The sequence below is a fragment of the Labeo rohita genome, chromosome 5 (assembly GCF_022985175.1).
Source record: "Labeo rohita strain BAU-BD-2019 chromosome 5, IGBB_LRoh.1.0, whole genome shotgun sequence".
Lineage (NCBI taxonomy): Eukaryota > Metazoa > Chordata > Actinopteri > Cypriniformes > Cyprinidae > Labeo > Labeo rohita.
Window position 1 is genome coordinate 11,566,974 of NC_066873.1, and position 241,374 is coordinate 11,808,347.

General features: G+C 36.5%; 7 protein-coding genes, 1 long non-coding RNA gene and 1 other non-coding gene across 13 annotated transcripts in view; 5 read left to right on the forward strand and 4 right to left on the reverse strand.

Moving 5' to 3' along the window:
* LOC127165100 (rab effector Noc2) overlaps nt 1-16,504 on the forward strand; it is a 139,664-nt gene extending 123,160 nt beyond the window's left edge. The window contains exon 9 of the mRNA XM_051109414.1: nt 16,278-16,504. Within this exon, the coding sequence (XP_050965371.1) occupies nt 16,278-16,489 (212 nt within the window). The 3' untranslated portion in view covers nt 16,490-16,504. The remainder of the gene's footprint in view (nt 1-16,277) is intronic.
* A 16,247-nt stretch (nt 16,505-32,751) lies between these two features.
* On the reverse strand, nt 32,752-33,650 carry LOC127165105 (protein LDOC1). The gene is made up of 2 exons (XM_051109420.1): nt 33,029-33,650; nt 32,752-32,990 (listed from the first exon to the last, which is right to left on the reverse strand). The coding sequence occupies exons 1-2, from the start codon at nt 33,517-33,519 to the stop codon at nt 32,942-32,944; spliced, it is 540 nt and encodes a 179-aa protein (XP_050965377.1). The 5' UTR covers nt 33,520-33,650; the 3' UTR covers nt 32,752-32,941.
* Nucleotides 33,651-54,493: 20,843 nt separating this feature from the next.
* On the forward strand, nt 54,494-171,383 carry LOC127165099 (double C2-like domain-containing protein beta). The gene is given in 10 exon segments (XM_051109413.1): nt 54,494-54,968; nt 54,971-55,126; nt 93,349-93,428; nt 131,797-131,871; nt 132,991-133,100; nt 154,468-154,594; nt 160,712-160,869; nt 166,724-166,805; nt 166,887-166,983; nt 169,498-171,383. Coding segments are annotated over 10 exon segments (1,188 nt in total). The 5' UTR covers nt 54,494-54,802; the 3' UTR covers nt 169,635-171,383.
* A 1,154-nt stretch (nt 171,384-172,537) lies between these two features.
* On the reverse strand, nt 172,538-178,274 carry si:ch211-209a2.2 (L-asparaginase). The gene is made up of 7 exons (XM_051108935.1): nt 178,163-178,274; nt 177,871-177,966; nt 176,473-176,636; nt 174,677-174,760; nt 174,439-174,538; nt 174,294-174,356; nt 172,538-172,621 (listed from the first exon to the last, which is right to left on the reverse strand). The coding sequence occupies exons 1-7, from the start codon at nt 178,271-178,273 to the stop codon at nt 172,538-172,540; spliced, it is 702 nt and encodes a 233-aa protein (XP_050964892.1). The 5' UTR covers nt 178,274.
* A 685-nt stretch (nt 178,275-178,959) lies between these two features.
* LOC127165107 (uncharacterized) lies at nt 178,960-182,651 on the forward strand. Of its 4 annotated transcripts, XR_007827737.1 has the most exons (9): nt 178,960-179,045; nt 179,564-179,628; nt 179,873-179,921; nt 180,105-180,189; nt 180,471-180,537; nt 180,881-180,948; nt 181,958-182,025; nt 182,265-182,311; nt 182,551-182,651. It is a non-coding gene; the product is annotated as an uncharacterized LOC127165107 (long non-coding RNA). The 4 variants fall into 4 exon arrangements; XR_007827736.1 differs by having other exon boundaries at nt 182,265-182,651; XR_007827739.1 differs by lacking the exon at nt 180,881-180,948.
* LOC127166233 (small nucleolar RNA SNORA18) lies at nt 180,260-180,394 on the forward strand. The gene has a single exon (XR_007827880.1). It is a non-coding gene; the product is annotated as a small nucleolar RNA SNORA18 (small nucleolar RNA).
* Nucleotides 182,652-184,924: 2,273 nt separating the features above from the next.
* On the forward strand, nt 184,925-208,817 carry castor2 (cytosolic arginine sensor for mTORC1 subunit 2). Its single transcript, XM_051109416.1, has 9 exons — nt 184,925-185,350; nt 191,581-191,651; nt 192,371-192,564; nt 198,061-198,193; nt 202,603-202,726; nt 203,107-203,217; nt 204,516-204,598; nt 207,134-207,228; nt 207,316-208,817. Exons 1-9 carry the CDS (start codon nt 185,238-185,240, stop codon nt 207,379-207,381), a joined length of 990 nt encoding a protein of 329 aa, XP_050965373.1. The 5' UTR covers nt 184,925-185,237; the 3' UTR covers nt 207,382-208,817.
* Nucleotides 208,818-210,506: 1,689 nt separating this feature from the next.
* On the reverse strand, nt 210,507-220,598 carry rcc1l (RCC1 like). 2 transcript variants are annotated; one of them, XM_051109409.1, is made up of 12 exons: nt 220,375-220,598; nt 218,921-219,217; nt 218,049-218,178; nt 217,511-217,639; nt 217,192-217,258; nt 217,019-217,070; nt 215,554-215,638; nt 215,169-215,350; nt 214,241-214,328; nt 212,392-212,565; nt 212,088-212,173; nt 210,507-211,584 (listed from the first exon to the last, which is right to left on the reverse strand). In XM_051109409.1, the coding sequence occupies exons 1-12, from the start codon at nt 220,453-220,455 to the stop codon at nt 211,507-211,509; spliced, it is 1,449 nt and encodes a 482-aa protein (XP_050965366.1). In that variant the 5' UTR covers nt 220,456-220,598; the 3' UTR covers nt 210,507-211,506. The 2 variants fall into 2 exon arrangements, 1 of the variants encoding a protein (XP_050965366.1); XR_007827735.1 differs by lacking the exon at nt 210,507-211,584 and having other exon boundaries at nt 212,089-212,173; nt 212,392-212,563.
* Nucleotides 220,599-221,721: 1,123 nt separating this feature from the next.
* Nucleotides 221,722-234,954, reverse strand: ncf1 (neutrophil cytosolic factor 1). The gene is made up of 13 exons (XM_051109412.1): nt 234,895-234,954; nt 232,431-232,499; nt 226,561-226,659; nt 226,346-226,426; nt 226,112-226,187; nt 225,365-225,530; nt 225,087-225,148; nt 224,873-224,995; nt 223,018-223,125; nt 222,801-222,918; nt 222,577-222,690; nt 222,297-222,463; nt 221,722-222,125 (listed from the first exon to the last, which is right to left on the reverse strand). The coding sequence occupies exons 2-13, from the start codon at nt 232,443-232,445 to the stop codon at nt 221,980-221,982; spliced, it is 1,275 nt and encodes a 424-aa protein (XP_050965369.1). The 5' UTR covers nt 232,446-232,499; nt 234,895-234,954; the 3' UTR covers nt 221,722-221,979.
* Nucleotides 234,955-241,374: the final 6,420 nt, after the last annotated feature.

Sequence of the window (241,374 nt, forward strand, 5' to 3'; positions counted from 1 at the left end):
CCAAAACAAAGATTCACATATAATGTACTCACCCCCTTCTCATCCAAGATATTCATGTCTTTCTTTGTTCAGTCGTAAAGAAATTGTTTTTTTGAGGAAAACATTTCAGCATTTTTCTCCATATAATGGACTGATATGGTGCCCCGATTTTGAACTTCCAAAATGCAGTTTAAATGCGACTTCAAACGATCCCAGCCAAGAAAGAAGGGTCTTATCTAGCGAAACGATTGGGTATTTTCATTAAAAAAAATTCAATTTAAATACATTTTTTTTTAATCCCAAACGCTCGTTTAGCCTTTCTCTCCTTGAACTGTGTGTATTCTGACTCAAGACAGTTAGGGTATGTCGAAAAACTCTGATCCTATTTTGTCCCTCAACTTCAAAAATCATTTCAAAATCATCCTACATCACTGCAGAAGTACTGACACAGTCTTTGCAAAGTGAACATGCAAAGATCATCAAACACCCTTAACAAAAAAAAGGTAAAACAGCGATATAAGACTAGTTCGAAGTTGAGGGAGAACATGAGATGGGAATTTTTCAACATACCCTAACTGTCATGAACCGGAACAAAAACAGTCCAGGCAGAGTAAGACAAGACAAGCATTTGGCATTAAAAAGTATATAAGTTCTATTATTTTTATGAAAATAACCGATCGTTACAATAGATAAGACCATTCTTTCTCGGCTGGGATCATTTACGACCACATTTGGGATCATTTGAAGCCGCATTTAAACTGCATTTTGGAAGAACGGCAGAAAAATTCATGGTACGCTAAGGGTTAAAGTATAAACGTGATGTTATGGTGTACAGGTGCGTACCAGCCCGGGTTCGAGCACTGATTTCGTAATTTTTCAATAGCCCACCTTAACTGCATGCTGACAAGTTTGCGTGAAAGGTTGCAAGTCGCGTGCATTGCAGTTGCCATTAAATACACAAATGCGCGCGAGCATGGATTTCTGCACACATGGGCCAGTTTGTCTTTGGTTAAACTGCGGTGCTTTTACAAGCATAGATTCGGTTGTTACATATAGATTAATTTCTTTATTTCGGGATTATCAGTTTAAATGAATACACTGACAAATAAAGTCAATTATAACGCAAACCTAAGATTTTACTGGGGCACAGCAGACACTAGACTGGGGTCTAGTGATGCCCATGGGTAACGCATTACAAGTAACTAGTAAAGTAATGCATTACTTTTGAATTTCTAAGAAAGTTGTATATTATATAAATAAGTTATTTCAGAGTTAATTTAAGAGTTAATTTTTCAAATAAGTAACGCCAGTTTATTGATTGTCTCCTGTCAGGAAATTGGGAATAAACAAGCATTAATTAATTTCACTCACAAAAAACATTCAGTATTCCTAAAAATCAATAAAAACAGTCAAATGCAAACTCAGAATATGACGCAACCCTGCAATAATTAAATATGTTAAATAAAACAAATGTCTTTTATGTACTTAATGGGATTTTTATTAACCATTTTATTTTTTTTATTAACTTTGCTGCTGACCTTCGATGATGCAATTCAACCATATTAATAAGCAAAAATTACTTTAGATAAACTAACATTTGTGCTTCTTTTTTTTTTTTTTTTTTTTTTTTTTTTATAGCTGAAGAGTGATCTCCTGCATAAATGTACTTTTCTTTCAGCCTGAGGTGAATTAATTTCACTTTTGGTGTAAAAGGGCTTTTACATTAGAATTGTTTTATATTAAAAACAAAGAAGCAAGCCCTGCCCAGATTTAAAAAGTAACGCAAAAGTAACATAACCCATTACTTTCCATAAAAAGTAACTAATATAATTAGTTACTTTTTCAGGGAGTAACGCAAAATTGTAATGCATTACTTTTAAAAGTAACTTTCCCCAACACTGTTTATTAGTACTAATTAAGCACATATTAATGTTTTATTCTACATGGCCATATTCTACATCCCTAATCCTACCCAATACCTAAACTTAACAACTACCTTATTAACTATTAATAAGCAGTAGATTAGGAATTTATTGAGGGGAAAAGTCATAGTTAATAGTGAATAAGTGTTCCCTATTCTAAAGTGTTACCATTAATTTTGTATTTGTCATTTATAAGTGATATATAATTGTCCATGAAGGCTGGAAGTGAAGGTAACACTTTAGACTAGGGAACGGATATTCACTGTTACCTAAGAGTTTTCCCTGAACAAACTCCTTATTTGCTACTTATTAATAGTTAGTAAATTAGTTGTTGAATTTAGGTATGGGGTAGGATTAAGGGATCTAAAATATTAACATGCAGAATAAAGCATTAATATGTGTTTTATAAGTATTTATAACCAGCTAATATGCTAGTAATAGGCATGTTAATAAGCAACTAATTAATAGTAAGAATTGGTCCTTAAAATAAAGTGTTATCGAAGTGAAAAACTCCTTATATTCAGCTGTGCATAATTACTAGGCACATTTTCTTTTACAGATAAAATGAGCCAAAAAGGAGATTTAACTCAGACTGAACAGTCAAAAATTATTAAATGCCCATGAGAAGGATGCAATACTAATGCAATACTAGAAAAGTTAAGGCATGACCATTGGACAGGGAAATGCTCATTGGGTCAGCATGGTCAGGAAAAAACAGTTGGAGAAAAAATGACACATGTTAACTGCAAAAGAATTAAGAATTAGTTTTGGAACTTCACTCTTCATGTATTTCATAACACTACACGATTTTTGACCCGGTTTTCCGTGGATTTACAGTCTGGAAAAGTTGTCGCTAGATGCCGAACATCAGAGCCAGTCTTCAGATTAGAGTTGACAGATTCCATAAATCACTTTTCAGTTTTTAGCTTCAGACCCAGATGGTGTTTTTCTAACATGTTTGATATTTTTAACCAGTTTTAGAACACATTGTTTTCATTTGTCACGTGTCTTCTAACAACAATGCACACTTTTCTGGATGTGTTTGTTGTGATCGGAACAACTTTAAAGTCTGTGTGATCCTCAGTCGTGTAGTGTATGGTGGCCAGTTTTCCTCTGTCATTATTTACAAAGTCGGTAAGTCTATGATGCCTTGTGTTTTAAAAATCTGTTCAGATTTTAAAAGTCGTGTAGTGTATTCCAGCTTTAAAGGTGAAGTTCACTTCCAGAACAAAAATTTACAGATAATTTACTCACCCCCTTGTCATCCAAGATGTTCATGTCTTTCTTTTTTCAGTCATAAAGAAATTGTTTTTTTAGGAAAACATTTCAGGATTTCTCTCCATATAGTGGACTTCTATGGTGCCCCTGAGTTTGAACTTCCAAAATGCAGTTTAAATGCGGCTTCAAAGAGCTCTAAACAATCCCAGCCGAGGAAGAAGGGTCTTATCTAGCAAAACGATTGTTTATTTTCTAAAAAAAAAAAAAATGACAATTTATATACTTTTTAACCTCAAATGCTTGTCTTGTCTAGCTCTGCATGAAATGTGTATTCTGATTCAAGACAGTTAGGGTAGGTCGAAAAACTAATTTTCTCCTCCAACTTCAAAATTGTCCTACATCACTGCAGAAGTACCGAAGAGCCCTTTAAAGCCGCATTTAAGCTGCATTTTGGAAGTTCAAACTCTGGGGCACAATTAAAGTCCACTATACGGAGAAAAACCCTGAAATGTTTTCTTCAAAAAAACATTATTTCTGTACGACTGAAGAAAGACATGAACATCTTGGATGACAAGGGGGTGAGTAAATTATCTGTAAATTGTTATTTTGAAAGTAAACTTCTTCTTTAAGTGAGGGTCATTTTTTTAGGATTTTTTTACCCAAGCAAAGTCTCTGAGAACCTGACACATTGCACTTCTGGAGACCTCATATAGGTTGCAGTTCTGGAAAATGGTGGCGCTGGAAACCAAATGGTTCCTGATGGTTTGACATCTAATTCTTCACCTTAATTCTTAATTCTTTTGCAGTTAACGTGTCTTTTCTTCTCCACCTGTTTTTTTCTGACTGTGCTGACCCAATGAGCATTTTGCTGTCCAATGGTCATGTCCTAACTTTGCCATTTCTGTTTTTCATTAATTTTGAATATTTCTCATTGGCATTTAATCATTTTTGACTTTTCAGTCTGAATTAAATCTCTTTTTTGGCTCTCTTTTTACCTGTAAAGGAAAATGTGCGTTATAATTATGCACACCTGAATATAAGGAGTTTTTCACTTCAGCCTTTATGGACAATTACATATCACTTATAAAAGATTAAATATAAAATTTAATCTAGTTATTAAGTAGTTATTAAGACTGATATGGTATATGACTTTATTTTCTCAGGCGAATACAGTCAGAATTATATTTAAAAATGTCCTGGCTCTTAACAGCTTTATAATGGCAGTGAATGGATGTTGAGATTTTGTAGTTCAATAAAGTGCATCTTAAAGTACTCCACACAGCTCTGGGGGGGTTAATAATGGCTTTCTGAAGCAAATCAATGCTATACAATTGAGAGTGGCATTCCAGTGGATGACGCAGAACATATGCATAGTGTAAGCTCCAGTGAGAAGTGATGAACGTGGAGGTGCAGAGGAGAGAGCAAAACAAAACACCGGTCATGAATTAGAAGTGCAAACCAAGGTTTTGTAAAGAAAAATGTTGGATGATTTCGATATAAGACAAAAGGAGACTAGTTTTCCTTTGCTGTAAACAAAACTTGGTTCTCGCAAGACTTCTCACATATTCTCACCAAAGCTTATGCTAAACCTGCGTCAAACGTCATCCGCTATAATGCCACTCTCTGATGTACATGCATACAACAGTTAGCGGAAGCTATAGATTATTTACTTTTTATGAGGGATGGATGCACTTTTTTGGGCTTTAAAATCTTTAAAATCCCATTCACTGCCATTATAAAGCTTGGAGATGCAGGACATTTTTAATATAATTCTGTATTCGTCTGAAAGAAGAAAGTCGTATACACGGATGGCTTGAGGGTGAGTACCACTTTTTTGGGTGAACTATCCTTTAATCTAATCTAAAGTGTTACCCTTTTGTAAGACTGGGTTGAAATTATGACTGTTTCTGATATAAAAACCTCAATTTAAAATTATAAGTGGACCTCAGGGAGGAAAACTTAAGTGATTTAAAAAAAAGTATGATATGAGCCCTTTAAAAAAAAGAACATTATCTGACTTCATTTCAAGTAATGTGAAAATTCTCAAGCCCCTTGGGTTTTTTTTTTTTCTTTATAGCAAAGCGATTTGGGATTTCGTTAGCAGGTGGCAATGCTACTGTAGCAGAGTAACTGGATTATGAACAGTATTCATTTCAGAAATGCCTTGGGCCTGTAGTGGTCTATAAACCAAATGTGTGAGATCTTTTTCTGTGCGAGATGACACTTGGTTAACAGTGCAGCAAGAAGCTCATGACACACGCCATTTAGGAGAAGCATCAGACCCCTTGGTGTTTGAATGCATCTGTCAGCATCCTACAGCCAGGAACTACATTTCTCTGGATGACTCACGCACTTAATCCACACTCGTCCGACTTCCTCTCAGATGTTAAGATTTCATGGCTACGCAGTTAACGGACAGTAGCAAGCACAGATCCTAATGTATCCTAATGACAGGAACATTTAGCAGTAAGAGGAATGTATGTATGAGTCATCACATAAAGCATGAGTGGAGCTAAAGATACTCTGCCAAAATTTGGTGAAAGGGAGGTTTTACATATGGGAACAGCTTTACATAACCTGCTTTTGGTGAAATTAGCATGCTGATCAACAAGCGCTGTTTGTTGTGGTTCATCATCATACATGATATTATTCATCATGAAAAGGTTTGCCATACTAAAAATACGCTTGCTTTTATTCTGTTCTGTTCTGTGTTGTCACATCTCAGGAAAGCAAATAGGATTGTGTGGAATCCGGCTCCTGAAAGGTCCTCGAACATCTAATGAGTAGTAATCTTAGGCCTCTCATGAATGTGGCTCTTATTTTCTACTTCTATTATTATTTTCATTTGTACTATTTATAATCCCACTGATGTCACTTGGACTACTTTGTCGATCATATTGGTACTTTTCTGAGCCTTGAATGTGGCAGTACCCTTGCTGTCTATGGGAGTGTCAGAGATCTCTCAGATTTATGGGTTTGGAACAACATGAGGGTGAGTAATTAAAGGGGAAGTCCACTTCCAGAACAACAATTTACAGATAATGTATTCACCCCCTTGTCATCCAAGATGTTCTTGTCTTTCTTTCCTCAGTCGTAAAGAAATTATGATTTTTGAGGAAAACATTTCAGGATTTTTCTCCATATAATGGACTTTTATGGTGCCCCTGGGTTTGAACTTCCAAAATATAGTTTAAATGCGGTTTCAGATGATCCCAAATGCAGTTGTAAACGATCCCAGCCAACGAAGAAGGGTCTTAACTAGTGAAATGTTCGGTTATTTTCATAAAAATAAAAATATATATAAATATATATATTATATAAAAATAAAACTGTCAAACGCTCATCTTTTCTCACTTTGCCCAAACCTTTTTTTTCCGGTTCATGACAGTTAGGGTATGTCAAAAAACACCCATCTCATGTTCTCCCTCAACTTCAATCATCCTATATCACTGTTTTACCTTTTTTGTTGACAGAGTTTGATCTTCTCTGCATGTTCACTTTGCAAAGACTGGGTCGGTACCTCTGCAGCAATGTAGGATGATTTTGAAATGATTTTTGAAGTTGAGGGGAAAAAATATGATTGGAGTTTTTTGACATACCCTAACTGTCTTGAACCATAATACACAGAGTTCAGGCAGAGCTAGACGATGAGCATTTGAAATTAAAAAGTATTTAAAATGCATTTTTTCAATCAAAAAAAGCAATTGTTTTTCTAGATGAGACTCTTCCTCCTTGGCTGGGATCGTTTACAACTGCATTTGGGATCATTTGAAGCCGCATTTAAACTGCATTCTGAAAGTTCAAACTCTGGGCACCATATCAGTCCATTATATGGAGAAAAATGCTGAAAGGTTTTCCTCAAAAAACATAATTTCTTTACGACTGAAGAAAGACATGAACATCTTGGATGACAAGGGAGTGAGTACATTATCTGTAAATTTATGTTCTGGAAGTGGACTTCTCCTTTAATGACAAAATTCTCAATTTTGAGTATCCCTTTAAGATATTTTTGGTGAAATTTGAGAGCTTTCTGGTCTCCTTCACTGTTGTTTAGAAGTTTAGAAAGCACTTTACTGCATTGTTCCTCTCAGTAATTCTATCCCACACTCCATTTCAGCTCTTAAAGAGGTCTATTTCCAGTGTAGCTGGCTTTTACTTTAGTCTAGTAAGTAAAAAGTCCTTCATGCCTTTTAAAACACTATAAATGGGCTGCGCAAATGTAACCTAATGCCCCAAAACAGGCTGTCTGCCAAGTCACTGAAGCCACGTCAGTCTGTTTGTAACGTGCCCTTTGCGCAGCTCATCAGTTTGTAATACAGACTCAAAGGCTACGTTGACTTTTTCTGGCAACATTTTGCCCTTTCTATATGAAAGACTGTTTTAATCATAAAATCATTCAGTTACAAAGGTAACTTTGTTTTACTGAAAGTAGTCCATTGCCGCAGCTGGAGAGTCACGCTGGAATTTTCGCTGGCGGCCATTTTGTGAGTTGGCTCTATTTGCTTGTGTTTGTCGCTTTGTTGTGCACCAGTGGTGTCGAGAGATTAGATAAAGCACATTTTATGGATACTCTGATAAAAGTAATCCCTTCGATGGCTGCATATCGCTCCCTGAGAGAGGAGAATGATGCGCTGTCTGAGGGGACCGGCGTTTCGTGTGTCACTATGGTAACAGCAGGACAGCCACACAGATGTGTGCCTCAGGAATCTGCTCTGGATAAAGCCACATTCACTCTTCACCTCCAAAGCAGAATAATGGTCCGCACATTCCCCTCGCACATCAGCCGCCATGACGCACCATGTGCAGGCCATGCCTGCTTCTCATAGTAATGTCACTTTATTGCAAATTATACAGATAGGAATGCAGTATACACTAGTAACTACTAAGCAGTGCTGGTTAATTTGAAATGATGTGCAGTGGGAAAACATGTACACACCAGTGGTCCTTAAAGTAAATTCATGTCCCTGTCACATTTTCTTGGTTAAAGGACTCATATGATGCGATTTCATGTTTTCCTTTGTCTTTGGAATGTTACAAGCTGTTTATGCATATATACGATCTGTAAAGTTGCAAAGATTAAAGTCTCAAATCCAAAGAGATATTCTTTATGAAAGCTGAGTCTCAGCCTTGCCTTCCTAAAACAGCTCATTCAAACACGCTCCCACATGCCTACATCAGGGTGTGGGAAGATTTGAATAACACCGCTCAAATGTATACGCAAAGAAAGAATAGCGGCCGCTATGTTGTGGAGATGCTGTGTGTTTCGTTGTGAAAGCGAAAGTACTTTGTTTGGCCTTCCAAATGAGTACGCAACTTGAAATCAGTGGTTAAGTTATATTTACAATACTGTTCCAGAACAGTACAACAGTCTGGAGCTTCTGACTCACAGCCTGTAAGTACGTTTTCATATTTAAAGAATTTGCTACTGTGTACTTAAACGCGTGTTTTGAGCAGAGTAGAGTAGTAGTGTTTCTCGTTTCTAAGATCACAAATACAGACAAAGTGTTATGTTTATGTGGCGCAGCGTTCAAGTCATTATAATCAGTAATTATGTCCTGGATGCAATAAATGCCTTGTTTATAATGGGTTTTATTGTTTTTGTCTTGTTGTGCCCTGACATGGCATCACAACATGGTAAGGGGCATAACATTTCCGTCACACGCTTGAGGTATTTGGCAAATCGAACCTCGCTGGATAACTGGCTAATCAGAGCACACTGTGCTTTTCAGAACGATGAGCTTTGTAAAAATCAATGTGTTTCAGAAAGCTGGGGCAGAGAGGAGCAACAATAATGTACAGTATGTGGAAAACAATGTGTTTTTTGAACCTTAAACCACGTAAACAAATTGCATTACACCACATACACAAAATAATGTTCATTTTAGCCACATCATTTGACCCCTTTAAATAAACATTAATTGCATCAGAAAAGGAAGGTTTTTTTTGTTTGTTTTTTTTTTTGTATATTTACATGAACAATGTAATAAATTTATTTATTAAAGCCAAGTATGAATCTTATCATGTTAGTGTCTTTAACCTTTTAACTCTCACTCCCAACACAGACATAAAAATGCACTATCCAGACTTAATTTTTATAATTCATGAATGGAAACATTTTGTAATATGATTTTGATGTATATTTTCTGTGGTAATGCAATGCCTGATTTTAAAATGCCTTTCAAAGGATGAATTTTGAGATTTTAAGTTTTGAACTGTTATATAATTCTTATGATTTCTAAAACGTGATAGGGAAAAAAGCAACAAAGAAAGTCTTTTGTGACAAAGGTCAGAACTCATGTTATGATGTAGATTTTTTAAGTTGCACTCTCATATATTAATCTATTACTTTTCCTACATAATTTGTAACACAAAAATATGGTAAAATATCTGTTTAGGAGTCTTAGACCTTTCCAACGATTTATAATTTCTAATATAGTGAAGTAAACTTGGGCATCCCACGGAAGGGACGGTGACAGTTAAAGGGTTAAGTATTTTGTGTTTATTCCAAAATAATAAATCAAGGCAGTAACAATTTAAACGGTATATTTTATTTGTAAACCCATGCTCAGCTATTCTTTTTAATTGTTAACTTTTAACTATTTTTTAATTTTTCGGATTAACTGACATTAAAGCTCTGTAAATATTGCTCACAGACACAGAGATTTACTGTAAAATTTCACCAAGCTGTTTACTCGCATAAAACTCCAACAGATTGTGTTTTTCATGCTATTTTAAGTCTTAGTTTGACATAACAAATTGGTTATATCTAAGTGTGTGAGTTTACTTACTTTTAAATGAGTCTTCCTATTAACGCCACTGTATTGTTCATTCAGACTGATTCGCGAACGTGGAACACAGAACGCCGAACATAACCAGTCGTATTCAGTCATAATGCGGTGGAGGCATTGCCTCCTCTCACGTGACTTTCCCCCATTCATTCTCAGTTACCCCCCAACAAACCCACCGTACACTTTAGGGAGTCTGTTAAAACCCAGTGGGCTCAAGGGAGGCGAGAGAGATGTGGACTCCCACTGTAACTTTACCTGCTGGTGTCACTAGCTTGTTTTCATCACCCTGTTTTTATGCATATAAACTTTTTTCACAAAATTTGGCGTCAAATTTCGAGAAAAAAGTTTATACGCTCACTTGAGGCGTTTTTTGACTAATGCAAGAAAAGATTAAAGAAAATAATACAAGATGGAAACGCATTTACCGAATAAATTCCTTCATTCCTCCATTGCGCTATGGGACTGCATAACCTGACAAATCAGCAGAAGATTATTATATTCAGTGGCTTTTCCTACTTTTCTTAGTGATATTTAGTGCCAGCTTATCAGGAAGTGATTATTTCATTCTCTTTGACTCGTTGGATGTAAACTGTCCTTATTCATAAATTTTTTATTTGATAATCAATTTTTGCATTTTTAAATTAGCAACTTTGGAGGAAAACCCAGTTACTGTTGGATGGTGTTTCTTTAGAAAAAAAAAATAGTGATTTATATGCTTTTTAATGTAATTTTTTTAATACTGCCGTTGTATTATTTTATATATTACAAATTTTTTCTCATCCAATTTTTTGAGGAGACACTGCCTCCCTTGCTTCCTCGGAGGAGACAATCCTGGTACACACCATGTTTTATACTTAAAGGGTTAGTCCACCCAAAAATGAAATTTATAAGTTCAAATACAGTATGCTTGGTTGATATACAGTGAGATTCATACTAGTGTGTCAGGCAAGCACAACTGAGCTTCACAACTGAGTTTTTTTGATGTGCTTTCTCAATGATCAATGTTTATATGTGAAGAAAAATCTAAATTAAATCTGTTTACTTTATAAAGTGATTGTATCTCTTCAGAAGATTTGGATTAAAGGGGTCATTGGATGCAAAGTTCACTTTTACATGTTGTTTGAACATTAATGTGTGTTGGCAGTGTATGTACACACACACCGTCACACCAACAGAGGCTGCTCCTACGATAGTTGATTATCATGAGCGTCTTACCTCAGATCAGCTGTAACAGTCCGACCTCCATTGTTTCGATGCCGGAGCAGGGATGTAAGTTAGACAAGAATATATGTTTTTTTATGAATCTGTGAGATCACGTTTCCTATTAACGTGCTAGTTAGCAAGCTTTGTGGCTAATCGCATTAAATGTGGCTCAAGTAAACAGTTTCTTAGGGCAGCTCGTCACTCCACAGAGAGAAGGGAGGGGTGGGGCGAGCAGAGCTCATTTGCATTTAAAGGAACAATCCCTCAGAATGGGATGATTTTTGCAGAGCTCATTTTGACAAGGTAAAAAGGGTGTTGTTTTACACTACCATGGAGAATTTTTAACCAAAGTATATTATAAACTTTTCATTAAGACCCTGAGGAATATCAACTTGTGGAAAATGGGCATCCGATGACACCTTTAAACCTACCCATTTGGTTTACTTAGGATCTCATTATGAACTTTTTGAAGTTTGAAAATTTGTTTGGACCTTAAATGAAGGTGAAAATGATTAGGGAAAAATGCCTTTACAAATTCTGAGAAATACCGTCTTAACCATGATTTGATATTTCTGTAAAGTGAGAGACTTTTTTTAGCTGAATAGTTTTAAATTGGCAGAGACCATAGAAATGGAGTTTGGAAGATTTTGATTTAGCTTTGCATAGACAAGGTTTTCAAACATGTGGAGATAACATGAAGCACAAGTTTGACAGTTCTTTGGTGTTGCCGAATTTTATTTATCTCAATGAATGCTTTGATTTGGTTCTGCAAAAAAGGCTTATTCATATTTGTTCACTTATTCGTTTAATGACTCTTTCTGTAGTTTACATTACATCATGTGGCGGCCAAGTTTTGAGTGAGGCTATGCATCAATAAAACTGATAAGTTTAAAAACATAAACTGACGTTTTTTTTTTTTTTTTAATACATTACTTTATCAAGACAAAGGGACTCAAGAAAGTGTGTTTAAGCAATCATAATTTGTCTCAACAAATAATTTTTCCTCCATTTTGTTAAATGCTGGACTTTTATCAATTTAGAGACAAGGGTGTACATGTGTTCCGCAGTTCCACATGTGTGACCAAAATAAGAAAATGCACTGTGTAAATAAGTTCAGGAAGCACATTTGCATTTGCAACATGGTTAACAGCTGTTAACATACAACAATAGGGATGGCTCGATACCATAATTTTGGCTTTGGTTACAATACCAGAATGTGATACCTTTGTATCGATACTAAACTGATACCACAGATTACAAATAACCAGCCTCAAAAGATAAGTGAGTTGAAAACAATTTAGTAAGTAATGTTAACATGCTAAACATGTATTAGTTCATTTATCTTTTATAACTAATTATTGACCTAGATTAATAAGTGCTGTAATACTGTTAGGTCTGCTTACCTAATGAATGTTAACAAAGTTTGCTTTACTGTAAAGTGTTATTTTAAAAGTCAAAGAATTCAAAATCATGTTATTATCTCTCTCTCTGATTGTTTTCAGATTTCAGTCTCAGATACCCAAAAAAAGCATTAAATATAAATCTCACGCTGTCTCAGCTGCTTCATATTAATGGTCAGTGGTGCGGCAGAAACATTCCCTTATATTATTGATACTAAAATTAATATAGCAAAACTCTTGCCTCTTTCAAATTCAATTTATTGTTTGAAATGCAAGTGCAAATATTACGTAACCCAAAGCTAAACTGGTTCTAGCATGTTACCCACATGATAGCTTTCGTGTTTAATGCGCAGCTTTCGTGTTTAATCTGCATCACATCTTAGGTATGTGCGTTGATCAGTTCTGAATAAAAGTTAATTAAAACTGAATTCATGAAAGATGCACTTACCTGTTGATCTCTAAATACTCGTTAAAGATCAGGATGAGCAAGTGACAAATGCTTGGCCAGATGTGATGTGTTCCCTCCTGTGGCAGTACGTGATTTATAGCAAAGCTTACATACAGGTGCAGTAATCACCTGTATGTAAATCAAATAAATACAAGAATTCCTTTGTACCTGCTGCAATTATGTTTTTAAATGATTTATCATAAATATGTGTTTTTATGTATGTTGAGTTGCTGCTGCATGTGTATGTATACTGCTGTCTACACAAAGAATTGCCTTTTTAAGGACAATAAACTGAACTTCGGAACAGCAGCATATAAAGTACCGAATTGATCAAAATGATAGTATCAAACCGTTTGAAATAAAATATATACCAGTATTTTTCCAGTATTGTACATCCCTAATGTACAATTATCATTTTAGGCCGACAAACTGTAATACTGTATATGTCTGTGTATATGTCTATTTGAACTGGAAGCATAATTCTAGGCTATTCGCTGCCGTTTTCAAAACACAATAAAAAAATGTAACATTTTATTCACTGATGCTCTTCACTGAACCCTCTTCAATCGGAATCGCTAAACCCGATGGGAGCACATACTTACTTGCTGGCAATTCATATAAAAAAATAAATATTATCATTTTATTTTTAAGTTTACTATAAAATAATTGTATTTGTATTTAATACTCCCTTTATATTTTAAAATATAATAGATTTACCACACTTTATCATTTTGCTGATTGTTTTATTTTTTAAAGATGTCTAATGATATTATTATCACTATTATTAATTTAATTTAATTTACTATAATATTAATTACATTTTTAATTGTTATTTTTAATGAGTCACATTATGTGCAGTGTGAGGACTCTTATGAGAACCAGGCTTAAAACTTATGTGCACCCCTGTTTACAGAAAATGACAGTAATAATAATGTATAAATAAATAAATTATGAGATATTATTATTATTAATGGCATTTTTCCTTTCTTGTATCGGACAGTAGAGACAGGCATCTATGTGGAAAAGAAGAGCATGGGATTAGAAAGTAGCAAGAGCCGGGTTTGAACTGGAGTTGCCCCAAGCACAACTGCGGTCCTAACAAATGAGTTTTGCTATATTGGTGTATGGTCATCAGTTATTTTTACACATTCATATTTTCCTTTCTCCTCTCGTTGAATGAGAATGATTCACTTGCTGAATTGAACGAATAATGTGCCTCCTTTCATTTAGGCTTGTTGGTCAGAACAGTACAATTTGTTCATGAATGCCGTGTCCTAGTTCATTTAGTGTATTTTCAAGACTCAAAATGCTGACTCAATCTGGCAAGAAAAGTGTACAAAAACGTACTTGCATGCTTCACAAGGCTTCAGCGAATAGAGAGTACTAAAAAAGTAGTAATATAAACATGGAAGTGAATGAAAATGATTTATTCACTTAAAAGAATCATTCAAAAAACTGATTCATTCATGACTGATCGGTCCAGACCCAGGTGTTTTCCGCAATATAAGCTCTCTGACTTCTTTCCTCTAAACTGTGTGTCTGTGAACCCTGAGCTGCTGTGAGGAGAGCTAGAAATAAATGGTGAATTCATCACAGTGACACCACATGCCTAATTGCTTGTATTTTATGGAATTAAGCAAATTGGGTTTTTTGGCTAGTGATTAATCCTTCAAGACCTGGAGGGAGGGAGAGACACAGATAGAGACACTGGAGGAGCAGGTGTGAGAGAAACGTCTGCATGTATTGATGGATCAAGCTGAGTCTACTGCTGCTTCTGCAGTCCTCATCTAACCTTGTCCTTCCGCTTAGCATCAGCCTGGAACCAACAAACATCAAAAAAAAAAAAAAAACCATGCAAATCCAGCTTTGAGTATTTGATACATTCCCATTTCTTTAAGATATTAAAATTAAAATGTTATCACCTTCACATTTTACAGTTAGGTGTTTGAAGGTGGCATCATATAAAACTGAGAGAAGTTAGTATAAGGCAGAGGTTCTCGTTGTTTAGTCAAGAACCCATTTGAAAGTAGAAAAGCTTGTGTACCTCTCCCCACAATAATCTGATTGTTGTTGTTTTTTTGTTGTTGTTGTTCTGAGTTGGGTTTTTTTATTTATTTATTTGTATTGTGTTTGTTTGTGTTGTGGTTTGCTTTGTTTTTTGTTTTTGTGTTGTTCTGTTTTTGTGTGTGTAGTATTTAGTTTTGTGTTGTGTTATTTTTTGTTTGGTTGGTTGGTTTTTTTGTGTGTGTGTGTGGTTTGCCTTTTGGTTTGGGTTTTTTTTTGTTTTGTTTTGTGTGTGTGCGTGTGTGTGTGTGTGTGTGTGTTTTTAGTTTTGTAATGGTTTGGTTTGCTTTTTGGTTTCTTTTTTTGTTTGTTTTTTGTTGTTTTTGTGTAGTTCTGTTGTTTTGTGGTTTGGTTGTGTTTTTGTGTGTGTGTGTGGTTTGTTTCTGTTAGATTTCTTTTGTATTGTGGTGTTTTGTACTGTTCTGTTGTTTTTTGTTTGTTTTGTGGTTTGCTTTGGTTTTTGTTATTGTGTTCTGGTTTTTTTTTTTTTTTTGGTTTGGTTTTGTGTGTTAAATTGTTTTGTTCTGTGTTGTTTTTGTTTGGGTTTTTTGTTTGTTTGTTTGTTTGTTTTTTTGACGACTTTAAAATAAATGCTTGTTTTTTGTTTGTGTTGTTTTGTGGTTTGGTTTATTTTGCATTATGTTGTTTTTGTGTCATTCAGTTGTTTTTGTTTTGTTTTGTGATTTGCTTTGGTTTTTGTGTTGTTTTTTTTGTTTTTGGTTGGTTCTGTGTGTTGTTTTTTGTGTTTTGTTTTGTTCTGTGTTCGTTTTGTTTGTTTGTTTTTTTTTGCTTGTTTTGTTTTTGTTTTTGTTTTTTTCGACAACTTTGAAAAAAATGCTTGTTTTTTTGTTTTGTGGTTTGTTTGTGGTTTGTTTGGGGCCGCATGTTGTTATTCAGGTTTGGCACTTTTTGTTAAACAACGAAAATAGCTTTGTTGGACAAAAGAAATGTTTGCATATGCGTAATTATGTAATTTATATTTACGGCATTAGAGACTTTTCTCCACTGTCATTCAAATCTTGCATGTTGATTATTTGCTCCAAAAAAAAAGTCTTTGTGCATAAGCGCAATTCAACAGCATATAAGTACTTAACTGATTCTCATGTGAACTCACACACTTTGAAAAACACTGGTTTAAGGCCACTCTGATCATTCTTTCTACTGTGTTGAGCATTCAACTCCTTTCACCAGACTCCTTCAGACTATACGTTTATAAAGAGGATTATCTCACCCTCACGCCCATGCTTTCCTCCAGGTCGATATGGAGACGTATTAAGTGAGTGGAGCATCTGCAAGCCTGTGATTAGGGGTCTCATAACGATCGGCTGGAAAAGAAACGGTTTTTGTATCCTTTGGCATGCAAATGAGCCGCAAAGTGAGAAATTGATAGAGAGCGAGAGATTGTGCGGGAACGAGAAGGGGGATCCGGACGATCAACGTGACCTTTTCACAGTGCCACCACAATAATGGGCTGCACAGCCAGCAGCATGTGAGTGTTAATACTTCTCTGTCGTTTTCACTTTCTCTCTACCTCGCCATCAACTGACTGACCTCAGGCCTTTACAGACTGTAAATAACAAACTTCGACTGATTCATTTTATTGGTACCATGTTTGGCACTGTCATACAGGAAGTGATTAAAGAACTTCATCTCTGCAAATAAATGCATACGAGACTTGTTAACCTCACATTCGTTATAGGAAGGTTGGCGTTTAAAACCTCACAGTCTAATCCTACTGCAATCCTATGCAAATGGTGGTAAAACATTTGCTATACAAGGAAGGAATACTAATCTATTTGTTAAAAAAAAGGGTAACTTAAAGGGGAAATTTACCCAAAAATTACAATTTTGTCATCATTTACTCACCCTCATGTCGTTCTGAACCTGTCCGAGTTTCATTCTTATGTTGAACATAAAAGAAGATATTTTGAAGAATGCTAGTAATCAAATAGCTGTTGGTCACCATTGACTTCCATAGTATTGTACTATGTGGTTCTTCAGAATTCTTTAAAATGTGTTATTTTGTGTTCAACATAAGAAAGAAACGTGTACAAGTTTAGAATGACAGTTTTTGGGTGAACTATTCCTTTTAGTCCACTTAACATGTATTAATTACTCTTAATATTTTTGAAGCACCAAGTAACATTACTTTATAGTCACTATGTTTTATCTGGCTATATTTGACTTCTAAGGTGGAAAAACAATGTTTTTGTAATACAGGATGTATGATTTTCAAAAAACAAGTTGTTGTCTAATATAACACAGATCTTTGACACTATAGTGGATTAAACAACAGTACATCCTTCTACACTAAAAAAAAAAAAAAAACAATTTGTAGATTAAACTTAAAATAATTTGTTACCCTGCTGCCTTAAAATTTTAAGTTCAGTCAACTCAAATAAGTTTAGTCAACTTGAAATGTTAAGTTGTACTTAGTGAAAATTTAGATATTTGAGTTGACTTAACAAACAACTGGTTTGTTAAACTTAAAAGCTGGGTAAGTTACTGAGCTGCCTTAGATATTTGAGTTGATTCAACTTAAAATTTAAAGTTGACTGAACTTAAAATTTTAAGGCAGCTGAGTACAAATTGTTTTAAGTTGACTCAACAAATTGTATTTTATAGTGTATATGTTGGCTGATAGAAGAACATTTCTGGTCATCCAGTCTTTAATATATTTAACACACTCTGTTAACTGTGATAATTTTGAAATTTTCGTCTGGTCTGGAAGAAATATATAGCTAAGTGTCTTCTGCATAACAGTGGAAACTAATCCCATGGTTTCTAATAATGTTTTATAGGGATAGCATGCATAATGGAAACAGCAAGGGGCCTAATACAGATCCTTGAGGCACTCTATATTTGACCGTTGTATGATTAGATGCTTCCTCATTTACAAAAACGAGATGATGATGGTCAAACAAGTAGAATCTAGGACAGCTGAGTTTTTAATGAACAAAAATAAGTATGTCCTATTCAGGGCACTGGTTGGCTGGTTTTAGCTGGTCAGCAGGCTGGTTTTAGATGGGTTTTGGCCACTTCCTTAGCTGGTCAGGCTGGGAGACCAGCTGGAATGACCAGCTAAAACCAGCCTGACCAGCCTAGGCTGGTTTTAGCTGTTTTTCAGCCGGTTAATAACATTCTTTTATTGTTCCATTTAATATTCGAAATTTGCTGTCAGGCAATCTTGAATTCAAGTAGTACAGCTTATGCAAATGTAAGCTGAGGCATCCAGCGAATGCCTGCGCTCAGCTGTGAACTCATCGCAAGGGCAATGGACCAGCGTTAGAGTTTATCCGAGGATAGTGTGCGGATTCAACAGGTCACACGCACCTGGAGCACTTCTGTGAATGGAGAAAACAGAATAAAACAAAATCTAGAAAAGATTAAGCTGTATTGGCAGTGAAGCGCAGATACCAGATCGCATACTGTTTTTTCTTTTCTTACTTTTTCTTTTTGAGTAAAGAAAACACTGCACTATATATATATATATATATATATATATATATATATATATGTATCTTGTCACCTTGAAATTATAAGGTTCTATCTGCATTCAGAGTGGTTTTGAGATATTGAGCTTCAAAGATTTTGCATTCCATATTGTAAAAATGATATGCGGAGCAAGTCTCTTTCCTACATGAAAATGACAGAGACCCTAAGTGTATTCTAAATGTACAGTTGTTTAAATGGGGAATTTGGGAACAGGTCAAATGCAGATAGAACCTTCTAATTCTAAAAAGTCATTTTCTGCTTGGAATTATAAAGATTCTATCTTGCAAAACATTAATTGAAGCAACAATTTTCATACAATACAAATGCAAATTTGTATTGTACAAATACAAATAGTTTACTTATAATTTGTTTTATGTTGTATCAACATGTATGAGAAAGGTAAATTTAATGCTTTATCGCATTTATTTAATATTTTTGTTTAAGTTAGGCATAAAAAGCAGTGCTAAATATTTTGTCCAGAGCCGAGGTTAATTTTAGGTAGGATTATAGTGGGTAATTAAACACATTATTGCAGGAACAGTTAAGGCAGCTACTCTAATCTATCTGACCAGGACTTTATTCCACAAAAAGCAGGACAGGGAAAATGGCTTTCTTTTTAAATCAGTATGGCCAAGATAACATGCTGATGTTTAATGTTGTAATTAAGATCCCATCATTTAAACTGTTGACTATTTGATCTTTAAGGCTTAATATTGTAAAATGTAAGACATTTTAAGACTTTACACTTCATGAATGTTTCGCCAATCATTACATATTCGGGTCTTTAGCATCCCAGACTTACAATTAACACATATGGATCTCTAACTACTGCAATAGCATAAAACTCTCCTGATATTTTAAGGACAGTTACAAAAGAATAAAATAAAGCATACTTCACCACCTTTCAAACTTAGAATGGTTCGATATGAGCAGATGATTTTATCATAACTGCCATTGTCAGAGCGCACTTCCCCAATACATTCAGCATGCGACAAAGCTTATGTCGCGATCTTAACCATATTCTCAAAACTATTTTCAACATCTTCAAAAACAATATTTTGATCGCTATTTACCATATCCACCATCAAATGACAGTGACACTCATATTTCATTATGTACAGTAATTGCTCTGCAGTAAAGCCATTCAAGCCAGTTCAGTTGTTGCATATTATTTGTTTTATGCATATGGTATTCATGATCATTGTTTTAAACAGTGCCACTTTGAGGAGCAAAGGTGAATTGCACTTATTGATTCTTCATACATGTAATTATTGTTGTTTAACATTTAATCTTTCCTGCTGTTACGGAGCAGTCCGGCGACATGACAAAGAAAGTTGATCCTGATTGGTCCTGTGCATTCAAAGTGCTGATCGGCTCACAGATAGAACCTTATAGAACCAAGTTAGAGTTCGACTTTGTAGATAGAACCTTTTTGTTTTCCAAATAAAAAGTCCTAAAATGTACGCAACTTAAAAAAAACATCACATAATGTAAATAAGTAAATAAGTCACAGAATAAGAATATGTGAAAAACTCAATTTAATTCCAAGGCGACGAGATAACGTTTTTAACCTGTATTTTTGCTACGCAAAACGATTTCAGAACGATAATAATACAGAGGAACGCAGGCACAGAAACATTAAAATATCGATTCTGCTCAGAGTGAACTGATTGAAATTTGGTTTTCAAGCCCTGGTAATAAATATCACAAATGAGCTCAATTTCTAATGCGTATCATTTGTCTTATGAATATCTAGTTAGTAGTTAAAGTCAAAAACTTACGTGCAACATACGTCACAGTTGACTTATTTTGCGTTGGATATGATCAAAAATAATGACCTGTGGTTCAGTGAGTGAGTCAGACATTTATTCAGTGGTGAGTGGGTCATTTCGAGCAAATAATTAAATCAGTGTGACTCTGTATATTTGTTACTGCATGCAACCAGCATTGACAAGGCATTCTTCATGAAAGATGCTGGGGTTGTCTATTACTTGCCAGTGTCTGGTCTGTCTCTTTCCTGTCACATTCTGTTCCCCTGAAGCATTATTTCTTTTGCTGCTGTGGTGCATTATGAGACTGTCAGAATATTGCAGTATCATGTTCAATGATCCACACTGGCAGAGTATTACAGAGCTTGAAGAGCTGATAGCCAAACCAAATACCATGAAAATATTTTTTTTTTCCTTTTCTTTTTAAGAATTACAGAAAGGATCTGTTTTCCATTTTCCAACCCTATTATTCACAACTAATTGAATGCTTTTATTTGATTGACGTTCTGTGAAAATGTCAAGACGTTTGAGAGAGCAAACCCAATTGCTTTGAAAGAGATGGTGAAATTAGGACTTCAATTGAGAAGTTTGCAGTGATACCATCAGCAGCAAACCGAACAGAACATACTCTCGTTACGTCTCATTAGTCCCCTCAGTAGAAAATAATCCCAGCGTCTGAAAAACTCGGCAGGAGTCTGTCCCATCCAGACTTCAGGTGACTATTCGGAGGCATTTGCCTGTCAGTGCACACCTTCTATTCCCGCTGCGTGAGGAGCCGCTATTCTGATCGCAGACAAGTATCCATGGTTCAACACTTCCCTTAGCTGCCCTCACTGTCAGTTCAACAGACAGGCTGTGTGTGAATGTCAGGATGTTGTCCTGCTGTTATGTCTAAGTCCTTACCCTGAGGTCCCCCAGGCTCATCCATCATTGAGAGAGACACTTCGGAGGTCTTGTTTGTGTGGTATGTCAGTCTTATAGAGTAGGACGACGCAGGGCCGTATCACAGTAGATCGCATTGATCAACACTCAGTTCAGGAAAAGGTTATTGTTGTTAACGAAACTATCTGTGGCAACAGTCTGTGGCAAAACCGTATAATATTGTGGTACTTTGATCGAAAACAGGTACACTTTTTTGTTTTATTTTTCCTGTTATGATATTAGATAGATTTAGGTAATGGTCTTAATGGTCATATTAAAGAGTTACTTTACCCAAGTAACACTTACTTAGTCACTGTTGCTATTTCCAACAAACAGTGCCGCTCTCACACTACGCATCATGTTTTCACACAGTGAAAAATACATCATGGAGCAAAGAGGAAACTAAGCAGACAGAGCAGGTTACTTCTGGGATGAAACAAAGTCCCAGCTTTAAAATGTTGTCATTTTTTAAGAAATTCAAACAATAAATACCATTTTGTGATTCTTTAACGTGTCATGACAGATCACTGTATTGCCTTATTAGATCGATGACATGTGAACGATCCTCTTTTCTTCTTTACTTAAAGCACGAAAAAAATGAACAAACATCACACCATTTTATTTTAACTGCAGAAAGACATCAATACACACAATTTTTCAAGTTTAAGTCCACCAAAGTTAAACTACTCTCCCATGTGATTTTTTTGATAGAATCGCAAATTTGGCGTTATGATTGGTCAGATCGCTTGTCAATCAAGCGGTTTTACGAAGGGTCAATTACTCACCCTCGTTTCATTCCAGACCCTTTTTGGGATAAAAGAACAATTTGTTTATATGAAATTCGAATGTATGACCATTAGAAATCTACAGGTAGGGCTGAAATGATTAGTCGACAATAACAAAATTGTCAACAAATATTTTTGATGTTGAGTAGTTGTTTGATCTCATATGACCTAATGCAGGAGCCTGCAATAATGTGGTTTGACTAGTGTGGCGCTGTAGCGCATTATTGTAATTCAGCCCTCCTGGATGCAGTTTAGGAGAAGAAGAGACACAGCACCTCAGAGCAAATGCAGCCGAAGACTGGCCGCACACTAGAAGATTTTAAGCCCGATTTTAAGCTTGATTTGCACTTCTGAACAGTGGGTGTGGCCCAAATCCTCTATTGTGTGGTGTCATTAAATTTTTTTAACTCCCGATCGAGACAAAGCGTCACCAAACTCAAATCGTAAATATCAAACATGTTTGATATTTAGGACTCTTGATCGGGCTGCCTCAGGGATCTACAGTGCGACCATATTAGTCCCATTTGCGACTAAAAACTACTGTGTGCGATTATGGAAAAAATATTTAGGAGCACCAGTGCGACTGACCCGATCAGCATATTTGTGTTTGCGCTGAGGGGAGCTTCAATAGTTTCTATGTGTTTTTGCAACAATGAGTAATGTATCTCATGAATCCTTTCATAAACGAAGTGTAGAGAGAGTGTAAATATGAGGTTCATTGTGCAGTTTACAGAGCTTTGTTGATTATGTGACGATCCCTGCACTTTCGTTTTGGGAGCGTGGTGATTGGTGGCCCCGCCTACGGCTTAACCTGATGACCGGTTCATTGGCTGCACCTGACGCTGGCTGGGGCTCTTCTTTTAAAAGAGACTGGTAAACTAGTTAGCGTGGGGACTTGGGTTTAAGGATTGGTTTGAGTCCTTCTTCTTTTTGGTGTGTTTGTTTGGTTTAGACTTGTCTTTGTTTTTGGTTTCATTTTAATTCCCCATTTCGCCTATGTATGTCGAAAAACTCTGATCGTATTTTCTCCCTCAACTTCAAAAATCATTTCAAAATCATCCTACATCACTGCAGAAGTACCGACCCAGTCTTTGCAAAGTGAACATACAAAGAAGATCAAACACCCTTAACAAAAAAGGTAAAACAGTGATATAGGGCGATTTTGAAGTTGAGGGAGAAAAAACACAATTTCTTTACGACTGAAGAAAGACATGAACATCTTGGATGACAAGGGGCTGAGTACATCATCTGTAAATTGTTGTTCTGGAAGTGGACTTCTCCTTTAAGGACAGGAAAAACGCTCGGCGCACCCGGCGCATGTTCTAAAAGGGTTGTCCCTATTCTCTTAATGAGTCATGGGTGTGTTTTGGGTGTAACATGCATTAAACCAATCAGAGTCTCATCTACCATTCCCTTTAAGAGCCAGTGGCGTTCGCACCATGGCAGATTCGCTATTTACACGGCGGAATTTGCGAGAACAAAGACTGAACGCCGAAGGGGGGACATTCACGTGCTGAAACCACTCAAATGAGTCACTATGCTCTCCCCTCCTTGCTGAATGTGATTGTTTTCAAAAGGGAACGTGAAACCAAAAAAGCTTGCATAAGAAAGCGATTGACTATGCATTATGACTTGGGCATTTTTATATTTATGTACACAATAATAATCTTTTACATTGTAATCCTTTCATTTTTAATATTTGGCATGTTTGTGTACTGCTGCATGTCCTTGTGTGTGTAATAAGCAGAGTGTATGTGCATTGTTGCACATATTACTAACGCGCTCTTTAAATAACAAAAAATATTGTGCCATTGACTTTAGACCAGGTTTCAGTTGGTCAATGACGCAGTCTATTTCAGTTGCCTCAAAATAGCAACGCACCAACAATGCGCCTAAACACACCATGGGCGCACAAATGGGAGCATATGCATTTGCTATTTAAACAACGTGGTGCAGGATGTGAAAATGATAACTGCGTCGGGCTGAAACTAGCAATTAATACTTATGTCGCGCCGGGTGCATGTTAGGGCCCCATAGTCAATTCAATTCAATTCAGTTCAAATTTATTTGTATAGCGCTTTTTACAATACACATCGTTGCAAAGCAACTTTACACCAAATTAACGTTTTTACAATATATGTAGTAGTAGCTTGATGTACATATGGCAGAGATGTGTGGTAAAGATCAATTAATGACGTAATCAAACAGACAAAGAACACCATAAATTAGTAGCAGAATTCGGTAGTGCTGTATGTTGTTTCAGGGTTGGCATCATCTGAAGTCCTCTGTGGGGTTGGCATCATCTCTTCTTAAGTGTTCTGGATCCAGACTGGAGCTTGTGAATTCCTAGTTACCACGGGATGTCAATCCTATGGCAGAAACAGACAACAAATAGGAACATAATTAGCGTAGCTGCTGTTCAAAGCAAGCACAGAAAGATTTGTTCAACCAGAGCTAAAAGATTAATAATGAACATTTGATCAGATATAACTGCAGGAAAAGTTTATGAGATGCATTATTTGAATGCTTAGCTAAAAAGATGTGTCTTTAATCTAGATTTAAACAGAGAGAATGTGTCTGAACCCCAAACATTATCAGGAAGGCTGTTCCAGAGTTTGGGAGCCAAATGCAAAAAATCTCTACCTCCTTTAGTGGACTTTGCTATCCTAGGAGCTACCAACAGTCCAGAGTTTTGCGACCTAGTCACGCAATGCTAAAATTGTTAACAAAGTATAACAATAACTATAATATTCATGGTTTGATGTGATATGAGCTAAGCATTTGTTAGATTTAATCACCATTAGTAGCATGATTTATTGTAATGCTTTTTTTTTTCCCCAGTTGGTCAGAACAGAAGTGGCAGACATGTTACTTTCTTGTTCAGACAACATTTTCTGATGAAAATTCTTATTTGGGTCATACTTCCAAGATGTATCCACACTGGTCCGGTGACTGACAGCCACACGTACACTTTATAACATTAGATTCATCCACACTTAGGAGCCATGTCAATGCACAAGCAACGTAAAAAAGATAATTGCACAACGAACTCCAACAGGTTGTTTGCACATGACGTCATTGCTGTGGCGCGAAATGCAGCTGGAGGGCAGGAAGTGATATTTCTCCATAGGAATTACTAGCAGAAACTCAAAAATGCCTATGTTTTGCGTTGTTTATGGATGCTCAAATCGGTCAAACCGAGAAACCACAAAATATCTTTTATCATGTATGAAAATTTGCTGTTCATAAGGGCGGAAAGGCAAGAAATTGACTGAAAAGTGCAGGAAAAAGTGTTATGTAAACCTCTGTTTGTGGTCAGGAGGAGAGTCGGATATTGCTTGTGTGTGCAAATGGTTAAGAAAAGATATAATAATATGTTAAAATATTAATAAAGAAATATCTAAATATGTACAGGGTGAGACAGTGAGAATTCATAGTTCCGAGAGCGTCATTGATTATAACGGGACATTGTGAGATTGCAATAAACTGAAGTGAGTGACAGCTTTTTAGTGACTCTATGGAAGCGCTATTTGCTCACTTTCTATAATCAGTTCGGAATTTGAATAAACGTTTCGCTTTACGTGCTGCTAACAGGACCAATAGCCACAAAACCCTGCACATTCAGCGAACTTTGAGGAGTGACTGAAAAGCAGAACGGATGAGGTGGAGGAAAGTCTGTACTGTACAAGAGAAACGTATAAACAGAAAATCACAACATATGTTGGATGTGATCCTTATGTTATGAAGAGGAGTGATTTTTCAACTAAATTGAAATAGCTGCATCAGTTGCCTGTCATTGAGGCTGTGGAAATAAGCTACGCAACTAAGCCTGATAGCAAACAAACTCTTTCGAAAGTGATTCCCACATTTATATGAGGGATGCAGGGTATATGTCACTCCTAAAACTACTGCTGTACAGGGTTTTTAGCCATTGGTCCTGTTAGCAGCATGTAAAGCGAAACTTTTTTTCAGATTCTGAATTGATTATAGCCTAGAAAGCGAGCATATAGCGCTTTCATATAGTCACTAAAAAGCTGTGACTCACTTCAATTTATCGCAATCTCACAAGGTTCAGTTGTAATCAACTGCAAATATAATATCTTATTTGCATTGTATGTACGTGTGGCATTTAGCATTGAGTGAATTCTCACTGTCTCACCCTGTATCTATTTATATATTTCTTTATATCTTAGTATTATTAATCTTTTATTAACCATTCGCACACACAAGCATTATCTGACTCTCCTCCTGACCGCAGACGCAGGTTTACAAGCCACTTTTCCCATTTTTTTTTTAGTCAATTTCTTGCCTTTTCCTCCTTATGAACAGCAAATGTTCATACACGATATAAAATAAAATTTCTCGATTTGACCGATTTCCATAAACAACTGAAAACATAGTCATTTTGAGATTCTGCTATTGATTCCTATAGAGAAAAATCACTTCCTGCCCTCCAGCTGCATTTCTCGCGTCCTCAGAATCACGTGATTGCAAACAACCTATTGCAGGTTTTAAACAGAGATGGCAACAAAGAGGCAAAACTTACAGACTGCAGCTTTAATTAAGAATATTAAGAATTAAAATATTTTAAAAATGAAAACCATTTTTATTACCTTTGTTTTTACATTTTACAACTTTTACGTTTTAAAAGTTCTTGCTTCAGATGGATTTTAGCAATGATTGAAAAAGGCTCCTCATGAATTCATGTACTGATTGAGTCGTTCATTGAATTAACCTTGAGGTGTGTGCACGTTGACTATGCACTCTTTTATTCTCAAAGAGTTCAAAATGACATCTGACTGTGAAACAGGATGGATGACTGTTGTACAGAATACAGCTCTGAACAGTAAGTCCAGGTCTATTTTACAGATGTCAGACCTTTCATTTTAACATAGATGGCTATATATAAATCTTGCACGTCTTTGCTTTGTATCAGAGCTAGTGGAGGATCAGTGAGTCACTCGCTTTGAAAGTTCAGTTCCATCGATTGGGCTGCAGTATGAGCTCTGAATCGCAGCACTGAATCGCTCTGCCGATACACCAACATATTCACTTTCCTGTGAGATCTGACAGCATGCGTTCAAACATTTGGTGAATAAGAGGTCCTGAGAAGGGTGTATTGATTGTGTGTTGTGTAAAATACACAAGGAAAGGAGGATGGTAGTGTTTCAACTGGGATAGCTGTTACCCTGTGTGCTGTGTATTTTTTTTACGTCACAGCATGTTTTTGTTCAGATGCAATTAAAACTTTCACTAACATCTCTGTTAGTGCTTCCAGTGCTGTATTTCGATCAAGCGAAGTCAGATGACGCACAGGAGATGCAGTCCATTGCTCAGCATTGTATCTGCAGGGTAAAGCAACACAAATCATCTGTCTCTCCATCACCTGGAATATTAATAAGATTTAAACAGAATAGTGAATCGTAAATAGTATTTGCATTTCTTTACATACTGTAATGTGCAGTTTATGAGCCACATTCACACTTAAAAGACAATAAATACACAATAACAAACATTTTATCATTTTTACATAATTAAAAAAAAAGTTAAAAAAAGTCAGTATTCTTCTACAGTGTTTAATACACCAGATCATTATGTCTTCCCCCTCATACTGATCTCTCATTACATCATGTTTATTGAAAATTGCACATAATGGTGGTTATTCTGGAGCGGAAAAAATCTATTCATATTTATAATTATCTTCTCCTAGGCAAATGCTATAAAGTTTGGGTACCTGCATTCATGAATCTGACTTCATCACCCTATGTTTGACATGCAGCTGAAGAAAATGTCATATGATGTAATAAAAAAATCTTAGAAAAATAAGAAAAGGTATGAACAGTCAGAAACTGACACCTTGTTAGAATCTTAAATAGCCTAAGCCTAAGAATAACCCATCTATATATTTTTTATACCTTATTGTTTTATTAGATGATGCGACAGATGTCTGTCTCACAGAGAGATGGATGTCAGTGATTGTCATTCACAGAAACTTCTATTTAAACAATGAATCATAAAAGTAACAGCAGAGGCAAAATGTGGACGTGACTAGTGGTTCAGATCACAAAACTCATGGTTCGGGTCATATTATGGTTTTTGAGTCACATAACCAATCGTTTTTCAATTTCCACAAAAAAATAAATAAATAAATAAAATATATAAATGTATCTTTGCATTTCATTTATTACTTAAAGCTAAGTTATTTGTCAATACCACAGCAAAAACTAGTTTATCTAGTTTAACTAAGAAAGTTCAAAAATGATTCAAGACAAGTACACAGCCAGTAAAAAATAAGAACAAATACACAAATTACAAACACAGATAAATACAACAGAACAAAGTTACAAATAAAATAAGGTTTAGTGTTGAGGTACAGAAATGTTAATCTTTGTCAAATCTGTGTTTTTGTTGTTTGATTAGCATTAATGACAGCAGCAGGTATTTAGGCTGGTGTCCCTTTAAAGGTGACCTATTGTGCCCCTTTTTACAAGATGTAAAACAAGTCTCTGATGTCCACAGAGTGTGTATGTGATGTTTTAGCTTAAAATACCAGACAGATACTTTTTAATAGCTTGTTGTAGGAGTAGTTCACTTCCAGAACAAACATTTACGGATAATGTACTCGCCCCTTGTCATTCAAGATATTCATATCTATCTTTCTTTCAGAAATGGTTTTGTTGAGGAAAACATTTTAGGATTTCTCTCCATATAGTGGACTTCTATGGTGCCCCTGAGCTTGAACTTCCAAAATGCAGTTTAAATGCAGCTTCAAAAGGATTTAAACGATCCCAGCAGGTTGTAACGTGAAAAGAGTGGAGGAAGCAAATGCAGGATGATGACAGTTTATTAATAATGAAACAGGTAAACACAGTGACAGTGATGAAGGCTCTCGGCTGGGTGATGCAGGGGCAAGATGGCTGGTGACAGCGTGGAGTGAAGTCCGGTGGTGATGGCGTGAATCCGGTGCAGGCACGAAAAAGACACGACGACATCCAACACGAACAATCCACACGAAGACCAGACTAAAGTGACGACAGGAACAGGAACAGAGATCCGGATGAACTATTGGACGAGGGAGAGGAGAATGAGGTGAGTATTTAAAGCCAGCGATAATGAGAGACACCTGTGCCGGACTGATTAGCAGCTCAGCTGAGCGAGCAGGCATCACATGACAAACATACAGATCACGAGACCTGAGAACACGGCAGATGTGTGAACCGTGACAGTACCCCCTCTCCTAGGAACGTCCCCTGACGTTCCCAGATAGCCTTACCCGTTGATTGTAATCATCGATAAGGGAGTGATCCAGGATGTCCCTGGCTGGTACCCAACTTCTCTCCTCCGGACCGTAACCTTCCCAGTCCACCAAGTACTGGTATCCGCGCCCCCTCCGCCTAGAATCCAGAATGCGATTGACCGAATAGGTGGGTTCCCCGTCTACGAGTCGCGGCGGTGGGGGAACCGGGGCTGGCGGATTAATGCGTGAGAAAAAAACGGGTTTGATTTTGGAAACGTGGAACACGGGGTGAATTCTCCTGTATACTGGAGGAAGTTTAAGGCGGACTGCCACCGGGCTAATGATTTTGGTGACAGGAAACGGGCCAATGAATTTGGGAGCAAGTTTATTCGAGACGGATCGGAGCGGAATGTTCTTGGTAGAAAGCCACACTTTGGAACCGACGACGTATACGGGAGGCCTTGACCGGTGGCGATCAGCCTTGGCCTTGGTGCGCGCTCCCACCTGGAGTAGAGTCTCGCGGGCTCTGGTCCAGGTGCGATGGCACCTCTGGATGAAAGCGTGGGCGGAGGGGACCGCGACTTCGGATTCCAGACTAGGAAAAATTGGTGGCTGGTACCCTAAGCTACATTCAAATGGTGATAGGCCCGTAGACGATACTGGTAATGAATTGTGGGCATACTCCACCATTGAGAGTTGTTGGCTCCAGGAGGAAGGACTTCTAGTGACCATACATCGCAAAGTTCTTTCCAAATCTTGGTTGGCTCTCTCAGTTTGACCATTGCTTTGAGGATGGAACCCCGAAGAGAGACTAACAGTTGCCCCCAGTAATCTACAAAACTCTTGCCAAAATTTGGACACAAATTGGGGTCCCCTGTCGGAGACCACGTCCGTCGGGAGGCCATGTAAGCGAAAAACGTGGTCCACGACAGTCACCGCTGTCTCCTTGGCTGAGGGTAATTTGGGCAAGGGAATAAAATGGGCCGCCTTCGAGAACCGGTCCACCACGGTCAAAACTACCGTGTTGCCCTGAGAGGGCGGGAGGGCGGTGACAAAATCTAGCGCAATGTGGGACCAGGGTCTCGAAGGGACCGGCAGCGGTTGAAGGAGTCCATCTGGAGGTCTGTTAGATGTCTTACCAATGGCACAAACTGAGCAAGCCAAAACAAAACTGCGAACGTCACGAGCCATAAGAGGCCACCAAAACCGTTGCTTAACCACATGTATGGTACGATTGACTCCTGGGTGGCATGCTACATTAGAACAGTGACCCCACTGAATAACCTCGGACCGTAATTCCTCTGGCACAAATAACCGGTTCGGTGGACAAGCGACCGGAGGCGTTACCCCTTCTAAGGCTGTCTTAACCTTCGTTTCGACCTCCCATGTGAGAGTTGAAACGATAAGCGTCTCAGGAAAAATACTCTCGGGAGTGGACGGGCGATCGGTGTGGTCAAAAATACGCGACAAAGAATCGGGTTTGACATTTTTGGAACCCGGGCGGTACGAAATGGTAAAGTCAAAACGTCCGAAAAAAAGTGCCCACCAAGCCTGCCTAGAGTTCAATCTTTTGGCAGTTTTAATATATTCGAGGTTCTTATGATCGGTCCATACAATGAAAGGTACCCCCGACCCCTCCAGCCAATGACGCCATTCCTCTAATGCCAACTTGACTGCCAACAACTCTCGATTACCAATATTGTAATTTGACTCAGCCGGTGACAGACGATGTGAAAAAAACGCGGAGGGATGCATCTTGTCGTCTGTGGCCGAACGCTGTGATAGAACCGCACCTACCCCCACCTCCGACGCGTCAACCTCCACCACAAACTGACGTGATGGATCAGGGGTCACGAGAATGGGAGCCGAAACGAAGCGGCTCTTCAGTTTGGCAAACGCAGCCTCAGCTGTGTCAGACCACCTGAACGTCGTTCTGGGGGAGGTTAAGGCGGTCAGAGGCGCGGCTAGTTGGCTGAAATTGCGGATGAAACGTCGGTAAAAATTGGCAAACCCCAGAAACCTCTGCAGGGCCTTACGGGAATCTGGAGTTGGCCAATCCACCACAGCCTGAACTTTCGCTGGATCCACACGAATTCCCTCAGCCGACAAGATGTACCCTAGGAAAGGAACAGACTGTGCATGAAAAACGCATTTCTCCGCCTTGACAAAAAGCCCATTCTCTAACAGCCTCTGAAGCACTCGCCGGACGTGCTGCACATGTTCCTGGAGAGACGAGGAAAAAATCAATATGTCGTCCAGGTAGACATATATGAACTGGTCGACCATGTCTCGCAGCACGTCATTGACGAGTGCCTGAAAGACCCCTGGGGAGTTGGACAAACCGAAGGGCATGACCAAGTATTCAAAGTGCCCCCTGGGGGTATTAAAGGCGGTCTTCCATTCATCTCCCCTCCTGATGCGGACCAAATGATATGCATTCCTTAAGTCCAATTTAGTGAAGACTGACGCTCCCTGCAACCTCTCGAAGGCTGAGGATATCAACGGCAAAGGGTAGGTATTCTTTACCGTGATATTATTCAACCCCCGGTAATCAATACAAGGTCGCAGAGATCCGTCTTTCTTCCCCACAAAAAAGAACCCCGCCCCCGCTGGAGAAGAGGAGGGTCGAATGAACCCGGCTGCTAGAGAATCAGAAATGTATTTCTCCATAGCCTCCCTCTCAGGAACAGAGAGTGAATATAATTTGCCCTTAGGCGGAGACGTACCTGGCAATAACTCTATCGCACAGTCATAGGGACGATGAGGAGGGAGAGAAGCAGCCCGAGACTTACTGAACACTTCCTTCAGGTCGAGGTACTCTACGGGCACGTTACTCACATCCACCGGCTTCTCCTGAAACAGAGAAACAGAAACAGACGGACAAGCAGACACAAGACAAGATTAATGACATTTAGTGCTCCACTCAGACACGGACTGGAGCTGCCAATCAATCCGGGGGTTGTGTTTGATGAGCCAAGGATGTCCAAGAACAACGGGTGCAAGAGGGGAGTCCAGAATGTAAAAGGGGATACTCTCACTGTGGTTGCCAGATACAGTGAGAGTAACGGGTTTAGTGACGAATGTGATCTTGGGTAGAGTTTGACCATTGAGAGCGTTGACGGTGATGGGGTCGGTGAGGGGACTGAGGGGAACCTGATTGGAACGTGCAAACGAATAGTCCATGAAATTACCTTCAGCCCCAGAGTCCAGAAGTGCAGTGCAGTGAAGATCGTGATTCTGCCATCTTAGCCTAACCGGAAGGAGCGTGGAGGTCGCGCTGGATGAGGTCTTCTTAGCGGAGATCCCACCCGACAGTAGCCTCAGATTTACTGTCGGGCTGGCCCTTTTACCGGGCAGTTGAAAGCGTAATGTCCAGGAGCTCCACAGTATAAACAAAGGCCCCGGGATCTCCGCCTCTCCTTCTCCTCCCGGGAAAGCCGAGCTCGACCCACCTGCATGGGTTCGTGTTCGTCGTGGGGGCTGATCGCGTCATGGCCGCTGGCTCGTGGTGGAATTCCCTCGCCGCTCGGCCCGAGAGAGACGAGAGTCTACCCGCAAAGCAAGGTCGATGAGTCCATTGAGGTTAGCGGGTAGATCCAGGGCGTAGATCTCCTTTTGAACGCGATCAGCCAGCCCATGCAGGAACATATCCCACTGCACCTCCTCATTCCATTGACACTCTGCCGCGAGGGTGCGAAACTCGATTGAATAGTCAGAGACGGATCTCTCCCCCTGTCGGAGATCCATCAAAGTCCGCGCGGCTTCGGGGAGGGAGGCACAAACACCCTCTTCATTTCACCCAAACACCCTCTTCATTTCGGCCGAGAGTGTCGAGAATGAGGCACAACAGGGATCTTGATTTTCCCACACCGCCGTGCCCCAAAGCGCCGCCCTCCCCGTCAATAGGGTGAGCACGAACGCCACCTTGCTTTCCTCACTACCGAATGTGCGAGGTTGTAACGCAAAATGCATCGAGCATTTAGTGAGGAAAGCTCGGCAGAAATTCGGCTCACCACTATAGACCTCCGGCGGGGGAAGGCGGGGCTCCAGCTGTTGAGCCGCAGCAGATGGTCCGAGTGCTGCGAGAGGGGCGGGCGGCGTGGGCGGCGTGACTGGCGCAGCGGGAAGTTGCAACTGTTGCATACGCTGAGTCAGCTCGGACACCTGCACCACAAGAGCACGGATAGCCTGACCGGAATCGCTCGTGCTCTTTTCCTGTTTCTCCAGCCGAGAGATACAATCCTGGAGATAATCTTCCATCGTGGGTTGTGAGGTGCCTGCTGCTTCCATTACGGTCCGATAGTTCTGTAACGTGAAAAGAGTGGAGGAAGCAAATGCAGGATGATGACAGTTTATTAATAATGAAACAGGTAAACACAGTGACGGTGATGAAGGCTCTCGACTGGGTGATGCAGGGGCAAGATGGCTGGTGACAGCGTGGAGTCAAGTCCCGTGGTGATGGCGTGAATCCGGTGCAGGCACGAAAAAGACACGACGACATCCAACACGAACAATCCACACAAAGACCAGACTAAAGTGACGACAGGAACAGGAACAGAGATCCGGATGAACTATCGGACGAGGGAGAGGAGAATGAGGTGAGTATTTAAAGCCAGCGATAATGAGAGACACCTGTGCCGGACTGATTAGCAGCTCAGCTGAGCGAGCAGGCATCACATGACAAACATACAGATCACGAGACCTGAGAACACGGCAGATGTGTGAACCGTGACACAGGTCTTATCTATTGAAACAATTGATTATTTTCTTTAAAAGAATTACAATTTATATACTTTTTAACCTCAAATGCTCATCTTGTCTAGGTCTGTGTGAACTCTGTTTTTTCTGATTCAGTACAGTTAGGGTATGTCGAAAAACTCTCATTTTCTCCTCCAACTTCAAAATCATTCTAAATGATTTTACCTTCTTTTTGTAAAGGGCATTTGACCTCCTTTGCATCTTCACTTTGTAAACACTGGGTCAGTACTTCTGCAGCAATTTAGGATGATTTTGAAGTTGGAAGAGAAAATGAGATGGGAGTTTTCGACCTACCCTAACTGTATTGAACTGGAAAAAACAGTGTTCACGTAGACCTAGACAAGATGAGCGTTTGAGGTTAAAAAGCATATAAATTGTATATATATATATATTTTTTTTTTTAATATAAAATAACTGATTATTTCACTAGATAAGACCCTTATTCCTCAGCTGGGATCGTTTAGAGCTATTTGAAGCTGCATTTAAACTGCATTTTGGAAGTTCAAACTCACAGGGAATCCTGAAAAGTTTTCCTCTAAAGAGTCACTGAAAAGGAGCAGCGCCAAATGTCCAGAATCTAAAACCAAGTTAGTCCGCACATGGTTGTATACCAGGTTGAACCCCCATTATTTTCCCATTATAGAGCGATAAACAAGAGATTATCTTGTAAGATCAGGCACATTTGCAAAGAATATAAGAAGAGATCATATTGGAAATGAGGTAGGCTTTTATACCTGTCACAAATGTGCAGCTTGTAAGTACACATGGAGAAAACATTAATCTTTTAGGAGTTGCGTGACAAGATCGTGAGTTCCGCATTAGACTGTTTACCACTTGTTCATCCGCTAATGTAATTTATTGGTTGACTTGTGGGTGTAACAAACAGTATGTGGGAAAAATGAGTAGATCCGTCAGAACGCTTATTATTGAACATATGAGCTCCATTAGGAGAAAGGATGTAAAGTCTCCGGTAGCTCGTCACTTTAACTAAGCGTCACATTCTATTTCAGACTTGGATTTTACGGTAATCTCGAAGGGGTGGTGACATGGAATTTATATATATTTTTTATTAATAATATTTTTTGATATTGAGGATTTTTCTTTATGGAGGTATTAGGATATATACTATTAATATACGTATAAGGAAAAACTTTTTCCTTATATCCAAAGATATTGGATATATATGTGGTGTGTTTTGTGTCTGCGCACATATTATGATGTCCATGGTTAATACTGATTTAATGTGGTGCAGGTGTGCCCCAATCCATGTGGCACTGAGGAAGAGCTTTGTCTCAAAAACGTTTTGCACCTTTGCACATTTATTGCACTTTTTGCATGTATTTTTATGACCTCTGATGCAGCATTTAATTAAGATTTTTTTAAAAGGTATAAGCCTGGTATACAACCGTGTGCAGGTCTTAATTGTTTGCTTGCTTCATGTTTTCCTCTAAAAACATAATTTCTTTACGACTGAAGAAAGAAAGACGTGAACCCTTTTGTATTATGGTAAAAAATTAGCAATTAATCCATGGATCACATGTGTGCCAAACCGTGGGGTCTGGTCCATACGAATCACGGATAAACTACGATCCACTCAACCCCTACACGTGATCATGTGTATGTCACAGCACAGAAATGTCGAAATGTCACAAATGGCTTGATGCATATCAACAGTGACTTCAGTGACAGCAGACACTGATGAAGTCTGGAAAAGCAATTCAGTGCACTGCAAAAAACATAGATTATTAAAAATGTAAGGTCTCTATGATTGAATTGTATTGTGCTAGTGTTGACCACCCATACATGGCATAAAGAGATTTCAAAATAAATTTAGTTATTTTTGACATTATTTTAAGTGCAACTGTTTTTAACTGATAATAATAAGAAGAAGAAATTAGAATTATTTCATGTGACACTGAAGACTGGAGTAATGACTTTGGTGAGGATAAAAGACTATGTATGTAAAAATCACTTCCTTCTGTAGTGAAATTCGCTTTCGCCCACCCAGGGACGCCAGTTAATGTAGTGAATTTCACTTTCGCCAACCTAGGGAGGCGAAATAGTGTAGTGATGGGTACTCACGTCACAGATGACTTTATTATCCTTGGATCACATGTCAGTTAATGTGTGGTTATGAGTACATCACATAAGAAAGATTGGTGGGATCTCTAACTTGTAGAACCTCTTCTGTATTATCAACACAAGGAAGACACAAGTTGTAATAAAATAGATTTTATTAACAAAAGATAGACAAGAGTAATCAACAACTACTAAATTAATACCATGAATGAGAAAAGAATAAAGTGCACAAGATGCATAAAATGCAAGTGATTATGTTGGGTGTTGCTATGTCAGAGCTACGTTATCTAGAAAGATAAACTGTTGCTACTCTGAAACAAATAAGGTGAAGAACCTTATTATGCATCAAACAAATATGTGTAAGATTTGTTATCAACTGTAATCAGCTATATCATATCTAATGTAAATTAGAAAATTTTATACTGATAATATACAACAATGCCAAGGTCTCTGGAAGTGGTTTGGAAGTGATATTTACGTTCTCTGTGGTTGAGTGAGCAGTCCGGTGGCAGCGACTTCTTCCACTGGTTATGCTGGTAGCGGTACAGTGGGAAAGGAGCAGAAATCCGTTTCCACAGCCTTGAACATGAAGCGCTGTAGGATGCTGGTCTCCTGGAGCACCAAAAGGTCCTAAGATCTGGAACAAACAGATGTGGCCCTGGAGTAGGTGCTGAAGGAAAACGCAAGCAAAAGTACCTGAAGTGAAGGTTTGCTCGCCGTAGCTTAATCTTGTTGCAAACGTCTGTGTGTCTTCTGCCTCTCTGAGCTAGAGACTCAGAACTTGGTCAATCCACTTTGTCTCCCTAGGATGGAGACTCTGGACGCTGCACCTGTTGTTGTCTCGCTGGACGAAGACTCTGAACCTTGATTATCTCTTTCCTCGCAGGCTGGAGGCTCAGAACGTGAGAATGTGTATCTGTTGCTGCCTCAAAAGCTGGAGACTCGGACTTGGTATCTGTTGTTGTCTCACTCTTGCAGGTTGCAGACTCAGAATGCTGTAACTGTTATTGCTTCTTCCCTTACGGGACTTAGGCCCAGTACGGATATCTGTTAGTCTCTCTGAATGAAAGACTCAGAAGGAGTTAGCATTGCCAGAGACTCAGAACAAAGGTTGTTCTGTTAGTGTCCCTTCTTTTACAAGACTCAGACTCAGAACATTGTTGTTCTGTTACAGTCCTTTCCTTGACGAGCAGCAGACTTAGAACAAGGAATGTCTTTTGGAAGGGTACCTTTATCCCTTTCCGATGAGGAGGAGATTGCAATTTGGCGCTTCTCCATTTCCGTGCTGTGATCGGCTGGTTCCATCAGAGTGGGGGGGGGGACACGTGGTGCCCCACCCTTCTTTCCTCCTGTGGAAGTTATTTGCTTAGTCCAAACACAGAGTTACAAAAGTGTCACTAAAGTTTTATCGGAGCTTTTTTTCACTTTCCAAACCTTAACCAGAATGCGTTTGGCAACGTTATGAACAACATGATGGGAAAAGATTGAACTGTCAATCATGCATTCAATCATGCATTCATTTGTCCATTAACAACTGAGTTTGTGTAAGATGTTGCACTACAGATCGCTGTCACTAGGAATACTTATTTTTCTGAATAGGTATAAGATGTGTATGTTGTAGTGTGCATCAGTTTTAAGGTTTGAAAACATAGTTATGAATGGATTTGGATGGATCTTTGTGATTTCTCTTTGTTTCACCCACTGCTGCTGCGTCTGAAGGTCCAAAGGAATTTTTATGGTCGGCCACAGGCCAAAACCTTAGGAATCAGTCTCAAGGTGGGTGGAGGGCAGAAACTGGATTTTGACCAATAGGAAGTTCTGTCCTTCCCGGGCTTTGTACCAAAGGTCGTCATCTTGCCCTCCAAGAGGTGTCTGGCTGTTGTCCTGGCAACTTCATCTGATGACGTTGGACAGTTTGCTTATGTTAGTCCACCAAGATCCAATCAAAATGTAGCAAACCTTTGTCTGCTATTGTGGTCAGGGAGAGGCCCACCATAAACTGGGCCCTGGAAAGTGCTGTCCACTACAGAATGATCATTCATCCATTGATGAATCATTCATCATAAACACTGTTCTTGACCCTTAATTGCTTTGCAGATGTTTAAGGCCAGATGTCAGGGTGAGATCAATCTTTGTGTAAACCAGTCCCTCAGTAAACCTTGTTGTCCTCACCATGTCTCATTAGAAATAGAGGCTTTTAACATGAACACCTTACCTAAGTGTCAGAGACAAAACATCCCTTGAAAACTGTTATTTGAGACTTCACAGCTTTTTACTTTCACTTGCCTAGTCAAGCATTGATATTAAAATTGCTTTGTTATTGCTTTGTTGTGCTTTTACTTTTCTAATTGGGAGGATCTGAAATATATCGTACTGTTTGCCTTGAAGAAAATAAAGTCACCAAAAATCGAGACCCAAGCCATATACGCTATCAGTCAAAAGTTTTTGGACAGTAAGATTTTTAATGTTTTTTTAAAAAAAAAAAAAAAAAAAAAAAAAACCTCTTCTGCTCACCCAGCCTGTATTTATTTGATCCAAAATACAGCAAAAGCCGTAATATTGTGAAATATTTTTACTATTTTAAATAACTTCTTTCTATGTGATTATATTTCAAAATGAAATTTATTCCTGTGATCAAAGCTAAATTTTCATCATCATTACTCCAGTCTTCAGTGTCACATGATCCGTCAGGAATTATTCTAATATGCTGATTTGCTGTTCAATACACATTTATCATTTATAAATATTATTTATAAATAGAATGATCCAAAGATCATAATTTTTAGAAAAGAAAGCTTTTGTAACATTTTACTTTTCACAGCTTTTTTTTTTTTTTTTTTTTTTGAGAAAATGATAGAAATTAATACTTTTATTTAAGGAAGCTTTAAATTAAGCAAAAGTGATGATAAAGACATTTATAATGTTCCAAAAGATTTCTATTTCAGATAAATGCTGTTATGCTGAAATTTCTATTCATCAAAGAAACATTCTACTCAGCTGTTTTCAACATAATAATAATATTAATAATATGTTTTTTAGCAGCAAAACAGAATATTACAATGATCTCTGAAGGATCATGTCACTCAGCTTTGAGTAAATTACATTTTAAAATATATTCAAATAGAAAGCAGTTACTTTAAATTGTAAAAATATTCAAAATATTACTGCTTGTGCTGTACCTCAGATCAAATAAATGCAGGCTTGGTGAGCAAAAGAGACTTCTTTAAAAAACATTAAACATTGTACTGTTCAAAAGCTTTTGACTGGTAGTGTATGGGGAGTGGAATATCTCACACACATGTGAATGAGCTGTTTTAGCGTAACAACTCCCTTTGCAAACACCCTAGTTTAATTTAGTTTGACTTGATTTCATAATATGCCACAAAACTTTAAAATTCATGTTGTCTTATCCACAGTGTTATCTCAGAACCTCATGTTTAAAAACTGGAGTGTAAAAGAAAATAATGTGGAGTATGTAATGAATTCAACAGGCAGCAGAATGATGTTTTACTGTCAGGCTGCTGTGAATAAACATCCATCACATCGCTCAGACCTGTGAACTAAATGAATAATTCAGCTCTGCACTTATTCACATTTTAAAATGCTCAGTAAACTTTGCGACGTCTACAGATATTCAGAGTTGCACCTCCGCCTGACTTTGTTATCTGAGAAAGTGTTGTTCTGGAAGAGGGGCGTTTCTCAAACGCAAATGTTTTGATTTCTCGTTTCTTTTGACAGTCTGCCACGCTCAGTGTGCACATTTGCATATACCGTTGCACTTGATGAGACAATCCTGAACCTGCGAGGGGAATCATCTTCTGGATCGCTGACATCATACATTCCTTGACTTGATTTTGTCTGATTCTACCCCGTGAACGCACCCTGTGAAATTACATTGACTTTGTAATCCCCCTATAGTGTGACATCTGTGGGCTGCCCATGATCCTACTGCATTTCCCAGGTTGCACTGCTGGTAATCTCGATAATCAATCAAACCTCACTTCATTCTCACAGATTTTTTTCATAAAAAGAAATCTACTCTAATTCATCAGCAGGAAGCAGAAAGCTTTTTCTCAACTCATAAAAATTGTATCATCCTCATCGACGCCTGTCAGATATTCAGCACTCTCATAAGTCATTATTGGCTTTTTGGACCCACATCTTGTTGGCTTCAGAAATATCCCACCAAAGAAACTTTGTCCTGACACAAACTCCATTTGTGGTATGAAGGTTTTCAGTTGTGCATGAACGTCATACGATATCAACCCTAAATCTAAAGCCTTGATCAATATCATTAATCTTTTAGCTGGGTTCTGCAAAATCTTTCATCTTGTAGGCTTTTTGTTCTTTTATATTGTAGCTCTGAAGCGAAGTACAAAGTGAACAGTGCCGTAGTCTCTCACGCAAGTTAAATTGGGTTTCCTGGGGCATTTAGGAGAGAACGACTGATGGAAATGAATGATTTTGCTGAATGGTGTCGGTTATGATAAGACCGACTTGCTGAACATCACTGAGCCGTGCGGTGATTCGTGACTGTGAAATCATTGTGTTCCTTCCATCAGCAGTTGTAACGGCAGACTCCGCTTCACAGAAGTGTGGAGTCGTCGCCCGATCCGCAGGCTCCACCGGAAAACTAAGCTAAAAGTGAAGCAGACATATTTCTCTGCATAATGCATCTACTCAAGGATAATTAAAGTTTCCAGTCCGTCGGCATTTCCTTACTGATTGCAACTTTGAATTTTTGTGGGAAAAAAAACCTTCATGTTTGACTTCAGAGAATGAGTGGAGAGCAGCATAATATGGTAAAGTGGTACTCCAAATAAAGTTTAATTAATTTTTATATCAGTAAGTCTCATGCGTTATGTCAGTAAATATGTTAATAGACTTGAACTATACTTAGTATAAAATTAATGCATTTTAAATCTATTAATATAGTTTTTACTAGGGGAGTTTGATCAAGGCTGGAGCTAAACTCAGGAAAAATCGTGGGCCAGAGTTGAGAACCCCTGCCCTACATGAAGGGGTTGGTAAGGTGTTTTAAAACTGTGTTCAAAAATACTGTAAAAACAGTAATGTTTTAAAGTATTATTACAATTTAAAATAACTCTTTTCTATTTTAATATATTTTAGTATGTAATTTATTCCTGTAATGGCAACAATGCATTTTCAGCAGTCATTACTTCAGTCTTCAGTGTCATATGAAATCATTCTAATTCTAAATCATGCTGACTTGGTGCTCAAGACACATTTCTTCTTATTATCAATGTGCGGCTTAAATTTTTTATGGAAATGGTAAAACCTTTCAGGATCCTTTGATTAAAAAGTTTAAAAACATTTATTTGGAATAGAAATCTTTTGTAACATCATACATGTCTTCATTATTACTTTTGATCAGTTAAACGCATCCTTGCTGAATAAATAATCTTGTAAAACTCTATTAAAAACTCTTCAGTTGTAGTATATATAGTAGTATATATAATCAGGTCTCCAATCCTCAAAGAATGGAAGTTTTATCTTCCTACAGTGGGAAGAAATATTTGTAAATGTTTTATTTTTTCCATTTTACTAGCCTTATAAATCATAATAAAAATATTTAAATTGTTTAAAATAGCAATTGGAGCACTCAGGTCTGCAACACTCAAGAAATGGACACAATGGAATGGAATATTTGTGAACGTTTTATGTTTTAGAAAAACAAACAATAATAAATGAAAATAAATTCAAATAATTTAGTGCTATACCATGCCGAATTCAGAGGACTCACAGCATGAAAAGCTTGTTGACACAGGGTCACTTAAAAGCTTAACTTTTTGATACTTTTTTATTAGTGTAACATTGTTTCTCCAGAACTTTCACTATGTTTTAGGGAGAGATATGGGATTTCCAGAGGAGTGCTTTGACATATCTCAAAATGACAGAGTGTCGCTATTATGTGATTGTATTTTAGATATGTGAAGTGCAGTTTTTCATTTTCTGAAACTTATAGTGCAGGGACTGAGAATTCATATAACAAAGACCTTAAAAAATCCAAAAGAAAACCGTATCTGATTTATAAGCTATGGATTGTTTGTATAATCATATAAATCATTGCCATTTTTTCCCATCTTTGGCTTTAAAAACACTTAGGAACAATAGCTTTTTATGTCGTTTTAAAGCAATGTTTTAAAACGTTTATGTGAGACTATTTCATGCCATGTCAGAAAACAGCAAAAGAGTGATTTTATTGCTGTTAGTTTAGGGCAGGGGTGGTGAACTCTGGTCCTTGAGAGCCGCAGCTCTGCTGAGTTCAGCTCCAACCCTAATAAAAACTCACCTGCCTGTAGCTTCCTAGTAACCCTTCAGACCTTGATTAGCTTGTTCAGGTGTTTGATTAGGGTTGAAGCAAAAGGGCTGCAGCTCTCCAGGACCGACGTTTGCCACCCCTGGTTTAGGGGTATAGGGTGAAAAAAAAAAAAAAAATGTTGCAGAAGTAGGGTGACCACCAGTCCCACTTTGCATTGTACCGCAAAGCATTTTCACCCCTTGTCCCGCACGTCGCATATTGAGAAAATGTCCCGTGTTTTCATCAGTCTGTTGGCTTTTATGATCATATTAAGAAAATGTCTGCATGTTCTTTTGCCTTTTTAAGAAAGCTTATTTATTCTTTTTGCAGCATAGTTTCTGCGCAAAGGATTTGCGGACCTCATCAAGTGATCTAGGACCACCGATGGAAATGGTCGAGCGCACACAGAAAAACACGATATTCTCCATTCATTTTAACCAATTTTTAAAAAAATCGATGCAGCTTTCAGACATGACTTTTTTCTTATTTTAATAGTTCGTTTGAGGTGGTTTCTGTGGAGTTATTTTAATGACAGATGCCTAGAGCACATTATTGTAATGCAGGGCGCATCGAAATCCGCAAGCATAAATCTCTTCTCTCGCAGGTGGATTCTCTTTACTCTCATAAAAAGACACGCTTTTTCTCGCTTGCATGTGTGCACTCAGAAACACAGATCAGCGCGTATGACAACGGATGTAATCAGTATTTACATAGCATAACAGTAGAAAATGTATCAGTCTCACATGTGTCCCGCCTTGTCCCGCAAAATCACATCTATGTCCCGCAACAGCCCTATTGCCAGGTGGTCACCCTATGCGGAAGATCTATTAAAATTACTTGCATTTCAAAGTACTGCTGTGGTATTTGAAAAATTAGGCTTACAGTACGTAGGTGAAGTGCAGTGCATGCTGACAGAGTGAACACAGATGCTCCCCATAGACAGTCATAAATATACCTGTTTGTAAAAGGTGAATTTCAGTGTTTGTTGTAATTTTTTTCTACAACAATTCTATTTATACTAAAGAAGTTACTAAAGATACTAAAAGTCGTCAGAGATAGTAAGTAAATGTTAGAAGGTTTTACCAAAGAAAAACTTCTGAATTCTGTCTGTAAATATACCAACAAAACAACAATATTCACAGAACCAGTATGATCTGTTCTTTCAAATTTGCCAGTTTTGGTCATTATCTCCACACATGTGCTTGGACTCATTTCCGCTCATGGTGTTATTTTATCGTTTTTTGTTGTTTTTTCTTAACTGTAATAGAGGGAAAATTTGTATCATGGTGTTTTAAGAATAGTCAAATGCATTGGTTGTTTAAAAACCATAATGATTCAGATGCACTAGTGAGAGTAAATTGTAATGTCATGAAGCGCAGTGACACTGACAATTAAATATGAATAGCAATGTTCACTATGACTGTTGCTCCCATCCTCCTACTTGTTTATATTAACAAGTTCATTATGTAGAAAAAAACAGTTTAGACATTTTCCTCTCTCTTCAGTGACTGCAAATAAATACTTGCTAAATGAAGCATTATCATCCTGCATGCCTCCCCTCAGAAAAGTATTTAAATCTGCAACACTGTGCTGACTGTTTGCCTGCATCCACCTAAACAAACTCAGTGAGGGTAAAGTAGGAGTTAATTTGCATTGCATCCATCTGCTATTCAACATTTATGGTGTAAAGCATTCATAAGCTGAATAATGTAAATCATGTAATTCTTGCCCCAAAATTGACAATCTCCTTCCTGAGTTGGGATTATCAATAATTGTGTTCTTTTGTGTTAATGTTGCAAGTTGTTCAAAGCTGTGAAGGAGTTGGTTGGTTAAACTTACTTCAGGCGGGCTGGTGCTAGGGCCTGATTTACGGTCATCCGTTGTCTTGGGCCTCTTTGTGGAATTCAGACTCGAGTGTGTTCTGATCGAATCATCAATTTGTCTGATTCCCTCTGATACCCTACAGTAGGCCGTTCCAGTTTATTAAATGATTTAACGTTATATTCATGACTTATCATGTTTGAAAAGTTACATCAAAAACAGCTTTACTTCATCTGTCAGACATTTAAGTTTCATTCCATCAAACACATAGCACGTCCACAGCTGCAACAATATTTTGGCGCACTTGATCAATAGCGTACAAGTTGTAGTCAGTGTAGGCACAGGAGCTTCGTTACCTATAATAGCAAAGTTGTGTCGTGTTTCAGCCCTGGTTGCACCTCGTTTGGCAGGAGGTGAAACTTCCATGGTGGCACCGGCGGATCGTTTGCTTTGGGTGGAAATCCGGCAAATGCTGCTTTTGTAGAAGGCAAGCTTTCCAAATAGCATTATAGTTATATTATTAGTTGCAATGTACATTTAAACAAAAAAAGGAAATGTGAGACTTAAGACATTGTCCTATTTACACAGTAATAATTTGACTGGAATACAATGTAATACAACTCTTAATAGTTTTCTCACAGTCAAGTTTTCTCTCGTGAAAGAACACAAAATGACCGCTAACAAATGTACCTTGTTTTAACCGGTTTGGCACAGACTACCCAACATTGGGTTACACTGACCCAACGCTGAGTTGGTATGTGAGGGGGTTCATCATTTGTACTGACAGTAAAAATGACCCAGCAGCTGAGTTACAAAAAAACTGCTCAGCACCTGGGTAAAAAATATTCAAAATAACTCCGTTAAATGACCCAACAAGCTGAACCCAGCATTTTTAGAGTGTAAACAAAAATTTCTAACAAAGTTCTTTTTTTTTTTTATCTCATCAAGTAGTGTCTTATTTCTTTTAAATCTTGTGTTAAGAGACAACAGTCTCACTTTTAAGAACGTGCTTTTTGTTTAACCAAGTCACAGACAATGCAGGGTCTATTCCTCAAAGAAGTTAGTTTACATACACTCTAAAAAAATGCTGGGTTAAATATGGACAAACCCAGCAGTTGGGTTCAACCTTCTGGGCATTTTTATTTAGCTTAATTATTGCTTAAAAATTACTATATTTCTTGCTTAAAATGAACCCAAAATATGTTGGAAATGAACTTTTATTAATATGTTCAATAAATGAACCTTTATTAATAAGTTGATTCAAAATATTATTATTATTTTTTTTTTACATTTCTTATTAATAAATATTCACCCTTTGATTATTGCTAGTAATTATGCAATTAATATTATTATTATTTTTTTAATTTACAACCTATTTTGGGTTCATTTTATGCAGTAATTGAGTTAAACAAAACTACCCAGAAGGCTGGGTTAAACATTTTACCCAACTGATGGGTTTGTCCATATTTAACCCAGCACTGGGGGGTATTTTTTGTAGAGTGTAGCTTAGCCAAAAATAAAAATTCTGATTTATTTATTTATTTACTGGGGGGAGAAAGAGCATTTAATGAAGGTGTATTGCAAAATTAAACAATTTAATGTCTGTGTTAAATTGTGACATTATTAAACTAACTGAAATATGTCTAATCAGCAAATGTTCAGTTTCACTGAATGTCAGTTTAGTAAATTCAACATCCTGTGACAAATTCAAATTAACTCTCTCAAATGTTAAGAGAGCCAGTTCTCAAAGGAATAGTTCACCCAAAAACGAAAGTACTTTTGGCTTTCTTCTGTGGAACATTAAAAAAAGATATTTTGTCTCACTATTTTATTTATTTTTTGGTCACACTTTATTAATAAACCATTAACTACGACTTTTGCCTCAGTAAACTTCTAACTGCTGCTTATTAATAGGTAGTAAGGTAGTATTGGGTAGTATTGGGTAATATGTTAAGGGTAGGCATGCTAATAAGCAACTAGTTAATAGTGAGAATTGTTCCCTTTACTAAAGTGTTACCTTTTTTGTCTATATAGTGAAATTCAAAGGTAAACAAAACTGTTTGGTTATCAATATTCTTTGAAATGTCTTCTATTGTGTTCTGCAGAAGAAAAGGCAAATGGGTTTGGAACGACGTGAGGGTGAGTAAAAGATGACAGAATTCTCATTTTCGGGTGAACTATCCCTTTAAATTCCGAGCTCTGCCCAACCCTGGTGGGTATGTGTCTGTTGCCTGGGGAGGTGCTGTGTTGTTAATGTTCTGGGCTCGGTCTTAATGCAGAACCTCTTAGTGAGGTCGGCCACTTCCTCCCTGTGCGCTGTTTCATCACTGCTTATCAGCCCAATTACTGTGCTTCTATCAGTCAATTTGATATGTGTTGCTGAACGGTTTAGGTTAAGTAACTACGGCCGAGAGCAGAAGCCCTCAAGAGCAGCAGTGTTAATAGTCCACTTAGAGCAGGTTGTATTACCCATTTGGATCGCTTGTCACGTAACGGTTAGGAATTCAAAGAACCGATTGCAGGCAGTGCCCATTAGGGGGAACAATTCATTTGGAAGTGTAGCCCTCATCAGTAAGTCCTGACTAACAGTGTGTGAGCATCCTAAATAAACAGTCATCACCACTTACGCACCTGTTCATTCGGTGTGCATACTGCACTGTGTCTGGGGAGTCTGAAACAACCTGGCTAATTTGAGTTCTTTAGAGCACTTTTTAACCACAGCAGAGATTATAATGCGAATATCTTTCATCCTTTGTGCTACTGAGTCTTGTTTGGGATCATTGCGTGTCTCAAAGGATCTGCATTCATCTATCAAACTCCATTTGACATCTGTTCTCCTCCCCACGTCCAGCGCTTCAGGCTATTTCAGTGTAAAACCCTAATGTGCCACATGCTGCAGTCATAAATATCTATTCACAGATATGGAGCCTGTTGCATTCTCATGTGCACGGAAAAGTTGTTTACCAGTGACAGTTGTGGGAAATGGAGGATCATTGCTAATGGTTTGTAATATACTGTAGGTGGATTGTTCTGCATATCTTATTCTTATTCCAACTGTGAACTGACTACTGTGTAGCAGAAGAGAATTGATATGATACTGTTTTTTATTTATTTATTTTTTGGGGTCAGGCAACCTGCCAGCATTCTTAATGATGTAACATTAAAATGAAATAAATACCCAAAATTAAAATTTGATGAAAATTTACCCTCAGGCCATCCAGCATCTAGATGAGTTTGTGTTTTCATCTGAACAGATTTGGAGAAATTTAATATTACATCCCTCACTCACTAATGGATCCTCCACAGTGAATAGTTGCCTTGAAACTCCTTGCGAAGCAAAAAGCTGCGTGTTTGTAACACATAAATCCATCAGGTTGCTTCCAGCTAAAATACAATTTCTCTGTCTTTCTCTGTCAGTTGACTGAACTTAAAATTTTAAGGCAGCCAGGTTACAAATTATTTTAAGTTGACTCAACATATTGTTTTTTACAGTGTCAGCACTGTCCAAAAAGTTCAAACAAATATGCCAGTGGATTTTGATGTGAGAGGACAAGGGAATGGACTTTTTCACTGGAGGTAGTGTTATTATGGAAGCAACAGTTTAAAATTAAAATCTCTTAATGATGGGTTTGTTTCTTATGAACACATACTGGAGTTTTGTGGATTACTTGTGGATTATTGTGATGTTTGTATCAGCTGTTTGGACTTTAATTCAGCATCCATTCACTGCAGAGGATCTGTTGGTGAACAAGTGATGTAATGCTGAATTTTCCCAAAACTGTTCCATCTATATTTGCCCTGAGGTTGAGAACATCTTTGGCAAACTGTAATTTTTGGGTTAACAATTCCTTTAACTGCTTAATAAATTCAAAATATTGTTTAAACAACCTTAAATACAATAAGGCACACCAGAAAACATTTTTTAAGTGTCAGATCTCACAATCACAGAATTTCAATAATATATTTTGCCTTGGTTCTCTTTAAATGCTTGTCTTTTATCCTAGCAAGTTTAATTTTATCTTGTGTTACTGAGTTAAATTGGCTGCTCCACTGAAAGATTGTAGTATGAGTGTAATTTATCCTCTCAGCAGGTAAGGACTATTCAAAAGATGATGTTTTCCGTTAACTGCTCCTTTAAAGGGCATCTCCTAGACAGACCCCTGATGGCTGGTTTGTTAATTAACAGCACATTTATGGATATATTTCAGATTCACAGCATGGCAGGGACCATTGCAAATTTCTTCTGTGCACCTTAGAATATAGAATACTATTTATTAATTTAATTTAAATGCATCTGTATTTTAATCACCTATAATGCTGTACTGAGTGTGTGATTTTGATTGAGATAGAATTTGTTTTTATTTTATCTTACCATATATATATATATATATATATATATATATATATATACATATATATATATATATATATATATACATATATATATATTTTACGGGGGACATCAGATGCAAAATTCACTTTTACAAGGCGTTTGCATGTAAATGTGTCTTAGCAGTGTGTGGACAAAACCACCCTACAATGATAAAAATCCATTCACTCACTTTTTTTAATCACAAAAAAACAGTCTCAATTATTAAGCCGTTTTGATTTTCAGAGCAGAATTACGTCATACTGCTCAGGCCCCGCCCACGACCGCTGATGGGCTGTTCCGTATTAGCATATTTCTGCCCTCGGTCAGTTGTACACTGTCCACTATTTTCACCCCGCTCGAGCAGCTGTAGCAACAACAGTGTCTCATAAGGGATGCGGTAGGGTTGGGTGATACGGCTAAAAATTGCAATCTTAGTTTTTATTTATTTTATTTTTTTTAACTAATCAACTTGAAAATGTAACTACAACATGATTCAAGTAACTTTCCCTTATTAGCCCTCTAGTTAAAAAACATCTTGTACAAACTTGTCTTAATAATACAAGGAAATTCTTAAAAAAATCTCAAAAGGTAATTCATATTCAAAATGACAGTATAACACCAGACTATTAACTATAAATGATCTGTAAAAACAATGAACAGCCTGTCATCATGATGCAAACATGAAATATCAGACATACAGTAGTAATTCTTCACAGTTTTTTTATTTGATTGCACTGCTTTTCCATTGTTTTTTCTATGTAAACATGGACGTGTTTGACTGTTGCACTTGCACCTCTTGCAGCGTCTCATGCATGAAACGGCATTATAAAAATGTGTCACTCAAGCTGAAAGAAGGTCACGTCCTCCTTTTTGCATGTTTGTTAATATTTCTATTTAAAATTGCGATTCCTTGATTTCTAAAAAATGAAATTATGGCAAAAAATTTAATTCGAAATAATCAATAAAATCTAAAAAATCGTCCAGCCCTACAGTGCAGGTGTTATGTAGTTGGTTATGTAGTTATGTAGTTATGTAGCAGCTGTAAGACCTTCATTCATCTTCAGAACACAAATTAAGATTTGTTTTTATGAAATCTGAGAGCTTTCTGACACTCCATAGACAGCAAGGGTCCACGTTCAAGGCCCAGAAAGGTAGAATGAACGAGAAAAAGTGCAAAGAAAACTAAAATAACGACTCCATTCAACAGTTCTTCTCCTCTGTGTCACCCTAGTGCCATTTTGGAGAGGATCATGACACGTGCTCATGTGTTTTGCACGTCAGCAGCACCACGCGCATGTGTCGTTTACATGCAGAGGAAAGTGAGTGCATACGTTTTGATACCCTCAAAAATGGCGCTAGGGCGCACAAAAAGTATTCTCGTAGCTTCATAAGATTACGGTTGAACCACTGATGTCACATAGACTGTTTTAACGTTGAAGGACCCTTGGTTTCTATGTGTTGATTTGTGTTCAGAAGATTAACGAAGGTCTTACGGGTTTGGAACAACATGAGGGTGAGTAATTAATGACAAATTAATTCATTTTTGGATTAATTATCCCTTTAAGTAGCACCATTCATGAAGCAGAATTGATAATAATAAAAAAGGTTTCTTGAGCAGGATCAAAATGCATTTTGCAGTGTTAAGGTTAACGATTACTCGATTAATTGATCTTTAATTTAAATGGGAATGGGAATGATCGAAAATCGACATCGCTACTGTCAACCCATAAACACAAAATCTGAAGTGTCAGAGCTAAAAATGTCTATTTAATCCTTTAATTTTTCACCATGACTGCTTTCAAGAGCAATTCATTTTTTGCAATTTCACCACCCTGTTGAATGTCACAGGTTCAGTCAAAGACCTGAACATGAACTCTGCATCCAAACAAGAAAAACATCAAGCTTGCAAAGCAGAAAGTGAAGGAATACATGTTGAGATCTCTCTGGTGCTACCATACTCTTTTAAACATGACAGTTTAAAGCAACTGAAACAGAAAAGCAAGTAAAGTAAAATAAATGCATGTCTGCAGTTCCTCTTGGCACTTGTGTATATGTTAATAATGGCATCCCTGAGCAGTTTGTACATTTCGCCTCTGCAGTTCTCCTTCTGTCATTTTTAGAACAGGTGAGAGCAGGCCCAAGAGCTCTTCTGTGAGCAGCACAACCTCATATTATATGGCCTGTTTCTGCCCTCTATGAATTTGTATGTGAGTGCTCCATTACCAGCGATAGCTAGTGTGGCTGAGTGGGAAATCTAGCTGCAATTCACCCTATATATTTATTTATTTGTTTATTTTAGTTTTCAAATCCCATAAGTTGACGGCATCAGTGCTGAGCAGTTCTCTTAAAAATTTAAGGAAACTAGGGAGTGAATGTTAAAGGTGCTAAAGGCATGAATTTGTCATTCACTCATGAATTAATAAATAAAATATCTCACCACAACTATATGCTGCCAGGTTCTGGAAAATTAATCATCATAAAAGCAGTATACAGTACATTTTCATCAGCGTATGATGGTTCTTTAAGAAACCGCAAGAACAGAAGTAGCTTTTACCTTCTTACAGAAATGTCACTACCCATGAACTTTGTCTTGAATGGCCTTGCTGATTCATATTTAGTCTGTATCCGTCTCCAAAGGTTCCCTCATCACAATGGAGCCTCATAGGAATGACATTTGATCTCGGCCAAGGGCCGGAGCAGCCAATATCCACTAACCCATTTTATCCTCTGATTACAGCGGCCAGATTGGATTAAGAACCATGCCCTTAAAGAGCCATTATGGACAGGCCAAGTTATGAATTGCACGTGGAGAGCCTGAAAGAGAACTAGAGCTAAAAATGTGAAATTAACTAAAAGTGCACTGCTATTTTCCTCAGATTTTACATTACAGCGGCTCACATCATATCGCATTTCAGATATTTATGCGTTTCTGAAGTGCATGTTCTTTGCTGAAATGAAAGCTCAAAACTACCTCACTGGTTTTAAGAGTGTTTCAGCACTTGTCGGTTGGTCAAGGTAGTTGGGAAAGCAGCTAGACTAGTATAAACCAGATGAGACCAACAAACCATTTAGACTTTTTTTTTTGTTCACCAGGATTGACACGTTTGTCATGTTGGAAAATTTAAGCGATTTCTCTCCTGTAGTGTCTGCGTTTGAATGATATTTTCTGGAAAGTGCAAATCACTTTCTGTGGCAGTAGAAAATTCAGTCAGCGTGAATGAGATTTTGAATTTATGACCACAGAAGTGCATCACATTTTACATCATTAAAGTCATTTGAATACAATTTTCTGCCTGACTTTATTTCAGCAAATTTACATAATAAAATGCTTTTTCAATAGCACCCCATTCGAGTACATTGTTCCACGGAAAAATAACTAGGATTATAGAAGCCTTGGCTTCTTGCCTACATTTACTGTGTGTTATTTTTCTAGCCTTCACTATGTTCACGGCTACGTTTCTGTGCCAGACATTAGAATCAAATTAATTAATAAATTAATAACCTGCACATTATCAGCATGATAAATGGTAGCAGCTGTGCTACTTTTCTTGTGAAGCACTCTTTGGAGGTAATCAAACTTTTTTCTGCCTTTTTCCTCTTCTTCAATTTTTTTTGTATTTTTTATTTATTTTTTATTTTTTTAACCGTGAGTCTTCCGGAAGCACAAAAGAAAGGACCTCCAGAAGGAATTACGGAAATAGACAGAAAATAATGAGCTTCGCTCTCACAAAGTGTTTTCCGCTGAAGAATTGCAACGAGCATGGGGGCGACTCCTTAATTATAAGAGTAAATGAATTGTCTCCTAATGATACCATGTGGGAATGGCAAACATTTGGATCGAAATTATGAACAAGCATGATTAAATAACATCATGCTATATCCTACGTATATCCCTCGCCATCATTAATTGTTTTCCTCATTCCTCTTCCCTTGTTAAAAGCGACACTGTCAGTCGAGAGCGCTGCATTATCATCTCGTCTAGGTCCCTTAAGAGAGTACATCAAGATTACTCACTGTTTTCACTATAAATCTTTGCTATTGTAAAATGTGAGAACGGCTTTTGCCTGTAATTTATCATTGCTGTAAAGCAGAGGACAGGTTGAATAGCCCCCTGCTATTTTTCATAAAGCAACAGAGCGCTGATGCAATTTTCCCAGTAAATGTCTCTACCGTCATTATTTGTCATGACACTGAAATCGCTTGAAGAGAAGTTCATGTAGATAAGTGTTATGAATACAGCGACCCTAAAGACTCTTAAAAATGGCTAAAAGCCAGAATATGAAGCCAATTAGCAACATGTTGCTAAATGTTAACAACGTGTTATACTTGAAAAGTGGAAATTTGAATCCTCGTTCCAAAGCTGTGTTGACTTACTTACTTCTGTGGAACATAAAAATTGGTTTTGAAATAAAAGTCTGTGTTGTTTTTTGGTCCATAAGTTTAAAAAGTCAATGCTGTCCAATGTAGTTTTGGTAGTTTTGGACAAAAATATTTGAAATGTTCTTATATATCCTTTCATGTTCTGCAGATGAAAGAATTTTATACAGTTTCAGAAAGACAGAATCTTAGAAGGGGACTTTGGATGAACTATACTTTTAATATTCATACACTGCCATTTAAATGTTTGGGATGAGTAAGATTTTTAATGTTTTTTTTAAAAATTGCCCATCAATGTTCCATTTATTTGATCAAAAATACAGAAAAAATAATATTCTGAAATATTATTGCAATTTAAAATGACAGTTTTCTGTTTTAATATACTTTATAATTTATTATTTTGCAAAGCTGAATTTTCATTTGCCATTACTCCAGTCTTCAGTGTCACACAATAATTCAGAAATCATTCAAATATGCTGATTTATAATCAATGTTGTAAACAGTTGTGGTGCTTAATATTTGTTTGGAAGCTGTGAAGCTTTTTCAGGATTCTCTGATGAATAGAAAGTGAAAAAGTGCAGCATTTATTCAAAAAGAAGTCTTTACTATCACTTTTTATCAATTTAACACATCCTTGCTGAGTAAAAGTATTAATTTCTTTCAAACAAAGAAAGAAAAAAAAATTACTGACCCCAAACTTTGAACAGTAGTTTTACAAGATTTCTATTTTAAATAAATGCTGTTCTTTTTAACTTTTTATTCATCAAAGAATCCTGAAAAAAGTATCACAGGTTCCAAAAATATTAGGCAGTACAATATGAATAATAAATCAGTATATTAGAAAGGAACATGTGACACTGAAGACTAGTAATGATGCTGAAAATTCTTTGCATCACAGGAATAAATTCTATTTTCAAGTATATTACAATATAAAACCACTATATTAAATTACAAAAATATTTCACAATATTACTGTTTTGTTCTGTAATTTTAATCAAATAAACGCAGCCTTGATTAGCAGGAAAGTCTTCTTACTTAAAAATCTTACTGAACAACAGTGTAGACGCACACATGCATTACACTGTCTGCAAATTACAAATACTGCATTAAAAAGCTTTATAAATACTGCATTTCTTCTTCTCTACCTTTTGTATTTCCCCCATTGTACTATTTGAATAGCCAGACTGATGTATAACCTGGCACGTGTGACTTTAGGCATTTAGCACCTGTTGCTGGTAATTGTGCTGGAGTTTAGCACATGCGGCGCGTGTCTGTGACGGCGGTTCAGTCAGAAGCTATACCGAAGAGAGAGGAGCAACACAGAGATAACCCAGCCGCTCTCTCTCTAACAGATGGACTAATAGCATAATTAAGTAGCCGTGCGCCCGGTTCCTGTTTACCGTCATGTTGCTAAGCAATGACATTAGCCAATCCCTCCGTCCCTCCATATAATCCTGCCCCCTCCCTCTCTCTCTCTCTCCCTCGCTCTCTCTCTCTCTCTCTCTCTCTCTTTCTCTCCCACATGCATTCATCCCGGTAACAGTCTTAGCGTGCTGTAGTGGTCTGAGCGCAGCTCACAGGCAGACGGCATGACTACAGTGTGCTGGAGCAGCCCGCAGCCTCTCATGTAGCCCACCGCTGCGATCGCAAACTCACACACACATGCACTCACACACCAAGACACGCTCAGTTGCTCTTCAGGGACTTTAAGAGATTACCAGAGCTAAGAAGATTTTACTTTTGAAGGTTGTTTTTTTATTTCATTTTCTTTATTTCTTCATTTTTTATTTACTGTTACCACCCGAGTTCAGGGGTGGTGGCACATCCTCAAAAGGGCTGCATGAATGACACAACGCAAAGGCGAGAAGACGACCATCAGCATCCAGGAGCACATGGCCATTGATGTATGTCCAGGTCCCATTCAGCCCATCAAGCAGATATCTGACTATTTCCCCCGTTACCCACGGGGTCTTCCCCCACAGCTCCTCCGGCCCTCAGCCGCGCCGGCTCCCTGCGGAGCACCTCTACCAGCCAGAAGTCTGAGGGCCCGGCCGCAGACCCCAAACGGGATGAGGACGACCTGGACCAAGCCTTCGGTGCCACCGCGCTCGTGGTCAGCAAGAAGGAAGAAGAGCCGGACGTGGAAGGCTACGATTCGGACGACTCCAGTGAGTACTTGTTTCTTACTCTCTGTCTAGAATTGACAACTGTTGCCTTGGATTCCTCTGCCTGTTTGTTTTCGTCCACCTGTATGCATGTAGCTCCACTTCAGCTCTGATTGAATGCTTGCCTTTGGTTTATTTAGCACGTGATTATTTAGGTTCAGACAGGCAATGTTTTGAAGGGGCACGTGGGTTACGTCAAGCCTCTTTGTGACTCGCACCCTACACTGTCCATTTTTTGTTTTTATTTCATTCATCGACACATCTTTAAAGTGATTCTTGTGGGCATCAGGTGCAAGTCATCCGTTCCTGTTGTATATCTATATCTGTAGAGCGCTTGTCTCTCCCAGATGTAAATCCTATTATGGACCTCTGCCTGCTTCTCCGTTTGGAGCCCGGTTTTCAATCATGGCAGCCTGTAGACTAGATTAGATAGAGCCCTGCGGTCTCATGTGATTATTTTATCATTATCGTGCTCTGTCTTAGATGGGGTTAATCCATACAGTGCCAAGCGTAACGTGTGTGCCTGAGCATGTGTGCTGGTAGAAAAACAAGTGGGTATAACGATACAACGAAGGGTTCTGGATCTAATCCCGGACGGCTCTGGCATAGCACGCAATGATCTGTTGCTGACAGCTGTTAACCTTTGACCTGCATGCAAGACCAAGAGGGAGCTACACAGAATAAAATCATCTTCTAAATCAATATATGCTTAGATGAGAAGCAGAATCGGTCTATTTTAGTTTCAATGGACCCTCTGTAGGTTTTATTTAAAATAAATAGTTAACCTCAAAACGAAAAATTCAACCTCATGTTGTTCCAAAGCTATTTTGGAACGCAAAAGAAAATTTTTTGAATTGAAAGTCAGTGGGGTCCAAAACTAAACTGATCCCCGCTGACGACAAACAGAGACATTTTTCAAAATATCTTCTTTTGTGTTGCACAGTTAGACAGATTGGAAACTACATGAGGGTAAATAAAACTTTCGTTTTTAGCTGAACTATCCCTTTAAGCAGGACACATTAGGATTGATGGGTAACAACAACAAGCAATCTGTGGCACGTTAACTGCCCAAAGATTATCTGAAGTGCATCTTTGTCCTAGTGTAATTGCATGCTTTGCTGTCGACCGCAGTAATCAATATCAGTCGCTTATACGCAACAGTCTGTCACAGGTCGACGAAACGTGTCGGCCGACGTAACCAGTCCTTCACCTTTCACGAGGCATGAGGTAATGCATGTAGATATGCTGTATCTGCGAGCGTGATCGTTAAAGCATAGGATCGTGGGACTGCGGTCTTGTGCGCCTGTGTTTTATGATGATAGATTAGCATGGAGCTATTGTGCTGTGATTCATCGGTGTGTCGCTCTAAATCATAACCCTCTTCCTGTTCTCTCATTCTCGCCTGTTGTCTGAATCACAATGCACATATTAGTTGCACAACAGAGAGACAAATTAAATCCTAACCTGACATGTTTGTTATGTGACTCATGAAATACAAATAAGCCAATTATACTAATTTGCCAGAGCATTTAATGGTTCGAACGTCTCACGGGGAGTTTAGCAGAGTAAGTTAGAGGAAGAAAAAATCGTCTCTGAGGGAACAAACTTGAGGCTTTGCTAATGCAACAGATGGATTAGATGGAACTTCCACAAACATTTGGAGATGGCGTCTCTTCAGCTCTGCCGACAACCCGTTTATGAGTTGAGTACTACAGGACAGATTGCAAACAGAGCAGTCTTCTGTTTCCGAGCTTAATTAAGAGCCGGATCCAAACAAAATTGGACTTGAATTTTAAGCTGAGCACTTTTGTCAGTTGCAACCATGTGCTGGTTGCTTCGTCAGTACATAGTATCCAAGCTGGAAAGAATTAAAAATAAAGTGATGAATTCCCATTTCGCTTCGAAGCCACTTACTAAATACCACCTGTTTGTCACTCAAGCTGAAAGCCTCACTGACCTCTCGACTTGAATCAACTAAACACAGATGCTTTGGGAAAAACAAGCCACTTTGACTGATGCAATCCACAAAATACCCTTGAGTACCTGTGAGCCCTGTACCAGGGAGGCTGGTCCTTGGGGTTGTGTACCACTGGTGGTTTCTATACACAGCAGCGTGTCATATTCCTGATGGTATTTTACAAGAACAGTCTTCAGATCTTTGGTCGAATGGGGCGTTCTCATTCACAGCCTTTTTATGTGACCAGAAGTCATCTGAGCAAATCAATCTTTTGGTAACGCTTAAAAGGCAGCCTTCTTCATTGTTTTGTGCTGTTCTCTGAGGTCCACTTTTAATGCTATAAAGATTTTTACACCAGCAACATGATTTAGAAGTAATTGGCTATTTTCTGTCATGTTTTGACCCCCCTCATCAGAACGCTCTGTTTGAATAGGCGTGGCGAATTGTAGACTCAGAGGTAGACACCCACTGCTGTGATTGGCTAATAGTTGTGTATGTTTGACAGCCTACAGCTTTCATTGATGGATGCATAAATACTCGGTACATATCAAACAATCTGTAATAACAGGCAAAGCAATAGTGATTTGTGTAGTGCGACATTACTGTCGGATCCAATATAGTCGGCACAGCATTGTCTTTTAGTTTCAATCTATCTGAAAATCCCGCATCAAATTGTTCCTTGCTTGTAAACAATTCTGTGGTAAAATGAAGCGATCAAAGGTCTTACTGAACTTGGTCCTTAAAAAATAAAGTTCATCCACTTTTTCCTAATTTTGGGATCAGAAGGAAGGCAATGCAAAGACTGTTTTTGCACAACTTGACACTGCACAGCCTCTTGTTGTATTTGAGAGCCATCTTTATCATTTGGTTTCTGCGTAGACCTGCATTCGTCCCTCTTGTTATTTACCTACTATGTGTGTGAATCGGTGGGCGGGGCTAAACGGGCAGTGATGTAGAAGCAGGCATTGATCATCTCTGTGGAGGCAGTGTTTCGCTACACTATTAAGTCATAAAGTGTCACATTCCACAATCTGTTGTTTTACCAGATTGGCTTCCATATAAGCCATTTGTAGACTAACGTTAAAGTGTTGAGTTCTGAAACTTACAGGATGTTTTTGGTACAGTGACCTCTTATATTTCACTAAATCAGGGGAATTTTGGTTTCTCAGTTCATGAACCTTTTAAGGGACACTGTTTAGCGAAGTCAAACTGAATCCATATGTGACCCTGGACCACAAAACCAGTTATAAGGGTACATTTTTTTAATTGAAATGTATGCATCATCTGAAAGCTGAATAAATAACCTTTCATTGGTGTATGGTTTGTTAGGATAGGGCAATATTTGGCCGAGATACAACTATTTGAAAATCTGGAATGTGAAGGTGCAAAAAAATCAAAATACTAAACAAATCACCTTTTGAAGTTCTCCAAATTAGGCTATTAGCAATGCATATTACTAATTAAAAATTACATTGTAATATATATTTAAGGTAGGAAATGAACAAAATATCTTCATGGAACATGATCTTAATATCCTAATGATTTTTGGCATAAAAGAAAAATTGTTAATTTTGACCCATACAATGTATTTTTGGCTATTGCTACAAATATACCTGTGCTACTTATGACTGGTTTTGTGGTCCAGGGTCACATATTAATCAGTGGTTTAATACAAGTCTTCTAAAGACACATGATCTCTTTATATGACGAACAGATTTAATTTAGGCTTATATTCTTTTATACACATAGATTGAGCACATCAGATATGGTGAACATAAGCTTGAACCTATTAATTTTGCCTGTCAGACAAGCATGTTTTAGTTTCCACAGGAACCAATGAGTTTACCATTTTTTATGTGCTCTACAATATTTATGTGCATATCTCTCAGGTTTTTAATTTAAAAAATCATCTTTTGTCTTTTGAAGATGAACAAGAGTCCTATGGGTAAACTAACACTTAATAAAAAAAAATAAACAGTGGAGCTGTTCTGATGCAGGTGGATACAGCTGTTAGCAACCAACAGTACAGCACGGTGACCTCCAGAGATTTAATCACTGTCAGTGTTAATGCACCTTTCAGCTGCAGGGGGAAAAAAATAAATAAATAAATGTCAACTCTACAACTTTTCACTTTTCAGAGGCAACAAAAATGGAAAATAATTTTCCTCCGATCAATCCAACATGATCTTCTTAGCCATGCATAACCCTACTGTGTTTCTCTAATAGAATCTGAAACAGAGATGGCCTGAGATGCATAGAGAGATTATAAATCAACTGTTTGTTTGTCAGACAACTGTCTCACAGTTACATAAGCGATTATGGAATGTCACATGCAATTGCATATTTTTGTTCAAGAGGATTTAAGCAGTTTAAGCATCATTAAATATACCTGGTTGAGCCGTGACACATTACTCTTGCAATTAAGACAGGCCGTTACTGGGAAGTTGCACTAAAGGTTAATTGTTTTCTGGGTACTGGTCAATCAGACTGAAAGCTATCTTAAAGAGTTGTGTGTTTACCAGATACTCTACTTGCTGGATTACATAACCGAAGAACTGGAGTTTTTGGGGCGGTGTTTTCTTCATTTGGTTTAACTGGGGTGAATGGACTTTTAAAGGATTATTAGATGTCACAAAATGAACTTGCAGACATTCTCCCCCTCATCTACTAGACTTTAGAAAGACCGGCTTTAGTTTGAGAGAAAGCACTGGAGGTTTTATACCGGAGGTTTTATATCTGAGGTTTAGCCCTGTTTGTAAAGACTGCATTGTGTGCGGATGGATTTGATTTCCAAATCAGTTTGATGACTTCTAGCCCTTTTATGGCAATTCCAGAGTCACATTCACAATGGGAGTGAGCCTGTGGCTTTAGTACCAGTGGCACATCTCAAGCTAATAGTGCCATAACTCCGATGAGATATCACTCTCCCACATGAACAAGGTGTCCGTAAGGTTTAGGGAGGACACCCTCCAGCACAATGAGGACACTGGGACCTAATGTCCTTTTCTGTTTTCACGCTTCTCTTTGGAAACATGACAAAAAGAAACGTGTCCTTTGTATTTTGTATCATCATTTCAGATAAAATACTCTGTGACAGCGCTGCTCAAGCGGTAGCCTAATACAGTATCCAACAAAACAAAACAAAACAAAAACATAAACATTACATTAAAAGAGGAACTAAGCAAGCAGCCACCCAAAGCATTCTGCTACAAATCAGTACAGATGGTACTCAACCAGAATTAGCTTTTTACCACTGCGGGTGCTGCCGCCGCATCTGCAAAATGCACTTGCAGCTTTTGACTGCTGTAAGTGGTGCTTTAACCACAAACTTCCACAAGTTTTCAGGCAAGCGTATCAAAGCACATTTGGAGTGTAGCAGTCAACTTTGCCTTGCCAATGGGCTAGATTTGAGCTGGCAGATAATCTAAGAAAAAGACTCGTTAAAATAATTCATATTCACAGAAGCAAATTTAGTACTTTTGAATTTGCTGTGTGTGCATCTGTTATTTAGAACAAATTCAAGCAGGATAAATGTCAAGACTGTGAGCCTGTGCTTACACTTTACTCTATACTACACAGTACTACACTGTATTTTAGATTTTTACACACTTAACAGGTATGTTTTATGAATCATATGTTATATTACTATTAGGGCTGTCAGTTTAACACGTTAACTTAATTAATTAGTTATGAAAAATAACGCAATTAAAATATTTTAATGCAGTTAACGCACTGGCCCCGCCCCCAGACCTGTACATCATCTTATATTTCATACAGTTGACTGTTGACAAATATGATGCAGGGCAACAACTCCATAAATGCAGTTATGCCCTAAAATGTTATACATTATATTATGTGTTTTTGCTCAATTTTGCAGAGAAAATATAACTTTGGAAGCCATAGCAGAATTGTTGCACATCTCTGACCAACACAGTGGTGTTTAGTTTCTGAATGAATCTGAGTTTTGAACGAATTATGATTAATGATTAAGACATTTACCGCCACCTGCTGGTAGAATTAGTTTCTTTAGAAAGTATCATTTCATTTAAAAAAAAAAAAACATTTAAAGGGAGAGTTCACCCCCCCCTCAAAATTTACATTCTGTCATCAAATGATGACAGAATGTAAATTTTCTTTTGTGGAATATGAAAGTTTTTTGGAATGCTGTTGGTAACAAAGCTGTGTTGGTTACCATTGACTTTCACTGTATGAACAAATAATACTGAGATGTTTCTCAGATGTTCTACTTTCATGTTCCATAGTTTACGTTAGGCCGTTGCAGCCTAAATGTTTGTGTAATAAATTTTATGCTGAATTAAATAAAATATTTCTATCTAAAGCTACAATTTGTAATGTCTACTTGCTACTTTTCTTTTAACACAAAAATAGCTTTAAATAATCTTTTGTGGCGATTTTCACAGTCAAATTTATTTTCCGATTAATATGCGATTAATTAGATTAATTAATCGACATATCATGTAATTATTTAGAGTAAAATTTTTTATCGATTGACAGCCGTAATTACCATAAAATAAAAAAGGGTAGTTTACTTTGCTTTGGAACAAAAAAAAGTGGCCTGTTCAGTACATGAATGTGTATGCTAAATGTCAGTATTGTCACATTGCTTAATATTTGTCACGAATACAAATGTTTGAAAGTTAAAATTAAATAATGTCGCTAATAAAACTACTAAAATAGATATTTCCTGCAACTTCTGATCAATTCAATGTGTCCTTGCTGAATAAAAATATGAACTTTTGAACAGTAGTGTGCTTATAAGCAATAAATAATTTGATGTGTATTCTAACACACACATACACACACACTCCATGCCGTGAGAACTCACTTTAGCCAATGCCATATTGGTAAATTTGCATGATAAAGACTAGACACCAAGTGTAGCATTATCTGATCTGTTTTTGCCAACTTGGATGTTAATTGATACAGAAAAGTGCAACACCAACTGAGCGGCCCCCCGACTTAGTCCAATCAAATCACATCTGATCACAGGTTCATTAATGATGTCCCGTAGTGCATCAGAGACATGGAAGTGATTGTTTTTTTTTGTTGTTGTTTGTTTTTTTCTCATAATATCACTCTTATCAGTGGAGCAGTCCTAATTTTATAAATGTGAGATGAAGATGAATGCTTTACCCTAATTGCATTTTAAAATGATTCTACTTGTGTCTGAATTACATGCTCTTGACCTGTGGAAACAAAGCATAGTACTTGCAGCATGACAGAAATAATCTTTTCTTTAATCATGCCATTTTCATTGTCTGTAGTTAAACTGATCTCCACTACATCATCAGTTAGCAGGTACATGTTATTGTGGCAGTGCCATTGTGTCACAGATTGTACAGTCAGTCCCTGTGACACATAAAGCGAAGGCACGCTCAGGTATAAGCAGGGGGAGGATTTCCTGAAAGCAGGCTACAACCTTCTGTCGAATCCTATTAAAGAGCCTATCTGCAAGCTGTCGTGAGATAACAGATAACGAGAGGAATATACTGTATTTTTCCCTGTGTTTTTGCCCTTAGGTTTTCTAGATGGGGCTTGGCTATGAAAAAAACATGCCATGTTTACGTGGCCAGCTCTAGAGATGTATTATACACTAAAACTACTGGGTTGTGGCAAACAAATGGATTTTTTCTGCTTTTGTTCAAACTTTTTTCATTTGTCCTGTCCCTTTCCATTCCCTCCCTGTTTATTTCCTTTATTTTGTTTCATCTCTACTTTTCTTTCTTTTTTCTTTCATTTGCCTGTTATTTTCTTTTCTGTTCCTTTTCCTTTGCTTGCCTGATTCATTCCTTTCCTTTCCTTTCCCTTCCCTTCCCTTCCTTTCCTTTCCTTTCCTTTTCATTCCTTTCCTTTCCTGTTCATTTCTTGTCTGATTATTTTCTTTCCTTTCCTTTCCTTTCCTTTCCTTTCCTTTCCTTTCCTTTCCCTACTTTTCTTCAATTTTCACTCCTTTCCTTTCCTTTCCCTTTTCCCAACTTTCTCATCACTTCCCTTCCCTTTGTGATTTGAGTGGATAGATCATGGTCTGTCTTGCCATAATTTCCTGTCTGCCATCTGTGGCTAGCATTGATGGAGTTGTCTTGTTTTTCTGTTTGTGTGTTGTTGATGTCGCATGTCTGTGTATTTTCAGAGAGCTTGCTGACAGATTGACAGATGCAGTTGTTGACAGAGTGAAGAATGGAAACATGCCATACAGTACATGGGTTTCAGAGATCATTAACAAAATGAGCTTTTTTAACAATAGAAAGAAACATAAAGTAGAAATACAGCTGTACTAAAGCCCTGTAAAGCTTTTACCTTGAAGTGTTCAGCCTTTGTGCACTGATGTTGATGTTATTCAATGAGAAGGCTGTTTTGAGGCATTTTTTTTCAGGCGCTCAGCAGCTGTCTTGTACCTCAGGTCAGGTATAGCATCTCTGTAATACTGTCATTTATCTTTATTTTCCTTCACTGTGTTGGGTGAAAACATCATTTTTTTGAGGTTTTGCTTTAATGCTCAGATCTCCTCCAGTTCTGTCCATTTTTCCCCATCCGCACGTTAAGACAGGATTAACTTTTATCTGACCAGCTGGCTGTACGATACCCAGCCCCCACAAACCCCCCGACCCACACACCTACACACTTCTCACAAGCACTAGATGCTCAATAAAACACAGCAGTGCCAACGATATAGGTTCAATGTAAAGGCTTTGTCTAGGTTAGACATATGCAACATGGCATAAAATTAGTTAGCAGTGTTATTTCCCCCACACTTTTTGGGAAATATCTATGCTTTGCACCATCCACAGTGCAGTTAATTTGTCTGTGCATACCAAAATCAAAAGCGTTAATCACATCAAAACGTATATACTACAGTTCAAAAGTTTGGGATAAAATTTGTAGTAAATATTTTCATGTTTTTGCAAGTCTCTTATGCTTATCAAGGGTTGTACAGTAGAGTACATTTATTTGAAATATGATTTTTTTTTTTTTTTTTTTGGTTACAATTTTAAAGTCTTATAATAACCTATAGAAAGAAGAGAAGGCATACATTTCACAGACAGCTTGGCTATACTGTCATTTTATACAGCCAAACACATAAGTTAAGTGAGACCCGTATATATACAGTCTAGTGCAGTGTAGGCTAATCCAGGCTTTGTGCCAGTTGCTATATCTGTGAAATTTTCACACTCTTTACATAACCTAAAACAGGAATTCCTGAAGCCAGTCTAAGGTTTTCTCCTTTGTTACTATGGCAGCAGATAATTTGTTGAGTGCCACAAGGGCATGAGGTGAGTCCTAGAAATAATTTGAGAATGCTGGTATGGAGGACAGAAAAAAAAACTTTGTTGGCGGTTTATGTAATATGTTTTCTATCCTTAGTTGTAAACAAATTTACTGAAACCTTGTCACATTACTGAAAATAAGCATCAGGAGAATTTTTTATGTGACTCATAATGGCATTTGGGAAAGGAACAGAACAAGATACTCTTTTTATTACAGATTACATTTTACGCTTCAAATATTGTCATAATAACCAGTGTTTGACTGTGAGTGTAAGGTAAATAAATTCATATAAATTATACATTATATATAAACAACTCAAGAACACACACTAAATTAAGAGTTAATTCTTACTCCACATGCAAATTGTAATCAACAAAAGATTCAATTATTTGCCAGTGGATGTATAACAGGAACAAAATCTAATTTGGATCCATGGTTCCATTTTAGTTTATTATTTATCTTACTTCATTAACTCAGTGATGAACTCGACTTTCTGTGGCAGCTTTACTTAAAGGAATAGTTCACCCAGAAATAAAAAAAAAAGTGCGGAAAATGTACTCCCCCTCAGGCCATTCAAGATGTAGATGAGTTTCTTCATCAGAACAGTTTTGGAGAAATGTATCACTTGCTTACCAATGGATCCTCTACAGTGAATGGGTGCCGAATAAGAGCTGATAGCTGATTAAAAACATCACAGTATGTGTTTAGAACTGTTTTGGATTGTTCTAGCATGCAAACGATGCTTGATCTGTGCACATTTCTCTTTTGGTATTTTAGGTATTTTAACCAGAAGCAGAAGTTTGAAGTTTAATCTTAATACTGGATTTGTTTATTACTAATTTGCAGCTTTTTACTTAACAAATGTTAAGTTATGTTAACTGATGGACTTTAGTTATATGGATTACTTATGGATTGTTGTGATGCTTGTGTCAGCTTTTTTATCTCTGATGCTGACTGATGTGGACCCATTCAGTAAACTTAAAAATAAAATGATAATATTTACTTTTTATGTGAATTTTTAGCATTTTCAAAACTAAATTAGCAAGTTTTTGTTTTGGCAGATTGCCGGCAAGTTCACTGTTAAAAGATTAGTTCACTTTCAGAATAAAAATTTTCTGATAATTTACTCACCCCATGTCATCATGTCACCCCAAGTTCATGTCTTTCTTTCTTCAGTCGCAAAGAAATTAAGTTTTTTAAGGAAAACATTCCAGGATTTTTCTCCATATAGTGGACTTCAATGGGAATCAACAGTTTTAACTTCCAAATTGCAGTTTCAGTGCAGCTTCAAAGGGCTCCCAGCCAAGGAAGAAGGGTCTTATTTATCGAAATAATCTGTCATTTTTTTAAATTATATACTTTCAACAACAAATGCTCATCTTGCACTAGCTCTGCAATGCACGACTTGACGCATTACGTAATCACGTTGGAAACGTCACGTGCAGTTAGTTCTTCGTCTGAGTGCTTCAGTTCAAAATGGTAGGGTAGGGTGAAAAACTCCATCTCATTATCTCCCCCAACTTCAAAATCGCCCAACATCGTCATTTTACCTTGTTTTCTTTGCATGTTAGCTTTGTAAACACTGGGTCGGTACTTTCACTTACATCACACGTGACCTTTTTGTGGTTAAAAAGTATATACATTTTTATTTGATTAACAAAATGGCCGATCATTTCACTAGGTAAGACCCTTCTTCCTTGGCTGGGATCGTGTCGAGGCCTTTGAAGCTGCATTGAAACTGCAGTTTGGATGTTCAAACTGTTGGAAGCCATATAAGCCCACTATATGTAGAAAAATCCTGGAGTGTTTTTCTTAAAAAACTTAATTTTCAACTTGTTGAAAGATCTAATTACACTCGTCTTGTTGTTCTATCATGCCTGTGATTCCACTGAAGGTAATATACGCTAGCTTTTAATAAATTGTTTAAATAGTACTCAGTATGGACCCTGCTAACAGTCCCAGCAGAGCCATTACGAATTCATGATCCACTAGAGCTTCCCTTACTAATCCTCTCAGCCTCATCCAAACCACTGGAGCTTTATCTGGACACTAATGGTGTACAGTGAACTCAACCATACCACACACTTACAGTCCCAACAGCACACAGACACTTCACTCCCAGTCCCTGAATGGAAATCCTCTCTATGTTTGTGATCCAGTGATTAAGGGTCTGACTGGCTGAATATCATTCAGGCGGATGTGATGTGGGATGAACATGAGGGCTCTTCATTGAGTCCTCCCCCAGATCACTGTTATCAGGGAGAATGTTAGATACGATGAAATCCTTATACGCCCCCTTTGAGTGAGTGCTAAGACCCGGCTCTATGCTTTCTGCTTTAGGTATTGAGGTGACTTGAGAAATCATTAGCTTTTCTTTAAAGAAAGCTAATCTGTACTTGAGGATGGATTTCACTTCAGATCTTCTAAATCTTGAAGTTTTAGAAGTGGTGTTTGCTGTGTTTATAATTTAATACATTCAAATGCCTTTTTTTGCATAACATTACATTACATTTGTATTTTCCCTCAATAACATACAGTTCGTGAGACCTCTGAAATCACAAAATGTATTTAATATATCAATACACTTTTTCAGTGGATAAATATTGTGTTGGATATTGCACGGCCTTCAAGTGAAAAATGTTAAGAACCACTGGAATAGATCTTTCATTACAGGCTACAATTCAGTAATACTATTAACAAGTGCCGGCCTTGCTTCTCAGGCAAACCCTGCTGTTATTCAACGCTTTTAATTCAAACTTAGGCCTGTACTTACATTTTCCTTCCTGGAATAGTTATTTTCTGCATTCTCCAGGATCCAGACAAGTGAATTTGTCAGTAGAGTTCTTTCACAAATTGACAAATCAGCATGGTTTGAAGGCCACATGAGGATAAAGCATTTATTCTTTTTGAGGTTATGACCATTGCACTTGGTTCAACGATTAAAAATGAAGACCTCTATAGTAGATAGTCAGAGACCTCTGCTATATTTTCTTTATCCTCTGCAACATTCAGAAAGCCTCTCTCATGGCAAAACACTCCCTTTTATATAATACTCTCTGTGCCCATGGCTCTGTAGGATTAGAGCATTGTGTAATGTGTCATATGTTAGTCTTCAACCAGCTCCACTCTAGACAGACTGAGGGGTTTTTAATATTTTTTTTCTTTCAATCTCCTATAATGCATGGCTCTTTAAATGTTGTACGCTTACTGAGGCGTCCAGTGTAGTGCTCTGTATGTCACTTCTGTCATGCGTCAAATATGTGATGAAAGAAGCTGTTTTACAGCTTTTTGGCTGTAAAGAACAGATCAGCATTTATAATTTCAACATGAAAAGTAATGTAAATAGTGCAATATCTCACTATTTGTATCTCACTATAAAAGTCATTTTAACTCAGAGACTAGTTTAACCTTGTTTTAGAGATTTGTGATGAATCAGTGTGTTTGTACTCTATACATTATAAGGACAAAAGTATTGGAACACACCTGAATTCAGGTGTTTTAGTCAGATCAATTGCCACAGGTGTATAAAAAAATTCCCACAGAAACACTCCAAAATCTTGTGCAGATCCTTTTCAGAAGAATGGAGGTTGTTGTAGCTGCAAAGAGTGGACCAGCTCCATATTAATGTCTGTGTATATGGGCCATTCTACAGAATTGGTCCAAACTGCTGTCCCACAACCAAAACAAACTTAAAAAGCATTTCATTATACAAATCTTAGATGTTTACTAAGCTCATTCTATTATCTTTTGAAACCCACAATAATATTTAAATATCTGTACACCTAATATATAAAAAATCATAATTTAGTTGGTACCTGCAGTTGGGAGGTGGCTGTTGCGAACCCTAACCCCTAAATTTCAACTTAAGAAAATAAAATATTTTTTAAAATATTTTTTGCATTTTATTCCATTGTTGTTGTTTTTAAATATCTTTTTGATTTTGTAAAAAAAGTGAAGTTCAGAAAAAAAATGTATTTTATTTTTTCTTTGTAAAGTATGAAACTCCATTGGCTGAGGCAGATTTGAACTACACTATTTATGATCAGGAAATATTCCTGTATCTCTCTCTCTCTCATAGCTTTCATAGATCTCATAGATTTCAAAAATCGGAAAATGTGTGTTTAACTTTAAGGAACGTCACTACCGAACACTTTCTGCAATTAAGCACACTTTTTGTTATTTTTGTTATTTTTTGTTATATATGTGTACAACTGTTAAGAACTGTGCTAGCTAAAAATGTGCTGATTAGCATCTTTAAGATAGGTTCAGAGGTGTCTAAAATTGTCACTGCTAAAACATTTGGTGGAGTTTTGGTTGTGACATCATCATTTTTTAAGGTGTTCTTCCATAAAATGTAGTTTTTATGTGTGTACAACTGTTTACCCTGTTGAAAAAACCAGCATATGCTGGTTAGGTAGGTTTTGATGCTGGGATGCTGGTTTTAGCTGGTTTATGCTGGACCTTTGCTGGTTTATGCTGTCTCTTTGCTGGTCCTTAGCTGGTTTAAGCTGGTCCTGGACCAGCACATGACCAGCTAAGGACCAACATAAACCAGCAAATGACCAGCATAAACCAGCAAAGGTCCAGCATCCCAGCATCAAAACCTACCTAACCAGCATATGCTGGTTTTTTCAACAGGGTAGAACTGTGCTAGTAACCATGTGCTAATTAGCATCTTTGAGCTGGCCCCAAAAACATCTAAAATGGTCACTACTGAAACATGTCATCATTGTTTCGGTAGTGACAAAAGGTAATACGTAATATTTTATTTTGGGGAGATAAAATTTTAGTACAGTTATTTTGTAATATTTTGTAAATATTTTGTATTTTAGTATGTTTGGTCACACTTTAGTATATGGAACAATTCTCACTATTAGCTAGTTACTTAATTAGCCTGCCTATTAATAACATATTGGCTGTTTATTAGTACTTATAATACACCTATTTTGCATGACCATATTTATTTTAATCCTACCCAATACCTGAACTTAACAATTACCTTTAACTATTAATAAGCAGCAAATTAGGAGTTTATTGAGGCAAAAGCCGAAGTTAATGATTTGTTAATAGCGAGAACTGGACCTTAAAATAAAGTGTCACTGTATGTTTAGTAGTTTTTTAATATCTGAGCTTCTTAATGAAATTCTGTAATGTGATGTGGTCGCTACCAAAACATTACTGTCACTACCGAAAATGAACTCTGAATTATGAACTAAGATGTTGTAATAGTTTGGTTCAATGTCGATTCAAACTAATGAACCCTTAACTTTGAAATCAGTATGATTTACAAAGAAATTTGGATTCAGAATACAACAAATCTCACAAATTGAACTTGAAATATTGTTAAAATTATAATTGTAATTGTTATTGATTTACCTCTGAAAACTTTTTAATAAAATAGCAAAATATATATATATATATATATATATATATATATATATATATATATATTTACAAGGTAGATGCAAGCAAGATCTTAATAGGTCAATATGGCCCTTCTTAGTAAATTATATATTGCCGTGTTTTGGTAGTGACAAATTTGGGGAGAGGACAAATATTCCAAAACTTTCTGAAAATACAATATGCAAACTCTGCACCAATTTTGTAGAATGGCCTATATAGAATATGATATTGGTTTAATGGTCAGGTGCCCTAATACTTTTGTCCATATTGTGTATTTTTAATTCATTTTTTTCCCTAATGCATGGCTCAAGCTAAAAATCACTGAGCCAGATTTTTAGAATAGCTTATCAATGAGGTAACACAGCCCTGAGCCAAGTATTCCTGCCAGGTGCTTGTTGATACTACACATTAGATAACATTAGATCCGATGCTTGATTTTATACATACGTAGCTTTTTCATTGAGTGATACATTTGAGCTTTTTGCCAAATTACGACAAATAACTGTTTAAGATAGAAAGTAGTTCAGTATTTACCGCAGACATTACTCTATTTCTGGCACTATTATCATATTTAAGGAGATGAGTGAATCTCTCTTTATTGTTGATAGGCAGAGGGAGCCAATAACCAGAGTAACAGAAAGGATTCTTATATGGATGTAATGTGAAACTCAATCAAGATTCATTTATGGTGTTTAATCGGAGTCTGTGGTCTGTTCTGATGATATGCTTGGCCACCTGTGGGTTTTCTTTATTGGAAAGTCGAGGCATCTGCATACCGTGCTGTAACATGGTATCAATCTACAGCGAGACGTGACATGCCTGTGAATATTCATTCAATAGCTAAAAATTGTCATACATTATTCATGCACCTTGTTGATTCTGTCTGGATTTTGTGCTGGATGCTTGTGGAGCTACTAAATGTAAGTGAAAACTCATTTGTCTTATTTTAGAAGTGTAATGTGATCCTCTGATCCTACTCCATTTTGCCTTATATAACGTACAAGCAGAAGTGGGTTTTGAACAAGGTGAGTGTCATCGTGCACCAGAGCATTTTGACCCTCCACTTATTCTCGTTTCTGTTGCCTCAAATGGAGAAAAGCACAGTGCAACCTGACAAGAGAAAGGCGTATGTGAGAAGTAAATCTATGTTTAAAAGTCTTAATTGTCCCGGCCAAAACGTTCCCAAATACACTGTGGGGTCAGAATTGTAAAATAAACCATACACATTACATTATGGTTTGATATTTACAAAAAAAAAAAAAAAGAAAATCAAAATAAATATTAGATTTAATTAGCATATAATGTAGGTGCATATACTGTATAATATTTAAATGTACTATCATTCAAAAGTTGAGTATCAGTAATTTATTTTTAATTAATTAATACATTTTTACGCAAATGCATTAAATAGATTGAAAAAAAACAATAAAAACATGTTACATGTATAATGTTACAAAATATTTCGATTTAAAATAAATGCTGTTCTTTTGACCTTCCTATCTATCTGTTTCTATAAAAATATTGAGCAGCACAGCTATTTTCAACACTGATATAACAGTGATTTTTGTAATACTATTACTGTTTTTACTGTATTTTTTGATCCAATAAATGTAGCCATGGTGAGCATCAGGAGCCTTGTAATAGTACCTTGTCACAGTTGATGATGAACAGATGATAAAAAACACACAACATGATTGCTGAAATACTGTCAGGAAAACCCTTTTTCAGGTCAACATTCGGTAATCTCCTTTTGGATTTATTGGTTATATTTTACTGTGGCACAGTGGTACTTAACTGTAAAAATGACCAAGTGGCGACCCTGGTGAGTATAGGAAACTTTCACAGCATATATAAATCATTTTTTGAACCCAAACTTTTGAGTGGTAGTGCATATTTTAAAGCTTTTAATATTTATTATACCATAAGTGTGTAAAAAAAATTAGATATCTGAATTATGCTATCTGAGGGGAACCCTGGTATTAAGACTTATATGGCTTAATATAATGTAAATAATCTCTTACTGAAATATGAAGTAAAAAATCCATGAAAGATTTACGTTATTTAAAAAATTCACATCGTTTGATACATATTTTGGACTATAGGGGATGCCATTATGTCGATGATGTGATACGGTTGCACTCGGTGAGCTACTGCTGCTACCTGTTGCTATTTTTACATAACTCACAAAATAAAATACTGACAAGATGCCACATTGTGCAGCTTTTGGTTGTAATTTTCAGTTGAAGGGCAACAAGAGACAATGTAAGTCTTCACTGCTTTCCTAGTGATAAGAAGAGGAGAAAAGAATGGGAACCTGTAAACGAATAAAACTTCCTAAAGTTCTTTCTACTTTAGTCCTGATGCCTTTGAAGCTTTTAGCAGACCACAGCTACTGAAAGAAGCTTATAAATGGCAGAGACAAGAAACGCTAAATGCCATCCTGGCAGGATGTAAACATGCCGGCGCTTGTCATGACGCCATGGCCACTGAAGGAGTTTCTCAGCGCAGATTTCACTCGATATCCAGGGGGGTTTAGACTCCTTGTGTGGAAAAAAAAAAATGTATGGATTTGACTTAAGCCTACGATTATATCCATTGCCACCTGTAAGCTCTTTTAGCAGCTGTGGTCATCATATCAGTATTTTATTTCCCGAGTTGTGTTGCAGTAAAAATGGCAACAGGTATAGCGTTAGTAGCTCAACCAAGTGCAACTCTTTCACATCACTGAAATAATGGCGCCCCCACAGTCCAAAATATGTATAAAACGATGTAGATTTTTTTTAAATAACATAAATCTTTTGTGGGTTTTTTACTACATATTTTAGTAAGAGACATCATTTAATTTTTTTTTTTCCCTTTGAATACTTAAATATGGTCAAATTAAGCTGCTATGCTGTAATTTTACAGATGTTCTTCAAAATCCACAGTGTTGTAAAGAACTGCATGAGAAAAGTCACTGCTAAAAGGAACATTTTAAATGTGATCCAAACAAAGAAATAGTAAAAATGGATTCGTAAATGGCACAGGGTGACACAATGATATAAAAATAAGGTTTTTCTGCATGGTTTGTTGATATAGTGCTTTTAGAAACCTCACTGTTGAAGCTCATTAGCTCTCTGGATCATTAATGTGATTCTGATTAACTACTTTAGCTAATAAATGGAAATAATCACATATTAACCAAAAGAACCTCCTTATAATCACATCTGAACTCTAATTAGCCCTAATGATTAGTGTGTGTGCGTGTGTGTGTAAGAAGAGAGTGAGTGAGAGCTCCTCTATTGATTGCCGTGTGTTGGAGCTGTCAGCGCGATGGCTGCGTGTGACGGCGTGTGTGGCTCCTCCTCTCCCTGCAGATACAGATAGCAGCCTGTCTCACTGCCCTCTGTCAGTTTTTCAGCTTCTCAGCATAAACGTTTCTTTCTCATGCTAATCAGAAAGCAGGTCCTCTTTGCAACATCGTTAATTTACCACAGTATAAGTAAGAATAAAAAATAGCCATGATCCAAAATGACATTCTGATAACAGATAATTTAACTTGATGCTTTCAACATTTTCGGCTGGTTGAATAGCTTGATTTTGTTTTGGGATTGTACTAGAACATGCTCTCATGCTTGGTGGTTCGAAAAAGCATTATTTTTCACATAATTTACATTATTACAATAGCTTTCTCCCCAGCCTGGCACAAATTGCTCGATTAGTTCCGGGTTTGATGAAGGCACACCTTCCAAAAAACGAAATGTGTTGTGATTGGTTAGCTGTCCCTGCGCTGTGATTGGCAAACAGCTTAAACGGTGTTCAGTACTGCCGCACCCCTTCGTGTACAACTGTTAGCGCGAACTAGATTAAAGTGATTCTTACATTTTAAATATGGACATTTTTCTTACAAAAACTCATCGATTCGCTACAGGAGGCCTTTATTCACCCCCCCGGAGCTGTGTGAGGCACTTTTTATTATGGGTAGATGCACTTTATTGGACTTGTTTTGGACTGATGAAGAGAAACACCCATCTATGCCATTCTAAAGCTTGGGAGTGCTAAAAGTGGGAGTTCTAAAGTGAGAGTGCGCTAGTCAATGCCTCTGTTTATATCAGCCGCACCCCCGCATGTGTTTCAACCCCCCTATACTGCACACGTCTATGGCACAGCTCCGACACAGCCCCCGGAGATGATCGCGGTCACTCTAATCAGTGCTTGTGTTTATACCCGCCACGGCTTGTTGAAGCATCCCAGAAGTGGCTCTCCACGCTGCATCGCTAAAGTTAGGCTAATCCCCCACCTTGTCCCTACCCACCCCCAACCATTCGAATTTCAGTAGGCGGGATTTATTTTAATGATATTCTAATGGACCATGTTATGACATCATAACATCCGGAAAACAAATGCTGTAGTCCAAAGGAGCCATTCGTTGTAGTTCTTGAAAAGGGATTTTTTAAAAACGAAATATCTCCCTTTGGAGTGGACTTTGAGATTTGTAACTTTGTGTCTTTTTTATGCCCAAACAGACACACCACACACTGACTAAAATGCAAAAAGTGAAAAAGCATAATAGGACCCCTTTAAGTGTTACTTTTTAATGTGCTTACAAATTATAAGTGTTGTTTCATATTATTGAAATATGATCATAATAATTACAGCAAACCATTAAAAAATATTATTTTTTAAAGATACTTTGATGAATAGAAAGTGCAGAAGATCAGCATTTTAAAATCTCTTACTGACCCCACACTTTTAAATGGTGGTTGCAATGATAGTTCAGAAACAAATGTAAAAAAGTTCGAATAAAATAAAACGCATAAATAGAAAATAATGGAATGGAACTGGAAAATTGCCTCAAGAGCCCTCATTTTAAGTTAAGTTACTCTTGATTGTCTTAATTCGATGCAGTCACTGTGTAAGACTTAAAAAAAAAAAATAAAAAACTTAGCCGTAGCACAATTGCCAAAAACTTTGGTTTGATGCATAAAATGTACTAACAATTACAAAATAGAGTAGGTGAACTGAATGGCCACTAAATCATAAAGCTTTCTTTGTAGATGGAAAAAAGGGGGTGTTTGCATGGTTTAGTGAAAAAAATACTATTAATGACAAGCTGAAACTAGTGGATTTAATTAAATTATCTATTGTAATTTAATTTTGCCAGTAGTGGCGAATAATATATCAGGCACATTTCTTCTGAAAAAGACTGGAAAACAGGTCTATATATAAAGCTAATCTCTATCGACCACTGCGGCTGGGCTGGGTGATAAAAGATTCCAGTGCTAATTGTCTTTTTCTAGAAATGTTTACTGAAGGAGGGGGGAAGAGTCATCTGGTTCCATCCTCCATTGCAGGCTTGTCAGAAGTCCTCCCCTCTCTTTAATCATCTCTCTCTCACACACACACACTTTCTCTGGTTGCCTCTGTTTCGTCTCTGACAGGGACACACAAACACAGTAGAAAATTCCTGGTCATGCCTGAAACCACAGAGCCCTCGCTCTGGAAATGGCCTCTTTATTTTCTGCTGTAATTTGACAGATTGGCCGCCTTTTACGATTCAAGGTTATTTTGACAAGCACTCTACAGGTGCACTTTCCTCAAATAGAAGATGTTTGCTGAGAAGGTGGAGGGCCAACTGTTATTTCACAAATTCACAAACGCACAAAAAAATGTTACTTTCTGACGCATTTTTATTTTCTTGTGAATCATTACAAATAATTGGTTTGTTTTTCAGTTTTATCAATTTTCTAATTTATGCTTGGAGATTATGAAATGGACACAGCTTATCTGATAAGATACTAAGCTACATTTCTGGAGAGCTATAGACGAGATTGATGGCTAGACTAATGTCATGGTTGATAATGGAGACTTATCTAAATTGCCAGGCTTAGTGAAGAGAAAATGCACAGATTCTGTAATGTTGTAGTGTACAGCATCTATGTCAATTCATTCAACTTTCTATATCCGTAATATCTCAGAGAAAAAATGTATTGCTCAGAGGTGGTACTTTGACAAAGTCTTATTCTGCTTATTTTTACTTAACAAAGTTACCTGAAAGGAACAACCCAGACTCCTTTGAAAAATGTGCAACAAATGGCGAAAAATGATAATGCACATACCCAGGCTCATCAGAAATACATGCTTGTGGCAGCATTATTGTAATTACCTTACCGCAAGTTTTGAGGCAGTTTCAAAGTGAAATGTCCAGTGAGTGTCACTAAAACATGCATTCAGTACGTGACCATGCCACGTTTTTATTATGTTGATACTGGCACATATTGCTGCGTTTTTATTACAATGCTCCAGGTAGTTATTTTGGGGGTTCAGAATTCAGTTATCCAGGGAGTGTCGCTAAAACCATTAATGGTCTATCGTGTTGGAAATACCCCCTCACCAAACCCAACCCTAAACCTACCTGATAGTATTAAAGAATGCAAAAATGATATAAAACTGCATCCACTGATGCAACTGTGCTATTTTAACTTCCTTATATGCAGGTTTCAGCTTGCTTATATTAGCTCACAAATGCAGCACTGTATCGGGTGTGCTACCGAGCAAACATACTGCATTAGAAAACCCATACATGTGAAGCTGTATATGTGACGCTAACGTTCAAAAGTATCAGTTTTTAATTCTTATAGCATGTTAAAATTGTTGTGAAGTCATAACATAATATTCTGCAAGTAATTAAAAAATTAGGCTTTATTAATCAAAACTCTGGCCCTGTAAACCAAATTTTGATTTTGAAAGTTTTACTGTTTCTAAGTGTTCATTTTAACTGGAAACTGCATGTGACCCTGGACCACAAACTCATAAGAGTCAATTTTTTTTTTTTTAATTGAGCTTTATACATTATCTGAAAGCTGAATAAATAAGCTTTCCATTGATGTACGTATTGATGGATGTTAGAACATTATTTGGCCGAGATACAACTATTTGAAAATATGGAATCTGAGGGTGCAAAAAATCTAAATATTGAGAAAACCGCCTTTAAAGTTGTCCAAATTAAGTTTTGATATATTTACTGTAGGAAATTTACAAAATACCTTCATGGAACATGATCTTTACTTAATATTCTAATGATTTTTGACAAAAAAGAAAAATCAGTAATTTTGATCCATACAGTGTATTGTTGGCTATTGCTACAAATACACCAGTGCTACTTATGACTGGTTTTGTGGTCACAAATATAAGTAAAAGTACGTACTTTGAATGAGCCTGGGTAGACAGTTTGTGTGAAAATTAATAAAAGTTTTTGGTGGAGTAACCATATCAGGTGGAAACTGCAGTGAATTGTATTTATAGGTAATTTTTTTGGGAAAAGGTTGATAAGAAACATTTTAGTTCACACAAATATGTAGACACTGGTATTTTTGCCAGCCTGAGTACAGTTTAGGGCATTGTTGAGATATTTTCTGCACCTCTAGAGGAGAAATTCTAGGGCTACAGCCAAACATCTCATTTGCTCTTTCATCTCATTGCTATCTAGGAAAACAATTGAGATATAAAGTCATTTCTCCTTCCTATGGGATCTCACTTTCTCTTTATTCTTGGCAGTCGGTCTTATGTCATTCTTTGATTCATTGGTCTGCCCTTCCCAAGACACACATTGCGTATTAGACCTCTATCAGCAATGCAGGCCGTGGGGACGCATCAATCCCTCAATGGAGGACGGAGCATTGCAGACATGCTCCAGACAACAGAAGAAGGGGTGGGTTGTGTTTGCTGTTCCAGGCCATCTCTCATTTACTCAAAAACAAACCTTGCAGTAGAAGATGAGGGATATTTTTATCCCTAAACAAAAGCAGATATCTGGATTTTGTGTGTCCCATGCCAAAGTATGAATTACTTTTCATTTACGGAGGATGTCTCAGTAATTCACATATGTATAGCAATACAAATATATTCATTAACATTTTAACAGCAACTAATAGAAACGGTTTCATTTGCTCTGTACGAGCAGTTTAGAGGCACTTACGCTCCCACAGTTTCTCTCTAAAATGAGGAACCTGGACGTTTCTTAGAACCCTTCATATGTAGCCTATCAACAAAACAATAAACAAGATGCCAAACAGAGACTATTATAAATGAATCCTCTGTATATTTTAGAACACCACAGTTGCCACAGGCTGTTTCAAATTCAAGTTTTTCCAAGGATATCAGTAATTCCATACTTTCTTTCTTAGAAAAGAAAGATTCTGCCTCCCATCTATTCCAATTTATTCCATTGTTTAAGTGATCTGAGTAATGTTTTAATGTCATGTACACTCCCGAATTCAAGACAGCTGTCATATCAGCCAGCACAGCGTAAAAAAAGACTTGCACCTTTAATAGTGCTGCTATTTGGCACTGCTCTGTGCTGTATGTCTAGTCTTATTTGTCATGCCCTCTGTCATCGACTGAGTTACATGCAGACATGTAGTGATGGGTGACATTAAATTCTATTGAATACCCTTTTTTTCCCATATACGCTAATGTACAAAAGTTTGGGATTAGTAAGAGACAGTGCTGTTGTTGTTGTTTGTTTGTTTTGTGTGTTTTTGTGTTAAGTACTTTTGTTCGGCAAGAATGCATTTAGGGTCTTGCATGAAATGTCTGTAACATGCTTTGGTTAAATTCCTCAATGATTGCTTAAAACAACACCCTTATACCTCGTTAATAATAGCTCTGTTCACAGCGACCTGTTTCGGTGCATGTCTCTTTAAATGATGAGCTACAGCTCACTCCACCACTCCCTGCCATTTGGTGTCGCATTACCATCAAAAACAAAACTATTCCACTGTATCCTCAGTGGCTCTGATGTTGGGAGAAAATTAAGACTCGGATGTTCACTTCTACATCCAACTACAAACCACCTGCATTGATTGCTTGCATTGCTGCATTGTCGCTATAGCTGCTTGAGTGTGGAGAAAATGCCGGACAGCATACAACTGTCTGAGGGTGGAAATATGCTAATACTGGACAGTCCATCAGCAGATGTGGGCAGGGCCTGATCAACATGATGTCATACTGCTCAGAAAATCAAAACGGCTTGATATTTGAGACTATTGAGGTGGTTGTGTACACACACTGCTAAGTCACATTTATAAACTCCTTATCAATGCAACATAATTCAGAAGGGTGGGAATGAAGCACAAAAGAATTAACTGAGTGACTAACCCAGTGTAAGGTTAATTAGAAAAGGAAAACTGAAACCAGAATTAGACCAATAAACAAAACGATTGACAAAACTTAGTGTAGAGGGAAAATACAGCCCTCCGAGCTAAAGGGACAAACACAGTATATTCAAAAGATGTATTTGTAACATCAAGTCTTATAATTGTCTGCAAACCACTTCTGGAACACTTCTCATGACAAATACGTGACTGGTCAGTTTATGTTTCATTGTAGAGTGCTTGATTTGATGCACCAGAGCAAATCCTTCAAACACAGAGTGTTAGTACTGCACCTGATCAAGTCTTGCTGCTCAAAAGATCCTAATGACAAATATAATACACCTACACCGTGTCCTAACTACACGTGACGTGACAAGATTCCAGCGACAAGGAATTTAGCTGTCCACACCAGACGTGAGTCACGTGACGCCACAGCCATTCAGAAGCGCAGAATTGCACTGCATTCACAACGAAATGGACAAGTTTATAGTCTAATTCATAAATATTAAACCTTTTTAACAATGTTAAAACTAAATATTGAGTGACTGATACCATCTTTGTCATGGAAAACACTTGTTGTTTCGCAGTGTTAACATATGTTTGCTTAAATTTATTTTCAAGATCTGAGGTAAACGATCTGTTGTTGCTTTCAGTATGGCTATAAATGTCACACAGAATGATATTCAAACTCACATAGACACTTTTAACATTGAATAAAGCACATAATCAGTACCTGAGATTATAACTGTCATAGTTGGTGTTGTTGTTCCAGCCACGACGTCGCAGAAATAGAAAACGCTTCTAAAATAGAAATTTTGTGTGTCGTTGTCACAGCTAGTTAGGACAAAATCTTGCGGTGTCATGTTAGAACAGTGTTATTTCGTAAGATGTGCTCCCTTTACATCGAAGTGAAAGTGAACAACAAGAGCTTATTCAAAGGCGATTTTAAATAAATTTTGAGTAACTGTTGCTGTCATGACAGATCTATTTCAGAACCAGCCATTATCAAAATAATCTGGCTGCGCAGGCCAGATATTATTGCTGGCGGGCCAGTTTTGGCTAAATAAATAGCATCTAATCAATAGCCTCTACCTTTTTTAAAGGGGTCATCGGATGCAAAGTTCGCTTTTACATGTTGTGTGAACATTGATGTTTGTTGGCAGTGTATGTACAAATCTACCCTATAATGATGAAAATCCATGCAGTGGTTTTTAATTCATCTGTAAAAAAATAATATCCCCTTTTTCAAATCGAGCCATTCTCAGATGCCTGTCGGTGTGGCCGCTCCCACGATAGTTGATTGACATGAGCGTTTTACCTCAGACCCACCTTAAATCAGCTGTAGAAGACTGACCTCCATTGTTTTGATGCCGGAGCAGGGATGTAAGTTAGACAAGAATATCTCCGATTGAGCAATTGAGGTGTTGTGTTGCTGGATGTAATAATGAACATAGTGGTCGTCATTTACTTCTGACATCTGAGCCACTGAAGATGCAGTGGATTATGTTTGTTTATGAAGGGAATGTGCCTCCCGGTTTGCATAAATGTGTCTGTGTTCCGCAAATCATTCGTGATCCAGATTTACAGCAGAAGTGAGTATAAGGGTTTTTATGAATCTTTGCAATCACCTTTCTATCTATCCATCAGAATGGGTTGATTTTTGCAGAGCTCATTTTGACAAGGTAAAAAGGGTATTGTTTTACACAACCATTGAGAATTTTTAACCAAAGTATATTGTAGACTTTTCATTAAGACCCAAAAGAATCATATCAACTTGTGGAAAATGGGCATCATATGACCACTTTAAAACTTCTTCAGCTGTGTCAGTATCCTACCAGCTGTACAGAAAACTAATCAAACAAACAAAACCTCTGAATCACACATTATATGAACCCGTGACTTTGTGAACACAACATCATATCCAGGTGAACTGATAAAAACCTGTGCACCCAGATGCCTAGAACGCCAGCCAACCGTATTAAAAGTGCCTGGTTTTCCCGTAGCTCGGCCAGTTTTGTGTGTCATCTGCATCAGACGGTCAGTGGGTGGTCCGTGGGCGGTGCTGTCTGAGGCTGAAACTACCTTTGGTCCTGCTCTGATCAGTCACACCATAGCTGGCCTCTCTTACAGCCTGTGCACATATCTAACCTTTCATCAAAGTGCCTGTCAGGCCGTCCATTCTGGTAGGGCAATTACATGACAAGGACACCGATCGCAAGCACGTCCATCCGTCGTGACAGAGATAAGAGATGGTATTATGGCAAGGATTGGGCGCTTCCTTTCTGTGTCCATATGGCTAGCTTTTGTTCTGCTTGTTTTTATGTTCGTAGGCTATATGCGCTTCTTCACAAATTTATGAATACCCACATGTGAGAACATGTATCACAGAAATGCGATCTCAGTGCAGTGTCTCAGCCATGCTGTTTAATTCAGTTATTTGCTGTTCATCTCCTGTGCCGCCCTCGCCATCAATAAGAAAATCGTTAGAGCCTTTGAGCAGACCTTTGTCTCTCAGGGTGTTGATAGAGAGCAAGACTAATGGATGCCAGACTTAACTGCAATCACACTGGGGCCCAGTTACAAATCTTTTCTCTCTCTCTCTCTCTCTGTGTTTGTAATATATAGATTTTAATTTATCAGTTCTTCATTTCTGCATCATATTATATTATAAAAATGACATACTTTTTATGTTCAGTTTTCTTTCTTGGATTAAATGTTTGAACGTCAAATAATGTCTCCATTGAAGTAGGGCTGGGTTTTTCTGATTTTAGTGATTAATTCGATGAATGTTTTGCCACAATTTTATTTTTTAGAAATCGAGGAAGACTCATATCTCATAGACTCATATTTCTAGGCGCCTTGTTGACACGTGGCCAGTGGAATAGGGAGTGAACTTTTTTTAACTTGAGCGTCGCACTTTAAGAGACGCAAGTGCAGCAGTCAAACGCATCCATGTTTACAGAGAAAAAACAATGGAAAATCAGCCCAATCGAATAAAAAAACTGTAAAGAACTACTACTGTATGTCTGATATTTCTTGTTTGCATCATGATGACAGGCTGAAAGCTGCTGTTCATTGTTTTTACAGAACATTTATAGTTAATAATAGTCTACTGGTGTTATACCTTCAGTCATTTTGAATTTGAATTACCTTGACTTTTACGATTTTTTTAAAAGCATTTTTCTTGTATTTGTTAACATAATATGTATAAGACAAGTTTGTACAAGATTCATGCATCTTTTCTGCAAAAATTTTTAACAAGTGATTTAACATTTGCATCATGTTTATAACTTCATGTGTAGTGCACTTGGAAAAGAATTTTCTTTAACTAGAGGGTTAATAAAGAAAAAGTTACTTGGATTATGTTGCGGTTACGGTGTTAAGTTAAAAAATTAGTTAAAAAATTTGAGAATTGGTCAAACGCTCTAAAATATTAAAAATTATCCTGGCACTCCCAAGCTTTAGAATGGCATAGACGGATGTTTCTCTTCATCAATCCAAAACAAGTCCAATAAAGTGCATCCATCCATAATAACAAGTGCCTCACATGGCTCCGGAAGGGTCGATAAAGGCCTCCTGTAGCAAATCTATACATTTTTGTAAGAAAAATATCCATATTTAAAACGTAAGAATCACTTTAATCTAGATTGCGCTAACAGTTGTACATGGAACTTGCTTCTTTGACTTCTTTGGGGCGTAGCAGTACTGAAACACCGTCTTGGCTGTTCGCCAATCACAACGCACTGGGAGAGCTAACCAATCACAACACCTTTCATTTTTCGAGAGACAGGCCTTCATTAAACCCAGAACTAATCGAGCCATTTGTGCCAGGCTGGTATTGTAATAATGTAAATTATGTGAAAATAATGCATTTTTCGAATCTCCAAGCATGAGAGCATGTTCCTAGTACACCCCCAAAACAAAATCAAGACTTTCTAAAAGAGCATAATAGGACCCCTTTAAAAAAAAAAAAAAACGTTATTTATAAAATTATTGTGGATTTGGGTGTGTTTGTGTATGTATATATAAAAAAGAACTTGCATTAAATGTTGCATTCGTAGATTGAGTATTTGAACCTGATATTGTTTCCATTGAAGAAGCCAGAGTAGCTAACTTTTCTGTTCATTCTTCATTCCTAGATCCAGTGTTTGAACATTGCAGTCAATTAAGTGGCTAATATAGTTACTTTAAACCTTTTTGTTTTGGTTGTTGTTGGTTTTAAATAACTTCTGTTCAATGTGCATTCGTAGATTAAATATTTGAACATTTCAGCTAATCTAATAATGTTTCCATTTAATTGGAAAAAATAGTTATTTTAAACATTTAATCAATTTAACATTTTGCTAGCAAAATATTGATAGCAGCGTTAAATATTTTTTTTGTTGTTGTTGTTTTTTTTGTTTAAATAGTGGTGCTTGCTAAGTCAAGCATAATTAATATAACTGCTAAACTATAACCCTGTAACCATAAGAATCAAGCTTAGGTGCAGAACCTTAAGTTGTGCAGTTTATTGAGGAAAGGTGTGCTGTTGGAGAGACCTAACCCATATCTGGAATATCATAGACTTGAGGATGTGCTTTGTTGACTTGATCCAGTAAGCATCCATCCAGAACACCCTAGCAACCGTATAGCAACCACCCAGATCACCTTAGCATACTGGTGCTACATTTGGCACCACATCTTTGTAAAAGTGAAGTGTACTGTTATTATTTGTGTAATTTCCTATGTTTTTGTCTTGTTATTTGGGTAGACCATTCAAATGAAATAAGTCTTTGAAGATCAACTCGACAATTGTCGCAACAGTCACATATTTTAAACCTCATCAACAGGAATCTCCTCTCTGGATTGCGTGAAAGTAAAATGAATCGATTTGTGAAGACAAGGGAGATTTCAGTGTCTTAAAAGAATACCCTGGAGAACATCAGCGATAATGAAAATACAGCAGAAATGCATTTCAAACACAGGATTATGATAGATCTTTTGTTCTGTCTGGATGCATTTTGTATTGTTTGATTTGTCATTTGCACCGAGGGTCACAAGTGATTTTATGAAATTGAAGATGTCTAAATGAAATAAACTCGTCACACATTTTCCATCAAGAAGAAATCAACTAATAGGAAGCAGGAGCCACACACTTCCACTCTGTAATAATGAACCGCTATTATGAATGATTCTCTCATATTTAACCATAAACGTGTACAGCACAAAGAGTGCAGATAGTAAGTTGGAAATGTATTTGTAATCTGAACTCCAGGACCTTCACGTGGACTACATCCCCTTCGTGTCGGCCTGTTTTATCTTCCCTGCCGGTTGACTTCCTGTTAAATCCAAATACTGCCGTGAGCCTTGAACTCTGATAGCTTTCTAGTTTGTTTTACGATAAAACATGCTGTGTGCCCATGTGGACTGTTGTTCATGAGATTACAAATACCAGCAAACATCCTCTCAGCCCCAGCTGTTCTCTACCAGGTCCTCTCATGATACAATGGAAGTAACCTGAGGCCATCAAATCAGTCAATGTTGATTATATTTCCTCTGGCCGTAATTGCGGTGGATGTAATGAGCGGTGACTGAGTCTCTGGTCATAAGTGAGTGGCAATGTGCAGCCCGTGTGTGTGGGGGTTTGCAGAAGATGAGAAGACAAATGAGATCCTCAGAGCAAGCAAAAGACCTTGATTGGAATGGCATGTGTGTCACACATATCACACCAAGCAATCACAAGTTCCACAATCCACATAAGCCATAAAGTTAACCAGAATTCTATTACACAGACAAGAATGTACATCAGTCCACAAGCGAGTTTCAAAGCTGTCTATTTCACAAACATGAAGATAAAAAATAGCTTGCACAGCATAAGAATGAAATAGATTTTTCCCCATGCTAAAGCTGACACCACAATGCAAACGTTGTTGATGTGCAGTTGCTAAGATGTTCTGGGTGGTTCCTTTGTAGAAAATGCAGAGCAACAGCATTTTCTGTTGAACACTCCATATTCGCAGTTGCTCTGTCCATGTCTGTCATGCATGATTGCTTGCTTGTGAATTGTTGGCCTCCCAAATGGTCAATATCAAAATATGGTGTCAAACTTGTCCCTTGAATTTTTCGGTCCTGAAAACTCCACATAGACTGCATTCATTTTACTAAATGAATAAATAAATAAACTGGCATTTCATTTTTAACAATATGAAATAGTTGCTAGATGCTTGTCTGTTATTATTTATTTATTTATTTGTATTTTTTTTTATGAGTAAGAGTAAGAGGAGTCTGTTCAAATGTCTACAATTACCCTACAATGTTGAAAAAGTTAATATTTGCAATTAAATCAAGTTATTTTCTTACAATTAATTTACTGTATGTGTGTGATTGGTTTTATATTGTGTTCGTTAAAAAATAACATTTTCACCGAATATAGTCTGGTCTTAGGTAAATGAGTCAAAATATCATTGACACCATTGAAAAAATAATATTTTTATGACATGTTATTGTTGATAATTTTTTAAAAACTTGTAGTAGAAATAAAATAAGTATTAGATGAAAAATTAGAAATGCTGTATTGTCAGTTATCTGAAATGAGTTTAGGTACTGAAATGATTACAAATAAAAAATAAAAAATAAAATTATTTAAAATAAAACAAAAACATTCTGTAGGGAGCTATTATTGTTAAAGTTTAATAAATTTTAAACAAAATTATTTAAATTATTAAATTATTGAATTAGATTGCCTTTTTGGTTATTAAAATTTAATTGATTATTCAAATGTAATTAATTCGGATTCCATAAAAATTAAATTAATAAATAAACATTTTAACAATAATTTAATGACGTGTTATTGTTAGGTAAAACTATTAAAAAAAAAAAAAATCTGGTAATAGAAATAAAGCTGAAATAAAATAAGTATTAGATGGAAAAACTTCAGCTTAAGTGAAAATTAGCAATGCTGCATTGTCAACTGTCTGAAATTAGTTTAAACTGAATGATAAACTGAAAACAAAAAATAATAATAATAATTTAAAATAAAACAAAAAACATTCTATAGGGAACTATTATTGTTCTCTAATTTACTGTTATTATAGTAAATTATTAAATGTTTATTGAATTAGATGGCCTTTTTGATTATAAAATCAGAATCCATAAAAATGTAATAAGTAAACATTAAAAATAATTTTATGACTTGTTCTTGTTAGATAAAACTATTTTTTAAACAACTGGTAATAGAAATAAAGCTGAAATAAAATAAGTATTAGATTAAAAAAAGTGGTAAACTTAAGTGAAAAGTAGATACTGAAATAATTGAAACTAAAATAATAATCAAATAAAGCTAAAACAAAGCAAAAACTAAGAATGAAAATGAATGAAAATGAAACAATCAATTTCTTAATTTGTGAAATAAAATAAATTTTATTTTCCTTTGTGTCTAGTAGTATTCTCAGTTTTAATAGGAGAAAACTGAACTAAACATGAGCTGAACTGAGAAAATGTCAGCATTATGCCAAAAAAATCATTATTTTTTGATAATGATCTGTATGCTGATATAACATTTGCATGTGAGACCTGAACAACCTGAAGATGCATCCACCTCGACTACATCTCGGAGGCTATTTGCACTTGGTCAGATCAGTAGAAGTGCATGAAGTGACCAAGTGTAAACACCTAGTCTGATCCCTAGATATGACTCCTGTTAATCATTCAGTGCAAGTACTGGGTTTTTTTTATCCAGCAGGAGAAAAAAAATCATAAGGTTAGTGAATCTTGAGAGTCTTCACAAATTAATAGAGTATTTAATTACAGTGACTCTTTTAAGTCTAAATATGTATCCTCATGAATACCTCCCCTTAATTACCACCTGTCATCCAATTCAGAGTTTAAACTGCAGCAATAACGAGAAGCCCAGACTGCGGTCATGTGTGCAGCCCAAAATAACAGAACCGGCAAGGATAGAGTGGATACGATTTTGTTTTTCGCTAATTCCAGCACTGTTTGTTTCCTTCCGCTGTATTGGCAGAGGCCATAATGCCGTCTGTCCTGAAAAGCTGGGAAACTGGCAGCTAACCACAGGAAAACATAATCCCAGACGACTGTTCACCGGCAAGCTCATTACTTCCATTTTCTGTCTTGTGGACAAAAATTTAGAACAGCTTTGTTGTGATCAAAGCAATCGCAATGTTAGACATCTCATTTGTAAGGTTGCTTGAGGGAAATCATCCTCGATAAGAAGCCATTTCCCGTTCAAGTAGCTCATATGAAACCTTTGAGGCCAGAAATGCTGAGGGATGTCAAGGCATATTTTTGCAGGTTGGCCTTCTCTCTCAATCAAAATCTGGAAGATGCTCTTCAGGTGGACGTTGTTGAAGTGTAAAGTGGTCCAGAGTGGGAAACTAAGTGAGGGGTGTGTATATGATTACATGTTGTGTAATGCTGTTCTTCAGCTGACGTAAATGTATAGCAGCATGGCCCTGAAGTTAATGGTAATAGATGGATAATCCTGCTATCCTTCTATTTTACATATACAGTGTATTTCTATGGCTATGTTCACATAGTCAGTATTTACCAACAGCTGTGACTCAAATTGTTTTGTACATAAAAGAGCAGACAGGAATGAGTCGAATAACGTCTGAATGCGTATGTAACAGCAGTCAGTCCCTGTGATAGCAGTGATGTAACCATAGAAACAGTAAATATAAAGATTATGTATTTTAAGGATTTTGGGTTTTACTGTAAAATCAATTTTGGGCTGCTTTCATCCTCTTTTAAGGTGTTTCAGTTCTGTCCACTCCACCTAGTTTTGTCTATGTCTCTCAATCACATTGTTTTTTCTATTCACACTGATCAACACACATTGAGCACATCAAATTTGGTAAATGGAAGCTCAGACGTGCATGCTTGATGCTCAAGAACCAGTGAGATTTGTTTTCTTGTGTCTAACAAATACAGTTGAGCTTCCGTTTACCATGTTTGAATATGTTGCTGTGTGTTGATCAGTGTTTATATGTGAATAAAAGTCTAAATTAAGTGTTTCTTCAAAATACTTGGATTGATTTGTTGGATTACTTTTTTGATGTCTTTATAAACTTTGTGAAGCTTGAAAAGATTGGTTTTGTTGCATTGACTTTCTGTGAAGGGACAGAAATCGAGTTCCAATGAAAATAACTTCAGTTGTGTTTCAAAGATGAGCAAAAATCTTTTTGGATTTGGAACGACATGAGGGTGAGCAATTTATGACATAATTTGACTTTTTAGATTAACTAATCCTGTAAATTTGCATTAAAAGATGAAAGTGATGTCTGCGGCAGGACTAAGGTTCCCAGCATGCACAGCAGCATGAATAAATCATGCACAAACTACTGCTTTACTGTTCATTGATTTACTGATTACTTCACTCTTTGATGTTCACTGGGCTATTTGATGTTCAATGCATATCTAATGAAAAATATGTTGCTGAATGTAATAATAACAAGAATATATATATATTTATGAAAGAATAATTTTTTTTTTTTTTTATAAATACACTGCCCTCCAAAAGTTTGGAAACACCCCTGGCAAAGTGTGGTTTTGGACGATATCAGCATAAATCCTTATCATTTTTTGGTGCAAATACATTGACATTATCATTGAAGACCAGCAATAATAATTTTCATTTTGATTACGTAATAATGGCAAAATATACATGTCAAAGTCAGACATGCCCCTTTGCCAGCTGTGATGCCTGGTTACTGGTTTAAACTTGGCCCAGGTTTTTAAAAGATTTTTGGGTCAGCACACCTTTATAGCTTCAACAGTTGATTGCCAATTAAGTTTAGAATACAATGAATTTAGGCCCAGATTATGCAGAGCTGTAATAGCTGCTAATGGTGGATATTTTGATGAATCGAAAATTTACGTTTTTTTTAATGTATGAACTGTTTATGTAATAAAATATGTTTTCGTAGTTTGTGTTGTCCCTTATCAGTGCAAAATTATCACAAATTAAAAAACATTCATGCCAATATTGTCCAAAACCCCACTTTTCTAGGGCATTTCCAAACTTTTGGAGGGCAGTGTACATACATTTGTATTAAAGGAGAAGTTCACTTCCAGAACAAAAATTTACAGATAATTTACTCACCCCCTTGTCATCCAAGATGTTTATGTTTTTCTTTCTTCAGTCGTAAAGAAAATGTTTCTTGAGGAAAACATTTTAGAATTTTTCTCCATATAGTGGACTTCAATGGTGCCCGTGAGTTTAAACTTCCAAAATGTAGTTTCAATGCAGCATCAAAGGGCTCTAAACAATCCCAGCCAAGGAAGAAGGGTCTTATCTATCAAAACAACTGGTTATTTTCTAAAAAAAAAATTTTACAGTTTATATACTTTTTAGTAAGACTCCCGTCTTATTTTCTCTCCAAACTTCAAAATCATCCTACGTTGCTGTTTCACCTTTTTTTGTAAAGAGCATTTGATCTTCTTTGCACGTTCACGTTGTAAACACTGGGTTGGTACTCCTGCAGGTATGTTTTTGGACATACTCTAACTGTATTAACCTGGATTACACCAAGTTTGCATGCGCATCGCAGAGAATAAATGAGCATTTGAGGTTAAAAAGTATATAAACAGTACATTTTATTTAGAATTAACATTTTTAACAATTATTAAATTGTTATTGAATTAGATGCCCTTTTTGATTATTAACATTTTATTATTTAATTTTAAACCATTAAACTGGAATCCATAAAAACTTGAGAGCAAGTTTTCTTATATATATGGGTCATTCCTGGGAGTGTGTAATATTAGAATTTTTAAAGTGGTGATTCACCAAAATTTTTAGTTCAAAGCTTTTCACAATACTTTGGTATGCCCATTATAATGAATATTTTTTTTTTTTTTTTTTTGCATTTTGTTTTTTAGCATACCCTCAGTCTGAACTCAACCCTGTCTACCCCCATTATAATTTAGACTCTGCTCATATGTGACATCATTTACCAGAAATGACATCATTCAGGTCTCTTTAATAGTGGTGCAGAACGTGGTTTATGTTGTATCATGCTTTTTATTCATATTTTAGAGGCATATTATAATCAAGGAGGGTACTGTCAAGCTTAACAACTCAACCCCGTCACATAAAGTTAAAATGGAAAATTATTATTTTTCAACATTTTATTTTAATCCGTAAGTATAATGTACTCATTTTACTGCTGTGGTCTACTCTCCTAACTACATGAGAAGCAGTGACCATTTTGAGTGAAAAACCTGAACCCTGTCACAAATATATATATTTTTCATTGTTATGGGGCTGTAAACTTGTGAGTTACTTACTTTATTTATTAATAATTTTTAATGAAAAAAAAAATAGTCATCGTTACAGCAAATATAAACTTACCAAAATCATGACAACTCATGTTTTTGTTATAAATAGAATTTTCGATGTAATATGTCCACTTAAACTTCGACAAGCATCCTACATCAGAAATTGCATCCACATTTGAAGCAAAAAAGACAGTGCTTGACCCAGAAATAAGAGGATAATATAAGAGAGAAACAACCAAAAATTAAAATTGAAGGCAATCTATCCTTTCAAATGTGTTACAGACTTCAACCTTGTCATACCTTTTCACGTTAATATTAACTCTTTATTTTTTTTTATTTAATTAGTGAATTTAATTTATTTTAGTGAATTTAAGTCACTTAAGTTGTGAAATGCGTCTATCTATGACCAAAACCATGTTTAGCATTTCGAACACAACTGACGTCTCTTTTTTTGCTGTAGTATGAACGTTGCACCAGTGTGTTTGCTCTATCCATCATTTCCTCCATCCTTACCAATAATCTATTCATAGCCTCCATGGGTAGAATAGCATGAGATAATAAAAGTCATCGTAATTGCAGAAGAGAAAAGCCCATCACTGATGACAGTGCTTTTTGCGTTAGAGACTGAAGTCACGGATTGCTGGTAGCAGTTTGGGTAATTAAACACAGGCCTGGTTTAATCCCGCTGATTCCTCTCGTCATATAATAATACACGCGCACAAATGGAAAGAAGACATATGGCATTAAAGGGATAGTTCACTCAAAAATGAAAAATCTGTCATTATTTACTCACCCTCAAGTTGTTCCACATCTGTATGAGTTTCTGTTGAACATAAAAGATGTTTTAAAGAATGTGGGTAACCAGAAACAGTTGCTGGTAGCCACTGAATTCGGTAGCAGAAACTCTTTGGTTACACACATTCTTTAAATTGTCTTCTGTGTTCATCAGAAGAAAGAAATTCATCCCTTTAAATTCCAGCAAATTCAAGCCACAGGAGTTTTTTTCCTCAGTCATCTTGCTGAGGGTAATTGGTTTAAGGGTAAGGTTAGCTGATTACTCTAGTATGTATAATGATGGATGTCCTTGAACTCAAGATGCTCTCTGCAGAGCAGAGCTGAAGGCCACCTGCTAGGAGTCCATATGAGATTTGACTCTGGTTCTCATGGCCGCATTCATACGAGGCAAAATCAGCAGGGAAGTTCACTTTCAGAGGTGTGACACTACAGAACTATTGACTTGACACTCATCAGTGGGGAAGGTCCAAAAATTCAAAAGGTAATAGAGAAACGGAACATTTCTGTCCTGCTTTTTCTTTGTATCTCACACAGTTTCAGGAGGTGACAGCCTTTGTAGTTTCACATAACAAGACATTTGACTTTCACCATCAAATCTACTTTGCAGCTCATTCTGGTGACAAATAGTTCCACTAAAAGTCCCCATGAAATCAAAATGGAAGTTTTTTGGCTTTTAGTATGAATGTGTTAGCCTTAAGATTGTACATAAGCTACTGTGTTTCAAAACAATGACAAAATTCGAATTTACAATATATAAGCATTCAAACGTACAGTCTCTAACTTCTTCCAATATGGATCAATGATTTTGATGACATCACCCTGCACTTTAGCTTCTCATTAAACTTTCCGTCCAATCAAATGCTCTCTAGAATCCGAGGCGTCCCGCCCCACACTGAAGCTGTGGCTGAAATCGTCATTTGTTCACAGAATTAGTATTTTCTGTATGGTGAATGGCACATAGTGCACTGTGTAGGGGATGGGGAACAATTCAGTGTAAATAAGCTTTCCATTGGGGTGATAGAGGTTTGGTTTTGCACTGTGTCAAATCGCAGCAGTACACACGCAGTTTGCTCTGGTCTAGAGAAATGATAGCACGGAGAGGATCATATACACGAGTCAGTGCAGACAGCAAAAAAAGTATCGGACCTATTTGAATTCTTCACAGAATATTTTATAGCAATATGGCTGAAATTCAGGGTTTGTACAAGGTGCTTTAAGTGCTTGAAGTACTTGAATTTGACTTTTTGAAATTTAATGCCTGGGAAAAAGTGTTTGTCAATAAGCACATATCTTTTCATGCAAAATCCACACAATAAAAAAAAAACATCATACCTTTTGCTTATTTCCATTAATATCAGAAAACAATCGAGCTAAGCAAGTAGTAGTACTGACAGTGTTGTGTAAACATGGCTGAAAATGTGAAAAGAGGAACAGATGAGCCAAATCAATTGAGTCATTTATGCTGGAACTGCTCCAATTGATTTAAACTTGTGACTTCCATCATTCATTTTAAGCAATTCACTAGCAAAAACCACATCAAATTAAAAGAGCCATTCATTTTTCGAATTTCAGCATCGCTTGTAATGATAAAATGATAATAGGCACATTGTGATTGGTGAACTGAAGTTTTTTAAAGCACTTCAGTGGACCTTTACATTTTAATATTTGGGGAGGGTTTTTTTTATAATTTTGTGAAATATTACAATTAAAAAAAAAAAACACACACAGTTTTGTATTTTTAATATTTTAAATTATTTATTTCTGTGATGCAAAGCTGGATTTTCATTGTCATTACTCCAGCCTTAATTGTCACATGATCCTTTAGAAATTATAGTATTATGATGATTTCCTGCTCAAGAAACATTTCTTGTTATTATCAATGTTGAAAATAGTTGTGCTGCCTCATTTTTTTGGTGGAAATGTTATATTTATTAAAAGTGTAGCATTTATTTAAAATTTTATTTATTTCAAAATCTTAAAAGTCTTTTCTGTAACTTTTGATCAATGTAATGCATTTATTCTGAATAAAATTAATTTCTTTAAAAAAACTGACCCCAAACTGAACTGAAGTTCTAAGAACCGCAAACTAAACTGAAAATATCAAATTTGATTCAACAGATCAAAGTGCTCACTGCAGCCCTGTACCTTGCAAAAACATGTGCAACCCTGATAGCAGCAGGCCAATCATATTTAAATTAGAGCTTGCCAGATTGAGAAAGCTCTTTGCCTTTTTGTGTACAATTGACATCAGATGGTCTCTGAAGGAGCGAAATATGGCTTAAACAGCTTGCTAATTGCTATTGCATATGCTGTGGTCTGCCCTGGAAATGAACTGTTTTGTTGATGTGTTTATGTCTGTTTCCTCGCAGCTACGCTCGGCACTCTGGACTTCAGCCTTCTGTATGATCAGGAGAACAATGCCCTGCACTGCACTATCAACAAAGCCAAGGTAAGAAGCCCTCAGGAACGGGTGGTTAACGTCTGAGTTTGTGACAGATTCACATGCACAAATCCAAATGCTCATTTTGGCAGCACCTCCAGTATTCTAGAAGCCAGTGGGCTACTTCATAAAACTCCTTCATCCTGCTAGTATTTTATAGGGTCTTTAAAGTTGTAGAAAGTGAGCGCTTTTGCCCGGTCCTCTTTGTGATGGGGATGTTGTGCTCCAGGGGGATCCCTTTGGCCTGCGTTTGCCCGTGTGCTCTTTTCTCTGTTGTCGTGTGGGAGGCATTTCCCCTGACAACAGACTGCTGCTAGCATCTGCTGCTGTCTGTTTTGCTTAGTCTTCAGTCTAGACTGGCTTTGTCCCTCTAGCAGTATGCTACAAGCAATCTCTCTTTTACTCTCTCATCTTTTCTTCCTGTTTCTTGTGCCGTTTCTCACACTCTACCTCTGTACCTTTGTTGCCTCAAGTACAAAACACTGCAATGAAAGTGCAACACTTCAGTAGTTTCATTTTATTTATTTATTTGTTGCAGTTTATTCTCAATTGTTCAGTTTTTTTATATGCAATATTACATTTTTATGCCCTCTGTTGTTTAAGGGAACAATGTATAGCTGGTATTTACATGTAAAGGGATAGTTTTTCCTAGAATAAATTTTTAGAAGTTATTCAATAGCATTGTGTGAGAGGAAACCTTAAAAATGTCAAGATGTTTTTGGATACTTTTGTGCCACTTTAGTGGTGTTTCTGCATCTTTGAAAGATTCAGTCCTCATTCAATGTAATTATGTGGAAATTTTCAGGTATTTTGAATTTTTGAAAATCCTAGTCCTGGGGGGGGGATGGGGCATTCACAGGCCGAGACTACTCAAATGAGTTACTGTGCACCCCCTTTCAAAACTCCTTGCGGAATGTGATTGTTTTCGAAAACGAAAGTAAAACCAATAAACAGCTTGCATAAGAAAGTGATTGACTACCCATAAGAACATGTAGACATTTTTATATTTATGTACACAATAATAATCTTTTACATTGTAATCCTTTTATTTTTAATATTTGGCATGTTTGTGTGCTGATGTTCGTCCCTGTGTGTGTAATAAGTAGTGTATGTGCATTGTGCACCTGTCTATAGGCGCATATTACTAACGCGCTGTTTAACAAAAACAATATTGCACAATTGACTTTAGACCAGTTTTCAGTTGGTCAGTGATGCAGTCTATTTGAGTTGCCTCAAAATAGCAGCACGTCAACAATGCATCTGAACACCATATATATATATACATATATATATGTATGTATATATGTATAATTTTTTTAAAACATAAACTTTTATTTATTGTTTTATTTATTTCACTTTATTTCATTTTTAGTGTTTCAACTTAAACTTAAGTTAATTTATCATTGTTATTTGAAGTTTTTTTTTTATATATTTATCAATTAACAAAAAAAGGTTGTAGTTTTAGCTAATGATAATAACCCTGTTTTGAAATAATGATGGTTTGGGTACTCTGGTGAAGGATGATTAGTGCTCTGGTTGATTAGTGTGGTGAAAATGTATGATTTATTAGATATATTTTTTTTAGCATAGTGCTTTTAAGGTTTGTCAGACTTCAAATCTAAGACAGTGAGAAATTCTCATTATTGTGCATATTCCCTAGATCTCTCTGTCTCTTTCTCACTTTTTTTCTCTTTTGTGAAGATTACGACAGATTTGTGCTTTGAAAGGCTGCGTTTATTTAACCTATTGAAAATCTGTCAGTTGCCTTACTGAAGGGCTGTGATGCATGCATATGTCACTAAAAATGTGTCTGGTGGGTTTGACCCCAAACCAACCCAATTATACAGGGCTTCTCTAAAGTCGATTCTTCAGTGCATGTTATGTCAAAGAAAAAGAGCATTTCTATCCTGACAACTCTCTGAAGTTTTTAGCATGCTTTAGCATGGTAATGAATATAACAATGTTAATGTATTTGGTCGTAGTGGAATAGATCTGCTACGCTGCTGTTGGTTATTGCTGTTGTTGTAGATTATTGCTGCTACCCATAGCCAATCTATACAGGTGGAGCTGGGAAAGGTGGAGTGTTTCAGAGGAACTCTCAAAGCGCACTGCAAACTGCTCTAGTGACTGCTAACGAGCCATTTAAATGTAAAGCAACAAGCGCATTGGCTGCATAGGCAACATGAACCAATCAGCTTGTGCCAAGTAGTTTAACACTGTGAATATTATCAGTTTGCATTAATGACCTATCAGCCTGTGCCATCTAGAGTTTCATGACTTGGCATCTCTCACAGCAAGATAATCAACAGATTGTACTATAATTGCTTCACTGGTCAGCGTAATCACTAACAGCAATGCAAGAAAAATGGATTTCGACCTAAATCTAGTCAGTGTCTATTCAGTTACAAAATGCACTGCATGAGCAACTCTGCTGCTCTTTGTAGCATAGGTCTCTCTCTCTCTCTCTCTCTCTCTCTCTCTCTCTCTCTCTCTCAGTGGTGTGCTGATGCCTGTGGGACGAAAGCCACTGATTTGGGTCTCTGGGTCTCTCTCTCACACTCTCTCTCGTGTTTTCTCCCATTCTGTCTAACACTAAGCACTCAAATGTCACCTTTGATGACATCTAATCGCTCTGTAAAGCAAACACCTGCCTGCACATCCAATTTTTTTCTGGTCTACTACTTCATTACACTTTCAATTATGACATAATGCTCAGACAATCAACCTAGCTTGTGCTTGGTTTAAAAATCATATTGATGAATCCTAAAAGACACAGAGTGGACATTTAATCGCAAATTTGTTTGAAATTAGTTTGAATTAGTTTGAAACCAGTGCAGTTATTGATTCACATGATTGATTTACCTTTATATATATATATATATATATTAGAGATGCACGATATTGGATTTTTGCCGATATCCGATATGCCGATATTTTTTCATCTCATTTTGGCCGATACCGATACCGATACCGATATATATCATTTTATTTGGAAAGTTAGTTTTTAACAATAACTTATTCGTTAGGATTAAATAAATAGTAATGAGTGGTTTACATTCAATCCCTTCTTTTTCATCAGTAGACTAGCATTATTTATGATCTGAATTTTGTAAATTAAGTTCACTTTTGCTATGTTATAAGCCGAACTTCGGATGCTTTCACTTTCCAATTCGCAATCTGAATACAACATTTCAAAACGAAAACAGAAAAGTAGAACTAAACTGGGTGACTGTGAGGGTGCTTTGCGGGACATGAACAGGACATAATTCATTGCTACAATTTCTTAATTCGTTCCTATGATTTATTAATTTATTAATTTGTAAAATGAGGGAACGAATTAATATGTAGTATTAATGAATTGTTAATTTATTCCCACGAAATATTTTATTTCCCACCCGCAATTTATCACAGTAAGAGATACGAAAACATGGATTAAAAGTGAATGACAAGAAAATAAACCTAAGAAATTAAAGGGTGAGACGGTGAGGATTGGGGAAAATAAAAATATTAAGTTATGTGGCAATTCGTGACCAACTGGCAAAACAGTACACTTTTTTTGCACAAGAATACCAACATGTTTACCTTCTCTGGTTTAACAAGCGGTCTTTTACCCTACTCGAAAACCAAATCCTCCGTCCGCCATCGTTTCCAGAATAGTCGCGTCCTTTTTGCCGTCACCACCTGGCTCGTGCTGACACTACAAATACAAACCAGGCTCTACACCCGAAGCGCTCACAACGAAAACTACTCTTTGCGTGATCAGTGAAATCCTGAATATGCCACGGCTTTGTAACTCTGTAACCCGCGCTGTATGGAGCAGTGCGACCAAGTCAAATTTTAACTTGCACATTTAAAAAAAAAAAAACAAGTGACAGTTTTGATCATTCTAGAGCCCTGCAATACAAAGGCATTCAACATGGAAAGAAAGTAATAGAAATGTAGTCACTAAGTCATGTTTAATTATAATTTCTAATTATTTTATACGGTGCACTGCGCTCTGACAGGGCTGCGGGACACGAACATAATTATTTCCTACAACTTGTTAATTCGTTCCTACGTTTTATTAATTTATTAATTTGTAAAATAAGGGAACGAATTAAAAAGTCGTATTAACGAATTCTTAATTTATTGCCACGAAATCTTTTATTTCCCACACGCAGTTTACCCGCATAAATGATCCGACAACATGGATTAAAAGTAAATGACAAGAAAACAAACCTGCGAAATTAAAGGGTGAGACGGTGATGATTTGTGAAAAGAAACTATAAATATTATTAAGTTTGTGGCAATTCGTGACCAACCGGGAAAACAGGACACACAGCCGCTTATGGCTTTAAATGTATTGGCTCGAACTGCATGAATCCAAAAGTATGGTCGCTACTAACATTTGCCTGCTAACCAATTATTTAACTTATAAAGAATGCTTTGTACCTCACTTGTGTCATATTCACGAAAAATGTTTCATATGAGCAACAGTGTGTTTTGCCGTTGCGCCGCCGAAGAAAGAGAATTCACTGACCGCGCGCCGTAATTACTTTTTATTTTAAATGCAGATCATGTCATGTGCAAACACAGCCATTGGGTTTCAAAATACAACAAAGAGCACCATAAAACCATTTAAAATGTGCATTTAGCGATCTAGTGACTGGATATGAAACAGGCAACAGTAAATTATCCCAAATGGAACAACGGCGCGCTTTCTCCTATAGCCGCTGCTGCCACTGCACGTGCTATTGCTATGCATCATTCTGTATGTGTATTCTCAGTTTAAATGCAGCGATACAAAACAGTGAATCTACTCCTCATTCAGTCAAAACTTTGCTTCAAGAATGAGCCACACTGCTGACGTGATCTAATCCCTAGCACACCCTTAGCACATGTGAGTTAACATATTCATCTTATCGGCAAAACATATCGGCATAATTTTTCATATCGGGCCGATGCCGATATTTACATTTGAAGTCATTATCGGCCGATTCCGTTATCAGTCCGATAATATCGTGCATCCCTAATATATATATATATATATATATATATTAGATATTTTATAAATTTTAAATTAGAATGTCATGGAAAAGTTTATTTAATTCAGTAATTCAACTCAAATTGTGAAACTTGTGTGTTAAATAAATTCAGTGCACACAGACTGAAGTAGATTAAGTCTTTTAATTGTGATGATTTTGGCTCACATTAACAAAAACCCACCCATTCACTATCTCTACAAATTAGAATATGGTGGCATGCCAATCAGCTAATCAACTCAAAACACCTGCAAAGGTTTCCTGAGCCTTCAAAATGGTCTCTCAGTTTGGTTCACTAGGCTACACAATCATGGGGAAGACTTCTGATCTGACAGTTGTCCAGAAGACAATCATTGACACCCTTCACAAGGAGGGTAAGCCACAAACTTTCATTGCCAAAGAAGCTGGCTGTTCACAGAGTGCTGTATCCAAGCATGTTAATAGAAAGTTGAGTGGAAGGAAAAAATGTGGAAGAAAAAGATGCACAACCAACCGAGAACAAGTTTTGTATTTCATTTGGAAACCAAGGTCCTAGAGTCTGGAGGAAGGGTGGAGAAGCTGATAGCCCAAGTTGCTTGAAGTCCAGTGTTAAGCTTCCACAGTCTGTGATGATTTGGGGTGCAATGTCATCTGCTGGTGTTGGTCCACTGTGTTTTTTGAAAACCAAAGTCACTGCACCCATTTACCAAGAAATTTTAGAGCACTTCATGCTTCCTTCTGCTGACCAGCTGTTTAAAGATGCTGATTTCAGGATTTGGCAGCTGCCCACACTGCCAAAAGCACCAAAAGTTGGTTAAATGACCATGGTGTTGGTGTGCTTGACTGGCCAGCAAACTCACCAGACCTGAACCCCATAAAGAATCTATGGGGTATTATCAAGAGGAAAATAAGAAACAGGAGACCACAAAATGCAGATGAGCTGAAGGCCACTGTCAAAGAAACCTGGGCTTCCATACCACCTCAGCAGTGCCACAGACTGATCACCTCCATGCCATGCCAAATTGAGGCAGTAATTAAAGCAAAAGGAGCCCCTACCAAGTATTGAGTACAGTAAATGAACATACTTTCCAGAAGGTCAACAATTCACTAAAAATGTTTTTTTATTGGTCTTACGAATTTTCTAATTTGTTGAGATAGTGAATTGGTGGGTTTTTGTTAAATGTGAGCCAAAATCATCACAATTAAAAGAACCAAAGACTTACACTACTTCAGTCTGTGTGCACTGAATTTATGTAATACACAAGTTTCCAATTTGAGTTGAATTACTCAAATAAATGAACTTTTTCACGACATTCTAATTTATTGAGATGCATCTATATTATTTATTTATATATATATATATATATATATATATATATATATATAAAATAACCCTTCATATAACCTCTGCAAGGTATATATAAATAATGTTTTAGGTGATTTGTGAACTTCCAGTCTGAATTTTAATGTGAACGACTGGGTGTCATGAAATAAACGAAGAGCAATTAAATACAGCATTTCTAAATTGTCATACTTCAAAAAGAAATGAATTATGATGATTGATGGTTTTTAATGAATTGCTTAAAAAGACTCTCAAATCAGTCCTGTACATAAACTAGCCACGCACTCATTCACTAAATTGTCAGTTCTTGACTTAATTACTAAACATCATCCTTTCATACAGTGCAAAAAAATACATCCTAAAAACTAAATGCATTTGCTCAGGAAGCAAAGTTGCAGGAGATATTAAGACCTTACAAAAATGAGTTATATTTAATGAGGTCTTTATATATATGCTTCCCCAAAAGTGCTAAAAGAATCATTAAGGAAGCACAATCATTAAGTGAAATTAGAGTCAGACTGGTTAAATTCTCCTCTTAAAAAGAAAGGCTAATCATAAGAGCGTTTTGTCGCCTGTGGGATCTGTTCTTTGAATCAGTGATGAAACCCTTCATAAAGGTAAATAAAAAGGGCAGCAGTCATTTCTGGCAAGCACAGATATCCTCTGGAGAAACAGAAGCCTCATTGTTTTCCTCTCCTCATTTTACACCTCACATTAACACTGCTATTGAAATCAGCTCTTATGGAGCAGAAGTGAGAGGCACTAAAGATGTGATTGCTAACTGTACTGTATATGGCATTGTTTTGTGATTTTATAGGACGCCCACAGTCCTCTAGACTCGTTTTCATTTGTTCAACCTCTTGATGTAAAACACATCATTTACATTAAACTCATTTGCAAAGTTGTTTACAAACAGTTGTGTTAAGAGGGTAATTAACAGTGTTTGCTATAGCTAACTATTATTTTTGTGCATACTGTTCAAACGTTTGCGGTCTGTAAGATTTTTCTTTTTTTTTTTTTTTTTTTTTTAAAGAAATTCAGCAAAAATGCATTAAATTGATCAAAAGTGACAGTAAAGACATTTATAATGTTATAAGGCTGTTCTTTTGAACTTTCTGTTCATCAAAGAATCCTAAAATAAATGTATCAGTTTCCAAAAAATAACATTAAGCAGTTGTTGTTGTTTTCTTTTTTTTTTTTTTTTAACATTTGATAATAATTAGGGCTGTCAGTTTAACACGTTAACTTAATTAATTAGTTATGAAAAATAATGCGCTTAAAATATTTTAACGCAGTTACTGTAATGCACTGGCCACACCCCCAGAAATGTACATAATCTAAATTTCATATAGTTGACTGTTGACAAATATGATGCAGGGCAACAACTTCGCAAATGCACTTACACCCTAAAAGTCAAGATATTGGTGCACATATCACATGATATCACACAGGCAGCAAGAGCAATATGACAAGTGCAGATTTTGTGCGATCTATCATGAGCTTAAAGAGGATTTTATACAACAGTTTAGTAAATAAGAAGTTGATATTGTGTTATATTTTAAACACTATATTATTTGTTTTTGCTCAATTTTGCAGAGAACATATTACCTTTGAAGTCATAGCAAAATTATTGCTCATCTCAGAGCAACACAGCAGTGTTTAGTTTCTGAATGAATCCACGTTTTGAACGAATCGTGTGAATCAATGATTCAAAAGCCCATTCATAAAGAGAGTAATTTACTTAATTCCTGAATGAATCAAATGAATAAATGAATCATCTGCTGGCAGGTTTAATTTCTTATTTAAAGTGTAATTTTATTAAAAAGAATACAGAGAAAAATAAAGGTATAGTTCACCAAAAAAAATAAAATTCTGTCATCATTTACTCACCCTCATGTTGTTTCAAACCTTTCTTGAAAGAAGGTATTTTGAAGACTGTTGGTAACAAAACTGTTTTGGTTACCAATGACTTTCATCATATGAACTAAAAATACTGAGATGTTTCTCAAATTATCTTTTTTTATGTTCCGTAGTTTACGTTAGGCCGTTACAGCCTAAATGTTTGTTTGTAATAAGTTCTATGTTGAATCAAACAAAATATTTCTTTCTAAAGCTACAATTTATAATGTCTACTTGATACTTTCTCATTTAACGCATTTCTCATTTAACTCATTTTGTGGGGTATTTTCACAGTCAAATTTATTTTGCGATTAATTAAATTAATTAATCTAAACATTATCTAATGAATTAGATTAATAATTTTAATCAACTGACAGCCCTAATAATAATAAAAAATGTATCTTGAGCAACAAATCAGCATACTTCTAAATGTGAAACTGAAGACTGGAGTAATGGCTGCTGAAGATTCAGCTTTGCCTTCACAGGTATAAATGACATTTTAAAAAACATTAAAATAGCAAACAGTTATTTTAAACTGTAATAATATTTTGCAATATTATTGTTTTACTATACGTTTAATTAAATGAATGTAGCTTTGGTGAGCACAAGAGACTTCTTTCACAAACAATAAAAAAATCATACGGACTACAAACTTTGAACTTTATTGTTATGTTATATTAAAGCAAACTTCAATATGCTTGTATTGTTTATAATATGAATAGAACTTCATATCGAAATGATCAGAATATAATTATTAAATGGCAGACAATAAAAACAAGTCCCATCAGAGGTCGCGTTATCTGAAAATTGTCCGTCATTGATGGGATTTTTTATAATTTTTTTTGTATCAATTTAATCAATTTTTGTATCTGTAATTCCCACCCCTGTCCAATTGGTGGCAAATGCGCTCCAGTCTGGCAGCAGAGCACTGGATCCAGAACAAAAATGAACTTGTCAGGAATGTTTTCCTATGTGTGTGATTAAGCACAGACAAGTACACAGAAGCTACAACGATCTATGACGGCACATTAAAGAGCGCCAAAACGGTATTTATTGCTTGAATTTTCTAATGACATGGATGGAATTTAAAATCTGAGACTTTGTTTCTAACCTATTGCTATTTATTGGAAGGAAGGCGCACTATGTACTGTTCATTCATCAAAATACCGATTGTGATTTAAGAATCGATAGTGGTTCATTAAAATGAGAATCTGTTAAATTCGAGAAATCGTTGAGGTTTTTTTTAGTTTTTTTGTTTACCCAGCCATAGCGTATTTTGTTGTTTTTTACCACTGCGCTGTCGTCTTCTAACATTAGGTTCATGATTAAAATGAACAAAAATAGAAGCAATGTGTTATTCTAATTAAAATATGAAAATTAAAATGACGGGTAATAATAGATTATGACAGAATTTTTACAACCCTGTCCGTCACAATGACGGACAGTGTTAAAGTCTAGCGCAACCTCTGAGTCCCATAGAAAAAAATGTTAGGTTATCTCTTTGCAACCACCTTGAACACCCAAGTGACCACAAAGTAACATGATAAAAAACACTCTGTACCTCTAGCAACTGCATAGCAACGCTCTGGCAACCATCTCAGCAAACCCTGTTTTCTGGCTTTTGTACAGACAAAAATAAACTAGTTATTAATGATGCAATATGTGTCATTTCCTGTTATTTGAACAGTGTTTGAAATGATTGAAGACATAAAATGAATTTGTAATATTGATATTGTTGCTGTATCAACCGTTTTCTGAGACCCTTGGGGAAATAACTGGGAAATTACTGAGGAATATGAACAACCTTGTATTTAGAGTTGCTGTGCCAATATTCACTGTTTACAAATTATGCTCCAGGCAATTGCTTTTTGTACCTTGCATGAAAAAAGCAACAACAAAAAAACACTCTGCTACTTTGTTGTACCACAGAACATACAACACATGCATTGTAAATCCAGGAAGGCAGCATTTTTGGATTGTGGCCACATCAAAGCAAGATGTACCAGGCCACCTGGTAATTGAAAAATAACAGGTGGTTTCAAGTAAGCTATGCACTGGGGTTAGATACCGGTCAGCAGTGCTGTTTGTTTGCTGGGCTCTTTGATAATGCTATTGTGTGGCTGAGATGCCATCTTTATTGAACAAAAATGGCTCTGCCTCTTTGTTTTGCAGTATATAAAACATAGAATGCGATTATGTTGTTAGGAAGAGCATCCCGGCCATTAATCTGCTGGGCTTGTCCATTAGCTCAAGTGTTGTTGAGGATGTTCTCGGTTTCGTAACCGCACAAGCGGGACAAACCTATAAGGCAAATGAGCCCATTTAGTGTTCTCTGGTAACTAATAGTGTTCCCAGACTGAGAATGTGCTATTCCCATCAGTAACGCCATCTCCTCAGGGCACTTTAGACTGAATCATTTCCCAATTCCCTGAGAGCTGAAGTAGAACAGTGATTCCACTCTGATACATTTACAGGGCATGTCCTTAACTTCAAATCCTCATACATGACCATAAAGAGCCTTTAAATTAAGAATCTGGGTTTGAAAAAAAATAAAAAAATAAATGTGTCTACTTCATGTCTGTCCTCGAGTCCAGAGAGGGAAATGAACCAGGACTCAGGGAAAAAATGTCCTAGATATTTAAAATGATGTGGGGGGAAATTTAATCATTTAAAATGTATTCTAGAGGTTACTGTGTTGTGATATCTTTTGTATTGTCCACAGCTTGTTTTGAATTCACAGCTAATTTTGTATTTTATGTTGATTTGATTTTAGAATTCAAAGCCATAACTGATTAAAACATTATTTCAGTTGATTTATTAAAGGGGTCATTGGATGCCCATTTTCCACAAGTTGATATGATTCTTTAGGGTCTTCATGAAAAGTCTGTAATATACTTTGGTTAAAAATTCTCAATTTTCCAAAATCAGATCTGCAAAAATCATCTCATTCTGGTCGAGGCTGCTTTAAATGCTAATGAGCTCTGCTTGCCCCGCCCCTCTCTTCTCTCTGTGGAAAGACGAGCCTTAACAGTCATACAGTGTATTGTTGGCTATTGCTACAAATATACCCATGCTACTTATGACTGGTCATCCAGGGTCACATTTAAGTCTACATTCGAACTACATATGAATATCTCACATTTCTGCCAAAATACCAAGGTGTAGTTAGTGTTACTAAAGTAAATCCATGGTAGATGATGGCGATTTGTAGATTGAAAAGCCTTCTGACTGTCTTGTTGTGCACAGTGTTTGTCCTGTTCGTCAGCACTGTTTCATCTGGTTTAAAACTAGTTTAAATCGAGTCATTTGTTTTCTTCACTGAATTCAAGCGCTTCATACTGGATCTTAGAGCGCTGCTTAGTGGTTACATGACCAAGACTTGTTAGTGAGTAAGCGCATCAGATCTAGTAAGCTCCCGCTGCGCTGCCATTTGAACTTTGAGCCGATCGGATAAAACGGATAAAAATGAGTAGCGCTGCTTCGTTATGCTTTCGGCGTGTAAACATGATATTAAACATTTATTGATCTCTTATTGTTTTATCGCCCAGCACTATCATTACTGTTATTTCAATCTCAAGATTCCATCAAAGATGATTTGAGCTGTCTAAAATGTTCATGACATTTCACTAAATAACGACAGAATTATCCACTGTTGCATCATGTTTGTCCACCATTGGACCTTGTTAGTGGACCAATTAAAGCAGTTTTTTTTTTCTTCTTAAAAGCAAAAGTTCCCATAGTTGAAGAAACACCCTCATACGGCTGACAGGTGGAAAGAGTCACCGAGAGTTTTACGGGATCAAAGGCGAGCTTTCTGTAGCCGTCACAGTGACCCTTGCGTCTTTGATCTGCTTTCTGTTGGTTCATCTCTGAATGCGAGACAAAGCTTCCAAAACAAGCCCAGCCCACATACAGACCCAGCAACTTCCATCAGACTACAGCTTGTTAATATTTCATTACGCTTGTCCTATATTGTACGGCCCCTTATCAACATATGCAGATAAGGCAAGCTGTTGCATTATGAAGTAGTCAGTCATCCAAAACTCTTCAATGAATAAGTGGACAAACACTAAGCAGAAGGTAATGATGAGTGTCGGTGGAATTAGTTTTTCCACTGAAGAGAGGATGTTGTTTGACTTTGCAGAGAATTGTTCGACCTCTGCCATCTGCTGTCCGTGTTGAATAATTTAGAGTCTAATCAAATGATGAGTTATGCCAGTTATACATTATTTCTATATAAAAATCCACACAAACTCAGGAGCATGATTGATAGGTGGTCATATGGGCACAAGAAGAGAACAGTACTTTAATGTGTAGCTATTGATCTCTCGCTAAACCTCTATTGAGAGGCACAGCATGTACCATCCCATTTCATGTTATAAAGAAAAGCTTAGGAACTGCCTTCAATGTCATTCAACACACATCTTACAGAGCCTTTTAAATGCTTTTAGTGAGCCTGGTTATGCTAATCAAACAGTTGAAGGTCATTCTGTCCAGGATCTGCTCTCTGTTTCAAAATGTAACTTGATTAACTAAGTTGATCACACTGGGGCGTATTCAGCAACCGGTTGCTCCAATTTTGAGCGTTGAAGTGATGACATATTTTTGTAGGGCAACCGAGAAGTTTCCATCAACCTGGTTCCCTTGACAAAAGCCGATAGGATTTTTCCATTGGCTTCTGGATTGTTGCACAAAATATACTCAGTGACCAACAAAAGTTTGTGATTCATACATGTTTTGTTCATTTTGCTTTTTGAAGTCTAAATACAATCACCAGAAGTAAAAAAGTTAAACATGCTGTAAACAAACTACACTATGGTTGCATAGCTTTTTCATCACCATCATAAAACTTCAGATAATTTAGAGCATTTACACTGTAAAAACAATTTGTTGAGTCAATTTAAAATAATTTGTTACCTGCCTGCCTTAAAATTTTGAGATCAGTCAACTCAAAAAACGTTTATTCAACTTGAAAAGTGACAACTTAGATACTTGAGTTGATTCAACTTAAAATTTTAAGGCAGCTGGGTTACTTACCTTGCTTTTAAGTTTAACAAACACAAATATCTAAGTTGTCACTTAGTACAACTTAACATTTCAAGTTGACTAAACTTATTTGAGTTGAATGAACTTAAAAGTTTAAGGCAGCAGGGTAACAAATTATTTTAAGCTGACTCAACAAATTGTGTGGTTTTTTTTGTTTTTTTTACAGTGTACCCTGAAAGTTTGAGATAGACTAGTTTGCAACAGCACTGTTATGAACACAATAAGGCTGTAAAAGTGGACTAGTTAGTAGATGAGTTTGGATGATATTTAATGTCCCATTTAGACACCTGATAGCAACTGCCTTTTTTAAGACAAGTAAAAGCCTAAAAGAATCACAAGTGGGTATTACTGATGTATTTTATCTCAACAAAATGTGAAAATATGCTAGGCTTGTGTTAATTACATACCTTATTTCAGACAGTTTACTGAAAGGCCATTCTATGGAAGCCCGTTTCCACCACTGAATAAAAATGAAAACTATTGAAACGTTTTTTTTTTCCTTCTTCTTTCTCACAATTGCATGATACAAACTCGCAATTATATATACTCCTAATTGTGTGTTATAAAGTCAGAATTGTGAGATATAAACTCACAAATCTGACTTCTTTCTTGGAGATGTGATATAAACTCGCAATTGCAAGTTATAAAGTCAAAATTGTGAGACAAACTCAGAATCCTGAGACATAAACTCGCAATTCTGAGAAATAAATTCAGTTCTGAGAAGTGAACTCGGAATTGCGTGATATAAACTCTCAATTGCAAGTTACAGTCAAAGTTTTGAAAACTCAGAATTCTGAGAAAGAAAGTCGGAATTGCGAGATAAAAACTCACAATTCTAAGAACTAAACTCTGAGAGTTCTGAGAAGTGGAGTCAGATTTGCGTGATATAAACTCACAGTTGCGAGTTACAAGTCAAAACTGGGAGACAAACTCAGAATCCTGAGAAGTAAACTCGGAATTCTGAGAAATAAAGTCATAATTATGAGATATAAACTCACAAATCGGACTTTTTTTCTCAGAATTGTGTGATAGAAACTCGCAATTATGAGTTATAAAGTCAGAATTGCAAGACAAACTCACAACTCTGAGAAAAAAGCTTTCAATTCTTAGAAGTGAAGTCAGAATTGCGTGATAAACTCGCAATTGTTACTGTCAAAATTTCAAGACAAACTTGAAATTCTGAGAAATAAAACTCAATTCTGAGAAGTTTTGTGTGAATTGAGAAGAATTGTGTGAGATAAACGTCACAATTGCAAGTTACAGTCCAAATTTTGAGACAAACGTGAAATTCTGAGAAATAAACTCAATTCTGAGAAGTTGCATGAGAATTGCGTGATATAAACTTACAATTGCAAGTTTTAAAGTCAAAATTGTGAGACAAACTCAGATTCCTGAGAAATAAACTTGGTATAAACTCACAAATCTGACTTTTTTTCTTAGAATTGTGTGATAGAAACTCGCAGTTCTGAAAAGTGAAGTCACAATTGCGTGATAAACTTGCAATTGTGAGTTATAAAGTCAGAATTGCAAGACATAAACTTGGAATTCTGAGAAATAAACTCAATTCTGAGAAGTTGCGTGAGAATTGCGTGATATAAACTCACAATTGCAAGTTATAAAGTCAAAATTGTGAGACAAACTTTAAAATTCTGAGAAATAGACTTGGAATTCTCAGAAATGAAGTCAGAATTGCGAGAAATAAACTCACAAATGTGACTTTTTCTCAGAATTGCGATATAAACTCGCAATTCTGAGTTTTTGACATGCAATTGCGAGTTTATAATCACGCAATTCTGATTTAATAAATTATTAAGTCAGAATTTTGAGATATAAACTCGTAATTCTAAGAACATATTACCCCCCCAGAATCTGACTCGCAATATCTCACAGTTCTGAGAAAAAAAGTCACAATTGTAAGATACAAATTTGTTAATATCACGCAATTCTGAGAAAAAAGTCAGAATTGTTAGTTTATATATCAATTCTGACTTCATAACTCACAATTGTGAGTTTATATCACGCAGTTCTGAAAATTAGAATAAGATAACAAATTGCAATAATCTTGTTTTATTTTTAATTCAGTGGTTGAAAGGAGCTTCCCTACCATTCAGAATGCTAAAACAGGATGCTAAAATGTAAACTTGTTTTTAGGTTTTGGCCTACAAAAATGTCATCTAATTTACTAGGCTAAATATGCTCAAATATGCTCAGTTTTTAGGACAAAAACGCTTCAGTTTTATGTAAATGAGGCTTATCATGAATTATTATATACAAAACTCAGCACTATTTGTTTGGCGCAATTAACATCACTCTAATACCGTCTGTGAAAAACAAGTGGTAAACAAAATTTTGCATAGAAAATGGGGATGTTTTAGGGGGGATTTGATTTGCATAAATAAACCTTTATTAAATCAAGTGGTGAAACGATGCATGCAGCGCAGAAAAATAAAAGCGTGTTAGTTACTATTGGCGAAATGACAAAGTCTGCAACCAGCAGCAGCAACCAAAAGTACAACAACATGGCTAACTGCCGTCTTTAATCGCTTTTGCATGTGTTTAGCTTTACACTCGCCTCAGCCACAGACGGCACACCCACAGACCGCCCACAGTCCGTTCACACACCGTCTGATGCATATTGCACAAAACTGGCAAGTGCTGGCTGAAATTCCCGTTCCAATCAGATTGGCAATTCCGGTCTAATTGACTGGCTTTATGCAATTTACAATTGTCATGATGCATAGGAGTCCAACAGGGAAAACAGATATTAAGACACCAGGCTACTACCTTTAGCATTTCGGAGGAATATTTAGCCATTGAACTTGACAGAACAAGGTCTCCTTGAGCATGATTGAGGGTTTTTTTTCTAAATTATCATGTGACACTAAAGACTGGAGATGCTGAAAAATGCTTTGCCACCCCAGGAATAAATTACATTTTAAAATATGTTAAAATAGAAAACTTTACATTTTAAATTGGAATAATATTTTACAATATTATTATTTTACTGTTTTTTTTTATCCTTTAACAAATGGATCCTTGGTAAGCATAAGCATTTTTTCAAAAACATTGTTAATTATTTTAAACTTTTGGCTGGTAGTGTAGATATTTGACATACTGACATATTTTCAACAAATTATCATTGAAATTTAACTCAAGACACTGCAATAAATATAAATGATTTGTTTAGTGAATCTAGCTGAGAACACAGTTCGCTGGCTGATTCCATGCTGTTCCTTTATAAAGAGCTATGGAAACAAATGCTGGTGTGGAACACTTTAGCTCTGCCGTCAATCACCCTCCTGCTGTCAGCTGGGTCTTCTGGAGCGTTGAACGCTGTTCTCTGAAGAACCTGATTCAGGGTCTACTCCATCACGTCAGGCTGACAAGCCTCGATCACAACACTGACATTTTGTGCAGTGTAAAGAGTGGATTGTAAGAATTACCAGAGCATGTCCGTTACATAAATGGAGATCAGGGAATAACTGCAGATAAAAGAGAGCTATCGTGCCTTGCACATCACCTTTCGATTCACTTAATTCATTTGGTATAGGGGAAAAAATAGTGTGGACTAATATACTGAAGTGGTTCAGGACCATGGACAGCAGCGGGTCAAGTCAGTTCTATACATTTGATTATTTATTTATTTTTGCCCTTTTTGCCTTTTATTACGTTCACGAGCTCACCTGCCCATCCATTCCTGATGGGCAATGGTAAATAAACTTGGCTTGCTGTCCTTAATGGAGGCTCAAACCCGAGGCTCGGCTTGAGCGCAGAGTTCAACCCCCCCATTGCGATATTACCTAGAGGGAGAATAACAGAAACAGAGGAGGAGAAGGGGAGGTGGAGGGATGCCGGAAGAACTGAGGCTGGGACGGTGCAATGAGAGCTGCTTATATAGGCTTGTAATGATGATTGACAGGACTGAATGGAACAGATCGTATAGGACAGATCAGCTGACAGGAAGCGAAGTGGGAGAGAGAGATGACTTCTTTTGTATTTTTGCATCTCAAGTGAATTTTTATGGAAAAGAAAGGTAATTGCAACTTTATCTCACAATTCTGACTTTTTTCTTGCAATTGCATGATACAAACTTTCAATTCTGACTTTTTTTCTCAGAATTGCACAATACAAACTTTCAATTTTGACATTTTTCTCAGAATTGCGATATAAACTCGCAATTCTAAAAAAATTAAGTCAGAATTGCGTAATATAAATTCGCAAGTGCAAGTTATAAAGTCAAAATTGTGAGATATAAACTTGCAAATCTGACTTTTTTCTTAGAATTGAGTCTGTATCTTGCATTTGTGACTTTTTTCTCACAATTCTGACTTTATAACATGCAATTATGTGTTTATGTGTAATGAGTTAAGTGAGAATTGTGAGTTATAAGCTCGCAATTCTAAGAACATATCAGTCTTTTATTCCCCTTTAAAATTGGACTTTATAACTCGCAGTTGTGTTTATATCACGCAATTCTGAGAACAAAAAAAGTCAGAATTGCGTGATACGAACATGCATTTGCGAGAAAAAAAGAGTTTATATTTCCCAATTCTGAGTATAACTCACAATTACCAGTTTATATCTTACAGTTCTGAGAACAAAAAAGTCAAAATTGTGAAATAAAAATTTGCAATGACTTGTTTTTTTATTTATATTGAATGGCGGGAAAAAGCTTACATAATCTTTAGACATTTGCACTTGGAAAAAAAAAAAAACTATAGAAGAAGAATGTCACTTTTTGCAGTGTGATCAGAGGCTACAGTAAAAGTTATTTCCATATTCTAGTTGTTGGAAGCAGAGCCATAAGCTTTATTTATTTATTTATTTATTTTTTGTAAAATGAATTTAAAAGAAATGTAGATTTGTTGGAAGCATTACTAATGCAAGACATTTACATTTAAAGGCCACATTATCATATTGTGTTCCATTCAATTTATTCTTTAAATTTGCTTTGTCCTAAAGGTCTTTACAAAATCTTAAATTTATCTTCATAAAACCTGCAGAAATGCTGCAGTCTAGATCTGATTGGCTGTCCTGTAATTTGACAGATTTACTTAGTTAAAGATATTTTCTGTTGTTGGTATTTTATTTTATTTTATTTTATTTATTTATTTGTAATAACTTCACAAAATATCACTGTATATGACAAAATATTGTTCACATGGCACTTATGGCACCTATGTAAGCTTCACTATAGGTTAAAAGTATTGAAACACGAAATGGCAAAGTTTGTGATCAGTAAGGTTGAGGGTTTTTTTTAAAGGAAGTGAATACTTTTTATTCACCAAGGGTCATTTTTAAATTAATGACAGTGACAGTTCAGACATTTGCATTGTTAAAAAAATATTTAAAAATTCAAATAAATGATGTTCTTTTGAACTTCCTACTTATTAATGATAATAACATTCTTGAGCAGCAAATCAACATATTAGAATGTTTTCTGAAGGATCATGTGACACTGACGACTGCAGTAATGATTGCTGAAGTTCAGCTTTTTCATTACAGGAATAAATGACATTTTAAAACATATTCAAATAATATTTTACAATAATACTATTTTACTTGATCAAATACAAGCAGCCTTGGTGAGCATAAGAGGCCTGCTGACCCCAAACATTTCAATGTTAGTGTATCATTGTACTGAATCATTACACAGTCATACTTACGGTAAGCTACTTCAAAAAAATACAGTACTTTTTAGTAACTGAGCAACATTATTTTGATTTTGGCTTGATTGGTGTTAGATTTGGGCTATACTGAAAACAACTAGTTTCCAACCTATGATCAACCTTTCAGATGAGCTGATTCATTTAGCAATAGCAGAATAAAGCTTAGACAGATCAGGACCACGGACAGCGCTGCATTCTGCAGCAATTCTAACATGTCTTGTACATCTGGCTCCTATTGGCTGTTCATGAAAGAATCTGACTGCGTGTAGCATGTGTGGCTAATGTGGTTAGAACAATCTGACCGTATCTAATATCACCAGAAGATCAATACAAAAAGTAATGTTTTGTGGAATGAGTGTTGCAGGTGGTTGGATATGAGTGTTGGTGGGGTGTCAGGGGTGAATGTGTTGGTATTCGGTGATAAGCGCAGATCCAGAGACATGCACGTCAGAGTGCACAGGGGATTACAGGGGTTTACACATCCAGAAATACAGATAATGGCGTATTTGTAATCAGAGCAGAACCATCACACAAAAACATTTGCCTGCTGGTTTTTATATGGAGGTTACGCCTCTTGACATCATTTCAGCACGGCTATGACGTTAGCAGACACTTTGTGACTGAATCAAGTTTACAGCCTGTAACTGTAATGTAATGATTTTGTTGTGAAACACTGCTCATATGATGGACATGTGCATGAAAAGAGATGCATGTCTGGTACATATTAGCCATCATCCTTGGCAATCAACCGCATATTACTGAGTGTTAAAACACAATTGTGTGGTTACAAGCCCTTGTTAGCTGCTTACTGCCTTACAAACATACTGACAGCATAACTGAAATGAAAACACAATCCAAAACAAAAATGTAGCCTTGGTGAGCACAAGAGACTAGGGGTGTGTGATAATGACAAAAAATTATATCTTAATATTTTCTGGAATTTTGTTCAGAAAATTGGACAATTAGACAATATTTTGTTGAGTGTGTTACTGTGCTCATATTTTGGCAGGTTTAGGACTGCCTTGAACAGCTGACTCCCTTCATATTCTGTGTGATTAGTTTGTTTAACAGAAATGAACTTTTAAGTTTAAATTGATTTTTACCTTTTATGGGCATGTTTACCTTTATAAGGCCATTTTTCCTAGCCTAATTAAATGTATGCATCATCTTTTGTGTCAAATTCCTAAATTGAATCAATGAATTTCAATGGTAAGATATTATAGGGCTGTTACCAATCAAATGAAATCAGTATCAACAAAATTTCTTTGCAGTGCAGAGGTGGCACAGAATCTGCATCTGAAGTGGCATTTAGATGCATCTGCACAGGCTATTTAATGCAGGACATAAATGCTTTTAACCTGCAGTTACAAATGCATAAATAATGCTTTAATGTTTTAAAAACAAAACATTGAATAGTGATATTTGAAATGATTTTGGGACATAAAGGGAACATATACTTTAAATATAAACCCTTAAATCACCAGTAGTTGGTGGCAGATCATTGCATGAGTGAGTCTTTGATTCATTTATTCAACTGATTCTGTCAAACAGCTGATTGATTCATTAGCGAAACACCATTGTGTGTTGCTCAGAGATGCAAAACAGTTCTGCTGTGACTTTGCTTGAAATTATTTTCATTTATCCAATAGAGCAAAAACAGAAACTTGAGTCTAAATGTAAGTCAATTATTATTAACTTTTTGTTCATTGAACTGTTTTATAATATTAGTATCACATTTGCATTTGTTCTGATATTTGGAGAAAAACCTGTATTCTTTGTGTGATATTAACTATATCATATGTGGTTCTTGTTATCGACATATGTTGAAGTAGATTTGTCTCTCGTGCGCCGTTAATGCAGCTTTAGAAATCTACATCAGTTTTTTTTTACTTTTGCTTTCTGTATAGTGAATTGACTGAAGTTGAGACGTTCACTGGCATAACTAATGCACAAAGTTTTCACGTTTCGCCGAAAACCCCCATGCGTATGTATCTTAAATGCGGTGAGACATGAAAGAGGAATCAACTCTGTATGCCTCACTGTCTGAAACACGTCTCTATGCTTGTGTGCGCTTTGGGTGTGTGCAAGAACAGAGCGCAAGTAACAAATTGAGTTCTGTTTCATTTCTCCTTCTTGTGGTTTTAAATAGCTTGAACTTATAAACTGGCAAATTAATCTACAAATTACATGCTGAACGGTGGTGTTTGGACCTGGTTCATACTATCACAGATTAACTGCGATCCGTTTAAGCCCTAATAGATTATATGACAGATCAAAGCAATCTTTTATTTACTAATTTGACATGAAATCATCAAATTGTTACTCCATATCAATCGCATACAACGAAAGTACAGAATAATTAGAATAATCATTTACGCACAATAAATGATGTTTTAGTGCACTTCCTGCACATATGGAAAAAATAAAGGGTCTCAATATGTGCAGTTTCACATGATTAGTGCAAACTGTCACATGACCAGAGCAGTTTATTTCCTGTTTGCACCTTGAGAAGATGATGGCTGCATCAAAGCTCCAAAACCAAAGGCTAGTAAATTAAATTAACATAAAGATATGACAAAGATTTTTAGTACACATTATCTTTAAGGTGTCTAGTATCAATATATGAATTCACATACATTCAGTTTTGTTGAGTGTAGTCATAGAATGAGTAAATATGTTGATGGTCACAATAGTGACCAGTGGGATAACGGTGAACTAAGGTATACAGTATAAATCCAATTGCAGTTGTTAGTGAAAATTACACTAAAATGTTGCAATGACAAAATATTGCACTAAATTAAAAAATCAAATGTTACAAAAAATTGACAATGTTGATGTTGTAAAACTGGTAGCACTAATATAAATTTGATGTTATATTTTACAAAAAAGTATCAATTTTTAAATATGTTAATGGTTGTATTTGCTGTACTGTATAAGCTTTTCCAAAACAATTTAAAAAAAAATTGGATATTTTCATGTCTGGGAAAAATTTGGGATAAAATGGGTTAATTATCTACCCTCATGTTGTTCCAAACCCATAAGACATTCGTTCATCTTCAGAACACAAATTAAGATGTTTTTGATGAAATCCGAGAGCTTTCTGACCCAGCATAGACAGCAACGCATGCATTTTGGTACTGTTGTGAAGATGCATCAAATACTGACACGAAAGAGTCATTTTTGTTTTCTTTGCGCACAAAAAGTATTCTTGTATCTTCATTGCGGTTGAACCATTGATGTCACATGGGCTATTTTATCAATGTCCTTACTACCTTTCTGGGCCTTGAACATGTCAGAAAAGTCTTGGATTTAATGAAAAAGAATCTTAGTTTGTGCTCCGAAGATGAACGAAGGTCTTACGGTTTTGGAACGACATGAGGGTAAGTAATTAATGACAGAATTTTCATTTTTGGGTGAACTATCTGTTTAACAACCTCATAGCTCATCGTATATCTGTCTTTAAGAGTTTAAAGGTTATCTTTAAAAATGTATTCCCCTTTGGAGAAAATAAATGGGATTTTTAATCAAAGCCCAACTGTAGAGTTTGATGTCACTGCGTGTGATTAAGCTTATGAATTGTGATAAGCAAAATTATAAGTAGCACCCACTCCACTTTCATTCCCCACCACTCACAAACTGGACTGTTGTGAACACAGACAAGCAGACTGAAAAGTTCCAGTGTTGTTGGACTTTGTATCATCACCTTTGGAATACCGTTCAGCCAATCGGATTTGAGAACTGGAACGGTGATATACTACAATATAAATCACCTACAAGTAGACGTCTGTCGCCACCAAAGTCATTTATCAGAATAATATTTCACCATTTCCTAAGTGCTAGGCCATTCGTCCTTCTGAACAGACACATGTGATGAGAAAGAGGAATGTAGCCATTCGTTCATTCACCCCTGACAAAGGTGCCTTCCAAGATCCATTTCAGAGCACATATTGCTCATATTGTGTGTCACACAAGGACACATCTGCTCCAACCTTAACGCACACCTCAGCCTTTTCAAACGACAGCCTCCATTAAAGAAAACCGCCCTCCCTTTCGCTGACCCCAATTCAACGGCACGATTCACCCATCGCCATTTTCCCAGGGCTCGGCCACCGTCTCCCCGCCGCCGGCCCAACGCTCCCCCTCCCATCAACTCAATTAAAGTTACCTGTCTGTGCTCCGCTCTTTCTTTCCGTGGAACTGACAGCTCTGAAAGGGTCGTCCTTATTAGCTTCAGATGTACAGAGGTCACGGGCTCACCAGGAGTGTTCGCTCTATGATGCAAGGCGAGGAATGTGTCACATCAACAGAGGAACGAGAGGAGGTCACCAACCTGTGCGCACATTACCGAGATGTCATTGAACGTAACTCTGAGGAACACACTCTGCCAGTTTCATTACGTACATTCTGACCCTTTGATTTTTGGCTGTGGGTGGTTCTTTCAAATGACATGCCAAAAAAGAATTTCTGTTCCAGAAAGTGGCCCCAAAATGTTTTTGAACATTTAAAGGGATAGTTCACCCAAAATATTAAACAAGTCATCATTAGTCATAGTGCTCCATTTCTGTATTACTATTATTAAATATTATGAAATAAAACAGTTTGTACCAACATTCAGTATCTTCAGAACAAAGAAAGTCATACAGGTTTGGAACAATATGAAGGTGAGTAAATGATGACAGAATTTAATTTTTGGGTGAACTATACCTTTAAGGCACACTTGTTGAATGTATGGATATCATGTCAAATCAAATTACATTAAAAAGCACACTTTTCAAACTAAGTATTTCATCAATTTAAAACGCATTAGATATACTGCTCAAAAGATAAACAAATAAGATCAATATTAGATTAGTCATTTTGATATTATTTAGCCACTATAATGTAACTCTAATCATTTCATAAAACATGTAAGCATGTTCAACAAGGTGTTTTCTCATTTCTGGATTAATTTGTGCATTTGTCATGAGTTTGATGTGACACATGCTGCTTAAACAGAAGTGAAGCATTAAACTAGATAAATGGATATTAATTGAACCCCCAGGCAGCAAATTAACATGCTACTTTTTTAATGAAATGATATTCATTCTCATTATTTGTTTTGCCTGTGGTGTCACTCATATTAGTCAGTACACATTTAAAAGTGTAACGTTAAGTTTTATTTGACTGACATATCCCTCTAACTTTTCTGTCTCAGTTGATTTTCCTGTTTTGAATAATGTGACATGTTCTCATGTGAACCATGGGCACTAAATACAACTTTCCAACTGAGCAAGCAAAGCCAAAATAAAGCATTTATTTAGAACAAAGATGCTGCCCTGACATCCTCTGAAGATGAAATTGGGGGTTGATCTAACAGCATTTACATTTTTTTTGTTTGCTGCACTACACCTCCGAACACTCCATCACTTCATGACAGCTAAATTTAGGGTTGTACTGACTATCAGATTGAGTCATACAGATACAAAAAAGATCTGCATTTAGAAAAATCAGTGGGCACAATGCCACATACATTTTTAACACATGGGTCAAACCCCCTGGGCGCTTCATTTTTCCCCTCTGTATTTTTCTTTTACATCATGCTTTTTGTGTTGTCTTTTCTTCCAAACGTATATCTGTAAATAGCTTTATTTTGTTTCAATCTTGTTTTTCTGCTCTTTCTTCCACCTTTTCTGTCTTGCATGCATACATCTCTCTCTCTCTGCATGGCTTGGCTGCATGCTGTAAATTGTTCTTGATGGGGTGTAGCTCCCTGTACCCAGATACAAAAAGGTAAGTTACTCTTTATTTACAACTTTCTCAATTCCCAAGCAAATTCCCTCTCTCTCCTGTCGAAACCTCATTGATTTACTCCGGTAACACTGAAAACAACTTGCTGGATGCTAGAATCTGAAAAAAGACTGTATCAGAGCCATTATTTTACATTGCAGGAACATAATTTCAATTTTTGAAACAGAATTATTTTAACACTGAGATTAAAATCATTCAGGTAAAACAATAAAAAGACAATATCGTCCACTTTATACAGTTGAGGTCAAAAGTTTACATCCCCCTTTTAGAATCTGCAAAATGTTAAATATTTTACCAAAATCAGAGGAATCATACAAATTGTATTTTATTGTTTATTTAGTACTGACCTGAATAAGACATTTCACATAAAAGATGTTTACATATAGTCCACAAGAGAAAATAGTTGAATAGTTGAAAATAGTTGAATTTATAAAAATGACCCTGTTCAAAAGTTAAATCCCCTTGATTCTTAATACTGTGTTCTTACTTACCTGAATGATCCACAGCGTTGTGTGTTTTTTTTTTTTTTGTTTAGTTTTTTTTTTGTTTTGTTTTCCCTTTTTTGTCCTGAACAGTTAAACTCCCCACTGTTCTTCAGAATAATCATTCGGGTCCCACAAATTCTTTGGTTTTCCAGCATTTTGCGTATGTGAACTCTTCCCAACAATGACTGTATGATTTTGAGATCCATCTTTTCACACTGAGGACAACTGAGGGACTCATATACAAGTATTACAGAAGGTTCAAACGCTCACTGATGCTCCAAAAGGAAAAACCATGCATTGAGAGCCGGGGGTGAAAACTTTTGAAGAGAATGGAGTACACTTTTTGTATTTTTTCATTTAGTACTGCCCTTCAGAGGCTATAGAAGATACTTACGTGTTTTCCATAAGTCAAAATAAGTTAATTTTACCCTGATCTTCAAATTTAAAAAGTTTTCATCGCCCGGTTCTTAATGCATGGTTTTTCCATCTGGCGCATCAAGTGAGCATTTGTACCTTCTGTAATAGTTGCATATGAGTCCCTCAGTTGTCCTCAGTGTGAAAAGATGGATCTCAAAATCATTTTATTTTTATTTTGGCAAAATAATTTACATTTTGCAGATTCTGAAAGGGGGATGTAAACTTTTGACCTCAACTGTAGTTATTGTTCTTGGTGTGAAAAGGCCTTTACAATCTCCTTTGCGTGTGTTTCCTTGTGTGTGCTATCTATAGCTGTAATGTGAGATATAAGACTTCTTGTGACACATTTGGCATCATCTTGTTTCTTTCTGTTGGCATCTTTCCTTTCTGTTGGCTCACTCATTGACAAGACAGATTATCTTCAATTAAGATAAAGTGCTTACCCATGGGCAAGTGTTTGCATAATGTTTATTAATGGCCTTTTAAGTATTTATGATGAATGAATACATTTATCTCAGGCTGGTTCATTTTTGTTACCATGTAAAGGTACATTTCTGTCTTGAATAGTAAATGTTCACTGTGAAGACCATGCATAGTAAGAGACTGCAGAGACTGTATCTCTCTCATTTGTTCTCATATGGGTGGGTGGGTGTTTATATGCATATGGTCGTCAGCACAGCGCCAAGCCCAGAGTTGTCTGTGGCTATGTCTCACCCCCATACATACATTCATGGCTTAAGAATGAGATGAATCTATTGGCCGCTTTCACATCCATGTGGGCATTAATTTATCTTAGTGTGTCACGTGGAGCACAACAGCAGCCTGTGCACAACCATAAATCAGGTAGAAAGAGAGTAAAAGACAGAGTGTGTGAGTCTGTGTGTGTGTGTGTGTGTGTGGTTGAAGCCTCCTGCCATGCTGTGTTTAACGTAAGCTAACCCTCACAGCTATTCAACACCCTTGATCAGGAACTTCTAGACCAGTATTCAATCTTTTACCACAGGTACTTGACCACGCAAAACTGCAAGCACAATGCTAAGGATGGGTGGGCAGTTACCAGCAGAGATAATGTATTTGACTGATAATGGATTTGGATATATATTTTTACTGATATTTAGGCCTTTTAAAATTTTTCAACTGATCAAAAATTACAGTAAAAAAGTACAATTCAAGTATGTTTTAATTTTTTAGTATATTTTAAAGACTGACTTTTCTGACTTTTTTTCTCAGAATTGTGTGATAAAAGAAGTAAAAATATCTTTGCAAGAAGTAAAGTCAGAATTGAAAGAAATATTTTTTATCGCAAATGCAAGTTTGTATCTCGCAATTCTGACTTTTTTTCTTGCAATTCTGACCTTTTTTCTCAGAATTGTGAGATATAAACTTGTAATTGCAAGTTCTATAGTCGCATTTTGAGGGGAGAAAAGGACTGATATTTTCTTAGAATATCAAGTTTATGTCTCACGATTCTGACTTAATTTACAAATGCAGGTTTATATCTCGCAATTCTGAGAAAAAAAGTCAGAATTGCAGGATGTAAACTCGCAATTGCAAGAAAAAGTCAGAATTGTGAGATAAAAAGTCGCAATCACTTTTTTTTTATTCAGTGGTGGAAACAGACTTCCATAGTCTTCAGTGTCACATGATCCTTTAGAAATCATTTAAATGTTTATTGGTTCTCAAGAAACATTTCTTATTGTTATCACAGTTGAAAATAGTTGTGCTGGTCAATATTTTGTTGAAACTGTGATATTTCAGTATTCTTTGATGAACAGAAAGCTCGAACTTAGTAGTTCAAACAGCATTTATTTGAAATAGATTTTTTTAACATTATAAATGTCTTTACTGACCCTTGGATTATTTTAATGCGTCCTTGCAAAATAAAAGTAAAAATTAAAAAACAAAAAAAATAATAATAATAATATTTGGTAGGTCAACCATTAAACATAGGCCAAAACAAAAACAGATTGCAAAATCTAGATCTTGATTGCAAAACAACTTTGTCTAAATATAAATGTAACAACAAGTACATCTTATGTTTATGGACTTTTAGTAATATTATAATAAATAATTCTTGTTTTTGTTATTGTAGTATATAATGCGTCCTGTTTTTATTGCTGTATGATGATCGATTATTTGTTAAAACGTCAATATATATTAACATTTGATCTGCATATTGGTTATCAGACATTATAAAACAAAAACAGTAACACTTTATTTTACGGTTTCTTAACTAGTTGCTTATTAGCATGCATATTACTAGAATATAAGCCATTTATTAGTACTAATTAAGCACATATTAATGCCTCATTCTACATGACCTTATTCTAAATCCCTAATCCTACCCAATACCTAAACTTAACAACTATCCTATTAACTATTAATAAGCAGCAAATTAGGAATTTATTAAGGGAAAAGTCATAGTTAATAGTGTATAAATGTTCCCTATTCTAAAGTGTTACCACAAAAACAAAAAAAAAAAGTATCTGTCAGTTCTATGGCCCAAGAATCTGGGATAGACTCCAGCATCCCCACGACCCTACACAGGACAAGTGGTTTGGAAAATTGATGTATAGATGCTATCTGTCATAAGTAATATCAGTAACAACAAGTTAAACAGTTAAACAATTAACCGCAATTAATTGCATCCAAAAAAAAGTTTTTGTTTACATAATATGTGTGTATATTTATTATGTATATATAAATGCACACACATACAGCGTGTATGTATATATATATATATATATATATATATATATATATAATATTTACATGTATTTGCATGTGTATATTTATATTCATATAAATGGATGTGTGTGTATTTCTGTATACATAATAAATATACACAGTACACACACATACATTATGTAAATTAAAAACTTTTATTTTGGATGTGATAATTCATGATTAATTGTTTGACAGCACCAGTAACAACACACCTCTCCTTAACAATGTGCATGATTTTAGGCATCATTCATATCCATAGCCCAAACACTGCAAAGAGGCTATGGAGTTTTGCAAAAAAACAGCTCATTTGTTGAACCAGAAGTTTTTTTGTTGTTGTTGTTGTTGTTTTTGTAGAAAATGACAGATCGTTTTGCTAGATAAGACCCTTGCTCCTCAGCTGGGATTGTGTAGAGCCCTTTGAAGCTGCATTGAAACTGCAATTTGGAACTTCAGCCTGCTAATCCCCATTGAAGTTCACTATATGGAGAAAAATCCTTGAATGTTTTTCTCAAAAACCTTAATTTCATTTCGACTGAAGAAAGAAAGACATTAACATCTTGGATGACATAGGGGTGATATCAGGAAATTTGAATTCTGGAGTGAAATAACCCTTTAAACAATAATTCAGTGGGTCCTGCTTATTGAGATGTTACTCTAGCATTTATTCTCTCACTTCCTCCCTCGCTGCGTTTTTCAAGCCCACCTCCAGCCTGTACTAATGTTTATCCGTAATGCATTACAGGCACACGGCTATGTACTATGTGGCTCAATGGCATTTGGAGCGCGTACAGCTCTCTCCCATTGAGAGTCATCTGTGCTGGAACCTCCATCTGCTCTTGTGAAACACACTTGATTTCGACCAGCCCTTTCCTTTTACAGAATCTCGCCCCTTTCATTTTTAAGTGCATACCATCTCCAACAGGATGTTTATCCGGAAGAATAAAGAGATATAATTTGGCAGATGAAACAGATCTGACTAGTTAGCCGTTGATGGGGAGATAGAAAGGGAAATGCCGTACTTGGCAGCGTGGCAGCAGTAAGTAAAGCGGTATGAATGATTGGGTGCGCACGCGGCTTTCACATGCACTCGCTGATGCATGCCGCCCATCTCCTTTCACACTGGTCATTTCTCCTGCTTCTCCATAATTATGATCAACCATCCATTCACCAGCAACACTGCAATCGGACGCCCCATAATACATTTATTGTTAGCTGTTTTCTCAGGAGACCTCCGCTTGTCTGTTTTACGCTTATCCTGAATAGTCGAGGTCAGCTGGGACATTATAAACGCGCGTTAAGGTTGCACCCACTCGCCCCCCTTTAACCAGCTTGCAGGTACCTTGATGAAGAGTTTAGTTCCTCTGTATTTAACACATTCTTCAATATCCTATGAGAATGGGGTGCGTCAGCATTGCGCCATATTAAATCACGGGGCGGCCGTTTTTCTTTATCGATCTGCTTGGAGCCGTAGGGCCACAGTTTACCAGACACCCATATGTCACGCAGACCTGAAATGCAAGACAAATTCTGAATTACACCTAGTGCTTGGCTCAACACTGAGCGAAGATAACTCAGCTGTTACCATCAAAAGCATATATACGCCCTGGGTGTTTGCCTAATCGAAGTGGTTTAGCTGTATTGGAATTGGATTTATGGCAATGGGGAGATGGGAAAAGGCATACATATGTTGAAAGCGAGGTTCAGTTTTGTGCTTGGCCTTATTTTCGTGAATGGTTGCGTCAGTCCTCTTCTATAGTGAAGTGGACCTCAGAGGCTGTTTCAGCCTGCAGCACCTTCAAAGAGAACGACCATCTGCAGTCTCTGCACGCACACACACACACAAACAGACTCACAAACACAATCACATAGAGACGAGCAGACATGTGGATCTTTGAAAACTGCTTTGTAGCTCTGATGAGACCGGTGCACACGGGTCGTCCTGTTATGGGCCAACAGCAGGAGCGAATAACTTGAAGAGCAGAATGAAAGAGAAAGAAGAGGAGGATGTCTACATTTTTTGACAAGCCTTTGGCGAAGCTGAAGTGTGACATTCTTTCGTTCATAAAAACACTTTCTCTCTAGCCGGGTTTACAGATGACTTCCGAATCAATGTAAACCCAGACTGTGTCTGAATTCCTGTACTTTTTGTCAGTAGGTACTGAATTAGATGAAGACCATACTTCTTACACATTGATGAACTCTGTTCTTTAGGTGTGAGAGGAATACATTTCTGGACATTATACACCGTCCAAAAAAGTGCAGAAAAAGTACCTTCAGGGGTGCATCAGTTGCCTTTGAGATGTACTCTCAAAGGTGTATGCTAGTTCACTGGAGTAGTAATAGGGGCTTTTACACCACATAGCCAGCAGGGTGGTTCCTAGAGAACCAATTTCTCCCTCTGACCATTTTCCTGATTGCATTCGCACCAGCACCAGGAACTCTGAGGCAGCCAACAGTGATGTCTTTATTGACTGCATTTACAAACGTCAACAACCGGTGAATAGAGGACGCCGTGATTGGATCTGTTTTTGTTGTGTGTTGTGGATTTCATGATAACGGAGATGGAATGTAAATGCACAGTTTACGCAATTTGAAAGAGCAAGAAAATCTTACTACACTTGCAGTGTTACATATCATCAGTGGCGGGCCGTGCGTTTCACACCTAGGCCTTCAGTGGCGTCCTACAAGAATTATTCCACCTCTTAACACAATCATAATGATGCCACGGCTATAGAAACCATAAATATTATACAGAAATGCAGTATAACAGGGCACTGCATCACAGACAGGTATCTCATGTAGCGAGAATGAATGCTATTACTAAGGCAAGAAACCCAATGAAAACAATTCAACAAGTTGCCACAGCTGCACAATGTACATCAGTTGAAGCATTAATGATACATATATAATCCACCTGATGTTCTTACAGGCATTTATTAATTCAAACGTATTCATACATTACAGATAACATTGGTATAAAACAAATAAGGTGATTACATGTGTTTTAAAGTTGACCTAACAATTTAACATGCTCTTACTGCTTTCAGTCTTCACGATTCTGTCAGCACACTGTGGAAGAAAACAACTGTTTCATTGCCATTAGTTTTAAGCTACAGGCACCGTTGCACTGTTGATTCTGAAGGCCTTAGTCAGATTTCAACACAATTGCTGAAATATGATTGGATAAATGCTCTAATAAAAACATACACTACTGGAAGCAACGCAACCAAGAGAAAAGCTATGAAATAAAGTGAATAGACTACTGGAAATAATTGTATGCGTATCGTATGCGTTTGGCCAATCAGCGTACACTTGCGTCACTGGTAGTTCCTATAGAACTGGTTTAGACAGCTAATTCAGTTCCCCCAAACAGAGTTCCTAGAACTAAATACGTTCCTAGTTCCTGCGGACTACCACAGACCTCTTTGAAGTAAATAAGATACTTCCACCAAAGTTGTGAATTGAACTTGAGTGCAAAAAAATCTCATAAAACAGATGCGAATAAGCACCGTTTCCATCCAACAAGTCAAAAAGAACAAAATTGTCACTTCCTGATAAACTATATATTACTAAGTAGGAGAAACCACTGAATATAGTGATTTTCATTTATAAAAATGACTTGCGCCTCAGAGCGAGCAGATGAAAAACAATAAATGTGATCATTTCTTTTGAAGGTTGATGCCTGCTGTTTGGGAACGCAGTCGTGTAAGACAGTTCTGGGAGGCAATTATACAGAAATACTTTGACGACAGACTTTGCTCAGGCATTTCAGAATGACCATAACAACATTTCAGATGCTGCGGAATGAGATCGGTCCACTGGTTAGACGGGTTTTGTTTTAATGCGTATGGAGGAATTTATCCGGCAAATGCATTTCCATCTCCCATTATTCACATTAACCTTTTTTTCGAAAGCCAAAAACAACCTCGAGCAAGCATAAAAACTTTTTTTCAAATGAAGGGATTTTTATTCAAAATGTGGCATTTCCATAAGTTGTTTCTGATGTGATAATTCAAAATGTGCATAAAAAAGGGTGATGGAAACATAGTTATTGTCAATTCCAGCTCACAATTTGTGGTTCCCAAAACATTCTCAAAATAAACGTCCTAACATTCTTTTTTGGTTAACCAAAAAAGGACTCACTGCAAGTTTCAGCAGTGACAACCACATCCTGTAAATTATTGTTCCATGTGTGCACAGAACAGCAGCCACTCCCGCATTTGTAACTATAACAACATTTTGGCATCTTGTGGGTGTAAATAAGAATTTAGTCATTTGGTATCTGCCATTTTTTTGGCTAAAAACTCAGCTTATGTTGATAGACATGCTGTGTTTTGTTTATGCTCGGAAGGCTGCTTGACAAAGCGCTGTCTTTCAGTGTTGCCATGTCATCATATTTACAAGCGCTTTTAGATGTTGTTTGGTCTTAGCTCAAAAAGCTAGGTACTTAATGGGGTGATCTAATGCGTATATAAGATATATATTTTTTGGTGTTATAAAATATAAAGCATTTAAGTGTTTTAGTGTTTTTTGTGCTTGTCCTTGTTTGTTGTTTTTTTCCTATGATGATCTGGCAACACTGACACTTTACCGCAGGGCTCGTGAGTGCACTAAGCCCCGTGTCAAAATGTGCTAAGTTTAAGACTTCTTTTACTGTTATTATCTCACACATTTCTGATGTGCTTTTAAATACGTCATTAACAACTAGTTGTTCCATTCAGTTCCGAAAACACAGTGTAAAATTTCTGTAAATGCGGTTGTCACTCCCACACTGTAGTGAATTATATGTGTCCAGAACGCGATTAAGGAGTAAAAGGTGAACTGACAACCGAATTTAGCTGCAGTGTTTACATGGCCATTGATTGTTTTCTAACCTCTCTGTAACGTTCTTTAAAAGGTTAGTTTTTTTTTGTTTTTTTAAAATTAAAAACAGAAACCTTAAAACAACCATTATTTAACATTCTTTTTAGTTTTTGATAGGTTGTCACACAGTCTCAGGGAAAAAAAAGGTACAAAAGCTGTCACTGGGGCAGTACCTCTTTAAAAATTACAAAGATGTACCATTTAGGTAGTATAGGTAGTAATATGTACAAGTTAGCTACTATTATGCACCTTCAATGAAGAGATCACCCAAAAAATAGTCCATGTGACATCAGTGGTTCGACCTTAATTTTATGAAGCTATGAGAATACTTTTTGAGTGCAAAAAAAACAACAATAATAATTACATTATTTAATAATTTCTTCTCTTCCATGTCCTGTCACCAGCATCATATGTATGCATCATGATACTGTCGAGAATGTGCAGCAGAAACACAGAAGTAAAGAAATAGTCTTTGTTTTCTTTGCGCACAAAAATCTAGCTTTACAGTATTTTAGTTGAACCAAAATGTCACATGGACTATTTCATTGATGTCCTTACTACCTTTCTGGGCCTTGTACGTGTCAGTTGTGTTGCTGTCTATGCAGGGTCAGAAAGATTTCATCAAAAATATCTCAAATAATTTGTGTTCTGAAAATGATCAAAGGTCTTACGGGTTTGGAATGACAAGAGGGTGAGTAATTAATGACAGAATTTTCATTTTTGGGTGAACAATGGTGTACCTAACAGGTACCGCCCCAGTGACACCTTCCATACCTTTTTCTGAGTGTGTACAAACTCACACACACTATACGCAATTATCCAAGTCCCACATTTCTTGAGTCTTCTACATTTTTTACCAAGCTACAGTTTGTAAAATTTTGTTTGACTAGACTAGACAGTATTTTTTCGCCCATCACCCCTCCTGCCATGTTCTTTTGCCCATGCAGAGAACTTGTCAGAAACTGAGAGTTTTCTCACACCCCCTCATGTTCATTTGTTTTATTTCTCAGGCGCTTGTTGTTGTGTAAAATGCAACAGTGATGATTATTTATGTCTTTATGCGCTTCCTCCACGTACCCACAAGCTAAACAAAAGTGGAGAGAGAGAGGTGTGAAGCCCAAGCAAGCCTCTTTGACAACTTTAAACTGTATAGCTCACAGAAGCAGAAAATAACTAATTAGGATTGTGGTTCTGACAGCCCTTATATGTTAGGCTGGAGAGTGTGGGCCTTTCTCTGGCCCTCTGAGATCTGCTCATCTCACACATGACTGCACACAGGAGTGCGATGGGCCGCCTGGAGGACCATCCAGGAGCTCTACCTGAGGAAAAAAAGAAATGCATCACTGAAGCATGGATACATACTTGCACAGTGCACATGCTGAATCTATATTAAAATCAGTTTGTCCGTGCCTCATTTTAGCTTGTGATGTTTAAATGCTGAAATTCAATAGACTTTAGGCCTTCTGGCCTACCAAGAAAAATACTTGATTCAGTGTTATTATTTGTATGTGCAGTGCCTATAAAAGATAGTGGCCTTTTCATATTATGTTGTTTTGAATTTAGCTTTTGTGTCACTTACCGAAAAGAAAATATTGTTTAATCTTTGCAAGTCTCTTTTGCTTATCAAGGCTGCATTCATTTGATCATACAATAAATAAGTAATAGTAAATAAGTAATAGTTTATATATTTAATCTGTGTATATTTAAAATAACTGTTTTTTATGTTAATATATTGTAAAATCGTATGTATTCCTGTGATGGCAAAGCTGCTTAACTCCTTAATTACTCTATTACTGTCTTCAGTGTCACTTGATCCTTTAGAAATCATTCTAATACGCTGATTTGGTCCTTAAAGGGATAGTCCACCCATCTTTTATGCACCCCAAGTTGTTCCAATCTTGTATTAATTTTTATTCTTTTGTTGAATATTTCAAAGAACATGGGTAACCAACCCCTTTGACTTCCATAGTATGGAAAACAATACTATGGAAGTGAGTGGGATCCATTAAAGTTCACTTTGTTGAATTTACAAATCATTTACTCACCCCCTTGTCATCCAAGATGTTCATGTCTTTCTTTCTTCAGTTGTAAAGAAATTATGTTTTTTGAGGAAAGCATTTCAGCATTTTTCTCCATACAGTGGATTGATATGGTGCCCCGAGTTTGCACTACCAAAATGCAGTTTAAATGCGGCTTCAAACAATCCCAAATGTGATTGTAAACGATCGGTACTTCTGCAGCGAAATAGGTTGATTTTGAAATGATTTTTGAAGTTGAGGGAGAAAATACGATTGTGGAGTTTTTCAATATACCCTAACTGTCTTGAGCCAGAATACACAAAGTTCAGGCAGAGTAAGACAAGATGAGCGTTTGAGATTAAAGTATATAAATAGTATTATAAATTGTATATTGTTTACAACCGCACTTGGGATCGTTTGAAGCCGCGTTTAAACTGTATTTTGGAAGTTCAAACTCGGGGCACCGTTGCAGTCCATTATATGGAGAAAAATGCTGAAATGTTTTCCTCACAAAACATAATTTTAACATAATTCAGTCATAATGACTGAAATAAGAAAGACATGAACATCTTGGATGACAAGGGGGTGAGTACATGATCTGTAAATTTTTGTTCTGGAAGTGGACTTCTCCTTTAATTGTTTGGTTTCCCATATTCTTCAAAAATATCTTATTTTATGTTCAACAGACGAAAGAAATTCAAACAGGTTTGGAACAACTAAAGGGTGAGTAAATTATGACATTTTCATTACTGGAAGAACTATCCCTTTAAGAAAAAAAGAGCTTGAATTGAAGTAGATATTCTTTTGAAGCAATTTAAAAGCCTTTACTGTCACTTTTGATCAATTTAATGCATCCTTGCTGAATAAAAAAAAGTATTAATAAAAAAAACCTTACTATTCAGGGTGATCTGGAAGCCTTAGCAAGTAAATAAAGTATAATAGTAGTATAAATCCACCTCTAACTAGAAGGCAAAATGGGAATTCTGAAGGATTGACAATCTTCAGTGGCTGAGAGTGTAGAGATTGCACATTTAACTGTTGCTGCAGGGCTTCACCAGCTACATCTTAATGGGAAAGTGTCAAAGATAAATCCTCTAATAAAAAAATGTCTCAGCACGGCATGTGGGAGACTCTGAAGCCAGTTGGAAGAAGGTTCTGTGGTCTGATGAGACCAAAATTGAGATGTTCGGGCATTAGAATAAATGCCATATTTGGCATAAGCCAAACGCTGCACATCAGAAATACACCATCCCCACAGTGAAGCGCAGTGGTGGCAGTATCATGCTGTGGGAATGCCTGGCAGGCTTCTGTGGGTAGAAGGTAAAAAAAAAAACAGTGCAATACAAGCAAATCCTAGAGGAAAACCTGATGAAGACTACAAGATACCTCCGGCTTGGCAGAAGACTTATTTTCCAGCAGGACAATGACAACCGTAAATCCATAGATACACAGCAATAACTGAAAAACAGCGTTCATGTCCTGGAGTGGTTGAGTTCACATTTTACTCCAGCTGAGTTTGAGCAACTCTGCAACCCTATGTTGTAAATCAAAACTTTCAACTTTCAATGCTGCTGTCAAATGTAACATATTACATTATGAGATTAGATAAATGAGAAGTCCACTTCCAAAACAAAGATTCACTTATAATTTGCCCCGATTTTGAACTTCCAAAATGCAGTTTAAATGCAGCTTCAAACGATCCCAAATGCGGTTGTAAGAGTTCAGACAGAGTAAGACAAGACAAGTTTGAGATTCTCCTTTAAATGTTTAAACTTTCATAATTCTTTTTTTTTTTTTAAATGCATACATTTTTTTATTTTCTTTTGTTAAACAGGAATTGAATGTTAACATACTAGCTACAAAAAAAATATAAATATTCACAGCATTAATAAGAAATAGAAATTGTTTGTCCTTCAAGTATTTTTTTTCTTTTCTTTCTTTCACTAACTTGGTTGGAACATTCAGAGAAATACGATTTCATGCCAGACGTTTCTGGAAAGTCCTAAAGCTCATTCAGCAGCATCTCTCTATGGGAATAACCTTGATTTTATTACTGCAAAAGCACTCTTGACTGTTGTTTACCGAAGATAACAAACACTTTTCTCAAGTCATGCTGCACAGTTGCAGTATGCAGAGGGCTAAACTGAAAACCATTATTTGGACTGCAAAGGTAAATCCAGACTTTGTGAGGAACATGTTCCCTTAATCAAAAACATTCCCCTCGAGGTTTCTGAGAGACAGCGGTGCCATTTTCTCTGACTGTGAATGTGACGGTTAACAGTGTTGAAAAGATCTAATTTATATGGCATTATTCATTAATACCCTCTGTGATATTGATGGGCCTCAGGATCTATGCAGCCCTACGAATCCAAAGTCCAAAGCTACCTCGCTGAATCCCACTACAAAAACTGTAATTAAGCAGTAGAACAGAGGAGATGATGGGTGTCAGGTGGTGCAGAGGTTTTCAATAAGATCAATGTTTGCCTCACAGACTCTCTGACAGCAGACAGTGTTGTCTAGCTTTGTATTGATATTTACTTGAAATCCTGTGCAGCTTGTAGTTAATTCATAACCCTTGGGGTCGCAGAGACCCCAAGGCTGTCTAAATAGCTCAAAAAACAAACTTAATGAATCCGTTTGATTCTGATTATAAAGAAAATTTCAAAAACATGCATCAGACAAAGCTGAACATTATGTAAAAAAACAGCATCCATTATTATTGGCACCAACACAATTGCTCGGTTCATTTTTGGATGATTGCATATCTGATATTTCTGCCGTGTCCATGCAACGATTGGGCTTTTTATGCCGAAAGTGCTTGAGCTTTTTGCTGATACTAAAATGCATGTTAATAGAAAGCTAAAAGCTTCAGGAGAGTGCTCTGCTGTCATGGCACGACATCACCTCCAGTGTTTCTAATTCGCTTATTTGGCCGGATCTGAAATGGTACTGAAATGGTCTTGTTAGGTAAAGCAGGAATTTTACATGAATTGGATATCTAAAGCCTGTGGAATCTATCAGGCTGACACGGTGCTATGTGCTGTTTACTTCACCGGATGTCTAAAAGTGGTTGTTTTTCATAAATCACCTTTTTTATTTTTTTGTTTCTTTCCCTCTCTCTTAGGGACTCAAACCAATGGATCACAATGGACTGTCAGATCCCTATGTTAAGCTGCACCTGCTGCCTGGAGCTAGTAAGGTATGCGCCTGCTCTCCCCTCGGAGAGCATTGTTTTATACAATAGAACGAGGCTTGTAGTAATATGATGGCTTAAAATGATTAATATTGTTATTATTAATAATTATAAATTAGAATTTTATATTTAACCTAGATTTAAAATATAATCTTAGATTTTATATATATATATATATATAATCTATATATATATATATATATAGTGTCCTGTTAACAGCAGGTAAGCTTATTGTATTCACAGGTAAAAACAAAAATATTAGAGACCCCAAGGCTGTTTTAATAGCTCAAAAACATACTTGATAATGAATCAGGTTGAATCTGTTTATAAATAGAATGAAACAACTTCTTTATGTGAGATTCTTTAAGTAGCCAACTTCAAATTAACTCTTAAAAACACTCTTTTATACCAAATTTCTGTCCCAACATGGATCTAGAATACATTAATCAAACTGACCAGTGCTACCTTGAGATCTAAATGCCAGATTTTCCTTGTCACCAAACAACCTCTGTGCTCTACAAATTATCATCATGCTTCTCATTATAATTCATCTGTTTTTGACCGGTACCCTCCATGCTTAACCTGCCAGCAATCCACTTAGCTACTGACAGCATAAGACTCCTCGAAGTCATTCTCCTTCTGTATGGATCATATGTCCTACAGAACAGCTGAACTCTCCTTCACAGGGTTACAGAGTAATTGAATGGGATAAGATATCTGAGTTAACCCATTAAGATTAGGAAACACCTCACAGATGTGCCAGATGAGACAAAGACCTAGCATTAATCGCTTCTTTCTTTCTTCTGCTCCTTTTTCAATAAATGGTGTAAGAAGATGCTTAAGCTTTGAATCATGACGGCCAACACTGGAAGGTCAAACTAAATATTATATGAGCTGATTTATTTTCTATTAATTCTAAATGAGGTTTGCCATTTTGCAACCCTGTTATCAAAACGTGTTACATGTCTAAATACAAAATTGAAAACCCTTTTCATGTAATTTTATTATAAATATATGAACAGTGTTAAAACTGTGAGGTCTGTCTTTTTAGCTGGTGCTTATTTAGTGAACGAGTGCCAGTGAAAACAACCACTAATCTACAAACGTATCTGTCATCTCTTCCAGGCCAATAAGCTCCGCACCAAGACCCTACGCAACACTCTCAACCCTGTCTGGAGTGAGACCTTGACGTATTATGGGATAACTGATGAAGATATGGTTCGCAAAACACTCAGGTACCCAATCAAAATCTATACATTCATCACTTAGTGTGAATTTTATATATGTCTAGGCCTGTGACAATTGCTTATCAAAAAGTGACTTGGTTGTTAGTAGAGTTTCACGAAGGGTTGATTACCCCAAAAGATGCATTTGCTGCATATTGAGAGGAAAAGCCTTGTTCCTATGACATATAGGTGAGATCAGGTCAAAAAAGATAATAGAGAAAGTGTTGCGCAAAGCAAATCAACTTAATACATTTAATGAGGGCTTTTCAGAAATGTCAGTGGTGATTGAACTGAGATCCTACTTTAATAAGGGAAAAGAGAGAATGTAGATGTTTTCTTAATTAAGTGTCCATGGTTACATGATTCCCATGATCCAGTTGTAATTGGGTGGGTCAGGCCCACACCAGGCCCCCATGCGGTGCTGAGCCTGAGACCTAATTACAAGCTGAACAACCATTTGCCTTCAACAGCTTCAATGATTCTTGAATCGCTGCCATGCAAGTACTGAATAGAGTGTAGCGGGATGTTATGGCATTCATCAGAATGAAAAGCGTCCAGTTGAAGGACCGGTGAAGGAGATAGAAATTTACTTTTCACTGTCTTCCAAAACTGATCTAGTGGTTGGGGTGTTCATTAAACCTGTTTCTGTGCTGGCATATCCGCACTCTGGAATATGGCAGTATATTGAGAGAACAGCGTTTGCTTTATCGTGTAAAATGGCATTATGTTCCTTGGACGTTATGTGACCCTGCAGAGCAATTATCAGGATCTAATCACTCTAATTAAGTGGCTGCTGATACCGTTAGAGTTTCCCCTATGTGTTTAACTGTTGTCAACAGAAACAAAGAGCATCCATTTGTTTTCGCCAATGTTTTGGGGTGTAAAAAGTAGGGTAACTGATGTGCACTGGCTTTGGATACAAGTGGGCTAATTTAGTTAGCACCTGTCTTTGAATAGGCATTTGAATAAGCGGGGTAGTAACTTCTTACTATTAACTAGTTCCTTATTAGTATGCATATTATTAGCATATTGGCTGTTTATTAGTACTTAGAAAGCACATGTTTTGCATGGCCATATTTGATATCCTTAATTCTACCGAATACCTAAACTTAAAGGAGAAGTCCACTTCCAAAACAACAATTTACAAATAATTTACTCACCCCCTTGTCATCCAAGATGTTCATATCTTTCTGTCTTCAGTCGTAAAGAAATTATGGTTTTTGAAGAAAGCATTTTAGGATTTTTCTTCATATAATGGACTTCAATTGTGCCCCCGAATTTGAACTTCCGAAATGTAGTTTAAACACAGCTTCAAAGGACTCTAAACGATCCAAGCCGAGCAAGAAGGGTCTTATCTAGCAAAATGATCTGTCATTTTGTTCGAAAAATAAAAATGTGTATACTTTTTAAGCACAAAAGCTCATGTAGCACAGGTTCTGGCATGCGCGTTCACGACATACTATTGAATCATGTTGAAAGGTCACGCGGAACTACAGACCCAGTATTTACAAAGCGAACGCGCAAAGACTAAGAAAGTGCAAGTAAGTCAAATGCTGTTTACAAACAAAAAGGTACAATGTGTTGGACGATTCTGAAGTTGTAGGAGAAAATAAGATGGAGTTTTAAGCCATACTATACCTTTCTTAGCCGGAGTACACAGACGATCAACTTAGACGTGATTCGTAGTAGTGATGGGAAGTTCGGATCATTTTACAGACTCTGACCTTTGAGTCTCGTTCAGCAAAATGAACGAATCTTTTTTCGAGTCATTTCTTCACGTGACGGCCCCATAAGATGAACGCACGACTCGAAAAAACCCGAAGACTTGAAACAGGTGAACTAATTCCAGTACAGAAGCAAATAGGATGTTGCGCATGTGCGACTGAACGAATTACTCCCCGAGACGACTCGTCCTTCGCGAGTCACATTAAAGATTCGTTCAAAATTAAGAAGAAAAATCCTCAAATGTTTTCCTCAAAAACCATAATTTCTTTACGACTGAAGACAGAAAGACATGAACATCTTGGATGACGAGGGGGTGAGTAAATTATTTGTAAATTGTTGTTTTGGAAGTGGAGTTCTCCTTTAACAGCTACCTTACTAGCTACTAATAAACATTAATTAGGAGTTTATTGAGTCAAAAGTCATAGTTAATAGTTAGTTAATGACAGAATATATGTTGTTGTGTTTTTTTTTCATCACTAATAGGTGCATATTCAAAACAGAGAAATAAAGGTGTAGTTTGATGACGCCATGATTGAGTGTGGAATCATGGGAGTTGTTGTCTTCATCCCCACATTTGATGTAATCCAATGTCAAGATTTAAGCCAATGTAAAAAATGTATTAACGTCACTGTAGTATGAAGTAGGGTGGGGCTGAAAGCTGTGGAAGCGAAACAAGGCCGCTGGAGTGTAGCAAATTAGCTCAAAAGGGAAATGTATATAAATAATTACAATTAATTATAATGAATTACAATTATTTATATCAGCTGCCAGTAGTAACTGTAGCAGAATTAATATTACCATCAACTAATCTGTTCATCCAGTGAACGTTCAGTGTAATTTTATATCAACTTGTGGCCTTTCTTACAGTACTAATAGACTAGAGAATGTAGCAAGATCAGGAATCATTAAAGGGACATTGATTTACAAGCAGCGACAGAATCAGAAACTCATGTAATTTGTGCATAAAAGTTTTAACTAACTAAACACTAAGACATAACTAGTCTAAACAAACGAACATTCAGTCACTCATACATTTGAAAAGGGTAAATGAGACTGAATGAATGAAACTGTTAGAGAAACTGAGAATGAAGCTATGAAAATGAGTCTGTGAAACCATCAGCGCTGTTTTGCAACAAGGTCTATAGCTTACACTAAACCTCTGTTTTGTTTAGTTAAATGTACAGTACTTGCATTGCCTTGATGAAAGAAGAGAGAGTAGAGTCAGGCAGGTCACTGATGTGAGGCCTTTTAACTTCTGTGGAACGCCAAAGAGCCAACGTGACTTGAAGTTTTGGAGCGAAAGTTTATGACTGTATTTAAGCATGGTATTTTGCATTATGTAACTAATATTTTGCATACCGTTGCAATTAAAATTGGTCAACCCCCTCGACCTGCTAGACATTTTGCTGCAGAGAACAAAAATCTGTGAAAACAGTTAAACAAAGGCATCAGAACACTATTAGAGAAAGTTTATTATTACAAATTTGAGTAATTCTGAGAACGCAAGTTGATTTGATGAATAATGAAAGAAAATCAAATTGGCTCTTAACGTTCATGTTCAAAATTATTCAAAATTATATTCAAATTATTCAAAATTATTCAATCCCCAAAAGTCAATATTTTATTCTTTAAAACCACCAATAAATGCTGCTTGGAAGTGCTTAGAAGCTTCTGTCACCTCTCTACTCCAATTTTGGCCCATTCGTCACCTAAAGAGCTTTTAGATCACTGATAATCTTTGGTTTTCAGTTTGCAACTGATTTCTTCATATTCAACCAATGCTGAGGAATTATTTTCAATGAGAATTAAATCTGGAGTCTGAACAGACCACTCAAGTACATTCTATGACTGATCCCTGAACCAAGCATAAGTAGATTTGAATGTATACTTTGGGATGATTGTCCTGCAGGAAAGTCTGTTGTTCATTAGCTTCAGACTTTGCAACAAAGGCATCGCAATTCTTGCCAAAATGGCCTGATATTTCAAAGAATCCACAATGTCCTTCATACAGTCCTGATTTCCACTTCCTGCAACAGTAAAATACCCCCGTAACAGGACTGGTCCACCTCCATGATATTGTGCTTTTTCTTAAACACCCTCAAAGGTTTTCTGACACAACATATTAAGCTAGGGAATAAATCCAGCAGCTCTGTCTCTAGGAACTTTTAATGTCTTGGAAATCTTCATATAGCCTTAGACTTTCTAAAGTAATAAAATAATTTCATCTATAGCTTCTCTGTAGATTTTGTGAGAGCTCTGTTGACTTCATGTTAGCTATTCAAACTAGAGTTTCTGAAGGTTCCCCACCATACAAATAAGTGACTAAAACCAGTAATGTTGAATAGGGGTTGAATAATTATGACATAGCTATGTTATTAAAAAAATTCTAAACTATTACATTATTACATATTACATTATATATTGACATTATCACTTTTAATATGCCAGTAATCAGTTATAGATGTAATATTTATAAAATCCTGGATCTTCAGAAAAGCTTGTATTTGTAAAGTACTGAATAATTTTGATTGCATCTGTAGGTTGTAGCGATTTAGCTCAAAAGGGAGATGTATATAAATAATTACAATTAATTATGATTAATTACAGTAATTTATAGCAGCTGCCAGTAGTAACTGTAGCAGAATTAATTTTCCATCAGCTAATATGTTCGTCCAGTGAACAATCAGTATAATTTCATATCAACAAGAAATTATATTTTCTTGGCCACAGCAAATAAATTTCTTAAAGTACTACAGCATTAGAGCATGTAGCTTGAATCAGAATCGTAAAGGGACATTCATTTTGCAAGGCAGAATCAGAATCAAAACTCATGTAATTTGTGCACAAGAGTTTTATTAACAAAGGACTAACACATAACTAATCTAAACAAACAAACATGAACTCACTCATACATGGGGGAAGGGTCAGTGAAAAGCCATTAGAGAGAGACAAGGAAATGAAGCTATGAGAAGAGAGAAAAGTTAACCACCTGAGTGAAACCATCAGTGCTGTCTACAGCTTATACTAAACCTCTGTTTTGTTTAGTTAAATGTACGATACTTGCATTGCCTCGGTCATTGAACAAGTGTCCGAATGCAGTCTCGGGTGAAAGTCTTGACGGTTTGGAGCAGTGGTGGTTTTGGAATCGTGATCACGTTCCCGAGTCTGAAGAGTGATGAACTCCAAAGATGTTCTGACTCGATGGTGATTGGGAGTTTCTTCTCAAAAAAATAAAGAAGAACCAAGACCTGAGAGAGAGAGACCCAGCTGAAATCCTGTCTTCGGGGAATGGAAAGACAAGGCCGCAAAGCCTGGCGCAAACTTAGGGAAGTCCCGAAGAGTTCTAGCTCATCTTCTTAGGTTCTAAAAGAACCACTAACTGACTGAGGCGAGTCACTCATGTGAGACGAGTGAAGAAACTAAAAAGAAAACGCACAAAACTTTGTGGTCAAGAGCCACAGCTCTATATGTTGGGGCACGCCCTGTGCCAGCTCAGGCCCCACTGTGAGTCCTTCCACACGGGCAGCGATCGGAAGATTTTGCAGAAGAGAGTGGGGGAAAGAAAAAGAGAAGAAGCTCGTGGGATGCATTTAAGGTCTCTGGAGGCTGCACCTTCAGGAGGTCCAAGAACCAATGGTGACTTTCACCTTCGGAGGGAAAGTTTACGACTCTTTGTCTGTGAGCATGGTATTTTGCATATGTAATTTGATTGGGTGTTGATGTAAAACTACTAAGGATTCTTAAAACACTAATATGTTGCAAAGGTATCAACATATAATATACACCATAATTTAGATCATCAAAATACAAATTCAAAGAGACCAAACACGGCATAGGTAAGTTCTACTACTAGTTATCTATCATAACAAATGCATATAACAGTGCATAATGAAAAACACAAAATTACAGTAATACGATGCACAATGACCTGGGGCTACATTGGAGACGTCCCAGCAGCCAGTGTTGTGGATTGAGTGAGGGGGTCTGTGATTATTTGTTAATTCAATGAAAAACTGATTTAGTAAATCGAATGAATAATTGTGTGTCTGATTGGCCCAAACACCAGAAGGTTTCATGATATACGCTCTCGTTTAGATCATCAATATACAAACTCCTGAAATACAGGTGAAGTTATATTAATTAGTGATTCTATCATAACGCATGCATAAAACAGTATACAATACAAAAGACAATATACAGTCAGGAACAGTAATAATACCCACAATTACCTAGGGATATGCATTTCATTCATAGAAAGGTCTTGCTATTAATTGATGAAATAAGTCCTACCCTATGGGCAGTACGTGTAAGAGTTGCTCTGCCCGCATTCCTTTGAGCAATAAAGCCAGTGTTATCAGATGATTTGTCATTGCTCGCCATGGTAACCAGAGGCCTGTTCTGCCTTTTTGGGTGTTAGTTTATCTTCAGGGGGTGTCCACAGAACTTTAAGACATAGTTTGCGTTTTCTGGGTGAGGGGGTTTGCTGAATTATTCATTAAATATAATGAATAATTGTGATTGTGAGTAATTGGTACAGGAGCAATTGCTAATGAGAAACGAGCGTGACACAAAACTCAATAGCATTGGAGCTTTTATTATGCCAGTCAACCACTTACACTCCTTCCGGTCATGCATACACTCTTAAAAATAAAGGTGCTTCACAATGCCATAGAAGAACCCTTTTTGTCTAAATGATTCCATAAAGAACCTTTAACATCTGAAGAACCTTTTTTGTTTCACAAAAGGTTCTTTTTTGGCAAAAGAAGGTTCTTCAGCTTATAAAAAGTTAAGCAAGAGATGGCTTTTTAAAGAACCTTTGACTGAATGGTTCTTTGTGGAACCAAAAATGGTTCTTCTATGGCATCGCTGTGAAGAACCTTTTAAAGCACCATTATTTTTAAGAATGTGTGTGGGGTAAAGCAGCGCTGTTGTGTCATACTAGATACATCTGAGTGTGTTGAAAGTTCTGGTATAATGCCACTCTGTTAAAGCAATTGTGTTTCTATGTTTTCTACAAAATAAATAAAACCGGAAATCGAGAGTGTATGACGTCAAAAGCAGTTGACACAATGATACGGTCCGTTACACTAGTTAAATTGCTTATTTCTTTGGATTTAAATGCTCTTGGAAAAATTTGGGATAATGCAAGTACACAAGTCAACAAAATATATAACACTGATCAAGTGGTTTGTGGACATTTTAATCCAAAAAATCTCATATATTGTACTTTAATAGTGAGAACTGGACCTTAAAAAGTGTGACCAGTGTTTTTGAATGTATGCAACACTAACTTTACAATCCAGAATAGTTAACTCAAATTATATGTAAGGCATTTTACACAACTTTTTACAGTTTTTGTAACCAGACTCTTTAGACCTCTCATTATTACCTTGCGTCATAATTCAAGGTACCAATTGCAAGAGGTCTTTAGACTCGGTGCCAACCGGTAATCAATCTATCATGACTCACTTCAGCAAACATTTTAAAGTTGTTCATGTCATATCCTTTGTTTTGGTCACCCCCTGTAAGTTACATACAGTGTTGCCTGGTGATTTCACCCCAGCTGAGATGTCACTGGCCCTTTCTGAGTGACATTTACTGCCTCACAAACATGACCGTAGCAAAATGAGTTGTTTTTTTACAGAGCTTGATTGTTTAGTTTGCATTGAAACCCTGTGCAGTGATTGAAATGCTGCATTAGGATAATAGCACAGACAAAGTGGCAGTAAAGATTACACCACAGAGGAACATTAGTCTCCACTTGTGTGTATCATTACATAACAGCTGTGTTACACACACAATATCCCTCAAATCCATTAAAAGCAGATTAACCAAGTTGCCTGAGTAGAGAACCCACTTGGCATTGTCTTTCTAGTTAAATGTTGCAAATATAAGAAAAGAGTTTAATGTATCAGATAATGAGGTCAAAAGTACAAGTTTTACACATAAATGGACATTTTAATGTTCTCTCCTCATTAATGGAATAAATGTCAGCAAATGAAAATTTTGTGTAGCTAATTTAACTAACGTCCTGCACGCATTCACCTCAATGCTGTGCATGCCGTCTGCAACACAAGTCACTACAGAAAATGGCCATTGATTACTGACAGAGCACTTTTTGGTCTTTGTCAGTGTTAACAATTTATATGGGCTGATAAAGCATTACATGGGAATCAGATTTCAATTTGGTGTTGATTAGCTCTTACTTAATATGGATTAGTTTTCCATTAGAAAACTGCTTGCAAAGGAAGCTATTACTCTAAGGACTTTTCTACCTACCATCAGTCTGTGTCTCAGACACACCAGTATATAAAGAAAAAATGTCCTCAGGAAGGGGAAGAAGTATTAACTAATGTATTAACCAATACTTTGGCCAGATGAGCTTCTATATAATTCAGAATTCATAGCTTAATACTAGTTTATTGAATCTCATAAATGTTCATTTGAACATCATATACTGACTATAAAATACTTTTAATTTGGCCTTGTAATATTCAGTTTTGTCTCAGTTTATAAGACCATGAATAATAGTAAAGGTTACCAGTAGGGTCAACTGTAATTTTGTCAATTAAACAAGATGATTTAATGTGATTTTAATTTTTTTTTCTGGCTAAAAGACAACTTGAATGCCAGATACTTAGACTATAAACGGAAGCCACTCTGTATTTTTCAATCTTGATTATTTTAATTTAATCTTATCAGGTTCAGGTGCAACTGACCCTTTCTCAAAAACCTGTCTCCCTTAGTTACTGTTGCTACATTCGACAAGCCATTGCACTCAAAAGTTGAAGTTTAAAAAAAATTTCAAACAAATAGCGGTTCGTGGCTCTTCTCTTTAATGTCATGACAGATCACTGTAGCGCCTCAGTTTATGAACCGATATTCTCTTCTTTATTACTAGTTATAGCATGAAATAAATGCCAGTGAACATCAGAAAGTATCTTGTTTCAACCGTGGAAAGACGTCAATAGACACTGTTTTTTCAAGTTGAAGTCCAGTGTTAATCTGCACTCATTTCTGTTGGAAAACAATATGTACTTATTGGCATGTATATTTCGCGTCTCGCAAAAACATTACCACAGGTACATTTTCGTCATGAGACAAGGTTGAAGAAATGTCATATTAAAGCTACAGAGATGATTCAGTCCAGGGCAGTGAGTGATTTTCTGTTTATATATTAACAGGGTAGACAGCATTATACGTACTATATATTATGCTGCTGTCACTTAATATACAGATCTCATATTAACAAGATATAAACAATACACCGTTAATCTGCACTCGTGTCTGGTTTGTTTGTCTGACAAAAATTGCAGATTATGATTGGTTAAATCATCTGTCAGTCAAACTCCTGGTAAAAGGTCAATTGAAGTAAAAGTTGATATAAAAATTGGTGCGACTGAACTGAAAGATTGCCTGTTTTGAAAATTTTTTTTGATTCTTCAGCTGATCAGTATTTTAGTAAACAGGATTTCAGATAGTTTCAGACCCATTTCAGATAATTATACTCTAGGTTTTGCTTAGACTTTTGCTTTAAAAATGTTATTATCCCTGACAGCTAAAGTAATTAGTACCATATAAATGCAAAAACTATTTAGTAATATTAAGCATTTAAGCAGTTAATTACTTTGAACTGTATCTTTGGCCCCAACACAGGCATTTGTAAAACGTCTTGTGTTAAGTGATTCTCAAAGTATATATTTTATTTAAAGGGCACCTATTATGCAAAATTATTATGTTGTTTGAACATACATGTGAATTCACCTGCTCCTTTTTTTAATCCCTAAAAATCATAGAAAGTGTCTCATGTGACACCACATTTTACAGGCCCGCCCACAACTGTTGACGGACACTGCCATATTAGCAGAGACTCCTGCCTGAGAAAGACGCATGCTATCCGCCATGTTCATCTTTGCGCTAGAGCATTTAAAAGCACCATTCAAGTAAGAAATGCAATTTGTGCAAAAACGTACCTGTGGGAATGTTTTCGCGAGGCGCAAAATACGTACCAATAAGTACATATCACTGCAGTTTCCAACAAAAATATCCACTAGAGGTGGTAAAACAGCAAGCACTTGTAATTGTTTTCGTACACAGTTATGATAACAGCTCATACAGCTCATGTTTCACTTCCTGGACGTTAACAAGCTTCCCTGGTAGCTCATCCAGCACAGAATTGGACTTATGGTGTGTTCACACCAAACACGAATTTAATTTTTTGCGCAAGTAGATTACATACAAAGTCAATGCAAAGACGCGAATAGAGGCGAAGTTGCGCTGGGCGACATGAATGACACAAAATGCGTGGTGCACATCTTCTGTGCAAGTTCCAAAATTTCAGCTCGAGCAGAAAATTCGCATGACATGTTCTCGCACAAGCCAATCAGCAAAGAGTTTATTGACAAGTCCGGTTGAATGTAGCCAGAAATGTATAATATAGGTATCTCGAGCGTAGAAAACAATTAAAATCAGTTGTAGTGGTACTTCTATTTTATTAGCATAGATACAGAGATGCTGCTAAAAAATAAAATAAATAATAATAATGTCAGTGTATATACAGCAGAAAAATGTAACACACATTAATGGAGGATTAGTAGGCTACTTATCCACCTTTGGATGGTGTTGTGAACCCAGACACGTCGGCGTTTGGCTTTCCAGCGTATTTGGGACTTCAACAGCAGATACAAAGCAGCAGTCGTAGTTATCTCTATCATGGTTGATCGTGCCTTGTTTTTATTCAAGCGAGTGATGCAGAAAACATCCCACAAGTAATCTAGAGCAAGTGACACGATGCTCATATTCGCTTCGCGTTTGGTGTGAACGCACCATTAGGATGCAGAATCCATGGTTGCCAGGTTTTCACAACCAAACCTGCCCAATTGCATTTTGAGGGGGAGTCACCCATTAAAAATCGCATTCGAGGGTGTAAAATACACGTAAAATACTCGCATTCCAGAGGCTAAACATGATGTTATTGGGGTCACTCAAACCCGCGGACATGAAAAACAGCCCACAGCAACAGTGTTAAAGTAGCCCAATTTTGGGTACGAATCCCGTGGAAAACATTACTCACGATGAAAGAGCTGAAAGATGAGAGGTCAAAAAACAAGTTAAAATGGCACGCTTGCGATTGCATTTTTACTTTGTTTATACTGTCGGATATCGGTTTAGGTGTAGTGCAGATGGTACGTTATTTTTGGAGCATTAGAGTTACAGCACCACTCAATGGACATTTCAAGTAAGAGCTGTGGTGACACCTACAAAACCAATGTCAAATAAAACATAACATATGTACATTCATGTCCCGACTGCCAAATGACGGCTGTTTTCTGTACGTGTGCTTCAGATGTGCACTCAAAAAACCCTGTATCAGACATTTTAACTGATATGGCTTTAAAATGCATGATTTTAGCACAATAGACATGATGATCAAAACCAAACAGATGTTTTTTGGCACAGTATCTGACATACGAACTGTAAAGGCATAGTCCTATTTTGGAAAAGGGGGCAGGGAACAGCAGCTCATTTGCATTTAAAGAGACAAAAACAGCGTGTTTCTGCTTCCACTCAAAATAGGCATTTTTAGAATGATATGATAAATGATCTGTGGGGTATTTTGAGCTGAAACATCACGGACACATTCTGGGGACACCTGACACTTACATTACATATTGTAAAAATGGGCATAATGGGTCTCCTTTATGGAACTATTACTAATGACACTTAAATACTGTAGGTTTATACCAAATTATGGCAGATAAATTGTAGTTTGTAAGTTCTGAAAGTCAGGAGAAGGAAAAAACTGCCAGTGAACTCCTAATAGAGATGAAATGGAACAATGTGACCTACAGTCTCTTTTTTCTAAGCAAACTTTGATGTTGCAAGACACTAAAAGGTTTGACACCAACACCAGGTTCATGGCGGCAGCGTCTAGACAGGCCAGAGCGATCGAGAGCAGGCAGTTATTGTGTGACTCGCAGACTTTCCCCGCTGAGATTGCAGCCCTGGGTTTGGAGGCTCCCAGATTTGTCTGGACTCAGTGTGAATTAATGAGGCAGAGAGTCTGCGCTTCAAAGGTCACATTTCTGTGCTTAAACGCTGCAGTAACAGCTTCATTCAACATAGCTAGAGGGAAGGGGACGGTGGGATGAAGCTGGGTGATTTTATAGTTTAGAAAGGTTGACCTGAGGCCTGGGATGAGGGTTTCTGGCTGTTTTTAGAAGATGAGCTCCTTTGAGATGAGGCTGTATGATGAAATGATCCAAACATCAAACATACTGAAAAGTTGACTGAAATCCGTCACTGATGTTTACTGTTTTGAGGTAAAGTACAGAAATGTGTCTGCATGCGTCTGTAGACATCTGGATCGGGGAGGACCCACCTGATGATTCACCATTGCTTTTCTTTAGGGCTGTCTTAGCCAGTTTCCATGGAAACCAAAAGTCTCCCTCATAGGCCTTTCCTTTAGGGATCTCTCTTGTCCTTCACGTAAATAAACTCCAAATACTGGCATATTCCGTGTCTCACCTCTAGCGTTTATAAAAACTACATTTTCATTATTTCCAAATGCAGCGTTCTGGCACTTTATAGCACCTTAAATTCTCTAAGTAAAGCCTGTCTGTGTCCACATCCCAGTGATAAAATTGTTGTCTTATGTCTGGCTTGCTCTTGTTTGCTCTTGATCACTTTGAAAGCAGGGTACAAATGAAAGGAGACAGAGGAGCTCTCTCTAACAGGAAGTGACATCTTCTCTTTCAGTTCCTCTGTAACATTATCATTAAATGACACTGGCATTCTGTGCTTCAGTAGTTCAGAGATTTAACATTGAATTCTAGAACACTGAAAAAAAGTGTAGGATTTGAAACAATTTTCATTCAGAAAATGCTAGTATATTTCACAAATTATTACAAAGAAATGGCAAGTGACACTGATTTAAACATGGAAACATTTTGAAGTAGAAAGACTGAAATGAAAATGGTTTTCTTGTAAAATGTCCTCTAATAATCTTTCATCTACAACGTTAGTCAAGAAGTAAACATATGGCTAATGTGAATGCATGACAAGCCACGTGAATATAAGCAGTGTTTGAAGCTGAAGAACTGTTGGGAAAATGTTTTGCCAGCTGAAATATCTTCATAATGTATTAATATACTTCATAATAATTATCAATTTGCATGTGTGTTTTGCAGAGGTTTTCAAACTGGGGGTGCTAGAGGATCTGTGGAAATATGAGAGCAAGTAAAAGTTTGCAACATTTGTATTTTTAAGGCTATCAAAGTAAATGCATATCAATGCAAAATAATATGGGCATGTATAATATGTTTAACAAAATAGTGTAAATACATCTGCCAAATTTGATATTATTGTTTATTTCTACTTTAATAACAGCCCTTGTTTAAATCATTATTAATAAATAACAAATCAGTTGTGATTTCTATACAAATATTTAATACTAAATACCATTGAGACTTTTATTAAATAAAATTTAATTAATAAAAAACAAACCTGTAATGATTTCTATGAAATATTTAATTACAACTATTCTTTAATAAAAAAAATAATTAATAAAAACATGTTATGATTTCTATAAGATATTTAATACTAAATACTATGTAAGACTATTTAATAAAAATTAATTAATAAAAAACAAAATTGTTGTGATTTCTATAAAAATATTTAATACTAAATGCTATTTAAGACTATTATTTAAGAAAACATAATTAATAAATAACAAACCTGTTACGATTTCTATGAAATGTTTAATTACGACTATTCTTTAATAAAAATAATGAACAAATAACAAACCTGTTGTGATTTCTACAAAAATATTTAATACTAAATACTGTTTAAAACTATTATTTAAAGGTTCATGAAACCCCAGACTACTTTTTCTGAGATTTTAGCAGAGGTGTTTGTGTTGCACATCATAGATGACAATGTTAGCATCCGTTAATTTTAATTGTTGGAGAAATCATTGGTTAATTTTGAGCTATTTTCATCTTCCAGGTTTAAAATCTACATTGTGCTGACGTCAGAGTTTGTGACGTACGGACTATAGTACATCGATGACGCGTTGGTGTCTCATAATTATTCATGAGGCTGCGTGTTCTTATCCTATGAGAAGACGCTTCGCCTAATTATTCACGACAGCGTGTGTTGATTTGCTATGACAGACGCTTCAGACTGTGAGATTGTGTATATTAACTGAGAGAAACGTTCATGGATCGAAGGAGAGTGTTTTGTTTTTGTTTGCTTTGTAAGAGTTCAGCACAAACGCCATTCATTCATAAAGTGAGTGTAATAGCGGTTCTTAAAACTCCTTGACGCAATACCATCAAAAGGATTATAAACGCGGCAACATAAGCCTTAAAAGGTTAATAGAGGTGTAACAGTGTGTTCATATATATGTTTTCGATGCAGAGTGCAAATGGCTGTGCATTTATTTGTGTTGTTAACTCAATGGGAGCGAAATGAACCCGAAGCTGACTCTCTCCCATCTTTCTCCTCTGCTCCACAGTGCACCACACCCAGTTTTGAAGCATTTTTTAAAACTGTGGTGAGAACTAACCAGTTCTGAAACATGGGGTTCATGTCTCTTTAGAGAAGTCCAATTCCAGAACAAAAATTTACAGATAATTTACTCACCCCTCGTCATCCACGATGTTCATGTCTTTCTATAAAAATCTTTAATTAAAAAAAATCTTAATCTATAAAAAATCTTAATTTCTATAAAAAAATCTTTAATACTAAATAAGACTTTATTATTTAATAAAAAATGAATACATAAATCTATTTATTTCTATTTAAAAAATGTAATACTAAATGCTACTTAAGACTAAATACTAAACTACCAAAATACTAAATATACTATATTATTCAGTAAAAGTTAGTAAATAACTTCCAGATAATAATTTAATAATTAGCCAGTATAAAATACAATTTCATATAAAACAATATAAAAGCCAAATATTTCATTTTAAAAATATATAATATCAGAATAATATCACAGTAGACAAACAAATCTTGATATATGAAAATATATAGCTGCCTTTATCATTTTTAAAGTGATTCCTCACAAAGCAATGTCTTTTAAAAAATTTGAAAGCCCTCAAAATAAAATCTAGGAGTCGTAAATGTGACGTACGCAGTCAGGAGCCTTTGTATATAGCATCTCATGGAGCTTTAACTTTTCGGGTTCTCACTTTTACAGCATAATTCATTATTATTCACAATCTTCAAATCATCTCATCTGCAGGGAAAACTTTATGGACAGCTTCACAAAGAGACCCACAGCACTCCTACAGAGTGTAAGTCAGACATGTACATGAAGTCAGGCTTCAGTCTTTCACACTTCCACACAATGGAGCTCTGAGGTGTTATCTCACTCCTGCATTCGGTCTTTCCCATTATTCACCAAGCCTCATTTGCCGGCGATCTTCGTGTGCCGCAGATGAACATCAAAGTAGTGTTTTAATGGCGGGCCGAACTCCTCCCGTGGCTATGAAAAGCATGCGATTTATCTGAAAAGGCACACCTCCATTGCCAACATCATCTCAGACAGTGACAGCTCTATTCAAAGCCAATTTACCCACACAAGTGGCTCACCTCTCGTGCCTTTATACCCGAGAAAGCCTTTTAATTTACACTTACGGTTTAAGGATACAAAAATACTATTTGCAAACACATTTTCCGGAACGTTTACAGACAATTAGATGCAGCTTCACTTCTTATTTTTCTTATTTTATGACTCAAAGGGATTTATCGCTGCATATTAAAACAAAGAGGACTACAATAGAAGGCTATTAGAATAGCTTTTTTTAACAGCAGGAACCCAGTCCTCTTCCAATCTCAAATAACGAGTATGTCTCGCAGACGAATGTGCATAGTTCATTAATTTCCCTCTCAGCATTCTTTTAGCTCAAAATATGCCTGATCTAAATTTCTATTACATTGTTCGGATATTAAAATTTGTCTGTCTTCATGAGCTCTAAAATTTTACTTCCCACTGATATTTTCAGTGGGAATTTAATATATTTAACTCACGGGCACAGTTTAATTATTTGATAAATGAAAGCAAAAACGAATTTATATATATATATAAGATTTTTTATAAAGAATTCTAAATCAGAATTAATAAATCAGAATATTAGTATGATTTCTGAAGGATCATGTGACACTGAAGACTGGAGTAATGATGATGAAAATTCAGCTTTGCCTCGCATAAATAAATTACATTTTAAAATATATTCACATAGAAAACAGCTATTTTACATTGAAATAATATTTCAAAATATTACTGTTTTTTCTGGATTTTTAATAAATGCAGCCCTGATGAGCATAAGAAATCTTATTGATCCCAAAGTTTTAAAAGTGTATGTGTGTGTGTGTATAAAGCCTTGTTTGTTAATATTACTATTTAACACTTTTTTGTTTCTATTTTAATATATTTGAGCATTCATTTCTCAGTCTTCAGTATTACATGATCATATAGAATTCATTTTAATATGCTGATTTGCTCGTTAAGAAGCATTTCTTCTTAAAATATTTAAAACACTTACAAGAGTGCTTTATTTAATATTTTTATGGAAGCCATTATTAATCTTTTTGTTGTTAATTGAAATCTTTTGTAACATAAATGTCTTTACTGTCAGCTTCTTATTGCATTCTTGCTGAACAAGAGTATTAATTTCTTTTAAAACAGTACATTTTAGCAAAGGCCATTGCTTTTTACATCTACTTAAAACTTTTCTACCTCACATTCAGGATTGCCTTTGCAAATTTAAAGCCAGGCACAAATATATCTGGCTCATGCTGAAAAACACAATGTACTGTGATTGCCTGTGAGAATAGCATTGTACGAAAATCCCAGAACTTCCCGCACATTTATCCAAGAGGACAGTTAGCATTAAACATATGCACTACAGTAATCAACTATAATCAAAACAAAACAGAAAAAGCACCATTCTGGAAACAGCATGAAGAGCAATCCAGCGCACACAGCCATCAAGGGAAACAATCCTATCCACATGTAACATAGAAAGGGAAAGTGCATTTATTAACCTGATCTTTTGGACATGCCTGAGTGCTGCTGTAGCTACCCCGAGCCTCATTCAAGACCTTTATCAATCTGCCGAGGTAAGAAAGTGTGATTGCCTGTTTACCTGAAACATGACTGAAGTCTTCAGAGAGCTGAACTACTGAGGCAGGTTGAACAAGTTAGCAATAAATAGCAATGGTATGTTACAAATACACAACTAACTTCCAGATGGGAATAGAACAAGCCTTCAGGAATTTATTGTTAATGCAGTGGAAAGGTAGCAATTGGAAATAATGTGGGAGGGATTCTATGTGTTCTTCCTTAGCTTATCGACAAGGCTGTGTAACTCAAATCGATTGAACCGTAGACATTGCTAGACCTTATTAAGAGAGGCTGTGGCCCTACTGTGTTTCATCTCCTAAAAATCTGATTAGTTTTAAGATTATGGGGTTATTTCAGTTTGAATCTCCCTTACTAGTTATTAAGAACTTTTACACTTTGGTTCATTAAGTTTTTTATATCCCACTTGCCAGTGGTGGATGCTCATGATGGACAGCATTGGATGCCAATATTCAGCTTTCAGATGCATCCTCCTATTTTTCCATCTGTGTAATAAAATGATAAAATGCAACCAAATACACCAACCATTCAGAGTGAAATCCTAGAATCTCCTTTTCCACATTAGTCTGTTTAATGTGTTTTATTGTTGAACGTTCTGTTGGGGCAATTTTCTGCAAATGCATCATGTGTGAAAATGTCTTCAGATCATAAACCTTCACAGACTATGCTGTAATTCCCACTATACACCTAAAGTGGCCCATATGCTTGTATGTATATTTCTAACACCGTTTTTGTGGAGTTTTATGATATTTGTTAGAGAGGGAGTTGAAGGAATAAGTCATGTTATGAGGTGTAAAGCATGAGGATTATGGCAGTCCTTGAAACTGAGAGAAGCAAACGTGTCTAGAGTGAAAATATGTCTGGATTTTACTGTCTGGATCTGCACTGCTGCCATGAGAGACACGATGCACTGGTTAGAACCTGCTATTTCGCTCTTCCAAAGCCAGAAATGTTTCAGTCACCAGAGCATTTCAAACATTCTTCGAACACTGGGATCTGGTTTTCATTTGTTTAATATTTTATAGTTCAGATATACATTTGAGGTCAAATGTTACATACTGTACACCTACATCCACAAAATAAGAGGGATCATACAAAATACATGTTGTGTTTTATTTAGTATTGACCAGAATGCGATATTTCACATAAAAGACATTTACATATAGTCCACAGGATAAAATAATAGTTGAATTTATTAAAATGACCCCGTTCAAAAGTTTACATACGCTTGATTCTTGATACTATGTTGTTACCTGAATGATCCACAGCTGTTGTTCATGAGTCCCTTGTTTGTCCTGAACAGTTAATCTGCTGCTGTTCTTCAGAAAAATCCTTCAGGTCCCAAAAATTCTTTGGTTTTTCAGCATTTGTGTGTATGTGAACCATCTCCAACAATGACTGTATGATTTTGAGATCCATCTTTTCACAATGAGGACAACTGAGGGACTCGTAGACAACTATTATAGAAGTTGCTCACAAATGCTCACTGATGCTTTAGAAGGAAACTCGATGCATTAAGAGCTGGGGGGTGAAAACTTTTTGAATTTGAAGATCAGGCTAAATGTAACTTATTTTGTCTTCTGGGAAACATGTAAGTATCTTCTGTAGCTTCTGATGGGCAGTACTTAATGGAAAAAATATGATATTTAGGCAATATAAAAAAATGTTCACACATTTATTCTGTTCAAAAGTTTTCAGCCCCTGGATTTTGACCTCAACTGTATATATGAACAGTATCACACAAGTAACAGTGCAATATGGCTGTATATATCGGCACAGCTGTGATTCCGATGTAGGATCTGTGAATTATGAAAGGAGATATTTTGCAGGAAATTCATGCTGTTTTGTTTTTCCCAGTAAACAAAAGTTGCTATTTTTACTGTTCAAAGATCCAAAAAGGACATAAATTATAATAGTGCTATAAAAGTAGTGACTTAAACTCTGAAATTCTGAAGCCATTTTTTTAACAGGCTAACAGACTAAACTTTGAGTTGTATTGAGGAGAAATTATTAAATGCTACATACCCACAGAACAATAAACAGCGCATAAACTCAATTGTTTTCTCAGCTTATCATCACCTGCTATGTTTGAATGTGCAAAAGCTTGAATGAAATTTGAGAGCCTTAGCAGAAGACAGTATTTTCAGTGACTTGTATTTGGGTCTGTCCCTTGCATATATCATATAGATTCAGAAAAGTTTGAATAACATAATAGTCATATTTACTTGTAAGGTATGTTTATGGTATTTTCGGTGTCCTTTTTGGAACTTGACAAAAATCATGCAGTTTTATTGTGCGGGAAAAGAGTAGCTAGGGTATTCTGCAAAATACACTGACCAAAATTATAAACGCAACACTTTTGTTTTTGCCGCAATTTTTCATGAGCTGAACTCAAAGATCTAAGACTTTTTCTATGTACACAAAAGGCCTATTTCTCTCAAATATTGTTCACAAATCTGTCTAAATCTGTGTTAGTGAGCACTTCTCCTTTGCCGAGATAATCCATCCACCTCACAGGTGTGGCATATCAAGATGCGGATTAGACAGCATGATCACGTGTGTGCCTTAGGCTGGCCACAATAAAAGGCCACTCTGAAATGTGCAGTTTTATCACACAGCACAATGCCACAGGTGTCTAAAGTTTTGAGGGAGTGTGCAATTGGCATGCTGACTGCAGGATTGTCCACCAGAGCTGTTGCCTGTGAATTGAATATTCATTTCTCTATCATAAACCGTCTCCAAAGGCGTTTCAGAGAATTTGGCAATACATCCAACCAGCCTCACAACCGCAGACCATGTGTAACCACAGCAGCCCAGGACCTCCACATCCAGCATCTTCACCTCCAAGATCATCTGAGACCAGCCACCCGGACAGCTGCTGCAACAATCGGTTTGCATAACCAAAGAATTTCTGCACAAACTGTCAGAAACCGTCTCGGGGAAGCTCATCTGCATGCTCGTCGTCCTCATCAGGGGCTCAACCTGACTGCAGTTCATGGTCGTAACCAACTTGAGTGGGCAAATGCTCACATTTGATGGTGTCTGGCACTTTGGAGAGGTGTTCTCTTCACGGATGAATCCCGGTTTTCACTGTACAGGGCAGATAGCAGACAGCGTGTATGGCGTTGTGTGGGTGAGCGGTTTGCTGATGTCAACATTGTGGATCGAGTGGCCCATGGTGGCAGTGGGGTTATGGTATGGGCAGGCGTGTATGTTATGGACAACAAACAGGTGCATTTTATTGATGGCATTTTGAATGCACAGAGATACCGTGACGAGACCCTGAGCCCCATTGTTGTCCGATTCACCCACGACCATCACCTCATGTTGCAGCATGATAATGCACGGCCCCATGTTGCAAGGATCTGTACACAATTCCTGGAATGGCCAGCATACTCACCAGACATGTCACCCATTGAGCATGTTTGGGATACTCTGGATCGGCGTATATTACAGCGCGTTCCAGATCTTTGAGTTCAGCTCATGAAAAATGGGGGCAAAACCAAAAGTGTTGCGTTGCGTTTATAATTTTGGTCAGTGTATCTCAGTTTGAAGGGATAGTTTACCCAGAAATTAAAATTCTGTCATTAATTACACACCCTCATGTTGTTTCAAACCCATAAGAGTTTCATTTATCTTCAGAACACAAATTGAGATTTTTTGATGAAATCCGAGACCTTTCTGACCCTGGTCTTAAGGGTTTTAAATGACATGAGGGTGAGTAATTAATGACAGAATTTTCATTTTTTTAATGTGAACTATCCATTTACCAGAAAGAAAGACCTTTAGCTGTCATATGGTATGAGGGTGAATAAATAAGAGACTTTCTTCTTAAACACATGGATTTGTTGTTATTCTGCCCATCTGTTCTTTTTGTAAATGAGAGATATCAGCAGTAAGTTCTTTTTTCCCATGTGAATTACTCATCTATATCCAGTCAAATGTTATTATTGACCTGTACAAAACTAAAAAAAGCTGTGCCTTTGTTCCTACCCCCACATATCAAGTAGTTCTTGCCGATGCTGCAAATAGCACAGAAAACTCATTTCACAGTGAGCAACCTCAAAGTAAATGAACATCTATAGTAAAAAGATCCTCCACGGAGTTTCTGCTATGGATTCTTAATATATGGGATATACTGAATAATTGGTCACACTATGTATTTGACTGAGAATAAGTGCTTTTCAAAAACGTTATGAAGCACAGGTGGTGGGGAATCAGTTTGTAATGCCTGCCTTCAACACTTGACTGGATATGTGGATATGCACCCCCCCCCGTATATTTCTTTGAGTGAACAGAGTACAGATTTTATTATTAGGTTCAGACGGGGTCAGAGCAGTTGTAGTTAAGTATAAAAAATGTATTTTGAAAGCTTTGAAATGGTACATCAGATTAACATGGAGATGACAGTCTTTTAAAACTCAGTCTTCTCACTAGCTGCATAATTCCTTTACAACCCAGAACTCATAATGTCAATCTTTTGTTTTCATCCAGGATTTCAGTGTGTGACGAGGACAAATTCCGCCACAACGAATTCATTGGTGAAACCCGAATCCCCTTGAAGAAACTCAAACCCAACCAGACTAAGAACTTCAGCAACTGTTTGGAGAAACAGCTTCCTGTGAGTTACAGTCATTTAGAGTTCATCTCTGGAAATGAATCAGTCTAATGACGGAAGGAGTTCAGTTGTGCTAATCATCAGTGTGGTTGTCTGTGAGTGATGGAGAAATTGAGGGAAGTTTGAAAGCGACATAAGGAGATTCAGATATCAAATTGATTAGGACGTCCAAAGTGACTCTCATTAGAATCAACATATTAATTAGAAATCAGTTATCATTGAAGCAACATCCTCACATCCATCAACCGTCTGAGACAGACATGACAGGCTTACAAACACCAGCAAACAATACAATGTGAGAAAGCTATAGGCTGCCAGAAGAAAACCAGAAGTATTCAACAATTGCTGCTTGCATTGCTTTTCTTTGCAATACATTTTTGTTTCACTAGATAAATACAACCATAAAGCACATGTGTGTTAGTATTCCCAAACCATACCATATATATGAAATGTTATACTCCAGTCACAAACTAAAGCTATAGCTCAGCAGGAAGTCTTTTGTCAGGACCGTGCCTTAAGGTGCACAGCTCTGCAAGGATCAGCACAAACTCCTGCTTTATATGGTCTAGGAGGAGGAGAAGTAAAAAGGTTGAGGAAAGCAATTCGACACACTTCATTGTAGGCATGTCTTCTTCATTTGATGGTGGTGGATGTAGGTTATAAGGCATGATTACTGTGTCAGAGTGTTCCATGGATTGACAGGATGAGCAGGTAAAGGGTGGGGGTTGATCTCATATAGTGTCTTTTATCAGAGTATCTTGCTTGAAAGACGGGGGTCGTAATAAACCTAGACATTTTCAGTAGCTGATTGAATCAACTGATAGAATCATTTCTTTTATTGCTATTTATTACACAGCTTGCTGGAATGATTAATTCTGATTGGTCAGTCGTGACATTCTAAGGTTCATCTGTCTTGGCTTAAAGCCACTTGCTAAGAACTGTTTTCAACACAGATCAATATTTTGTGTACAGTTATTTACTTCTGTGCCAAGTAGCCATGTAATAAGTGGGATAATGTACATCCAGCCAGTGTACATTATAACTTTGCGTTAAGGTTCTGATCATGCTGTCAGGGGTTTATTATGTGATAACAATCGAATGTGCATTATCTCTTTCTTGTCATAAATCTGTCCTCTACTTGAGTATATCACATGAACAAGAACCCTGTTGTTCTTATTCTGGCTGTAGGCATGACATAAAATGTGATATTGCTTTAATGCAACAGTTTAATAAACAGGTAATATTAAGTAACTTAATACCAGTTACTTACAAATTGAGTTCCAAATGAAGTCAAATAGAATGAATCATTACATGTATTGAACCAACACAATGTTGTGGTGATTGGTGCCATAAAGGGAACCAAATGATGTCTCTTACTGAAATATGTAGTAGAAAACCCATGAAAGATTTACATGTTTAAAGGGGTCATCGGATGCTAAGTTCACTTTTACATGCTGTTTGAACATTAGTGTGTGTTGGCAGTGTATGTACAAATCTACCCTATAATGATAAAAATCCATGCAGTGGTTTTTAATGAATCTGTAAAAATAATATCCCCTTTTTCAAATTGAGCCATTCTCAGATACCTGTCGTTGTTGCGTCACACCAGCAGAGGCCGCTCCCATGATAGTTGATTGACGTGAGCGATTTACCTCTGATCAGCTGTAACAGTCCGCCGTCTTTTGTTTCGATGCCGGAACAGGGATGTTAGTTAGACAAGAATATCTCCAATTGAGCAACTGGGGTGTTATGTTCCTGGATGTAATAATGAACGTAGTGGTCAACATTCACCCCCGACATCTGAGCAGCTGAAGATGCAGTAGATTACCTTTGTTTGTGAAGGGAATGCGCCTCCCGATCTACATATATCCGTCTATGTTCACGCGAATCATTCATGATCCAGCTTCACTTACAGCAGAAGTGAGTATAAGGGTTTTTTTTATGAATCTTTGCGATCGCCTTTCCTAATAAGTGCTAGTTAGCAAGTTTAACGGCTAAACGCGGCTAAATGTGGCTAAAGTAAACAGGCTCGTCTTTCCACAGAGAGAAGAGAGGGGCGGGGCGAGCAGAGCTCATTTGCATTTAAAGCAGCCTCGACCAGAATGAGATGATTTTTGCAGAGCTGATTTTGGCAAGGTAAAAAGGGTGTTGTTTTACACAACCATTGAGAATTTTTGTATATTAGTATAATATAATATATGTATATTTATTAGTATAGACTTTTCATTAAGACCCTAAAGAATCATATCAACTTGTGGAAAATGGGCATCCGATGACCCCTTTAAAAAAAATCCACATTGTTTTATACATATTTTGGACTATGGGGGTGCCATTTTTTCAAAGATGTAAAATGGTTTCACTTGGTGAGCTACTGGCACTACCTTTTAAAATTTAACCGCAACACAACTCAGAAAATAAAACACTGATACGATGTCAGATTGTGCAGCTTCTGACTGTAATTTTCAGTCGAAGGGCAACAAGAGAAGGGATGAAAATCTTCACTGCTTTCTTAGAGATAAGAAGAGGAGAAAAGAATGGGACTAATAAAACTTCATAAAGAACCACATCCAGCTTTAAGTGATCACAGCTACTGAAAGAGCTTACAGGTGGCAGAGACAAGAAACGCTAGATGTCAACCCGGCAGGATGTAAACATACCGATGCTTGTCATGATGCCACAACCACTGAAGGAGTTCCACAGTGTGGATTTAACTTGATAACTCCTGGGGTGTTTAGACTCCTTGTGGGGAAAAATTGATGGTATGGCATTTGGTTTAAGCCTGCACTTATATCCATCGCCACCTGTAAGCTCTTTCAGCAGCTGTGGTCATCATATCAGTATTTTATTTTCCGAGTTATGTTGCAGTAAAAATAGCAACAGGTTGATTATTCTATTTTTGACCTAATCGGTTAAATGAAGGATTCCATTAGATTTCCTATGTTTGTTTTCACACCCATATGCTGATAACTACCAAAAATCAGTTTATTAAAATAACTAGTTTTAAGCAGGAAACTTGTACATACTCCTCTAATGTTTGCAGTTTCTATTATAGTTCCTATCATTTCTTCGGTTGCACGAGTTAAGAACACATTTTTATCATTTCTTGGGTCAAGAAAGAGTCATATATTTTCTCCTCCCCAAAGCGAAACACAAGCTCTGGTTGAATGCGCTTAAATCTGCAGAAAGGACACCTTTCTGTTACACACATTACACAGCTCTGCTAGGATCAGCACAAACCACTTATATTAAAACCACTTATATCGAGCAGGAGAAGAAGAGAACACATTGTGTACTTCAATAAGATGGAAAAGCACAGGTTAAGAGGTTTACATGGCAGGTGAAATCATGGTAATGGCCAAAAATCCAGATGTGTCGATAAGTTTATTCCTAAGACCATAGGGCAATATAAAAGTAAAAAGACCAATATAAGAAAATGCATTTACATTACCACATCTGTTGTCAGCTTAAAAGATTAGTATACTTCCAGAATTTTACTCACCTCTATGTCATGCATGATGTTCATGTCTGATGTTCAGTCGAGAAGAAAGTATGGTTTTTAAAGAAAACATTCCAGGATTTTTCTCCATATAGTGGACTTCAAAAGGAGCCAACAAGTTGAAAGTCCTAATTGCAGTTTCAGTGCAGCTTTAAAGGGCTCTACACTGTCCTGGCCGAGGAATAAGTGTCTTGTCTTGCAAAATGATCATCTTTCCAAACAAAAAAAAAATGAATATACTTTTTAACCACAAATGCTTGTCATGCACTAGCTCTGCAATGCACATATTCATGCATTGTCCAATCATGTTGGAAAAGTCACACACGATCAGTTCTTCGTCTGTGTACTCCGGTTCAGAAAGGTAGGGTAGACTGAAAAACTCCATCTCATTTTCTCCACCAACTTCAAAATTGTCAGACATCATTGTTTTATTCTGAAAGTGCACTAATACTTCGAGCATAAGCAGTTTAAGAACATGCATATAAACACACTCAATGACTCACTAATAAAGACAGTCTCTTGTCGCCACTTACTGGTTTAAAGATGGAACCTGCAGAAAATTCTCACAGCAGTGGCGAGCAGTGACTAACAGGGTATGCTATGGCAAATAACACCATGATAGGTGTTAATTCAAAAGTAGGGCTGTTGCCAAGAATACCCATTAAGTGGCAGTACCTTCCTCATACCCAGGATTTGTCAAGCATGAGAAAAACAAACAGAACAATAAAAACAGATTTTTCTTTAATTAGTTTGCTCAAGCATGTTGCTAAATAATGTGTCTTCAACATACTCTTTCTTCAGTGGACTTTCAAAATTTGCTTTGCAAGTGAAAATACACAGTTATGACTGTTAGTCAAGTTTGTTTTGCATCAAATGTGATTTTGGAGTCGGCACTGATAGCCTCGTAGCAGAGCCCAAAGCACAGTGTGTTTGAAAATCATGGATCTTTTTTAAACCCACCCTGCTCTCTCTCTCCCACTTCACTTCCTGTCAATACTTACTCTCCTATCAAAATAAAGGCAACAAAAAGGCCAAAAAAAAAACCCCACATATATTTTTGGTATTCAAGATCTGGCAGCAACAGGGCATTTTTCTGTTTGTGCTAGTAATTCACAGACAGCTTTTCTCTTGCTCCCACCCAACAAACGAATAAAAATTCCGGACAGTAATGACAATTCATATCTATATGGATTCTCTTGAATTTGGGTGAGCTGTTGTGGGTCCACTCACTCATATCCAGGGGTGTCCAAACCTTCACCTAAATGGCCAACTTCCTGCAGTGTTTGTGAAAATCTTGATTAGCTGGTTCAGATGTGTTTAATTAGGACTGGAGCTAAAATCCTCCGTACCTCCATAACCAGCACAGATTTGCATAAAATTACAGTCGATTGGCAAAGAAATAATTTACAGACAGCTGCATACTTATTCCAAGCATTGTGTTATGTAAGCTTTATATTCCACCTCAAATGACAATGGAATTTATAGTAATGTTAATATTTAGTCTGTCTCTGAACTCGTTCTTTTAATGGCTTTGATATGCAGAACATATGCATCTTTATCGACTTAATGCCCCTGATGCACAGACTGACAATGTGTCTGGAACACATGAACACAGACAAGCAGGGTGATAAAAACAGTATATATTAAAAAAAAAAAAAGTCAGTCCTGTAGGACACCACTCAGTCAATCAAATTACAGGACTGAAGCATATTCCAAAAGTCTTGAGTTTTTTCTTAGTTACTTTTCAGTTAGCCTCCATGAGACAGTTTTAAAAAGATAAGCACCACCGATTTAGATAATCAGTCTTTCAATTTTAAAAATGATATTACAATTATATTTGACAGGTATGAAATGCACCGCAACCCTGAAATTTCGCAATTTCCTAGCAAGTTTTTAAAAGTTGTGAAAGTAGTTTTCAGCTCTATTCACTCCTATCTATTAATTATCTGTCACCCACCTGAAAGATCAGCACACAGACTGATCTGGGATCTGCTCTGGAGCTAGAGGTGACAAAAGGTAAACACAAATACTGACTTGGGATGTGCTCTTAGGCCTGAGAGTGACTCCACCAGCTGGCAAACAGTACGAAGCGTGTTTGTTGTGTGAAGAGACTCTGTAATGTGTATGCGAGAGCGTGTGTGTGCATGTGTGTGAGTGTGTGATCTCCAGTGGGGACGGAAATGAGACAGCAGTGTGTGGGGGATGAACAGAGACGCCTCCTCCACAGCTAATTAACTTCATGCTTGACGGCTTTGGTGGGTCCACAAACTTCTGAGTGAGAGAGAGAGAGGAGATTTACCTCACATTCAACAGTTAAGATGATCTCAGCTCTCCTGTATTGCCATAAAATGTCTAGACAAGAAAACACTGGAAAGAAGAGAGTTCTGCATAAAACTAATTAAGCGAATTAATAAATTATTTACTGGGACACAACACTTGTGTTTTAATAGAAATTTCTGCCTGTTTGTGAGCTGATAATGAATGCAAACAGATTCATAGAATTTCTGATTAAATATTTAAGTACAAGCTACATCCATCCTTTTCTTTATAGTTCTTAGACATTAGACTGACGGCTGTGTTTTCTGTTTGTCTGTGTGTGTGTGTGTGTGTGTGTCTCAACACAGATCGACAAGACAGATGACAAGTCTCTGGAGGAGCGAGGGCGCATTATGATCTCTCTGAAGTACAGCTCTCAGAAGTGTGGCTTAGTGGTGGGCATCATCCGCTGTGCCCATCTCGCTGCCATGGATGCCAATGGCTTCTCTGACCCCTATGTTAAAACGTAAGTCACGTCTCCCACTATCATCTGTCTTTTCTGTCCGATAAAGTTTCACTAGTAGTACAATAGCTTTTGTAAAAGCACAATGTAACTGTTCATGTGCAGGAATACTAAAATAATCAGAATCCACATAATTTGCTTTAGTGAAAACGTTTTGTGTGGAACAGAAGATCTGTGCATATGAGTATGTAAATTACAGATATCAAAGGAAATCCAGCTTCCTGTTGCTGATTTTAGTAAAGCTGGTCGACTCAAATCTGTGGTATAACAATAAGACAGGATGTCTTTGTGCATTCAAGTCAGAATACATTAACGTTTTTGTCAAAATTACAGAAAATACGAGAGAGATTTTCCTTAAAGGAATAGTTCACCCAAAAATGAAAATTCTGTCAAACCTGTAAGACCTTCAGAACACAAATTAAGATATTTTTGATGAAATCCAAGAGCTACTACCACATTCAAGGCCCAGAAAGGTAGTAAGGACTAGTGTTGCATGCTATACTAAAATATACTAAAATTGTATTGTATTGCTTTTAAAAATGGTACGATTCTGCATTTTAAGTAAAATACGGTTTATTTTTATAAAACGCAGACAGAGTCATGGGATCCAGTCATAAAAACGGAATTTAATGTTTAACACAGAGTATCAACAAATTTGGCTATTTAAATATGAATCCTGCATGTTCTGCGCGCCTCTGTGTGAATGAATGGTGCAGATGCGCAGTTTCATTTACTACACATGTACTGAAGCACGCTTGATGCTGCCAGTGTTTTCAGCCTCTACCGCCTTAAAATTATTAGCACCTTGTCAAAACTGTAAGAAATAATTGCTTTTTAAGCATGTGATGCTCCTGTAATTTGTATTTAGACACACCTGTGGCAAGAAACAGGTGTGGGCTATATAGTAATCACACTTGCAACCAGTTAAAATTGAGAAAAGTTGACTCAACCTTTGTGTCGTGTGTCACACTGAGCATGGAGAAAAGAAAGAAGTGTAAAGAATTGTCTGTGGATTTGAGAGAAAAAAAACTGTGGAAAAACATGGACAATCTCAAGGCTACAAGTCTATCTCCAGAGATCTTAATGTTCCTGTGTCCACTGTGTGCAATATCATTAAGAGGTTTACAGCCCATGGCACTGTAGCTAACCTCCCTGGATGTGGACAGAAGAGCAAAATTAATGAAAAATTACAACGAAAGATTTTTCGAAAGGTGGATAATGAACACTGATTAACTTCCAAACTAATTCAAGCTGATCTGCAGACACAGGGTACAACAGTGTCAGCTTGCACTATTCGTCGCCATCTGAATGAAAAGGGATGCTATGGTAGGAGACCCAGGAGGACACCACTGCATAAAAAAAAAGCCAGGCTGGAGTTTGCCAAAACTTATGTGACAAAACCACAATCCTTATGGGAGAACGTACTGTGGACAGATGAGGAAAAGTAGAGCCTTTTGGTAAAGGACATCATGGCACTGTTTACAGAAAAAGAAATGAGGCCTTCAAAAAAAAGAACACAGTCACTTCAGTCAAACATGGTGGAGGTTCAAAGATGTTTTGGGGTTGCTTTGCTGCTTCTGGCACTAGATGCCTTGACTGTGTGAACGGCATAATGAAATCTGATGATTACCAAAGAATTTTGGGGCGCAACATAGTGACCAGTGTCAAAAAGCTGCGTCTCCACCAGAGGTCATGGGTCTTCCAGCAGGACAATGATCCGAAACACACTTTAAAAAGCACTCAGAAATGGTTACAAACAAAGCGCTGGAGAGTTCTGAAATGGTCAGCAATGAGGCCAGATTTGAATCCCATAGAACACCTGTGGAGAGATCTCAAAACTGCACTTGGGAGAAGCCATCCTTCAAATCTGAATGACCTGGAGCAGTTTGCAAAAGAGGAGTGGTCCAAAATTACAGTAGAGAGGTGTAAGAAACCCATTCATGGTTACAGGAAGCGACTGATTTCAGTTCTTTTTTCCAAAGGGTGTGCTACCAAATATTAAGTTAAGGGTGCCAATAATTTAGTCCAGTGCATTTTTTGGGTTCTGTGTCGAATTGTATCAAAATTGTGGTGTTCCAATGCAAACCAAAAATAAACATGTGAGTACCAAAACACTTGCAACTGCAACAATTTTCTGAGAGAAGGGTTGCATCTTCTGACAGAATTGCAAGGGTGGCAATAATTTTGGCCATGACTGTACATAGAACTGCTGTGAGAGCATTTTACCATTATTTTTGAGAAAAACCATCATCACACAAACAGAAACGTAAAGGTCTTCACAGCAACCCACTAAAATAAGTTACTTTATGTAATGATAGTGCTACTACTAATAATAAAAATATTAATAAAACAGTATTTAAGAAATATTGACTAGAAAAGCTGTTTACCAGAATTTATTTACCAGATAACTGTAAATACACAACAGTGTTTCTAAAAAAAAAAAAATAAATAAATAATATGATAAATCTATTCTTTATAAAATCTAATTAATCCTTATAAAATTATTAGACATGCTTTTAATTATTAAAATGGAATCCAGAAAATCAATGGAAAACAGATTCAAAGAATTTGATAAAAATAAAACTGAATTTGAGAAAAAGAATAAAACGTATGTCATAGGGCTTTAAAAATGTAATTTTTGTTCAACTTTCAATGAATTGCTGTTAAATTGTGTAAGTTTCATGTTTTCAATTAGACATGCTTTTTGATTTAATATTTATTAATGTAAGCATTAAAATAGAATCTAGAAAAATGTGGGAAAAAATGTAATTTGGGAAGAAATAAAATGGATTTCATTTGTGTCTTTGTTTTTGTATTTGTATTTAGTTTGTTACTTGCATCTATGTTCTTTTTATTAATAACAATTATAAAACTTTTCATGTTGTTCTATGTTTTTTGTTATAGTATCAGTTCAGTAGCAGTATCGAGATAATTTAGTCCGGTATTGTATCAAAGTAAAAACTTTGGTATCATGACAAGAAATCGTTGTAACGAAAATAAAATTAATGACTTAAAGAAGAAATTGTTGAATAAAGTCATTATTTTTGTTTTCGTTGCACACAAAACTTATTCTGGTAACTTTGCAAAATTAAGGTTGAAGCACTGATGTCACATGGACTTTTATACTAATGTCCTTACTACCTTTTTGGGCCTTGAACATGTCAGTTGCGTTGCTAAATAGGCAGGGACAGAAAGTTCTCGGAATTCATCAAAAATCTCTTAACTTGTGTTCCGATGATGAACAAAGGACTTGCAGTTTTGGAACGATATGAGGGTGAGTAATTAATGACAGAATTTTAATTTTTGGGTGAACTAGAGACCTGTTTTCCGGTTTGTTCATTCGACAATTAACATAAAACCTATCCCACAGGAGTAAGCCATGAGCTTCTGACCAGGCCACTTAAAGGAGAAGTCCACTTCCAGAACTAAAATTTACAGATAATGTACTCACCCCCTTGTCATCCAAGATGTTTATGTCTTTCTTTCTTCAGTGTTAAAGAAATTGTTTTTTGAGGAAAACATTTCAGGATTTTTGTCCATATAATGGACTGATATGGTGCCCCGAATTTGAGCTTCCAAAAAGCAGTTTAAATGCGGCTTCAAACAATACCAAGTGCGTTTGTAAATGATCCCAGCCGAAGAAGAAGGTCTTATATTTGATCATATTTTTGTTTTAAAAAAATACAATTGAAATACTTTTTAATCTCAAACACTTGTCTTGTCTTGCTCTCCCTGAACTCTGTGTATTCTGGCTCAAGACAGTTAGGGTATGTTGAAAAACTCCAAACGTATTTTCTCCCTCCAATTCAAAAATTATTTCGAAATCGTCCTACATCGCTGCAGAAGTACCGACACAGTGTTTGCAAAGTGAACATGCAAAGCAGATCAGACACCCTTAACAAAAAAGGTAAAGCAGTGATATAGGACTATTTTGAAGTTGAGGGAGAACATGAGATGGGAGTTTTTTGACATACCCTAACTGTCATGAACCGGAAACAAAAAAAGTCCAGGCAGAGTAAGACAAGACAAGCGTTTGACATTAAAAAGTATATAAATTGTATTATTTTATGAAAATAACTGATCGTTTCGCTAGATAAGAACCTTCTTCCTCATGGGATCGTTTACAACCGCATTTGGAATCGTTTGAAGCTGCATTTAAACTGCATTTTGGAAGTTCAAACTCGAGGCACCGTACCAGTCCATTATATGAAGAAAAATGCTGAAATGTTTTCCTCAAAAAGCATAATTTCTTTACTACTAAAGAAAGAAAGACATGAACATCTTGGATGACAAGGGGTGAGTAAATTATCTATCAGTTTTTGTTCTGGAAGTGGACTTTTCCTTTAATCGTACCATTAAATGTACCATTAAATCACTGTGGGTAAAAGCACTTGCTAAATGATTTACCTACAATGTGGATGTATGCATGTGCACATACATATGCTTGTAAGAAAATACTTAGCACATCCATTCATCCTGCCAAACACAAGAATCTGAACCATTAGTCAACGCTTAATTCCAAAGCAGTCATGTCATAAGCTTAAATTGTGTCTTTGATGGGGAGAAATGCAAATGTATTTGTATTTTGAGGACTGGAATGTGTTGGGTGAAATGAAGCAGTGATCTCTGCGTCAGCACACAGAGAGGATTAGAGCTCTCAACTCCCTCGCTCTCTGAATCGAACGATTTATAGAAGGATTACTGCAGTGGGGCACCATGATTTTGTTTCTTACATGTACAAACATTGGTCATTTTAAATAGTCTGGTTCTGACTCTACAAAAGCTTTGAATACTAAATTATTCATACGTCATTTCTGCTGGTGACAACAAACAGTGCAAATCTTGTGTATTTGTGGCATTCGTTTGTCTCCATCTGCAGTCTTCAAATCATTCTGACGCTCCTCTGTTTTTCTTGCGTATCAGTTTTACCGAATTGATATCACTTGATGCTCATCTTTTTGGGAAGCAAATGAAATTGACTTTTTATTCATTTTATCATTTTAAACTGCAGACGTATTAAGTCACATGAAAATCTGAATAAAATAGTTGTCCGGAGGTACCATTACAAGAGCAAATGTCATTCCCTGTCAAGAGAGCTCCAGGGAAACTGTTACAATAAGAGGGAAATGAGCCTTTCACAAGTTTCACTTTTACTTTAAATGTCTCCTGTCATTTCTGTACTGTATCTTGAATAAGACACTGTTTGATTCATTTCAGTTTTTCACTCTATTATTCAATTAATTCTGTTTGATTTAATACCATTCTACATAAATACCCAGGGAATTTATATTATTGCCTTCACAGAATAAGATACAGGTTGTGACTGTTAGGCTGCTGAGTTCCCTGGCTGGATTTTCTTTAATCAGTCTGTTGGCTGTCTGCTTGTCTGGTGGTCTTTGTAAAAGAGCAAGGGACCCTCATTAAGAGAGCTTGCAGGAATAGAGCCGCAATGAGACATTTAATGACCTCGAAGTCACCAGACAAGTGAGGTTGCGTTTAATTTTTTTTTGTTCTTCTTTTTTAAGTAAACCTTATAATTATTTAAAAATGCTTCTAAAGCAAATGGTGGAACTGTCCTGCAATGAACCATGTTTATCCTTTCATGGCTGTTTCTTTCAGCCCTCCAGATTTTATATACAAGAGCTGCAATGCCCTCTGGTGGACGTACTGACTTGTTGCAAACAAGTAGTTCTGCATTTGTTTTTCAAATATTATTTCCTGTGCATCACAAGTAAACCTTTGCTTAAGCGCAATTTTATTAGAATTATTCCTGTGCCAAATTGGTTTTGAAAGAAATCCAACTTAACGTTTGGTGAAAGACGTGATCAAACTGAATGCATAATTTTTTGTATTTCAGGTATCTCAAGCCAGATGAGAACAAAAAATCAAAGCACAAGACAGCTGTCAAAAAGAAGACCCTCAACCCTGAATTCAATGAAGTAAGATTAACCTGACCAATGCCTCATTTATAAATTATGTAGCTCACATTTGTTTTAATGAATGTTAATTCCATTCAACAGGAGTTTTTCTATGAGATCAAGTACGCTGACCTCAGCAAAAAGACCCTGGAGGTGACAGTTTGGGACTATGACATTGGCAAATCCAATGATTTCATTGGTAGGACCTATTTGTTAAATCTACAATATTTAAAATCATTGTTAAATCACTTGTGAGATACAATCCCAGGGCTTTTTTTTTTTTTTTCTGATTGCCCGGTCGGGTCACTGGTTGAGACTTCTACTTGCTCTGCACGCATGTAACTGTATAATTTTTACATTTATTAGGCTTTATCAAATTATTCAAAAATGTTTTAACAGATTTCTGCTTGTTCTTCACACATTCTGAAACGTCCAAATGAATACATGTAATTTTTAGATTTATAATTTTACATTCATTTTATATTATTGCAACCATATAATGTATAATTTTTAAAATTTGTTAGGTTTTGTAAAATTATTCAAAAATATTTAACATTTTAAAATGGAATGTTTTTACATTTTAAATTTTCATAAAATGTTAAGTTTTGTTTGCAGAAAACCACAATAATAGCCTAAATATATAAAGTTACTATAATTATACAGAACACTCCAAGACCACAATAAAATATTTAGCTAAACATTTACGCAAAAAAAAAAAAAATACAAAGAAAACCATTACCATTCTTACAATTTTGACAAAACCTCATATCTGTACCAGACATCTAGCTAATTTTATCCAAATGACAATTTGGCAAGCTATATTAGCAACCAAATGTACAATAAAACATTTAATTTTGAAAAAATAAAAAATGTGTGTACATTATCAAAAAAATGGGTCCCACTTTATATTAGGTGGCCTTAACTACTTACATCGAAAAATAAGTATCGTAGATATTATTAGCGTAATTTAACAGTTATGTTTTTTCTGTCATTACCAGTACATTTTATTTATTAAGGTAAACTCTAGATTGGAAATAAAAGTTTGGGGAAAAAGGGGAGGGAGCGGGGATTAAACCTACTTTATATTAGGTGGCCTTAACTACTATGTACTTACATCAGAAAATAAGTACAATGTACTTTATATTGTATTGCAAAACACTTTTGCAGCTATTGAGGTGGGATACGGGTAATGTTAGGGACAGGTTTGGTAGTATGGGAAGGTGTAATGGATGGGTCAACAGTGTAACTATAAATGTAAAAAATTAATTACAGACATAATTACATGCAGGTATTTTTTTTAATTTAAGTACAATGTAAAAACATGAACAGTTGAGGTCAAAAGTTTACATACATCTTGCAGAATCTGCAAAATGTTCATTGTTTTACCAAAATAAGAGGGATCATACAAAATGCATGTTATTTTTTGTTTAGCACTGACCTGAATAAGATATTTTACATAAAAGATATTTACATATAGTTCACAAGAGAAAATAGTAGTTGAATAATAAAAATGACCCTGTTTACATACATTTGACTCTTAATACTGTTGTTACCTAAATGATCCACAGCTGTTTTTTTTTTTGTTTGTTTGTTTGTTTGTTTAGTGATTTCATGAGTCCCTTGTTTGTCCTGAATAGTTAAACTGCCCACTGTTCATCTGAAAAATCCTTCAGGTCCCACAAATCTTTTTGTTTTTCAGCATTTTTGTATGTTTTGAGGGACTCATATGCATCTATTACAGAGGGTTTAAACACTCACTGATGCTTCAGAAGGAAAAACAATACCAGTGGGTGAAAACTTTTTGAATTTGTAGGCCAGGATAAATTTAACTTATTTTGTCTTCTGGGAAACATGTAAGTATCTTCTGTAGCTTCTGAAGAGCAGACTGAAATAAAAAAATATATATATAAATTTATGGAAAAAACAAATGTACACATCTGTTCAAAATGGCCCTTAATGCATTGATTTTCCTTCTGGAGCATCGGTAAGTGTTTAAACCTTCTGTAGTAGTTGCATATGAGTCCCTCAGGTGTCCTCAGTGTGAAAAGATGCATCTCAAAACCATACAGTCATTGTTGGAAAGGGTTAAAATACACAAAAATGCTGAAAAAACAAAGAATTTGTGGGACCTGAAGGATTTTTCTGAAGAACAGCAGGCAGTTTAACTGTTCAGGACAAACAAGGGACTCACGAACAACTATCACTAAACAAAAAACACAGCCGTGGATCATTCAGGTAACAACACAGTGTTAAGAATCAAGCATATGTAAACGTTTGAACGGTCATTTTTATAAATTCAACTGATATTTTTTTCTCTTGTAGACTAAATGTAAACATCTTTTATGTGAAATATCTTATTCAGGTCAGTACCAAATAATGAAAATAACATGCATTTAGTATGATCCCTCTTATTTTGGTAAAATGATTAACATTTTGCAGATTCTGCAAGGTGTATGTAAACTTTTGACTTTAACTGTATGTACACAATACAAAGTGCACTGTATCAAATGATTAATTTAAATGTAAGGTCATCTAATATAAAGTGGGACCAAAAAATATAATCCAGTGCTGACCCAAGTGGGCAATTTTTGTCAGCTGGCCTGAAATTCTCTGCAGCAGGTCATCCATATAGCCGAGGCCTGAGTCCCATGGGGAACTGCTGACCTTTGGTTGTTTTTATATGTTTTAATTAACCTTTCCACCTTTTCTCCAGGTGGAGTGTCTTTAGGTATAAATGCCAATGGCGAGAGGCTAAAACACTGGTTTGACTGTCTGAAAAACAAGGACAAGAAAATCGAGCGCTGGCACACGCTAACCAATGAACTCCCTGGTTCAGGGTACACTGACTGAAAGCCTCTCTTTCCAGTGGTTGCACGGATGCCCCGCCCCTTTCCTACATGATGTCGATGTAAAGCCCAGCAGCCTGTGATGGATGGATCAACACTCCAGCAGTCCACTGATTTAGAGATGGGTGCCAGTATCTGTTCCCAACTAACACACCTGCTCTCTATCTCTTGTACTTTTTCTGGTGTTGAGCTTGCAGTCTGATTGTGTGGCTTGATGTGGCTTTTGGGCTTATATAAGGGTCTTTAATCAGCCTGTGTTTGTACAATCTCATTGAAAATGGAGAGATGTTGTGTTCCCAAAGCCAACAAGAGATCAGTTGCTGTCTTCAAATATTTAACCACACTCTACTGCTCTCTTTCTCCGTTCTCTTGGCTATCTATCTTTGAGGTTTTATGTGTATTCGAGAATGCTGTTTACAGACATTAGCTCTCAGTAAATGTATCATTATGCATATGCATCATGGCAGCAAAGGGGCTCTGAAATACACTTTCCAAAACAATATTGTTTACAGTCCAAAACCTTTCTGATGCCTAGCTTAAGGACAGGGAAACTACACAATTGTGTTTTACAGACAGTTGATTGTGAAGATTATATCTGTTGGTGGAGGTTAAAAAAATCGTATATCAATATAAACTCAAAACAAATTTGTATGGGTTTTTAATTCCCCCTTCTGTTACAACAGGCTAGAATGTTTTTATTTTATTTTTTGTTGTTGTTGTTTTTTACTTAATGAATGTAATTTACCTTTTAGTTTCTGTACTCTCACTGTAAATGAACAGTGTGATATTAAGACAGCACACAGCAGTTCCAATAGCCATTTTTCTAGAGAGAAAACAGTTTACGGTGAAAATACACAAAAATGCTGAAATGCGCTATTCTAGAAATGAAGACTATACAACTTTCATCTGGACGTTCATTCAAATCTCATTTCAGTGCGTTAATTGACGATTTTTGGATTAAACACTGTGCCCAAGCTCAATTCATACACTGCATTAACATCTTTTACTCTAAATTCTTCAGTCTGTAAATCAAAAAATTTTTGAAAAACTATTGCTTTGAAATTTATTAATAGCATGTTTATCATATTCTTCCTTTGAGCATTTTAAAGATGACTAAATATATTTTTTTAAATACTGTGTTAAGGTCATTAACATGTTTATTTTAATTTTGTGGCATTAAATTATAATCAATGTATTATTTTAACCTTTCTGTGTTATTGCATATTTAGCATGCCGTTGGTGGGTATTGTGGGTATTATTATTGTATATTTAAGAGTTAGGTTTTCCCCTCATTACCAGTAGATTTTATTTATTAAGGTAAACTCTAGATTGGAGATAAGATTTCAGATGTTGGCCATTTATTAAACACCTTGAAACTGCAAGGAGAACTTCTGTCTACAGCCCTACGATGTATGTTCACCAACTGAGAAACCTTATCTCTCTGACACCGTTCATTGTGCAAGCCACTCCTGTGACATTTTTGTAATCTTTTTGCTTTTGTACACAAACTCTCTATGGCATAAAAATGCATGCAATGTTCTTGGGCTGTCATTAAAAAATAACTTTGCTTAATGTTTGATACTGCTGTTCTCCTCTGTAAAAAGAGAGCTCTTGGATGCTACAGGAATGTCAGCCTTCCTTCTCGGACCGTTTTTGTACTTTTGAACGCTATCGCATTGCCCGTCAGTTTGCTCTATTGACTGGACATGTGACTGCATGTTACAAAAAAATAAATCTTGTCTTGTTTTGATCATTTTAACTCTCAGGCAATTGTTTGCATATTATAGTGGTTCTCTGATGAAGTCGATATATTTCTCCTCCCGGTTCACCTTAATCTTGCACCGAATGGCCGAATTATCGTGCCTTTTCTTTTGTAACAGTGTGTTTTTGCACCACTCACTTTACAAAGATTCCTAGATTAAAATTAGCTTTTAATATGGAAACAATACAACACATAGTTATATTCTTGTCTGTGTTACACTGTTAAAACATTGTCTCTTGGAATATGCCTCTTAAAGACACATTATGGGTAACCTTACACTGTGTGATAGTGCCGTTGATGGCATGGGTGCAAGGCTGAGGTGGAGGATGCTTGTATAACTTCAGATTCTGGCATCTGGTAGCGTTAAACATTCAGACTAAAAAAGAAACCGTTTGACTTTGTTTGCTGTCTCACTCCTTGCACATCCATGTTTATTTAAATCACATTATAAGATGTTTAACACATTGTATTTGGTCATCCATGTTCATTTTTGTGAATGTCACATTTATGTTGTTAAACATCCATGAAGCGAAAATATTGTGGAGAAATATCCTGAACCACTGAAAGCATGAAGGATTTCATCATGTCATTATCAAGTGCTGTCAGACACCAGAATCTGTTGTTTACTATTTTTGTCCAATTTCAAAACTGTTCAAGTATTATATCTAGAGTGTGTTTTTTACTATGGCGAATGATATTTGCTATTTACATGTTCAGAACTGGAAACCCATATCAAATAAAGTAGAAAAACACCTGAAAATGAGTTCACCTCTTTTTGTCTTGTAGATTACGATCAGACTGGTAGAAAACAGTGGCCTTGGAACTACTTTAAAAACACAGAATACTGAACACAAATGATTCAAAAAATATATATACATAATGTTCGGAATATTTTATTGTTTCATTAATCTATTTTAGTTGGGCCAAAACATCTAAAACAAAAGTTTACATGAACTACTTCTTCTATCGTACTGAAATCATGCTCTTAAAATATGGAATTAATTCCTTTTTGTGTGAAAAGTTTTATGATCTGGAAAATCCAATGACAAAGAACGTTGGAAAGAACTCTTTTATAAATACAAAGACCTGCTGTTCCTCATTGTTGTGGGCTTTCAGTCATCTGTGGCCTGGTTGAGCCAGTGGGCCTAATAACTCAACAGCTCCACCATGTGTTGTAAGCCTAGCCTCTGAGCATCATCTATAGGTCTGTTGTTGAACCTGTCTCTTTGCTGTCATTTCAGAGGAGATTGAAATAATGTTTTTAATAGAGGTACAGTGATGCTTTATCCCTACAGAACCAAAAGTAAGGACACAAGGCTCTTGTGATCTTAAAGGAGTCCTATTATGCTTGTTCACTTTTTGAATTTTAGTCAGCGTGTGGTGTGTATGTTTGGGCATAAAAAAGATACAAATCAGTTACAAGTTACAAATCAGTTAAAAGTTACAAATCTACTCCAAAGGGAGATATTTCGTTTTAAAAAAAATCCCTTTTCAAGAACTACAACGAACGGCTTGTTTGGACTACAGCATTGTTTTGCCGAGTGTTGTGATGTCACAACGCGGTCCATTAGAATATCATTAAAATAAATCCCAACTACAGATGTTCGAATCATTGGGGAGTGGGAAAGGACGAGGTGGGGGATTACCCTAACTTTAGCAATGCAGCATGGAGAGGAGCTTCTGAGATGCTTCAAAGAGCTGCAGCGCGGTGGGTATAAACACAAGCATTGACGAGAGTAGTCGCGATCTACTCCGGTGGCCGCATCAGAGCTGCAATGCCACAGACGTGTGCAGTGTGTGGTAAGAGATTTATTCATCATACAGTGTAGATAGCTTGCACTTGCACTAGGCTAATCAGTGATGATGTTCTTTGATAATGTTAATGTTATGCTGCTTTTAGCCTTATGCTGGAGCTGGTTTCGAGCAATGAAACTGAGTATGTAAATAATTAAATAATTAACACGATAATATCATGTATCGGCAATCTCACAGGCTGACGATAGGACCCAACACTACTGTGGCGTATTATGTACTCAGCCTCCATGCATCCTAGGTGTATTTGACTTTCTTCTTTCAGACGAATCCAATCGGAGTTAGATTAAAAATTAAATGGCATACGGGTGTTTCTCTTCATCAGTCCAAAACAAGTCCAATAAAGTGCTTCCATCCATTTAGAATGGCATAGACAGGTGAATCTCGTTTTTTAAAAAAAAAAAAAAATATCCATATTTCAGTCGGAAAATCAAGTCCAATAAAGTGAAACAGTCTAAACTGTTTCCATCCATAATAACCAATCACAAAAAAATAATAAATAAAATAATAATAAATAAAATAAATAAAAAAGCATTTTTTGAACCACCAAGCATGAAAGCGTGTGCCAGTACACCCCCAAAACAAAATCAAGACTTTGTAAAAGAGCATAATAGGACTCCTTTAAAAACCTTTGGATTGAAGAACTTTGCTTAAATGCTTAAAATTTGTTTGTAGACTTCATAAATTGTGCATACATACAGTATGACTTTCCAAACAAAAAGTTATAATTTATTTACATATTATTTGAATTGGACTAGTTGAAAAGAAGAATGGTGGAACAGCAGTCAACAGTGCCTAGTATGTATCTAACAAGTCAAGATACCAAGCTGCAAGGTGGCAACTTTAAAGGAATAGTTCACCCAAAAATGAAAATTCTGTCATTAACCTCATGTTGTTCCAACAAAGGCCTTACAGGTTTGGAATGTCATGAGGGTGAGTAATTAATGACAGAATTTTCATTTTGGGGTGAACCATCCCATAATAGTTATGATGACTTTATATTATTTAAAAATATTGAACAAACAAATGTATGTGTGTCCAAACTTTTGACAGATAAACCACTGCGTTTTAAACTCTTTGTGTCCATACCTCAAGATCCGATCCATTGCGGATACAGAACTTCACCAATTCAGGCTGATTGGTACACACCGCCTATTAAAGCAAATGAAAGAAGATGAGCCAGGCTTAGATGCATATCATAGGAACAGCATTTCAGTGGCTGAGAAAACCTCACCACATGTAAGGGAGTTCGACCGTGAGCATCAGAGACATTAAAACTGACTCCAGCCTTTTTCCATGCCTCCATCTGTTCTGTGTCTCCAAGGAATGCAAGACTGAAAAGCACAATTCATACTGAGAAGATTACAATTATTACTGTTAAGGTTAAGCAATAACATGTTCATCAGATTGACACCTTTTATCAAGTGCCGTCTTTTGGGAAATGAACATAACAAAAATATAATCCCACTCACCAGCACATCTCAACCCCAAGTTCCTCTGAGGATTTTTCCAAATGTGCCCCTGCAGAAATTAACAGCTCCACCACCTCCAAACTCCTAAGTGGTTTAAAACATGAATCAGTAAATGTGGGCATTGCAATAGGGTCGGAAATCAACAGGGGATTGGTGCAAAAATATACCCCTGCACAATTTAACTAAATTTATTATGTCTGTTGTGATTGAAAGTGAAATGTGAAGAGTGTTGACTGTGGCATTACATCTAGATCTGCTCACGTTGCATCAGATTTCTTTTTACGTGCTTTTGCAGTGTGCAGTTCACTGACTGAATTCTGCACTCTCATAAATTCTTTCATCATAAACCAGGAGTGCAGATTCAATGTAAGAAATTAATTTTGCAGAGTAGACACCTTCAGGGATTATAACAGGAGTTCTTTCAAGTGTGCATAATTTGCTTTACACTGAAGCGCTTCAGCATTTTAATCTTGCTTTTGTATATAATTTACTGTTACTGTAAATAACAGTTTTGTTTTTCAAGCTACTACAATAACCAGTATAAAGTCTTGTTCTTCTAATCCAAAAAAGCAATTAACTTATGAATTGTTCTTACAATATCAAAAACAATAATAAACAACCAAATCCTTCATGTAGGCTATTTACTGTGTATTATGCTTTTGTAGTGTTAATACACATCAGCCACATTTGAGCAGCATTAAACAGGTTGTTTAAATAAACATAAATGGTATGTCAGATGCAGTTGCTGTTCCACCTTTACAGTATAAAGATATCTTGTGTTTTGGTATAGTATTTTGATATATTTAAGTAATTTATTAAATTTAAATATGTAATATTAATGACAACACACATGCATTAAATGAGGTAATTACAAAATTAAATCAATTACAGGAAGCAAATATTCTCCCTTAATGGAAAAGTTAATCTCTGGTATGCAATGTACACTTCCAGTCAAAAGTTTTTGAACAGTAAGATTTTTTGTGTTTTTTATAGAAGTCTCTTCTGCTCACCAAACCTACATTTATTTGATCCAAAGTACAGCAAAAACAGTACAATTTTGACATTTTTTACTATCTTTTTACTTTAACATTTTTAATCATTATTCCAGTCACATGATCCTTCAGAAATTATTCTAATATTCTGATTTGCTGCTTGAAAAACATTTATTATTATTATTTATTTATTTATTTATTATATATTGTTATTATTACTTTGATGAATAGAAAGTTCAGAAGAACAGCATTTATCTGAAATAAAAATCTTTTATAACATTATAAATGTCTTTTTCACCTTATTTGATCAATTTAAAGCATTTTTGCTAAATAAATGTATTAATTTCTATAATCCCCCTAAAAAATAATATATATATACATATATATATATACTGACTCCAAGCTTTTTAATGGTATAAGGCTTTTTATATCAGATATATAAAAAGCTTATCTTTGGTTCTTTCTATTCATCAAAGAATCCTGAAAATTCATCAACTGTTTTAAATAATATTGATAATAATAATAAATGTTTCTTGAACAGTAAATCGCATATTAGAATAATTTCTGAAGGATCATGTGACACTGATGACTGGAGTAATGATGCTGAAAATTCAGTTTTGATCACAGAAACAAATTACATTTTAAAATATATTAAAACAGAAAGTATTTATTTTAAATAGTACAAATATTTCACAGTATTACTGCTTTTGCTGTATTTTGGATCAAATAAATGCAGGCTTGATGAGCAGAAGAGACTTAATAAAAGTGTATATCCTGTAAGAAGCACACAAATATGACAAGTACTTGCAGCGAATGGCATCTTGAAGTGGGGTTTCTTCATCACAGTCAGTGGCATTCACATCTGCTCCCTGCTGCAGCAAGAAGTAAACAGCGTTTAAATGGCCTTCTCCTGCTGCCACATGTAGAGGCGTCCGACCACGCTCATCACCACTTGAGACATCAGCACCCTATCATAAGAAAGACCCAAAAATACACATTTTTAAGCTCACCAAAACATTTTTATATCAGTCATTTCTGTTTTCTGTTTTCTTTTAAATACGCTTTTATAGATAGATAGATAGATAGATAGACAGATTGATGGATAGATTCCAGTTTATGATTACATAAATACATTTTGTAAATGCCAAATAATGTTGAAAAAAAATTCGCTTTTTAACATGTAAAATCCTTTGGTCTTGCTTGAGAGGTCAAATCATCTTAAGCAAGTTTCTAAAACCAGATAAGGTGAAACTCTATAACATAACAAAGCATTTGTCTAGTTCTTTAAATTACAGTACTGTGCAAAAGTCTTAGGCCACTAGTATTTTCATCAGCTAAAAGATGGTTTAAAGTCAGTTAAAGTCGGTCTTTCGCTGTAGTGTGTCAGTAGGAAATATCAGATTACATTTCCAAACATTCATTTTGCCATTAATTGTAATAATCCAGTGAGATTTTTGTTTGCACAAGGAGTCTGACAACAGCAAGTGCTCTGCACAGGGATTTGATCTCATCATCATCCAGTCTGTCTGGAATGACATGAAGAAACAGAACAAACTCAGACAGACTAAATCCAGAAGAACTGTGACAAAGTCTCCAGGATGCTTCAAGAAACCTGCAAAGCTGCAGCACTGTTAAAAGTTTTAGACACTTGCGTAAAAATGCTGTAAAATGAGGATGCTGTCATAAATAGATTTTCTTTATCAATTACCTTCTATTAACTAAATGAAATCAACATTTGGTGCGACCATTCTTTGCGTTTACAGCAGCTTTTGCCCTAGGTGCACTTTTCAGGTAGTTTTGCAGGTAGGTCTCTTGAAGCATCTTGGAGACGTTGCCACAGTTCTTCTGGATTTACTCTGTTTCAGTTTGTTCTGTTTCTTCATGTCATTCCAGGAAGACTGGATGATGATGAGATTAGATCAGTGTGGAGCACTGGCTGTTGTCAGACTCTTTGTGCAAACAAAAATCTCACTAGATTATTACAATTAATGGCAAAAAGAATATTTGGAAAAAAAAAAAACATTTTTTAGCTGGTGAAAAAACTAGTGGCCTAAAACTTTTGCACAGTACTGTACATTTCAGGTTGACATTTATATTATGCAGGTTAAACTAAGACTAACTGACTTCTTGTTAATATCTCATTTAAGATATGACAGGAGACAAGCAATCATGTTGATATTTCCACACTCATGGACTCAGTACCTCGCGTAGATGTTCCTCCAGACCAAGAATATCTTCTTCAACAGCTGAGGAGTTCAACAGATTAGGAAAAAGGGCAAGTTGACATGCTTTCATCTCCTAGATAAAAGAAAGAAACTTGATAACGGTGGTCAGTTAGTTGATGACGCAATATATATTTCATTTTACAAACTGCTTGTTCAGTACTGACTTACTACCAAGTTACTACTCAATTATTACATTCAGCATACTAGCCGGTTTGTTTGTTCAATTAACAAATTACTATAGTTCGCTTTAACTAGACGGTAACACTAACCGTCCTGACGTTATTCGTCCCAAGCCAACCGAGGCGAAGAGAAGACGCCACAGCAGACCAATATCTATAAATTTCATCAGGGATCTTTTTTCTTGACATACAACCCCCCATAATGAAAAAACAACAGTCACACAAAAGTTTAACGGCAACGAGAAGACAGTGTACGCTCTTTATTAAGCGTCAAGAGTGACGTCACTGGAGTGGCGTCTGGCGCGAAACATCTTTGACGTCAGGTGTCTCGCATTTGTTGAGAGATTAAATATACTGGATTTTTCCCACATTTAGAAATAGTATTATTGTTGTTGTTATTATTATTATTCATCAAAGAACAAACTACTGAATAGTTTTCATACTTTTTTATTAGAACAATATATATGTATTTTTACATTTATATTTTTCGTATTTCTTGTGTATGTGGAAATTTAAAGTTTAAAGTTACAATTTCATTCTAATAAATTATACATCAAAATTATTCAGACTGAATGTTTTCTTTTTATTAGGGTTTCAATCTTTCTGCATACAAAACAAACAAAAAGAGACTTCAACAGTTAATTTTTCTGTTGAATCAATTTATAAATCTCTCAACACACTTTCAGCTAAATATAATATATACTATGATAGACTATAAACTTAACATCTTTTACTTTATTATTATTTAATACATTTTTTCCTAAAATATTTCGTGCTTTACTCCAGTTTAATGCTTCTAAATACATTTTTAATCGCTTAACGTTACCACAGAAACGCAAAGGAAAGCGCGGGGCCGTAAAGTGACGTAAAGTCAGATACCGCGCTATAAAAATGTGACGCTTTGCTTCCGGTGTCCTTCTCTGCTTTAGCCAGCCGTCTGGAGGGCTTGTGAAGAAATCTGGCTTACAACTAGGTAGTTGTTTTAATTTTTTAACGCCTTTGTATGTTATTGCAGCATTTCAATTATTCATAAGTTTAATTTATGGTAACATTAAATGGGTTTAACGTAAATGCTTTCTTATACGTTCTAGCGAATAGTAGGCTTAAACCACGTGGTGAATGCTCACGCAGACTCGTGTGCATAGAAAAAACTAGACTAAATAAAGTTCTTTATTCAAATAGCTTTCGTAGTTAAATTCATTAATTATATTCCACTCTTTTGATCTATTGTGGATGATTTGATTCTTGTGGGGAACTTGTGTTTAAAGATTGATCGGCTCTCCTAGATTGCCAAGCAGATCATCACAATCGGAATTTCTCACATAGGGTAAATTCCTCTATCTGGTTGGCTAGAAAAACACCAGGTTTGCTTTCATTGCTGTAGAATCGTTGCAGTGATGACAATGAGGCCTGGAATATTCCCGACTTCTCTCTAGAACTTACTGTAACTTCGGTTGATAGGAAGACTAATGTTCTTTTTTTTCCCAACAGGGATTTCTCGGGCATCTCCATGATGTTTGAAGTAACGTTATTTAATAACCGACGTATGCAGTATGGTAAGTTACGTGTTTAAGACTGTTTTTATGAAGAAAATGCACAGTGCTTGTCACGGTCAAGTCATAATGGGCTTATGAACTAGCGCAGTGCAAAAATTACAATTCCCTTCTCTTGCAACACACTGTTGTGCTCCCAAATAACAGTGCTACTTCTGAGAAGAGACATTTTTTTTTTTTTCACAGAAAATGTTGCTTGATTTTATCATTTAATGAGATGTTTCAAATGAGATGTGTGCACTTTCAGGTTTCGGATGACATGTAATGGTCCTCCTGTGAAGGGACGGGGCAATCCGGTAAGAATTTATTAGGATAATGATGAATTGGGAGAGTTTTGTAGTGATGATTGGCATTAATGTTCAACTGCTCTTATAAACCATGAAAGAGAAACTGCCTTTCTGAACACTCAAACTCCCTTTCAATATGCTTAAAATACAGACGTGCTACACTTTGCTTATTATTATTCCCTGTACTTTCAGGCTCCAGAACACAGATGTGGCTGAATGATCCTGGGAATGGAATCAGAAAATGCATATTTTGCATCTGAGGAAGTTTGTCCTAATGGTAAATGTCACATTTTGTTTATGATATTTGGTTTAATTTTCAGTTTCTAAAGTTTATTTGATTTTATTAAATTGAGGTCTGTCCTGACTTGCTCTTCTCAGTAGAGCTTAGTCGTTGGAAACGCCTCAAAGATAAAGTCTGTGGTATCGCTTTACCCCATGTCGCTAAATTTATTAGCTTTGTGGGAAAACACTGCAGTACATTCAATTAACTTTAAAAGTTGTACATTAATTTGTAAGACTGTGAAAAGCAACATCTCACTGTAAGTTTCCACTCTGTAGGTGTGATCTGAAGGATGTCCACTAGAAGGTGCAACACACTTTTTTGATGATTGGCAGTGTATTAGAGGTTAGTGGTTTATTAGAAATAATTCAGCACTGTTGGTATCTGCATCTAGTTGTATGTCTGACTGGAATGTTCATTTACCAGTGCTAGAGAACCTCGACACCTGCTCTTATTAGACCTTATGTGTTTGTTGGGTCTTGTTGGTGGTCGAGACAAGGCCTCATCCTGAGGTTTTTTCTCTCTTCATTCCTTATGTGGGGAAGTCTGTAGTATCACTTTACCCGTGTCACTAATATGATTAGCTTTGTGGGAAACGCTGCAGTACGTTTAGTGAGATTAAAGGATGTACCTTAATTTGTAAGGCATCAAGAGCAACGTCTCACTTCTGTAAATTTCCACTTTGTAGGTGTAATCTGAAGGATGTCCACTAGAAGGCGCAACACCCTTTTTTCGGTGATTGGCAGTGTATTAGAGGTTTGTAATGTTAAAGTAGTTTATTAGAAATAACAGTCAGCACTGTTGGTATCTGCATCCAGTTGTATGTCTGACTGGAATGTTCAAATGCCAGTGCTAGAGAACCTCGACACCCGCTCTGATTGGACCTTACATGTTTGTTGTTGGGTCCTGAAGGTGGTCGAGATAATTCCTCATCCTGAGGGGTTTGTTCGTCTCCCTGTGTGTGTGTGTAGCATGCATACTTTTACTTGCTTATTTCTTATTACACGCATGCATTTTAATGATTCTCAAATGGTACTCAAATGATTTTTTCCAAGTTTTCCTTTAAACGAATATTAAGAGAAATTAAATTAAATTTAATAGCATAAGTCAATAGTTTTACACTGTAAAGCTGTAGAATTACAATACTAATATTTGACTATCTTTACTTCTTTAAATGGAAGTTTAAGTTTTCTAAATTGTTTTGTGTAACCATTGGTGAAAATGCAGCCAGTTTATAAGCGCTTTTCATTACATATAAAGAAACAGTTGACGTGTTGGCAAATGAACATTTTAAGTGAACTCAGCAGATGCAAAGATGAGTTTGTGTGGAGCAGCATATACTGTTAACCAAGTTGCTTTGAGACCCTGAAAGAAATAGAACATGAGCTGCTCATGTGTAAAAATGCAGTGCTGTTTCACTCTGAAGCAATGCGTATTTAAATTCCAGCATTTCCAACTTAAGCCATATCATTTTAATTGAAGTTTAATTAATCATGCGGTTTAAGCTGGAAGCCAAGTTGTTTTTCATGTGAACTTCCCTGCACGGTCTCTAGTGCAGTGTGGAATGAGTCTGTCACTGGTATGCTTTCAGTTCTTCCACATACCCAACATGCCCCAACCCTTTATAACCCCCCACAGTCGTCCAAGACGCTCTTCGGGGAGGATAACGGCAAACTGCGACCTGCTCTTTTTAGAAGCCTTGTGACATTGTTTCAATAGCTCTGTGTGTTTCGATAATCCTGACGTGTTTGTGTTGTGCCCACAGGTCCCATATGGCTAAATTGAAGAATGAATGCTGACAGGCTATCACTCTTACAGTATTTAAAATGAAAAGTAAGGCATCTGTTCTTGAACATTTCCCAGTTGAATGTACATGATGAATTTGGTCATATACCAAGGCTTTTAGGGTACACTGTTCCTAACTTGCTGTGGACATGACCGAAAATTAAAACCTATCCTAATGAGTCCCTTCAGATGTGCATCTGTTTGGATTTATTAGGAACATTTCCTTAAATGCAGTTAAACTCAAAATGGGTGGTTGTATGTGTGTTTACTTGTTTTTGTTTTAACAGGTTTGGAGTTTGAGTGAAGGGTTTCCCAGCCAGACTTTTCTTGGAAGGTGAGAGAGCTGCTCCACATCCCCGGATCACTTTCAAAGGGGGTCAACCAGGTCTTTTCACTGGTGACCCTTAACGCAGTGATCCCAAATCAGTGCCCTGTGAGATGTTTTGCAGGTTTTTTTGCAAATAAACTGCTTGCTGTCTTTGGGGCAACACCTGATTTGCTTTATGCAATATCAGTTGCATAGCCAATTGTAATAGCACTTTCAATATGAATGTAATTGCTCGTCTTTAACAGGTGGTGCTGCTGAGGAGATCATACTGCACATAAAATCTGTAAACCTTCTGCTTTGGAGTGTTTTGCTGTGATGCAATTTTTAATAAATTAAGTTTAAAAGATGTGTAATTTATAAGAATTTATTTATTTTTTCCAAAAGAAGGTTTGTCTTCCAACATGAACGCACATTCTATAAGAATATATTTTAGCAGTTAAACATTTGTGCTATAGTTTTTCTTGTTACTAAAGCTCACCTTAGAGAGGATAACCATAAGATTTGAAGTCTCAAAGCCTCATAGCCAGTGTCATGCCGGTAGGAGATTGGTTCTCAGGGCTTCATGTGGGTCATGGGGTTCAGATTAAAGGATTCTTTCTGCAGAATGCAGCTTTTAGAGCTCCACTTCTGCTTTGACAAGCCTTTGAGTGTGTAACTAAGCTTTTATTTGTGAGTGCTTGAATGTTCTATTGCTGTGTTTGCTCTTTGGGGAATGTCTTTAAAGTGTAGTTTTCAGATAAGCATTTGTTCATAAAGTGTCTGGTTAGGAAAGATAAATTGTTCAGGCCAAGCAACAGAAAACCCAAATATTTTATTCCCTTGAGTCTTTATTTTAATGTGCACATTTACACAAGATTTAAGTCATCTTCGTATTCTTGTATTAATGCAAATAGTTATAAATCTGATCCTTGTGTTGAAAGATGTAATCAGATGTCAAGGTCCTTTTAGGCTTTGTTAAATTTTCTGTTTGTAAAGTGCATTACGGGGGATATGCTCACTGCTGGCAGAACAATTTTATGATTGTGAGGTTTTACTTTTAGAAGAATGTTGGTTCTAGAAAGACTTTTCCATATCAGAAAACATTGTGTAGACACCTCTGATATTTAAAAATAAAAAGTCAAGTCAAAAGCTTACTGCTCAATATGTTTTGAGTGGTAATGCTGAAAGGAATAGTGTCTAAAGAGGAGTGCTGTCCTTTGAACTGAACAATGCCTGTCCCTGTGAGAGATCAGAGTGTCCCAGGGATCTTATCACAGCTGCACACAAAGAATGCTTGTTGTTTTATGACGCTCTGCACCGGCCCTGGTTACCAATAGACAGCACTTGTGAATTATTAAACTTGTGCCGCCTTGTATTGGATGATGCACTCTGGGCCAAGACTTGGTAAATTAAGGGGTGTCATGATGTAATTGTACATTACAGGGGTTAAACATGGTTGTTTCAAATTACTTACTACTTACTGTATTTATACTACTTATTATGCTCATATTTTAAAATTCCAATTGAGAGAAAATGACTTCAATTGGTTACACAAATGTCTATGGGTTTCTTCCACTTGTAATCTTTAATCTCAAAAAAGCAACAAAAGTTCAACCTACTGTTTTTTTTTTTTTTTTTTAGATAAAGGCAGAACAGATTGATATTGATTGAAATTCCCCCATCACACTTTCACACAGTCAATGATTAGCAGGATTTTGTTTAGGCTCAAGAAGAGGTCACATACTTTATTATTCAATATATGGCTAAACTGGGTCAGCCTTAATCTAGTAAACTGAACATTTTAGGCAGGTTTTTCGTGCTAAAACAATGAATGATTTTAGGGGGGAGGGGGATTATTCAGACGCCAGATAATTTTTTATATTTTTTACAAGTGGGTGCAGGATGCTACAGTTTATTTATGTAACTGAGGATAGCAAAATAAACTGTGACATATCATACCCCCAAATTCTTCACTATCAGTAAAACTTACAAAATTTAGGACCAAAAATTATTCAGACACTTTGACCTGACCATGTTTTGCTTAAATGTTTTTTCTTTAATTGCTAATGCAACTTTTTTACACCACAGACTGAACAAAAGTAAGCATTGCTTGGTAATTGATCGACAAAGTATTGATAGTCGTGTAAATACTGTCATACTAACAGTTTACTAACCTTTCTATCAAAGTTATCTGACATTATCAAGATGAATTTGTTCTGACAAAGTTTAACTCTTGAGTTCTTCTCTCATTTCCAAACTCCAGTGAATAAACTGTGATAATGTGAGAAATGTTAAAGGTTTCTGAATAAATTTCGGTTTGACTGTACAACCATTCGTTGGAGGGAGGGAGAGGATGCCTGTCAGTAACAAATCTGGGCCCTGTCCAAAATATAGCCCTAGTTGCTAATTTTAGTTTAATGGAGACGCTGCTTAAAATTTCGTCAAAGATTTTGAGATCATAACATTTTATGTTAAAACAAGATTAAATTAAATGCGACTTTAAGCAAATATGACTACATTTTAAAATAAAAAATGTGTATCGACGAACTTTGTGTGGCTAAACTGCATTTCCCAGTATGCACTTCCTGTATAAGTCGCCCCGCCCCTTTTTTTGAGTGACAGGTTGTTTGTTTCACTGTTACCAGCTGCTGGCCCATTCCAATCCTTGTCGGAGTGGAAACACGGGGGCCGACAGTCCTCTTTTTTCTCCCTTCCCGTTTACCTCGTTGTGCTTTCTTTTATTTCACCCCGCTTTACTCTCTTTCTCTCTTTTCCTCGGCAGACAACTTTTCCTTTTCTCTCCCCTCCTTTCCGCTCCGTTTGAAGGTTTTAAAGCCCTGTCCACAAGCTCTAGTTATTTATTTATTTATTTATTCTTTCTTGTTTTATCAAAACGGAATAGGCAGTTATATATATATTTTTTAGATGTACCACAAATGAGAAGACGCAAAAGATGGAGCTGCACATTTTAGAGCACAGTTTAAAAGTAGCAAGTATAGCGAAAGAGGGCATCCAGATTTGCACTCACGGATTAATCAAACTAGCTTTCCTGCCCTCTAAAACAAGGTAAGTCGCTTCACGAATTAAGTTTGCCTTGTGGTAAACCTGCATGTACTGTCTACTTGAAGAATCTGACGCGGAATTACATTAGCTTACCGCTACGCACCTCTTACGTGAGGCAGATGCAGTTCCAGCACTTCTTTACGTTTTTTAATCCAAATATCTATTTGCTCCGCGTAAGAGGCGCATGACATCATCAAGCAAGCGGTCATGGGTGTTTTGTTTTGCGGCAATGATTGTCTGTGCTGTTGCCGAAGTTCATTCGACGGTAGAGGGGTGTGTTACGTGCTCGGGGTTGTTTTTCTTCTTGTGCGGCGGTATAAATATACGGAGGGGGATGTTGCTTTAAATCCCCCAGTCTGTGATGTTCAATGCACGATCACGTATTCAGCATCACGGCTTTGATACAGATGAAGGGGCCATCCTGATGACTTGACGTGAAGCTTATCCTTTCGCTGCTTTCATCAGAAACTGACCTGTTTTGATCAGTTTGACAGAGATCCGTTTAAGCTGCACGCGCTGGCGCTGGTGGAAACCTGTAAACAACTGGAAGAGGAGGGAAAAGTTGTGGCCTGAGCATGATTTGCATGCATTTGCTGCATAGGCTCACTGCCTGCGAACAGAAATGTGTTTTTGCCACCTTTTGTGTTTAGCAATGCACATTCATTCCTGCTCTATCTCATACTGATGCACCCTCAGATGATGGTCTTTGTGAAAGACCATCTATTCATAGCCTCAAATGCCCCCTTGCTGTGTTTGCGCACATCTCCAACCCGGCTCCGGAGTCTGAACCTCAGGGAGAAACATCCTGCTCGGTCATTTAGTCTCGTTAGACTGTGGACACACACGCACAGACACACACACACAGGCCTCTAGCAAGAGTTAAAGTGGTTAGTAAGGCAGAGTAGGTTGTTTTCATGTCTGTGTCTTGATTAAAAAATTCAGCGGTTTGAATCAGGGGCCTAATTCCCCTCAGGCCTCTTTTATTTTGCATGTTTACTTGCTCCTGCGTTCGGAAATCTCATTTTCCAGAATGCTTTATTGGTTCTATGCTTGTAATGGCTGTCATGTTCAGCGGATTGTTTTGAAAAGCTCTTGCTGCATTCAAGAGACTGCAATTAAGCAGTATCACACAAGTAAGCATGATAGCTATTGGTTTTGACAATTAAAACAAAACATCAGTCGACAACTGCAAGTTAGACATGTTTGAATAGGAAACTTTTCTTTGGAGATCAAAGCTGTTTTGTCATGACTCAGAGCCTGGAACAGCAATGATGACATCACCTCTGATCGAAAGGGAAAAATACTGAAATTCGCAAAGTAACGTCTCAGCAAAAGCATTCAAGGTCTGCCTGCAAATGCAGCGTTATTAATTTGCGAATTGAAATTTATCACAGTAAAAAGCTTTGCAGCTGGGCTGTTTTGAATATTCAGGTTGTGTTTGCAGTGAGCAGCATTTCTTCAGGGTTTTCTATTGTATCCAGGGCTGTATATCTTGCCCAGCAGGCCATGAAATCCGTTTTAAGAGCTTTTTTTTGGATATGAATGCAATTTCATGTAGAAACAGCATTTTTGATATGGCTTCTTTTCTGATTTTGAATCTTTAAATTGATTCTGACTTGGCAATCACTTTTATGCTGGGGGACGGGGGAAACACTTGTTTTTCTGTCACAGAGGCACAGCTTGAATCAACTTATTTAGTAGCTGTTTGTGAAGTGTCTCAGAGTGATGCAGAATGCGCACAACACGAGGGGAGCTCTGGAAATAGTTGCTTACAGTTAAAAACATTGTTGCCAGCTCTTGGGTTGTGCTGGCTCACTGTTTGTCCAGCAAGATATAGAGGAAGCAGTTTTTTTTTTCTCTCACTAAGTTAACCAAATGCAGTGTCACCATTAAAACTAAACAAAACAAAAAAGTCTTGTCTGAGTAATCTGTATCTGTCAGTGGGGTATGAAAAGATGTTTTCCCTTTTAATTAAGTGTACTTTCCTGGCTGCATTTCTATATTTTTTCTTGTTTTAATCATAAACTGACTTCATTTTGGTCAGTTTCTCAGAAAACAGGACTGGGGCATGTCAAGACATGTCATTTTCATTCTCAATGTATCTGGATTTAAGAACCATCAATAACATTTGCACTGAAAAACAAGACAAAATTACTAAGAAAGGACATCAGTTTTTGCAGTGATCATAAGGAACAGTGGAAATTATTTCCACGTTAAAGTGAAAGGTAATTGAGGTCCGTTGGGAGTTGTAATTTCAAATGTTAAAGTGTTGCTAAACTTATTGTCTGCTCCTTTGCTGAACACATAGGCATGTTCCCTTTCATTTATTGCTTAAATTGTTTTTACTTAAGCTTAAAAGGATTTAAAAGTTATACGTTTAACTTTAAAAGCTGCAGTAAGTCTAGTGTTTAAGCATTACAGCCAACATAAAAACATAAAAACTGACCCTATTTACTCTCATAATAGTTGCATTTGGTCTTTTTGTACAGAATACTTTGCACAATATTCCAAAGACAAAATGTCTTTGTAATGCTAAATTTAACTTTTAACTTTAAGTTTTAAATTTACCTTTAAAAACCTGCAGAAACCAGAAGCGTTACAGCCAACATACAAAATAAAAATTAAATAAAAACTGACTCTATTTACTTTCTTAATAGTTGCATTTAGGATTTTTGTACAGAATTCTTTGCACATTATTCCAAAGAAAAAATCAAGAGTATTAACTTGCTCTACCTTTAAAACTCCTTTTTGGCTGACGTCAACAAGATTGAATGTTTTTTAACTCCTCCAACCACCTGGCTCTCTTTGTAGTTTGTATCGTATAACAATGCAATCAATTCCCAGTGAATTAAATCAAGTACAGGGCTACATTCTTTTCATGTGTTTCAGAAATACATAATGATACAAGGAGTAAAATAGGTTGCAAATCATTTTGATTTAGTTTTTTCTTTGAATGTTGATTTTAAAGGATAGTTCATAGCACATAGGTTGGGTTTTTGTTAGTTTTTTTCCTTTTTTACTTCTTGAAATGCCTTCATTTGTGTTTTCCAGAAGAAAGAAAGTCTTACCGTTTTCAATCAACATGAGGGGGGGGGGGTTTTCAGTTTGGTGTGAACCAAATGCGCATGTTATGTTGTCTGTAATCATTAAAAAAAATTGCTCTTATGCTTCAGTGGCTTTCACTGGGTGATGTTATAGTGTGTTGTTTTTAGACTTCAGGTAAGCAGTCTTTATTTCTAGAAACATTACTGGATAAACAGGAACAGCCATGTAATAAATTCAGGGTTTTTTACCTAAATATGGAGTTAGGAAATGAAAAGGAAGCGGTGAATGTATTTTTAGATAAACTGCTGGAATCAATAATTATTTGGTTGTGCATTTGAAAATAAGATTCAATGCGTGTGTCCTTAGAGACCTCAGGAACGGTTGTTAGGAGCACATTTTTAAGCAAAGGCTCTGAGTGCGTGAGTCATAGCCTGTTGAAAATTTACAATGGAGATGTTTTGTTGCTCTGATTTAAGGGCATAAGACCTTCCTTTCCTCTATGATTATTGCTTTGCTTTTATTGCTCATCTCAGGACTCGAATTTATGTAGATCCATCACATCTCTCCTCGCTCGGTGACTCAAATTCAGCTCAAAGCTGAATAAATTCCTTGTCCTGCAAAAAGGTGGATGTTTGTGTAGAAAAAATTAGCAAGTCAATCCGTTGCGCAGCATCTGAGCGTTTTCTATTAGTGCTTTAAATAATAAAACAATTCAAGCAGTACTTCATTAATACTATACTCAGACGTCTACGCTTCAGATACCTTTCTGTACTGCAGTGCTATGTCATTTCACTTCTAGGCTCAAGGGGATTTTGAATGATCAAGTGACACAGCACCAGAAATGTCCGACAGCTTGCAAAAACCTTGAAAAAAAAATCACCCCCTTCCCCCCCAGCACCACTTCGGCAGTATCAGATAAGATGCTGCTTTCCAGAGTGAACAAGTCGCCTGCTTTCCCCCCAGAGGCAAAATGATACACTATGTGGGTGGACAGGCCCATAAATAAGGACTCCTCTTACCTGGTGTCTGGAGCCGTTTGGGGCGCACAAGCAGCGTTATGAGCCAGCTGAGGCTGCCTGGCATTTGTGCAGCAATGTATGTTGGCTTATGTTTGCACAGGAACATTCAGCACAGATATGTTTTTCCTGTTTTGTCATCTTTTGGGGAAGTGTGAGAAGCTGATAAAATCAGCATTTAGATGAATAATTTTATTCCTGAATGATTAATTTAAAGCATTTGATAAAAGCTTTTAATTTGATATGATTATGACATCAAGGTTACATCCTCCTAATCTCATACTAAAGAAAAAAAAAGTGTTTCTTGAAATGAAAACTACTTTAGATTTGGCATAATCCTTCGTTATTAATTCCTAGGGGGGGGAATTATTTTAACAGTATCTTATTAAAGCAAATAGGGTACGCTTTCTGCCGTCTAGGTCTCTAGCGTGTCAAAAAAAAAAATAAATAACCAAAACTCTGTTTGCCTCACGGACATGAAAAATATATCTATAGAAAATGTATACTTTTAAATGAACCAATTCAAATGGAAAACAAATATTTTCAGATTATGTAATCTGTATGAAATGTGCACGTCCAATGTGGAGATGATGAGTCAGTGTTATCGACTTCATCACTGCAGCTGAAAATATAGAAAATGCTCATCAATTAATTATAATAATGTTAAGGCAGTCTTCTTGCTGTTTGTTGGGAAAGAAATGCCAAATCATCACAGTAACTGACAGTTTCTGGAGGTAATTGACAAATATTGCCATGCCACCCCAGATAAGGTCATACGGTGCTACTCCTCAGAAACCTAATAATATTTATGAATTTATCATTCACAATATTTGCAAAAATATATATAAATATATTTTTTTAAATAATGATTAAGATATTTACAGTTACATATTTTAAGTGTAAGGAAACTTTTTATTTCATGGTTACACCACATGACATTTTAGAATAATTAAATTTAAACTTTTCTTGAAAGTTTATGTTTTGTCACAAGTTCTTTTTCTAAGTAGTTTTTTGGTTTCCTGCAGTTGGTCTTGGTTATTCTTCTGTCTTTCATGTCCATTCAAAAGCGGTGCACTAAAGTCTATAACTTCAAATCCCTAAGCCTGAGCAATTGACTATCTGATATTTATCAATGAATTGATATTTACAAAAATGACTTTTTCCCTTTAAATGAGACAAATACCTCTTTTTGCAAGATGTAATATAAGTCTCAGGTGTTCCCAGAATGTGTCTGTGAAGTTTCAGCTCAAAATACCCCAAAGTGTTTTGAGTAGAGGCAGAAACATGCCGTTTTCATGCATGTCTCTTTAAATGCAAATGAGCTGCTTCTCCCCGCCCCCTTTTTCAGAATAGGGCTGTGCCTTTACAGTTTGTAGCTCAGGTACTCTGCTAAAAAACATCAGTTTGGTTTTGATTATCTTTTCTATCACTCTGAAATCATGCTTTTTGTACTGAAATCAACCATAATAGTTTTAAACTTCTGATATAGGGTTTTCTGAGCGCACACATCCAAACAACACACACAGAAAGCTGCTGTCACATGGCATGTGAGTACTAAACAAAGTTCCTTTCATGTCTTATTGCGCTTAAACTGTCAAATACAGACAAGTTTGTTAAAAATACATATGAGTTACAAAAACAGTCGGTTATGTCTGTGAAGGTGAGCAGCTGAGGCTGGGACTCTGAATAGTGTTCTGTGCTTGTCTGTACACACCGTTGGCTGGAAATGTCAAGATTAATGGGCGGTAATATTATAGTAAGATCCCCTTACCACGTCACGAGGGGGGCACTGGGGACTTGACTGTAGCACTTAAGCACAGAAAAAGTCCAGTTTTTATGTATTCCAATTTTCGTGTATTCAAGGGTTGTGGAATTTTTTTTTTTAAGTTTCTACGATGTTCTGGTCCATAGATATGAATGTTGCTTGTTTTTTTTTTTAAGCTTACAAAAGTGATATCTCTCCCATTCATGTCTGTTCAATAATGCGTCAAAGTTTAATTCTTCAAATCCCTAAGCCTGAGCAATAGACGTGCATGCAGTCTGTGATCTCTGTGAAGCTGAGTAAATTGATGTTCATAGAAGCTTCTCAGGAATATGTTATTAACTTCTATTCATTACTCTGCTCCTTCTTGGCTCATAATTTCCATGTCTTTCTCTCTTTGCTCTCTCCAGATGTAAGTTCTTTAGTTTAACCGAAACTCCGGAGGATTACACCATTATTGTGGATGAAGATGGCTTTAAAGGTAGGTCTTGTGGTTACTCTTTTACTAAGAGTGCACTGGGTTTAGTGCAGCGAGGCAAGATTAAGTCATGTAAAGTATCACCGATTCTCTATAATTCCTTGTAGCTTGACTCACTGCCAATGTTTGACCACATATTGCTCCATCCGCCCCCCCCCCCACCCACATTTCCATTATGGGTTACTAGAGGGTAAGCTGTCAGTGGCTTTGGTTTTGTGGCTGATTGAGTGAATCCATGTCATTACACACTGGTTACCAAGGTGAAACCCGTTTGTAGCCATAGATACCAGAAGCTCTGTGTTGCGAAATGGGTACAGGTATTTTAAAATTCCTGAAAGTTTATGGGTTTGTTGACAGCTTTTCCAGCCATATTTCTTCTGGAGAATTATAAATCTGATACACTAAAGTGGTAGAACGTTTTTTTGATTGGATCTTCCCCAGAATTTCCATCAAAACCACCTGCAACAAATCATCAAATAGCAAATCACATCAATGAAGCCTATTGTTTTTTTTACAAATGCTCTTTAAAATGCACAGTCCTAACTTCCTGTTTCAGTAGCAACATTGACACAGGAAAGAAAGCTGTGTCATGATTTCATAGGGTCTGTAAATCCTTCATTTATCAAAGTAACTTTAGATAAGTTGAGCAAAGAGTGTTCAGAGTGTCTCATTCATTACTTCCATATTTTTTTACACTCTTGTTTTTCTGTTGTCTGTTTCAGAGCTGCCAGAGTCTGAGTATCTCAGTGTGGCTGATGCGACGTGGTTGGCTCTTAACGTGGTGTCCGGAGGAGGAAGCGCTACCAGCTCTCAGCCAATCGGAGTAACGAAAATAGCAAAATCAGTCATCGCCCCTCTGGCAGACCATAATATCTCAGTGTTCATGCTATCAACATACCAGACTGATTTTATATTGGTGAGTGTCACAGATGCTTAGGCTATCCACCTTATTTTCCCCATAAGAGTGGGTGCAGCCATTTGTAAATTTTATGGGTCTGGCGTCCAGCTGTTTTTATCTGTCCAAAATGCTTTGCTGCTTGATATTGCCAACTGGTGTGTCTTACCATATTATTTTAATGTATTATTTTAATTATGAACATACTGGTTTGTAGTGCAAACAGTTTTACCGTTTACTGCACATTGTTATTCTTCTCATTATTTCACTATAGCGGCTAATAAACCAGAAGTGTCACCCATAGGCTTACTTCCACGTTGAAAATAAGGTGGATAGACAGCAAGAAATGAATGCTTTATTATATTCCAGAATTGTGTACTGTTTGCATTTACACCAGAACTAAAGTTTACAAGGGTTTTTTTTATGGAAACATCATTTATATTTGCTCTACAAGACATAAAACATGCATAAACCTACTATTTTACAGTTTTTGCAGTTTTAGTGAACAGTGTGATCAAACATTACTGTAGAGCTGTTCACACCACAAGTGCTTAGGATTGTAATATTTTTATCTAGCTCCAGAATTGGTGCTTTTAAACCCTTTGCGTTCTGTGAACATTGGTTTTCTCCCCTGCTAAAAATGTAAAGCGTTGCACTAATGGTTTTGAAAAAAAAAAAAAAGTTATTTTAAAAACACTAGTGCAGAGACGCATGGATAAGCAGCATAAGAACTTGATCATTTTGTCTAAACACTGTAGAAATAAGAATGCAAAAATATAAAATGCATTTGACTCTGGCCATTTAACTAAATCAAGTTTGTGTCAAAAGTAATGGCACCTTTACACAATGTTTTTTCATCTGCATTTAAAATTATTTTAGCATGTTAAGAGCATTTTATCATGAACAGTCTTCTAACTGGAATTGATCCAGACCTGTTCCCAGAGGGCTAGTGTCCTGCAGAGTTTAGCTCCAGCCCTAATTAAAAACACCTGAACCAGCTAATCAGAATTTTTAGATTATGTTGGAGCTGGCTGAAGCTAAACTCTACAGGACGTTTGCCTTCCAAGGGTGAGATTGGACGCCCATGAATTTGATCATTGCTGGTGTAGATGGGCAAGAAAAGATACTTTGAATTTACTAGTAGTTAGGATGGTCATTTGGTTTCTGCTAATGCTAAAATGTTTTTTTTTTCCAGTGACCTTATGTGCTATACATATTGTAGGTGTCTGACTGTAAAAACAATATGCTAATAGTCTGATTAAACAGCAGATTTTACCTTTTAATATTCATATCAAATTTGACTCAACTTATGAAATATTTTGATGTTTTTTGGAGAAATAGTCTCAGACGCCACAGCTTTGGCTCAATAACTTAAAGGGAGAATTCACCCAAAAATGAAAATGCTGACATTAATTACTCACCATCATGTCGTTCCAAACCTGTAAGACCTTCATCTTCAGAACACAAATTAAGATATTTTTGATGAAATCTGAGAGCAACCGAAAGGTAGTACGGACATTGTTAAAATAGTCCATGTGACATCAGTGGCTCATCAACAGTGGTTGCATCAACAGCACCACATGCATGCGTTGTTGTACTCTCATGAACGTGCATCAAAGACTGGCACGGAAGAGAAGAAATTGTTGAATGAAGTTATTTTTGTTTTCTTTGTGGCTTCATAAAATTAACCACTAATGTCACATGGACTATTTTACCAATGTCCTTACTACCTTTCTGGGCTTTGAATGTGTCAGTTGCGATGCTGTGTATGCAGGGTCAGAAAGCTCTTGGATTTCAGAAAAAATATCTTAATTTGTGTTCTGAAGATGAATGAAGGTCTTATGGGTTTGGAACGACATGAAGGCGAGTCATTAAACACAGTATTTTCATTCTGGGGTGAACTATCCCTTTAATCCTTGATGACTATTTTGCGTTTTTCTTTTGTAAAGTACTACTGCTGTCCACATGGAAATGTATAACTTATAATTTCAAAAAAAATATTGTCCAGACTGGGATAGAAAATGCAGAGACTTTTGTCAATTTAATTGAACACCCCTGACCTAGATAAAGTCCGTGGGAAGAGTTTTGTTCGCTCTTGTGTGGTTCACTTCACTTTTGTCTAGTACGGCATTGCGTAGAATCAGCTCTGAATTATTCTGTAGTTCACACTTCCTTAGACAACCCTCATCACTTGAACTGTAGGAAATGATATGAATCCACACACAAAGAACTAAAAATCAATATAAGGATAAAAAAAAAAAGAATGCTATATCCTGAGAAAAAAAAAACGCAGAATATACATGACAAACACAAACCAGTCTATTATGAAAGCTTGTAAAAGAACAAGCCCTGTGATGTGTAGTCTGAGTAGGTGTCATATTAGTAAAGTACAGATTCACAGCATCTCCATTTCATTGTACGTTGAAACTGTCCTTTCATGGCATATGAAATTGTCTTGTTGTTGATCAAACAGCATAAGTTATACATACAGCAAATCCTGTACAAGTCATCACTTCTTCTTTCCTTTAACCAACCCATGTACCATAACCACAGCCAGCTGCTGTCATCTCAGCAAATTTCCACTTTGTGTGTGTTTGTTAATACATGCCTAGTCTATCATTGGTGGCACGGTCACCAGAGCTTGTTTATGAAAATAACAAGAAATGTGGGAGCGATGGTAATCTGGGGGTAGTTATGTAAAGAGGATCAAGCCTGTGGATCAGCAGCCGCTTGCTGGAATTTACCGGAAAGTTCACGTTCCACACCAGCTGCTCCCAGCCAGAGGAATAATCACAGAGCTTTATAGAAAGAGAGGAGATGACCTGCCTCCTGTGCTGGGCCACTGGAGAGGCCATTTCCTTCTCATCCTCACCCTGTCCTTTGCTCTTGGCCTGGTTACTCAAAACTTTAAGAGCGATTCAGAAATACCCGTCTGTATCCGGACCATCAGGCCTAGAGCACACAGATGTCTCCTTCATTTGGATTACTTAAAAAAAAAAAAAAAAAAAAAGAGAGAGAGAGTAAAAGAGAATATTGTCTTCCAGTAAAGTTGTTGTTGGGTTTAAACTTTCCAGCCTTGGGAAATACTCACTGTTGTGTAAGGCTGAGCTAAACAGTTTTAAAAATATGTCTAGATATTATATTTCATCCTCAGATATTCAATATCTAAATATTTTTATTTTATTTATTTTTTATTTATTATAAAAGTTTAATCATCATTTCAACCAAACAACCACTGTTACTTTATGCAAGAAATAAATGCAGCAAAAATATATTTTAAATATTCAAACAGTGTTTTCACTTAATGAACACTGAAATGATTTTTAATAACTTTTATAAATGCGCACAAATATATTTTTAATAAAATACTAACGTGAACGTTTTTGAGGAATGATGCAAACAAACTGTCGAATCAGTTGTCTTCAACAGGCAATTGAAGTGATTCACAAAAACGTCAAACTTATCAACTGCAGTGCTGTTTTTGTTACTTAAATTATTTTTTTTTACTAAATTAAAACAAGAAGTAATGATTTTTAATCATTTTTGTAAATGCTCACAAATATAAAAAAAGAACATGTAATGTACACTACCAGTCAAACGTTTTGGACAGTAAGATTTTTAATGTTTTTATTTGTTTGTTTGTTTGTTTGGTTTTTTTAGAAGTCTCTTCTGCTCACCAAGCCTGCATTTACTTAATCCAAAATACAGCAAAAGCAGTAAAAATGTGAAATATTTTTTACTATTTAAAATAACTCTTTTCTATTTGAATATATTTTAAAATGTAATTTATTCCTGTGATCAAAGCTAAAATTTCAGCATCATTACTTCAGTGTCACATGATCCTTCAGAAACCATTCTAATAGCTGATTTGCTGTTCAAGAAACATTTTTATTATTATTATTATTATTATCAATATTTAAAACAGCTAAGTACATTTTTTCAGATCCAAAAGATCAGCATTTATCTGAAGTAAAAAGCTTTTGTAACATTATACACTATACTGGAATGATAAAGAATAATAGAAATTAATACTTTTTATTTAGCAAGGATGCTTTAAGTGGATCAAAAGTGATGATAAAGACATTCATAATGTTACAAAAGATTTCTATCTTAGATAAATGCTGTTCTTCTGAACTTTCTATTCATCAAATAAACTTGAAAAAATTCTACTCTACTCAGCTCAACATAATAAATGTTTTAAATAAACTAATATTCTGATTTGCTGCCTTTATTTTTGAGTTCTGAAGGATCATGGGACTGGAGTAATGATCCTAAAAATTTAGGTTTGAAATCACAAGAATAATTTACATTTTAAAATAGCTGTTTTCTATTTGAATATATTTCAAATAGTAAAAATATTTTAAAATTTGACACTTTTTGCTGTACTTCGGACCAAATAAATGCAGGCTTGGTGAGCAGAAGAGACTTCTTTAAAAAACATTAAAACTCTTACTGTTCAAAAACTTTTGACTTTCTGATTCTCAGAACTCTAATTCTGTGTTTGATACTGAAGTTTAACTCAGACACACAGCATACAGCACACAGCATAAACCTAATAGCTGAATTACAAGCATATTAAAATAATAGCAATATTTGTGATTTGCTTACTTTTATGGTGCCAGCAAAATTAAATTGTACCTTATAAATTATAATTATGCTTATTATACAGTACATATTGTTATACACTGCCCTTGTATCTGTTTAAAATGTTTGCTCTTGTTAAACTATATTTAGTTTTCTGATGAGATTGTAATGGTTAGATGTAAACCTTGAAAATGTTTAAATTCTCCAGAGCTCTGGGGCTCGTAAAATAGTCCAAGGAAACTGTATATCCATGGATAGCTACCCTTGAAATGCTGTGCAGCGCTTATTTTGTGCACCCATCAGGGCCTCACTGAAACACTCTGAATTTCATCTTAATTGGTTGCTTAAGACGTTCTTATGTATTGTTTTCACTGTAATGTATTCTGGGTTTGGTAGTGGTGTTTGAAATGCAAATGAATGTTCATTTGTGATGTGTTTGAGTCAGCTGGTTTTGGTTACTGAAGAAAATGGCAGAAGCAGAGTCTAAATTAAGGGTTTCTACTTGTGCATGTTTGTGTTTCTGTAGATGAGCTGTATTGAGCATTCATACTGTTTTCATAAATTGAAACGTCTGAATGTCTCTGCCAGAAATGCAAAAACATAAGCTAGATAAGATTTGTGCCTGTACTCTGTTCAGTTCCTTACTGTAGAAGTAGCACATCCTGATAACTTGCTTGGTATTTCTCATCTGTGCTTCAGATACCACAGTACATCATGAGTGTGTGTTATCTAACAGGGTTTGGCAGTGTCCACAGACAATTTTAATGGTTTATGATTTTTGTTGTTTTTGTTTTTGTTTTGTTTTTTGTTTTTTTTTTCCCCCTCTTTGAACAGCTAGCTCACTTGTAGGTTTTTTTTTTTTTTTTAAATTTATTTATTTTATTTTATTTTTTTTTAACTAAATGAAAACTAACTTCTGCGTTCTGTCCATAGGTTCGAGAGAGGGATCTGCCCATGGTCATGCACACGCTGTCTTCAGAATTCACTCTCCTGAGGGTTGTCAATGGAGAAACTGTTGCTGCCAACAGTACTGGAGTCACCAATGGTTTTGTCAAGCCTAAACTGGGTAATCATCTGTCATTAGTCTGAGGGTGTGTCAACACATGGCATTTTATGCATTTGCAGTACCAAGTTGTTGAGCGGCTGGCCACACACTTGAAGAGATTAAAGGGGTCATCGAATGCCCATTTTCCACAAGCTGATATATTTCTTTAGGGTCTTAAATAAAAGTCTATAACATGCTTAGGTTAAATAGGCTGCGTGTTCCTTTAAATGCTAATGAGCTCTGCTCACTCTGCCCCTCTTTTCTGTGGGGTGACGGGCCGTAATGTTTAATTAGCCGCGAAACTTCAAAATTAACGCATTAACGCAGGCGATTAATTTTCCCATTTTAACGTGTTAAAAATATATAACACAATGAACGTTATACTGTGCTCGTAGCGCCTGTTCAAGTGCACGCACAAATATGCCGGTTCGCGCTGTGTTAGTCTATAGCCTATTAAAGAAGTCCACTTCCAAAGCAAAGATTCACATATAATGTACTCACGCCGTTGTCATCCAAGATGTTCATGTCTTTCTTTCTTCAGTCGTAAAGAAATTGTTTTTTGAGGAAAACATTTCAGGATTTTTCTTCATATAATGGACTGATATGGTGCCCCGATTTTGAATTTTCAAAATGCAGTTTAAATGCGGCTTCAACAATCCCAAATGCAGTTGTAAATGATCCCAGCCGAGGAAGAAGGGTCTTATCTAGTGAAACGATCGGTTATTTTCATTAAAAAAATACAATTTAAATACGTTTTAATTTCAAACGCTCGTCTTGTCTTGCTCTCCCTGAACTCTGTGTATTCTGCCTCAAGACAGTTAGCGTATGTCGAAAAACTCTGATTGTATTTTCTCCCTCAAATTCAAAAATCATTTCAAAATCATCCTACATCACTGCAGAAGTACTGACCCAGTCTATGCAAAGTGAACATGCAAAGAAGATCAAACACCCTTAACAAAAAAGGCAAAACAGTGATATAGGATGATTTTGAAGTTGAGGAAGAACATGAGATGGGAGTTCTTCAACACATACCCTAACTGTCATGAGCCGGAAAATAAAAGTCCAGGCAGAGTGAGACAAGACGAGCACTTGACATTAAAAAGTATGTAAATTGTATTATTTTTATGAAAATAACCGATCGGCTGGGATTGTTTACAACCGCATTTGGGATCATTTGAAGCCGCATTTAAACTGCATTTTGGAAGTTCAAAATCGGGGTACCATATCAGTCCATTATATGAAGAAAAATGCTAAAATGTTTTTCTCAAAAAACATAATTTCTTTACGACTGAAGAAGGAAAGACATGAACATCTTGGATGACAATGACAGTACATTATATGTGAATCTTTGTTTTGGAAGTGGACTTCTCCTTTAAAGTGCTGTATCATATTCGAACTCAAATAAAACTAGTAAAAAAGTATGTAGTTAGTCGTAGTTATGTCGTCAGTTAAGTCATGAAGTTACAAAAAAGGGGACTAAAGCTGCCCTAAAATTGTGCATGTAAGTGTTTATTGTTTAAGAGTCACATTTAAAGCAGTGTCAAATCTGGTTGAAGTTAACCAGAGGCAGATTTTAAAGTAACAGCAGCCAAAATATCCTAATAACCAGATGCTGTGATGTCTGTTAATCAAAGAACAAAATTTAAAAAAGAGGAAATCAATAACTTTTTTTTTATTTAATTTAGATTTTAGTGTTTGACAACTTTATTAAATTTGGCTATATTTTCCTGCTGAAGGGCATATAGCTATATGACAGTTATTATAATGGGTTTATGTGAAGATTGTTTTAAGTTCACTTAAATTACAAGTCTAATAAATGTTAAATCGAAAGCTCTCAATTCTACTGTAACGTTGAATGGCTGTAGTCAGTGGTTAAATATTAGGAAAAAATTCAGAGACAGAGACAGTTGGTATCAGTGATAATTTCCTTCAGTCATAAAGATGTCATTAAACAAATATCAAAAATATACTTCCTTTATGTTGTTTCTACATTAATTTGAAGATTGAATGTGAAATTGTTGCAATATGAAAGTATAATTAAAAAATGTTTGGTGGGATTAATTTCAGAAAAAATGTGCAATTTAATTAGTTCATTTTTTTTAAAATCGATTAACGCCACTCGTTCAAACAAGATGTAAAAGTGAATTTTGCACCCGATGACCCCTTTAGGACAGATTTTAAGCACGATTTGTGCATGTGAGCCGATTTGAGGCTTGTCACAAATTATCTTTTTTGTTCAAAAAATTCCGCTATTGTGTGGTGTCATTGAGATTATTTAACTGCTCCTAATCAAAACAGAGCGTCCCTGAACTGAAATAGTAAATATCAAACATGGCTGCAATTAATGTGATATCCAATGAGATTGAGGAAGTGTCACCTACCGGATGCTGCGTGCTTTTATAGCTGGAGCTGTCAGCCACAAACATGCCACTGATGTATTGACTGAGAAAGAACATTACCATATTCTTTTTCTCATATTTTCTTTTTCACTGTACAACAAAACACGTGCCAGGAAAGCCAGCTGACAACGTTGATTGTCCTCCACGTGTTTTTAGTCTCTAGTCACATTTGATCTTCTGAGTCTCCGTGAAATGTCGTATCACTGTGAAATAATTTCTACAATCAACAAGTGTGTGTGGTCTCGCTCTGTGGTCTAATCATCTAGTGTGCGCATTCCGATGATTATAAGGCTAAAAATCAGTTGAAACTGTCTGTGTGTCTGTGGTTTCCCATGGTTTTAAAATTGGTTAAGATTTGAAAATCGTCCAGGGACCCAAAAATGAAAATGTTTTCATCATTTACTCATCCTAATGTCATCACAAAACCTTCTGTGGAACATAAAAGATGATATTTTGAGAGGATTTTTTTTTTTCTTCCCCAATTCAATGGTCACTAAAACCATTTGGTTACCAACATTTTTTTAAAACCGAAAAAAAGAGAGAAAATTCAGGTTTGGAATAACTTGTGATGACGGCATTTTTTAAAAATATTTTTCTAACTTGAATGTGCGAGGCTTCCAGTGTCAGTCTTTTCCAATTATTTTACTTGTACAAAAAGAATCTTTTATGCTGGTTTATGTCACAAACTGGAGTTTATCATATTATTTATTTATCATAATCATGAACACACTGGTCTGTGGCACAGATAGTCTTACCATATACTGCGCCTTGTTATTCTTCTAGTTATTTACCAATAGCATGGTGGATCCATATAAAGACTTGAGACTTAGATTTATCACACTAGGCAATCCGATCTGTGCAACACCTGTTAAAAGTGTTTATGGTGTAGTTAAGCATCAGCCTCTGCCTGTCACATTTGACTCAATTATTGGTGAGCACTTTGAACATACTGTATAGACAGACTTTTTAATATTTTTCTGTACTCACTGGTATGTTCTGTATTCCAGTGTCAACATGCAACCGGTTTGACCCTTCCTTAATAGATGTTCCTGGTATTATTGTGCCTAAGTTGGCTGTAACCCCCATTCAGATCTGGCTTTCTGGGATAAAATGGCCACGTTTCATGATCCAATCAATTCCATATAAACTACCTGTCAAAATTTTTAAACTAAGATTTTTAATTTTTTTAAAGAAGTCCCTTCTGCTCACCAAGCCTGCATTTATTTGATCCATAGTACAGGAAAAACGGTCAAATTTTGAAATATTTTTACCATTTAAAATGACTGCTTTCTATTTGATTATTTTAAAATGTAATTTATTCTTCAGTGTCACAAGATCCTTCAGAAATCATTTGCTGTTCAAGAAACCTTTTTTATTATCAAAACAGTACATTTTTTCAGGATTATTTAATCAGTAGAAATATCTAGTATTATTTATATATATATATATATATATATATATATATATATATATATATAATTTATTTATTTATTTATTTATTTTGTAGAAATTAACTTGAAAAGATGCTTTAATTGATCAAAAGTGATTATAAAGACATTTATAATGTTACAAAATATTTCTATTTCAGATAAATGCTGTTCTTCTGAACTTTCTATAAAGAAAGCTGAAAAAATTCTACTCTGCTGTTTTCAACATAATAATAATCAACGTTTTTTGAGCAGCATATCAGAATATTAGAATGATTTCTGAAGGATCATGTGACTGGAGTAATGATGCTAAAAAAATCAGCTTTAAAGTCACGTGAATAAATTACATTTTAAGATGTATTTAAATGAAAAACAGTTAATTTAAATAGTAAAAATATTAAAAATTTTTACTGTTTTTGCTGTACTTTGGATCAAACTAATGCAGGCTTGGTAAGCAGACGACTTTAAAAATCTTCAGAAATCTTACTGTTTAAAAACTTTTGACTTTAAACAGCTTATAGATTCATTCCTTCATGAAACATCCTGACTGACAAAACCAGCTGAACATTTACAGCGTGTAATCAACTGTTTTTCTTTTTCTCAGTCCCCCGGCCAATCATTCACCCTCTCTCCAGCCCCAGTAACATGTTCTGCGTTACCAGCCTGGACCCCGACACGCTGCCCTCGGTGGCCACGCTGCTCATGGACGTTATGTTCTACTCGGGCGGGTAAGAGCTCCACGCCGGGCCTCTCCTCCTGGCTCACATATGGCAGTAACCAAGAGCCATCTGCCAGATCTATTAGAGAATGATGATAATACACACAGGTCGCTGTAGGGAGTGCATTATGTGACGACAGGGGAGAAAAGACTGTAAACAAAATGAGCAGTGTGTATTTGTACAATTTTCCTCATCCTTATAGTCGCTGAACTTGTTTACTGCTCAGACAACTGGCATCAGGCCAACAATTAGAGGGAAAGATCAGATCAGAGTTGCCCTTTATCATAGTCCACCTCCCATTTTTCACCATTCCTCGTGAAAGCATCAGCTGAGTTGAGCTGTAATGAAGCTTGTGTAATAACAAGAATCCTTGCTGCGCTTCATTACAGGGCGAAAGAGACTGGGGGGCAGACTGAGGATTCTGGACACATCCGCTTTTTCTCCTTCTCCTTGATCGAGGGCTACATCTCTCTAGTTATGGATGAGCAAACGACCCGGAGGTTAGACCACCCAGCCTTGCTTCTAACACTCTATTAATGTCAACATGAAAACACAATTAACCCCATTTACTTTCTCAATACACACCCCTGGTCTTGTGCATGAATCATCAGTGCATGCTATTACAAAGGAGAAAGGGTTTGTTTTTGAAACGGCTTTCATCAAAATATAATAACTTTCTTTCCTGTTTGGCTGACGTCACCTACTCCACTGTTATTTTCCAACCGATTTCTTCCAGCCACCTGTAACACTTGAAATACATTTTTTCCAAATACTCCCAGTTCATAAAATCTGGAAAAGTCACAGGGATAGTTCACCCAAAAATGAAAATTGTCATTGTTTACTCACCCTCATGTCATTACAAAGTGATCAGTGTTTAGATATGAATAAAAGCCCAAATTAAATCAGTTCATCATTTAAAGTGATCGCTACAGACTTTTTAAAGCATCAGAGTTTTGGTATTGTGGACTGAAATCTCTCAGGTTTCATTGAAAATATCTTCATTTTTGTTTGAAGACACAAAGAGCCGAAAATACATTGTTTAGGTCAAAATTATTATTTTCTTTTATGCCAAAAATCATTAGGATATTAAGTAAAAATCATGTTTCATGAAGATATTTTGTAAATTTACTAACGTAAATATATCAAAACTACACTTTTGATTAGTAATATGCATTGCTAAGAACTTTAATTTGGACAATTTATAGGCATTTTTTTTTTTTTTTTTTTTTTTTTTTGGAAGCCTTAGATTCCAGATTTTCAAATAATTGTATCATGGCCAAATACTGTCCTGTCCTAACAAACCATACATCACTGGAAAGCTTATTTATTCAGGTTACACATATGAAAGTATAAATATCAGTTTCAATTTGGTTTTGTGGTCCAGGGTCAGTCTTATGGGTTTGGAACAAAATGAGGGTGAGTAATCAATAACGATTTTAGTTTTTAGGTAAACAGTACGTTTAATAGAAGTACAATGGCTTGCAAACATATTTTCATGTTGACTTTAAGGAACTGAAACATTCATTTTGTTTATACACTGCAATATTAGACCCGCATGGGTTGAGAAGTGCATTTCTATTTTCTGACTCTGACACGTAAACTTTGTCCGTGGCGATTTTTCATCAGAATTTACCCACTATTTAAAAATACCACTGTCTTTTAGCTTGAAGCTTGTTGAATCATCATGTCTGTGTGGCTACAATGTAACTTGCCTGATGAAAAGATTCTGATTGCATGTAGAGTATCACAGTTTTGTTATCATTGCATATGGTTTACACACTGCTCTTTTTTTGATCAGGTTTCCAAACAACGTCCTCTTCACCAGCGCTTCAGGAGAGCTTTGGAAAATGGTCCGCATCGGAGGACAACCCTTAGGGTTTGGTGAGTTCAGGCTAGAGCTCTGTAAACAGCCTGCTGTTACTATGAAAACGAGGATGGCCACAATATCTAGGGAATAGAATTAAAATTTTCCTTAACTGTAAAAAGTTTAAAGGATTAGTTCACTCCAGAATAAAAAATTCCTGATAATTTATTCACCTCAGTGTCATCCAAGACGTTCATGTCCTTCTTCAGTCGAAAAGAAATTAAGGTTTTAAAGAAAAACATTTCTGGATTTTACTCCATTTGGTGGACCTCAATGAGGATCAGCAGGTTTAAGGTCCAAATTGCAGCTTTAAAGGGCTCTACACAATCCCAGCCAGGGATTAAGGGTCTTTTCTAGCGAAATGATCTGTTGTTTTCAAAGAATAAAAATGTATACTGTTTAAACAAATGCTCATTTTGGAATGATCACGCATGATGTAGGCAGAAGTACTGTCCCAGTGTTTACAAAGCGAACATGCAAATAAAGTCAAATGCCCTTTAAAAAAAAAAAAAAAAAGGTCAAACAACAATATCGAAGTTGGAGGAGAAAATGAGAAAATTTTTCACTGGGTCAATACGTCAATCTACACCACGCGTGACCTTTACAACGTGATTATGTAATGCATGAAGTCATAGATTCGAGTTAGAGCAAGTGCAAGACAAGCATTCGTGGTTAAAAAAATTATGTAAATTTTCTTTTTAGAAAATAACTGATCGTTTCACCAGATAAGACCCTTATTGTTCAGCTGGGATCATGTAGAGCAGTGTTTCCCAACCTTTTTTTCTGCTGCTGTCTTGATAAGTAAAAATCCCAAGGCACACCACTAAGGGGAAAAAAAATGGAAAAGGGGACTTTTTTTTTTTTTCCCCAATAATTAAACAATGCATCATCAGAGTTGGTATTTTGGCTTTATAAATGATCAGACACTTGCACTTAACATTTTCTGAAAATCCTACTCAAATGGAGTTAACAAGGTTTTTGATGAGCAGATGAAAGAGATATGTTTTTTCTTTTTTCTGTCATTAGAGTAGCCGCATCTGAGGCAGTAAATTAATCACATTTTCATCAATTTACAAAGTTTATTGTAGCAATATGGCCGCACAGTGTTTCTTGTTGTTTAATACTTTTGGCCAAAATCACATGGTATAAAGGATGAACTGCTATGCACAGGATATGGCACGTCACGGCACACTAGTAGGGAAACATTGGTGTAGAGCCCTTTGAAACTGCAATTTGGACCTTCAACCTGTTGGTCTCCATTGAAGTCCACTAGATGGAGAAAAATCCTGGAATGTTTTCCTCAACCTAAATTTCTTTTCAATTCAAGAAAGAAAGTCATAAACATTTTGGATGACATGGAAATGTTCATTCTGGAGTGAAATAATCCTTTAAGGCGCAGTCACATTTAACTAAATTTAGTGGATAAAAAACGATCCATTGTTTATTGTTGATAGTATAGTGTGATTCATAGTCACACAGAAGTCACTTTTAGACCAAGCAGTTGTCGGTTAGTCAGTGTGGCGAATATACATGGGGAAATGTTTTGCCTTCATGCGAAATTCCCTATCGTGTGGATTCCTTTTGAAATGACTGGATTTTACCTTTGAAAATTCACCAAACAACAGTAAATGTTACCTTAGAGGAGATGTTCACTTCCAGAACAAAAATGTACAGATTTATTCACCCCCTTGTCATCCAAGATGTTCATGTCTTTCTTTCTTCAGTCTTAAAAAAAAATTGTTTTTAGAGGAAAACATTTCTGGACTTCAGTGGGGCCTGCAAGTTTGAACTTCAAAAATGCAGTATAAATCCAGCTTCAAATGGCTCTAAACGATCCCAGATGAGGAAGAAGGGTCTTATCTAGTGGAACAATTGGTTATTTTATTTAAAAAAAAAAATAAATAAATAAATAAAATTACAATTTTTATGTACTTTTTAACCACAAACGCTCATTTGTCTACTCTCTGCGCCATGTATGCGAACTCTCGGGTCAGTGTCTAGGGTATGTAAACTTCTGCAGCGATGTAGGACAATTTTGAAGTTGGAGAAAATGAGATGGGAGTTTTTTGACATACCCTAACTGTATTGACCCAGATTACAGAGAGTTTGCATTTGCATCACATAGAATAGACAAGAAGAGCGTTTGAGGTTAAAAAGTTTATAAATTGTCAATTGTTTTATTTTATTTATTTATTCGTTTAATTATTTTTTTCTTTTTTTTTAAGAAAATAACCAATCTTTTCACTAGATAAGACCCTTCTTCCTCGGCTGGGATTGTTTAGAGCCCTTTGAAGCTACATTGAAACTACATTTTGAAACTTGTGGGCACCATAGTAAAATTATAGAATGTTTTCTTCAAGAAAGATAATTTCTTTACAACTGAAGAAAGAAAGACATGAACATCTTGGATGACAAGGGGGTGAGTAAATTACCTGTAAATTTTTGTTCTGGAAGTTCCAGAACTTCCACTTAAATGCACAAACTACCTCAGAAATTCAGCCACCACATCCTCAAGCTTGATTTGGTTTACTAAGTCCTCTGTCTTTCATCAGATGAATGTGGCATTGTGGCTCAGATATCTGAACCGCTGGCGACCGCTGACATTCCAGCCTATTATATCAGTACCTTCAAGTTCGACCACGCTCTGGTGAGTTTGAGCACCTAACACAATATCGCCAAATATTCATCTAGCAAAGGTAAAGTTTAACACCAGCAACATCTTGTGTCCACCCAGGTTCCTGAGGAGAACATCCAGAGCGTGATCGGAGCCTTGAGGACCAATGAGAGCACAGGACAGTGAGACTCCCTGCGATCAGATAGGAGTCCCTCGTCCCTGAAAACATTTAGATTTCTTATGTCAAACTCTTAAAAGTGCCAAGAGCTTACCTGAGGACAGCTTCTGGGGGGAGGAATTTGAAGGAGAATGGATAAATGAGGGGGGGGACTCTATTATTGCAGTCAGTATTGAGCGACAACATCACTTCCTGTCCGTATCTCGCAAAAAAGACAACCTAATCCCCTCCCACCTCTACAGGGACCGTGCGATGGTGTGAATCCAGTGTTTTTCTTCTCTTCTTTCTCCCCCACCCCTCTTATCCACTCCTCCTCCGCACATCATTTTACCATGGCAACAGGGCTTGGACTTTAGCTACCGATTCTTAAGACGTTGCAAATAACCATTATGTATTAGTGGCAGGTCCTCTTCCTAGAGGACACAGAATGTACTCCAATGTTTCTCGAGATTTATTGCTCCCCCTTCTCGTTTCCCTCGCAGTGCCAAGACTCGGGGCATAAACAGCCTCCTTGTCTAAAAACGTGATGTTTTTGGGATGCAATTTGATGGTTCAGGGTTGTTATTGTTTTTTTTTTTCAGCAAAATGGTCCAGTCACAAGTTCAGTCTGTGAAAGAAGCTTTTCACGCTCGTTCGGAAAGTTTCCCGTTTTTGTTTAGAGGTTTTGTTTCTTTCCCCTCACCTCAATCCTATATTCACGTTTTAATGCCAAGTCGCCTGGTAATGAATTAGTAGTTGTTGTTGCTGTTGTTGTTGTTTTTGCCTTCAGAGTACAATCAATGGTTTTTCTGTCCGCCTGGCAGAGTTGGCAACAAACGTGCGCGGAGATCAGAATGAAGGATTCAGGTGAGGTGAAACTGTTTTTGTTCACATGCACTTGTTCAGGTTCTACACACATACAAGTACATGAATCGTGCAGTTTACTGTATACTGTTTTTCAACTTGTTCCGGCGAGGACGTCGCTTTTTGTTTCTGCCCTCGCGATCGGATGAAATGTTTCTTTAGTCTTCACCACTACTCGCAACGCTGTCTCTTCATTCACAGAGGAACTGTTAGGGGAAACCTGTCGTTTGTTGAATGTTAGTTAAGGTCAGGTGTCGCAGACACTGGCGTTAGTTTAGGCCTTCAAGCTCCCCTCGTCTGCACTTTATTTAAGGTCTATCTTACAGATCTTACTCTTCTGATGTGAACTAGCGGGGATGAGTATCTTCCCCTTTGAAGGAGTCTCTTTTAGAAGGGGTCACTTGTTGCTCTTTATACAAGGATGGGTGTCTTTTTTCCGCAAGCTTTTCTTCTATCAGCTCTGAAGCAGAAAACCATATATTTATCAGTGTTAAGAAGGGGTGACCTGTTTGTTCTCTGACAATTAAAGACGTGAAACAATATATTTTTTCAGCTTAGTTTGTGTTTAGGTTTGATTTTTCAATTGTTACTTTTTTTTTTTCCACTGTTTGAACCATGTTTTCTTAAGCATACAGTGGGGGTTTACACCATGCGGATTGCTAGACCATGTGCCAATTGAGGATTTATCTACACAAGTTTATGAAGATATTTAGTCATATCTGTGATTTACAAATGATTTCTGTGGGATGATATTTGCTGAAGCTACTTCTAACTACCCGTACAAATGATTGATTTGGAGAATTTGTTGATTAAACCAGCTCAGACACCAGAAAAGGTCATGACTTGATTACTTTTGTTTTTACCACCATTTTTTCTTCCTGTTTCTTGACACTGTGTAGGTCAGAAACTGTCCCTTTATATTTGCACATTAAAGAGGGTGACTTTCAACTATTTCCTTCTTTTCCCTCAGAATGTATACTGCTTTATAATTGGTACTATAATCTTGTGATCTATAAATACAGTTTGGTACAAATAAAGCATGTACTTGATTCTGAAGGATACAGGAGTTTCAATATAACTTCAAACTTCATTTTCTCTCACCGAAGTGGCTCTGGGTTAGTTAGGCTAGTTCACCTAAAAATAAAAATTAGCCCATTATTTACCCACTCTGCAGGCATGCTTGGTGTATATGACTTCCTTCTTTCAGACGAATGCGTTGAATGCGTTATATTAAAAAAATTACCCAGGCGTTTCCAAGCGCTATCATGGCAATAGGCAAGTGTTTCTCTTCATCAGTCCAAAACAAGTCCAATAAAGGCCTCCTGTAGTGAATCAATGCGTTTTTATAAGAAAAATATCTGTATCTAAAACATAATCACTTTAATTTATACATGGAAGCTGCTCTGGAGGGATGACGTAGCACCAGTCAGTCTCGCACAAACCAATGTTTGTTTACAGGAGCAAAGGAAGCAAACTTTCTTTACTTCAGCAAAGAAAGAAGTGGTGTATATCAAAATCCTGACATTTTTTCTTTACAAATTCTCGTTCTGAACTTCTAATTTGTGACCGGCGCTTTGTTTACCTTTCTACATCTGACGTCATACATCATCCACCCAGCGCTGCTTCTGTATACGATCAGTTGGCGCAAGCTAGATTAAAGTGATTCTTGCGTTTAAACGTGGATATTTTTCTTACAACAACACATCGATTCACTTCAGGAGGCCTTTATTCAAGTCTGTTTTTGCATGTCTTCATTTAATGCAGCCAAAAACAGATATTTTTAAAATGATCCATTAATGGGTTACTCCACCCATTAAAAATAAAAATGTCAATCACTTAACCCCATATCGTTCCAAACCAATAAAAGCTTTGTTTGTCTTCAGAACACAATTTAAGATAATTTGGATGAAAACCGGGAGACTTTTGACTGTCCCATTGACTGCCAAGTAAATACCACTGTCAAGGCCCAGAAAAGTATGAAAGACATTGTCTCAGATGGACTATTTTGACGATGTCTTTCCATACCTTTCTGGGCCTTGATAGTGGTATTTACGTGGCAGTCAATGGGACAGTCAAAAGCCTCCTGGTTCTTATCCAAAAGATCTTAAATTGTGTTCCAAAGATGAAGCTGTTACTGGTTTGGTAAGTGATTAATGACATTAATTTGATTAACTGACATTAACTGATTAATTTTTTTTTTAGGCCACCTGAAAATATGAAGATAATTGTTGAGATGCTCAATTAACATAAAACTTCCATCAACAGCCATCTTGTTCTTTAGAGTCAGTTATTCAGCAAATTTCAGGTTTATCAATTTTTATAATAAATACATTTATTGTTGTTTTTAGTGGGATAGTTCACCCAAAAATGAAAATTCTGTCATTAATTACTCATTCTCATGTCATTACAAATCTGTAAGACCTTTGTTCATCTTTGGAACACAAATTAAGTACTAAAACTGACACAGAAGAAAAAAAAAAATTGTTCAATGAAATTATTTTTTTTGTTTGTGCACTAAAAGTACACTTGTACCTTCATAACATGTACTGATGTCACATGGACTATTGTAATGATGTCCTTACTACCTTTTTAGGCCTTAAATGTGTCAGTTGCGTTGCTGCAAGATCAGAAAGCTCTCGGATTTCATCAAAAATATCTCAATTTGTGTTCCAAAGATGACTTGCGGGTTTGTAATGACATGAAGGTGAGTAACTAATGACAGAATTTTCATTTTTGGGTGAACTATCCCTTTAATTCAATACCTATACCTATACATACCTGTAAATGTCAAAAACCTCTGCTACAGCACAGTAAAGCCAGATGCATTTTAATTTAAATACACTTTTCATGTAGCTATACTTGTAGTTTTCAGATCCAATTTTTTTTTTTCTATTGACAATTCAGTTTGCTTTTAACAAGAAAAGCAGATCCAGAAACAGCCCAGATAATGTGGCTTTGGACATCCAGTGTTCACCTCAGGCAAGGTACCAATACATTTAGAGCACACCTCCAAAATGTCCAGTTGGCCAACATAAGAACTCAAGAGGTCTTAAGTTATTTAGGAGTCACACTCATGTCTATTTTTGAGGTCAGGGCTGTAAACAGCAGAGGAGGTGTCACATTTCCATGTTACCTTAAGTACAGTCTTGGCTTGCTTGATCCAGTGTGACAAGTAGACTCCTTAGTGAGGGCATTCAACAAGTCCAACGGTTCTGGAGAAGTAATGAAATGTGGCATGCTGATGGTGTTCGCTTGGAAATAAATAAGAGCACAGATTTGCCATGAAACTTTCATATGATTGATTTGACCAACGCCACCATGTGGTCAACTCCACAGGCAACATCCGTCACGTGGCCTGGCACTGTCACCTAAAACAAATGACAATCATTAGCATTAAGAAAACAGAGTAACACTTTAGTATAGGGGACAAGTCTCACTATTAACTAGTTACTTATTAGCATGCCTATTATTAACATACTGGCTGTTTATTAGTACTTATAAAGCACCTATTCTACATGACCATAATCCTACCCAATACCTGAACTTAACAACTACCTTACTAACTAATAAGCAGTGGGAGTTTAAGGCAAAAGCCGTAGTAAATGGTTTGTTAATAGCGAGAAGTTAAATAAAAGTATATCTTTTTAATGTTATCTGCTGTAAAAGTGCAACAGGTTGAAATTATGTTCATATGACAGCTTTTCTCAGCAAATATTGTTATGTGTGATTAGCCGGGATTCATTTGAATAATCAAACAGCATTTTACATAATTGCATTGGTCAAAAAACTATTTGCAAAACCAACTGACAAGCTCTGAAACCCACACTTTTTTTACGGTAAACGAAAGAATGCATCGTTGTTGGCCGCTTACCCTCCATGGAAAATACTGGTCATCATGTTTCCCAATGCCGAGACATCCTCTCACATTCTTACCCCAAACAAACAGCTCACCTCGATCTGAGAACAATATTCATGTTGCAAATAACTCAGCCTTCTATTTACATGGATGTTGGCCAGGAAACAGGCTGGATTTAATACCAACATGGTTATGCAAGCATTTGTAGCAGGTGTTTTCAGGAGAAAGAACATTAACAGTTTGTACACTGTTTGAGAGCACATTTAAAATCTACATTTAATATCTTGAGTGAATGTGCATGCAAAGTAATACCGTTTACCTGTGATGGCTGCAAAGTGATTAAGTCCACAGCGGATGGACAAAACCTTCACTGAAGGGTTGAACTCTGACCTCCCAAAAAACGTGGCTGGCACTCTTTCTGGGATTGCAGACTCAGAAAGTTTCGGCCCTTTTCCCAGGATTCCAAAACCCCAAACAAACACTTCTCCTTCCTCTAAAGAGATTGAATTTGTTAATTCTTTACATAACAAGCACTGCAAAGAAGAGATCATTCAAAGCAACTACTTGTGATTTTTCAACAGTTGTATACAAGGTAGAATTCAACAATTATACATTTAAATATTAAAGGGATAGTTTCCAAAAATGAAAATTCTGTTAATTATTTACCCTCATGTCATTCCAAACCTGTAAGACTGTTTAATCGTCAGAATACAAAATAAAAAAAATTGATGAGCTTGAGAGCTTTCTGACCCTGCATAGACAGCAATGCAACTACCATGTTCAAGGCCCAGACAGGCAGTAAGGACATCATTAAAATAGTCCATGTGACATCAGTGGTTCAACCGTAATGTTATGAAGGTACAAGAATACTTTTTGTGCACAACGAAAACAAAAATAACTTCATTCAACAATTTATTCTCTTCTGTAGCAGTCTTTGTAAAGATTCTTCATAAAATTGCAGTTGAACCACTGATGTCACATGCACTGTTTTAACAATGTCTTACTACCTTTCTGGGAAATGTATACATTTAAGTTGCATTGTTGTCTATGGAAAGCTCTTGGGTTTCATCAGAAATATCTTAATTTGTGTTCTGAAGATGAACAAAGGTCTTACAGGTTTGCAACGACATGGGGGTGAGTAATTGACAGAATTTTCATTTTTGGATGAACTATCCCTTTAAAGGAGAAGTCCACTTCTAGAACAACAATTTACAAATAATTTACTCACCCCTTGTCATCCAAGATGTTTATGTCTTTCTTTCTTCAATCATAAAGAAATTATGTTTTTTGAGGAAAACATTTCATATAATGGACTGATATGGTGCCCTGATTTTGAACTTTCAAAATGCAGTTTAAATGCAGCTTCAAACAATCCCAAATATGGTTGTAAATGAACCCAGCCAAGGAAGAAGGGTCTTATCTAGTGAAACGATTGGTTATTTTCATGAAAAAAAATACAATTTAAATACTTTTTAACGCTCGTCTTGCCTTTCTCTCGTTGAACTCTGTGTATTCTCACTCAAGACAGTTAGGGTATGTCGAAAAACATCGTATTTTCTCCCTCAACTTCAAAAATCATTTCAAAATCATCCTACATCGCTGCAGAAGTACCGACACAGTGTTTGCAACGTGAACATGCAAAGAAGATCAAACACCCTTAACAAAAAAGATAAAACATATAGGACGATTTTGAAGTTGAGGGAGAACATGAGATGGGAGTTTTTTGACACATACCCTAACTGTCATGAGTCAGAATACACAGAGTTCAGGGAGAGTAAGACAAGACGAGCATTTGACATTAAAAAGTATATAAATTGTATTCTTTTTATTAAAATAACCGATCGTTACACTACATAAGACCCTTCTTTCTTGGCTGGGATCATTTACAACTGCATTTGGGATCGTTTGAAGCCGCATTTAAACTGCATTTTGGAAGTTCAAAATCGGGGCAGCATATCAGTCTATTATATATAGAAAAATCCTGAAATGTTGTCTTTAAAAAACATAATTTCTTTACGACTGAAGAAAGAAAGACATGAACATCTTGGATGACAAGGGGGTGAGTAAATTATTTGTAAATTGTTTTTCTGAAAGTGGACTTCTTTAAGTGCACTAAATTGTTCCAGCCAACTCCAATATTGTTTGCCTCAATAAGACTGTAATCTTACCGTTCAGTACAGCCACCTGTGTTCCTCCGCATGCTGCCTGTCTGACTCGACCCACACCCCTCAGGGGCAGCAGCCGTGGAGAACTAATCTAAAAATCAGACTTAAATGAACTGCACAGCCTGCCATTGTGGCACTCATTGGCCTTTTTATTACATATACAGTGGGTAAAATAAGTATTGAACACGTCACCATTTTTCCCGTGCTGTTGACATGAAATTTTCACCAGATGTCGATAAAAATGTACAACGTAACAAATAAAGCAAATAATTTTAGAAATTAAGTTATGTGTAATAAAATGGAACGACACGGGGAAAAGGTACTGAACTAAAAACATTCATATAATACTTTGTACAAAAGCCTGTGTTGTTAATGACAGCTGCAAGATGCCTCCTATATGGAGAAACTAGTCACATGTATTGCTCAGGTGTGATTTTGACTCATTCTTCCACAGTAGTCAAATCCTAAAGGTTCTGTGGGCCTCTTCTATGAACTCTGATCTTTAGTTCTTACTTTCTATTGGATTCAAGTCAGGTGATTGGCTGCGCCATTCTAGCAGCTTTATTTTCTTTTTCTGAAACCAACTGAGAGTTTCCTTGGTTGTGTTTGGGATCATTGTCTTGCTGAAATGTCCACCCTTGTTTCATCTTTATCATCCTGGTACTGAAGGTGTTGGGACTGAACCAGCTAATATTAATTTCCACTGACAGGGGACAGGATTTTGTTTTGGATGTATGGATTACTTGGGTTGTTATCGACATTTGGTGACAATTTCAAATCAACAGCACCTTTAGAAATATATTTACTGAGAAAAATGGTGACGTGTTCATAACTTATTTTAACCGCATATAAAACCTATAAAATTTGTATAAAATACATATAAAATTCGTGTTAATTCAAAGATATTTATGTATACAGTTGTGCTCTTTACCTGTGTGGCCTCAGTGACAGAGGCTAACTGCAGGTACTCTGAGTTTCCCCAACCAAAAACCTGGCCATCCGTGGACACGGCCAAACTACAGTCTCCATACGTGGCCACCTGCTGAACTTTGACCCCAGCCAGATCTCCTCCGACGGGCACTGGACAGGAGGCCTTGTTGTGATGGCCCAGACCTTAAAATACATTCCAGAGGCATTAATCCTGATGGAAAGGTCACATGGTTTGATGTGTACACGTATCAGTCGTGAGTCACCGAGTGTTGTCTAGATGCATTTTTTGAAAAATGCCTTGAAGCAGGTTTCATAATGGAGTGGAACAAAGAGAGGGACCGAAAGAAAAGAGACAAAGATAATGACAGACGGATGGTGAAACAAACCTGTTTGTCCATCTGCCCCCCACCCACAGGCATACACTGAGCCACTGTCTGTTAGAAACAGACTGTGATCCTGCCCACAAGCCACCTACAGGACGAGAGAAGCAGGACAGATGGAGTGAGACTCACTAAAAAAGGTCCAGGTAGTATTTCATCCCAAAGGGAAAACAAAATAACAATAAATCATATTTTACATAAAGAAAATGTAAATTTTTAGACCATAAATACTTTTGCATTGCGACAACATTATTTTCATGGTAATTATTTAAAATAATTAAACATATTTAACCCCAAATACTCATTAACATAATGCTAGGAAATAAATCCTGTTCATTTTCTTAAAAATAAATTACTATAAAATGCAGTAAAACAAATAAATAATAGTAACAACATTATAAATAAATAAATAAATAAAATACAAACAATACCATGTTATACTTCCTTTCTTTTTTTTTTACATTACAGTAATTATACTTGCAGTAATTGTTTTTTATATTAAAATAGGAGTCACAATGCACAAAAAATAAGTAGTAGTAAGGTTTTTAGTAATATTTAGTAAGATTTATATATATATATATATATATATATATATATATATATATATATATATATATATATATATATATATACATACATATATATATTTTTTTTTTTCTTCTTTTTTTAAAGGCACACATACATATATACACTGCCGCTCAAAAGTTTGGGATCAGAATTGTAATTTTTTTTTAAAGAAGTCTCTTATGCTCTTCAAGACAGCATTTATTTGATCATAAATACAGGGGGGAAAAATTATATTGTGAAATATTATTACGATGTAAAACAACATTCTTCTATTTTAATATACATTAAAAATCTAATTTATTCCTGTGATCAAAGCTGAATTTTTCAACATTATTACTCCAGTATTCAGTGTCACATGATCCTTCAGCTGATGAAAATTCAGCTTTGCATTACAGAAATAAATTATATTTTAAAGTATATTCAAATAAAAATCATTATTTTAAATTGTTTTTTTTTTCTGTATTTTTAATCAAATAAATGCAGCCATGATGAGCATAAATATATATATATATATATATATATATATATATAGATAGATAGATAGATAAATAGATATAGATATATTTGAAAACCTTTGAAAGTCATATTTCAGCCCAAAATCAAAGGGACAAAAACCTTGAAGTTTTTGTCCCTTTGATTTTGACCTGAAATATGACACAATATGACTTCTGAGACTTAACTTTAGACCTGTGAATTTCCATCAAAAGAATGCGACTATACATTTCAGTTAGATTAAATTAAAGATTAGATCAGATCAGATTAATTAAAAGTATTATATTATATTATACTAAGGATGTCGAGCCTGTAAACAACATATTTAAATGTTAAAATTGTTGCATTGTTGCATCAGATATAAATTAATCAATCTACTGTATCATCCTAAAGTAACAATGTCATAACATACCTGGGTGACTTGACTGTCAAAGCCCTCGATTTTGTGAACAACATGACTGCCGCTGCAGGGAACAGTTAAAATGGGATACAGTGAGATAAATTGTTTTGCTTTAGCTACCAGTACATAATGTAAAACAGAGTCACTTGGTGAAAAATACTGGACTCATTTGCTGAAGGACAAACCTGTACACTTCATCCTCCACAATCTTCCTCCCACACTGCCCGTAAGCATTATTACCCATGCTGAAAACTAATGAGAGAGAAAGAGAGACACGAAGGACTCATCACAATAGAGCACAATGATTTGATTTTATTCAAAATAGAAATCTAACGCAGTTTAATGTCTGGAGAATTTTCCTTCCGATTCATCTACTGTATATAGAATCTGAGCACCTATAATTACAGCTTTAATACTTTTGAGAAGTAACACCATAGAAAAGTGCTTTATAATGACAAGACATCTAAGCAATGTTATATGACAAAGCAGACAGTGTTTGCTGACCTCCCTCAGAGTCTGTGAGCACCAGTGAGTGCGCACGTCCACAGGAGACCTGCAGCACTCGTGTCTCCTGAGGGTTCACCAGCGGAAGAGACACTGGAGACGGTTCCAAGACATAGTCGTAACTCTTATCTGCAAGCACAAGACATAGCAGTTGATTTAGGAATGCGCTTGAGGAAAAGGCTGGTTATTGATACTTGTAATGGTTCCAGTAAATTTGACGAAGGTTGGCAGCTCATTCCTTCAAAGAGGAACTGAGTGGATCATCAACATCAGCCACTATATGAGTCTTTCTATAGTCAATAGGAAGTGCTGAAGAACACTTTCACATTAGCATCAGAGAAGAAAAACTTTACTGTAACAACCTACTTCCCCAACAAAAAAGTGTCAGGGAACTGAAGTGTTTTCTGAAGTACCTTGGAGTACCTGGCAATTAATGTGAAAATTATATAAAAACACTGGAAATTGTGTGTTAGGGTGGTTTTTACCAGGAGCACATGAGTTACAGACAGGATCGCGAAGGTATTTTGGTATTTCTTACGTCGGTCGTGTTGAGTACGTTGAAAGCCCAGCTGGGAGTCTTTGTTAAGGCCCATGCCCCACAGTTTGGTCAGATCTTTACTATTACACGCCAGTACGGTGAAACCATATCCACAGGCTGCTGAGGAAATCTACAAAGAAACAAACATATCACATAATATTCAGCCAAGACACACTGAATTGATCAAGAGCGACAGTAAAGACATATATTAAACAGCACAACTGTTTAAACCATTGATATTAATGTTTCTTTAAAAGAAAAAAAACAGCGTATTTGAATCATTTTGAAGGATCATGTGACTCTAAAGAATGAAGTAATGTCATCACAATATATATTACATTTTAAAACACTAAAATAGAAAACTGCTTCTTTAAATTGTAATAATATTTCATAATAATACTGTTTTACTGTATTTTTTTAACAAATAAATGATTTTTTGGCGAGCTTAAAAGTCTTCTTTTAAAATATTAAACAGATATTAAAGTTCACTTCTAGACTACAAAATTTACTCACCATCCAAGATGTTCATGTCTTTCTTTTTTTAGAAAATGACCAATCGTATCGTATTCCTTGTGTAGAGGATTGTGTAGAGCCCTTTGAATCTGAACTGAAACTGCAATTTGGACCTTCAACCCACTGGCTACCATTGAAGTCCACTATATGGAAAATCCTGGAATGTTTTCCTCAAAAACATTCCTCAATTTTTATTTTAATTACTAAAGGAAGAAAGACATGAACATCTTGGATGACATGGGGGTGAGTAAATTATCAGGAAATTTTTATTCTGATAGTGAACTAATCCTAAAACCTCAAACCTTTGAACAGTAGGTATTGCTCTTTTTTTTGTTGTTAAAGTTAGCATAGATCTTCACCTTCTGTTCAGTATCCAGGCGGTAAGGTGTCAGCTGGTACTTCCTGGGCTTTTTTCTGCCACTGTCTGGCACTACAAAGCTTGGGATTCCTAAGGCTCCAGTGTAGCTGAAGCCCCACACAAACACCTTCCCTTGGGGCTTCCTGTGTTGTCCTACATACTGGAACACGGGTGTGTCATCTTGCTGGTCCCGCTTCTTTGGGGTGCCAACTGGTCGGGTGGCATAAGCACGAATACCCAAATGAAAACCATGACGACCACAGGAGCGAATGTTGACTAAAGCCATTTTGACAGTCACCTGCATAAAATATAAAATAACATAACATAAAATCTGATACACTTATGATACACTTATAATACACTTAACAATGGTTAAATTAGGAGGATTATCTAACACTAACATAAAGTACCATGGTATAAACAGTGTTGGGGGTAATGCATTACAAGTAACACAAGTTACGTAATAATATTACTTTTTCAAGCAACTAGTAAAGTAACGCATTGCTTTTAAATTTCTAAGAAAATATCAGTTACTTTTTCAAATAAGTAACGCCAGTTAATTTTTTCCCCATTTATTGATTGACAAATCTCCTGTCAGGAAATTGGGAGTAAACATGATGTTACTGTATTCTAGACTAAATGTGAACATGAATTAATCTCACTCACAAAAAACAGATTCAGTATTCCTCAAAATGGATAAAAAAAAAGTGAAATGCAAGAATACTCAGAATATGATGCAACCCTACAATAATCAAATATGTTCAATAAAACAAATATCCTTTATGTGTTTAATCCCATTTTTTTAACCAGTGTTTTTGCTGCTGACCTTCGATGATGCAATTCAACCATATTAACAAGCAAAAATTACTTTAGATAAACTAACATCTGTGCTTCATTTTTTATAGCTGAAGAGTGATCTCCTGCATAAATGTACTTTTCTTTCAGCCTGAGGTGAATTCATTTCACTTTTGGTGTAAAAGGGCTTCTACATTAGAATTGTTTTATATTAAAAACAAAGAAGCAAGCCCTGCCCAGATTTTCAAAATAACGCAAAATTAACGTAACACATTACTTTCCACAATAAGTAACTAAGTAACGTTATTTGTTACTTTTTCAGGGAGTAACGCAAAATTGTAATGCTTTACTTTTAAAAGTAACTTTCCCCAACACTGGGAATAAAAATTATTTATTTATGTATGTAGCATTTATCATGGTAGTTCTATGTCTGGTATTTTCTTAAATACCTTGAAGCAGCATGCATATACCATAATAATCACATCTATAAAGTCGAACTAACATGACTTTTTGAAAACAGTACCACTTTGCGTTTTCATAGTGCACATTATAAATACCATATTACATGAATATGCTAATATATCAAGTACATTGTATTACTATGTGATATCAGAACATTCTATAGTCTGTATTTTGTTTGGAAGTGAACTCAATACTCACCCTTAATGTTCGAAAAATCCTCTCAAATATATTTGTCAAACCGTTCCAAATTCTTGCTATCACACAATATAATTCACACATTCACGCATTTCCGTAACTCTGCAAACTACCTCGACGTCTGAAATGAAACATATACAGTAATATATTGTGAAATAAATCTACTCCGTGTTTCATGCCGCTCTGACATGTTTTCTGTGGAGGCAGCCATGACAGCTCACCGCGTTAACTGTGACGTACGACGTGTGACGCATGACGTACGCACAAACAAGTAGTGTAATGATCGAAATAACCAGTAGGGGACGAACGTTTCACGTGTTTTCAAATTGAATATATTCGAGTAAATTCTATTTTCCGTTCATTTCTTCCCTGTACACAAGTAAAAGTTTAGCTAATCATTGTTTAATACATTGAAAGTTAGTACAAAAAAAGTTGAGTACACTGCCACTACCGCGTTGTTGTAGACCTTCACCACAGCCTTTTAAAATATCTTTTGGTACAGAAAGTACCAAAAGCTCCATGCCACTGCTGGGTTTTTGGACAGATACTTTAGTGGTACTTTGGAAATACCATCTGATGCCATGGTACTGCCCACAGAACATTTTATAGGAAGTTAAAATGTGTGAATATGTTAATCGTGTATTGTGATATTACCATCTGACCATCTCACAGCACTAAGTACATAAATATATATACATGTTATATATCAAGTACATTGTATTACTATGATACCAGAGCTTTCACTACTTTATTTTGTCATTGACATCGGTCAATGATCAAAAAATCCTCTATAATATATTTGACAAACCGTTTCAAATACTTCCTATCACATAATATGTGACCCTGGACCACAAAACCGGGCTTAAAGGTAAATTTTTTGAAATATATTTTGAGATTTAAAGCTTTCCACTGATGTATGGTTTGCTAGGATAGGACAATATTTGGCCGAGATACAATTATTTGAAAATCTGGAATCTGAGGGTGCAAAAAAATCTAATTACTGAGAAAATTGCCTTTAAAGTTGTTCAAATTAAGTTATTAGAAATGCATATTACTAATCAAAAATTAAGTTTTGATACATTTAAGGTAGGAAACTTACAAAATATCTTTATGGAACATGATTTTAGCTAATATCCTTATGATTTTTGGCATAAAAGAAAAATCTGTACTTTTGACACATACAGTGTATTCTTGGCTTTTGCTACAACTACAATTAGTAACTCTGCACACTGGTTCGGTGGCTGAAATGAAACATATAGGGCCTAATATATCGTAAAATACATCTACTCTGTGTTTTATACTGCTCTGACATGTTTTCATGTTTTCTTCTTGACATCATATCACCATGCATTTGATTTGCAAATTATTATTTATTTACTTATGTGTCACTGTTTACAAAAACATCACAAATATGGACAAACACAGCAAGTCATAAAAATGCATACTGTTTGGAATATAGCTGGTTGGCATGTAGACATAAACGTTACACGTATTAATTGTCTAACACACGTAGCTTATAACAGGTTCTGGCCTGAGCAGGAATAATCAGAGCATATACAAGTATATAAGTCAACATTTAACACATTATCACTTCATAACTGAAGCGCTTCAGTTGGCCTCATGTATGCTGACTCTCTTGCATGTGTTTTCTGTGCAGCGCTCCAGAATGAGCTGAGGACTGGGCCGAGGAGGAATGACGGGAATACTTTTATCCAGATCTTCTTCTTGAGGAGAGCCTGATTTTGCAATGTTCTCTACATAAACAGAAACATAAGCAAAGCGTAAGCAAAAACATATCCTGGTCTGTAAAACTAATGTTTTAATGTTACAACCACATTAAGAAACAACGTAAACAGTAACTATATGAGGAAGCAATGGACAAAATTTCTTTCTTTATGACATATTTCGATATTTAGAATACACACCTCTGTTCGTCTTCCTCTCCTGCAGTGGAGATCGTGTCACATTCCTGGATTGGGAGTTTAGTCTGCCTCGCTGCTGTAAGAACCGTCGACTCTGTCTTCGATAGGTGTCCTGACTGATTCGCTGACGTCCCTTAGAATGGATGCTCTGAGCATTGCGTATGGTAGACCTGTTGGCCAGAATGATTGAAAAAAGTTTGAATCTGATATTTTGTGATCAACCAAAGTGTTCGGTTTTTGTAATCTCAGTACGTGTTTGAGTTTTATACACATATTTCTCTACCTTCTGGGTGGTGGTGTTGCTCTTCTGACCACATCCTTCTCTGCATCCACTTCTTTCCTCTCTCCCGTCCTGCACAGGAACATAGATGGGTAGAAGCCTGTATCTTCTCCTTTCCTGTATGTGACATTTGGGAATCTGATTCAGTTATGACTCATCAAATGACTGTAAACATTTCGATTGTTTCAAAACACCATCAAGTTAAATTTAGAGAGGCTGACTCATACCTGACCACCCACCACCCATCAAGAAGTTTATGGATGACCTCAATCGTCTCTCCTGCCTCGAGAGTCAACTCATCCTCTTCCACGGCTTTATACCCTTTGGTGGTTTTATAGAGCTCTCCTGTTGTGGGTAAATATCATCAGCACAATCCAAACAGCACAATCAATCACTCCCAAAATACTGTTCGGGTGTCATATCAGAGGTAGCGTACACACTAACCTGCATAATTAGGCTCTGGCTCTTCTGATTCATCTGCTCCATCCAGAGGCTCTAAGTATGAAGCTGGCACCCAGCCTCTTCTGGACTCGCACTGACAAAACCACCAGCCTGTAAACATCAGATCACATCACACATCAGTTCTGCTTTACCCTTTACTGTTATGTGAAATATGTGGAAAGAGAGCTAAGTGTAAGTAGGCGGTTTGAGTGGTTACGCAATATAAGAGTTGTTCTTGTAATTTAAAATATGTGACCCTGAACCAAAAACCAGTCATAACGGTCAGTTTTTTGAAAATGAGATTTATACATCATGTGAAAGCTTAAAAAAATAAGCTTTCCATTGATGTATGGTTGTTGGGATAGGACAGTATTTGGCCCGAGATAATGAAAATCTGGAATCTGAGGGTGCAAAAAAAAAAATAAAAATACTGAGAAAATCACCTTTAATGTTTTTAGCAATGCATATTACTAATCAAAAATTAAGTTTTCATATATTTACGGTAAGATATTTACAAGATATCTTTATGGAACATGTTCTTTACATAATATCCTAATGTTTTTGGTATAAAAGAAAAGATCATTTTGACCCATACAATTAATTACTGCCCATTGCTACAAATATACCCATGCTACTTATGACTGGTTTTGTGCTCCAGGGTCACACATATATTATATATTATAATATTATTATATTATTAATATATATTATATTATATATTATATATATATTATTATAGAATATTAATATTAATAATATTGTTCACAAATTTGGAGTTTTTGGAGATTTCTGGTAACACTTTACAATAAGGTGTCATTTGTTAACATTAGTCAATGTATTAACTAACATGAACAAACAAACAATATATTTATTACACTATTTATTCATGTTTGTTAGTTAATAAAAACAGTTGTTCATTGTTTGTTCAATGGACAATTTGTGATTTTAATAATGCATTAGTAAATGCTGAAATAAACATTAACTAAGATTAATAAATGCTGGCTATAGAAGTGTTGTTCATTCTTAGTTCATGTTAACTAATGTAGCTAACTAATATTAACTAATGAACCTTATTGTAATATGTTACCAATTTTTTATGTTTTATGCTCACCAAGGCTGCATTTATTTGATCAAAAATACAGTAAAAAAAAATGAATATTATTATATTTTAAATAACTGTTTTCTATTTTATTATATTTTAAAGTGTAATTTATTTCTGTGATGGCAAATCTAAAAACCTTTTTTATAATAATCAATTTTGAAAACAGCTGTGCTGCTTAATATTTTTGTGGAGTAAACATTTTTATCATATTTTGATTAATAGAATGTTTAAAAATAGAATTTAATAGAAATGACATTTTGCATAAATGATTTCACTGTCACTTTTGATATTTGTTTTTGCTAATTAAAAGTGTAACAGTATTAATTTCTTGGTAAGACTTTACAGTAAGTCTCATTAGTTACCATTGGTCAACTTCAAACATGAACTAAGAATGAACAATATTTCAACAGCTTAGTTAATGTTACTTTCACATTGACTAATGCATTATTAAAATCAGTAGTTGTAGTAGCTGTTAACAATTAACAACTAACTTTAGCAAAGATGAATAAATACTGTAATGTATTGTTCATTGTTTGTTCATGTTATTTACATTAACTAATGGAACCTTATTGTAAAGTGTAACCAATTTCTGTATATATAATAATGTATACAGTAATTATATTATTGTATATATTTTACAATTAAATTTTCATTGTATTTAATAAAAGAAGTATTACTTTGCATTAAAAATGTTAATAAAATATAATAAATAAAATATAAAATACATTTTAATACTATATTTGACATCCTGCTCACCATTTGGGCTTTTTTCCACAATGTCCACCATGTCTCCCATCTTTAGAGACAGCTCATACTTTGAGCTCTTGCTGTAGTCTGCGATCACCCTGTAGCTTTCAAGCATGATGGGCCCTGTGATTTCTGCACAAAGTACAACAGCTATAAAAACCTGTCTGAAAATGGCACAAGACATCTGTAGATCAGTTATATCAAGAAGAGAATTTGATCTTACCTGATGTGGTGTTGCTCCGTGCTCTGCTTGTGGACATAATGAAGGTCTCATTTCTTTTGTATCTATAAAAAGATAAAAAATGTTGTTTATAAATACTGTATTTTGTAGTAAAAAAGCACAGTTATAGTTTTGGCCTTTTTAATTTATAGTAGGGACATGAGCAGTGAACATCATGAGCAGCGTTTGAACATGAACTGTCATAACCTCTATGGTGTAACGCATCAGAGCATGTGCATAACCACTAAGCCACGGCTCCAGCTAACTGTTTCCAGACTTACGGGTGCGGTGCTGGTGGAGTTTCATCTTCAGGCCGCATTTTGAAGAAGTCACATACAAGCTGACAGCGGGAGATCTTCGCAGGCAAGTTGAGAAGAGAGCGAAAGTATTCAGCAAGAGTCGCCTGTCTCGTCTCTGTTGTTTTCTGATTGTCAAGCCATTTAGGAGCTGAGAGAGATTTAAGTACAGATCGTCAGATGGAACATTTCACTTGTATTGAGTTGTGTCACAAATCAGTTCACAGTGTGAGAAATCCTTCTCTCTACTTATAGACAACTCTGTAGTATGGTCATGCTGCACAAACTCTTTTGACCTCATGGTTAAAGTATCTATCTACCTTGCCTGCAATGCTGGAAAGTCCAAAAAAAAAAAATACAGCTGATCAGCATCAGCCATTGGAAATCATTTGCAGAACTGAAACTCCTGCTCAACAAACCCAAAACAAGAAGGCATGTCAATGCATGACATGCAAATAGAATTGTTTTAACATGACGTTCCAGGCACCTTTCACGACCTCTAAATTAATAAACGGCTATATCTGATATGCTTGACATCAAGCAGGTGTTTCCTCTTTTCAAAGGAATGTTGAAAAACCTATTTCTGTATTGTCTGAAAAATGAAACTACCATATTTATTGCTTGCCGTAAATCTGCAGATGCTGTTACCTTAGTAAATCATTTATGATACGTCATTTTGTCCTTCCTAGTCAAAAGATCTAACATTTGTGCTTTAATCACACAAGCCTTTACCTGGTAATGTGGGAATGATTCTGTCTTTTGCATCAATGTCTCCTGCCTCAATAGGGAACATTTCCTTCAAAACTTTCTGTTAAAAAAAATCATGTTGCAGACTGATTGTATGTTACAGAAGATCATGTTATACAAATACGACAGCGTGATTAGAAATACAGGAAATGCTTGCAGCGAGGGAAATGTAACACTCTACTACACTTTCAATTGTAAAGAATTAAAAACGAGACTTACATGAAATGTGTGGATTTCTGGATAGCGTCTGTACACCAGCTTTTCAGATTGATCACTCCATTTAACCAGGAGCATGTACACCTTTAGTGTATGAAATAAAAAGGAACAATTTTATTTAAAACATAATTCAAACCATCGAAACACATTACTTGTTTATAGTATACAGTATCAGTACTTATCTTGATATTTCACAATTTTTGCAGTAGCTTACTTACATAGTGCTGGCTGGGAAAGAATCTTTTCTCAAAGCCTAACATTTCCACATGTCGCACGTAAGACTCGGCCATCCTGCACAACAGAAGTCTGACCACGAGCTGAAGGGATGTAAGAGAGTGTTATGATCACCTGTGGCTTACAGAGTTATTATAGACTATGACAATGGGAGGGGCGACCGCTCCAGCACTTCCTATTTCACTCCTAGTCATCACAAGTTGATGATGAAATATATATATAGGAAACTCCAGAATTAGCCATGTGTAAAATTTTACAGTAAGTGTGTTTAACTTAAATTACGTGTGATAACTGACATATTTTAGCTGCTAAAGAATATGTTTACACTATGACATTTTGCATAATACGCTATAGTACATATTTTGATTAATAAATGTGATGGAAAATATATAATTACATTTAATCAATAAATCAATCAATCAATGTAAGAACACTAGACAGGTCAAGAAAAGTAAAGATCCCCAAGCAAAGCCTTAAAACAGAACAAGATTTGGTGACAAATATTTTTTATAAATAAACAACAACACTTTTAATCCTAATTAAGTAACTTGATAGAGACAAAATGTTTGTTTTGCTAGCCAAAAATGAAAAGTCTGTCATCATGTATTCACCCTCATATTGTTTTAAACCTATATGTGACCATGGACCACAAAACCAAGTCGCTGGGGCATTTTTGTAGCAATAGCCAAAAATATGGGTCAAAATTATAGATTTTTCTTTTATGCCAAAAAACATCAGGAAATTAAGAAAAGAGCATGTTCCATGAAGATATTTAGTAAAATTCCTACTGTAAATATATCAAAACTTAATTTTTGATTACTAATATGCATTGCTAAAAACTTTTTGTGCAACTTTAAAGGTGATTTTCTCAATATTTTGATATTTTGATTTTTTTTTGCATCCTCAGATTCCATATATTCAAATAGTTGTACCATGGCCAAATATTGTCCTATCCTAACAAACTTATTTATTCAGCTTTCAGATGATGTATAAATCTCAAAAAAAGGACCCTTATGACTGGTTTTGTGGTCCAAGGTCACATATGTGTTTCTTTCTTCTGTTAAACATAAAATCTTGAAGAAAGTTCATGAACAATTGCTGGTATAGCCATAGACTCAACCAAACGTACCTATATGTACGAATCACTGCCGTTTCCAGTTCAAATGAACGCTAGAAGCAGTAAAACTATTATTACTTTTCACACATAGTATGATTTACACACAGAGTTTTGATTAATAAAGCCTACTTTTCAGACAATTACTACTGCTGAATATTGTATTATGGTTTTAAAACTATTTTAACATCCTGCGCAATTTGAAAATTGATACTTTTGAACGTTGTCATCACATACACAGCTTCATATACATGAGATTTCTAACGCAGTCAGTTTGTTCGGTAGCTCATGCCATATGGCCTTGTACTTCTGTAATGAACAGCTCCGGGTTTGACAAAACAGCTCAAATCTGCACGGCTGCATCACAAAATGCATTTTTTAATCAGTTTTGCATTTGTTAACACTATCTGTTAGGTTTAGGGTTTGGTTTGGTGTAGGGGATATTTCAAATAAGACAGAGCATTAACCTTTAGCGACACTCCCCGGATATTTGAATTCTGAACAGCTGCAATAAGTACCTCAAGCAGCATAACAAAAATGCAGCAATACGTGCCTGTGCCAACGTAATAAAAACGTGCCAATGTCATTGTTATGAATCTGGTCGGTGACTTGCGTCTATGTAAGTACTGGTACTTCTGATTGGGCTGAGGCTGGAATTTAGCGAGTTTGAAGTAAAAGTATTTGAAGAACATATACTGTGTGTCATAAGCAGATTCATAACAATGTTATGAAGTCACCGACCAGATTCATAACAATGACACTGGCACGTTTTTATTACGAGCCCGTGCACAAAATGGCGACGAAAACGGAGCTCCGTCACTTCACAGCTGCCATACCCGAGTCCAGTCAAGTTGCAGCTGCGTTTCCTGAGTCAAGTCAAGTTGCAGCTGTGTTTCCTGAGTCAAGTCAAGTTTCCAAGTCCAGTCAAGTTGCAGCTGCGTTTCCTGAGTCAAATCAAGTTTCCGAGTCCAGTCAAGTCGCAGCTGTGTTTCCTGAGTCAAGTCAAGTTTCAGAGTCCAGTCAAGTCGCAGCTGGGTTTCCCGAGTCAAGTCAAGTTTCCAAGTCCAGTCAAGTTGCGGCTGTGATTCCTGAGTCAAGTCAAGTTTCCGAGTCCAGTCAAGTTGCAGCTGTTGTTCCCAGGTCAAGTGAAGCTTCTAAGTCAAGTCAAGCTACAGCTGCTGTTCCTGAGTCTAGTCAAGATATGGCTGCCACTCCAGAGTCAAGCAAGATTACAGCAGTCGTTCCTGTATCAAGTCAGGTTAGAGCTGTGTTTCCTGCGTCAAGTCAGAGCTGCTTTTCCTAAGTCAAGTCAAGCTACAGCTGTATTTCCTCTGTCAAGTCAAGTCACCATTGTATTTCCAGTGTCAAGTCAAGCTACAGCTGTGTTTCCAGGGTCAGATCGAGTTAAAGCTGGGTTTTCTGTGTCAAGGCAAGTCAAAGCTGCTTTCCCTAAGTCAAGTCAAGCTACAGCTGTATTTCCTCTGTCAAGTCGAGTCACAGTTGTACCTCCAGTGTCAAGTCAAGTTACAGCCGTGTTCCCAAGGTCAAGTAAAGCTACAGCTGTCATTCCTGAGTCAAGCCAAGTCAGAGCTGTCGTTCCGGAGTCAAGTAAAGTTACAGCTGGTCTCTATGAGCCAAGTCAAGTTATTGCCGTTGTTCCAGAGCCAAGTCACGTCTCGTCTGACAGCCTAGAGCCTCGCCATGTCTCGTCTGTTTGTCCAGAGCCAAGTCACATCACGTCAGACCCCCCAGAGCCCCGTCTCAGCTCCACTGTCTGTCCAAAGTTTCGTCACGACATGCCTGATCATCAAGAATCCTGTCAAGTCTCGTCCGACCTCCCAGAGCCTTGTTACGTTATGTCTGCCAGTGTGATGGCGATCACCATTCTCAGTATATGGGTTGCACACTACGCTCCTGAGGTCACGTCTGTTCACAAATCTGCCCCTGAGGTCACGTCCGTTCACAAGTCTGCTCCTGAGGTCACGTCCGGTCTCAAGTCTGCTCCAGAGGTCCCATCTGGTCTCAAGTCTGCTCCAGGGGTCCCGTCTGGTCTCAAGTCTGCTCCAGAGGCCTCTTCCGTCAGAGGAGCTGCGCCCATGTCTCCTGAGGTGTCGGCATTCGCCGTAGAACCTCCTAGGGAGGCGGCGTTAACCTGTGCACTCTCTGCTTCTCCCCTTATTCTGTCTGCCTCCTCTGTCCCTGTTCTCCCCAGGTCCCAGCCTATGACGCGGGTTCCTGCTCTGCCCTGGAGGGCCCCGGCGCCTCCTGCTCTGCCCTGGAGGGCCCCGGTGCCTCCTGCTCTGCCTCCTGTTCCGCCCTGGAGGGCTCTTGCGCCTCCTGCTCTGCCTCCGCCCTGGAGGGCTCCTGCGCCTCCTGCTCTGCCTCCTGCTCCACCCTGGAGGGCCCCGGCGCCTCCTGCTCTGCCCTGGAGGGCCCCGGCGCCTCCTGCTCTGCCTCCTGTTCCACCCTGGAGGGCCCCGGCGCCTCCTGCTCTGCCTCCTGTTCCACCCTGGAGGGCTCCTGCGCCTCCTGCTCGGCCTCCGGCTCCGCCCTGGAGGGCCCCTGCACCTCCTGCTCTGCCTCCTGTTCCGCCCTCGGCCTCCGGCTCCGCCCTGGAGGGCTCCTGCTCCCCCTCCGGCTCCGCCCTGGAGGGTTCCTGCTCCACCAGTCCTGCCTCAATCACCGGGCCCTCCACATGGACCTGGTCCTCCAGCCCTCGCCCTGTCTCGCTCCCGCCCCACTGCTCCCCTGGACTGTTGTTCTGTTGGAGCGTCTGGAAGCCGCTCTTTGGGGGGGGGGCTATGTTATGAATCTGGTCGGTGACTTGCGGCCCGCTCACCAGCAGATGTCGCTCTCACTCTTTCAAATCATACAGACTGTTGCATTACACCCTGGACTACATCTCCCACAATCCACCACGCTGATTGCGCCAGACACCTCTGGCCAATCAGCAGCCCTATAAAAGCCCTGGACTTTCACTCGGCAAGCACCGAGTATTGTGGAGTGTTAATGTGGAGAACTGTGACAGTAGCGTTTAGTACTCTCCTAGTGCTAGCACTGTTTCCTTAGTTTCCTAGTATCTGTATTTCCTGTGTTCCCTAGTTTTCTAAGTTTCCTAGTTCCGAGTTCTTATTTTCCTGTGTTTCCTTGTATCCTGAGTTCCTGGTTTCCTGAGTTTAGTATTCTCGGCTGGCCTTCTCGTTTCATCTGTCTCGCCGCCTGCCTTCTGGACTCTCGCTCGTTTTAAGGATTATTCTTCTGGCTCGCGTTATGGATTATGTTCGCCGTTGATCGACCCACGCCAGCCTCACAGACTTCTCTTGTGCCTCCCTCCGCTATACCTGTTTGCTATTGTTCTGACCCTGCCTGTCTGACCATGTATTTGTCTCGTCCCATAAATAAAAGCTCGCATATGGATCCCCTCGCCTCTCGTCTCCCTCTCCACATTACAGTCATGTATTGAACATGTGTTTTAGTGCCACTCTCTGGGCATTTCACTTTGAAACTGCCGCGAAACCTACAGTAAGGTACCTAAGTTGCAGAGATATATATAAAGGCACGTATTTCCATTGAGTCTAAGTTGCAACGACTTCCACAGTATGGGAAAAATACTATGGAAGTCAATGGGAACCAGATACTGTTTGGTTGCACACATTCTTCAAAATATCATCTTTTATGTTCGAAACTCATACAGGTTTGGAACAACATGAGGGTGAGTAAATGATAACAGATGTTTCATTTTTGGGTGAATTCCAGAAATCCCTTTAAAATTATTGCGTTAGTTAAAGACATATTTCAACACATATAAATATGTATATATATTGTTTGCAATGTTGGAGAGTAACTAGTTACATGTATGAGTTACATAATTTAATTACAAAATAAATATAACTGTAGTCTGTTACAGTTACTGAGGGGAAAAGTGTAATTGAATTACAGTTGAATATGTTAATAATTACAAAGGGGATTACATCTGAATATTTTCACACTCTCTCTCTCTCTCTCTCTCTCACACACACACACACACACAGATTTAATTGATTTCTTTCCCAAATTGCATTGACTGCTCTAAAATATAGGACACCAATGTTTCAGAAGTTTAGGACACAAATAGGACACATGCTTATTTGATTGTTTGGTTTTCTTGGATTTATGTAAATGCTTTATTTATTTTAAGATTTAGTTTTTGCATTTTTGCAAGGCATTGTTAGAAACCAGTGTTTCCTGTCATAAATATGCAAAGCTCTGATTTTAAAAACAGTATCATAGCTATTAAACTCTGTCTTGTTATGCTTTTAAATCTGTATTTAACCTTAGAACGGTCTCAAAGTAAAAAGAGGTGTTAAAGTCTGCTTTTATGGTGGCTGTTGTATAAAATTAAAACATTATAATCTTAATTCAAGCGATGAAGGATTTTGAGAAGTCTGACAGTAATCAGTGTTAAGTACTGCTGTAAGGTTAAACCTGCCTACTTTGTTAGAAAATGATTAACAGTTAAAAACAATGTAATCAAATAGTAATCAAATGTAATTACTTTTATTATTTTAATAAAGTAATTGAAATAGTCACTACTCATTACATTTCAAATAGGGTAACTGTAATCTGTAACCTATTACATTTGCAAAGTAACCTTCCCAACACTGCACTGGTATGTGATTATGTTATTATATATATTATACTTTATAGAGAGCTGGCATAACTTCTTGGAATATGTCATTGTTAATGTTATTGTTGGCTTACAGGTAATGCAGACATTCTCTACGAGCCGTTCCTCACGTTCACATCTTTGTCTTTAGAGGTCCTTGTTTACTGAAAAAGAGAAGGAAGTCCATGTAAAAACAAACTCTTTTTTTATGTGGTCGTTGCCTTTTATGGCTTATTCCTCTTTTTGATCATCACCAAATTGCTTTGTAGTCAGATATCATTAAATATTGCTGAAAACAGACATGACTCTTATGTTAATGATACACCACATTACTTCTTAACCCTTTGAGCGGTACGGTCCCACATATGGGATTCTATTTTCTGTGCCCCTGGGAGTACGGTCCCACATATGGGATTTAGAACGTTCGGTGACGTCACGCAACTGCCAAATTCAAACTGTGTTTTCGCGAGTTGGCTGGCGCTGAGCCAGAGAGAGACCCTTGCTGCGCTTGTCATATAATCACAATTGAGCAGTGTTTTCAACGACTTAACGTTTATTTTAGGTTTCAGGAATTTAAATACACATAATTACTAGTAAAACAATACATTTAGAGTTTGTAAAATACACACGGATGTCTATGGAAGCAGCAATAACAATCCATTCAAGTATAATTTGCCGACGTGTTTGATTTATATCAGATACACATAATGTAAGTAATGATATAATTCACTCCAGTCCTTTCCCACTTCACCAGCTACTTACTTGCATGTATTTCGGGAGAAACTGGTGAATTTACGTGCTGTAAATCCGGCTGACAGGACTCTCTGAAGGGCAGCGCGAACAAACATGGCGGCGCCCATCTCACGTTATAGATCACGATCCAGATCATTTATAAAGATTTTAAAACGGCAAAATACACTCACTTACACGTATTCGTGAATCGGAATATCAGATAGTTGAAAACATGGTAAGCAACTGTGTGAATATTTTGAATAAAAAAGGAAAAACGAAATAAAAGCGATACGTCTGTCCTACAGCGCTATAGTGGCTGCGGTGTCAATCATGATGCGTCGCCATGGAAACAATAAAGTGAACGTTCTAAAATAACGGTCGCGTAAAAAAAACTCACTCTGGGGGGGTCCAATAGAATATTTTAAACTCACCAGTGAAAGGGTTAAGTCATTTTATAAAAGCTTTATCATCATTTTCACATTTCATTTCCTAGAGTGACAGAGTTTCTCAAGCTAGAGAATTTCACAGGGGGTTTTGGAAGATTTGTGACGAAATATGTAACCACAAACCAACACAAACACACACATAAAAAAAGTGAAGAGGTCAGATGCAAAAGCATCTAAATTTATCTGATGTATTTCTTTGAAATTAGCATTTTTTTCTGCCGACTTTGTATAGGTTTCTATGTAAGTACTGGTACTTCTGATTGGGCTGAGGCTGGAATTTAGCGAGTTTGAAGTAAAAGTATTTGAAAAACATATACTGTGTGTCAGGAGCATTTACTCAGTAACATCATCTCATTTTTGACCGGGATGGCTTTTAGCTGGTTTTGCATCTGAACTCTTCAAGTCTTTAAAGTTATTCAAAAAAAATATAGAGCGTTGTTGAAGGTAGCAATACATATCAGTTCACTGGTCTGATATTGTGAAAAGTGCTGCATAAATTAATTGCATTTACTCTAATAGTAGCTTAATACAAAGTACTAATAAAATGTAATATTTAACTAAATTAAAATTTAATACACACTGTAAAAAACAATTTGTTCAGTCAACTTAAAATAATTCGTAACCTGGCTGCCTTAAAATTTTAAGTTCAGTCAACTCAAAAAAAGTTTATTCAACTTGAAATGTTAAATTATACTAAGTGACAACTTAGATATTTGAGTTGAATCAACTTTAAATTTTAAGACAGCTGGGTTACTTACCCATCTGTTAAGTTTAGCAAACACAAATATCTAAGTTGTTACTTAGTACAACTTAACATTTCAAGTTGAATAAACTTATTTTAGTTGATTCAACTTAAATTTTTAGTGGGAGCAGGGTAACAAATTATTTTAAGTTGACTCAACAAACTGTGTTTTTTATTTTTTTACAGTGCAGTATAGTAATTGTATAAAAGCAGACTCACATACTTAAGTCTTCATACATAAAATAATATTGCTGCATTTATATATTTGTAAGTGGGTCCCTCACAAAGTGATAATTTGGGTGTCATTAGCAACAGTTTAAAAACACCTAAACTACACTATAGATATCAATTTGTCACTGTAGTTATTATTTTTTATATATTAAGAATTACAGTACCATATTGTAACTACAGACTATTTATTTGTTTGCAAATATACAGTCATTTCAAGTAATGTTCAGCTTTTGAGACACAATACAATACAAAAAAAATAAAACATAAATAAAAGTAATGCTACTCATGAACAGCCTTACATAAGATTTCTTGTGTAAAGATAATGACCTTTTTAAAAAGGCGTGTTGCCACATTAACAAAATAATAAAAAAATAAGAGTTCTGCTCTGAGTCATTATTGAAATCTCACCAAATGTGGCAGAAGTGAAGAAATTTGCGAAAGACTCATGGTCAGCATGACTTCTTTATGGCTTTTCTTCTTTTTTTCCACACTAGAGATACTCCCGTACATAAACACACACCCACTTCTTTTGCTTCTTTGAATGTTGTCTGGACTGTTCGTCCTCTAACTTCTCATTTCCCTTTTTTCCCCAAACATTTTCCTTTTTTCATGTGACTTTGTCAGAGTGATAACTCATCTAAATGTCATTTACTATGACATCAATTTGTTGATTTACATTTATTTTATGATAACAACTCAATCTTCATACATTTATACAGTCTCCTTCTGATATAATATGGCAGCTGAGTTATAGCTATTAACTATGGAAACAAGTAAATGGGCAAATTATGAAGCAAATACCTCACTACTTTAGTGTTTTCCGGCCTAGACACTGTAACTAGATAGTGCTTGCATTGCTACTTTTCATTGATTACTGTAAAGAATGACTAATAACCTCTAGGAGGACTGTTGTGCTTTAATGACAAAATTCCAAGCAGAATGTCCATTATCTCATTTCCTCAGAGGACACTTTCCGAATTGCCAAATCACAGTTTATATTTTACTCATCCTCACCATGGGGAAACAAATTGAAAAATGTGTGAATCATATGTTAAAATTAAAAACAATATGTAAAAACAATTCAAAAATTCAAAAGGTCATGACAGCAAGTTGGAAAAAGAGATCCGGTCATGTCTGTGGGTGAGGTTTTCTCCATTGCAAATACAATATATGTGACCAAAATAGGTAAATTATTCATTTAAAACTTTGATTGTTCCACAACCCTAATATTTAGCATTCAATTTTGTTTTCACTGAAAAAACAGATGTTAAAAAAACCCTCTTAAGAAAAATAGCTCTAAATGGTACCAAATTATGGTTCTTCAGCTTATAACAATAGCAGAACTATTTTTGGTGCTAAATAGAACCATTTTAGAATGTTTGGAAGTGCTATAGAACCTTAGTAGTGTTATAAAGAAATTGTAAAAATTTAAAATGAAGCTTTATTAAATATTAATTATTAATGTTGTTTTTATCTATCTGCCTGGTCTTATATAATAAATATAGCACATATTTACTGTTGTGGTGTGAATAATAGAACAAACGCTTAAACTGCATGCATGTTAGGCTACACATAATTATAGAAATAAATGCTAAAAATTAAAAAGGCATTGAGAACGCTTCAGATAAATCAACTGACAGAGCAACTGAATGCAATTGAATGCTTCAGATAAAGTTTTAGGCTGCTAATGATATCTTCACATTCATGTGAAATTGAAGTACTATGACATCTTTCTGTGATTTGTCTGAATTTAAATGTTTAATGTAAGTCCACACTTGCACCACATATACTATGATAAATATAAATATTTTAGAGGTGTATTTTTAAATTGTTTCAACAGTAAGAGTGAGTGATTTCTATTGAAAGCCAGCTGACAGTTTTGACACCTGTGTGTTGCTGTAACCCGTTTCCAACTTTCAAGTTGGACTTTCCTGTAAAAACCACATCATGAGATTCATTTCAGCTAGGCCACTAATCATGCACAGGCGACTGGTGCTTAGACCCAGATGATCGCTGTTTGCGGCTATATTTTGTTTTTATTTATAGTATAGAGGTTGTATAGATGACCAAAGCTTATTTGCTTTGGTGTTGCCACCCCTCACAGTCCTCATCCAACCACCTTGCCACCCTAAACATTATTTTGTAGATCTGCCCCTGCTTAGTGGAAAAGAGGAAAGAAGCATTCTCAACTAAACATTGTTACAAATAAATACAGTATCTCACAAAAGTGAGAACACCCCTCACATTTCAGCAATCATTTTAATGCATCTTCTCAAGGGACAATGCTATAGAAATGAAACTTGGATATATTTTAGAGTAGTCAGTGTGCAGCTTGTATAGCAGTGTATATTTACTGTCCCCTAAAAATAACTCAACATACAGCCATTATTGTCAAAACAGCTGGCAACAAAAGTGAGTACACCCTAAGTGATAACAGCACTATGTCATTTAACCATGCAAAGCCACATGTCCTATTCATCATGTTTTTGTTTTTGTCTTCTTGACAGGACCATACAAAGTTGTGTATCTTGCATTAGATATCATCAATTTTTTGTTTGAGTACAATTCTCTCATACTGACCACTGGATGTTCAACAAGGCACCTCATGACAAACAACTCTCTGAAGATTTGAGAATTAGAATTGTGGCTCTCCACAAAGATGGCCTAGGCTATAAGAGGTTCAGTAACAACCTGAAACTGAGTTACAGTACTGTGGCCAGGGTCATACAGAGGTTTTCCAAGAGGGGTTTCATTCAAAATAGGCCTTGCAAGGGTCGATCAACAAAGTTGAGTGCTCGTTCTGTGCGTCAGGTGCAGAACCTGGCTTCAAAAAACAGATGCACGAGTGCTTCCAGAGATTGCAGAAGTAGAAGGTCAGCTTGTCAGTGCTCAGACCATACACTACACACTGCAACAAGTCAGTTTGCACTGGCGTCATCCGAGAAGGAAGCCTCTTCAGGAACTGGCTTACAAGAAAGCCCGCAAACAGTTTGCTGAAGACAACCTGAATTACTGGAACCATGTCCTGTGGTCTGATAAGACTAAGATAAACTTGTTTGGCTCAGATGGTGTCCAGCATGTGTGTTGATGCCCTGGTGAGGAGTACAAAGACAATTGTGTCTCTCCTACAGTCAAGCATCATGGTCTGGGGCTGCATAAGTGCTGCTGGTAGTGGCGAGCTGCGGTTCAATGAGGGAAACATGGATTCCATTATGTACTGTACATTTCTGAAGCAGAACATGATGTCTTCCCTTCAGAAACGGGGCCAAATAGCAGTTTTCCAACATGATAAACACACCACCAAGATGACAACTGCCTTGCTGAGGAAGGTGCAGGTGAAGGTGATCTGACCTGAACCCTACTGAGCACCTGTGGGGCATCCTCAAACAGAACGTGAAGAAGCATCATGTGTCTAACATCCAGCAGCTCCATGATGTCATTATAGAGGATTTGAAGAGGATCCCAGCAACAACCTGTGCAGCTCTGGTGAATTCCATGCCCATAATGATTAAGGCAGTGCTAGATAACAATGGTGCTAACACAAAATATTGACACTTTGGACAGTTTTGACAAGTTCACTTAGGGTGTACTCACTTTTGTTGCCAGCTGTTTTGACAATAATGGCTGTATGTTGAGTTATTTTTAGGGGACAGTAAATAAACACTGCTATACAAGCTGCACATTGACAACTCTAAAATATATCCAAGTTTCATTTCTATAGTAGTGTCTTTGAGAAGATATATTACAAGAATTGCTGAAATGTGAGGGGTGTTCTCACTTTTGTGAGATACTGTACATACATAAATAGAAAAACACAAGACTGATAGGAAAAGTTACATTTATAGACATTTTAAGGATTACATTATTTACCTGATGAGAGCGTGTTGACAGTCTGTGTGCTTGGATGGCTGAACCCCAGAAAATCAGTAATGAGGTGCTTTAACACTGCAGATTTGAAAAACAAATAGAGTGTTTTCATGACGCGTCATCAATCGCTCATATTGGCGGCACCGAATGTAAACAATGGCTGTGTCCGAAATTTCTAAAATGCTGCCTTCGGAGGCAGCATTCCAAGGCAGGAAGGCATCAAGGCACGTTTGAATCCAAATTCTGCTTCACTTCCTGTCTCTGGAGTTAACTTCTTCTGATTGAATTTTAAAGGCAGCACAGATGTATCCTTCACTGCCTTCGATTTCCCACAAACCCGTGCTTTCCATTCCATGACGGTTGAGCCGAAACAAAAAAAAAAGATGGCATCTGAAAGTTGCATTTGTTGGTCAGCTTTTGTGTAAATGTATATTTCCGACTAACTTTTTGCACTTTTGATGTTATTTTCAGTATTATAGTAACTAAATATTCATTCATTTATCATCAAAACTCATTGTTTTTTTTGTAGATCATTAAACTGTTGTGCTGCCTCAGAAGCATGTCCGAAATCAGTTTCATGTGGTGCCTTCGCTGCCTGCAAAGTCATTGCCTGCAGTGTTGCCAACTAATTTTCAGAAGAAGTTGCTAAAGGAAGGTCGATTTGTTGCTAAAAGTTGCTAAATGATGTTGTGACATCACAACGCAAAGTTGTCACAACATCAAATCTCAACAACAACAAGAACAAAAAAAGTAAAATAATATGCGTAATATAATGTCAACATATAAATAACTGTATTTTTAAATACACTGAATTATTGAACACACATTTTTGAATGATTACAATTTAAGTTTTTTCTTCTAATAGTAAACTAATAATACTACAAGTTCTCAATAATTCTGCTTTAAGCAGTGTATTAGTAGTTAGTTAGTTTGCTACACTCTAAGAAAAATCTGTAAAATAGGGCACAATCTACTATGTTAATATGAAATAATTTTTTTTTTGTATTTTTTTTTTTTTTTAATAATTATGCATGGTGGTTATAGGGTTCCAATGGATAATGGATAATGTCCTGGAAAATTACCAGTATATTTTCCATTTTTCTTACAGTGTATTAACTGATCAACAATCGCAGGTACAAGAATACTAACAAAGTGTATCATAAATGAACAATTATTATTATTATTATTAAATTGAACAATTGCAAAGAGCAGCAAAGTCGCGTGATGTGTGTACTGCTAGGCATCTTTAGTTTCCTCTTTCTGTGTAATTTTAATGGAAAATATGTGCCTTTTTATTGTCTAAGTCACTTACCAAAAGTTGCTAAAAGTTGCCAAATAAATTTAAAAAATTGCTAAATTTATTGCTAGGTGCTGTTGGAAGGAAAAGTTGCTAGGGTAGTCTGAAAAGTTGCTAAATTTAGCAACAAAATTGCTAGGTTGGCAACACTGATTGCCTGATAAGGCAGCGAGGCAGCAAGTCAGCTGTCGAGCCTTTAGGGTGCAGCCAATGCCACTGAACCGAAAGGAACTCACAGACTTTGCTGATTATTGTTGCTGAAATTGTCAAATTATTGTCATGTTTTAGGGTTGTACTAATTGGTCAGACCAGGAAAACATTTGGAGTACTATAGACTGCCAAATGTTATAACAAATCAAGGAGAAGAGTGCAAAAAAACTGTCTATGAAATCTTTACCACCTATTAGCTTTAGTCTGTCAAAATATTGCCCCTTTCCTGCTTGCTAAGTCCTTCTCTATATAATTTAGCAGCTTCCACACTTTCCCCCTTTGATTTAAACAGCATAAATTAGCAGAACAACGTATTCAGTGGTACATTAACCATGCAATCAGTGCTGTTGTTCTTCAATATAGCTTCGCATCCGGGTAACTGACCAAACCGTGACATAAGTGCAAACCCTCCATAAAGAACCCTAAACTGGAACACAAAGAACAATTTCAGCATTTTCAGTTGTTACATCGTGTAAAGAACCTTTAAAAAAAAAACATATTTTTAAAACTGTAGAACGTACAAAGAAATGTAAAATATATACATAATTAGAGCTTTTAAAACATTACTATGCTAATTCAGCATCTTATAATAACATTGTAATTTGGTGAGAAATAAGTCAAAATTAGGTTTATTTTTCTACCATTTCGACTTAATAATTAAGAAAAGTAGATGTACACGTGCGACACCTTTGTGTCAGTGTGTTGAAAACTATAAAATGTAGAATATATTTAGCATAAGCATTGTACTCACTTTTGTTGCCAGCTGTTTTGACAATAATGGCTGTATGTTGAGTTATTTTTAGGGGACAGTAAATATACACTGCTATACAAGCTGCACACTGACTACTCTAAAATATATCCAAGTTTCATTTCTATAGCATTGTCCCTTGAGAAGATGCATTAAAATGATTGCTGAAATGTGAGGGGTGTTCTCACTTTTGTGAGATACTGTATTTATTTGTAACAATGTTTAGTTGAGAATGCTTCTTTCCTCTTTTCCACTAAGCAGGGGCAGATCTACAAAATAATGTTTAGGGTGGCAAGGTGGTTGGATGAGGACTGTGAGGGGTGGCAACACCAAAGCAAATAAGCTTTGGTCATCTATACAACCTCTATACTATAAATAAAAACAAAATATAGCCGCAAACAGCGATCATCTGGGTCTAAGCACCAGTCGCCTGTGCATGATTAGTGGCCTAGCTGAAATGAATCTCATGATGTGGTTTTTACAGGAAAGTCCAACTTGAAAGTTGGAAACGGGTTACAGCAACACACAGGTGTCAAAACTGTCAGCTGGCTTTCAATAGAAATCACTCACTCTTACTGTTGAAACAATTTAAAAATACACCTCTAAAATATTTATATTTATCATAGTATATGTGGTGCAAGTGTGGACTTACATTAAACATTTAAATTCAGACAAATCACAGAAAGATGTCATAGTACTTCAATTTCACATGAATGTGAAGATATCATTAGCAGCCTAAAACTTTATCTGAAGCATTCAATTGCAT

Bases quoted from the DNA above. Each gene is read 5' to 3' on its own strand.
- LOC127165105 (XM_051109420.1), bottom strand. From the start codon at position 33,519: ATGGAAGCAGCAGGCACCTCACAACCCACGATGGAAGATTATCTCCAG. The intron at 32,991-33,028 runs GTGAAATGAAGA...CCCTCCCCGAAG, and splicing joins GAAATGAAGAGGGTGTTTGG to CCGCGCGGACTTTGATGGAT.
- si:ch211-209a2.2 (XM_051108935.1), bottom strand. From the start codon at position 178,273: ATGGGGGGTTGTATGTCAAGAAAAAAGATCCCTGATGAAATTTATAGA. The intron at 174,357-174,438 runs GTGAGGTTTTCT...TTGCTTTAATAG, and splicing joins GTCGAACTCCCTTACATGTG to GCGGTGTGTACCAATCAGCC. The intron at 172,622-174,293 runs GTATGGACACAA...CTGAAATGACAG, and splicing joins GCAATGGATCGGATCTTGAG to CAAAGAGACAGGTTCAACAA.
- castor2 (XM_051109416.1), top strand. From the start codon at position 185,238: ATGGAGCTGCACATTTTAGAGCACAGTTTAAAAGTAGCAAGTATAGCG. The intron at 198,194-202,602 runs GTAATCATCTGT...TCTTTTTCTCAG, and splicing joins TTTTGTCAAGCCTAAACTGG to TCCCCCGGCCAATCATTCAC. The intron at 203,218-204,515 runs GTTAGACCACCC...TTTTTTGATCAG, and splicing joins GATGAGCAAACGACCCGGAG to GTTTCCAAACAACGTCCTCT.
- rcc1l (XM_051109409.1), bottom strand. From the start codon at position 220,455: ATGTGTGAATTATATTGTGTGATAGCAAGAATTTGGAACGGTTTGACA. The intron at 217,259-217,510 runs GTCAGCAAACAC...CTCTCTCATTAG, and splicing joins GCTCACAGACTCTGAGGGAG to TTTTCAGCATGGGTAATAAT. The intron at 212,174-212,391 runs GTAAACGGTATT...TATTGTTCTCAG, and splicing joins TCACTTTGCAGCCATCACAG to ATCGAGGTGAGCTGTTTGTT.
- ncf1 (XM_051109412.1), bottom strand. The intron at 225,531-226,111 runs GTAAAGGCTTGT...AATCTCTCTCAG, and splicing joins AATCATTCCCACATTACCAG to CTCCTAAATGGCTTGACAAT. The intron at 222,464-222,576 runs GTAGAGAAATAT...TCTGGCCAACAG, and splicing joins GCAACACCACCACCCAGAAG to GTCTACCATACGCAATGCTC.